This window comes from Neolamprologus multifasciatus, chromosome 17, assembly GCF_963576455.1.
Source record: "Neolamprologus multifasciatus chromosome 17, fNeoMul1.2, whole genome shotgun sequence".
In the NCBI taxonomy this organism is placed as follows: Eukaryota; Metazoa; Chordata; class Actinopteri; order Cichliformes; family Cichlidae; genus Neolamprologus; species Neolamprologus multifasciatus.
Genome location: NC_140455.1, coordinates 14,519,923 through 14,807,405, shown reverse-complemented (window position 1 = coordinate 14,807,405; position 287,483 = coordinate 14,519,923). Strand labels below are relative to the sequence as shown.

At 40.4% G+C, this 287,483-nt stretch overlaps 13 protein-coding genes and 1 long non-coding RNA gene across 21 annotated transcripts; 9 read left to right on the top strand and 5 right to left on the bottom strand.

Moving 5' to 3' along the window:
- The first annotated feature begins 7,247 nt into the window (after positions 1-7,247).
- Positions 7,248-19,586, top strand: slc30a7 (solute carrier family 30 member 7). Of its 2 annotated transcripts, none has more exons than XM_085137946.1 (11): positions 7,248-7,422; positions 7,708-7,809; positions 10,005-10,118; positions 10,205-10,292; positions 11,607-11,736; positions 12,511-12,729; positions 13,231-13,281; positions 14,424-14,559; positions 18,340-18,430; positions 18,853-19,002; positions 19,175-19,586. In XM_085137946.1, the coding sequence occupies exons 1-11, from the start codon at positions 7,343-7,345 to the stop codon at positions 19,220-19,222; spliced, it is 1,209 nt and encodes a 402-aa protein (XP_084994072.1). In that variant the 5' UTR covers positions 7,248-7,342; the 3' UTR covers positions 19,223-19,586. The 2 variants fall into 2 exon arrangements, with proteins under 2 accessions (XP_084994072.1, XP_084994073.1); XM_085137947.1 differs by having other exon boundaries at positions 7,264-7,422; positions 10,010-10,118.
- LOC146499103 (uncharacterized) lies at positions 14,566-14,963 on the top strand. The gene is made up of 2 exons (XR_014870196.1): positions 14,566-14,710; positions 14,808-14,963. It is a non-coding gene; the product is annotated as an uncharacterized LOC146499103 (long non-coding RNA).
- On the bottom strand, positions 16,240-33,792 carry dph5 (diphthamide biosynthesis 5). The gene is made up of 7 exons (XM_085137948.1): positions 33,495-33,792; positions 31,423-31,547; positions 30,736-30,844; positions 24,968-25,088; positions 22,849-22,888; positions 20,851-20,954; positions 16,240-20,565 (listed from the first exon to the last, which is right to left on the bottom strand). Exons 1-7 carry the CDS (start codon positions 33,627-33,629, stop codon positions 20,333-20,335), a joined length of 867 nt encoding a protein of 288 aa, XP_084994074.1. The 5' UTR covers positions 33,630-33,792; the 3' UTR covers positions 16,240-20,332.
- A 26,123-nt stretch (positions 33,793-59,915) lies between these two features.
- Positions 59,916-65,350, top strand: s1pr1 (sphingosine-1-phosphate receptor 1). Of its 2 annotated transcripts, none has more exons than XM_085138664.1 (2): positions 59,916-60,546; positions 62,106-65,350. In XM_085138664.1, exon 2 carries the CDS (start codon positions 62,171-62,173, stop codon positions 63,299-63,301), a length of 1,131 nt encoding a protein of 376 aa, XP_084994790.1. In that variant the 5' UTR covers positions 59,916-60,546; positions 62,106-62,170; the 3' UTR covers positions 63,302-65,350. The 2 variants fall into 2 exon arrangements, with proteins under 2 accessions (XP_084994790.1, XP_084994789.1); XM_085138663.1 differs by having other exon boundaries at positions 59,918-60,546; positions 62,061-65,350.
- Positions 65,351-73,451: 8,101 nt separating this feature from the next.
- On the top strand, positions 73,452-85,198 carry zbtb37 (zinc finger and BTB domain containing 37). Its single transcript, XM_085137116.1, has 4 exons — positions 73,452-73,832; positions 78,163-79,101; positions 79,224-79,323; positions 81,579-85,198. Exons 2-4 carry the CDS (start codon positions 78,182-78,184, stop codon positions 82,098-82,100), a joined length of 1,542 nt encoding a protein of 513 aa, XP_084993242.1. The 5' UTR covers positions 73,452-73,832; positions 78,163-78,181; the 3' UTR covers positions 82,101-85,198.
- Positions 85,199-90,278: 5,080 nt separating this feature from the next.
- serpinc1 (serpin peptidase inhibitor, clade C (antithrombin), member 1) lies at positions 90,279-100,580 on the bottom strand. Its single transcript, XM_085137117.1, has 8 exons — positions 100,510-100,580; positions 97,820-98,180; positions 94,422-94,637; positions 93,652-93,789; positions 92,587-92,805; positions 91,814-91,988; positions 91,103-91,167; positions 90,279-90,536 (listed from the first exon to the last, which is right to left on the bottom strand). The coding sequence occupies exons 2-8, from the start codon at positions 98,177-98,179 to the stop codon at positions 90,360-90,362; spliced, it is 1,350 nt and encodes a 449-aa protein (XP_084993243.1). The 5' UTR covers position 98,180; positions 100,510-100,580; the 3' UTR covers positions 90,279-90,359.
- Positions 100,581-102,473: 1,893 nt separating this feature from the next.
- Positions 102,474-112,352, bottom strand: stil (STIL centriolar assembly protein). The gene is made up of 16 exons (XM_085137119.1): positions 111,651-112,352; positions 110,728-110,835; positions 110,266-110,381; positions 109,975-110,150; positions 109,407-109,654; positions 109,248-109,331; positions 108,841-108,927; positions 108,628-108,769; positions 108,445-108,548; positions 108,241-108,349; positions 106,930-107,658; positions 106,605-106,707; positions 106,301-106,520; positions 105,958-106,033; positions 104,854-105,131; positions 102,474-103,591 (listed from the first exon to the last, which is right to left on the bottom strand). Exons 1-16 carry the CDS (start codon positions 111,713-111,715, stop codon positions 103,015-103,017), a joined length of 3,222 nt encoding a protein of 1,073 aa, XP_084993245.1. The 5' UTR covers positions 111,716-112,352; the 3' UTR covers positions 102,474-103,014.
- Positions 112,353-113,577: 1,225 nt separating this feature from the next.
- LOC146499096 (polypyrimidine tract-binding protein 1-like) lies at positions 113,578-139,843 on the top strand. 3 transcript variants are annotated; one of them, XM_085137114.1, is made up of 15 exons: positions 113,578-113,673; positions 117,447-117,480; positions 128,732-128,792; positions 129,293-129,465; positions 129,713-129,859; positions 129,957-130,085; positions 130,518-130,628; positions 130,709-130,886; positions 131,418-131,495; positions 131,954-132,078; positions 133,474-133,507; positions 135,656-135,748; positions 137,032-137,248; positions 137,346-137,423; positions 137,862-139,843. In XM_085137114.1, exons 1-15 carry the CDS (start codon positions 113,666-113,668, stop codon positions 137,992-137,994), a joined length of 1,599 nt encoding a protein of 532 aa, XP_084993240.1. In that variant the 5' UTR covers positions 113,578-113,665; the 3' UTR covers positions 137,995-139,843. The 3 variants fall into 3 exon arrangements, with proteins under 3 accessions (XP_084993240.1, XP_084993239.1, XP_084993241.1); XM_085137113.1 differs by having other exon boundaries at positions 113,579-113,673; positions 131,936-132,078; XM_085137115.1 differs by lacking the exons at positions 113,578-113,673; positions 117,447-117,480 and adding an exon at positions 113,680-113,805 and having other exon boundaries at positions 131,936-132,078.
- Positions 139,844-147,927: 8,084 nt separating this feature from the next.
- b4galt6 (UDP-Gal:betaGlcNAc beta 1,4- galactosyltransferase, polypeptide 6) lies at positions 147,928-175,025 on the top strand. The gene is made up of 9 exons (XM_085137118.1): positions 147,928-148,621; positions 153,228-153,344; positions 159,018-159,131; positions 159,283-159,407; positions 160,437-160,553; positions 165,795-165,982; positions 166,103-166,225; positions 168,800-168,901; positions 170,582-175,025. Exons 1-9 carry the CDS (start codon positions 148,507-148,509, stop codon positions 170,727-170,729), a joined length of 1,149 nt encoding a protein of 382 aa, XP_084993244.1. The 5' UTR covers positions 147,928-148,506; the 3' UTR covers positions 170,730-175,025.
- LOC146499094 (desmoglein-2.1) lies at positions 171,676-200,803 on the bottom strand. Its single transcript, XM_085137112.1, has 14 exons — positions 199,770-200,803; positions 199,392-199,517; positions 198,566-198,721; positions 197,366-197,504; positions 196,738-196,907; positions 196,242-196,376; positions 193,802-193,987; positions 192,038-192,627; positions 190,924-191,066; positions 180,185-180,406; positions 179,036-179,275; positions 178,601-178,734; positions 178,093-178,401; positions 171,676-177,976 (listed from the first exon to the last, which is right to left on the bottom strand). The coding sequence occupies exons 1-14, from the start codon at positions 199,809-199,811 to the stop codon at positions 177,209-177,211; spliced, it is 3,360 nt and encodes a 1,119-aa protein (XP_084993238.1). The 5' UTR covers positions 199,812-200,803; the 3' UTR covers positions 171,676-177,208.
- Positions 200,804-212,450: 11,647 nt separating this feature from the next.
- orc1 (origin recognition complex, subunit 1) lies at positions 212,451-229,755 on the bottom strand. Of its 2 annotated transcripts, XM_085137682.1 has the most exons (17): positions 229,488-229,754; positions 226,848-226,972; positions 226,072-226,244; positions 225,565-225,997; positions 224,039-224,291; positions 222,511-222,573; positions 221,851-221,952; positions 219,203-219,446; positions 219,019-219,125; positions 218,555-218,656; positions 218,247-218,418; positions 217,984-218,091; positions 216,228-216,377; positions 215,696-215,815; positions 215,429-215,598; positions 215,232-215,319; positions 212,453-213,594 (listed from the first exon to the last, which is right to left on the bottom strand). In XM_085137682.1, the coding sequence occupies exons 1-17, from the start codon at positions 229,580-229,582 to the stop codon at positions 213,400-213,402; spliced, it is 2,700 nt and encodes an 899-aa protein (XP_084993808.1). In that variant the 5' UTR covers positions 229,583-229,754; the 3' UTR covers positions 212,453-213,399. The 2 variants fall into 2 exon arrangements, with proteins under 2 accessions (XP_084993809.1, XP_084993808.1); XM_085137683.1 differs by lacking the exon at positions 222,511-222,573 and having other exon boundaries at positions 212,451-213,594; positions 229,488-229,755.
- A 1,582-nt stretch (positions 229,756-231,337) lies between these two features.
- prpf38a (pre-mRNA processing factor 38A) lies at positions 231,338-241,485 on the top strand. The gene is made up of 10 exons (XM_085137687.1): positions 231,338-231,546; positions 233,616-233,775; positions 234,841-234,962; positions 236,165-236,250; positions 236,335-236,445; positions 237,231-237,337; positions 237,480-237,506; positions 237,606-237,697; positions 238,500-238,548; positions 239,384-241,485. Exons 1-10 carry the CDS (start codon positions 231,417-231,419, stop codon positions 239,427-239,429), a joined length of 930 nt encoding a protein of 309 aa, XP_084993813.1. The 5' UTR covers positions 231,338-231,416; the 3' UTR covers positions 239,430-241,485.
- A 543-nt stretch (positions 241,486-242,028) lies between these two features.
- Positions 242,029-259,091, top strand: trmt1l (tRNA methyltransferase 1-like). 2 transcript variants are annotated; one of them, XM_085137684.1, is made up of 16 exons: positions 242,029-242,143; positions 245,189-245,284; positions 245,431-245,493; positions 247,374-247,487; positions 247,700-247,764; positions 250,386-250,542; positions 252,632-252,752; positions 252,837-252,916; positions 253,220-253,472; positions 254,513-254,725; positions 254,807-254,997; positions 255,162-255,228; positions 256,137-256,300; positions 256,378-256,443; positions 256,864-256,990; positions 257,149-259,091. In XM_085137684.1, exons 1-16 carry the CDS (start codon positions 242,083-242,085, stop codon positions 257,336-257,338), a joined length of 2,028 nt encoding a protein of 675 aa, XP_084993810.1. In that variant the 5' UTR covers positions 242,029-242,082; the 3' UTR covers positions 257,339-259,091. The 2 variants fall into 2 exon arrangements, with proteins under 2 accessions (XP_084993810.1, XP_084993811.1); XM_085137685.1 differs by lacking the exon at positions 242,029-242,143 and adding an exon at positions 242,150-242,711.
- A 78-nt stretch (positions 259,092-259,169) lies between these two features.
- On the top strand, positions 259,170-286,580 carry LOC146499090 (protein Niban 1-like). 2 transcript variants are annotated; one of them, XM_085137681.1, is made up of 14 exons: positions 259,170-259,319; positions 273,822-273,952; positions 274,596-274,724; positions 274,809-274,923; positions 277,178-277,342; positions 278,236-278,351; positions 279,884-279,988; positions 280,218-280,380; positions 280,545-280,732; positions 281,141-281,287; positions 282,153-282,263; positions 282,513-282,620; positions 283,803-283,914; positions 284,021-286,580. In XM_085137681.1, the coding sequence occupies exons 1-14, from the start codon at positions 259,265-259,267 to the stop codon at positions 285,232-285,234; spliced, it is 2,859 nt and encodes a 952-aa protein (XP_084993807.1). In that variant the 5' UTR covers positions 259,170-259,264; the 3' UTR covers positions 285,235-286,580. The 2 variants fall into 2 exon arrangements, with proteins under 2 accessions (XP_084993807.1, XP_084993806.1); XM_085137680.1 differs by having other exon boundaries at positions 259,266-259,428.
- The last annotated feature ends 903 nt before the right edge of the window (positions 286,581-287,483 follow it).

Genomic DNA, 287,483 nt, shown 5'->3' with positions numbered 1-287,483 from the left:
TATTGCCATGTCTGCGCCTCATGTTTCCTTTTTTATTCTGAAGGTCTGTGTCCTATGTCAGTGTAGTTGGCTTGGCTTCCTTTGTCTCATGTTAGATTAGTGTCAGCTGTTTCTCCATGCATTTCCACTTCCCCTAATCACCCTTGTGTGTATTTAGTCTGTAGGGGTGTCCAAATTCATAGACTGCATCCTCCTGAGGACACGTCCTTCGAGGTCTATGTGGGCCGGGTCCTTAGAAGGTCGGGTAGGCCAGAAGTAAATGGCTGTGAAATTGGATGGTCTAGTAGAGTTTACTAAACTCAGCTGTCTCCTCCTTGCTATCTAAAATATAACAGGACACTGGTGTAAATTCTCAACCATCTCACACTTCTGTTTGTTAGGAGACCTGGGTTGCTGACCCAGAGTTTTGAGTTTTCTTTACTATTGTACTTTGATTCTGCCATTATTTATTGTTTCTTTGTTGATGTTCTGGTTTCTGTCTGTGTTTCTTAGTTGCTCTGTCTCCCCTGTCTGAGGTGTCCCCTTGTCAAGTCCATGTCTCTGTGTTATGTTTGCTGTTTTACGTTGAAAGTCCATGTCTCATGTTAATGTATCTGGTTTTGCTTCCCTTGTCTTGTTAGCCCTGATTTGGCCCAGCTGTGTTTCCCTCCTGTCTTTCATTCCCCTTATTGCTCCCTCTGTGACACAGAGTCACAATCTACCCTCATTCATGCTGTGTGTTATGCCTGCCTGAGTTTATTTTTGTATTTTGAAATTTGTTACTTTGAGTTCAGCATTAAAACTGTTTTTTGAGTCCACGTTTTGTCTCCGGAGTCTGCACTGTGGGTCCTCCATACCTGCACACGGCCGAAACGTGACACTGTTTAATCACTTTTCTGTTTGACGTTTATTCAGCTGTGTGAAAACCAAGGAGGAACCCACCCGAGGGATTAATAAAGTTTTATTTTATCTAATCTAATCTAATGACTTTAATCTCAGCCAATCTGATTTACTCACGAACAAATAAAACACTGAAAACAGCCAAACAATAACATTTTTAAGTTATTTAAGTGACTTATAAATCACATTTAACCTGAGTAGCGAAAGGCCGTGGTGATCTGATAATGAAGTGCTGGCTCTAGTGACCCTCGAGCTCCCGGCTAGCTATCGAGTGGGTAACAGACGTCTCCGAAAACGTCAGAGCTCTTTTGCAAATATGTGATGTCTTGATAAACTGAAATATGTTAAAAGTTTATTTTGTGACCCAGAAAGAGTAATAAGAGTAATATTAAAACTTAGTAGCGGCCCCTGTGTGTTTCTGTTCATTCATTGTCAGGTCATCTGTTGTCTTTTGTGCCACTTTTCCATGTTCTATTCTCCAGGTTTCAGGTGTCCTTGTATCCACGTCGAGTTTTATGTTTTGGTTTTATATGTTTATCTCTTGTTTCCCCAGTTTAGGTTATCGTTTAGCTTCATCTCTGCCTTTTGTTTTGTCCAGTTTTTACCAGCCTTAATTAACGGCTCGCTTTCTGTTAAAATTCAAATTTTGTCCACGTTCCTTGGTGTCTGCGTTTTGGGTCCTCTTTTCAAATTCATACAGTGTGCTGCCGCATACTGGAACATTATTCTGGTATCTTCTGAAAATAATCAGCAATAAAGCTAAAGTGATTTCACTCCCTGAGTCCAGTATATCTCTGCTCTGGTCCTGGGCACCCATGCAGTGTCCAAGTCTTCCACACTGCTGGAGTCCAAGACTCTCCACCATCAATGTTGGCCTCATGCTGCCCTTGGCGGCCACTTCAAGCCAATCTGTGTTATTGGTCATTTGTGAATTTGTTCCGCTGCTGCCCTCACTGCTGGCCCCCTGCAAAGCCACCAGAGGTGAAACGTCGTCTCTGGCATTGTCCTCCAGGCGACTTCCTTTGTTGCCAGCCTCTGGCCATGACACCGGAGCTGGCCACTCAGTCAGCCCCCAGAGCCCTGCTGTCTCTACTGCTGGTCACCGGGGAGACCCCAGAAGTCTTTTGTCACAGCTGTTTGCCTTTTGAGAAGCCCTGAGCACTTTATAGGTGTCTGTCCCTGCACCTCTCTCAATGGCGTACTAGCCTCATGAACCTGTTTTTTATCTCCCTGGACAGCCTGGGACAATTTGTGGGATTTTTTTTCTGTTTAGTTTGATTTTACTTATGTGTTTGGTTCAGGCCCTCCTTTCAAACCCATTTGCCTGCCCGGTGCAGGTTAGGTTTTGTCTTTGTTTAAGAACGTCTAGAAGCTGTATAGGATAAGGGGGGCTCTGTCATGGTTCCTTGGTCATCAACTCAGTGGTTTGTGTTTTGTGGGTTTATGGTCCTGGGTTTTATCTCAGCATTTTGTGTTTAGAGTCTTGTTATGTAAAATTTTGACCTTGGAGTCCTCCTTGTATTCTTCCCTCCCTATGTTGCCATGTCTGTCTTTTTCGCTTGTCCGAAGTGTCCTGAGTGAAGTTGGTCTCGTCTCTGTGTCTGTTGTTTGTCTCCTCACTCGTGTCCTTATATCCATCTGGTCCCTCAGTGCCCTGAAGGTTGTCTTCCCCCCCCCCCCCCCAGACAGTCATGTCTCCATGTTTGCTTCCCATTTTGTCAATGTCAAGTTCATGTATTATAGTCTCCATCACTATTTCCTGTTTTATTGTGATAGTCTCTTGTTCTGTGTGCATCATGGCTAGTTTTGAGTCCCCTTGGCTGTATCCCAATTCAGGGTCTGCAGCCTTAAAGTACGCAGCCTTAACGGTCCACAAGGGCTGCGTACTCAAAGACCGCTGAGGCCGGAAGTGCAAGGCTTGTGAAATGGGACCTCCATCGCGCTGCCCAGGTTGCCTAGCAACCATGATACTAACAGCTGGAAACGTTTCATACAGCTTTGTTTGACAGAAATGAAGGAGAAAATCTTTTGTTCATTTGTTTGTTTGTTTCTACATGAGCTTTGATCATTCTCTGTAAGATTAAGGTCAGCTATTGAACGACATATATTTTAAAGTAAAGGCTTTAAAACCAAGTTAGTACAAACGTCACTAATGTCACATAACTTTGTCAACATGAGGCCAACAAGTATGTTTTAATGTTCTTCGTTATTAAACATTTGCACATAAATAAGTGACATAATATTCAGTACTTAAAGTTTATTCTTCGGGCGCCCCTCATCCGCCGTTTTTTTTCCGGCAAACTTATCCACACCCACCGCCGCGCTATGCATTCTGGGATATGTGGGGCCACGAAGTCTACACCGCCACATCCTTAAAATTCAGGGAAATGAAGGACGCATTTGAGGGCCAGATTTTGAGCAGCCTTCGAATTGGGACAGCCTTCGTTGCGTCGCTGTGACATAATCGGCCTTAAAATGCGGCCTTTAAGGCTGCAGACCCTGAATTGGGATACAGCCCTTGTGTCATTAAGCGTATTCAGCTCAGCTGTTTCCTCCCAGGTGTCTCCACTTCACCCTGTTTGTCCCTCCTCTGACTTCATCAACCAACAGTTTTGCCTCTAAACACATCCACTACAGCCAGATAACATTAGATATTTAGGCATAAATTTTTCCACCAGGCTTTCAGTATAGTTGAATCACATTCCTTTTACTAAAAATGGTAGAGGTTGATCTAACATATTTGTTTCACTCATGGAGAGAGTTGCTGCAATGAAAATGATGATTCTGCCTAAAATCATTTGTCACAAATTCCTAATAAACACTCAAACATCTCATTATTTTTATGGAAAAACAAACCATTATGAATAATTTTAAAAACACTGATCTGCCTTTTATTGGAACTAAGCATTATAACTTTAAAAACCTTACCATGAACACCTCCCTGACACCATGGTGGGATTTGTTTGTTGTTTTCGTCACTTATGCCATGTAAACTAATACCCATTTGGAACAATCCAGATATCTCTAAACAGGACAAAGGAGTTCCCAAATGGGTTACACGCTCAAACATAAGAATCCACTGTACAGGAAACTCTGCTGAGAACGATATGTGAAGACTCATCCAAATAGTTTTGTTGCTCTATCTCAACCTCACCCGAACTATGCATTTAGGCAACGTAAGTGAATTATCTATGGAAGCGAACAATCACATGTAGTTCTACAGTCTTATGCATCACTAAGAAAACTATCCTCATAAATTGATATAAAAAATGTATTACTTAACATCAGTGGTGTATGGTGGCTTTTAAAGGAATTATTAACAACTTCACACTCCATCTTCTCTACATCATACATGTTAGGCAAGGTAGGTAGCAAGATGAGACTCATATGTTACGATCACAAGTCACTAAGGTTATCTTTCTTGATCATGCTCCTTGTGTCCATACAAAGTGCAGATTGTACTAACTGAGCGGTGAAAGCAGACCAGCAGCAACTTGCCTCTCATTCTGGTCTCCCTTTAGTTTACAGTCAGGCCAGAGGTGAACCTACAATGCGCATGCACAAACCAACAGAAGATAGCTGCTGGCCCTTCAGCTTGGCCAACTCCAGTCAGTGTCAACTATAGTTGGACACAACCTCAGAGACAGAGACGACTACGCTTTTCAGTGAAATGAAATGAAATATGCACAATGGGGGCAACAATAGCTAACTGCAAGCACAAGATGGCAGTAATGTAAAGGCTGGATTCAAATATTCATTGACAGGCTAGGAGCTTTATGACAGTGCAGTGCTGCCCTCTGGTTCTCTTCCCTTTAGCTGTTAGTGATACGTTTGCGGCCTCACTTCTTCTCCTGTTGGGGGGGGGGGGGGGGGCCTCGGGCCTTTAGTATTCTGGGTTGCTGTGCATTGCTCATATTCTTCTTTTCCTTCTTTATTTTCTTTATTTTTAGGTGCTGTATGTTTTTCCTGTTTTTTCTTCTTACAGGTGCAGGTTAAAGACTTGTGTTTTTCCACTTGTGATCTGTCCTCTTATTCTTATCTTTTCATGTATTGTCTCTCTTTTCACTCTTCTTCCTACCCGTCAACTCTGGCTTCGTCATATTACATAGTAGTAAGTAGTAGGAAATGAATACATAAATGAAAAGAAAAGAAAATCACAAACAATAGGATCCTATAAACTTATCTTGGAAAAGCAAATATGTTTGACACAACAGTGTATTCAGATGATGAATCTGATTGCAAGAGCTGCCAGACATGACAGTTATTTAAAAAGAAAATATAAACTCCATACGCGACGTCTGCCTTGTCTAATAATCAACACACACGTGTATACACAGACTGAAACCTGAACAAAACCTAATGTAACACAAGTCAACAAATAATTTTTACACACCAGGATTAATTTATCATATCATACATGATGACTTTCAGTGTAATGCCATACCTGAATGATAGAACAGTGGGTTATTTGACTGTGATTATCAGAGTGACAGTCTGGGGGATGAAATTGTCTCTGTGGCAGCTGGTTTATGTAAACTCACTTTACACATCAGATTTACCAGCCCACTGGTGGAGGAGGTTTTTTTTTTCTTTTACCATAATAAATCACACAGAATTACAGTTTAAGTAAATGGCAGGTCTAAGGGGGTTAACTGGGAGGGCACAGGGGTAGAAAAGTGTAGGACTCATGAACCTATAAGCTCTTTCTCGAGTCGCGGTACACAACATTTCACACAGATGTCAATCAGTCACAAAGAAAGCCATCACCAAGGTAGCAGCTGCTTAACTGACACACATTCATAACTGATAGCTTCATCTGAATTTCATCATCTGACTGCTTGATTTGAATCTTCTCTCTGTCTGTGAGCTCCGTGATTTTCATGTGTGTTCTCAGCAAATGTTGGTCTCGCTCCCAAACAGACAGCTGAATACAATTATAAATGGACTTAGACATATTTCAGTCTATTTAAATGTATTTACCCATTTGTCCATCAGCATCCGTTACATCTGTGATTTTGAATATAGACATGTGAAAACACAAATATTTTTCATTAACTTATTTAATTCCTATTCGTGTCTCACTGAATTCTAAAGGAAAATCATCACAGCTTCAAGTATGTGAGGTGCCATTCACAGTTTAAAATACTGTGAGTTTACACATACTGGCGTGTAACAGGAAGGACTGGTTGGTTGTAAAGATGTTACCTTCCAGGTAATTTCTTGATTCTTGATTTGAATTTTCATTCATCCTAAAGATGGATGAAAAAAGTTGTGTATTAATTTTTCAATAAGTAAATTTTAGATAAAGAACAGTAACACCTCTGTTTTAGCATAAAAATCACCAGGGATTTGAGGCCATAGATTTTTGGAAGGAAGAAAATTTAAATTCTCATCTATAAAATGTTACAAAGGTAATTTTTTTACTGCTTCACCTGCAATTTGACATCAATGAACTCACCTACTTATATATGTGTGGTTATTGGTCAGTAGTGTGGATATGTGGAGATGGGAGTGGTGCAGCTAAGCCTGAGCCAAAGGTTTGATCTGTTAGATAAGTAATTTAGTATACATATGTACAAAAGTCTGCTTGCACCAAATACATGCTAAAACAACTAAAACACATTGTTTTCTGTTAGAAATGAAACTAACTAATAATAGGAAAGTTAAGCAATTTCTTTCGTATGGACTTCGCTATGAGTTTAATTTCCACTTGTCCCTCTTTTCTTTTTTGAAATCCAGACTTCCCTTTTAACTGAGCCACCAGTACGCGTGCACCTGGACCAAAATAAGAAAGGGGGAAGCGGGGTCAGACCCTGGCTGTATGCTATTCTTTGTTGACAAATACAAAACAAACCTAATGCCAGGAAACAAACAAGTTTCTAAGTACCTTATTAAGCAAACATTCATTTTGGTGATAGGGTAATAATAATAATGACAATAATGCCAACAATAATAATAAGAAGAATAAGAAGAATAAGAATAAACGTACTCTTCTACTGTTTTCTAAAACCCTTAGAATCACTTTTCTCCACTTTATAGCGCCCCTGCTCACTACTCACCTGCTCACACATTAACTGCTCTACACTATCCATTGTCTTCTACTCGTTTTAGCCAAACTATATATCACCAAATTAGTTTATTTTTTTAGCAACAAAGCAATAACAGAAATCCCATTGTGATTGTTGTGATCTCTCCAAAACTGCAGTGTAGTTGATTTATTATTATTATTATTATTATTATTATTATTATTATTATTATTATTATTATTATTATTAATAATAATTATAATAACAATCTTCATCATCATCATCATCTCAACATTACTTATGGCAGGCGAGCACAAACTGTGACAGCAATGACGCCTTATTGTGAAATCTCACAAACCGGAAATTGACAGTTAGCATTCCGTAGCTAAACTATCAAGTGAGTGTGTGAGTGTGTGTGTGTGTCTCCAGTTGTGAAAATGTTACCATTATCTATTAAAGACGATGAGTATAAGCCGACCAAGTATAACCTGCTGCTGAAACTCTCCGGATGGTTCAGGTAATCTTCGCACTGTTAATAGCGGCTAAAAGGGAGCCATCTAATGATAAGCTGCTAGCCTATTGCTGGCCGGCTAGCCTAAATGAATCTGTGCCACTGTTAGCTTCCTCTGCATTAAATGTTTGTTTTTTTTAATAAGATTGTCAGCTTTCAGGGTTTGTGCTAGAACGACAGTTATACGTATATATAATTTCTAGGAGTTGATGACGGGGATCTGCGGTCTGTGGCTCATGCTATGATCTGTGCTGCTGGTTTTCATACTGTTGTGTGATTTTTTTTTTGTAGGTCTATCCTCGCCGATAAAACTTCCAGAAATCTGTTCTTCTTCCTATGTCTGAACCTGTCCTTCGCCTTTGTGGAGTTAACGTATGGTATCTGGAGTAACAGGTAGGCTAACATAGCGTTAGCATCAGGCAGTGTACTGTGTGTGTAATCTGCTGTTTTCAGGATGTGCCACGTATGTGTTCGTGTTAGCATGGAGGAAGCCAGAGTGTGTTAGTGTCGGTCGTCTGAAAGCAGAAGTTGCCATTAGCCAGCAGATACACAACCCACACTACACAAACTTTCCAAATCTTCCCAATATTTCTAAAAGTGCATCCTGAAAAATACCCCCAAAATGAATAGCAAATTATTATTATTATTGTTATTGTTATTATTGTTATTGTTATTATTATTATTATTATTATTATTATTATTATTATTATTATTATTATTATTATCAGCAGTGTTGTTATTACTGTTAACAGAAGAAGACAAGGGGAATAAATATTTGTCTGTCTATACCTAAGAATGATTCGTTTTGACTATTTCAGGATTTACAGAGAGAAAATACTGTGACCTGATGGAAAATGAACAATATTAAGTAGTAATAGAGTGAAAAAGTAAGGGATTAAATCATCAGTCAGCCTTTCCAAACTCAAAATATTCCAGCGCTGAAGCACAGCTGCATGGGAAAGGCTCAGATGGTTTGGACATTTGCAGGGAACAGAGCTCCCCGTTCTTGCAAAGAATATTTCCACATGTCTTAAATTTTTTTTTTTTTAAAGTGGAGCTATTCTGCTCATTTCCAGCTCCATTTTATTGATTCTTGAATTTAACAAAAGCCACATTTCAAAATAGTCCTGTTTCACTTACATTGGGACTTCATCCATTGTCTGAAAAAAGCTGCTTCATTCCTCCCGCTGCTCTCCCTTTAAACTTTTGATTGGCAAACAGAAGTTTTGAGAAGCATGTGGGTGGATCTGTGCTCACAGCCAAACCTGTGTGCCAGAAATGACCATATTAGGGGTATCCACTGATATATAGAGTCATATAAAGCCAAGAGGAGAAAAAAAAACTGTGAACCTGTGAAGAGCTTAGCTTTTGGCTCAGAGGGTTAAAAAACATTTTACATACATGCATAGACTGAGATCAAAATTGGAAACTTCAGCCAAATTTAATATGAGCATCCATCACTGGAACAGTATACACTACCAGTCAAAGTTTGGACACGCCTTCTCATTTAATGTTTTTTTTCTTTATTTTTACCACTATCTACATTGTAGATGCATACTGAAGATATCAAATATATAAAGCAAGATATATGAAATTATGTAGAAAAGGAAAAAAGTTGATAAATAACTCTAATTATGTCTTATTTTAGATTTCTCAAGAAGCCACCCTTTGTTGACAGTGCTGACAGCCTTATTTGACAACTTTTAGAATTCATATTATGGCACAAACCAATCAGCTAAGTAAAGAGAAACAACAGTCCATCATTACTTTAAAAGCTTTAGGTCAGTCAGTCTGGAAAATTGCGAAAACTTCAAATGTGTCCCCAAGTGCAGTCGCAAAAACCAGCAAGCGCTACGAAGAAACTGGCTCACCTGAGGCCAAAAGGAAGACCAAGAGTCACCTCTGCTGCTGAGGATAAATTCATCCCAGTCACCAGCCTCAGAAATTGAAAGTTAACAGCACCTCAGATTAGAGCAAAAATAAATGTCACACAGAGTTCCAGTAGCAGACACATAGAATTAAAGGATTATTCTATTCTATTCTATCTCCACATTAACTGTTCAGAGGAGACTGTGTAAATCAGGGCTTTATGGTCAAATAGCTGCTAAGAAACCACTACTAAGGAAAAGCAACAAGGAGAAGAGATCTCAGCCTCTCTGGGAACTCCTTCAAGACTGTTGGAAAACCATTTCAGGTGACAACCTCATGAAACTCATCGAGGGAATGCCAAGAGTGTGCAAAGCCGTAATCAAAGAAAACTGGCTATTTTGAATCTAAAATATAAAACATGTTTAGAGTTATTTCACATTTTCTTGTTTGCTACATAATTCCAAATGTGTTCATTCATAGTTTTGATGTCTTCAGTGAGAATCTACAATTTAAAAGTCATGAAAATAAACAAAAAAAATTAAATGAGAAGGTTTGTCCAAACTTTTGACTGGTAGTGTATGTGTGACAGAAAAAAAGAGGAAAAGCGCGATGGGTGTCGTAACCATTTAAAAACATTGTTTTATCTGCGGCAGCATTAAAATCTTTTCAGATGCTCCTGTTCCTTAACGAATCTCTTTACATGTTTGTCATGTGTTCAGTTTAGGTCTGATCTCAGATTCTTTCCACATGTTTTTTGACTGCACTGCCCTGCTGGCAGGTTTGGCAGCCTCCGTCATCTCCAGGTGGAGATCCAACGATAGCTTCTCCTACGGGTGAGAGCATCCACTCTGAGCTCTGTTTCTGGTCTCTGACTGGCAGTCAGTGTGTTTAATCAGTCTGTGTCCTGTCTGTGTCTCAGCTATGTGAGAGCAGAGGTTCTGGCAGGCTTTGTCAATGGGCTCTTCCTCATCTTCACTGCTTTCTTCATTTTCTCGGAAGGAGTTGAGGTAACACATTTGCCACTTTACCTAAGTTTAACAATTACATCTACAGGGTGTGTCTGCTTATTATGCAGTGCCTGTTATAGCATTACAAGTAGGCCAACTTAATGGATTAAAAGAACTGGTTCTTGTGGTTCTTCTTTTGTTTTTCTGTACTCGAGCACTCAAAAATGCTTTATACAACATGCCTCATTCAGCCATTGACACAAATGCTTTTTTCTACGCCTAAGTGCTTTGTATCTAACATTCACACTACATTGAATGCATCAGAGAGCAACTTGGGATCAGTATACTGATATGAAAATCATAAAGCTTTAACATCAGCATCAATAGTTTCACGCAGATGGGAGCCTATAGGGAGAAAGCCTTCGGTTTGACGAGATTGTTTGATTGGTTGCTGTGAGAACCAGTCGAACAATCTTTCTTTGACTCGGAGTCAAATCTTTTCTGGATTAGGTTTATTCACTGTAAACGAGGCTAAATAATGGCTTAAATGACATTGACCAGCTATGGCTGCAACATCTGCACACCCTGATTCATTACTGTCAGAGACTTCAGTCTAGGAATTATTCTTATGTGCAATTTATTAGCACCCATGTAAGGAAAAATGAATTTCCTGTCACTGTCTATATAAAAACTGATCAAATCAATGAAATAACAAAATTTCACTACACGGTTTGTCATATTACACACATAATGGCAGGAATGATGATGGAGCTTAGTTAACCTGAAGTAAAGTCGCATCCGTCAGTCTTCAGCAGAAGAAAACACTCCTTTTATCAGATGAGCCAAATAATATATTCAGTACCAGTACTCAAGAACAGTTATCCTCTACCCATTTCTACTAAAAGGACCATAGTCCAAAGACATGCAGTTAGTTGGGTTAGTTTAATTGGTGATTCTAAATTGCCAGGGTGTACCCTTCGTCTCACTCTGTGGCAGCTGAGATGGGGCTTCACCCCCCTGTGATGCTGAATTGGATAAGTGGAAGAGAATAGATAGATTTATTATAACAACAACAAATCAATCAGACAGCACAGTCAGACTTACCTTTGGTGAGTATATAAGAGTGTATACAGTAGATCACAGATCTTAGGTGATCAACTGGGTGATTAAACAAGGTAAGAACAATGAGTCCCTTGTGTACGTTTTTGCATCTGATCATGTGTGCTGTATCAGTTCTCCTAATACTGCAAAAGTTGGGGTAGAAACAAATCATTTTTACTCTTGTAGTTACATAACCTTAAGCTTTAACAGGGCATGCTGAAATTTAGTGAAAATACACCTGCCAGCATGTGACCATCTGTCTCTGTTTGTCAGAGAGCTCTAGAGCCTCCAGATGTTCACCATGAGCGGCTGCTTCCTGTCTCTGTAGCCGGTCTGCTGGTGAACCTGGTCGGGATCTTTGCATTCCAGCATGGAGGACATGGGCACTCGCATGGAGAGGGAGGTAATACACCTGAAGGATTTAGCCTAGAGTGTCTCTGCCGCTCTTGAAGTGCTTTGAGTCGATTCCGCAGTTTGGTTCCAGTGAAAATGATGTTGTTTTCAGCATTCATCATACCTGTGTGGGCTGCACTGATGCCAGTGTGTAGTTACATTTCTAGAGCACAGATACGACATGGGGTCAGAAAGGTTTGCGGTTACGGTGTACCTTCACCAGCCATTTTCCACAGAAAGTTTTAGTCATACCTCAGCCAAATTAGAATAGGGCATCTTTAGTGTCAACTACCCAGCATTATATCCTACATTTTTCATGGATTCATGGGCTTTACACCTAAAAACCTAATTGTAATGGAGTCGGGAATAAATAAATCACATTATTGAAGTGGAACCCTCATAGCTACTTTTGTTCAATCAAGTAGAGCCTGTACAGATCAGGCATCTGAGTGCAACCATACAACATGTAACCACACGTCTCATTTTTACATTATTGTTGCAGCTCTCTAAAATGTGTTCTGCAGACCCAAACACTAAAGCAGTTCTCTAAAACTTTGATATTGTAAACCTGGTAGATGTTCGAAGCTCGTCCACCTTTTTATAGGAACTCTGCAACTCTGTAGACCCTCTGTAAATCAAGTGAACTAAATTCAGGCTTAGTTAAACGTTGCTGCATGCCACTAGAACATTGATACATCTGTGCAGAACCTCACAGGTCGACTGCAGCCTTGTACAACTTCACTGCAGATCTTTGCTTGTCTGACGTCTCCTTCTCCATCCGCAGACCACGGACACAGTCACTCTCTGTTTAATGGTAGCACAAGTCACGGTCACAGTCATGGAGGACATCACCACCACGACAAACATGCAGATTGCCACAGTCATGGAGGACATCACCACCACGACAAACATGCAGATTGCCACAGTCATGGAGGACATCACCACCACGACAAACATGCAGATTGGCACAGTCATGGAGGACACGAGGAACCACACTATAATGGTGAGAGTCTGACAAAGGAAAATGCTGCATGAGAATGCCACAAACGCAATTTAGACACTTCTAGCCCTTTTCCCTTAGTACCTACTTAGATTGGCTTGGCTCAGTTCGACTCAGCTAATTTTCTATTACAATTGAGGACCACCTCGTGAGGGTCATTATAGCAATGTGGCCGCACGTCCCGTGATGTCATTTTTATACAACATGAACATGATTGTTGGTTTGATCTCTGGCTGCCTCAGCCTGCATGCCAAAGGTGCTCCCAGTGTAGTCATCAGTGTGTGAATGTTTGAAAGCTTTCTATCTAGCACAGGCATAGTATGTGAATTTGTGAATACAGTATATTGTAAAAAAACGTTTGAATGCTCATGTAGATTTAATAAACTGCCATCAGAACCTCACGGTTTATGAAATTCATTTAGTAGTAAAACAAACCTGCGTGGTACAGACTTCCTCCAACCTCACTTGTTGCGTTTATTTATTTATTTATTTTTTGCTTTTTAGACGAACTGCAACACCTGCCGGGAAAAGGCTCCAGCAAACAGATCCTGCAGGGTGAGAAATGAACACACACACGCAGTACTACACTAAACTACTGGGGTGGAGGGGCGTTCCCAAAGTGCTCCCAAAGCGCTGTGTCTTCTGAGCATGCAGTACATAGCATCCTCATCATCTTAGCATTTGGTACCCTGTACATTTGTCCTCTGATCCCAGAGAAAATTATGTAGTCACATGTGCTCCAAGACAGTAAGAACACTAATACATATAATAACAATAGTACCAATATTAAATAATACAATATATTATTGAATATCTCTAATAAATTAAAATGGCTCTACTATATAACTATCACAGTATTTACACAAAGTTGAATGTAGCTGAAGGTGAAATTATGGTTCCCCCTTTTCATACTGACTTTATTTTCTCTGTAGAGGATGTGATAGGAAGTGTGTGCTATTGCAGTGTTTATTTGTAGTTTAGATGTAGGAATTGTACAGCAGGAGGATCACAAGCAGGAATGATTTCCTGTGTGGTTTAGTGGTGCATTTTGGGTAATCTCAGTCTCTTACTGAACGTGCTCCTGTGACTGGCCAGCATGTCATAAAGTGGGTGGGAGATATTGTCCAGCATTGTCCTTATCTTGGACAACATCCACCTCGCCGACACCATCTTAAGAGAGCCCACCTCCACCCCACAACACTACTGGTCTTGTGGATCGGTTTGTTGAGTCTGTTGGCATCTGCAAGTGTCAGCCTGCTGCCCCAGCATGCAACAGAATAGAGGATGGCACTGGTCACAGCACAATTCTGGAAACTGCTTAGCATTGTCCGACAGATGTTAAGACCTCAGAAAAGACTGCTCTGGCCCTTCCTGTGGAAATAAATAGTCATCAGGACTTAAACCAGAGTGCTTTCAAACTTTTGCACTGCTACTTTTACTTTCCAGTCACTGTACATGAAGCAGTTTGTTCTCTTTTTTATTTAGCTTAATTTCGTAACTATACTTACATTTGGATTTGTAGTATTTTAGAAGAATTAAATTTATGCCAACCATTTAGAATTATTAGTTTCTGCACTTATTTTTTAACCTATTTTAGTATCTTTTTCATTGTCTTACATAAACTAGTCTCAACTTGTTGTATTCTGATGACTATTTATCAAAACTGTATCGATGTGTGTTGTATCTTTGTGTTCCAGGAGTCCTGTTGCATATTATTGCAGACACTTTGGGCAGTGTCGGTGTGATCATCTCCGCTCTGCTGATGCAGAAATATGATCTAATGATTGCCGATCCCATCTGCTCCATGCTGATCGCCATCCTCATTGGAGTCAGGTGATACTTCCTTATCACTTCTTACTGTTTAATGTCTGATTTAGCCTTGGCCAGGGAATTTATGTAGAGCTATGATGTAACCTACAGAAATGGCTGCCGTCGTTGCTGCCGTTTCTGCGTGTGCTAGTGCATATGGGTTAAGTATGTGCTGGTGTTTTACACATGCTGCCAGCTGATAGAAACAAATAAAATGCTGGACTTTTTTCCCTCCTGGGTCCTCTCTCTTCACTGTGCTCAGTCTTTTAAAGGCAGACAAATTTGTCCCTCTATTTTTTTTTTCGACTTCTTTGTGCATGCTCCTCACTTCATTGTGGTCAGGGATTTGCTGACATATGTGAGTCCTTATATTGATGCTATTATTATTATTTCTTATACTGAAGTGATGATATTTTTCTGTTACTGAGTGAGAATACAAAAACTGTGGCCTAGACTTAACACTACAGCAGAAATTGCCAGTAATTTGTAAAGTGATTTGATCAGCCAGTATTGGTCTGGACAGTAATACTGTGCTAAAACCCTTTTTTTACTCTGGTATTTTATATTCAGTTTCATTTACGTAGTGTCACAACAGTTGCCTAAAAGTGCTTTATGTTGCAAGGTAAAGACCCTACAGTAGTAGAGAGAAAACCAGAACAATCAGATGACAGTGAGAAGGATAAGCTCCCTTTTAACAGGAAAGACCTCTGGCAGAAATGGACTCAGGGAGAGGCAGCGACCTGCTGCGACCACTTGGGGACAGTAACAGGGCAAAAGACGCACAGTAGAAGACACCCGAATACATGTGTGTACATGCCCATAATCGGATGATTGAGTGCACAGTGCAGTGAAATAAACATTTTAATTCTAGTTAATTATTTTAAGTTTTCTCTCAGTGCTGCTGTTGATTTCTAAGATGATGGCTGCACATTTGAGCTGTGAAACTTACTGTCCCAGTATCATCCCAGTAGTATCCCAGCCTGATAAAAGAGATGTGAAAATTTGATGTTTGATGCATATCAAAGTGAAATTAATTTTGAACAATTTAATTTGATTAACTTGATGTGTGTCCTGTGTTCCAGCAGATTAGAATCACATATAACAACATTTATACATTTTCAAATTCACCAAATTAATAAACAGACCTTCCTTTAACAGTGCAGCACACAGTTTGAGCTTCACCCAATGGTTTTAGAAAGGAACAGCTTAAGAAGCTGCACATATAAAACATATTCCCCTAGCAGAGAATATATAATAAGCTTAAAACCTGCCGTAAATAAAAGAAACTGTGAAAATGTGGCACTCCCAGCTGATTTTTAAACTAAAATTCTGAACACAACCTGCTCCTGACAATTCCAGTTTAGATTCTTTGCTGCAGACTCAGAGCTGTTTTGAGATTAAATGTCAAACAAATATCAAACAAAAGCTTTATTCTACGTGCAAATTTGATGTGGGGTCAGGAAGCACAGTGTAGGTGTTCAGTTTTAAGATCAGTACATGTACTGTAAAGTTTATTTGTCAAGATATTCATGAAGTCATTACCAGTCAACGTTAAGGGACTGGCTGACTCAACAGAGCTCTGACTTTGTCAGCCTGACTTCAGTGCTGAGGAGAAACCTAGGGTCGTTCTTATTTTCTTCAATCAATCAATCAAGCTGTTCTAGCTTTACGGCGGGCTTTTTATAAAGCGGCAAACTATTCCTCCAGGCTAAATGATCATCTTCTAAATTTGTGATATGCCATTTTCTCTCCAGCTTATGAGTTATCTACTTTAAGGTGCGTTTTTGAGAGTTATACCAGGGAGTCAAATACTAGTCAAGCTGTCTTCTTCACAGGAGCTACAGCATCCAGAGTCATACGTAGTGAAGGGGTAAAATTATTAACAAGATAATCGACCTCTGTTGGAGTAGTGTTAGTGCAGCTGCTCTGCTCTGTGTTGGTACAAGGAATTGAAGAAGATAACTGTGGATGATTATATCGTTAAACTTAGTTACAGCACTTTCAGAAAGACATCTACTGTGACTAAAACTTCTCCGCACTGCTGTGTAATTATTTATTGTAAATTTAAATGTTATCATGAAGTGATAAGACAAGAGGGTTTTCAGGAAACACTGTTAAATGTTCAGTTTCTATGAACATTTAACAGCAAATAATATTCCCTTCCATGAGTTTTATATAGTGCTTTTGAGCCTTTATAAAGGACTTTTTGAGTCTTGCTGACCACTCGGAGTGCTTTAAACTAAAGTTATTTAACCATTGTATTCTCTATATCATAAGCACTTGACCTCATATCCATGACTAATTTAAAATCACAAATTAAGCTAACATTACTCATAGGAAGGCCTAAGCAAAGATTCAAGCCAGGAACCTTCTTCCTGTGAAACAGCAACGCTAACCACTGTTCCACCATACCACCCAATAATCTATATTACTTAATTTTCATCAGTTAAAGGCAAATACTTGGTCTTTAAAACTTTTAGGCAGTAGCTACATCCACCCGAAGATCTAAGGGAGCTGATGGGTCAGTAGGTGATTACTTCACATTTTCCTATCTGGAACATAAACTGTTCTTGGGTCGGATCTGGTCTGTGGCATAACAGTGATGTATGCCAAAAAGAAGCGAACCACTCTCTAATAATGAAAACCCAGATTCAGGCCTGAAGTCACTGCAGGACTGTGAGAACCTTCTTTTTTTTGGGGGGGGGGGGGTTAATGATCCTTTGAGTATTTTACATTCTTTAGTTGTGCTCATGATGTGTAACTTTGTCTTATCAGAAACATATGTTAGAGAAGCTCATTTCCTTCAGATGATAGCAGATATTCCTTAACATCTTACAGATCCTCCTCACTGACTACTAGAGCTTATGGATTATCAATCAGGTTTCAGCTCTAAAGTCGAATTCCAGAGAAAAACAAGCTGGAAACAACATCTGCCTGGAAGAAAGAAAATCAATCAAAAACTGACAGACTCTTTGGAAAATGGTTTCCACTAATGTAAAGAATGTCCAATTAGTATTTAATGGGCGCCAACATGCCAAACCACTGGTATTGTCCTTTATAAAGTGCTGGAGTCTGTTCTTGAATCGCTGGTCTTCTGAATGTGAATGCAGTGGTCAGATTTCCCAGAAATCCAAGATAAATGGAGTTCATGTGTGCTGATGTGGTTTGATATGCTGGAAGTGAGCTCAGCTGCCAATTTAAAGAGTCAGCAGAGTGGTGCTGTGGTTAGCTGAGAGGCCTTCACATAACTGCAGGTATCAAGTTTCTGCAGCTGGAAAGTCAAACTCATCATGGAGCTGAACTTCAGTTGTAAATCTACAGATTCTGCAAATGAGTTAAACTCGGACCCATCTTAAGAATCTCTACAATTTTGAACTGTGGTTCATGGTACATGCACCACAACTTGGACTTGGGCTATGATTTCAAAATTAGTTGACTAGTGGCATGGATGTTTGCATAAGTGTATTCTTGCACAGCAGTGGAACAGTATTGCAAGTTTTTTTTTTTTTTTTTTTTTGTCCTCCCTTGTTTTCCTGTTATGTTATATCTTTGACTTTTGCCTCCTGATCCTGGTTCTGCTGGAGTTTTCCTTGTGTTAAAGGGGAGTTCTTCCTTGATTCTGTCACTGCTTACTCATAGTGGATCGTCTGACTGCTGGAATGTTTTTCTCCAAAATTGTGGGGTCTTACAATGCAGAGTGCCTTGAGGTGGCTGTTGTTGGGAACTGGCACAACACAACTAAAAAAAAAACAAGACTCTCTACTTTCTGTCTAAACTTTCTCTCTTCTATCATTTGATCCTCAGTGTGGTACCTTTACTGAAGGAGTCTATTGGGATTCTGATGCAGAGAACTCCATTTTCACTAGACCATGCCCTACCAGAGTGCTACCAGAGGGTGAGTAGTGACCATACTCAGTGTTCAAAGAAGAGGTAGGAACTGAGCAAATATCAGTATTTAGTATAAAGTTAGATTTTGGTGTACTTTGTCAGTTACTTGACAAATTAATAATTTAAAAGTGTATGCAGCTGCATTTCCTGGAAGTCTGATTTTGGATACAGTTAGTGGAATAAGAACCAGTTTGTTACTTGTTGCAGGTTCTGGCAGTTCATGACAATAGAAACCAAAGGTGCCACTGAATAGATTCTGTAAATATGTATTTTAATGTATAAACTGTACATTTCTTGATACTATCATTATTGAGTAATCATTTGTTTTAGTAGTAGTAGTAACAATTATAGCACTAATTTAAGAAGGTAATTGTACCTCAAGCCCTTGAATGGAGTGGACAAGTCTGATATTTGTTTTGTTGTGGCCAGGTGCAGCAACTGCAGGGAGTGTATAATCTGCAGGAGCCTCACTTCTGGACTCTGTGTACTGATGTTTATATCGGAACATTAAAGCTGCTGGTCGCCCCTGATGCTGACACCCGCTGGATCCTTAGCCAGACACACCACATCTTCACGCAGGTACCTAAACACAGCTTCATTCAAGTACACTGTGCCTGGTGGCAGTTGAAGCTGTAGATGTAGGGTTGTGTCAGCAGCACCATTCTTACAAACTTTACTTTCAGTAGCAGTATTGATGGTAGTAGGATGTCAACATAGTATTCAGCCATGATGAATGGTTTTGTCCCCACAGGCAGGAGTTCGGCAGCTGTATGTTCAGATCGACACAGCTGCCATGTAGAAGCTGCTAATATTCCACTACACTTGGGACCAATCGCATTCAGTCTACTTCTGCAGGTGACTTCTGACCCCCACAGTCACCCCAGCACAGACTGGAATAGGGGGAGGGCTCTCAGAACTGATGAACTAAAACAGCCCCACCCACTTTCTTAAAAATAATAATAATAATCCTGCTCACAGTGGAAAATTCTGCCCCTCCCACAAAGAATTATGGGTAAGTGCCTTTGTCATGAGACAATCTGAGCCCCTCCCAGCACCTCTGACATCACTGCTCAGACTTGATTGGTTGACAGTGCGTGTGAAGTCACTCTGTATGTGCCAAACCATGTGACCGACCAGTGGATTTAAGCCTTTTTTTTTTTTTTCTTTTAAAAAAATAAATATTTATTACAGCTGTAATAAATAAATCTGGTTCTCTAAGAATGATTATTCATAATCACATCTGTAGTACTGATTATAGAACTGAGTTAATTAAACAGCTGCAGGAGGACTGGAGCCCTATGGAAAGAAAAGCTCTCACTTCACGTGCAGTAATATTTGTACACTGTTTTAATATCAGAATTGTTAATAGTGGTGCCTCTGCACGAGTGGAAACATGCAGGTTTAACATGAAATGATCACAAGTTGGAGCTGAGTTTAAACATATTTCCTGCCTCCTTCAAATGTTTTTTTTTTTTTTTAAATATATTACTTCAATTCATTTTTTCTGCATCTGTGTTTGTGACTTCTTTGTGAGGGAACATTTTTGGCCCCAAAAAGATTCAAACAGAGTTTGGGAATTAGGGAAATGCTTAATATTAATGCCACTGAATCCTGACTAATGACTCAGCCTTGTATAGCTGTTTTTATGAAGGGCAATTAAGAAAAGTTAAATCTATGAAACTTGGAACCTTGAAAAAGAAATGAGCATGGGAAGGTCACGGTGATGACATGTCTTCAACTTCCCCAAAATTTCCAATTCAGTCTAAAACATCACATAACAACAACAACAAAAAGTTAATTGGGAAGGCTCGAGGTCTGCCTCAGGGTGCAGTTTAATTGACCATTTGGGGCCTGGGATTATATAGTGTGTCACTAATGGTAGTTGTAGACAAGCAGGTGAACAAGTGTGTCAAGACGTGTAGGTTGAGCTGTCAATCATGTGCAGGTTTTCCAGTGCGTTTGGTTCTGCATTTACTCGCAGCATGTCCACCTCCAATGGGTGGAGTCGACCAGTGATGACCAGCGAATGGAGTGGAGCACCGAGGTCACATGACACCAGCTGATTTAATGTTCCTACACGGATCTTTTGTTCATCAGAGCCGAGTCGGGCCACGCCAACGCACACGGTGTCCTCCGTCATGCCTGGAAAAGGGGGGCAAAGACTTTTGAGAGCTGCAGTGAACACAGCTGACTGGCTCTTTAAGGAAAGATGGGGTGGTCCCAGATTCAGGCTTTCAAGACTGTTAGCATGCTACTGGTTCTACTCCTAAGTCGTGGTTCAGACTTTCCTAAAGATAAAACACAGTACTGCAATATTTTTTTGTAAACTTTATTATCGTTTTCCTTCTAACTGATGACTGCACCAGAACTTCAATCTGAACAAATATGGGATTGATAGAAAGTACTCGCATGTCAGGTATGACTCACCCAACTCCTCGCCCTCCTCCCTCCTCCTTTGGATGACCTGTATTAGCTGATCTGCAGCCTGGCTGACTGTCATGAAGCGAGGAGGCTCGTAGATCTTCTTCCCTCTAAAATCGGTAACCAAAGATTCACTTTAACCACATGTCATTCTCCTTTAATTCAAACCTTCACATCTGTGCAAGAAAACTTTGAAACTATGCTATATTACCAAAAGTATTCAGTCACACATCTAAAACCATTGAGTTCAGGTGTTCATGGGCACATGAAAATCAAACACCTACAAACATTTGTGAAAGAATGGGTCACAGGAGCTCTGTGAATCCCAGAATGTACCGTGATAGGATGGCAGCTTTCCAACAAGTCCAGTGGTGAAAATCCCTTGTTACTAAATGTTACACGATCAGCTGTTAGTGCTATTATAACAAAGTAATGGATACTGAGATACATACTTCGCAGAGGTCACCAACTTTCTGCAGAGTTGCTACTGACCTCCAAACTTTATGTGGTCTCCTGATGACCTTGAAAAGCCACTAAACTTCTTTAAATATCCCAAAGATGCTTCACCTCTAATCTGAGAAGCTTTTTCAGTTCTAAGGCCAATTGATTTAAGCCAATTGACCAGTTCAAAGAATTAATCATTCAATTCAATTTTATTTATACAGTGCCAAATCACGGCCGCAGTCGCCTCAAGATGCTTAATATATTAAGGTAGACCCTCCAATAATAAGAAAAATCCAACAATCATATGACCCCCCATGAGCAAGCACTTTGGCAACAGTGGGAAGGAAAAGCTAACAGGAAGAAACTTCCAGTAGAACCGAGCTCAGGGGAGGAAGACGGAACAAAACACATGCAGTGGAAGAGAGCCAGAGATTAATAATGGTAAATGGTAAATGGCCTGTATTTGTATAGCGCTTTTACTAGTCCCGCCTAGGGACCCCAAAGCGCTTTTACACGTCCAGTCATCCACCCATTCACTCTCACATTCACACACTGGTGGAGGCAAGCTACAGTTGTAGCCACAGCTGCCCTGGGGCAGACTGACAGAAGCGAGGCTGCCATATCGCGCCATCGGCCCTTCTGGCCAACACCAGTAGGCGGTAGGTGAAGTGTCTTGCCCAAGGACACAACGACCGAGACTGTCCGAGCCGGGGGCTCGAACCGGCAACCTTCCGATTACAAGGCGAACTCCCAACTCTTGAGCCACGATCGCCCTAATAATTACCTAATAATAAGTAATGATTCAATGCAGAGCCAGAAAGGTGACTGAAGAAGAAATACTCAATGCATCATGGGAATCCCCCAGAAGCCTATACCTGTTGCAGCATAACTAAGGGAGGATTTAGGGTCACTGATCCAGCCCTAACTATGTGCTTAATCAAAAAGGAAAGTTTTAAGCCTAATTTTAAGAGTAGAGATAGTGTCTGTCCCCTGAATCCAAGTGGGGTTGAGTTAATTGGTGAATCTAAATGGCAAGTAGTTGTCTCTGTGTTAGCCCTACGGGTTTTTCCGAGTGTGCAAAGCCGGGTCTGCCATTCAGTGATCCTGGAGCTGCAAACAGGCTATAATCATTACAAGTATTGTTATTACTAAAGGAGGCTGAGGAGTAACTAAACATCTAACATGATGAACAGGAAAGTGCAGGAGGGACGGTGAAGAGGCCATGCTGCTAGCGAGTCGGTAACGAGCTGAGCTAAGATAGCGAATCCATAAAGACACTGTAAGTGAATACTGTGAATGTAATTAGTGGGTGAATCAGCAGAGAATGTGCTTTTGATAGAGCACGTGAAGAATACACTATGAAATAAGACGTCATCTATAATTTTTTTTATTAAATTGCTACACAGATAAGCCACGCAAAAACTTCATGTGGACATGGTCTGGGTTTCTGGTTCTGACAAACGCTGACTGAGGGTTAAGTCAGAAAATAACAGACCTCACATGGCGAGATCTCTAACACTCCAGATGTGGTTGTGGATGTGATCTGGATCTGATTCTTACCTCATCATGTTCTCGATGCTCTGCTCTTTGACTTTAATATCTAACAATAAAAACAAAAGAAGAAGAAAACTGTATTAAACACATCTTGCACTGTTTTTACTTTTAATCTCAGAACTAAACGTGCAATTACACCCCAACAGTCCCAAGAAACCATTTGATTTAAAAAAAATAATCTACTGTTTGTATTTTTCTAATATCCCTTTAAATTAATATCCAATGTAAAATATTGCACAGAAATGTGTCAGTTTTATTTTAAATAAAAATTCTCACCCATTAAAATTGGATGCGGCTCAGGGAACAGAGTGGGTTGGGAAGTTGGTAGTTCAATCCCTAGCTCGTCGATTTGCATGTCAAATTATGCTCAACCCCAAGTTGCCACGGATGCACACATTACTGCGAGTGTGTTAATGTTAGATAGAAGCACTTAGGCAGAAAAAAGTGTTTGTGTGTGTGTGTTGGGTAAATGAGGCTTGTGGTAAAAAATATGCTTTGAGTGGTCAAATTAGAAAAGCACCATGCAAGTACAGAATTTACAAAACATTTCCAAACCATGCTTTTATTTTTACTAGAATCAAGCACAGGAAATTAATTAAGCAGAAGAGAATGGATGGATAAGAATGAAAGTAAGTATTCTGGTAAATGGACTGGTTTTTATAGAGTGTTTTCTACTCTGGCTGAGCACTAAGAGCACTTCAAGTACAACCCTCATTCACCGATTCATACAAGCACCTTTTCTGTGCCTAAGTGCTTTCTATCTAACATTCTCACTCTAATGAGTGCATCCATGGACAGTAGTAGTACTGCTCTACCTCCTGAGCCACAGCTACCCAGTTACCAATTTGGTAAACAATTTCTGTCATATTGCAGACTGAAGGTTCTTGAGGTTTAGACAACAAACCACATAACATTACAAAAAAACATTATATAAAAAAATACTGTCGACCGCCAGTGCCATCCCTCACACACCCATAGTACAGATTTCAAAAATATGTCACCTTGTTCCCGAGTTATCTCACTCACACAATTTTAAGAAAACCTCTGACCTTGAGGTCAAGGTCACTGATTATTTAAATAAATACACCTATGGTATCAATTTGAAGCTCCTATGTCGCCCTATTCTTGATTTATCACATTCACAAACTTGGGTTTCCATGAAACTTGCCCTTCTGGCCAACTAAAAATCTAAAGTAGGGTGAAACATTTCAGCAAAATCTTATTATTTTCTGTCAGCTAAAAAGAGATCTCACTGATCACGTAACAGTATGGCTGTTATTTTTTCGTAATATTTTATTTAATGCTCTATTTTAAGCTGTGCAGTGTCTGTAAATAATCTATTTTAATTATGACGCAGCTTTTTTCATCACTGTTGTTGTTTTACTTACTTATGAATAATTCCCTATTATGTTAAAAATGTCCAAAATCATAGTGGATTCTTGAAATAAATAAATGGCTCATCTGGGTGTCCTGCTGTGTTTGTGAAGTCAAAAAACATGGCCGTGCTCTTTTGTAAATGTGTGTGTGGAGAAGTAATAGATGAGGTACGGACACCAGCATCAATCATCCCAGGGACCCCAAATGCCCCAAACGCACATAAATTAGGAGTCCAGTGGGAGGTGGATGACCTGCTGGTGAGTGGGTGTGTTTTAAATATTCATTATAGAAAAAAATAAAAGAGCCTCAGATGGCCATCAGCATTATTTCAGATTAATTCACAATGACTGTGTTTTGATTCAGACCTTTTGTTTGCATATTTTCAATAATGTTTTACATTTTCAATATGTTTTTATGTTAAAATGCCTTATTTCATCATTTATTTTTTACTAAATTGTACTACTTTTCTTGGATATATGAAACTATATGTATCAGAGGATTATAATATATTTTTCTACTTTGTTAATGAAATGATTTCAATTCAGTTTAGAAAATAATGTTTCATTGTTTGCTTTTTGGCCACTTAACACAAAATTTCAGTGGTATCGGTTTTTGTTTCAAATATATATGATTGTATTCTATTATCCTTTTCTAGAAATTTGATTTTTTTGTTTTACATTATAATTTTATCTTGGATATTGTGGGTTTTATTTTAGGAGATTTGTCTGTCTTTGTGTGCAAGCCTCACCCAGCAGACAGAGTGTGTGCAGTCCAGCTGTTCGGTTTTTACAAATTTTGTCGTAGAAGCTCTCTGGTCTCCACGTCTCTGTCCAAAACACTACAGACACCGTTTCTCCAAAATTATACAACTGAAACACACACAGACAAACACATGTTTCCATCACATCAAAGTGCTTTTTTTCCAACAGCTATTTCCAGGAGAATCAGTTTCTTGTCCCTCAAAAGGAAGCGAGGCCTCACAATGTGATAATGTAAGCAAGTGTATATTCAAATATGAGACTGTAAAATGGTTGATTGACATTTTTGTATTTCGCTGGTTAAAAAACATAAACATACTCCTGGAGGTAGCGATATCAATGTCTTGAATGGAAAAACAGAGAAACAGATTAGACTTTGCAGAAAACATCTAAAAGAGCCAGTGAAGTTTAGAAAAAATGATCTGAACAGATGAAACCAAGATGAACTCATACCAGAAGGACGGGAACAGAAAAGCATGGAGGTGGCAGTGTTATTTAATGGGCATGTACAGCTACCAGTGGAACCAGTTAACTGTTTTAGAAAGGGTTGGATGAATTGTGAAGTGTACAGGACTTTCTGTACGATCGGCTTGGATCCAACTAAAAACTACAAACTGATTGCACAGAACGTCACATAACAAATGGACAATGAACCAAAGTAAACTGCAAAAGTAACAAGAGTTTCTAAAGCCAAAGAAATTGGATGCCTCTGTCAGTGGCTGTGGCTACAATGTAGCTTGCCATCACCAGTGTGTGAATGTGTGTGTGAATGGGTGGATGACTGGTTGTGTAAAGCGCTTTGGGGTCCTTAGGGACTAGTAAAGCGCTATACAAATACAGGACATTTACCATTTTTCCCATTTAAAATTGTGTTAGTTTGTCCAAATACTTTTGAGACTGAAAAATGGGGGACTATGAGTCATGCGCAGAAGTCTTGCGTTATTTCTTTATAATTAAATTAAATTTTATTCATATAGCACCAAATTACAACAAGAGTTTCCTCAACACACTTATACTGTGCTAGGACACCGGGAAACAAGTGCAGTTGTTTCTTCAAAGGTGCAAACATAAGTAGAAATATGGTACATACGATAACATTTTGTTTCAAGTCTCCAAGCTTGAAAGTCAATTTGACCACCTTATTCTTCAACATAGACTGAATTGTTAGACTACATTTCTTCTAATTTTGTTAAGTAGTTTTCATGAATAGTTCACCATAGTTCTTTGGATGTTGGCCGACTTTTTGTTCAATTCTCTGTCAAGATTATCCTGCACTGCTCAAAAATTGTTGATGATAAATAAATAAAATTTAATTCAGTTATTTATAGCCCTGTGTCAGACTGGCAACCTGTCTAGGGTGTACCCTGCCTCTCGCCCTATGGTAGCTGGGATAGACTCGAACAACTCCAGGTTCAGGGAGAGGACCCATCTGCCATGACCGGTTGGGAGCAAATCCAAGCAAATCCAAAATAGGAGCTGGTTCCACAGAAGAGGGGTCTGAAAGCTGGAGGCTCTGCCTCCCTTTCATGTTTTTCTACCTAGAAACCTCTTGCACTCCAAGAGGGAAGTGTTCTACTGGGGTGATAATATATGAGGAGAAGGATTATACATTTGATTTGGATTTAACACAGAATCAATGAAGAGAAGCCAATATAGGCGCTCTCTTTCTTGTCCCTGTCAGTGCTCTTGCTGCAGCACTTTGGATCAACTGAAGACTTTTCTGGAAGTTTTAATATGCACACTGAAGTACATTTCCTGGTCAAAAATGACTCCATGAGTCCTCACATTGTTACTGGAAGCCAAAGTAATGCCATCCAGAGCAAGTGTCTGGTTAGACATCACGTTTTTGGATTTTTAGGGCTGAGTACAATAACCTCATATTTGTCTGGTTTTAGAAGCAGGAAATTGGAAGCCATCCATGTCTTTATATCTTTAAGATATTAATGCAGTTTAACCCTGGAGAACCCATGGGGTCAAATTTGACCCCATGGGTTCTCCAGGGTTAACTAATTACTGTGTGCCATCTGGTCTTATGGATAGATAAAGCATGTTGTGCTGCCTTCTTCTAATACTGCCTAACATGTAAAATGTAAATAGAATTGGTTCTAGCACTTTTGCGACACGCTGCTAGTAACAAAGTTCCTAAAGATGCAATTAAAAAGTGGTTCTTTGCCAAGTTGTCTCTTATGTGTAGACACAACACTGGCTCTTAAGTGTGGAACTCCAAATTAAGTTTAATGTGAGATTCTTCCCATTTATATGACCCCTTTGTTAAATCATGAATTAACTGCAATTAACTACATTTTTCGGAAAGTTGAGCTCAACTTCACCCATTCTGAAATACTGCCAGACTTGTTGAATCTAGAAATCATTTAAATGTCTAACAAAGTGAAATAGGCTTGATGGTCTCAAAAGGGAAAACATACAAAAGGAAACATAAGAATAGAGGACAAATAAAATCATTGACATCTATCAATATGGAAAGGATTATAAAGCCATTCATAAGGCTTTTGGACTCCAGAGAACCAAAGTGAGACTTATTATCCACAAATGGAGAAAAGTGGTAAACCTTCACAAAAAACCCAGAACAACATCTAAAGAACTGCAGGCCTCACTCCGCTCAGTTAAGGTTAGAGTTCATGATTTAACAATAAGAATGAGACTGGGCAAGAATGGCATTCATGGGAGAGTTCCCAGAAGAAAACCACTTTTGACCAAAAAGCACACAAAGGCTTGTGTTTGCCAAAAACATCTTGATGATCCCCAAGACTTTTGGGAAAAGCCTCATAAAGATGGCAGCCCTCCCAAGGATATTACATATGACATCTATACGACAGTGCTTTTTTTGGTTCTGTCAAATCTTTTTTTTTCCTTTGCAGATTCAAGTAGATTTGAGAAATGAGAGCAAATGATGTGCTTTTGCAACACACTGCTAGTAACAAAGTTCCTAAAGATGCAATTAAAAAGTGGTTCTTTGGTAAGTTGTTTCTTAAAGACAGGAAAACTTGGTTTACAATCCTCCGTGGTGGGTTACAGAAGCAAAATTGCAATTCTTTTTTTTTACCTTTCTATAAATGCGCCTGGACCTGACTGAACACACATCAAGATACTAGCCAATGCTTGATAACAGAGGGCGTTGTTAATCAGTTTTACATAGATTGAATACCCAACAGTCAAACGATGTCCTATGAACAGCACTTGGTAGAGGTGGGAAAGAAGAACTCTTTTTTTTAATTTATTTATTTTTTAAATCGAGAAGAGAACTCCAGCAGAACCAATCAGCAGGGGGCACCATCTGCCACTAGCAACTCAAGATGCAAAAAAGAGACAGAGTCCTTATGTGCATGTGCTAATGTGACTGAATGCAAATTAACAAAAAGGAGCTCATGTCTGAAAGGTGCTGAACAGTGAAATTCTGACAAGCTGTTCTTGGATAAATGTTTTTTGCTGATTATTATTAGTTTTATCTATAAATAAAACACCATCAAGAAAATTAATGTACTGTTTGTTTTATAGAGAAAAGCCCTGAAGGACTCCAGTTGTGAGTGTGAGTGCATAGCACCTAGAGGAAGGAATAGAGCTCATTTGCATGTGTCCTTTCTCATTAGCATATTAACTACTCCCACTGGAAATGCTGTCTTTACATTAATGCTAATCTTTGCATGTTTGCAGGAGGAGGAGCTGCAGCTGGGTTCTGCTCTATGATTGGCTGCTCTGACAGTTCAGTTATTGATGAGATGGAATTATTGAGAGGTGTTTACTGTGACAAAAAGGTTCATCATGAGCTGCAGCTGCATTCATGACACAAATACAAACACAGATTGTGCATAAAAAAATGGAAGTGGTTTCCAACTCCTTCAGTTGCATAAAAGCCAGCTCTCCCGATCTGTCACCTCAGTAAACACTATTCTGGTGACTCAATGGGCTTAATCCCTTTTGGAAATGATGGTCATTAGTAGGCTTAGAAAGGATGACAGATTCTTGAATTTACAGTCAAATCCATGCTTTGCTTGTCAATCTTGAACAACTCCTCCAGGGGAAGCACCATGGGGGCTGCCACGATGAGCCAGCACCCTCCACAAGCAGCCGGCTATGCCAGAGCAGACCGAGCTCTGGGCCCAGAGACTCGAGACCCAAGGACATCCCACCCCCCAGCGGGGGCCAGACAGAGCCAGGGGCCCAAGCCCTGCAAGCAGGTGCCAGGAGCAAGCCAGTACACACCCGAGCTCCCAGGCTCGGACACTACACCAGACTACATAAGACAATAGACAGCTGACAATGTATCTGTAACATGCAACTTCTGTCGGTGCTGTGCTACTGGAAACTGAATTTCCCGGAGGAACCCACCCGAGGGATTATTAAAGTTTCATCTAATCTAATCTCTAATCTAGACACCCAAGTTGAGTCCATCCTGCACCTCTGGTAGATCCCCCCCCCCCTCTCCGCCTGCAGCGTGGTCTCCTCAAAAGTAGAGAGCACCTTCAAAAAGATGGCAAAAACACTCCCTGCCAGCTAAAGAGGCCCCCAGTTCCACCAATGCACCAAAGGGCCACGGCCAGGCCCCAGTGCATGCAGCAACCCAAAACCCCGTCAAAACACCAGCTAGGACCCAAGCCCCTTGGGCCTAGCCAGAACCAGAGCATGGAGGTGGTACACCCCCAGAACTCCAAGTCACCAAGCCCACCCCGCACTCACCCAGGAGCAGCACAGCTACCAGACCGGTCACCCACACCAGGTCTCTTTTGTGCCACGGACTGGTTTATGTCCGACAATATTTTCACTTTAAGGTTTTGCGGATAAATACAACAAAATAAAACCAGTACCGGTACCCCCCAAAAAAGAAGATTTATTCATAACACACAGGAAAAGACCAGGAAGGCCCTCCACTACAGGGGAGCTGCCACCAAGGACTATTTAACTGTCTCATTAACCTTGCTGCTAGTGATGACCAGGTCATCTCTCTCAGTCCCAGACTCTGCTTCCAATACAGAATACTATGTCCACAGTTGAAGTCAGCTACACCCCACCCCCACTAAACAGAATGTAAGTGGAGCACCACCTTCCCTTTCTGAGCTGGGCTGACAGTTTGCTAGAATCACTTTGAAGCAGACTCAAAGTCTTTTTCGGTTGCTTTACCTGGCCGGGCCCCACAGGCTAAGGCCTGGCCACCAGGCACTCTCTGGCCAAGACTGGTTGAGAAGTTTAGACAAAAGGTTTGAGCAACAAGGCTAAGAAGGTTTGGACACGCACAGAGGAGCGATAGTGAAGAGAATACAGTTCATCTATTTTTTTAAACCCGCCTTTTCATTTTCATTATGTCTTCAGGTTAGGGAAAGGTGTTTTGATTGAAAACTGTGAAAACATTAGCTGACAACGCTCCACCCCTGCATCCAAATATGGTCACTTCGAAAAAAAACCCCGAAAGCAGCCAAAAGCCACTGAGGACTCCCAACACTGAATGCTTGAGTCTGGAGTCACAGTGACTCTATTCCTTCTATTATCAGCACTGACCCCTATGCAGTGAACAGAGTAGAAACCATCAGGCTACACACATAAACAGCAGCTTTTCTTCCTGCATTTTCAAACCAGTTTCATCTCTGGACTTTAGTCCCCCATGGAATCATTACATTATTGTTGTTGCTTGCCACTAGGTGGAAAAATATAAAGAAGTTTAAAAAAATGCAGAAAAAGAAATTGGATGTGTTTGAGCCTGTGTTTGGACGTTCTGCTTCACAGACTCAGTTCAGGAAATAATTACCTGCAAACCACAGCAGCCCACTGCATTCATGACGGAGGCATTGTGAATGACTTTGTATGGTATCCCAGCATTCACTGCTCTCAGCACTAGGTCACTGTGTGTGGTGGCTCTGCAGAAAGACACAGAAAACAAGGGCAGCCTTTTCTTATAAAATACACAAAATCAATTCAGCTGCTATATGCCTGGTGCCTATGTAACAGCAAACTAACTGACAACGAGTTGCCTCATTATTATTACAGTAAACTAACCTATGAAGATAACAGGTTTTCCCCAGTGTTGTGTTGGACAGACTGAATGACAGAGTAATGTATAGATGCTGAGGTCACGGACAGGTCAAACCTCAGTGTGATGAAAAAAAGCTTCATTATAGTTTTCAGTGGGCCAAAAAAGAACCAGTGTTTTTTTGATGAAAAACTGAGTCTGAAATTCCCACGGACAAGACTATAGAGCTTGTATATTCCATTCAGCAGGCGAGCTGCTCAGCACTCTGTTATTATGTCTGAGAGGAATAATGTGGCTTTGGGCAGAAATCTGCTGAAATGTAAAAACTCTGCTCTGACACAAACTCTGTGGTTTTATCTGCCTCTGCTGCTCCCCACTACAGTGCGTGTGCTGACATAGCATACTTCAGATCTGTGCAATCAATTTGAGCTGTTGCTTATACAGTCCAAAAACATTGTGACTCACCCAAATGGGTCGCCCACCACCAAAAATGCCACATCAGTGACATCTGCATCCTCCAGGATTTGATCAGCTCCTTGTTCAACTAGATCTCTGTCTGCCAGGATCAGCTGCTTCCCATAGTACTCCTCCTGAAGGAAAGGAATATACTGTTAGGATATTTTAACAAGAATACTCAGAGCAGACAGGTACTATTCAAGTAGATGTTCATTTTCTATTTAATTCTCACTCTCCTGAGACCCTGCATTGAATAAGCAAAAGATGGATGGACTGGTAATTACAAAGTACTAATTGTAGCGTTCAGATCACTTTCTACAAGTCTCATTTACCCAATCACACAGGCGCACAGTCATACTCAACTTTAGTCTATACCTAAATACTTTCTTTTAGTCATATGCACCCACTCACACTCCGATGATATTTGGAGGGCAACTCACTCTTTAGTATCATGCCCAAGAATACTTTGACATGTGGACTGGAGCAGCTGGGGATCAATTCAGTAACCTTCTGACTGCACCTTGGGCTGTGCTCTGATGGACATGTCGTTGTCAAATACAACTCCAAGATTCGTCACAGTGTTACTGGAGGCTAAGGTAATGCCATCCAGAGTAAGCATATGGTTACATATTTCGAAGATTTTAGGGCCGCATACAATAACTTTATCTGAATTCAGAACAGGAAATTAGAGGTCATCCAGGTCTTTATGTCTTGAAGACATTCCTGCAGCTTAACTAACTGGTGTGTGTTATCTGGCTTTAAAGACTGATAAAGTTGGGTGTCATCTGCATAGAGACATCAGCCCATACACCGTGCTGCCCTGGCAGCATGAGTGGGTGCTCAGGAACCTGAATGTGAGCTGGGAGCTGACGCTGCACACTCATGGGGTGTCATGCTCAAGGTCATGCTGGAGCAGAGCCGAGCCTACTTCTTAGAGTCCTCCGCGATCGTCCGCTGGAGCGCAGGGTGCTTCCCGTCCTACCATCGCATCAGCAGCACGGAGTCAGCCAAGAAGCTGGCCTGGCGCTCTAGGATTTTAAACCTATATATGCAGACTCATCCATAGAAGTTCATCGGCAAAGACAGACAGATCAGGCATCGGCATCTGGAGGGGTCGGAGTATTGTGGCCTTCATCATGAACAGCCTGCACTTCCACAGGCTGGTGGAGAAGATTCTGCTGGGATCTCCAGTCTGCCCATATTCCGGATCTTTGGACCCGCTTCCCCCCCGTGGACGAATCAGACCCTGAATTTGGTCTCCACGACTACACTCTGCACTTTGTAAAGCATGCAGATCATGTGGGGACACTTTTGGCAGCTCTCCTGCAGCACAATTCAGCAGGGACTTTCTGAGTCAGCAGGACCGACATGTCCCAGCAAAAAAAACAGTTTTCCAAATAATTTCTTAGATTAGAAAATGGTCTATAAATATTAATAACCAGTGGGTCTAAGTTATTATTCTTGAGAATTGGAGTAATCAAAGTATATTTAATAGAAACAATGAAAATGCTAGTCTGTAGAGAACTGCTTATAATACGTACTACATCATTTGTAAAACAGTGAGATACAGATTTGAACAATTTGTTGTGGATGGGATCAAGTAAAGAGATGCAAGATTTAACTGATGAATAATTTCTTCCAAATTGTTAGCATTTACAGGTGAGAATGAGGACATTGAGCTTGTGGTATTAATTTGATCAAAATGTGAGGAAGTCCTAGATAAATTAATATGACAGACATTAGACATCTCTAATCCTACACCTATCGTCTGAATAAAGCAAGAAATTACATTTATTTGTTGAAATTAATTCATTGAATTATCCAATTCAGGACCCAGGTCTGAATATGCAGTTAAAAAAACCCGACGGGACTCATCCTTTTGATTTACTATAATTACTCATTGTAAATCATATGATGTCTTCGAGTAACACGTACTGAAACCCAGTTCTTATGTAAAAAGTAACACATTTCTTCCTAGTTCTGAATCACTCCTACAGCCAAAACTAGCAGCTCCTCTCCTGGGACGAGCTTTCATTTCAGCCCTGGTCCAAATCCTCCGGGTCGTAATGCTCCGGACTCACCAGCGCCTCTTTGCCCACGGTGAGAATGGATGTGTAGGCCTCCAGGTAAACTCTGGAGCAGCTCTTCACCGCCTGTAAACCCTTCACTGTAATGTCTGTGGCGTCTCCGAGCCCCAGACCGATCAGATACAGCATCCTGCCGGTCCCGCCTTCCGTACAGGGTCAGTGTTACTGCCGCAGCACTTAACGGAGCTAAAACTTCTTAAAAAGAAGCACCCAGGCGTGAAACTTTCCCGTATTCACGTGGGGACTCGCTGCGCTACACGGAATACGGCTTGTCGTGAACTGTTTACAATTGCGACACCTACAGCCGCGATACGGTTAAGTCTTCAGCCGACGGCAACCCCTGATACATGGCTCGCATATGTTTACAACTTGATCTAGTTGCTTGTTAAGCGGGAGCTTTGAGATCAGTTTAGTAGTTTTACTAGAGCTTGATTTACAAGTGGGTCTGCATGTGTCCATCATGGCAGCAGTCTTTCTGTTGGAAATAACCGTAAAACTTGTGTATGTCTTACTTCTGAATTACAAGCAGCTCAGTGAACTTCATTTTTGTGTCAGGAGAAGCAGAAATGGCTAAAAGTAGAAAGTATCAGTGTGACAATGAACTTCCTCCTTCGAGGAGACAGAGCAGCAGAGAGGCATGTAAGCATGTAAGACTGCAACTATGCTTCGTGGTCCCAACTGTGGATTATTCCGGTTGGCGGGGGGGCTTTTCAGATTTACACAAATGACAGCTGCTCCATCCATCCAAAGTGGGATGGATGGCGTTGTTTTAGTTCCAGAAAATCTCCTAATTATCTGTAAAAACTCACATCATTTTGTACACAGCAGTAGAGCATGCAGCATGTCTCTCCAGGTCCGACTGGGGAGGGGAGCCGAGAGAAAACAGTCCAACATAGCAGTTTTCTAATCTCCCTGCGCACTCAAAGCACCTCATTCACACGAGCACTTTTTCTATTCAAGTTCTTTTTATACAACACTCACATCCATACGCTGATGAATACATCAGAGAACAACTTGTGGTTGGTGTCTTGTCCACAAACATTTTGCGTGCAGACTGGAAGCAGCCAGAGATCAAACCATCGACCTTCCAATTAGTTCCAATTATTATTATTAGATGACCTGTTTTACCTCCTTCTCTACCTCCCAAGCAACTCCTAAGTAGCTTGGGGTGAGTGCAGCTCGGGTGGAGTGCAGGATTTCTCCAGTGGAGAGCTACATTATAACAAACTGGAATCTGTTTGGAACGGCTGACCTCTAAGTTTTAGTAAAAGAACACAAAACATTATTTATCATTAGATCACAAGCTGTCTGAATTACGACATTAATGTCCCATGTCGCTTAAAAAAAAGAAGTTTTATAGCATACCTATCGTTGTACATGTACAGTGACAATAAAGGGCTATTCTATTCTAAGTTTGAAAAAAAAAGTTGACCAATTCTTCCAAGAAGCCATGTCTCAGTCCAGGAGGATGATTAGTGAGGACTAATACAGGCAGAAATACAGAGTTATTACTAAACTTTAAAAAAAAAAAAAAAATTGAACAGTAATCCCACCACCCCTCTGAGATGACAAAGGAGAGTAACAAAGAGTTGTATCACAGACAAATTAGTCGTATTTCACTAAAATCTGGAGGATTTCTGCGAACTGTGAGGGATGGGTGGACAACAGATGACTAGCTTCTGAAAAATGCATCTGTCCTTCAGTTGAATGAACTAAAAATAAGATACAAACCTTTATTAGTCCCACACATGGGAAATATTTTGATATTATGGTAACAGCAAGATCCTTTTTGGGCTTTCCACTCAGCAGACATACTATTTAAATGAACTTTAATGGTCACATAAAAACTGCATGCATATCTGATTAAAGCCAAACAAACATACAAAAAATTGAAATAAAACAGAAAGCATTCAGAAAGTCTATGAACTTTATCCTAAAATAAGTCTGTCACAGTTGAGAGGCAAGAGAAGAGAGACTATGAATAGCAAACAGAATAAAACAGACTACAGAAAATTAAACAGAACTGAATTTCATTTCATTTCCCCTTTCCATCCACAGAGTAGCTACACCAGGGGTGGGCAATCTCAGTGCACGAGGGCCGGTGTCCCTGCAGGTTTTAGATGTGTCCTCAAACCAACACAGCTGTTTTTAAATGGCTAAATTAGCTCCTCAACATGTCCTGAAGTTCTCCAGAGGCCTGGTAACAAACTAATCATGTGATTCAGGTTTGTTGACCCAGGGTGAGATCTAAAACCTGCAGGGACACCGGCCCTCGTGGACTGAGATTGCCCACCCCTGCGCTACACTGTGGTGCACAGAAAGGACGTTCAGGTGTCTTTAGAGTTTTAATCGTGTAGTTTTCATGAAGTGGACAAACAGATGGACAGATGTGAAACTGTTTCGGCCCCCACTCCCATTCCTTCACCCTCCCACCCCTTGCTGCTTTTGCTTGAGCAATCGTTTCCATGGTGACGGCGGTCAGCAGCACAGCGACTGAAAGCATTTGAGTTGTGAATGAGTTGGTGGGAAAAGCTGCTTCGCCTCTTCTTTTTTAACTCCCTTTCTTACTTTTTTTCTTCACAGTCTGTTTCTCCCTCGTTCAACCCTTGTTTTGGTAAACAAGCCCCTGCACCACGTGATCCTTCCCATCCCCTTCACTCTTTTAACTGGGAACCAGTTAATGAGTGAGATGGTTGGTGGGTTACATAATGGGATCCTTTTTTTTTCTGCGATGGGGTGAAGAGGAGGGTGGTTGGAGAGGCAGATTGTGGTCTTTTGTTGCTGTGTTTTAGGGTTTGTTGGAGTCCAGTCATCCAGAGAATTGACACTCTGTCTCTGTTAACTGTTTCTCTTCAGGTTCAAATCCTGACAAACTCTGATCTGGATCTGCCCCTCAAAGGAAAAGGAAAAGGCAAAGCAAACAAATTTACAGTTACAAACAATTTAAATAATTTCCAGCCCTGTGATTCATAATTCAATTTAGCAGATTTCATTCATCATGTCCTTCTTTTAAAGATCAAAGTAGATTTTATGAGTCAGTAGCTCAGGTGTTTTTGCCTCATTCGATTTGAATTTGTGCAGTTTATGAAAAAATCTGAAAAACATCAAACTATGTCCTGTGGTACATTAACAACAGGACCATGAAGGGAACTCCCTGCTTCCTTGGGTTCGCTAACTTTTACAGACACTTCATCAGAAACTACAGTCAAGTTGCTGCTCCCTTCACTCGTCTCACCTCCTCTACCACTCACCTGGCCCTGGGAGGCCCACACTGTCTTCACTAAATGAAAGCAGCTATTTGCCTCTGCCCCCATTCTAATTCACCCAGGTACTAATAAGCAGTTCATCGTGGACGTCGATGCATCAGACGTAGCAGTAGGAGCAGTGCTATCCCACAGATACGAACCTCAAGGTAAACGCCAGCTCTATTTATGTCACCTCACCCCCACCAAGCAAAACTATAACGTGGGGGATAGAGACCTTCTGGAAATTATAAATTAACCCTGGAATAATGGCATCCCTGGCTGGAGGGAGCCATACAGCCATTTCTCATATGGACAGATTAAAAAAATCAAACTTATGGTAAATGGCCTGTATTTGTATAGCGTTTTACTAGTCCCTAAGGATCCCAAAGCGTTTTACACACTCAGTCGTCCACCCATTCACACACTGGTGATGGCAAGCTACATTGTAGCCACAGCCACCCTGGGGCGCACTGACAGAGGCAAGGCTGCCGGACACTGGCGCCACTGGGCCCCCACCAGTAGGCAAAGGGTGAAGTGTCTTGCCCAAGGACACAACGACCAAGACTGTCGGAGCCAGGGCTCGAACCGGCAACCTTCCGATTACAAGACGAACTGCCAACTCCTGAGCCACGACCGCCCATATCTCCGAGATGCTAAAGGACTTAATTTCCAGCAAGCTCGCTGGTCTCTGTTTTTCATCCAAGTTAATCTCTCTCTCTCCTACCACCCAGGCTCTCAGAATACCAAGCCAGAAGCACTTTCCCGCCACTATTCCTCAGATAATGAACAATCCTTCCCAGCTCCCATTCTACCTGCCACCTGCAGGGTGGGTGCTCTCACCTGGGATATTGAAAGTTTTTATCAGCGTATGTGGCCTATATCAGAAATATTTCTTAGTATTCCTGTGTTTCTGTATTTGAGTAATTAGCTTTTTTTGTTACCTTGCATTTAGGTTTCTGTTTGTGTACTAAATGTCTTCATGTTTTCTTGTTTATTTTCTCTCTTGACTCTGCTTCTAGTGTTTGTTAGTTATTTAGATTGTAATGTACATGGCTCAATTATTTGTTGAAAAACAATTAAAACATAAGAGATATGGATTAAGAAAGAACGAGGGCCCAGAGAGTCTGTTTATAATAGGGCATAGAGCTCTGCACTGCTCAAAGTATTAAAACGTTTGCAAAATGATCCATAAATTCCAATTTTTTCTTCCAATTTTTAAATTGGCTGACAAATAAGAAGTAATCTGAAATTTTTTTAATGCCTTGGTCTGAAGATTTTCTGCAAGTTGTCGTTAACATTGGGAAAACTTGTGGCCTGTGCAAAATATTTTAACCTTTTTTCATAAAACTCATTATGAAGATGGAGCCTTTAAGTTTTACTAATAATACTTTGGACCTATATTAGTATAATATTTATCTTAGTCTTAGATCATAAGCTTAGTTGCAATTCTATAAATGTAAGTGACAGTTGCTCTATGTTTGTAAAGTTCTCACAGCTTCAGAAACTACCAGCGATGCAATCTGATGTCAGACTGTCTCTGTTTAACAGAAACAGGCTCAAACAGATAAAGACTTGGGGCAGGATTAAAGCTGTTTGATGTTTGGTGAAGGTCAATCATACCTTAGATCATTTCACTGTGTCAAGAACCACAAGTGCAGACTCCTGAGGCAAAGAGAATAAACTGAAGATGTACCGTTATTATGAAGATGAAGATTCAAAACAAGGTTATTAACGCCATAGAAAGACTAAGGTGAAGGAAGGGAACCTGCAAACCTAACTGTGACTAGAAAAAGAGACATATCCCCTATAATGACATCTTTTCATTGGCTCCTTGTTAAATCCAGAATTAAATTTAAATAACTTTTCTGCACAAATAAAATCTTGAATGGGCACCATCAAATCTTAAAGGTCTCATACTACATTATCATACTAACAGAGCACTGCAAGCAAAGTGGGCCTTGCTTTTTAGCCATTTTAACTTTGTTATAACCTAACCTACCTATTGCTACAATATTACAAGTGGCAAAAACTACAGTGTGGTACATCCTGAGAAACAAAGAAAGCACTGGTGAGCTCAGTAACACAAAAAGACCTGGACGACCATGGAAAACAACAGAGGATGATCACAGAATCATTTTCATGATGAAGAGAAACCCCTTCACAACAGCCATCCAAGTGAACAACACTCCCCAGGGAGTATGTGTATCCATATCCAATCGACCATAAAGAGAAGACTGCATATAAGTAAATACAGAAGGTTCACTGCAAGGTGCAAACTCATAACCCTCAAATCAGAGTAGCTGGAGAGAACCCACGCAAACTGTACACAGAAAGGCCCTGGCCAGATGATGGGGTCAAACTGAAGACCTTCGTCCTGTGAGACAACAGCGTTAATCACTGTGCCACCATTGTTATATACATTGCTATATAGACCCCAGTTAAACCTAATCCTGTAGCACGGGTGTTCTGCAAGAAACAGAAGCAACTTTTTTCATCCATTGACCCAAAAGAATGAAAGCATTAGCAGATACTCAGATGAGCAAATACACTGGCCACTGACTACTTGTTGGAATTTTGAAAACATGCCATTTGTGAATGCTATTTGGGAGAAATGTGTGGATGTCAAAGACTGTCTGCATAAAACAGTCTTTGAGAGCCACGTGTCTGGACCAAAATGGGATCGGAACATATTACTATACACCATAAGATGTATGTAAGACATACATCTTATGGCCTTTCCATGTATCTGGATGGATAATAAATTTGTTGTGGTTTTGATCTAATGCCAGTGGTTGGTAAAGCAGATGCAATAGCACATAAGAAGAAGAGTGGAAAAAACAATAGTGTAGCTGCGATGAAGGAGACTGGATGTGCAATCAAAATTTGGCCAGGTGAAAATAAAGGTAAACTAGAAACTAACCTGCGGTATTGGGCCTGGTATCAAGTCTCTGTACTATTGTAGTGAGAGCTTGGTTCAAGTTTCCCCAGAATTCCTCTCTCTCTCTTCTGATGGATATCCAACCTGTGGGGCATACACACTGACCACATTTCATCACATATTCAATTTTCAGCTTCAAACTCATGATGCTGTCTGACACTTGCTTTACCTCCACAATACTGTTCACATGCTCTTCTTAAAGATGACCCCTAATCTATTTTTTTCCTATCTACACCATGATAGAATAATTTGAATCAACATTCAATACTCCTGGCCCTGCTTTCATTACATCTTGTCTCTTGCACATACAGTATTCCTACCTTCTTTCTCTCCATCAACCAGCTGTCTCTCTTTACCAGTCATAGTTTCTACTTTCAAAGTGCCTACACTACTCCACCTCCACACTACACACACTGCCTTTCCTTCTCTCTCACTGCCTCCAAACCTTTGTCTTTGCCCAGCAGTAGCACACTTTCCACTGGAACCATGTTGACCAGTTAACCTAGGCCCCAACCAGTTCTGTATGGAAATCTTGATGATTTACGTGTTTGATTTAGTAAAGATCTTCTTGGCACTAGGAATAGATTGGCTTGTGGCCCAGCAAAAACCTTCTGGTGTGTGTTTTGTTCTGGTTTTGTACCCACAAAAATAATCCATAAAGCAGAGTGGTCTTATATGCTCTGAAGCCTCTTATTGCTGTTTTTTACTATGCTGCTGTCGGCAGAAACTCTGAACTTCAAATAAAGAAGTTCAGAGTTTAAGTATATAACTACACTGTTTTCAAGAATTTGACACATTTATAATGAAATTAATATGTAAAATATTTTTAGTTTCATGCTTTGATCCTCAGACAAAGGTGATCTTATCAAATATAACAATACAAATCTCACTTCCACTTAGCAGCATTTGTCCATATGTGTACATTGCATAGGAATTAATATCAGAATGAATGAATTTTGTTCAAAATGAATGCTCATTTGTGCTGTTAAAAAGATGTGGTGTCTGCCATCTGCAGGTTAACAGGTGAGAACGTCAGACTTACTTTAAATATCACAGACTTGACCTGTGATGCTTGGTTGCTCCTCTACTTTTAAGATTTTACTTGGATCATTTCCTGGAAACTGAATCTTTGTGCCACAAGTTACACAACAAAGTGAGGAGGAAGGACAGGATGGATCAGAGAAAAGTGGAACGGGTGAGGAGGGTGAGGAGGCCCTGCTCTCTTTGTGGCTCCCACAGAACCATCTCCAATTACAGGACAAAGGCAACTCATTCAGGCTTCAAGCGCCAACTCTGCAGCTTTGCATGTCTAATGAGTGTTTTGCTGAATACTAAGCGGACCCCTGGGTGCTGCAGAGGCCTCACCCTCCCTCCCCCATGCAGCACCTACATCACAAAGTTGCTCCTGTACCGCTCTGCATTGGGACATCTAGGCTTCATCTCCTCTCTCTGAAGACAACAGTCCCAGTCCTTTCCATAACAGAGTCAAACACAGGCAAACAAAACTATGAGATGCAAAATAGGGTTGCAGTACAAAGACTAAGGAATAGCGGATGCTAATGTTGCTTATGCTGGCTGGATATTTAGAAACTGTGGGCAGGGTCTAAAACGAATATAAAGGGCCCACCTACAATACAACGATTCAGAACATGATGGACTGAGTGTCTCCACATTACAGTGAAAATATAACAGTTTTTCACATCACAGACGCGGGTAGGTTGCTCCAAGTTAATTAGAACAATGCAATCTGAAATGAATAAACACCTTCTGGTGTTGTTGCTTTAGCTTTTAGCCATACTGCAAAACATCCAGAAGCAACAAATTTCTTCATGGGAACTCCCACTTCATGGACTTCCTGGTTCCGAGGATGCATATTGTAAAGAAAGGTGGGCACAGAGGACTGGAAAAAGTAGATTTGACTTGGGAGACATGAAACATGTTGTGGAGCTTCATGTTACAGAGCAATTTTAACTGGACAGAAACAAGATGGACTAGAGACTCGAATTCAAAAAGACTGATATAGCTGGGGATGAGTTTTTTAGGGTCTGACTTGAGAGGAATGTGCTTTGTGGACAGCCAGACCTTCTGGCCAGGGTAACAGCAGGGCACAGAGGTACAACAAAGGTCAGCGAGGTGCTTATTTTGTTCCTTTATCCGTAAAAAGGCTGCCTGGGTGACCCTCCAGATCCTTGGACAACGGCAGACAAATGGAACAGAAATCTCACCTTCCAATGCTGGAAGAAAAAGAACAGTGCAAAAACACTGACACTGGAGTCAACAATTTGATGAGTTGATGATGAGTTTGGTATGCATGCAAACTCCTTAAACACAGACTAGTGAAGTTTTTTACAAGAGATGTAGTTGAATGACAAACCCAGATAGAGCTGGAAACATGTGATGTTGATACACATGGTAAAGACTGATCAAGCTGATGAAAATCCAGGGAAGATACAAAGGCTTCAAATCGAGACATGAGTGACATTCTGGCAGGACAGGAAGAAAACTGTCAAAGCATACGCCATCCCCAGAGAGACCGAAAAAGCCCACAGTACCTGAAGGACTATGAGTGCAAAGTGACTTGTGGGGATGATACAGCAATACACGCTGACCACAGGGCAAATTTTAAGATGAAAGGCTTTGGAAGACTTAAACATTTTCTAGCCATTGACTTTCTACAGAGAACGAGAAGTGAGAATGAACCAAGATACTGGAGAGGTTTGAAATGTCTGACTGCAAGGGTAGATCAACTCCATGTGAACAAAAACCAAACTGTGATGGTGATTGAGAACCTGCTAACCCAAAGAAATATTGGGAGATGATAGGCAGCTTGATTTATGCAATGACATGTACAAGACCTGATTTCAGTTGGGTTGTCAGGAAACTATCACAATACCTATTAGGACCAAGGTACTTAAACGGAAATATGAAACAAGAGTTGTGTTATAAGAAAAGGGAAGAAAAACGTGCAAATAGTGATGCTGATCTGGCCACAGACCTAAATGACAGCCGAAGCACAACAGGATAATGTTTTAGTCTGACTGAAAGTGGTCCTATCATTTCATGGATGTTTGAAAAGCAGCCAACCGTAGCTTTATCTACATATGAAGCAGAGTATATGGCATTGGTTGCCAATACACGAGAAAGTTTGTATCTTTCACAGTTACTGACTGAGATGTACAGCGAGGGTCAATATACGCCTGTAAAGATCTTTGAAGACAAGCAAAATGCAATTGCTTTGTCAAAGAAGTTGTTGTCAGAGATGTAAACATGTCAACATCAGATATCATTATATAAGCTCTGCTGTCAGTGACAGAAAGGGAGTCATTGAATATTGTCCAACAGCAGATATGGTTGCAGAGGTTTTGACTAAGCCTGTGAAAAAGTTTAACGTTGAGAAATTTGCAGCTTATACAAAGGATGTATGTTTAATGACACTCTGAAATTAATGCACGGATGAAGGGACTCGTCCTTCTTCTCAACCAGAAAAGAACCCTGCACCCAGAGGAGAGGAGGATGGACGAATGATGCCTGCAGAGAGAGATTCGGTAACCTATTTTTACATTGTATCGAGTTCAGGTTTGAGTACCACCTCATTGTGCTTGGGGTTATTATGGCAAATTGATTGAAAGCCCCATGAGATCATTTGTATACCACACAAACAACACAACAATGGATGACATCAAGGCAATGGTACAGTATACCTGCTGCTAAAGTGATGGGTCTGCACCTCACTGTTGGACCAAGGTGTTGGTTTGTGTACAGCTCTTTCGGTTGTTGCCAGGTTTCAAATATGTGTTAGACTTTTGTGAAGGAGTTGCTGTAATTATTATTCAACAATTAACACCAGTGACTGGCCAGTTGGCAGCAAGAAGTTACATATAATACATCTTTGCATAGAAACTACTTGGCTGAAGTTAGAAAAAGATGGTCTTAGTCCACACACCCTGTCCTCCTGGTGTCAACATATTCCTTAATTCTTCTCCACAGTGTGCATATGAGTATAGCCCTACATTTCTTATCTATCTACACTCATTGTTTAAGTCTTGGTCCCACCCCCATATTTTTTGTGTGTCTGTTTCCCTGTTTTCAGTTATTGTTATTTCTTCCTGTTTTTTGTATGTACTTATTTGACTCTTGAGCACTGCATTTAATTAACTCCTTTTGTCTTAATTTTTTTTATAGCTGTATCTCATCACCCTGCTGTGGTCATTACATGTTTGTCTAAACGATGAAATCATGACTGACGCAATGAAAAAAAAAGTTAGATTTAATATCATTAGTCAGATAAACTGTTTTTTTTTTTTTTTTAATTTCTTTATTATGAAAGCAGGACATGGTTTTACAGCAAGATATTAGTGTGTATGGAAGCAAACTCTGTTTATTGTCAGCATTAGAAACTGATGATAGCATCTAAAGATCCCGAATGGCAGATGGTTTTGGAGCATTTCCTCTGTGGTGTTTGTTGTGAACATAAGATTTTTTGAGATTTCGTGTTGAAGGACATGGGAGTCTGAAAGAACAGCAACAACTATACAACACTCTATGGGCAAGCACTTTGCAATGGTTTTAAAGAAAACCTTTCTCTTACAGGAAGAGATGTCCCTTTTTTGTAATCTTGTCCTTTCTGGAAACTTTTGCAATCAGAATTGTGATCTGAATGCAAGGTGGTGCTGAACACATTGTGCTTTACAACAACTGCTATGTAAAATTTCTACATGCTCATCTTGTATATGTCAATCTTTTATCTGTTGACTTATTAATTTCTTTTGTGTTATTTCAGATATTACATTATATGGAATATCTGAAATAACTTGCTTGCTTAGACATCATATTACATGATGATGTCTAAGGTAAGACAGACAAGAGAAAAAAAAGAACAGGTGGGTAGAAATGGGGTGATAGAAACAAACAGAAATACACAATGTATCACCAACTCCTGCATCTGTAAGAGACAAAAAACCAAAAACAAAGCAAAACAAACATATCGCACCTGGAACGCAAAAAATGAGAAAATACACAGATATATAAATCAACAATCTTCCTATAGTGTGTGTGAGAGACAGAGAGAGAGAGAGTGAGTTTGAGTGTGAGAATGCTTGTGTCTTGTGGGGTAAAGATTTATTTGCTGCTTTGTACATTGTTTGTGCAGTTCTGAGGTCAACCAAATCCTTAAATTTAAGAATATTAACTCCTCAGCCTCCCTGGGAAAGTCTATACCAGGGTGCTGGAAAGGAGGGTCCATCCATTATTCGAACCTCGGATACAGGAGGAACAATGTGGTTTTCGTCCTGGTCGTGAAACACTGGACCAGGTCTTTATCCTCTCAAGGATACTTGAGGGTGCATGGCAGTTTGCCCAACCAGTCTATATGTGTCTTGTGGCCTTGGAGAAGGCATTCAACCGTGTCCCGTCAGAGGTGCATAGGGAGTATGGGGTGTCCAGCCCATTGCTACAGGCCATTTGATCCATATACAACTGTCGCATGAGCTTGGCCTGCATAGCCGGCAAGAAGTTAGACTCATTTTCAGTGGGTAATAGACTCCACCAGGGCTGCCCTTTGTCACAGATTCTGTTCGTAATCTTTATGGACAGAATTTCTAGGCATGGCCATGTGGTGGAAGGCTTTCACTTGGGTAGTCTCAGAATCTCATCTCTGCTTTTCGCAGATGACGTGGTTATGTTCGATTCATCGGGTGATGGCCTCCAGCTTGCACTGGAATGGTTCGGAGCCGAGTGTGAAGCAGTGGGAATGAGAATCAGCACCTCCAAATCTGAAGCCATGCTCCTCAGCTGGAAAAGGGTGGAGTGCTCACCCATGGTCAGGGATGAGTGGAGGGGTTTAAGTATCTTGGGGTCTTGTTCACTAGTGATGGGAGAAGGGAGCATCAGATCGACAGACGGATTGGTGCTGCCGCTGCAGTGATGCGGATGCTGTACCGGTCCATCATGGTGAAGAGAGAGCTGAGTGTAAAAGCGAAGCTCTCAATTTACCGGTCAAGCTACGTCTCTACCTTCACCTGTGGTCACGAGCTGTGGGTAGTGACCGAAAGAACGAGACTGCGGATTCAAGCGGCAGAAATGAGCTTCGTCAGAAGGATGGCTTATCTCTCCCTTAGAGATAGGGTGAAAAGTTCCACCATCTGGGAGGGGCTCAGAGTAGAGCCGCTGCTCCTCCACATCGAAAGGAACCAGTTGAGGAGGTTCGGGCATCTGATAAGGATGCCTGTTGGGCACCTCCTGGTTGAGGTGTTCCGGGCATGTCCCATCGGGAGGAGGCCCCGGGGCAGAGCCAGGACATGCTAGAGAGATTATATTTCTCAGCTTGCCTGGGATCGTCTTGGTGTTCACCCTGACAAGCTGGAGGAGCTCGCTGAGGAGAGAGAGGTCTGGGCTTCTCTGCTTAGGCTGCTGCCCCAGTGACCCGGCCCTGGATAAGTGGAAGAAGATGCATAAATGGATGGATAAATTTAATAAAAAGTGGATTCTCCTGAAGTGGTTTTATTTATGATCCTTATTGCTTTTTTTTTTTTTTTGCAGAATGGATAATGGATAGGTGTGTCTACATGTTTCCCCACACTTCCACACAATATATCATGTAGGGGAGTATAATAGAACAATACAGAGAATTTGCTATTTTGCTATTTATTTAATTCATTCAGAAGTTATTCCAAGTTACTTCCACAGCTCAGTAAGTTTGTATCGTCTGCAAATAATATTATTTTCAAAGACTTGAAATTGCACATACCGTATGTCATTAATGTACAATATGAAAAACACTGGTCCCAAAACTGATCCTTGGGGAACCCCACAAACAACAGGTTTCAATTGTGACTTCATGGCATTTATTTTGATAAATTGTTTCTGGTTTTTAAGGTAACTGTTAACCAGTAATAACACCACCCCTCTGACCCCATATGTGTATAGTTTGTTAAGTAAAAGGTTGTGCTTGATTGTATTTAATGCTTCCTTTTTAATCTAAAAAAACCCCCATCCATGTGTGGTTGTTCTTTTTGGGCCTAAATCCATACTGATGTCCATATAGTACATTATTTTTTGTGATAAAGTCATACAATTTTTTATAACAATTTTTTACTTACTTTACTTTTTTCAGGTAACGAGTAAAGTAAGGGATTACTATTGCAAAAACGGTAATTAGATTACCGTTACTTTCCCGTAGGAACGCTGCGTTACTAAAACCGTGATTTTTTTGCGAGAATGTCTCATGACAGTGACGCAAGCGAGTGCGACGTTCGTGACAACAGCTGTGTGCAGATCAACAGTGGATCATGTATCAAGTGCAGGAGAGAGTATGAGCATGCGGCGTTTAAAGCGTGGAAGTACTGACCTTATTTTGAGTTTGATTCCATAAAAAGTGACAAAAACATTAGTGTCCGTTGTGCGTGGGAAGAAAACTTATTTTTAAAGCGAAAAAAACCCCCCTAAACTTCCAAGCAAGCACCGGGAGTGCGCTACCACGTAATGGGAAACTCACAGAGAAACTCGCGGATTCTTCAACTGACCGCTGCGGCACACCTGCACCAGGGCAAACCTCCGCCTACGCCACTCCTGCTTTACAGGTGAAAATAGAGCAACAGGACCGCTAGTCTTTGATGTTATTTATTTTCTGCTGTGTTTCACTTGCATCTATTTGAAATAATGAGTGTAAACACAAAAAAAATTATTTTTTTTATGTGCTGGAATGTGCAGAAAATAAGTTTAAATGTTAAACAAATTTCTTCCAGTCAGAGAATGTTGCATATAATTACATTTTTGCATAAAGTTAAAAAATTTAAACTAATAAAACAAGTTTTAAAAAGGGACTTTTCCATTTGATTACATTTTGTATGATGGATTATGCAGAAAAAGTAGAATTGGGCTGAAAGATCTATCGCTTTATCACCTATTCAGGTTGTAAATCGTGTTTTTAAAAAGTAACTAAGTAACTAAGTAATTAATTACTTTTGAAAATAAGTAATCAGTAAAGTAACGGGATTACTTTTTGGGGAAGTAATCGGTAATTAGTTACTGATTACCTTTTTCAAGTAACTTCACCAACACTGGTCTTGTGTTCCATGTTCATTGTTTTAGTTTCATCTTCACTGTGGCTTCAATCTGCGTGTTTCCATTTGGTCATCCTCAGGTCATCCGTTGTACTTCCCCTATGTCATGTCAGTGTTTCTAGTGTTTTTCACATGATTGTGTTCAGGGCACGTTCATGTCTTAAGTTTTGGTTTTTTCTCACAGTTTCTATCACGCTCCTGCTCACTATCATGTTCAGGTCAGGTATCATTGTTGTCACAGTTTTGGCATAGTTAATTCATGGTTGCTATAGTCTAGTCTTGCCCAGTTAAGGTTTAGTTTTAGTTCTCGCCACTGCTGATTTTGCCTTGTTGTATGTTCTGTTTTTCATCAGCTACAATAAATGGCTCGCTTTTAGTCAGTGTTGGGGAGTAACGGAATACATGTACCGCCGTTACGTATTTAAAATACAAAATATGAGTAACTGTATATGAGTACAGTTACCGTTTAAAAAGGTGGTATTTAGAATACAGTTACTTTGTTGAAATAAATGGATTACACGGCGGTACTTCCCTGTTTCATATTGTCGCGGGTCAGGACTGGTTGGGTTTTGCTTGACGTTTTGCGTTACGGTTGCCATGGTTACAGGGTGACGCTCTCTCTCTGCGTGTTTCTTGGGTGAGAGAGCGCCTGTTGTTGTTGTGCTAAGCTAATAGGCAGAATGCTACAGGCATAGCTCTAAAGAATGTAGCATCATAGGCAGTGTAGTCCGTGCTGCAGGGAGAATGGATTTCATACCCATTATGTGTCTGTGAGCAAGGGAGGGACAAAAAGGAAAAGTACAAGCTGTCATCGAGCAAAAACGGGAGCTGGAAGCATGTAAATATAATAATAACCACTGCAGCCAAGAAGAGTGCCTTACGAGCCCAGTTGTAAGTAAGCTATTAAGACTCACACCGTGTTTGTGTGTTCCTCCCAAAACAATAAGTTCTGTTGGAGCAGCCTTTCAACTCCTCTCTCTGTCTCTCGCAAGCAAAGTTGACCCAGACAACAAAGTAAAGCTATTTTTTGCCCGACACAGAACCCACCGTATTAGCCAGAGGTCCCTTTACTACGGTTCGGAGCCGCGGACCTTCAGTAACAGTAATAAATCACAGCAATAGTACATTCACGTAGTTGTAAACAGCATGATAATATATTAAGTTGTGGAGGTAAACACAGACGACACGAGAGCTCTCGATTGACACTGCTCGTTTATTACTTATCACCACACAACTGAACTCTTTTCCCTCCAAAACACAGCAACAACACTTCCTGAGAACTGGGTGTGAGTGGAGCCCTCCAGTGGTCCACCACACATGCCCCCCCCGAACACCCAGTAGGGTCATCCCCTAGTCCAGAACCCTCGCTTTAATTAAACGTCCAGAACGGCTGAAGCGGGGAGGTGGAGAGCTGGCGGAGGGGAAATGAGCCTGAGGGCCAGGCTGGCATGGGCGGTCAGGAAGAACTGAAGACAGCTCGGGCCCCGCCAGGTGGGGGGCGCTCCCAGAGGAAGAAGCAGGATTGTCCGGTCCAGTGGAAGGCGGGCGGCCACGGCGGGGGGCCTGAGCCGGCACCACCTGATCATCCCGAAGCACATGTGCTGGTTTAAGTCTGTCAATAGAAACAGCCTCCTGTCGACCCCCAAAATCCAAAAGGAAATACTTCCGGCCCGGTTGAATAACCCTAAAGGGGCCGTCATACAGTGGACGCAGCGGAGGCCTATGAGCGTCATGCCTGACAAAAACAAACTGTGAGGAGTCCAACGACCTTGGAACAAAGGTGTCGGGCACACAATGGTGCACTGGGCCAGGAAGAGAAAACGAGTTTCTTGGGGGACGGAGAGACAGCACAGATGGAGCGAAGCACGGGGGTGGGCTCTCAGGCAAGAATTCCCCGGGGACCCGGAGGGGCTGACCGAGGACCAGTTCAGCCGGGGAAACCCCAAGGTCTTCTTTAACCGCGCAGCGCAACCCCAGTAAAACCCATGGAAGGCGGTCAACCCAGTTGCCATCTGTGAGAGAAGCACGGAACGCAGCCTTAAGCGACCGGTGGAAACGTTCGCACATCCCGTTGGCCTGCGGGTGGTACGCAGTGGTTCGGTGGACCTTGACCCCCAGGCCGTCAGCCATGGCAGACCAAAGCTCGGAAACGAACTGGGGGCCCCTGTCTGAGGTGATGTCGGCGGGGGGACCGAAACGCGAAACCCACGTTGACAAAAATGCCCTGGCCACTGCTGCTGCTGTAGTGGACGACAGAGGCACTGCCTCAGGCCAGCGGGTTGTGCGGTCCACTACAGTCAAAAGGTGCGTGAAACCTTGTGACTGCGGCAGAGGACCAACCAGATCCACATGCACATGATCAAAACGCCTCCCTGGAACGCGGAAGGATTCGAGGGGCGCCTGTGTGTGCCTATGGATCTTAGCACGTTGGCATGGGATGCATGCGGCTGCCCACTCTTTCACTGATTTACGAAGGCCCGGCCAAACGAACCTAGAGCTGACCAGCTTGACCGAGGCCCGGACGCCTGGATGAGAGAGGGCGTGTACGGAGTCGAAAACGCGACGACGCCACGAAAGGGGGACTACAGGGCGTGGACGGCTGGTGGAAACATCGCAAAGCAGGCTGGGCCCGCCGTTCCACACGGGTCTGTCCTCCAATACAAGGCCCGTTTGCGCAGACCGAAGGGCAAGGACGTCCGGGTCGGCCTGTTGGTCAGCGGCCATAGCCTCGAAGTCTATACCAACATAAACGGGAGAGACCAGCACACGGGATAGACAGTCAGCCACGCAGTTGGACTTACCAGCCACGTGCTGAATGTCAGTTGTGAACTCTGAAATGGCTGCCAACTGGCGCTGCTGGCGCCCGCTCCACGGATCAGAGACCTTGGACATCGCGAATGTCAAAGGTTTATGATCGACGTATGCGGTGAAGCTCCGACCCTCGAGAAAAAACCGAAAATGCCGTGTCGCGAGGTGCAGGGCCAGCAACTCCCTGTCAAAAACGCTATATTTGCGCTCACTGTCCCTAAGCGTGCGACTAAAAAAAGCGAGCGGTTGCCAGACACCGGAGTCCCGCTGTTCTAACACCGCGCCCACTGCCACGTCCGATGCGTCGGAGGTCAACGCAATCTCCGCCGACGGAAACGGGTGGGCCAGCAGGGCGGCGTTTGCCAGCGCGGTCTTGGCCCCAGAAAATGCCTGGATGCGTTCAGGGAGCCAATCAATCGGGTCCTTAGCTGTTTTACCCTTCAAGGCAGCATAGAGAGGCTGCAGCAGGTGCGCAGCTCTGGGGAGAAAGCGGTTGTAGAAATTGACCATCCCCAAGAACTCCTGCAGCGCTTTAACGGACGCAGGACGCGGAAAAGCCGAAACGGCCCGGACCTTGTCTGGCAACGGAACCACACCGTCAGCGGAAATGCGGTGGCCCAAGAAATCCAGAACCGGCAAGCCGAACTGGCACTTGGAGGGGTTGACGATCAGGCCGTGTGCCGCCAAGCGCTGGAAAACCTGGTGCAGATGGGACGCGTGCTGACTCTCAGAGCAGCTGGCCACCAATATATCGTCAAGGTACACGAAGACGAAGGGCAGCCCGCGCAAAACAGAGTCCATCAACCGCTGAAAAGTCTGGGCGGCACCTTTCAGGCCGAACGGCATGCGCAAAAATTCAAACAGGCCGAAAGGGGTAATAACGGCAGTTTTGGGGACGTCTTCGGCGCGCACGGGAACCTGGTGATACCCCCGCACCAAGTCAATTTTAGAAAAAATCGAGGTGCCGGCGAGGTGGGCGGAAAAATCCTGGATGTGGGGAATGGGGTAACGGTCGTTCTCCGTGACATTATTCAAACGGCGAAAATCCCCACACGGCCGCCACCGACCGTCTGACTTGGGCACCATGTGTAGCGGAGAAGCCCAGGCACTATTCGAGCGCTGCACTATGCCGAGACGCTCCATTGCGGCAAACTCTTCCCATGCGACGGAGAGTTTCGCGGGGTCGAGGCGACGCGCGCGTGCGAACACCGGCGGACCGACCGTCGGGATATAATGTTCAACCCCGTGCTTCGTTGCCGTGTTCGAAAAATTAGGAACAGTCAGTGAAGGGAACTCCAAGAGCAAACGCTGAAAAACATTCCCTGAAGTCACTAAATTAGCCCGATTCAGGGGCTCGATGGCGCGAGTGAAACAGGGTATCGAAGAAAAAGACAGTGCATCGATTAAGCGTCTGTTAGCGACATCGACCAGCAGTCCGTGGGCACAAAGAAAATCGGCGCCCAAAATAGGTACAGAGCTAGCGGCAACAACAAAGTTCCATTGGAAATCCCGACCATGAAAACAAACAGTCACGAACCTTTCCCCGAACGTTGCGATGGGAGAGCCATTAGCCGCAATAAGCTGCGGTCCGCAGCCCGCTGCTAAACTGTCGGCTCCGGACGGGGGAAGGAGGCTCTTCTGGGAGCCGGAGTCGACCAGGAAACGTCTCCCAGAGCGCGAGTCTTCTATGAAGAGCAGTTTTTCTTTGTCGCCAGCGGTCGCGGCCGCTACAGCGCGCTGGCGGGGTCCATGTCCCAGGGTCGGAAAAGCACAAGGCGGCAGGCAGCGGCGCGCTCTGGCGCCAAAACGCTGATGGTAGAAACAGAGGTCCCGTCCGTGGTGTCGCTGTGCCGCGATCTTTCCCGTCAGCGAAGGATCGGGGACGTCGGGGCAGGTCAGTGGGGAAGTGGAAGGCGCCGCCGGCGAAGCTGGAACTAGGTCGTGATCGTGGAAAGTGCGGGTAGCCAGGAGAATACGATCCGCGTCCTCAGCCAGGGAGCGATAATCCTTCGTGCCCAGAAGCGGAGAGTTGGCGAGGCCGGCTCTCACGGCCGCCGGCAGCTGTCGGAGGAATATGTGGGCGAAGAGGAATCCCCCGTCGTCCGGTCCGAGAAAGGATAGCATGTGCTCCATCAGTTCGAGAGCCGTACCGCCACCCAGGCCTGAGAGGGAGAGGAGCTTCTCGGCTCGCTCTGCGTCGGAGAGGGCATAGCGCCGAAGAAGCAGCTCCTTAAGGGCGGCGTACTTCCCTCGGGTGGGTGGGTCCCGGAGGAGAGTCAACGCACGACGGGTGGCTAGCGGGTCGAGAGAAGCCACTACATGGTGATATTTCGTGTCGTCAGCCGAGATGCCACGAAGGGCGAACTGAGCCTCCACGTGCACGAACCACGACGGGGGATCGTGAAGCCAAAAATCCGGCAGCTCGAGCGCCACAGCAAACGTAGCTGCAGCCGGAGGCAGAGGGCTGGCGGCTGCTGATGCATCCAGAGCGGAGTCGGTGCCACCATCGGACTGCAACATGTTCAAGTCAGGGGTCACCAATGTGGAGGTAAACACAGACGACACGAGAGCTCTCGATTGACACTGCTCGTTTATTACTTATCACCACACAACTGAACTCTTTTCCCTCCAAAACACAGCAACAACACTTCCTGAGAACTGGGTGTGAGTGGAGCCCTCCAGTGGTCCACCACAAAGTAATCCAAAGTATTCAGAATACATTACTCTCATTGAGTAACGTAACGGAATACGTTACAGAATATATTTTGGGGCATGTATTCTGTAATGGAATACATTTTAAAAGTAACCTTCCCAACACTGCTTTTAGTTTATCACAGTTTTGTCTTCCTCCGTGTCCCGCTTTTGTGTGCACTTCCTTATCACCGGCGTATCCTGCCTTGACAATTTCTTCAGCCAAGCCAGGACCAACAAACAAAAACAACAACAACAAAAATCATTAAAACTATTTGCAATTTGTTTTATGTCACTGATCATTGTATTTTGTATGTGGAAATTATTTGCATATTCCAATCCTTTAGTTCCTTAATTTACAATATTATTTAGTATTGTCCATGTGTTTTTTAAATATTATTTTTATTTTCATCTAAAAGTTTACTGTAATTTCTTTTTCTGATCTTATAATTCTTATCAATTTCTTCTTATTCTGTGTTCTGTTCTTAAAAAAATATATACAACAGATTCTTTTTCTTTCATACGTTCAGTATCCCCCTTGTTAGCCATGTTTTCTTTTTTGTCACAGTTAGGTTAAACAAATCTATATTGAAATCACCACAAATAAATGTAATTTTCTTGTTGTTAGCGGGATTATACATCTTCAGCATTTCCTCTGTGAACATTTTTATACATGATCCAGGGCTCCGATAAATGCAGCTGATTTGCAGATTCTTTGACTTTTCAGCTTCTGTTTCAATAGTGATGCACTCCATTATATTATCCTCTGCTAGTGACAGTTCACTGATGATTCTACTTTTATTCACTGATGATTTATACAAGTCAACCCCCCTTTTTTTTTATTTCTGTTGATGCAAAATGTGTCATAGCCATCAAGCTTTACAAATTTTTTTGATCCCCATCTAACCAATCTCTGAAACTGCAATGACAGTGAATTTCTTTGAAAACTGTGCTAGATAGCCTAGGATTTTTAAATGATTTCAATTGAGGTTTCTACTATTAAAATGTATGATTGATATTACATTATCCATTATTATATTTTGATTAAACTGCTCATTTGATCATGTTTATGGGTATAAAAATTATTTTCAGGGTCTATATCGTTTTCCAAGCCCCAGGGTCTGTCCGTATACTCAAAGGGTTTTAGCCCCACATCCATTGATTTTCTATTCACTAAGCGTATGATTGTAGATGGTTTTCCATTATTATTTTTTCGAGGCAGAGAATGGCAAGCCTTAACATCTTTACTATTAAAAGTAATTCCCTTGCCACTGAAGAAATTTACAATTTGTTGCTCCAAAGAGTCGATATACTGCTCTAGCTCTGCCACTCATTACTCAAGTAGAGCAATTTTTTCGTCCTTTTCCTCATTTACCTTTTGCAGTTCTTTAATCTGTCCCATCATATCCAACAGCAACTTCTGTTGTTTGGAGATATTAGAAAGCTCTCCTGACATTTAATTTAGAGGTTTCTCAGTCTCCTTAGAGACTTTGGTGGCATTTTGTATGTAGCCCGATTAACATGTAAAAGAGTTAACCTTTTTAGTTGTTGGTGGCCGTTAGAGCCTGGTCGTCTGCTGGAGGATCCTGGACCTAGAGAAAGATCCCACCCAACATTAAAGTGGTGGGTGGGTTCTTTTACATTTTGAAAGAAGTCTTTTTTCTCAGAATTCTGAGATTAAAGTCAGAATTCTGACTCTTTTCTCAGAATTCTGACTTTTTTCTCAAAATTCTGACTTTTTTTCTCTCAGAATTCTGATTTTAACCTCATAATTCTTTATTTCTCGGAATTCTGACTGTTTTTTTTCTCAGAATGCTCACATTTTCACAGAATTCTGAGATTAAAGTCAGAATTCTGACTTTTTTCTCAGAATACTTAGATTTAAGTCAGAATTCTGACTTTTGTCTTAGAATTCTGAGATTAAAGTAAGAATTCTGACTTTTTTTCAGAATTCTTTTTCTAACAATTCCAACTTTAATCTCAGAATTCTGACTCTTTTTCTCAGAAATCTGGATACGAAGAAAAACAAAATTTCCGCCCTAATCCTCTTCCATGGGTTTGGGAGTAGACACAGTCTCTAGACGAATTTAGGTGGGATAACCAGAAGAGAGAAGTTGTAGAGAGGTGCATGAGACTGCAACTCTGCTTCCTGGTACCAACTCTGGATTGTTACATGAGGGCTGCACCATCCAAAGTCTTTTTTGGACACCCCTCAAACAGCCAGCAATTTAAGGTGAACATGCAACTAAACATGTCACTCCTGGTCTGTTTGGGGAGGTGACGAGAGAAAACCACAGAATTCAGCAAGCTAAACAGCATACACACTACCCCAAAAACTCTAAAACCAAGTCCAGCCAAGAAGGCAGAAATGGAAATGGGCTTTTAGACTACTATGACCTGGAGGACTGAGAACCTACAGAAAATGCAACACTGACTACTGACTATTAAAATTCCTTAAATACCAACAGGCAGAGTAAGATCATGTTGGACCATAGCGAAGAAAAGAAAAGATGGACAAGCAATACTGAAGAAACAGCGGGACTTAATGCAAAAAAGGACAAGGTGCAGGGCTTACACAATAGAGAAAATAGAGAAAAACGCAAACATGAGAACCAGTAGAACAAGGTGTAAAAGGGACCTAAAGGGGCCCAAGACCACAACCAAAATCAGGAGGAGTATTTTTCTGTTAATGTTTCAGAACTAAGCCCACTCACAGATACCAAATTGGCTAACCTAATGTTAACTCAATTCTTCAATCTAGCTCTAATTGTCCTTACAAAAGGTAGTGTGGTCTCTCCATCAGAGAGAAAGAAGCTGGCTAATGCTCTCTGTTAAACAGGCAGGCAGGCAGACAGACAGGCAGGCAGGCAGGCAGACAGACAGACAGGCAGGCAGACGGACAGACAGAAAGGCAGAAAGACAGACAGACACGCATGCACGCACGCACACCAGAAGGTCAGTCTGTCAAAACCATAATTACAGGCTGTAGATGAAGACCAGTTAAAATTTCACTGGAGCAGAAAGTTAGAACCCTAACAGGGCCAGCACACTGGTAAGAGCATTCAGTTTTTCATTACTCATCAAAAATTTGAAATCCGTTTAAAAGAAAATGTCCATATCCAACAAAAGGATCACGATTTGCTGTAAAATCTCAAATTTCATGTTCAGCCCCTTTGATCCACTGCATTTGAAATTAATTCATTTCGTTTGGACTGTATTTTATTTTATTTTTGTCTGTGGGCTTGTTGGTGATTTCTCTTCCACAGTTTCAGAGTGCTCCTTCTCAGTTCCCCTCTAGCTGTCGCCATGGTGATGCTCAGCTATGCAGAGCCTGAATACAGTTAGCAGCTTTGAGGAAAGAGGCCTTTGTTACCCTCAACCCCCATTACCTCCTATTCTGTCCTCCCCTTTTCTCACCCTTGAACACTTTCTGTTAATGTCAGCTTCGTCTTCAGCAAAATAAAATCGAACCTCGGTCATATGCCCAGCAGCAGCATTTACCAAATACACCAATACAGCCCCAGTATGGTCCAAAAACATATATCCAGTAACATTCCTCTTTTCATGAGATATGTAGTATGATTTCTTAGGTTCGACATTCAATTTGATGTTTTTGGACTATTTTGTATTAAATGAAATGAAGGCTTTAAATTATTTCCGAATTATTGCATTCTGGTTTTTCTGTACATTTTTTATACAGCGCTGAAGCCATACTGGAATTTAATTTGTAATAAACAGTCATTAGAAAGGAGTCCAATCTAATTTTAAAGCCAGAGAGCTGGGTTTACTGTAAATTCTCAGAAGCTCATCCTTTACATATACTCAGTTTTCTAGGACATCAATCAAGCATCTTACAAAAGTGCTAAGTTGGGTCGAGATCTGGTACCTGTGAAGGCAACACCATTTCATTCACATCATTTTCAGTTCAGTGAGAAGTACACTACACACTGCCTCAAGATAGAAATTCTTTATCATATGATAAAGTCTAAATTCTGTTTCAACATGCTGTGCTCCTTCAATCTAGTACAAAATGTATGCTATCAAGATTTTGTGAGTTTATCTATGGAGAGGGTTTTCAGCCATGCTGCTCCCATGCAGTACTCCAAAATCCTAACTGCAAATTGCTTAATGTGTAAGACACTGTGCATTGGTCAAGGGAAGCAACAGTGCAGGTCACCAGGAAATAATGTCAAAAATAAAAAAATATGTCATGAAAAGCACAGATAATCTCTGCAGTGGTCATTGTTTTTAACACTCATCTTTCATGTCTGCTCTTCATAAGTACTTTGTTTCCCCACAGCTGACTGACGTTCCAATAACAGCACAAACAAGAGCACAGTCTGTCTGTACCACATATTTTAGACACTGTCTGAAAAGAGATGTTCTCTGCAGGGAGACAGACAGTCTGCCGTCTACCTGGAGTTAACACGGTACCACTGCTGTCCCTTTAAGGGGGCACCTGGAACCAAATCATGCTAGCAAAATGCATCATTCAGCATAACAGCCACTAGATAGACCTACTGTAGGGTCCCAAGGTTTCATGCATTTTATATAATTTGTCATTATCTCAATATTCTTATCAATAGTTTCTGTATAACCGGTTGACCTGCAGATCTCAAACAATGGCAGTGCCTGGACAGGAAGTAAGGTCATCATGCAGGCATCTCACAGAAATGATCCCAATGATGGCGCCTTTCAGAGCTATTGTCAGTGTCTTTCTTGGTAAAAAAGATAAAAATCTTCACTATTCTTAAGAGGGGTAAGGTTTTTGATGTCAACGTGTCCTCTTGTGATGTAACTTTGTGTTCTGAATCATCAAGGTTTCTTAAAAATATCTATAGTCCCAAGAACATGAACAATCAGATAATCCCCCTATGACCAAGTACTTAGTCACGGTGAGAAGGAAAAAATCCCTTTTAAAAAGAAAAAAACCTCCAATAGAACCAGGATCAGGAAGGGGAAGTCATTTGGTGTGACTCATTGGGGACTGGAAAAAGACAGACCACCCATCCATCCATCCATCCATCCACCCTGCTTATCCAGGGCCAGGGGGCAGCAGCCTAAGCAGAGAAGCCCAGACCTCTCTCTCTCGGCCATCTCCAGCTTATCCGGGGAAACACCAAGGTGTTTCATTGGCTGTGCAAAAACTGAAAAACTAGATACAGGAAAACACAATCTGAAACTAGAAACTTAGAACAGACTAGAAGTAACAAAGAAACCGAGGGGCACAAGGAAACACACAGCAACATGGGACGACACGACATCAAGCAGAGGAAGACAGAGGACTAAATGCACCCTGGAAAACGAAGGGATGGGAAACAGGAGGGAAACACAGCTGGAATCAATCAGACTAACAAGAAAGGGAAACAAAACTGAACATAATGCACACAGGCCAGGAGATTTTCAAAATAAAACAGGAAACATGAAACACACAGTAAGACACAAGAGAGACACAACTAGGAAACAGATGAATAAACATGGAGACAGACCTTGGCACACATGATAGACATGACAGACTACACAGGGAAGCAGAAACGGACACAGACTAAAATGAACAAAAGCCTAAGAACTAGAAACTAAACTGAAACTAAATGCCACGTGAGAACATAAGAAACATAGAAACACTGAGCTATGAACCCAGTACAATGACACTTCTGCCAGCTGGCTACACCTAGAAATTATGTCCATAAAAATACTGAACAGGATCAATGACAAAGGGCAAGTCTGGCAGAGTCCAACACTGACCAGGAATGAGTCCGGACCAAGCTCTTACAACGATTGTATAAGGATTGAATGGCTGAATGGAGAAAGATAGGAAGAAAAAAAATGTAAGAAGCCGTCACTTGACCCAGCTGTCTTACCCTTACTCCTAACCCAAACGGAGATTATTGTACTTGGAACAAAAAAATGTAAAAATATAGTGTCTAACCAGATGCTTACTTTAGATGGCATTACCCATCTCCCCAAGATATGTTCAGTGATCATATTAAACAAATCTCTAAAACTAGAAACATCCTGTTCATGCATTTATTATTTCTAGGATGGACTATTGTAATTCTGTATTATGTGCTATGATTCACTTTAAATCCTGACTAAAACTCTTCAAATAAACAATTCTTTTGCAAGTGATCATATAACTGCTTGACAACTACTCTAAGAATTGTTGAAATAAAAGGAAAACAAATTAGGACAATGAAGAGAGATCTTTCCACAAACCCAGCGACAGACAGAAGAAAAGATATACATAATGTCTCAGGAAATGTCTAACAACAAAATGTTTAATACAATTGGTTAGACAGATATAAAATCTACTTAGTGTGTCATATACAGTATCTGCTATATAAAAATTTTAAAGCTATGACACAATACAAGCACAATATCAAAATAAGGCGTCAATAAGAGATCTTACACCCACACCCCGTTACTATGTTATGTATAAGAAAACTCCTAAAAAGTGCTATGCTAGCGCTAAGTGCTAAAAAAGTGTCTTCATTGTTAGATGCAGGAAACATAATTAATATAATTTGGCCGTTAGCTGAAAGTGTATGAATCCATGATGAATCCATGACAGCCCCCCCCCCCCCCCCACACACACACACACACACCATGACATGAAAGATATGATGTAGGTCACAGAGGCTACAGACTCATTATGGGGCAAACCAAGTCTGGATTGAGGGGGGATATGGTATAGGGAGTGCATATGGTTGATTCCCACAAACAAACTAAATGACATGCTGTATATAACTATGCTATTATATTTTTTAGAATGTTGTTTCTGCATCTAATAAATTTTTACTCTTTTATTTAATCTAAACTTTGTTTACTTGAATTACATCTCAGGTCACTTTTATGTTTGTTTTGTGTTCTCTCTAATGTTATTTACTCTCAGGTCTCTGTTAATAATAATCTTTATAAGAGTTTTATTCATTTATTTGTTTGAGTAACGATAATAAGAAGGCAGAAAAACGACAAAAAAGACGCGAGGATCCGAAGGAGGGAAGCATCGTCATCATACCATCCTCATCTTCAGTGTGTGTTTCGGATAGAGTGTGCGTGTGTTTCATTGTGTTTGTGCGTCTCTGGTGTCTTTCACTCCGATGCGGGCTGTTTTCCTTGGGACTCTGACTGAAGATGTAAAAAGAAAAAGGGGGAAAAGTGTCTTTGTTATCAACCTTGTCTTTAAGCAATAGAAACTTTTTTTTTAGCTGTTTTAGCTGAAATTAAACCGAAGCGGATCGTCGTGAAGTCGTTTTGCGTTCATTTGGTGTGAAGAGGAGAACTCCGCGTTCATCTGAACTCAGGTCAGTTTGATCAAATAAATGGAATTTTAGAGATTTAAAAAATCGCAGACAGTTTTTATAAAAACCCTCAAAAGGCAGTCGTGCAGTAACTTAAGTACTTTGTAATATGAACAAGGACTAACCAACCGATTTCATTGAACAGGGAATCACCGAGAAATTATTTCATTAATAATTTGAAACCTTTTCTATAAGTAGTCTTGTAAGGCGCGACCGTTAGAAATGCGAGGACTTCTCTTAAGACGAGCATCTCTTTAAGACTGATAAAATACATCTGAGAGACGAGTTTCTGAACCAAAATCAATTTCTGGGCTTTAAAGTTTTTTTTAAAGGATGTTTGTTCGCTCCTGAGCTACAAGACACCAACGTTGTTTTCCATTTCCTTTATAAAAGCTATGCGTGCAGTTTGCAAACAAAATCACCGTTTGCAAATAAATTACCCGTCTAAACACAAATCCGGACGAATGTAAAAATCCTCAGTTAGTTTATGATTCTGAACAAAAAATAGGAAAATGATATCACCATGCCTCAGTGCATTTAGAGCGTTCAAATCACCAGAATGCTAGTTAGGTTACAGTTATAATTCCAATAATTAAACAACATGTGACCTATAATATATATACATATATATATATTGTCATATGTTGTGATATGCTGCTGTTTGTTTGTTTGTTTGTTTGTTTTTAAGCTTTTTTTTTTGGGGGGGGGGGGGGGGGGGGGGGGGATGACAAATAGGTAAAGTATTAGTTGTAAAGTAAGTTGTAAACCAAAAAGATTCTTTTGACACATCAGGAATGTCAGATTAATCATTTGGTGGTTTCTTTTATTTGGTGTTCCATATATTTTTGGTTAAATTAAAATCAAATCCCAGACTCAAGAAAGCAAAGTTTATACAAAGCTGCACAATTCAACATTTCTTTTTTTTTAATTATTAAAAGCTAAATATAACAAAATATACTGTAATGTTGTGTTGTACTGTATTCTAGGCATTCTAAAGCTTCTATCTTTCTCTTAATACATCAGACTGAAGAAAGACTTGAGATTTGCTTTTCATTTTTGTTTTCATTTGTTGCATTTTTTAAACTCTAAAATGAAAGATTTTCTTACAATATAGATTAAAAGTAGTTTAGTTTTTTTCTGATCTTTGCTCTCAAACCAGCTGATTAGGAGCAGCTAGGTTGATGAAGCAAGCTTTGTATGTCATCTGAGGTTTCATTAGCTTATGATTCTAAAGGATACTTTTAGTTGAGTATTCGTATCGACTTACAGTTTAAATGACTTGAATTTAAGTTGCTTACTAAAGATTAGTCTCTTTTTTGCTGGATCATTGTTTCATCACAAATTGAAGTGACATTTTTGGTTTGTTCTGGCTCTCAGTGAACAGTTTATATTCAAAGTGCATGAGAAGGGTGCTGTAGAAGAATATTTCTGTAGTGTAGACTCTGATTTAAGACTATTTGTTGTCTAATATGCTGATGTGAGACCAGTTATTAATGTTTTTTTGTTTCTCTCTGTAGGGCCATGTCACCATTCAGCTGGACTCTCTCTGCTGTTCTTCACAGTTACTACCAAACATGAAGGACTGAAGTCTGAGGACACGGTGCCCCCTGCTGGACTAGTGCTGCAGATGGAGGCCATGGCTGAGCCCAGCTACTCTGATCTGATTGCCAAACACTACAATTACACCGGCAAGTTCCGGAAGACGGAGCAGGACTCAGGTCTGAAGGCTGATTCTGTGATCTTCATCATTGTGTGCTGCTTCATCATCCTAGAGAACATCCTGGTCCTGACTACAATCTGGAGGACCAAGAAGTTCCACAAGCCCATGTATTACTTCATTGGGAACCTCGCACTGTCTGATCTTCTGGCTGGTGTCGTCTACACTGCCAACATCCTACTGTCGGGTGCCAATACCTACAAGTTGACACCCACCCAGTGGTTCTTCAGGGAAGGCAGCATGTTTGTGGCGCTGGCGGCCTCTGTCTTCAGCCTACTTGCCATTGCCATTGAGCGCCACCTCACCATGCTGAAGATGAAGCTGCACAACAATGGGAACACCTTCCGCGTCTTTCTACTCATCAGCACTGTGTGGATGATCGCAGCCGTTCTAGGCGGTCTGCCGGTGATGGGCTGGAACTGCATCCAGAGTATGACACAGTGCTCCACCGTGCTACCACTCTACCACAAAGCCTACATCCTGTTCTGCACCACTGTCTTCAGTATCATTCTTATGGCCATTGTGGTGCTCTATGCCAGGATCTATGCATTGGTGCGCACTCGTAGCCGCAAACTGGTCTTCCGCAAAGTGTCCAATGGTCGCAGCAATGCCAGTGCAAACAGTAAGAGTTCAGAGAAGTCAATGGCACTCCTGAAGACAGTCATCATCGTTCTCAGCTGCTTCATTGCCTGCTGGGCACCACTCTTTATCCTCTTGCTGCTAGATGTGGCCTGTGAGACGCTAAGCTGCCCAATCCTCTACAAGGCAGAGTGGTTCCTGGCACTTGCAGTCCTGAACTCTGCCATGAACCCACTCATCTACACGCTGACCAGCAACGAGATGCGGCGTGCATTCCTAAAGACACTGTTGTGCTGTACTGCCTTCATTCGACCACGCACCAAGCTCACAGGACCAATAATGGGGGCGGAGTTTAGCCGCAGCAAGTCTGATAACTCCTCTCATCCCAACAAGGAGGAAGTGGAGTACTCACCGAGGGAGACAACCGTAGTGTCCTCGGGGAATGTCACCTCATCATCTTAAACACGCAGGACAAACAAGCAGATGTACAGGGTCAGATGAGGAGTACGTGTTTGTACACAAAATACATGTGAACTCTGCCATGTAGCCAAGTCACGAAACCTCCAGCTGACCAGGACTCACAGACTTTCAAACTGATTGGAAAGTAAAAGAGGTCCAGACACTGTTTGTAGTTCCAAACCGTCATGTCACAGCACCCACTGGAGAGTCAGTGGCTGTAACTCCTGTATGCTGGGATGGATTGTGTTTCATCTCATCTGCTTAATGTGGATCATTGTGGTCCTGCGTCATTCAAGACCTGGTCAGAACATAAAGTGCTTCTTCAGATTTTATACAGATATCCAAACATGCTGATACACAGCATTTCTCTGCAAAATACACTTTACCAGACAGTCAAAGCATGATAAAATAGTGACTTATTGATGTGTTTTGATGCATCAAGGTTAATTTTACTGAATAACACTTACGACATACATAGAAAGTGATCCACATAGAGGAATCAGACTTTATACTCACCCTCTAAGAACAACTAGAACATGTAGCACTTACTATCAGATGTTTAAAATATGAAAATGAATTAAAGAAAACTGTCCTCTATCCCCTTTTACCTTCCCATACAGGGACGCACTTATGAATGCAGAGCTCAGCTGCTTTAAACAACAGTTCATTTTTCTTTAATCGTCATGAATAAATCTTTTACCAATGCTTTATTATTGTTCTACATATGAAGTCTACTCTGCTCAAAAAGAAAAATAATATTGAGGCAAACTTTACTTACCTATTAAAAAAATCACATAAGTCATGATTATAAATAATTAAACTGTAATTGTATTTTCCTGTTAATCATAAGTAACTTGCCTTCCATGTATTTTAAATAAAATTTTAAAAACCTCAATAAGGTGGAAATGTTCAGATAAAGGGTCAAATATAATTCATTTGTCAACTCTTTGGATTTATTTACTTTTTTTAAAAAACATTTTGATCATTTTTGATCTTGTCAAATTTACTTTTCCCAAAATGATGCGATTCTGTCAGAATTTTGTTTCTATTTTTAGAATTTTGTTTAATTTTAATATTGTTATAGAAATGAAATACAATAGAGCCTTACCAAAAATGACTTGAAAAATAAATAACTAAATAAACAAATAATCAAATAAAGAAGTCAGAAGTCCAAATTTTTTCAATCTATAAAAACAATAATAATAAATAATAAAGACAAAGTCTTTTTTTGTCTTGTTTTGTCTTGGTCATCATAAAAAATGTTACTTTAAACCATCACCAATATTGTTATTTAGACTATTGAGTTTATTGTAGTATAAAACAAACAAAACATTTGGAACATTAAATATTTGACAAAATATTGATATAAAAAATTCTATTCAAAATACTAGCCTCATCTAAAACCCTTCAATAAACACTAACTATTAAAAAACCCAAATAAGATAAAAAAAAAACTATTTTTTGTCCAAGAAGCAACTGAACTCTGAATTCATGAATGTTTTTGATGTGACAAGAATTAACTGTGCAAAAGTTGTAGAAATGTTTGAGTCAGAATGTATTTTCTGCTTTCCGTCTGTGTTCCCATTGTTATTAGTAGTGATGTCAGTGTATTTTAATTATTATAAAGCCGAAAGGAAAAAATGTAATTTCCACATTTCCTGTAAATTTGTTAATTTGGGTAACTATCTTCAAAAGAACAAATAATCTTATTGAAAGCTATGAGTAGGATGCAAACTGGTCTCTGTGATGAGACAATTTTTGCAATGCTTACAGAGAAATGTGCCATTTTTATCATAATGATTGTGTTTAGTAATTGACAGGAAAGGGCGTTCATGCCAGTTGTTCTCTGTTACCAAGATCAACGGTCCCTTTCAACTTCTCTCATCCTTTATCAGGAGCAGATCGATTAATTAATTAATTAAATTTTGTTTTATCAAGAACATTGACACAGTCCAAGCTGACCTGTGCATTCTTTAACTCCCAAATGTTCGGTTGATGGGGTTTTTTGGTTTTGTTTTGTTTTTTAGCAATTAATAAAGACAGAAATAGAAACACGCTGTTTTTGTTCTTAACAAATAACATCTGAAAGGCTGCAAACTGATGTTACAATTTCCAAAAGAAATTCATATACAGGTTAGGGGAGGAAGACAGGACAAAACTATGATGTAGAAGAAAGCCAGAGATTATCAATAACTAATAATTAAATGCAGTGAGTGAAAAGAGGTGAGAGAAGAAGGAATGCTCACTGCAACAAGGGAAGCCCCCCCAGCACCTTAACTCCCATTCTACTTTTAAACATCCTGGGAACCACAAGTAAGCCAGCAGTCTGAGGGTTAATTGGGGTGATATGGTACTATGAGGTCTTTCAGATAGGTAGTGGCGGACAAGCAGAGGAAGATAGCCGTAGTGGTAGACGTAGTGATACCGAATGACAGCAACATCAGGAAGAAAGAAGACGAGAAGCTGGAGAAGTACCAAGGCCTCAGAGAAGAGCTCGAGACGAGAAGATAACAGGTAACATGGCTGCCAGTGGTAATTGAAGTGATATATATATATATATATCCCGGTGGGACCTCCAGAAAGATAGCACAGAGGCACTAATCATGGCAGCACAAGAACAAGCTCTGAGTACAAGATCCATAGAGGCTGGGGTCTATCACACCAGGCAAGACCCCAGGTGCAGGCTGTGTAAAGATGCCCCAGAGACAATCCAGCACATAACAGCAGGGTGCAAGATGCTAGCAGGCAAGGCATACATGGAACGCCATAACCAAGTGGCCGGCATAGTGTACAGGAACATCTGTGCCGAGTATAACCTGGAAGTCCCGAGGTCAAAATGGGAAATGCCCCCAAGGGTGGTGGAGAATGATCGAGCTAAGATCCTGTGGGACTTCCAGATACAGACGGACAAAATGGTGGTGGCTAACCAACTGGACATAGTGGTGGTAGACAAACAGAAGAAGACGGCTGTAGCGATAGATGTAGCGGTTCCGAATGACAGCAATATCAGGAAGAAGGAACACGAGAAGCTGGAGAAATACCAAGGGCTCAGAGAAGAGCTCGAGAGGATGTGGAGGGTGAAGGTAACGGTGGTCCCCGTGGTAATCGGAGCACTAGATGCGGTGACTCCCAAGCTAGGCGAGTGGCTCCAGCAGATCCCGGGAATAACATCGGAGATCTCTGTCCAGAAGAGCGCAGTCCTGGGAACAGCTAAGATACTGCGCAGGACCCTCAAGCTCCCAGGCCTCTGGTAGAGGACCCGAGCTTGAAGGATAAACCGCCCGGAGGGGCGTGCTGGGTGTTTTTTATATACACACACACACACACACACATATATATATATATATATATATATATATATATATATATATATATATATATATATATATACATACACACAAAAGATGGATTGATAGATTTTCGATCCCTTTCGCTCTGTCTAGAAAGACAGAGAGAAAGAGAGAAGGGGAGGTAGAGAGACGGATAAAAATCAATTACACTTGATGTATAGTCTGGTTCTCAGCTTGTCTTTTGCTTCAGAGTGTCGTTGTTAATGAGATTCACTGAGTATCCCAGCTGCTGATCCCTGACTTCTAAGAAGGGGGTTGTCTCTGTGAGCCCACAGGGAGAGATAAATATAACTAAAACCTTTTCCTCTGAATGAGGCCCAGTCGATGGTCAGCTGATGCCCTGCATCTAATCCAGACTGATCGGAAGTCTGTTAGGTCAATACTTAATGTTATTTTTCATTCATAAAAGCAATCATGACACATAACATTACAAAGCATTTATTTTCTCAATCACCTGGGAATGGGCCAAATAAGGTTTCGCAAACATCTAAGATTAGGGTATAATATGGGCTGGAATGATATTGAAGAAGTGCTTTGCTAGTCTCTAAAAAAGAAGTTTTACCTCCACCATGGAACCACAAACCATCACATTTCATCATCATGTTAGCACATATATAGAAATTTGACAGTATTATTGAACCTAAAAAGGTTAATGGTCCAGAAACTAAAACATGTTAATATTTCTTAAGCAGAAAAACACTTTTTGAAACCAGACCTATTTCAGTGTTAAGCTATCATTAATTCTTTCAAGAATAAGTCTAAAACTATTTAAAGCAGATGTAGGCCTTATAACACTAACACTGATTAAAAATTACAACCACTATCTGAAAAACCTTTCATTTTAAATTGTGACTTCATTCATCTTTTCTACATCCAAATGTAAGTAATTCTCTGAGTGTAACCCTCATTACAAAATCACTCACATGGTATTTGGGTCGTCTAACTAAAATAGGAGAATAGGAACATAAATGCCATCATTGCCACACCTGGCCCACATCTGGCTGACATACACCCTGCCATAACACCAGTCAGTCAGAAGTGCCAGCTCGATCCAGGCCAGACCTGTTTTCTGTGAACCTGGGCCAGATGTGGTATGCCATCACATAAACACTGCCATCTATGGTAGGCCTGACCCACATCTGGATGACATACCACTTACCATGCCAGCAGTCAGCCAGCAGTGCCGGCTTGACACCAGATCGGCACAGACCTGTCTGCTATGTGGGTTACCTCTCATTACATCTGAGAAAAGGTAAAAAGACTTAACATCCAGCCTTTTATGTTTAAAGCGATACAGAGTGCTAAACAGAGTTTATCTAAATGTGCTTTTGCTAATAGTAAATCATTTCTATTCTTAATAAAATATATAATCAAAGTACAGTTTGTATTAATATTATGAATGAGAAATGCAGTTTAAGTGATGAAAATGTCTGTTCTAATGTCTTGATTTTGTTTGTGTAGACCTGATTCATAGACCGCAGAAGATTAGTGTCTGTGTGTGGCTGCAGGAATGTGAAAAGATAAGAAATGTGTCTGTGGGCCGTCATTATACGCGATTCTGAATGAGAGAAATGGTATTAACTGTGTTGTAATTGTTAAACACAGAATCATAAGTTGCATGTCATTTTGCTGATAGTTAGTCATGTCCAGAATCAAGGACTGACTGACCCAATATAGACAATATCGGCACTATCCAATGTCCAGTGTTTAGTGGGTGAGTATCAAACCCTTGCGCTATTTAACTCACCAGACCAAAGTCAGAAAGTTTAATTGTCTGGATGCTTTAAGATGATTAAAAGGGGAGGGGGGTATTTCTGGTATCTGTTACATCATTCATCACTTCTGACAGTAATTTTGAATCTTAGCAAGGTCAGATGACTTTGAATGAATTAATCTGTCGTCAGAGGAAAATATGTTGCTTATTATATTCAGTTGAATCTCCCTTTATTTCCAAAAACAAAGAAGAAGAGGAAGCAGAAGAACTAAAAGACAAAACCAATTTTTTGTGACCTCTCATGTCCAAATACATGAACTACATGGTGGGTACTGGATGTGCGTTGGGGGCTGAAAGCACTCAAGGGGCAAACCACCCCTACATGAAGGCGAATAAGCAGAGACTCTGCCTGATACCCTGTCACAAAATTCTCCTCTCTAAACACAATGTAGCTCACATTCTTCTCTTGCATAAGAACACAAAGCCTTAATCTGGTTTTCCTATCGTATCCTGATTATGAAGACTATATGCCTTTTTGCACCTCCATATCTTTATGTGTTCAATACTTTTTCCCTGTGTCATTTCACATTATTACGCATAGTTAAATTTATGGACATCTATGGTTTCATTTGTTTGTATGTTTGGATTTGAAAGTCTGATAAGAAGGACCCAACACACAGGCATTTTTTTGCCAGGCATTTTACAACACAGTCCAGCTGCACACTGCACTGCTCTCCCACTAGGCTCTAGGATCCTACTTGAAAGGGAAGGCATGATCAGATGATGGAGGTCAGCTTTGTAGGTCAGCCTCCCCTGACACCACACCCTGAATCACTGCTCCACCAATCACCTGTAGCTGAGGCACAAACTACACCTGCCACAGAAGAGTTGTTACCTATGGATGATCATGCCATTCAGATAGCCATCAGCATATGGAGCATACAGACCCAGCACCCAGTCCAAGAGGCCCTGGAAAGTGGCTGGCTCTAGACACGCCGAACTGAAGTGTCAGAGACTGCTACAAACCATACCCCACATAGCAGACGGGTCTGGCCCAGATAAGGTGTCAAGCCGACACTGCTGGCTGACTTCTGGCATGGTAACTGCTATGTCATCCAGATATGGGCCAGCCCTGGTGTAGATGGCTCTATTTATGTGATGGCATAGCACATCTGACCTGATTATGGTTTGGTTTATGTGGCCCAGGCTCATAGAAAACAGGTCTGGCCCAGATCTGGCATCAAGCTGGCACTTCTGACTGACTGGTGTCATGGCTGAGTGTATGTCAACCAGATGTGGGCCAGGTCTGGCAATGATGGCACTGTTTATGTTCCTATTTTAGTTAGAAGACCCAAATACCATGTTGCAATACTACACTGCTATGGTAGCCAATGTTTCAAATGCAGGTTTGACAGGTTAGTGAGTGTACACTTATTTGTGAGAGTTTACTCATGTTTGTGTTTGTTAGCGGTTTGATTCCTGGCTCTTCCAGTCTGCATGTCAAGTATCCTTGGGCACGATGCTAACCCAAACTGCTCTCCGATGCATTCATCGGAGTGTGAATGTGTCTGAACATAGTACTCAACACTCAGTTTAGAGAAAGTGATTGGGCGACTGTGGATGTTGTATCGAGCGCTTTGAGAGTAGAAATGGCGTTATATAAGAATCAGCCCATTCACTGTCCGAACAGTTCCAGCAGCAGTATTAATTGATATATTGTTAATTATAAATTATCAAAATTATTCAATTCAAAATAAATTTGCTGCTTTACCTTTGTTGAGACATTTTTAATCTGTGCTAAATATGGTACATGTTGTTATTACATGGCTTGATTAAGGTACACATTAGGCTGACATCTGGAGCCACAGCTGCAACTGTTCTGGGCTAGTACAGGACCACCAGTGTGTCTGCAACTGACCTTGTGCAGGCCCACCTCTGGCAAACCTGATCTAGGCCACCAAAAGGCCGTCATTCTTTGCGGTATGTGGGCCATGTGTAAGCACATTGTGTGGGCCAGATCTGGGCCATACCAATTTTGCTATGTGGGACAGAGTGGAGAAGGCCATTTTCCCCTTTTTTTCTGCCAGTAGCCTTTGGTTTATCCAACTTATCACTAGTGTCAGAAATGGTTTATGCGACGTTTTTTTTTTCCAACATCTGTAACTCCTGTAACTTCTGAACCATTTGCTCAGTTGAAAAAATTCCAGCGGTTCCTGAAAGCAGCAGCTCTATGCTTTTCTGTGATATTTGTGTAATTATGTGTTCGCTTTTTCTGTGATATTAGGGTCATTACGGTAAGTTCAGGTCTCACACAAGCCCAACGAAGGCAAAGGTCACTTGAAGAGAGAGTGAGTGTGATGAAAGGAGAAAACGGACATTTTATCAGGCATTTGTCTGTTTTAAGTTGTTTTGTTTTATTTTGTTTTTGCTGTTTGCTATGTTGTCTTGTTTTATTTGCAGACATTTGGACGTTGCACCCTGCTTAGGATTACTGTAATGACCCTAATATCACTGAAAAAGGACGGAATTGATGCCTTCAGGAGCAATTGGAATTTTTTAAAATTGTGCCAGTGGTTCAAGAGTCAAGATAATTTGACGTACAAAGCCAGCGCTCCCATCGGGTTTTAATGAGTTAAATCCAGTACTGTGAAAAAAGCAGCCTATCCAGTCCAGGAGCTCGTCAACCTGGGGCATGTAATAAGTGTCAAACTCTGAGACTTCATTCACCTTGCAGTAGTCAACACAAAACCATATAGACACATCTTTCTTTACCACAAAATCTATTGGGCTACACCACGCACTGTCTGACTCTTATATTAATATTACTATATTTTTAGCATTTCAGCAGCATCTGCTCTCTGGACCTGTGTGAGATGGTTATCACAATGGAGGGAGGTGAGAATTGTGGAAATTTTGCACCTCTGGCCTTCAGCCTCTCTCCATGCTTTTGTCAGGTTGAGGTGAAATATCTGTGTGACTCCTCCCCTGTCCAAAAATATCATTGCACGAAGTGTCCTTGCCACTTGGCGAATAACTTTGAGCTAGAAGAAGGAAGTAATACAAGTACTATGTCTCTCAGTGAAAATTGCCTGAGCCTAGTGCCTCTATTGTACAGGTGCTGCTAACATTCCTAGGCCTTGGGCAAATTTCCTCCTGATATAATCTGCTCAATGTGTGCAGCTTTGCTTTCAGGTCCAGAACATATTGAATCTCATGTTTAGGTGTTGATTGATGCTGGCGGCTGCAGCCCGCAATGCGGCTGCTCAGGAGTCGGCCTTCTCTTCCTCAGGGCCAGGGTGCAAGCCATAGAAGAAGGGTCAGTCTTCTGGTCCCATCTGCCCCTCCCTGAAGAGGCAGTGATGGTCCTCCATGGAGAGGCCCAGCCTGTCCAACATTGTTCACCCTACATCAGGGCCATCACCTTTTACACTCACTATGTGAGTGCTTTTAATTATTTGTTATTATTATATGTATTTCTCCACTCACTCCAACTTGTCATGGCTCGAGGTTTCTTCTTGTTAAAAAGGACTTTTTCCTTCCCACTGTCGCCAAAGCTCTTGCTCATAGGCAGTCATATGATTGTTAGGGTTCTCTCTGTTCTCTGTATTATTGCAGGGTCTTTACCTTACAATATAAAGCACCTTGAGGCAACTGTTGTTGTGATTTGGCCCTATATACATAAAATTTAATTAAAATGAACTGAATGACATGGTTGCTGCTGCAGGGAGGCTGAGGTCCTCCTCTGATAATAATGGCAGCAACCTCAGGACCCATTCTTCAACTGGATTGGAATGGCTAGGGGTCGACCTCTTCCCCTATCCGATGGAGTGTCACTGCCAGGGCAGGGGTTAGTAGAGGGGTGTCGGCGACGAGGCAGACTGAGCGACCAGGTCCTCCAGCACATTTGCTCAGCCTGGTTCTGTCCAGACTGTCCAGTCTGCTACATCTGACTGACTGTTTAGATCCTGCCTTTCCCTTTTTTCCAGATAGTGGTGAGTTCTGTTTTATCTACCAGTTCCACTTACAGGTTTCACTAACTGAGTACTCTGCTTTGCCCTCCTATGTTCACACCTGCTCCTCCCATTCCTTATGCTCAGTCATTCTCATTGCCCATTTTCTCAATTATTAAGCCAAAAATGTAAGATAAAATGACCTGGTTATGATCGCTCACCAACCTCATATTTTATTGATACTACAGTTTAACATATCACTGTAATAATGGGTACAAAATTAATAGTCTTAGTTTTTTTAAATCAAATTTCTAAATCCAGAATTAATCATGTAGTTTATGTGCTCTGTGAAACCGCCAAAGCCTGACAGTTCAGCAGTTATTTCCCTTCTTAGCTTCAGGTCCTTTACCAGTAAATTACTTTTTTACCTCTCAGAAATCAGACATTTTTGTACCATTGATACTTGGCTTTAACAAGGGCACCGCTGCCCCTTGTGCCCCCCTTAACTGCTCCACACTCTTATTTTGAAACCACAGGAGATCGCGCTTTCACTTTGTAATGGCCAAACGTCAAAACTGCCTTCATCAGCCATCAGGTGTGCTAAATCTGTGGTTCGTTTCAAAAAAACAATTTCTGTAGGTTAGCTTTTCTTAAATCTGTTGCCCATTATCTGTGCTTTTTGTTCTCCTATAATTCCTGCATGCAGGGATGAATATTATATTATTTATTATTATTATATTATTGTAGACTCACTACGGGTGTCAACAAAAATGTAAAAATAACTTTCGAGTCTTCATACCTTGCCATAATACATTTTCATTATAATGATCTGGTGTTTATAAGTTGTACATTTGACTTCCCTGAAAAAGTTGTTGAAATGTACAAATGTAGAACTTTGAATACCTAAAAGGCTTTTTATCACATGCCGGGGTTTATGAAGTTTCATATCTTATGAAAGCAGAAACAGCTTTTCTGAATCCAGCTGTGAGCATGTCCGGTTGTTTTACTTTAGGTCTGCTGAAGTCAAACTCCAAATACCAGGAGATGGTCTCTGGGCGAATGCACGCAGGGAACCGTAGTGTTTAGGCTGTGCTGAAAACAGCGCTCTGCCCTGCTAGGACTACATTTCCCATCGCGCCGCGCGCTTTTTCTTCCCCCTTTCCTTCCTTCCTGCAGTCTCGGCCCTTCTGCCGTGAAAAGGAGGCTGTGAAGTCTGGGCTGTCCGCCGTCACTGAGCCGATCCTGAACCAGCTCGCAGGTACAGTGGAATGGCAGCAAAGCGCCTGCTGACGGACCGGAGCCCGCGCTCAGCTGTCGTTCCGGGGTCTTGAACAGCTCGCTACCGCCGCTGGAGCCTCGGAGCCTGGAGGAGCCGCGGGTGGAGCTGCAGCCTGTCAGGCCGAGCCGAATCGAGCTGCTGTCATCTCCCGTCCGTTAATGATGCTCAGCAAGCTGCAGAACTGAAGTATCGGCAACCCGAAAGCAGACCAGAGCATTTTTCACTGCTCCCTCCCCCTCAGGTGAGAATCCGGCTGCACACCTGGAGGTTCACCTGCCCCCTCGAGACACACCGACTCGCATCGGTTTGGTAGTTGTCCTGTGAGCAGGCTGGACCTGATCAGAGTACAGGTGATCTACCCTGTGACCTGTCATTTCAACGCGATTCCTCCATTTTGATCGGTTAATCAGGCCTTGATGTAACTTGAGGTCCTCGGTGTCTGTCAGCCTTTTGTACAGGCAGGGACTGTGGTGCAACATGACCCTGACTGAAGCACACTTTGTGTGATTTTGGCGCCTGGTCTAAATTTTCCTTGCACATTGCAATGAGCCAGTGCAATGAGTGTCAACACACTGTACGGATTCATACAAATTAAAAGTGTGTGAGGCTGCTTTATGCAAAGCCTGGCAGCAGATAGAGTACTTGAGTTTCTATTGAGGAGGTGGCGTAAATAGACTTCTTACTGGAAGTGCTCCTGATCACAGAAAGTGCTGAACAGAGGGGTCACACCAAACTGAACATCCTGTACAAACAAAACTCATTTTCCAAAAAAAAAAAAAAAAGAAATATGAAGAATGACTGCAAAACAACTCCAGAGAGGCAAAACAACAGACAGAGGATGAAACTCAAACCCAAACTTAAAACCACACAGACATGCAATAACAACCATGCAGACACAACACTACACAAAAACACAAAGCAACCACCAAGGATCTGGGTCCCCTGTGTGGTAGAGGTAGGCCTTTCACGTGTCTGTACCTACGAGCATGTTTGTCTATGACCCTTCATACCTACAAAACACAGCATCACTGAATGTGACAGGAAACACAGAGAAAAACTGCAGTTATTTAGTGAATAGTAATTGTTGATTAGTGTAATATGTGTAAAGTATAACTAACATGAGAAAACTTTGATGGGATAACTCGATAGTTAACTGAGTGCTACGGTGCAGTTTAACACAGCCAAGCCTTCTTTCTTTCTCTGCATTAGCTCGACTAACAAAACCTAAAAGCCCAGCCAGCGATAATGGTTATCAGCATCCTTCGTTATCCAGGGCTTTCAGGTCCAGGCTCTGTGCATGCTCACAGAAAACAGGGAAAAGAAAACGTATCTTTTGACTCTTCTTCCTCAGCAGCTGAGCACTGCTTATTCCAATAGGTTTCATCAGCAGACAAACAGGTAATAAAGGTTGCAAGAAATATATTAAAATATATAACAATGAACTGCAACACTGGCGCTGCAAATAAGAGAGAAATGTTTAGGAGGACTGTTAATTTTGTGAACTTATAATCACCTAAAACTGTATTTTTGGTGACAGCTGCACATTAGAGCTCTGAAACACTGAATGTTAATGTGTTCACGTCTGACGCTCCTCCATCGCCTATTGTACAGGAGACATGGAAATCACTTAAGTTTATCACCAGATCAGAGCAAAATTAATACTAATTGGAAAGTATTGGCCTACAAATGTAGATGATGACTTTTTTAGCCTTAGCCCTGTTGGCTGTAATTCCAGCAGCGTAAAAAACACTAAACATGTATACGTTTGCACATCACTAACTGAATGCATTCAGATTCCAGTGACCGTTTGTGCTGCTGTAACTTCACAGTTGGGCTTCATTTGATGATGTTAGTAAGGCATGGCTATTCCCTAGTCTCCAACAGAGAATCGCTGAAAAGATGCTGTAAGTAAAAGAATAAAACTGTGGAGGGCCCGGCTGATTTTAAATCGCAAGTTGGAACATAACCTGCTCCATAACCAGGTTTTGTGTTCAGCAGAAGTTGCCATGGTAAAAAGAGACCTCTTGATGACACTAAGAACTCTGACTTTAAACTTAACATAGCTTCTTCCCGTTAATCTCACTTTGTGGTACAGCCCTCCGATCTTCCCCGGACCTGATTCAGCAGACAACACTCCAGTGCACCATAAAATAAACCAGAGGGTTCTTATCCTGCTGCTCATGAATAAAATCAGTTTTGTCAAATCAGCATGTCATTATTCTCATGAAGATTGAAAATCATCTGATGAATTGGAATAGTCATAGATTAGACTTGCTGGAGGAACTCTGCTGTTTCCATTACTTCTGGCTGTATCTGATTAAACCCTTCCCTGACCATTAGGTAGCCATGGGCATACTAGGCAAAGACAAACACAAGACTGCTCAGAGACAAAAGTGAGAGACTTGGCACTCAGAGAATCGTGAAATAGAAATCTTTGGGAATAGCAAATATGAAGCAGAATGCCATTAATAGATGCAGTGCCTGGTGACTATAATCTAGTCCTACTGACACCATAGTATGTTCCTGTTTTTAAATTAAACCTGTGTCTATGGGAGTTGTCAGAAGGTGGATGGATGAGGCTGTGGAGGCATAGGAAGATGGGTTTTAAAAATTTGGCTAAAGAATAGAATATGTCAAATTTTGTGAACACACCATCGTACCAGCCAGCACTGTATGCTTTGTGAACAGTAAGCCTTCGATCAGTAGTAACCTGAAAGAACAAAGAGATTAAAAGGTCCAGAAACAAAAGAGCTGAGGAGAGTGCCGTACGACCTAAGGGCGAAGCTAAGGATATGCAAGAGCTCGTACGGGAGGAAGCTGGAGACCAAATTCAAGAAGAACAACACAAGGGATGGGTAGAGTCAGGAGGAGCTGAGGTTTCTGAGAGATGATGGTTCTCGGCAAGTAGAAGGATTTCAAGTAGGGATGTTCCTGGCGACTGATTTAATAGTCCACTATTGGTGGAAAAAAATTAGACTAACTCACTAGCCTAAAATTAAGAAATAGTCACATATTAAGGTAGATTTGAGATTTTTAATTGAAAATGTCTTATAACTTATTGTCTTCTTCAATAATGAATCATGCCTTAAACGTGCGGCACCTCGACACTATGAACCTCTCCTGAATGACTGAACTCTTCACTCTATCACTAAGGGAAAGCCCATCTACCTTTCAGAGAAAGCCCTTGTCCGCCACTTGTATCTACTATCATTCACAAAAGATGAGACCAAGATGAACAGATTTATGGCATTTCTCCACAACAATGCGCCAACTGGTGACAGATGGGTGCAAACATTTAGGACACAATAATTTACCTTCATTGGGTAATTAACATTTTAACAATTGGATTAAATGACTAGTCTGTATCGACCAGTGAGAAGACATCAGCAATTAGTCGGCTAAGTCCCTACTTTGAAGTATTCACTGGGCAGTTATGCAGGATGATGTGTCTGTGCGCTCTACTACAAAGTGAGTGTAACATATCCAGGGTATATTTCCATTTTCTGGATTCACTTACCCTAACATCGGTTGGTGATCAGGTTACACAAAGCCGATTATCAATTCGATAAGTTAACCCAGAGTTTCCACAGAGACATTACCAAAGCATTAATGGGAGAACTTCTTTGAGCAGTCTTATTAGAATGGGGCGTAATCGACATTTTGGAGGAAGTGATTGTTGAAGTTAACTCAGAAAAATTTATTGGAGAGGAAAAAAGTCTAATTGAATATCAAGGAAAGCAGCTGTAAATAGTAATACATCTATGACATGGTTATTATTGATTTATAATGGTAAAAATTTTATTTGTCAAGAAATTCACAAAGTCATTACAAGTTAAGGTTAAAGCGATTCTTGGCTCAGCAGAGCTTTGTCAGCCTGGCTACAGTGCTGAAGAGAAATCTTGGGCTGTTCATCTTTTCGTCAATCAGTGATGAATAGTCCGATGTTCTAGCGTTACAGGGGGGCTTTTTTTTTTTAGAACTGCAAACTTTTTTTCCAGGCTAATCATTGATCTTCTAAATTTCTGCCATTTCCTCTCCAACTTATGGGCTATTTACTTTAAGGTGTGCCTTTGAGAGTTACACCAGGGAGTTTAGTACTTCTGATTTGAGGCTTTCTTTTCAGAGGACCTACAGTATGTTGAGTTATACGCAGCAAGGGTGTAACACTATTAACAAGATAATCGACTCTGTAGGGGCAGAGTTTACTTGCTTTCTTTGCACTACTTTGGCACATGACATTGAAAAAGATAACAGTGGAAGAACTTGAACTTAATTGCAAAATTAATGCAAATTCCATATGGCTGTAACTTGTTTTTGCTTTTTACGGATTTGCTTTCCATGATAAGGTAGCATTAGTCACAACACCCCCAATCATGTCACTGTTTCATTGAAGATTGATGAAAATAACATCCTGTTTTATTAATCTGGAATCAGATTAATAAAACAAGGTATCCTTGATGGTGCTGATGGTTTCCATGAGGAGATCCATATTATTAATCTGGAATCACTTGCCAGTTTTAAGCAAAAAGGTCCTGGTGTGGGTCAGCACTGATGTGTTGCTGTGTTTTCAGTGTCCCTGCAGGCTGCAGCATGGAGCGTACCGGCAGCATACAGCTGGACATCCCAGACTTCAGTAACTCTGTTCTTTCTCACCTGAACCAGCTGCGTGTTCAAGGCCGTCTCTGTGACATTGTGGTCAATGTTCAGGGCCAAAGCTTTCGTGCACACAAGGTCGTACTAGCAGCCAGCTCGCCATACTTTCGGGACCACATGTCTCTGAGTCAGATGAGCACTGTGTCACTGACAGTGATCCGTAATCCATCAGTGTTCGAGCAACTGCTGTCCTTTTGCTACACGGGCCGTCTCTGCTTGCAGCTTGCAGACATCATCAGCTACCTGACAGCTGCCAGCTTCCTGCAGATGCAGCACATTATTGACCGCTGCACCCAAATTCTTGAGGGTATCCACCTTAAGATCAGTCTGGCTGACCTGGACGAAGAGTCCAGGGATGAAGAGGGGGCACGGGGCTCCAGGAATAGTAGGACATTGGAGGCTGTGGTGCGAGGAGGGGGTCACAGTGGTTTGCGGCTGCTTGGCCCACGGGGAGGTGCAGAGCCATGTGAAGCAGTCAGTCCAGCAGAAGAGCCACTTAGCCCAGTTCCAGCGGTGGAGCACAGTGGGCTAGAAGGGCCAGGGACCACCAGTGGAAGAGCAGGCAAAGAACCGATACTACGCATCAACCGAGCTGGTCAGTGGTATGTGGAGACCAGCAGTGAACCAGAACGGACCGGCAGCGCTGAGGAGAGCAGCATGGATGGGATCAGGATAAAAACAGAGAGGATGGAGGAATGGATTGGAACAGAAGAGCACCAGGAGGAGGGAGGGCCAGTGGAAGAGGGGGCCACGGTGATGATTGACACATCAGGACGCAGTACACTGGTGACTGGACCGGTAGGAACGCTGGGGGCCCGTAGTATCCAGCCATCCTCCAGCTTCAGCGAGACAGACAGGTGAGTCATAGCTAAGATTTTCCTCCATGTTTCACTGACTGGTCTGCAGACACCTGATGATGATGATTTGTGTGTGGGTTTTTTTTCCCCTTTTAAATTAATTAACTGATTTTTGATGTCAGGTTTAGTCCCACTGGCAGCGTGGTCGTCCTGACAGAACGTCAGAGAGCAAAGAGCGAGTCTCCTAGCAGGGCAGATGAGTTGCGACAGCCAAGCTCACAGGTACAAACACAAACTGTCATAGTTAGTAAGCCAGTAGAGACCAACCTTTTTTTTTTCTTTTACAGACAACTGAAATTATTAAAACACCATGTTTCTTATCCATGGATAAGAATTCTTTCTTTTCCATGGATAAGAAACATGGAGGAAGTTACCAGGAAAGAGTCAGCAATATGGAGATCTGTCACATTTGTCCCTGTCACTCTCTTTCACCTTTTCTTGCTCTCTTATGTTATGTTTGACACCTTATTGGGAATGTTTTGTTACACTCATGGCCAAATGAGGAAGTGCGGTGTTCACACTGAAAGTGAGAGCAATGTGGACTCTTCTAGGGTGGGCATAAATCACAGAGAAACACAGTAAAGAAATTTAGATATATTAAGTGAATAATAAATACTTTTTTTTTTTTTATATGCGTCCTGTTAGTATGTGTTATTTAATTATTAAATACAACTTCACTAAGCTTATATAGTAATATGTAATGATTTACAAAGAAACTGGAAACCCAGTGGCTCGTGGTTACTGGCTTACAAAGTGGTTCTTAAATAGATACAGAGTCTATTTAGTGATTACCAGCCTAGTCATGATAAAGGATCCCTAGATTCTTCCTGTAGATATGCAACAACCTAAAGAAAAGCACTGTTTTTTTTCTGAATCCCATAACAACAAACATTAAAGTACTGCATGATCATTTTGTACATCATTGAAAAATGGCAAAAAAGTCATATTTTGGTCAAATTTTAACAAAGTTCCAAGTAGAGCTTAAACATTCAACTAGAAGAAATGTGAGTGAGACAAAAAAAAATTTGATCATACAATTTATTGAAAATGCTTAGTTTTTACTAAGCTGTTTTACAGCTAATCAAAAGTTTAAGACTGCAAAAAAACAGAAAACCCCCCTAAAACAGAAATCAACATTCCAAACATGAACTCAGTAATGAGTAGCTCAGCCGTTATTGTTGATCACTTCAAAAATCTGTTGCGGCATGCTTGATGCAAACGTTTCCATGAGGTGAGTGGGAAGATTTCTCCAAGTGGTGAAGACGGCTGCACAAAGGGCATCTACTGTCTGGAACTGTTGTCCATTTTTGTAAACTTCCCCTGCCATCCATCTCCAAAGGTTCTCAATTTAGATCAGGGGAACACGCAGGATGATCCAACAGAGTGATGTTATTCTCCTGGAAAAAGTCCCTTGCATTGTGGGTATTGTGTACTGTAGCATTGTCCTGTTGAAAAACTGAGTCGTTACCACACAGATGAGGGCCCTCAGTCATGAGGGATGCTTTCTGCAACATCTGGACATAGCCAGCGGCCGTTTGATGCCCCTACACCTCCTGAAGCTCCACTGTTCCATTTAAGGAAAAAACACCCCAGACAATTATGGTGCCCCCTCCACTGTGGCGCGTAGAAAACATCTCGGGTGGGATCTGCTTGCCATTCCAGTAACATTGGAAACCATCAAAAACACTTTGTCTCTCTCCCATTTCTTCTTGTTGCACATTGAAGCTCTACTTGGAACCTTGTTGAGATCTAACCAAGCAAAATATGATTTTTTTATTGCCATTTTTCAAGTGGTCTTAAACTTTTGATTGGACCTTTCCTGCTGAATAACCATTCTGACCTTTTAAAGGACTTTTAAAATCTCCTTATTGTGCAGTAATACAAAACAATAAGGGTACATTTAAATCACATATTGAATTCAATTAAGTTGAAAGTCTTTACTGATATACGTTATCATACAACTGTCAGTGTGAATGGAAAAACTGATCCACCCTTTGAGGGCTCGACTCACTAAAAATGAAAGATAAAAAATATCATCACAGGCTTGCGTCATAATGTGGGTTAGTAGTGTGTATGGCCTCATTGTACCCATACGCACTGCTAACAACATCTGGTCTTTACGTTGACGAGATGATTGATGTCCCAGAGACTCTATTATAGTTTGAATTTTTAATTCAGTTTTATTTATATAGCACCAAATCATAACAACAGTTGTTTCAAGGAGCTTTATGTTGTAACATAAAGACACTACAATAATAAGTTTTCACTTTTTTTAAAAGAGAAAACTGTTGGCAGTTTCTTACGGACATTAACATACTCAGGTAACGCAAATTTGACCGACAACAGAGAGCGTGATGCAGGAGGACAGTTTTGTTCAGGGCATGTTTATCTAAAATGATCTAAAGTCTTATTTGATTCATTCTGTCATGGTGTCCACTGTGTTAACGTTTAATTTTGCATTTCATTCTACCCATCAGGGAGAGGAGCATACAACGTTTGATATGGGCGGTTATGAGGACTACTTGAGGGAGCAGGTAGGAGATCGCTGGTTCCGCTACAATCCACGCCTCACCTGCATCTACTGCTGCAAATCCTTCAACCAGAAAGGGAGCCTAGACCGTCACATGCGCCTACATATGGGTATAACACCGTTTGTCTGCCGCATCTGTGGGAAGAAGTACACCCGTAAAGACCAGCTGGAGTACCATATCCGCAAGCACACTGGCAACAAACCTTTCCACTGCCACGTTTGTGGGAAGAGCTTCCCCTTCCAGGCCATCCTCAACCAGCATTTCCGCAAGAACCACCCAGGCTGTGCACCCCAGGAAGCCCACAGCGCCTCTCCTGAGACTACCACTGCTTCAGTTACATCCAGGGGTGGTCCCAGTGATGAAGCTTCCCCTAGTCAGGAGGAATCTGAAGGTGGAGGAGGTAATAGTGCTGGAGGGCAATATGGAGAGGGTCCCCAAGCCTCTGTTTCTACAACAGGACCAGACTGACCCCAGTGAAGGAAGGAACATGGGGTGGGGGGTGAGTGGGGCCACATGATCCTGTTGTAACCAAAGCTAACAGGATGTTAAACCCGCTGAAGTCAAAGGACCCCTCAGAGTCTGAAATGAGATTTATCCGCTTTAAACCGCATCTACCTTCACCTACTAAACCGAACAGATTAAGCTAAAATGAAGAAATTCCACACACTCCAACAACCTCATATGCCACAAAATTCAGTGGTTCTCGTTTGCCTCCGTCTAGTTTATGTTACAGATTTCTACTTTTATATTTACAGGTATTACTGGTCCACAATACAGCATCACAACAGTATGTCTGGTGGAGACTTTGCCAAACTACTCAGTGCCAGTTAAACAATTCAAATCCTTCATATTTGCCTTGAGACAATCTGGAGCCGTTGGATGATGATAATAATAATAGTAGTAGTAATAATAATAATCTTATGCGTTCTATAAGTGCCATAATGGCGTTAAAAGGTATAGTTGCACAAAAAGGTTCAATGAGAAACTTAAAACTATTTAGCTGACGGTGCATCCCAGTGTGATTGGAGTTTCTGGTCTTTCCCCATTTTCCTGCATTTGGCACGATTCAGGATAGATAAAGTTATTACACTACACACTTTGACACTACGTACATACCTCACTGTACAGCACAAAAAACTGCAGGCACAATCTTCTGTTTCACAATATGACCATCCATCAAAAAATGTATTGCCAGACGGTAGAAAGACGATGTAAGTGGACTGGTTCTTATGTAGCGCTTTTCTACTCTGAGCACTCAAAGCGTTTTATACAACGTGCCTCGTCCACGAATTCACACAAACACTTTGCTGTGTGCTTTCTATCTAACAGTCACACACATTTGAGCAACTTGGAGCTAATATCTTACCCGTGGATATTTGGATTGGAGATTAGAGCAGCCATGGATCGAACCACCGACCTTCCAATTAGAGGGTGACTTGCTCTACCTCTTGAGTCATAGCCACCTGTGTGTGCCCAGTGGAAGAATTGCAGGTGTAGATGAATATATACTTGACCGATAAAAGTCTGCAAATGTTTAATGTTATTTTTGATCAAGAATAGTCAAAAACCCAAATACCTGCATTTTAAAAGAGAGAAGATTTGCCTTCGTCACTGTGAACTAAACGTTTTTTGGGGGAGTATTTTGGGGTTTTGAACTGCTGCATACAAAGTTTTTAACTATTAGTGCATCTCACAAAAATAGAATATGGAGAAAAAGTGTGGCTCCGCTAAGATCCTATTGAAGCTGCTCTGATGCCAACTTCGTGTGGATTTTTGGATCAGGTTTTCACATCTTCCTCGAAAATACTCCATAGAGTCTCTGTGGGGTTTAGGTCATGTGATTTGGCTTGACAATTAAGTAGAGTAATAGCATTGTTGGCAACCATGTGGTAGTAGTGGTGGAGCTGTAGTCAGGTCAGTCCTGTTGGCAAAGGAAATTTGCACCGGCATCGCTAGATAGAAACATGAACTCTGTTAATGCAGCCGTCTTCCTGGAAGTTTATCCTTTGACATATAAAAACTCTCCACTCAGCCGGCCTTTTCAGCAGTGACCTTCTGTGGCTTACCCTCCTTGTGGTGGATATTAATGATCGTCATGTGGAGAGCCGTCAGGTCAGCAGTCTTCCCCATGATTGTGATTGTGTACTGAGACAGATACTGTGGTTTGAATAGAAATTTTCTAAAATGATAAAGACCTCAGCGCAGTATCTTGGACAGTTTGAAATACTCCATTTCTAATTTTCTTGAGCTATAAGCAAACTTCAAAAATGCTTGAAACTATTGACTTTGTGTGTAATTAATATAGAATATATGAAAATCACCATTGTGAATGAAATTGCCAAAATAATCACGTTTTCACTGTAATTTTTGGAGATGCAGTAGTATATCCCATTGCCTTCGAATGCAACACAGGTCATGTGACTTATTTGTGTCACATGAAAACTATTACATGCTTTCATGTGACCCTGTGATAAAGTCACAAGTATGTATGTATGTATGCACAAGTATGGCCCTGAGAATGAAATGTGGACGGCTCCATCAGCCTTCCACTTCTCTGGATGTACACGGGATGTGTCGTAGAACAAATATTGAGAGGGATTCTCACGCTTCATGCAGGCAAAATGGATGGAAAAATGTCTGTGGGGACTCCAGTCACACTGGGTTAATGAATTTGGCATGAATTGAATGAACTTCCTTACAATAGTGTTTTTACTGTGGCAGTTGAACTCAGCTTCTACAGCAGGTTTTAGATCACACTTGACCACCAACAAACTCACAGCAGGAAAACTGGACATTGTCCAGCCTCAGATAAGCTACACAGCTCAATTACCTCTCATCACTACGCAATACAGCTGCAGCACAGCACCACCAGGAAGCGCTCTGCTCCACTCCCACAGAGATCTCAGTCACTTTTCTCAGATATTTTTATAAACAAACATGTATTTATTGTTTTGCTTCAGTTTTCTTGGACACTTTCTTGCTCTGACAACGGGTGTGATGGAAGACAGCTTGTTGTTTGAGGAGAACAAGATATTGGGAAGACCCGATCAGTATCTTGTGTGACAGTTAGTGACGCATTTAATCTACTGCACTTACCAACAAGCCTGCGGGGGAAAAAATCTGACTGAAACTAAGAGTGAAGAACAGGTGAAGCACAGGTATTCAAGACACCGACACAGTAGAAAGGTCTGCTGAAGTGACTCCAATTATAGTCAGCACACCAAAGTCTAATCAAAATTTATTGCCATCGCTACTGTAAACAGTGTACAGAGAGACGAGACGACGTGGCTCCAACAGCTGTAGTGCAACAAAAAACTACAAACGTGACTCATAGATTAAAAAAACAATATAAATGGGAAGAAAGTCTTATATATAAGGGGGCCAGACCCCACTGACATAGCTAAAAAAAATGCATTATTATAAAAAAAAAACATTTACCATAAAGGGAAATAATCTCTTCGGGTCTCTTTGGGAATACCTCGCCTTAGAACAGGGGTGGGAAACTCCAGGCCTCGAGGGCCGGTGTCCTGCAGGTTTTAGATGTGTCCTTGATCCAACACAACTGATTCAAATGGCTAAATTACCTCCTCAACATGTCTTGAAGTTTTTTTTTTACCGGATAGTAAAGATCATAAAATAATACATTAATATGCTTGCCTTATTTAACCTGTTAAAAATATTAGTTTTGTGAGAGTTCAAAAATCCTTCTGTAACTTGTTGAGCACCACAGCACTGCCACAGATGACCTCACCTTCACTCCTGATGTCATAGACATGAAACGGTGACATTTCAGACACTGTTGAGGATAAATGTCTCTCCATTCAGAAATGGAGTCTTCACATAAAAAGGTAGACCACAAAATACATAAACAGAACACATGTTACCCGACCTTGGCTTCGTTTTTGTGTATGGAGTGCAGTAGAGGTAATGTGTCACTGACAATAGATGGTTCTGATCTGGATGAACGTTGATTGGATATTGACAAGCCAAACCCTGATAGACCAGATGGATGTAGTGGCCAGGCCATGGAGCTGAACTTCAGAAGCCTCCTGTGATCAGAGTTGACCTGTTGGCGGGCGGGAGCAGGTCGGACTATCTGCCAACCAAAGGAAAGATGGCGTGGCCGTGTGGGCCCCTCAAAACGCCAAAACAACTAAACCTCTTATCAATGAGGGAGAACGAGAAGGTCACAAAGTTTTTGTAACAAGAGAACAATAACAAATCTACACACATTATAAGACAAATGTATTTAAACTACTAAGATGTTTTTGTTTTGTTTTTTAAATATGATTAATGTAAACAAGCTAGGAGTAGGCAGGTAGCACACAGATGGACTGTTACTGTTTTCTTCTACAGAGCTGTGAAACAGATTCTCAGTGGATGGTCAATTTTTTTATGCAAGTGAAGCCAGCGGCTCTGTCCTCAATCGAGTGATTGGAGATTTTGTCCCAGATGCCACTGCAGCCACTGCCGCTAGGCTCACACTTCAGGCTAACCAGGATATCAGGTATACAAACTCTTTTCTTTTATTCAAAGAATTGGATGTTTACCTTTCCCACGTAGCAGTATGCTAACAGCTAAACCTCAGTGCAGTATGCACGCTGCAGAAAGAAAACTTACCTGTAAACAAAAAAAAAAAAAAAGCAGCAGGGAAGGCATCCTCACGAGTCGCCGTAGAGGTCGGCAAAACCAAGACTGGGAAATATGAAACAGAAATGAGCATGGTGACCTCAAGACCTCTTTCCACAGAATGTGTGGATGTCTCCCACAGTCTGGGTCGGTGTATAAGTATGTGGTGATCTTGCCTCTAACAGATGTTTTAAGTTTTGTCTGCTGTGTTGGGCTGGAACGTGACTTTGAGCAGGTGTTTTGAGAGAAATCGCGACTTTTAGAAGCAACCAAAAGGGGCTGAATAGAATGACTCGTGCAGGAAATATTGTGTAAAATTAAGCAAACATTATTCAATTAAGTTCCATTCAACAGTCACCCCAAGGTGCTGTGTATTGTACCCTACAGAATAACGGGGAAAAGCACATTTATAAAATATTTCATGTTCCATAAAGTGACAATCAAATGATTTTAGCTGCTAATTAATAATCAAATTCTTTGAACAAATTCCCCTAATTGGACATTACTTTTGGAAGGTAGTTAGTATTTCAACATGGCTCGATCACATTCAAATCAGGAGCTGATTAAAAACGTTTTCAAACCTGCCGGATTATACAGATTAAACAGTGCAACGTGCTGGGAGGTATGTGACATGACAAAGAGCAGCTCGAGTCATTTGCCTGAACCCGCATCTAGCAGCAGCCAACACGTGACTTTACAGTACATTTGTGTATTCATGTTATTTCCTGCATCATTTTTTTCAGGTCAAATGTATCCATTTTATTGTAGTCTTAACATGTTATGTTAGCAAAATAATGTTAGTTTCAATTTCAATTCAGTTTATACAGCGCCGAATCGCAACAACAGTCGCCTCAAGGAGCTTTATATTGTAAGGTAGACCCTACAGTAATCCATACTCAGTAGGTATTATAGCAGTTGAGGACTTTTAAGTTTTGCTGATATAAGGCTAAAAAGAAGACGTTGGCAGTTACCTGCTATTTCTTCTTGTGTTTAAACGTGAATTACAAATCCACAGGTACAAGGCTTTCCTGCTGCAGAGTGGGCCTTTTCGGGTTAATAACTAGATTGGTCTGCATGTAGTTACATAGGATAGACTGTTTCAGCATTGTATTGCTGTTTCTGGCCATTGACCAACAAAAATGCCTTTTATTTCTGAGAAACCCCACCCAAAAGGAAAAAAAACCCTAAAAGAAATGGGTGTGCCACCATTTTTGTAAAATCCCAGATGCATATACTTGTTTTATCACATATAAAGTCCAGTACCAGAAAGCATAGCCCCAAACACTTTTTCACCTTCAATAATATTTTCTGCACAGGTCAGGATTCAGCCCCTCTATTGATTCAGTTACCGACATCATGTAGACGATTTAAGACCTGAGCGTTTCTTCATGTGTTTCATATGAAATCCGATTCATTTTGGTTCACTTTGTGTTTTACATTTATCAGGAATTATCCAATGTATAGAAATCTTTTTTAGAGCAGTGATCATGAGAAGTACTTCAAAGAGACATTTCTGACAAAGAACAAAAGATTCGAGTTGCACATGTTGACCTGTTCCAGCATTAAGACATTAACTTGGGGTTTCCAACCACCATAGACCCAGGAACAAACAGATCGGCCTTCTTTTTTGTGTTTCACGTTCTGTTTCTGCTTCCTCCTCTTTGCTCTGAATCGAAGGAAAGCAGGGAATACTTTGTGTTTTCACTGAGCAATACATCATTTCAAGTTATTGCTGGTAACAAGCTGCTCCCTTCTGGTTCAGGGTGGTCCTACTTGAGAAATCTACAGTAGGAAAAGTTGGCTTAGAGCTGCATTCAGAAACCACTGCATTTCAAACTTGATCATAAGAGAATCACTCAATCAAGTCTTTCTCTGCTCAAACATGCAGCATTGACAGTTTGCCTATAAGGCACCAACAACAACCCAATCTTCATCAATCTGTCCAGTGGAAATAGATGTGACAGATTTCACTCTATATTCAAATTATCATTCTGTTGCACATCAGAGTTGTATAGTTATACGCAAAAATATTATGAAAAACTTGGTAAAGCAAGCAAATGTGTCTCAATTCACCCAAAATGGGTTGTGAAGTGTAGTGAACACTGAACTGTAAGAGGGAAGGTGCTCAACTGAACCAACCTCTGTGCGGTAAAATGGCCTCGCCTAGTATTCTTAAATGTTGTAAACTGGCCTGTATCTGCTGTTTGCCCAATCCCTTGGAGTCACAGACACGACAGTCTCTGTCATTATGCTCAACAGCACGAGCGATGCAGTAATGAGTCAGACATGAGTAAATGTTAAGGCTCATCGCAGTGTTCACCGTTACTTCAGCTACGTTTGCTTTAAACACAGACGGCCCAAATCAGACTTTTCCTCCTCCGTGATTTCTCATGTTCTGATCCGCTTTCATCCTCAAACTGTGAAAAACAGCAGAACCTCCTCATGATCCTCACGTCTTTGAGTCAGTCAAGGTTCCAGCTCGTTTGCTTTATTCAGAATGCTAAAGTTTAATTCTCTTGTAATAGGTGCAGTCTAAATTTTCTTTTTCCTACCTGGATAAATCCAGTGTTTAGCACATGGATATCCAGTAACATTGACCACAACATGCCTAACCATGAATCAGATCATTTAACTATATTCACGTAATAACTCTTTAATGTTGATTCCTCAGAGTATATCCTAATATATCAATGCAGAAAATAAGTCAAAGTAAACAAATTTTAGATAGTAAATTAACTTTTAATACTGTACTTTTTTTTTCTTGAAGAGGAAGTACTTAAGTTCTGTAGTAGATGAACCTGAAAGGTTTTATGTGAACATCTTTTATGTTGCATGTCTATTGCTAAATCATGTTGGTGGAGGGTGTGGGAGGGTGGGGGGATGTGAGGCCAAAGGTCAGTTAGTTTAGATAAATGTGAAGATGCTTACTTTCACTATGACCACTAGATCACTCACAGGTTGCATCTCCTTCAAAGGAAATAAAGCACTTTAAGTGACAAATGCCACCGACTCGCCTCTGTCTCCAGCAGCATTCACAAACGTGCGCGTGTGAACGTGACACACACATCTGGAATTCAGCACTACTCTCTCACCTGTTTTCCATGAACATGTTTAGAAGTGCCTCAAACTGAATACTGCAACTACTCCTACTACTACTAAAAATAAAAAAAAATGTATAAAAATAAAAAAAAAGTTTGTTGTTATTGCAGCAAAACGCTCAGAATTAAAGTATTTTAATGCGTTGAGATTTTCTGCTCTTTAATATCTTAAGTTATCGGATGTAAATCCTCTCGTTTCTTGGCACTCTGTCAGGTGTGGATGGGTTTTTTTCCCAGTCCTTGTGGAGAATCTGGATGGTTTTCAGTAACCTGAGTTCGGGCTGACAGGGCAGATGCTCCTTGTCCTTCATGTGGTCTCTTTTCATGTTCAGTTCTTTTTCTTTTTCATCTGAAGCCACGGTGAGTATCTCAAGACAGAGATATTCAGCAACACTGTTATTTCATTTGTTTTGTATTTATTTACTTAAATCAGTTACTGTGGAAACACTTTTGAAAGCTGCATCTTTTCTAAGTCACCCTGATCACAGATATGAGACCGGGAAGAGGAGACATGAATCCATCCTCAGTGGATTCCCGGCGCCGGTCCCAAGCTTGGATAAATCTAACTGCTGTGACGTCTTGTTAGGAAATGAGGGAGAAGCACCAAGGCACCATACGCCAGCGGGCTGGGCTGGGAACGCCTTGGTGTACCCCCGGACAAGCTGGAAGAAGTGGCTGATGAGAGGCAGGTCTGTGCTTCTCTGCTTAGGCTGCTGCCCCCCCGACCCGGCCCCGGATAAGCGGAAGAAGATGGATGGATGGATTTAAATGAAATTAAGTTGAAGTACAGAACAAACGTCTAAAACGTTAAAAATAAAAAAAACCACTCTTGAGTGTGTGTGTAGTGTATAATGTTGTAAAATTAAGTTTGCATTAGCTCCACATCATACAGCACAGTGCTGAATTGTTATGCAGTATATTTACATTTTGAAATATTTATTACTATATTTTTACGATTTGCGGCTTTTAATAAAGCAGTGATCGCTTCATGTGTTGGTTTTTATTGGTTGCATGGATCAGCCACACGGCCGGTGAATAGCAGCGTGTTGATGGTTGACTCTCTGATGAGCAGCAGAAACGGCCGGTCGGCTGTAAAAACCTCCCTGTATGGATTGAAGGAGCGTCCAACGGCCACCACAGCGGTGGCTGCTGCTGCCTCACTGCCCTCCTCATTCACCTGCAAACAGCACACACAGTTGCTTATTAACTAAACTCGTATAAATACATCTCTATGAATTTATATCAACTGTCAACATACCAATATGGATTTAGATGTTTATGTTTTAATACCAAACAAAATGATATACAAAAAAAGACCCAAAATAACATTTAAGGGAAAAACATTTTTTCCAAAAAAGGTCTGGAAATTCAAGACAAATTGTTAAAAAAAAACAAACATTTAAAATGGAAACACTACCACTCAAATGTGGTCATTCATTACAGAAGCACCCCCTCACCCCTTAGTCCTGATCATAGTGTGTTTGTAGAAATGTATGTAGCCATCACCCACCAGTTTGTCATGTTTTTTTTTTTTTTAACCATCTCAGGACTGAAATAACCAAGAAAACCTGCAAGCTCATAGGAAAACAATTTCTTTTTATACTTCTGTATTGGCTTTGCTTCTCAGACCTGGAAGCTACGCTGATCATTTGAATACAGTCAATGGTCCCAACCCACACTTGGAAAAAAGGACTTGTATAATGTAAAACATACTCTAAGTGATGTGGATAGTATTTGACTGACCTCCAGGAAAGCTTTATGGAAGGCATCTGAGATGTAGAGGCCAAAGTTGCTATCCTCCAGCATCCCTGAAACACACAAGGAGTGGTTTTTCTTAACTGTTCATTTATAACTGCCATAATCAAAACCAACAACAGGTCAAGTTGACTTTTTCTGCTTCTCTTCTATATTCAGAATAAAAACGCAGACCACTTAATAGAAGCCATCAAACACACCATGCTGCAGGGTCTCCTCCATTTATGTTTGCATCAAAACCTGATTTAAATGACATGAATCTTCAGTAAATAACATAATTTGGTCTTTGGACAGTTACTCTCTCCAAAGTGTCTTCCTTTCGTCTTGAGTGTCTTCTTTTCATCAGTCAAATGACTGATCAATGAGCTTTGATCAATGGCCATGAGTACCACTCACAGAAATTTGGGGAATGGCTGCAATCACAGCATCGTATGATGGTGAAAGATCTACATAAGGTTGCATCTTACAATGCTGTGATTGTAACTTCCTTTCATTAATTATAAATTCCAGACATGTTCAGACTGTTAAATGTTTGGACCAAATGTATTGTGTTTGACCAGATTGACCAAATATAATTGAATAACATGTATATAATTATATTTGATTATGTAATGGCATAATCAAAAATAATACTCAAATTCACTTTTAATTCAGTTGATGTGGACTTTGGACTGAGATCCAAAGTTCAGGTTTAAGTACCTGGCAGGCTGGCCTTGTCAGAGCTAAACAGGTCAGTCAATCCCATTTCCTTAAGCTTCTCCTTCAAGCTGAAGCTGTGCTCCACCTTAAAGCGAGGGACCTCAACAGAGACAGTTGTTTCCTTCATCTGATCCAACCAACTGTTCAGTTTTGCCAGGTCCAGACTGTCCTCCACCTCAACAATCAAGTACACATAGCACAGAGGTGAAGTACAACAGCAATGTAATATGCACCAGTCAACATTTGACTCTTAAATTACTACATATCTTTAAAAAGGCATTTTTTCTGTAGCTCAAAAATAAAGAAAAAGTAGCAGGACAAAAAACCAAAAGTTTTTATTTGTTATTTACATTCTACATTTCTGCTTAATGTAATAATGATTCCTTTTTAATTAGTATTATGGCCACTTTAAGTGTAAAATAACTAGTAGGAGTAGCAGGGGCCCTAGTTCAATTCTGACCTGAGGCCACTAATTGTGTGTCTTTCCCCATTTGCTTTCTCCCTGCTTTCCTATGTGTCTTCACTGTACTATTCAATGAAGGCAAAAGAGCCCAAAAGTTTAAATAACAACAATATTAAGCAGCATCAGTGTAGGTCTGATAGCAATTATAATTATCTTATCATTTTTAAACTGCTCTTTTCCATGTTGTGTGAAAGGGACAGAAAATGTTATGGTTGTATTTTTCTAAGTCCTTTATAACTGAAACATAATTATAAACAGTAGACAAGATGAGCTGAAAACACAGAAGAATAAACCTGCTGGTCAGGGTTACCTGACTGAGTGTGGTGCCTCTGCTTGGCAGGATGATCACCATGGTGATGTCGTCTCCACGATATGGCATCTCCAGCAGCTGCACATGATCATCAGGGAAATACTTGTACCTGAACTTGGTCTGCTGGTACATCATGTTGACGGAGCAGGTGCGACTCTCACTGACGTGGAAGTCTGTGATGAACACCTGGTCTTTATCAAACTTGTTCTTCCACTGACCCTAAGAGGCAGAATGTGTGCTCAGTTTCTTATATTATACAAGCTCCCTGTTGGCTCACTCCCACCTGACCCCTGACCCATGTTTAATGAATGCATATCCCTTGATACTGATACTCAGAGTTTAGAGAAAGCAATTATGCTGTGTGTTTCCCTCCATACCATCACCCCCAACGATTTAGCGTTCTGTACCTGTAGCTGAAAATGTATGTGGCTGTACTGAAAACATTAAGAGGGTTCAAAAACCACTTAAAAGGCTTCGTAACTTCACTAAATCAAAAATGTCCAAAAAGAAAAAGCCGGTTCATAGACTGGACTGGAGCGTGCCTTATCCTCACTACATGAAATTTACTCACTGAGACATAAGCAGACTCAAGAAAGTGGAAGTTATAACGCGCCCATCAACCACTAATCCAAGCACTGCACCAATGTGCTGCCCAGAGATTAAATTCCTCAGTTATTTTATATCTTTAAAAATCTTAATTCAATCTCAGATCTTAATCTTAAAATACAAAGTTTCAATGGGTAAGGTGTTTTAGAGTGAGAAAAAAATGTAATATGGATTTTAGGAAATGCAGCGATATTTCCATTATAATTCCATGTTTTGAGATGATGGTCCTGACTAACATATAAATATTCCCTTCTGGTTACTTTCTATAAGGATATTAGAAAGTGTAAAAACCAGGAAGAACTTTTTACATTTTGATCAAATTGCAGCATTCATATAGCACCAAATCACAATGACAGCTGCCTCAAGGCACTTTACAGGTACAAACCCTGCAATAATGTTGTATGGAGCATGCAGACAAAAATAATTTAGTTTGAGCTGCAGTATTTGGTATTCAAGTACCTTAAAGTAGATGGTGTTCACAAGCACCAGGACTGTGGTGCGATCCAGTGACCCAGCTGGCAGCGTGTCCTGTATTCGGTTCTCTGTCTTGTTGGAAATCCAGTTATTGATGGTGACCCGGGCGTTCTCTGGGTTCTCCTACACCACAGACACAAGGTTATCAGTATAACTGGTGTAAGACAGATCAATGTCCTTTTGTGAATAATGCTAAATATGGGATTTTAATGTTAACTATTTAAAGGTGCAGTATACCTTAAACTGAGCGAGGCAGTTTCTGTTTCACACCACTCCCAATCCTAATCAGTAGCAAATTTTTTCTAAGCCTGACTTTCCTGAATTTTAAAGCATCCAGATGTTCAAACTAAATAGTTCACATACTTACTATATATCTATACAATATAAAGGTCCACCCACTATCTTTATAAGCTTACAGTGTGAATACATTTGCTACACTGGGGGATCCAGGCTTCCAGGCTTGCTGGCTCATTTAATCATCTCATCAGTGTAAACTGTTTGTATTTGTGCGACTGGCTTTCTGGAAACTCGACAGCTGTTGTAAGTCAGTGTGGTCGAAGTCAAACCTCGGAGTGTTTGACCTCTTAAAAATCAACCTGAAGAAAAGACAAAGGCCATAACGACCAACCACTCTACTCTGGGCTATTGTAGGATGTCGATTCTTTGACTATTATTATTATTCATATTTGGCAGCATCATAAATTTTAGGCTCCAGAGTTCAAAGTTGTCTCAAATTGAGTTCTTTTCATTTTTACCTTGAAGTTGAGAGGCAGCAGTTTGGCTCCATACACTGTCTCGCTAATGTTCTGGTATGTCTCGTTGAAGGTTAATGATTTGTCTCCAAACAGTCGGTTGGCAGATATTAGTTCAGTGGTTTCACCCTTCTTTCTGTACAGACGGCAGTTGAGTTTGGCAAAGAAGAAATGGACCTGATCCGATGTCTTTTCTTTGATGGTATCAAACTCAAATACCTGCAGAAAATCAAAAGTTTATTTTGAGCTACAAAATTGGGATAGCTGTGGCTCTGGAGGTAGAGGGAGTTATCTACTAACAAGAAAGTGATTTGATCCCCGGCTCCTCCAGCCTGCATGCCAAAATATCCTTGGGCATGACACTGAACCTCGAGTGGCCCCCAGTGCATCCATCAGAGTGTAAGTGTGTGAATGTTGGGTTAAAAGTGCTTAGGTATAGAAAAAAGTAATTGTATGAATGTATGTAAGTGTGCACTGGGAACATCAGAAGCCCTTGTTCATGAGATCTTCAATTCCCACTTCTCGAAGAACAACACTATTCCAAGGAGGCTGCAGATAATGAATCCCAGTGGTGTATGTTTCACACCTTTCAGGATCTCCTCAATGTCACTGGACAACATCTTCACTAGGATAAGCAGAGGCTGAGGATGAGTGTGATTACAGGGAGTGAAGTCACAGTTGCAGGTCCCTGGTGTGGGTGAGCTATATAAATAAAATTTACTAACTTAACTGAAAGTTTTTCTCACAGTCTTGAGATGCTGGAGCAGCTTGTTATCCTTTTAAGAATATTCAAAAATGCATGAAAAACTCATTTTCATGTGCTTTGTGGAGTCGGAGGAGACCTTCGACTGTGTTTCATGGGATCCTGTGGGAGGTGCCACAGAAAGTCCATATTGCTGTCAATAAGCTGGTCTTGTTCCTGATGAGTGTTGAACTTTTTCCAGCTTTGTCTTTGTCACAACTTCTGTTCATTTTTTTATGGACAGAATTTCTAAGTATTACCAAATGGTGAAAGGCTTTGGCGGTCTCAGAATATAGCCTCTGCCTTTCGGGACTGACGTAGATATATTACACCTCCCATGTCTTAGGGCACGATTCTCAGCTGGAAAAGGGTGAAGCTCTCACTCCAGATCAGGAACAAATTGCCACCTCAAGTATCTAAGCAAGTATCTTTCGGGTCTTGTTCACAAGTGAGTGGAGAGGGGAGATTGGGGATGGTTTGTGGCTGCTTCTGCACTGATGCTGATCCCCATCCTCATCTATGGTAATGAGCTCTGGATAGTGACTGAAAGAATGAGATCATGGATACAAACTGCCAAAATTAGTTTTCTCTGAAGATTGGCTGGCCTTTCTCTTATAGTTTAGAAAGTTTGGAGGGACTCAGAGTACAGCTGCTATTCTCCCACATTAAAAGGAGCTAGGTGAGGTAGTTTGGGTATCTGACTAGGATGCATCTCTTGCGTGAGGTGCTTCAGCTTCGGTCTACCAGGCCATGTACAACCCTTTTAAATAAACAATCAAGATATGATTGTAGTGCAGACTTTCAGCTTTAATTCAAGTAGGTCAATTATCTGTGAATTAACTGTTTGTGAATTACAACCATTTTTATGCATACTCCCTGAATTTTTACAGGCTCAAAAGTTATTGGACAGTTTAATGAAAAGCTTTTTCATGGCCCAGTGAGACCTCTTCCCCTGGTATTGCATGACAAAACTAGGCAGATTGTAAAACCTGGAGTTGATACCAAGTGCTAAACTTCCATTTCATAGTTTTAAATTGAAACTTTCAATATGTGGTCTGAAAGATATCTGAAAGATAGCAAAAGCTCTACAGGTTGCCAAATAAACAGTCATGTGCTTAAAAATGAATGCTCTGGCCAGCTCAGTAACACCAAAAAGCCTAGAAGACCACAAAAACCCAAGAGTCAAGAATACTTTTTGGTATCTCCCCTGGTTAAGTGTGGGACCCTGGGTTCGATTAAACCCCCAGACCATTTCCTACACTCACACTCGCTATCGCCATACTTTTCATACTCTCTAGTATGTAAGTAAGTATCCTGGGGTCTTGTTCACGTGTGAGTTAAGAGGGCAATTGAGGACGGTCCTCTCTACAGTCCTCTCCCATAAAGGCAGACAGAAGAAACCAGGATGAACTGGTACCAGAATGATGGAAAGAAAACATTATAAAGAAGGAGAGAAACAGCTCATGATCTGAAGCAGACTGTCCCATAATGCCATGGGTATGTGGTGCCAGTGGTAAATGGACTGGTACTTATATTGCTCCTTTCTACTCAATTGTGACCCCTCAAAGGATATTCTAATACAAGTCTCATTCACTCGATCTCATACACACATTCATGCAGTGCTTTTATCTATACTTAAGCACTTTTATCTAAAATTCAGAGACACACTCCAATGAATAGGGGAAGTGAGGGGTATCTTGCCCAAGGACACTTCAACACGTGGACTGTAGAATAAAGGACTGATTCACCGACGTTCTGATTGGTAGACAACCCACCTGAACCACTCCAAACAGAAACTGCTATCACTGGTAAGATTTTAGTTTCTATTCAAAGACCGAATTCAGGCAAATATAGCGGCTCACTGAATGTGTGAGTCTGTCTGCTGCAAAGATTTCTGCTGTTTCGACTCGTCAACACATATATTGTGTGAAACATATTGCTTCAGTCCTGTGTAAAAATGGACAGACTAACTTTCAAAACTAAAACAGATGAAGACAGAATTATTAGTCACCCTACGAGAGTGTAATTTAAAAAAAAAGTATTTCCCAAGTGTCCTTTTAACAGAGCAGATGATAGCATTTCCAACATACTAGTTTCCTTCAGAAAGCATAAATTATTTATATTTGCACACAATAACATCATTATTTCAAAGAAAACAAAAGTTTATTATTGCAATGCGGATTCATACGGATTCTTTGACGTTTTCTGTCAAAATCTTCATATATCCTTTCTTCATAATTGCCCCTATCTCAATGAGATTCCCAGTTCAAGACAGAGAGAAGCATTCCCACAGCATAACACTCCCACTACTGTTTCACTGTGCAGATGGTGTTCTTAGATTAAAGTTATGTTTTGATTTATGATTTATTTGAAATGCTTTATTATTAGAAAATAGGGAAAAGCTCTGTTTTAGCATGCTGATCATTTTAATTCACATAAAGCTGGATGTTAAGACCTACCAATACTGGTAAATTTTGTTTTTTTCTGAAATTATTTTAATATTGTGTGCAAACAGAAATGATTTATGATTCAAAATGCTATATTGAAAATCCCTTTGCCTGTTAAAAAAGCACTTGGGAAAATTTTGACAAAAGCTTTGGGGTGGGGGTGCGGTTGTCTTCATCTACAACTAAAGGATCACAATGATGCAGCATTTCACCTTCATGATCTGCTTCAGCGTTTCATTGCAAGCTCCGAGTTTGGTCATGGCGAATGCGGTGGAGACGCTGATGGGGGACATAAAGATGTTAGACTCGGGGCTCCTGCCAAGAGCCAGCTGTTTGTACAGTGACAGAGCAAAGCGTCCATTGGCCTTTGACAGTTCCCATACTCGGGGATTGGTGAAGTTAGGGACTGCCTCAGGCTCCAGCGATGGTCCCTCAGGGAACTCGGGGCTGCGATAGACACAGTATGGCTCCAGAGAGAGGTCCTTGGGTTTGGCAGAGCAGATGTCTATAGCGATGGCAACAGAGAGGAATGGCAGGAATACCAGAACCAACAGGCAATCGGCAAACCTCATCCTGGAAAAAGGACGAGCAAGAAGTGAGCTTATAATATTGCAGCTCAGTCCATTTGACTTCAGTTTTTATTGGAAGTCTGCCAATTTCAAGCACAAGACCTTTTTAATACCACATACAATTGAGTGCATTTTTCATAAACGCTTAAGTCAGAATGAAATCAACAGTAGATAACGCTCTTGAAAGAGTGTAAAACAGCTAACTGATCATACGCATAGGAATGTTTTATTTATAGAGTTTCAGTTCGGGAAGGTTACAGATGATCTTCTTATGGCCTCTGACAGTGGGGGTCATCTCTGTGCTTGTCCTGCTAGACCTCAGTGTAGAGTTTGATACTGTTGACTGTAATATTTTATCACAGAGATTAGAGCATGCTGCAGGTATTACAGGTGCTGCATTGCAGTGGTTTGTACCGTATCTATCTAATAGACTCCAATTTGTTCATGTAAATGGAGAGCCTTATTCACACACCAAGGTTAATTATGGAGTTCCACAGGGTTGAGTCCTAGGACCAATTCTGTTTACATTATACATGCTTCCCTTAGGTAGTAACATCAAAGGCATAGCATAGCATAGCATTTTTCACTGCTATGCAGATGACAAACAACTGTATCTATCCATGAACCCAGATAACACACACCAATTAGTTCAATTGCAAGAAAATCCTAAAGACATAAAAACCTGGATGAACTCTAATTTCCTGCTTCTAAATTAAGACAAAACCCCTAAACGTCTAACCAGATACTTACTTTGGATGGCATTATCTTGGCCTCCAGTAACACTGTGAGGAACCTTGCAGTTGTTTTTGACCAGGAAATGTCCTTCAATGCACATATTAAACAAATATGTAGGACTGCTTTCTTCAGTTTGCACAACATCTTTAAAATTAGGAATATCCTGTCTCAGAGTGACGCTTAAAAATTAGTTTGTGCATTTAATCCTTCTAGGCTGGACATTTGTCATTATTATCAGGATGTCCTAAAAACTGAAAAGCCTTCAGTTGATCTAAAATGTTGCAGCAAGAGTCCTGACAGGGACTAGAAAGAGAGAGCATATTTCTCCCATACTGGGTTCTCTTGTTGGCTCCCTGTTAAATCCAGAATCAATTTTAAAATCCTTATCATCACATACAAGGTCTTAAATAATCAGTCCCATCTTTTCTAAAAGACCTCATATTACATATAACCCCAATAGAGCATTTCACTCTCAGACTGCAGGGTTACTTGTGGTTCCTATGGGATATAAAAGTAGAATGGGAGGCAGAGCCTTCAGCTTTTAGCCCTCTCTTCTCTAAAACCAGCTCTCAGTTTGGATTCAGGAGACAGACAGCCTCTCTACTTTTAAGATTGGGTTAAAATGTTCCTTTTTTGATAAAGCATATAGTTAGGGCTCAATCAGGTGACCCTGAATCCTCCCATAGTCAGGCTGCAATATGCCCGGGTTGCTGGGGGAGTGTTTCTTCTTCACTCACTATGTGTTTATACACAACTCTGCTTTTAGTCATTAGTTATTATTCATCTCTGGCTCTTTTCCACAGCATGGCTTTGTCCTGTCTCCCTTCCTTCACTCCCAGCGGGTCGCAGCAGATGGCTGCACCTCTCTGAGCCTGGTTCTGGCAGAGATTTCTTCCTGTTAAAAGGGAGTTTTTCCTTTCCAGTGTCACCAAGTGGTTGTTTATATGGGTTCATTTAATTGTTGGGATTTTCTCTTTTTGTTTCTCTATATTCTTGTAGGGTCTTCACCTTTGGTGCTATATAAACAAAATTGATCTATCCATTGATCTATTATTTTGTATGTCTTTTATAGAACGAACATACACTATTAGAATAACAACAAGACAAATAGAATAGAGTTCCTTCCATCTTTGTCATCTTCAACTGCTCATTTGTACAAAGCTGGATCTTCTATTCACCATCAGCTCTTTTAGACAAACTTTCCAAACACTGCTAGCACAGAGACAAAACGCAATCTAAGAGAGAACTAAAATAATCCCAAAGCCAATGAACTTCATATAACACAAAACACCAGGAACATGTGGAGCATTAACTTTGCTAAAAACAGCAGCCAGGATCAACAAAAATACAATATACTCTTTAAACATCAATACTGAATACAAGGATAGCATAAAGTCACAAGTGTGTAAAGTTCAAAACAACCAGAAACATTTTCCCTATCAAGCACCAGATCATCAACATTTTTAACATAAGACACTGACTTCACTAAAGCATGTTTGCTGTGTGGCATCACAAACACGATATTCTACTCTAGTCTACCATATGCATATTTCACTGTTATAGCAGGAAAAAAAATGAAATTAAAGATTGGGTCTTACTTGACCAGGTAGAGCTGTGAGTGTTCACACAGGCAGATTTGTGCGGTTTGAGCTGAACTCAGGTCAGTGTCCTGCAGAGCACACAAACAACAAATCAACCTTTGAGACATTGATCCACTGTTAGTCAGAACAATCTGCAGCCATCAACAGAAAGACGCATTCGCCCACACAATGACGACTGGAGCAGTCATCCCACAACAAAACATCCTTAGAACAACTAATTCTTTACCACTAATGGAACAAAATGTCTTCTTATGATCACAAATCACATATTTAAATACTAGATTTTATGAAATATTTTAAGAAACAATTCTTGGAAAATGTTACATTTGAATTAAAACAGGTTTGACATGGTGAGTCACTTCAGTTCATCCTCTGTCTGATAAACAATCTTTAAACTCAACTCCACAATCTCTTTGAAACAGCCTTCTTCTCCAAACACTTTGGGACTCTTTTAGTCTTTACCTTAACAGGAAAGCTGTGTGAGAGAGAGCAGGAGGACAACACAACAAAAGGCAACACAGATTTAAACCCGGGCCACTTCGACAGCAAATGAGCCAACTGCTCAACCTGGTGAGTTAAACCATGGCCCCAAACCCGATTACTTCTGACTGTCTGTATGTGAAAACAGATTTCAACAGCAGGTGGTCGGACAGTTGTGTTCAAGGTCAGAGCTGTGTACTATGAAAAGGCCATGTTAGGGATGTCCTCTGAGCTTCAAGGATTACTTGTAAAAACATTGGCTCTCATTTCCTGTAGTGGGTGTCATTTACGAACAGTTCATAGGCACAAATGTCCGCATAAATTATGCATACAAACATTTCATGGAAAAATCAGTTATTAATCTGTTATATTTTCATACCTGGATTCATTTGAACTTAGCAAAGAAATCAGCAGCCTGGCTGCCTTAGAAATCTATACACAAGCCTTTAAATTTACCACCACTACTACAATAAGCAGTAATAATTATATTTATTATTGCCTTTCAGTCATGATTTAGTTTTCCAAAGTACCATAAGCCACAAAATGCTCAGAATTAAAGTTAAAAACAATGAAGCCTACAAATGAAGCTAACTAACCTGGAGGGCATACAACAAGTTTTGGAAGGACATCCAGCACCATATAGACAACTTTATTAAAAGGAGCTGGTGCCCCAAGATGAAGTGAAACTCAAAATACAACAATGCCACAGAGCTCTCAGGCCAGAGTAGTGTAGCCTCCGTCAATGGTTTGTTTGCTTTCAGGAATTTCAAACCAAAGAACGATGCTCCTCACTGCATGGAAAAAGAAGGGGATACTCCGTGACTGGAGGACACGTTTTGAACATGATTAACCCACAGAAACTCTGGCAAAGAGAGAGCCTTAGGCACCAATAAGCAGAACGTTATGGGAGAGGGAAAACCGCCTCCTGCCAAACTACATGTGTACAACAGCGGGCTGGTAATGCACAGCAGCGCATGCAAGGGAGCAGAGGATTTAAAGAAAAGGGGATCCTGATTCATCTGGAGAAACCAAATGGACCTGCTGCACAGGATACCGCAGAGGTGAGACAGAAGAGGGGTTGGCTGCAAGCCGGGAGATGACAGCCAACAGAGTCACCAGGAGACGATCAGAGAGACTGCAAAACATCACAGGGCACCACTAAGTGACAAGATTGTAACTGAAGGCAGCAGGTTGAACTAAATGCATTACAGTAATGAGGAACTTTGTAAAAGATGAAGCTGGGAGTTAGAAAACTCCATATCAAGTAACAAACATGCTGACTACTATTTATGTGGAGTATAGCTAATGTTTACTAGGTGATCGTTAGTTTAAAAAACAAAAAAACTTTTCTAGAATGATCACGTTTACTCTGGCCACGGACAGAGTTCTGGTTCTGAAGCTCTGGTGGGTGTGGAAATACTCATTTCTAACAGAGTACATTTCCAGATGACGTCTGAAGTAAGCAACACCATCAGCTGCAGTTTTAATAGAATTTCCTGGGAAAATTTTATTTGTGGATTCATAAATACTAAAACAAATTGTTCATGAGACATTTTACAGAAGAGGAAAATATGACACAAAAAGTCCATCAAACACACAAATCTGATCAACTCAATAGACTATTAGTTCATTAACACACTGAGCACACCATTCAAACTTTAATGGTTTTTAAAAAGAAACCAGGTCTCCAGTAAAAAAAAAATCGTATTAGCAACAATCCTGAGCTCCTTGAGCAAAGCAAATTCCACTTTAAGTTTAAGAGGTTTGTTTAGTCTGGTTTACACGGTGTCATAAGAGTTTGGGCAGCTATCTTAAATAGTTTAGCCTCCAGCATTTTTCTGCATCCCAGAGAATTGCTAGGACTAAAGACGGCAAATTTCCAGTGACAGCCAGTGTCCATGGAAACCAGGACGTCTATCAGACCAGCTGAGAGTACCTAGGACACACCAGGCTTCAACTATTTATAAAAGCTTAGTGCATATTACAGTTCAATGTGGGGTTGCTTTACTGGTGATGTGGGCATCAGAAGAGTTTGGGCAGCTGTCTCAAGCGGCTCAGGTCCAGGATGTTTCCCAGTGATCCCTCTGTCTGACGGAGGTTTGCCCTGACAAAAGATGGCTGCCTGTTGGAATGGTTCTTTTTGTCACTGGTATGTGGTTCAGTGTGGTTGGCTAATAGCTGCATTTTGGGGCGCAAATCCTGGATCAGCTGACTCTGTGGGAGGAACCTCGCATTCACAGCTTCTGTCGGGGGCTCACGATCTGATGTCTCCTGAACTCCCACCTCCTTTTGCTCCACCTCATCTTCGCCATCCTCTTCCTCGATCAACCCATACTTTCTCATGTACTTTCTGGTGGCCAGAGACATGTTACTAGGTGATGGCAGAGAATCACTGGTGGAGGAGGGAGTGAGACTAGAATGAGGAATGTGGCCTCCCAAGGACAGCCTGCTGAGCTGAGAGTCACTCAAGTAGTGCAGGGCAATGGCGTTGGCCTCCAGGCTCAGATCCACGCTGCCTCCTGGACACAGAGCGCTGGCTGTCGGCTCAGAAACACTCAGTCTAGAAAGTACTGCTGCCGGGTTGATGCTGGCCAGAGTGCTGACAGTACACAGAGAGAAAACAGTCATAACATCGACTATGAACTTGTTGTGCAGACGCATTACATTCCAACACTGACAGGATAAAGTGTAGCAGCATAGTTAAGATAACGCAGACCTTTCATCTACCTTAGTGAAATGCAAATTCCTTGATAACTTGTGTCTTATCTGATTTAGGCTGTGCATTTGAGAGTTACACAGGGGAGTCAGGCATCTCTGATTTGTTGCCTTCAATTTCAGAGTACACAGTGTGTCCAGAGTTGTATGTAGTGATGAATGTAACACTGTAAAAAAGCCAATCAACCTCAGTGGGAGTAGAGTTTAGGTAGCTGTTCTGCACATGGCGTTTAAGAACATAACAGTAAAAAAGTAATCATATCCCTAAAATGACACAGAGCTTTCAGAAAGATATCTACTGCAATTCAATTTATTCCCCACTGCTTTGTAATGCATTACTGTAAAATTCAATTTGACTAGAAAATCTTTAGAAGAAAAATAAAACAGTGCTTTCAAGGAATATTGTTAAATGTTCAGTTTCCATGCCATACATCAGAACAAGATGGACCATGTGATTCAAGTGGTGAGATCACTTAAATTTCGAGAGAAGCTAACGGAGTCTAATGATAGAATAAATGCCATGCTGAGGCAGACATTTTCAACATTTACATGGACATTTAAAAAAAACAAAACAACCCACCTACAATAGTCATTTACTAACATGGGAAAGAGACCTAATGTTTATTAATCCACATTTCACCATTTTACTCTTTTTTTGCAGTTGACGATGTCATATTGTTCTTTGTGATATATTTGTTTTTAATAATCAGGAGGAAAGAAGCAGCAGAGAGGCGTATAAGACTGAAACTCTGCTTCCTGGTCCCAACACTGAATAGTCACATTTTAGGGGGGTTTAATAAATTTAGACAGATTTCTAGAAATGAGAGCAGCTTCATCCAAAGTGGGATGAATGCCATCTCTCCAAACAAGATCAGGTTTTTCCTGGAAACTTCCCAATTATCTGTGAAACAGACATTTTTTCCGTACACCACTCAGAGAGTTAGCAATTTCAGGTCTGATTGGGGAGGGGACCAGAGAAAACTTCACTGAAATCTGGATTCTGGATCTGGACCTGTACCTAAGTTCAAGCAGCAGTCTGTAGTACAGTTGAGCAGGCTGCAGTAGGAGCCTGCAGCTCTAGATGAGTATTACTTTCATGTTTAAGGGTGGCGCACACACATATCCGTGTGTGAGGCGTTTCAGTACCTGGCAGTTTCCACAGCTTTCCGATGGTTTTTGCCAGACTCTGTCAGAACTTCTTCGTCCACGTGGACTCCGAGCTGCTGCAGCTGCCGCAGTGTAGCGCTGACCACCGGGTCTTCTACTGGACTCTGCTGCTGCTGCTTCTTGCTGGATGAAGAGGACGACAAGGACGGGAAGGACTGAGAACAATCAGAAACTGCTGACAGACTCCTCGTCCTCCCGGATTCGTCCTCCACTTCCTGTTTGCTAGGTGACTCCTGAAGACGACTGGTGAGTTGAGTCTGAGACACAGAGCAAAAGTAATTATCTTTAAATGACATGCACAGGTCTGTCCTTTGTACCCAGAGAACAAATGAACCCTGTGTTAATTCATTCTGACCAATGGAAAGGAAAAAAAAATTGGAATTAAAATGTAATGATACACAATCTTTGTGTTTTAGGTTACTTTTACTGAACAGTGATGTCCTTTGATTGATCCTTGTGGGGGTTTTTCTGTTAATGTTTGACATATTATGTTTTCATCAGGAGGAGGAGGAGAGAAAAAAAAATCAAGGAATTCTGTACAATGAATCCAAAACGCTGCCCTACATCAGTGACTGGCAACGCTTCCCCAGCAGTGGGCAGTGTAAAGTATATGCAGCCTAGAGCATTCGTACCTGTGCTGCTGTGTACCTGTGCATTAAAGCAGACTTTAAATACATTATCTTTCCCTGCTGGTAATGAAACTTCTGTGTGCATGTCTATTTAACGTGTTAGGAAGGCAAAGGGTGAAAGTGGACACAGTCTCTATTACACGTTTTGCTGTGATATTGGTTTGAAAGATGTCTGCAACATGGCTTCTCTCTGACTCTGGAGGCTTAACCCTTTCTGGATTCAACAGGTGAACACATTTTTCTAAAGGGACCGGTACTTCTGTAACGTCATTCTACTCAGCGCAGCAGTTAAAGCGCTTTTTACCAAAAGTCTCATTCACCCAGTCACAAAGAGATTCATGCAGTGCTTTCTGGAAAGGAAGGGTCTATTCCTGTCATTCTGACTGCAGAGTCAAACTGTTACCTTTTATTAGACCTGGCATCAAACAGGTTTGCAGATACTATTTTGTCTCACCATGAGGTTGTGGTAGAAGGTGTGCTGTTCCTCTGTTGGTTTGTACATGCTGAGACTTTCTCCCAGAACTGGACTGCTGATGTGGAAAAGAGCAAAGGCATTGGTGAGATAGCTCCACAACAGCAGTTTAACTTTTCGCTAAACTTCAGTAGCACCACAGGTTTATTCAGTGTCACTGCAAATCAAACCATCAATTTACAAAAAGAAAACCATAAAAGCAGAATTTAAGACCCATTAACTGAGTGGATTTATCTCAGTTGCACGAGGTTATGTCAGTACTTCTGCAGTACAGAGAAATTTGAGCTTAAAATAATTAATTTCTTTAAATGGCACCTGGTCTCACCTGTGCACACCAGGTGGGGAGCAGGGAGCTGAATGACCTCTGTCACTGTCAGCACTACCCGCAGGCCTGATGAGTGATGATGAAGAGTTTGAGGGGCTAGAGGAGGAAGATGAAGGTGGAGGCTTGGGTGTAGACAGGGGCCCAGTAGAGGAGGGAGGGTGCACCTGCTCTTCCTGATGTGAGGTGGACTGTGCAGGACTCCCCCAGAACAGACTAGCACCTGGAAAAAGAGTGATGGGAAAAATGGTGATGATGTGAGCTATAAGCCTCTTCCTGGTGATTTGACTGCTCAGTAAACACTCACCTGTCTCTACGGCGATGCTGGCCACACTCGTGGGTGTGTGTATGTCACCTGGGGACTGGTTAGAGGACTGAAGCTTCTTCTGAGCCTCCAGGAGCATCTGGACCTGCCCGATTATCAGAAAATATTAACTGCAGCAAGGATGCAACCACGTTAAACAGAACTTGTTGAAAATAGCCAGCAATACTATTCACAGAAGCCTTTAAATAGAGCCACAGTTCCAGTTTCAGGCCTCTTCCTGGTTCCCTGTATGCCAATGACGAGTCCTTGCTCTTGTTCATGACGTATATATTCTGGTTGTGTTGTGTGGAAAGAGTACAACTGTTACCTGAGCCTGCAGCAGGCGCAGCTGGTGCTCCTGATGGAGGAGGAGCTGGTAGGTGTCTGGCGGTACAACTCTACCCGCCTGATAACAGCACTGATTCATACAGGAGGGTTGGGAAAGCCAGGGCGGGGGCACAGGGTCTGCTGCTGCATAGGAGTGTGGGAAGGAGGCTGGGGGTCTGCACGGGAAGGAAGGAGTAGGAGGGCGGACAAGTGTGCAGGGAGGAGAGTGGTGGTGGGTGGAGAGGGGAATGGAGGCATCAGGGTTGAGGGGAACTGGGTGGCTGGAGGAGTGTGGAGGTGAAACATGTTGATGAGATGGAGAGGGGGCAGGGCAAGTGAATGATGGAGGAACAGACTGAGTGGTGGAGGCAGGAGGTACAGAAAGAGATGGATGGTTGCTAGGAGGAGGAGGAGGAGGAGCATGGATGAGACTAGAAGGAGAAGGATCATTATGATGGGACACAGGTGAAGCAGCAGGAGGGAGACCTGGGGAGGCAATAATGGCGGTACAGTTGTAGGGATGGTTAGAGCAGCAGTTGCAGGGCTGCTGTGGGTTGGAGTTGGGGTTGGGGGTGCTTTGAAGATAAGGAGGAGTTCTAGGGGCTGAAGAGGAGTTTCCACGTGGATGAGCTGGAGGCTTGCAGGCAGAGGCTGGATTGGGCTGAATGCAGGTGAAGCTGGAGTCAATCAGCAGAGAGAGCTCAGGAACAGATGGCTCCACCCGCCGAGCCTGAAAGGAACAACAGATTACTGCAGAGAGAGACACAGACACACACAGACACACACACACTTTTGACTTTTAACACAACTTTATTTACACCACATTAAAAACAAAGACCACAAAAAAACCCCACCTAGCACAAAGTGTGTGTGTGTGGGGGGGGGGTGGGGGGAGAAGGAAGAAGAAGAAGAAGAAGAAGAAGAAGAAGAAGAAGAACAACAACAACAACAAGAACAACAAGAAGATTTTGTCAGCAAGTTGGAGTGGGCACCAAAAAACTATCATATAAAGTGCACACCCACATTTGAATCAAATGTTTCTATTAACAAGGCTGGGAAAAAGGAGATGAACATGAAACACTGGATTTGCAAGTTGCGTGACGCACAAAAGTAAAATATTCCCAACACCTGAGCCTGAGACATCCTAAGGGCTGGGAAAACTAATGTTAAATCAGCACAGCCACAGAACGGTCAGACCTCACATCTCACACACGTAACATTTTCCACATCTGAGAAAAACATCTCCACACCACCCAAACCACCCCACAGTGTGTTAACGGAAGCGTTGACCCGAGCCCATTCTGTGACTGACCTGGTGAGCTGGAGTATGAGGGCTCGGGGAAGGCCGTGGAGAAAGATCATCATCCTCAACTCCAGAGTCCTGATCAGTGACAGAAAGGGCAGCGGAGGGTGGAGGTGCTCTGAGGGCACAAACAAATCAGCACACGAGCATTAACACACTTTTTAGTCACCACTGCTAATTGTCTGACAAGTTCTAACTAGTTCATTGGCCTGCCTGCTGAAGGAGATCTGAGCTTCTCTGAAGACCTCCAACTTCCTGCTGTGATCCTCTGAAGTCAGCTCCACCTGCAGGGTCTTCCCATCCACCTGCACTGCCTGCTGAGCATACACAGCACAGCTGATCATGAGTGAATGACTGAGGAGGAGGAGCAAGAGTTTAAAACAGGTGCTGTGTTACCTGGTAGAGAGTGGCTGTGTGTGAAGCCGTCAGCAGCTGGCAGTCCAGCTGTGGTCCTGAGCCTCGACAGCGGAAGAACTGAGGAGCTCTGCGAGCGCAACTGAACACAACGAGGAGGAAGAAGCCATCGTCGGACAGCAATCTGAAACACAGCACAGCCGATCAGACATGCGTACACGTCCAATCCACTCCTTTCTGCCACCGTCACCTCACCTGTCCTGGAGGGTGGAGCTGAACATGAATCTCAGACACCAGGCCCACACCTGAGGGTTGTAGATGTGTGTGACTCCACTCAGCCAGCTGTCACGAGACAGGAAGCAGAAAGAAATACCCCCACTTAAGAGAAGCAAAAACATCTGGGCTTACATCTGGACTGTTAGAATTCATCTAAAAAATCTTTCACATCATTTTTTCTCGGTACTCCTACTCGGAGTAGAACATTTCATAAAAAATACAAGTGCCTCTCATTAATAATTAGAAAATTAAAATCAGAATTTCTTAAAATGTGAACAATTTTTAAAAGAACTCATACATCAGTGCTAATCACATCCCAAAAGAACTACCAGGTGATAATTTGGACTCCCCCCCCCCAGGGTTGTCTGATGAGAGGTGAAGCTTACAGTCCGACCAGCGGCAGGCTGGAGGCTTTCGGATCAGACTCAAGCAGCAGGAGCAACTTCCTGGTCTGGTCCATGGTCAGAAACCTGAAAAGAGAACTAAGACGTCAGCAAATGTGATCGGAGGCCGAGACGTGTGGTGATGAACTCTCGCTCTCTCACCCTCTCTGTCGGCTGCTGTCACGCCCCAGTGGTCTGCTTACGTTGGTTAGACTCCTGAACAGAGCAGTCGGGATGATGGGGACACTTCTGACCGACTCCACTTCCACGCTGACAGACGGACTGATGATTGACCAGCTGAGGGTAAACGTTGCAGCATCACTCTGCTCACAGCAGGCCACATGCCCTTTGACCTTTAGCAGCTGAGACAGATCTAGAGTCTGTCGGCTGCTCACAAACTGCTGCAACACCTAAAAACACCAACAGACAGTCAACATAGTTTTGTATTATTGTAGTATTGAGTCTTTACCTTACAATATAAAGTGTCTTAAGGCAACTGTTCTTGTGATTCAGCCAAATCACAAGAACAGCTGAATTGAACACCAGCAGCTGCTATGCTCAACCTAAAACCACATCTGTGTCAGTCTAAGCATGCATATGCCAAGATCATTGTAGTAAGAAGAGTTGATCATGTGCTGCATTCGCTGGGAAATGTTTTGTCTGTGTAATCTTTAGGCAGTTTCAAGTGGCCACTAGAGGAAGTGGAAGGGCTGAAGGGTAACAAACTCACCTTGAAGCAGTGATGGAGCTCGGCCTCTGATTGGACGACAGTCTCAGTCTGAGAGGAGAATAAACAGGGAACCAGGACGTCTCCAGGCAGAGGAGCAGAGGGAACCAGACCCGAGGCTCCGGCCTGATCCCGACCCGGGTCAAAGCGATCTAGGGTGATTGTGATGCCCTCCTCATCTGAACCACAGCAACACACAGAGGACAGACAGCTGGACTAAGGTGCTCGATGCCACAGACACATTTATAAAAGAGCTGAATCAGCATTCAGGATAAGCTGAAGTTAACCTCTGACCTGAATCGACAGAAACCGTTCCCAATAAGAAACAGTGGAGGCGGGGCTTGTTACTGCGACGGGCGTGACGATGCGCCAGACGAAGAGTTTTCTCTAATAGCACCAACCGAGGCTTCCTGCAGAGACACATACCTGATCTGTTGTCACTTAAATATGACAAGATTATAGTAGGTTACATTTGTTATTGATTCAGTGAATAAAATATAAAGTGTAAAAGTCTGTCATGTTTTTATTGCTCTACGTGGTTTAAAAAAAAAGCATCTTATTTTCCTTATTTTCACTCAAATGTGAAAAGTATCCATTCTTACTAAAGATCTTAATAACTTAGTATGCAGTCTTTTCCTTCAGCAGACTTTAGCGCACATTAGCAGACCACAAGCAGTGAGTCTAGATCTCAGCTACAATGTGCTCTCACTACAACAGTGCACAACCAGTTCTATTGATCAGCAAGGAAGCAGTTACCTGTGTGAGCTGAGGTGAAGGTGGAGCTTCTCGCCCATGGGGCTGCTGTCCCACAGAGCTGATCTGGATTTAGGGAAACTCAGTGGTGTCCGAGGGTTCACTGAGTTCCTGTACACCACAAGAGATAAGATGGGGACACTCCAAAGACAGCTTTTGTTATATTTCATAACAAAATGATTCACATTTTAATCAAGTCACAAAAACTTAATCATTAAAGAATGACAAGAAATTTTATTTTTTGTATTCAGAGTCCAAGTGTCAAAGTATATTCTGGTCTTCTTCACTGATGTTGACATAATGTTTTTAAAGAGCTTATTCAATTCACTGTTAAATCTAGGCTAGCTATAGCTCACGGAAACTCACAGATCAGTTCAGTTCAGTTTATATAGAGATATTTAGATGGTAAATTATATAGCACTTTTCTACTCTAAGCAGCCCTCAAAGGGCCTTATACAACTTGCCTCAATCACCATTTTTCTACCTAAGTGCTTTCTATTTAACATTCATACTCCTAGAGTTGCCCAAATGGGAATGGGAGAATGGCATCCATGCTGATTGAGGCTTGGGGAAAAGAGGTCCAGAGGAAACTACAGACTGTGGGTTTTCAGCAGTGTTTTGGCCTGGAAGGAAGACTGTTTGTTGTCGTTACCAAGCCAAGTCAAGTCAACACGAAAGTTACAACCTTCTTCCAGCTCAGAATCTGATCGCCTCCTTCGCTGCTGTCATAAAGGGGAGCACGCGAGGCTCACAGCCTGTGATATAATCCATAACAGACCAAACCACTGCTGAACAGACAGCTTTCATTTCTCTTGTCGTTTTTGGGAGATGGGGGTGGGTTATTAAACTATTACCTGCTGTCAAAGGAACGGGCCCTGTAACGGAGCAGCTTAATGACGACTAGCTGTGTGCTAACATTAACTCACCGAGCTCTCGCAGTCTCCTGGAACATTTCACACGGCAGACCCTGGAGGCTTCGAGGGTAGTTCATCGCTGTTGTCGCTGAAAGAAGAGACTGTGAGCGCTAAATTGAGCCTGTTGTTACCGACTGCTGGGGTATTTGCGTTAGCCTAGCGATCGGGCCATATTAGCGCCCTTGCTACCTGCCTAAACGTAACAAAACTTAACTCTTTGGGAAGGTCACTGAAAGATTAAAAAAAGTTCCAACCTTCCTGGAACAAATATCTTGTCTGTTACTATCTTAGTAAATCAGGCCGTAAACAATCCGTAGAAAACACAGGTCGGCTACAGTTTAATTATGGCGCTGTTTCCCGACTCGACTGGCGGGGCAACAGAATCAGCCAATAGCAAGTTCCGCTGCAGCCACTCTGGCCAATGGCGTGCCGCTTCTTCTTCTTCTAATTCTAACCCTGTCCATCCTGCTCACTCGTAATGAAGATCTGAAAGTCTTCAGCTCTGCCTCCTGTATTTGTGTCAGTGCCACCATGTCCAAACAATACATCATTGCAGGTCTCACTACCATCTTGTAAACCTTCCCTTTCTTTCTTGCTGTCTCTGTCACAAATCAACACTGACACTCGTCTCCACCCACTCCACCTGCCTGCAGTCTCTTCTTCACCTCGCTTGTGCGCTGTTTCTTTAAATGGCCAGCGCGAGGTATCCACCTTCACTACCTCTGCTCCATCATTCACACGTATTTTTTTCTGTCTTCCATTCCTCTGCTATGAAAGAGTATTAGAGCCACATAAGGAAAAAATATTATTCAACATTTCGAGGTTAAGGTCGTAACTCTATTTTGAAAAAAAAAGAAAGAAAGCTGAAATGTGGAGATTACAGTTCTTTACACCCGCTTTAAAATGTCTGGTGTAGATGAGTTAGTGATTTTTTTTTTTTTTTTACATTTTTATTTCCGTCAACCTCTTTAAGTTTACCTTGACCAACAAAAAGCATGGGCTACAAGAGAAAAGTCTGAGCCAGCCAGGTGGTCTCCCTTTAAAAACACATGATCTATGTATGAGAATCTGTTGAATTATTTGTGTGTTCAGCTGTATCATTTTCAAGCACACAAGTAGTTTCCTGGAAAGCAGCACATGGAGGAATTATTTATCAACCTGTTATATGACACCAGTCCAACAGGCTCCTGTGTGAAGCGCAGAAATAAGTTGATTAAAGGTGGATACCACCAAGTTCCTGCACTTCTGGGCTATGTTATCATGTCTTGGGGACAGTGAAACACATCATTCCACACAATTTAAAAAGTCAAACTGGACCAAATTAAAATATATATTTCCATTACTTTGTACTTCCTGTCTTTTATTGTTATTTTTTTCTTTTAATCGTCTTGATCTTGGACTCTGGTACTGTAATTGATGTATTTTCAGATTTCACAGGGCAAGCACTGCTAGCCTTGCTTGCACGGAAAAAACAGGGTTACTACTATACAAAGCATCCCCCTTTTCCCCAGGTTTAAAGGTAAGAGGTGTTATTGTCGAATGAACAGAATAAACTGTGATTTACACCACACAATAAAATTCACTGTCACATACAAGCTAAATCTTCTAAATCCCCCTCAGTTTTCTGGTCAGTATACTCAAAATGTTTTTTAGTGTTTTGTCATTGATGTTGCAGATTCAAAATCAAATATAAAAGTGTTCAGGTGCCCTTTCAGACATATAATCAGTTTGTTTTGTCTGGACAACGCCCACTTTCACAGAGTAAAACGTGTATCCGCTTTTTCCCGTGAATGCGCGTATCTTACTCATAGCAAATCTTCGCTGGAATAGCTCTTCTTTGTTGTTGTATTTTGGGTCCAACCAGCCAATCAACGTACGAGTTTGCCCATGAACGCCCACCAGTTATGCGAGCCGTCCAATCAGCGAGTCCTCACGACGGACGCCATCTTGTCCGTTTAAAGCGGCGGTGCTCGGGGTCCTTGTTGGCTGCTGTTGGGACCTGTTGCTCTGTAGTTCCGTGTTGTGCAATGGACGGGTGAGTTATTCCACAGTCTCACGGTGACACTCCGCTTAAATGTCATTTCTGCTCTTTCATGGAAACCCGGGAGCACCGGGGTTTTTCGGAGGCGCTGTAGTGTGCTCCTGCTGTCGCGGTGTAGTCGCAGAAGTGGGTTTTGTGCTGGGAGCAGGAAGCGAGGCTAGCACAGTTAGCTGTGCCGTTAGCTCACGGTGGGCCGTGCTCTGCGGGCACCTACCTCTCTTCTCCAAAGTCCCACATCACGGCCGCACTGAAGCGCGACCCGGTTACCCGCTGAGGCTCTGCTCGGGGACGTTTTGGAAGGTTGTTGGTGATATGTATAGGATACAGGAGCGGTGAAAAGTAACCAGAGCACACAGTTTAGAGGCTCACGCCCATTCTGGTTTATTTTGCCAGGCAGTCGTTCACGTGAAACAGTTAAAATTTAAAAAAAGGAATAAAAGCATAAATTAATAAAGTAGCTTCACTTGTGTCGTGTGTCCCGAAATGTGGAGCTGGCCCTCTAATCCTTTAAATGCGGAAACTGTACTTTAAAGTGTGTGTGAGCGAGAGAGGACTGCTGTGAAACTCCTAATTGTCATGTTTCATCTGGAGTGCATTTTTAAAAGCGGTAACACACTCGTAGAAGTCGCCATCAGGAGTGTGCGTGTGTTGTTTTCTGGGGGTGATTTTGTTTTGAGTGTGTGCTCAGGTTTAGACGTAAAGTAGATGGTGTCTTGCTTTAGTCTGCTGGATTAGGGAAAGGGCCTAAAAGTGGTTGTTTTTCAGAGTTCAGTTGCAGCGATGGTGAATAGGAGAAAGCAGCTTTGTTGGTGGAGGGAGGGAATGTGAGGCCTGTAAGCCTGCTGCTGTTAAACTGTGTGGACTGACGGGGGAAAATAGCAGCGTTATTAGCGTTGATCGCACTGGTAGCTGTGTCCACTCGTAATATAATGCGTGTCATTTCAGCTTCAGTCAGGGGGCTGTGGAGCATTCACGGTCCTGATGGAATATTTGTGTTTCGTCAGGACTCATCCCTGCCCTGAGGGCTCCTCTTCCAGCTGCTCCTCATTGAACACAGTGGTGTGGGCCTCAGCCTGGCCAGCCGGTTTTCACTTGCTCTGGGCCATACCTTGGTGTGTAAAACGCGTTTTGTTTTTTGTTTAGTTTTTTCCAAGCTCTTTGTGTCATTTATTCATTTTCATATCGAGGCGTCTTTGGGTAGGTTTGTTCAGCAAACCTTTATTTTTGAGACTGACCCATTGTTTGTACATTTCCTCCAAAAAGCTGTGGGGTGAAAAAGGGCAGGTTTCCTTTGACTTGCATCCGATAAATCAGTTCCACAATTACGTAACTCTCACCTCTGTCTACAGGCAAACATACACTTTAAGGGGAAAGTGAGGAACTTGAGCATACTGGATGGAAGTTTGTGTGTTTGTGGGGAGGGGGGTGAACGACACCAACAAGTCATGTTTGGAGTATAGCCTGCAGTCCATGTTAAGTCAAAGCGGCAGCAGAAAGGATGTAGATATAGTACCTGTGTGTGAGAAAGTCAAACTGCTGTTCAGTGGACTTGTGCACTGTGTGCTTATAGTAATGCTTTTTAAAAAAATTTTAAATTTTTTTTACACTAAGGAATTTCTTGAATTGTAATATAATTTATCGATTAATTCGAAAAAATCTCCAAAAAAAGTCTTTGTTTCGATTAATGCACGGCTCTGTAGCGCGCCGTTGTTACCATGGAAACTAGAACACGAGCGTTTCACCCCCATCTGCGATTAAAAACAGACCTGCAATACAAACGCATTTAAGAGCAGCGTGTGAAAATAAAGTCTGAAAACATTAAGCCTCCAGTTTTAAACAGAAACAGACACACACAAGAGGCGGAGCCGTTACCGAGACGGGAGCTCACGATGGGTAAAAGAAAACTTATTTGTAGCATCCGAAACAGCAGCGCTGTTCCTGTAACCACCATTAAAACCTTTACTGGGAAAAAGCTCGCAGGAGCCCTTCATCAAAGCACCCGATCAACAAACTCCAATGTAAAGACTGTTTGTTTTACATAGAGATAAATCTGCAGTATACCTACAGAAGTTGTATTAAAATATGCAGATGAACTATTAATTCAGTCTGATACATGTTTAAATGATACAGCCTGCTGCAGGCTGTTGTTTTACATATAGCCATACAGCAGCAAACAGGGGTGAGTCTAAAGGGGGGCATGGGGTGTACTAGACCATATTTATTTCAAGGCTTTTGTAACATTTTGTAACATTTTTCAGATTAAAAGTGAAATAGTGTAAAAATATTTTATTAATTCGGTTACATTAATATTTAAAAATATATTAATTTTTTTTCACAAGCCAATAAATGTATTTTCTTTGCAAAGACCTTCCAGAGCCCTCTAATAGTTTGTTAGCATTGCTTGACTTTCACGGCAATATCCGTGTATTCAAATGCATTGTAGTGCAATGCTGATGTCTCCACACGGATTTGGGTTAAATGTCTGTGTTTTATTTAGTTTTTTGTTAGGAGCAGCTGTTCTGATAACTGTGACTCTACAGACTGTGTAACAGAGACCGTCGGGATGCCACCATGTTCCCGACAGACAGGAACTAGAATTGAAGTCAAAGCTTAGTGTTGATGGGCAGAAAGACACCAGCACTCCTGTTACCGAAGGAGCATCGGCTTTCTGTCCCACACATTTGAGAGTGTGTGTGTGTGTGTGTGGGGAGAGGCTGACTGTGTTCACACCATGGGTCAGTACACTCTGTCACATCCCCGGCTTATCAAAGCCTGGTCATCTGATGATTTTCTGATAAGAGCTGATGGTTTGCTTTGGCAGTGAAAAAATGTCTTTATCTGTTCACTGTGAATCCTTTAGCATCACTCAGCTTTTTATTGATTTAGTTTTAGTTGAACTTGGTCTAGGATTTCAGTCATATCCATAGTTGATAAAGCAGCTGTGGAGCACATTCGCATCCTGTATCTCCTGTACTGAGTGACCATATCCCATGTGACTGGCAAGACGCTTCAGCTGCTCCGTGTTCACAGCCGCCTTTACTGGTTGGTTGCTGGAGCTTTGTTGCAATGATTTGGTCTGAATGAGAAAATATGATAGTGAATAAGCAATAAACACAAGTTTCGGGTCTTAAGTGCCTCGAGTGTTCTAATGTCCAACTGCAAAAATTGGTTTCAAAAACAGCAGAACTTCTCAAGCTTTTGGGTTGAGCGGCTGCTCCTGTGACCTCTGACCTAAGGAAAAAGGTTGGTGATGGAAAAGAGGGTGCAGGGTTCCTTGACCCGAGAGTTCAGTGAGGTGCAAGTGGCTCTGACTGGCTTCAAAAAGCTGCGTCTCAATAGGCAGCACCTCCACCGTCACCAGACTATTGTAGCAGTCAGAGCAGTTGGAGGTTGCGTGGAGCTAGTATCCATGTGCTGCTTGTGGAGAAAGGTCTGCTTCAGACCTGCCTCTGCTTCATTCTCTTACCACCGTTTGGATCTTGTGTGAAAAACACTTGAGGTTGCCGTGAGGTTTTTATGGAAAAGGTGAGGTGCACACTGAGGCAAGCAGGTGCTGAATAGAGATGTCCCATCCGCAGGGCAAACCAACCCGCCGAGCCATTGGTCCCTTGCCGATCGCTGCTCGGCCTCTCTCGGCTTCTGTCCACCTGCTCCCGCACAGTCTTCAACATCATCACCTTTCTTTTTCTTTTTTGATACCTCAGTGAGACTCATTCTGTGTTTGAGTTTTCCCTGGCTGCCTCTAACACGCTGTCTTTTCTTCACAGCAGTGTCCACCACGATATAACAGTTGGCACCAAGGTAGGCACCTCTGCTTCCTCCTCCTCTTCCTCTCCGTCTGGTTTCTTGCTTTGTTTGCTGCTGTGTCATCACTGAGTGTCTGAATAGATGGAGATGCTGCCATCTGGAACAGTGCAGAGCTTTCTCCTTTAATCATTGTGGAGGTGGCTCCCTTGTCTGTCTGTTGAATGCCCAAAGCCCAGCAGTAATTTGACCTCAGGTACAGTCCAAAACTGGTCTGTGGATAATCAGTTTATTCAACAGCAACATGCACATGCATGTATGCACTCTTAAGCATCATGCTACTGCTGTTGCACAAATCAGCCACTCAGCAAAGATCCCGTGGATGTTTGTTGTCATTCCTGTTGAATGTTGAAAAGTTCATCACATCAGAACTTTCACTTTGAAAGTAGTCTCCTGCAGTGAGTGCTTTTCAGGTTCTAGATGGGCTGCAGAGTGCTTTTGTAACTCCTAATCAAGTCTACTCTGAGTCCACTCAGAGATGCTGTTGATTGCTAAAAAGCACTGACTAAACCAGATGTGCCCAGAACACTCTCACAGCTGGGCAAAGGTCATGTGGTCCAGTTATGTCTAAGAAATATGTTGAACTTCTTAGAACTTCAGTCTGATGGGAAAAATGGACAATGATGAAGTGTCATGTTGAAATGTCCGATATTTCCTAACTGCTAAAAGATCTCATCAGAGCCATCCTCCAGCATTAGGGATAAGAACTAGGAATCCATATTAAAATAGTCAAAGTACCAAATCACTAATACACAAACAGCAGACTGTTTTTCATTCTTAATTTGATGGCAGAGGTGATTCTCACAGGTGACTTTGTGTCCACGTTCTATGCTCTGCTTCTCCGACGATGAGGTCAGACACAGTGCAAGGACTCAAAAAGTCCAGAGTTAAAATCTGTAGGAGTGTGGTGCTGCGGCAGAAATGGTGCTGTGACATACCTGCTGTACTACATTTGAAGTGCAGCTGAACTCACGGACTAAAATGGTGTGAAAGTGTAAATGAGGCAACACGAATGTTGTTCTGTAAATTACTGGATGTTGTTCGAAGGGAACAGCATCATCAACATAGCCTTGAAGCTCCAGTGCAAACACCAAACTAAAAGAGTGGTTTTCTTAGATGAATAATTTAAAAAACAGAGTAACGGTTTGAAGCTCTTCCTTCAGTCGTCCTTACCAATGTTTGCACAAATGACAGATTTTCTAGTAGCTAGCTGGCAGATGCCTATATCAAACTTGTACCTGCTGGCTTTCGTGTTAAGATGAAGATGTCGTTGGTGAGCTTACCAGTGTGTGAAAAGTGGCTACAACCACTATTTTGTCCTTACCAGTGTTCCCAGTATCAATATAGCCACACGTGATTGTAAGTGGCTCTTATATAGTGCTTTTCTACTTGAGCACTCAAAGCACTTTATACAACATGCCTCAGTCAGCCATACAAGCATTTTTTTCTGTGCTCAAGTTCTTTCTATGTAATAATGTTCACTATTAATATTGGTGTTAATAAAATACTCCCCATATTCTTCATAACCCAGCAGTGTCAATAAGTTACTATAAGATGATTCACAAATTTATTTAATAAGAATCTTCCTTTAGCTTATTAAAACCTAAACATTGTCTGGGTTTAAAAATAAGTTGGTCTGAAGTGAAGTGCCTCCCTCGGCTTTAGTGATTGGCTAGTACACTATAAGCACAAATGTCTTAAACAGTGACTCCCTGCTGTTCAGCAGGTCTGTATTCAGTCATTAAAGTGGAATGCTGCTTGATCTCTCTGACTTTTCTGGCATTGAAGCCGTGTGTCAGATTACAAGTCCTCAGGTACATGACTGCTGCTTTTCATTCTTCAGGAGCACAATGAATAATAGAACATGATATTATAGCGGCATCAGAGATGTTTATTTGTAAGCAGTAGATGTGAAGTACTCATCGTTATTGTGCATAATAACAGGCAGGTTTTTATTCAGCTGCCTTGAACATGCAAACCCGGAAAATAAGTCAGTGTTGTAAGAAATGCAGATGGGGTGTGGATCTGTGACCGTGACCTGTGGGGATTTAACATTTACTTATTAAATGGACTGGTTCTTATATAGTGCTTTTCTACTCCTGAGCACTCAAAGGCTTTAGACATCTTGCTTCATTCATCGATTCATACAGGTGCCACCACCTAATAGAACACCCTAAAAATAGAGTCGACCCGATCCGAATAGGTACTAATGGAAAAGGCCCCCTTGACAGCATCAGCCCTAGTTCCCCCTCATCAACACTAATTTCTACATAAACACATCCTTATTCTTATTCAGGCCATTCAAGGTAGTAATTAAAACTAATCAAGGTGCTAATTAAACTTTGCATTCATTTTCTATTTTACACATTTTTTTTAAGGCTGCAGCTCTCTATTATTTTATTGAGTAATCTACCGATTATTCCATCGATTAATCGGGTAAGAAATACTTTTATCTTATTAATGAGCAATAATAAATATTCATGATTGAGAATTGCTTGTGGGGATAGGTTAATTGGATAATCCAAATTGCCACTAGGTGTGAATGTGAGTGCGAATGGTTGTCTGTCCCTGTGTGTTGGCCCTGCGATAGACTGGCGACCTGTCCAGGGTGTACCCCGCCTCTCGCCCTATGACAGCTGGGATAGGCTCCAGTGCCCCCCGCGACCCTGAAAAGGATAGGCGGAAGCGGATGGATGGATGATTGAGAATGCATCAAGATGCCATATTAAAGTTAAAATTTTTAAAGAAACCATTTTCTTAAATGCAAAAATATATAAATGATGTCAAGTACAGTCAAATAAAAATAAGACATATGAAATCTACACTAAGGCATAAAAATTAACCTTTACTCTGTGTTCTTGGAAGAGTTTCTGACATTAATAGGAGACAGGTTTTTGTGCTCCTGAAAACTGACTTTATGATGGTGTAGATGTTGATCAAAATTAATAATAATAATCAGTGGCTCAGAGTTTTACTAGCCAATGTACATTTTTATTGGCTTGTGAAGAAAGCATTTTCTATATTTTTAAATATTAATGTAAACGAATTAATAAAGTATTTTACACTATTTCACTTTTAATCTGAAGAATGTTTCAAAAGCCTTGAAGTAAATATGGTCTAGTACACCCCATGGCCCCCTTTAGACTCACCCCTGTTTGCTGCAGGTATGGCTATATGTATAAAAGAATGGCTACTGTCAGTCATCAGTTGATCTGTATATTTTAATACAGCTTCTGGAGGCATACTGCCGATTTGTCTCTATGTAAAACAGTCTTTATTGGATTTAAATTGGAGTTTGTTAAACGGGTGCTTTGATGAAGGGCTCCTGTCAGCTTTTTCCCAGTAAAGGTTTTAATGGTGGTTACAGGAACACCGCTGCTGTTTTTGGGTTCCAGAAACACATTTTCTTTCACTCATCTTGAGCTCCCGTCTCGGTAACGGCTCTGCCTCTTTACTCTTCTGCATGTGTGTGTTTAAAACTTTAGGCTTAATGTTTTCAGACTTCATTTTCACACGCGGCTCTTAAATACATTTGTATTGCAGGTCTGTTTTTAATCGCAGATGGGGGTGAAATGCTCGCATTCGTAGTTCTATGGTGACTACAGAGCAAAGAAATTGTGCCAAATTTTTATTTGTATTTTTTTTTAAATATTAGAATTACTTAATAAATCGTTGCAGCCTTATTATTATTATTATTATTATTATTATTATTATTATTATATAAATTCAGATTCTCTGGACCACTGTTTGCACGGTCCTACCAAAATAAAGTCGCAGCTTGAGTTGAAGCCCGGCAGTTCATGCGATTCTAGTTGTGTTTTATTAAGGTTTCTGTTACTGAAAAAGTAATGCTCACAGTTGTGAATGTGTGTGACATCTCAGCAGCCAATACTCACATTCCTCAGGTCACTCTTTGGCAGTCATGTTCAGTGTGTTTGTCGATACAAGCTAGAATCTAAGCCAAAATCACATGAAGGTAACAAATAGTTGCGATCTAAGAGCAGGAGATCTGAGATGGAGGGATGTTCTTTGATGATTACAGCTCTCCTGTTTCTTTCTGTCTTCAGGTAAGTCATTTAAAACCATTCTGAGCTGGTATTGCATGTATTCCGCTAGAATACGTGCAACACCTTCATACTGCTGCAATTGCAGCAAAGCAACTTAATCATGGTATTTATTGTCAATCAATCACATTTCTTTAATTTTGATCTGTGTCAAACAATTACCATGTCTCCTTTATTAGGCCGTGAGGCATCAAGCTGTAATGTTTAAATGCATCTAGTCAGAGCTCTAATGGCTGCATTCATAGGGATTATTTTGTGCAGAGTTGCGTGGTATGTGAAATACCACATTTTATATAAACACTCAGAGCCTGAAGGAGAAAACATGGCAGATGGGTTCAGCTTTCTTAATGAAGAAAGCTGAGAACCACTGTGGTGATACCTTCTATCTCCAAAGCCCTTTTTTTTTTTTTTTCTCATTAGTGCCTACTTGGATCGACTGGTTTCCCATTACAATCTTGTACCACCGATTGTGTGTGTGGTCATTGTTATAGCAGCGTGTCTGAGTTTGATGTCATTATTTTGCAACGCGAATTATACAACAAAGGTGGATGTCGAGGCGATGATGTACCTGCTGCTTAGTCTGTGACTTTTCATCAGACTCAGGACCACGGCATTGGTTTTTTGTGTCCATTTCCCTGAGAAAAATGCAGGTACTATTTTAGTACCAGGTACTATGACCTAATGAAAAACCCTGAAAACCATGGCAGGTCGATCTGAGTAGGTACTAATGGAAAAGGGGCTCAGCTGGGGTGTTAGGTTTTATCAAGCCAGCCACCACAAAGCCAACACTGGCTGTGTTTGTGTTGAACTTCCACTACGATCAGAGGGGACTACTACATTGGGATCCTTGTTTTGGAATGCTGTAATTCTGGGATGATCAAGATCTTTCCCAGATGTGGGAAACTTCCTGACATTTGGCTGATATCTGATTATCTGCATTCTGGGATGTTTGAGCACTCGTCGACTGTGAAGAAGAACACCCTTTAACACGAAGCGACTTCCTTAGGAGCGCCTTGGAGGGAGAGTCAGCTATTTGTCCTACCTGGTTACAGGCAGTTTCTAGTGCTTCTATGACTTTGTCATCGACTCTCGGTTCATTCTAACCACATTCCACCATGGAGAAAAATGTACTTTTCCTAATGACTCACTGTAGAGTAATGTGCTTTACCTGAATTTGAGTGATGGATGAGTGGAAGACCTATTGCTTTAACGTTGTCTTAATGTGTTGTCTTCATCCCCTTTTGTCTTTGTTGTCTGCGTTGTCTTTGTCACCTTCTTTCTTCTCTTGTACTTCATTCTCCTCTTCTCAAAGTGTTTTTGGGGTGAGTCAGCCATTGCGTTAATCACTGGCAGGCACATAACTAAGACAAAAACAACTCCCCCTCAGTCTAAATGGAATACAGTTGGGCACATAATGATCATCCAAACTCTAGTCTGTACATTAGTGATGAGCTTTCCCTGAGTTTACTGCAAATGGAATATGGCTCCAGAGGAAGCAGCAGGTCCTCTGTAATTACATGTGGATAAACAGAGTTGTGGTTTGACTGTAATGGTCTGTCAAAACCAGATGTCTGTGTGGATGCGCACAGCTATGGCTCTTTTGTTTTGTTCCTCAGTTATGGGTCAGGCTGGCAGTTGGCATCTGTCAGACAACAGATGGAGATGGCGATAGAGGGGCTGGATGGGGTGGCACAGGAGACAGAGCAGGGCTCAGGTTTCTGCAGCTTTTTATTATTCATCTGATCACGAAGTTGACAACAAATTTGTGAACATAAAACCTCCTGCTTGGGCTCATGTATGAGGAAAGATTCTGGCAATATCAGAAACGTATTTTGGGGGGGCGGTAAATCTGCTCACATATTGACACTGCTCATGCTCAGTGTCAGTGTGTGTGTGAATGATAGAAAGTGCTTGTATAAATGGATGTGAATGAGGCAAGTTGTGAAAAGCGCTATGTAAGAACCAGTCCATTTAATAAGTACATGTTAAATCCCCACAGGTCATGTTCCACACCCAATCTGCATTTCTTACAACACCGACAAACTTATTTTCCAGGTTTGTGTGTTCGAGGCAGCTGAATAAAAACCTGCCTGTTATAAGCAGTCACAAAAATACAGTTTACAAAACTGTAGGCAACTGAAAAGTTCAGGAGTTCGAGTGCTTCGGATGTTTTGTGATAAAGGTAACTTGTAACTGTGCTAATGTGTTAATTGTAACTAGATAAACTTTGTGCAAATTAAAGGTTCTTTAAAGAATTTAAAGTGACGACTTTAGCCTGAAGTTTGGTTCACAGTAGAATATGTAGGACATGAATGGTGGCGTTTTAGTAGTTTTGACTTTTGAAAATCTACTCTCAGTACTAACATTTAATATTGAATTAAGGTCCTGATTTGGAACAACATCTATAGCAGTGCTGTCTTTAACTCTTCTAGTTGAAACACAACTTCACAGAGACAGACGCACAGCTCGTCCTCACTAACAGCTGGAGTAGTTAACGTTCATAACACTGAACAGGACTTAAGGAGAAAGTTCAGAGGTCAGTAAAGGTCCTGTTTCATTAACACTGAAGTATTAAAGGGTCTTCATAAATGTTAACCTGGCTGACACATATGGTAACATTAGCCGTTTACTATTGGCAATTACATGATGGCTACATTGCGGGGGACCGTGGTTTGATCCCCAGCTCTCTGTCCTGGTCGTTGTGTCCTTGGGCAAGACACTTTACCTTACCGCCTACTGCTGTTGGCCAGAGGGGCCGATGGCGCGATATGGCAGCCTCGCTTCTGTCAGTCTGCCCCAGGGCAGCTGTGGCTACAACTGTAGCTGCCTCCACCAGTGTGTGAATGTGAGAGTGAATGAATAGTGGAATTGTAAAGCACATGGAGTGTCTAGAAAAGCGCTATACAAGTACAATTTTTTATTATTATTATTATTATTATTATTATTATTAGCCATCTGTTATCATTAGTAGTGGCTAGCAGACTGTAGTTGGATAAAAGAATCATTATTGCAGGCTGAAAGGTCACAGATGGAATATTGAGCGTTGATGGTGGATTAGATACATTTAGAGGCTGTCAGGCTGCTGACTGTACAGAGCAGTGGGAACTGTAGCTGAACTAAGGAGAGAGCCCAGAGTGTGAAGAACTCATCCAAGCAAATAAAGAGTGAAATTTGGAGCAGAGGTTTCAGAACTGAGCAGTGCGACCTCACGGTTGTAGCCAACTGTTGGGTCACTTTTAAATTGCAGGCAGTGAGCAGTTAAATCTGTCCCAGTGAGTGCATTTTTATTTATTTATTTTTTAAAATATTGGCACTGAGTATTATTAGGATGGGGGCGACTGTGGCTCAGGGGGTTGGGAAGCGTATCTGTAACCGGAAGGTCGCCGGTTCGATCCCCGGGCTCTCTGTCCTGGTCGTTGTGTCCTTGGGCAAGACACTTCACCTACCGCCTACTGGTGTTGGCCAGAGGGGCCGATGGCGCGATATGGCAGCCTCGCTGTCAGTCTGCCCCAGGGCAGCTGTGGCTACAACCGTAGCTTGCCTCCACCAGTGTTTGAATGTGAGAGTGAATGAATAATGGCATTGTAAAGCGCTTTGGGTGCCTTGAAAAGCGCTATATAAATCCAATCCATTATTATTATTAATACTACACTCCACAAAGTTGGTACTTATGGATTTTGGAGCTGCAACCAGCTTTCAGTGTTGGTTTTTCTGGCTTAAAGTTCAAGTCAAGGTGACGGTATTTATATAACACGTTTTAAACAATGAAGTTGACCAAAGTGCTGCACATTAAAAAGTATATAGGAGCTTCTTGCTGGGAGGCAACAGTGCTAACCACTGTGCTGCCCCTGAAATAAAATAAAATAAAATAAGATAAGATGAAAAAAATTAATAGAAATAAAAACAAAAAATAAAGTAATGTTAGTAGTGGGTGATATCATGTAAACACTGTCATGATTTGGTGTAAACATTTTGTCATTTGTAAACTATAAATGACATGGATTCTACACTGTAACTGATGTGATGTTCTATAAAGTAGTTTTAATTTTAAAAAAAGGCAAAAATTAGTTTGTTTCTTTATTCAACTTTTGAACAGTGGTACTCAGTCAGTACATATTCAGTAAATGCAAATTATTTACATGGCAGTGCACTTCAGGCATAAATCTAGACCCCTAGATAAAACATTATGGCATTATAGCAGTGACAACTCCTCCACAGTAGCAGGTGTGATTTTTCTTTTTTGAGGACGACTCCTTTTACCTTTCAATATGGATGGTCTGTTTATGTTTTGATCAAGGGCCTTTTTTTGGACAGCTGAAGAGGAGAAGTCTATCTTATGGCCATCCTCTGACTGTATCTTGGTCATATTACCCAGCAAAACCCAGTATGCAGGTTCATTTGTAACAGTCCTTGTGCCACGGATCTGCACTGTTGCTTATACTTTAAACAGAAGAGCAGGGACGTGGGTGCAGGTCTCCACGACTCCGGCCATACAGGTGCAGTGGGCGGCTTCAACCTTCCCTGTGATGCTCACAGTGACCTATGGCTGCAATGCTGGTTCATTCAGTCTTTGAGAGTGCAGGACCTGAAACACACACAGACAAAGTTCATTTAAAGACAAGAACTATGAGCCAAGGCCGACACAAACGTGTTTTATCTACTTTATCATAAATGTGACAAAGTGTTTAGAAAGTTGGCACATGTAATTTTTTTATTTCTTTATGTGTCCATCTATAGAACGCTGCATGTTATAGTGTAAATCTGCCTGTTCTCTGTCAGAAACCTGCCTGCAGAAAATGAACCTAAAGTATGGAATGCAAGGATGTCATCACTTTAGAGATGGAGAAAGTATAAAGTGACAATTATGAATCACTTAATATGATAAGGAGATTCTGCAGGTCATTAATCAATGTATAAAACTAAAATAAAATCTATTTTTAGTGGCACAAGATACAAATATGGAAGCAAGATGTGTAATAAGGATTATTTATAATAAATATGAATTAATTAGTGCATAGTACTAGTTTAACCATAGAGAATAACTAAATCCTTCAGGACAATGTCACATCAATGCACTGAACTCACTATGTTATCCCTCTAACAGCCTCCACATGTTCTCACTGTAATTTCCCCTCATGAATGAATTTATGCTGCACTAATGTGAATGTTTGGAGGGAATCAAACGCATTTCACACGCAGTACTTGAGCTGACTTACCTTTGTTTGAATGACGACTTGTACGCGCTGACTCCACAGATAAGGTACAAGAATATGTCAGGCTACGTCAATAGCGGTTGGTCTTCAGGGTTTCTGCTCCACGGCCGTATTTCATACGGGTCCACATTTCCAATGCACGCTATTTTCTGTGTTGTCGTTCCAACACAGTGTGTTTGTTTTGGTTCGTAGACCCCGAAAATGGTGCCGCGCTCCCACAATGCATTGCGGTGTCAACTCCAAAGCCCTATTACCGTGAACGGTATGATATGGCCCAGGCCTACCCAGGTGTCAAGCTTTAAAAGTAGGCAATAAAATCTTAAAATCAATACTAAAACGTACAGGAAGCCAGTGAAGGGACAACAGGACCGGGGTAATGTGTTCATGCATTTGAACACCTGTTAAGGGCCAAGCTGTTGCATTCTGGAGTAACTGCAAGTGGTGAAAAGATCACTGTTAATACCAAAGTATAGGGAGTTACAGTAGTCCGGGCAGCAAGTGATAATAGCATGAAAGCATTGTGTGTTAGAAAGGGCAACGATTGAGCTTAGCATGTCTTTTATTGTGTGTTAGAAAGTGTTTAGGCATAGTTAATGGTGCTGTATGATTGTGTGTGACTGGGTGAATAAGACCTACAGCAGAAAGGTGCGTTTACCATTCATCTTGTTTTGCTTTCTAAGACTAAGGCATGGCCGCTATAGACTGTTTCTTTATTGACATCTAGTGGCAGCAGCATTACTGTGTGCTCCTCAATTCTGCTTATTTTCTACAAGTTGTGTAGTTTTCTTCCCTTTGCCTTTTGCTGTAAATGTTGTACCCACTGTGACCTGGAAAAACAAACAAACAATCAAACTGTTAATCGATCAATCAGTTACACGGCAGGGGGTTTTGGATCAGACTCTGAGCCTGTCAGCAGAGCTTAATGTCACGGTGTACAGTTGGTGCAAAGGATCAAGAAGTAGCTGTCTGATCACATTGTTTAAACCTAAAACAGGAAGTCAGTGGAAGTGCAGTCCAGAACCTGCCCCAGGCTGGATGATGTCAGGTACAGCTCAGGCTCTGCAGAGGAAAGCAGGTTTTAACAAACCTGGATGTGGACTTCACTGAGACAGCTTGGGTCACATGTTAGCAAATAGTTTTACATCCTGTATATGTTCATTTGTATTTAGGTAGTTTTACGAAGGGGAAAACAAATATGTCATTACTTTCTATAATACGCTGTAGCCATCTGTCAAATATGATGACTATTATTTTATGATATATTTGTAATATTTTTATGTATTTTTCATTTATTTTATTATTTTTATTGCAACTGTTGTAACAAAAGTATTTTCCTCCACCATCATCATCATAAAGGAGATATTTGTAAATGAAGCCCTGGTACCAGGACTCTCAGAAGATTTAGTTTTTTGCACATGAATGCACTGATAATGATTTATCCCAAAAGTCGGTGCATGGCTGTTTTGCAGAGCAGGTAGACGGAAGAGGAAGTGCATAAATTAAATGCAGCAGCTGGGGTCTGTGTGCTCTTGTGCTAACCAGCTGTTGTCCAGGAAGGCTTGGATTACATCTAAGAGATGCACCACTTAGTTTAACTTGAGATGTATGAAAATCCCAACAGTTGTAAACATACTGCGTGTTTGAATCCTTGAATTTTTTGGTTTGATAGCGAGATATCTTTATAATTAAAGCCATTAGACCTCACTTGTCTGGAACTGCAGTTTAATCACAGAACTGTTCTAAAGTTTTGCTAATGAAGAGCAAAAACAGGATCTCATGCAGGCGAGAGCTTGCACATGTTTGGGACAGATTCATTCACTGCTCTTCATGAAATCTTCTCTTGTCTGTCCCTGTCAAAAATGCAAAGGCATCACTTCTTGTTTGGTATCCTAATTCTGTCCTGTCTTGTATAAATGAGGTGCATACTGACTGAGGAGAAGAGGTCAAACTGAAGTGCTTCTGTTGTTTCAGAGAGGATCTGACGAACTTTTCTCCAGCGTCTCCAACAGCCCTTATATCATGAGCACCACAGGTCAGAACCCACTCTGCACACGCGAAGGTGTTTGTGTCAATGCACAACTTTTAATGGACAATATTAGCTTATTGAGTTTTGAGTTATGTTTTTTCCAGACATGGGATGAAGTAAGGGGTTCATAGTGTAAGATGACTTAAGATTCCTGACTACGAATGACACAAAGCTCCTCTAGAGTCCAGGAGTGAAAAGATGTATTTAAAACGATCAGAAAAATAATTATTATTCAGATTTTCAGACAAACTGTCTGCACTCTGAAAGAACAGATTGAAATATCATTAATCTCATATAAATACTATTTTGTTTTTTTTTAAATGTAAAAAATATTGGACAGAAATGGTTTCATGCCGGTTTACAGGCGGATGATAAAGACAGAAAGAATCAGCAGTGTTAACACAATAAGTTTGAAACACCACAAACTGATTGGAGTGTTCAGCACCAGGACTCCTGTCTCTGCTTTGATTCATTTAATAAAAAACTGTGTTTCCTCTCCTCTGTAGCCAATGGCAACGACAGCAAAAAGTTCAAAGGTGACATAAGAGGTCCCAGCGTGCCATCCAGGGTCATCCACATCCGTAAGCTTCCCAGCGACATCACAGAGGCGGAGGTGATCAGCCTCGGCGTGCCTTTCGGAGACGTCACCAACCTGCTGATGCTCAAAGCCAAGAACCAGGTACACACTACAGCGTCGTGTGAGAGTGTATTTCTTTTCCATCCACAGTTCACAGGATCCAGATAACATAACTTAGCTTGGTCGCATCTCAAATTGAGATGTGTGTTTTGTTTTGTTTTTTTGTTTTTTTATCATGTATGAAGAGACACTGATCAATACGAAGGCTCTCGGGTCTACAGATCTGTGTGTTGAGGAACTGCATCATGAGCAGCTGCTTCTTACATGTTCTGTGTCTCTTGTCTCTTAGGCCTTTTTAGAGATGAACTCAGAGGAAGCAGCTCAGAACCTGGTGGGTTATTACTCCACCATGGTGCCGATCATCAGGCACCATCCAGTCTATGTACAGTTTTCCAACCACAAGGAGCTCAAGACTGACAACTCCCCAAACCAGGAGGTAACACATACTACTGTTAGCGCCTTAACAGCGCCGTCCCTCTGTTAGCACCTTGTTAAACCCCCCCCCCCCCCCCCTTTCCTCTCTTCTCTTTCAGAGGGCTCAGGCGGCTCTTCGGGCTCTGAGTTCATCTCACGTGGACACGGCGGCGGTGGCTCCGAGCACAGTACTGAGGGTGGTGGTGGAGAACCTCATCTATCCCGTTACCCTGGATGCCCTGTGCCAGGTATCCATAGTGCACCACAGCAGTGTGCGTGCATGTATGTAGATCACTGCTTTGATCAAAGTCATGACAGATGGAGAATAACTGTGAACCGACTGTTCTAAAGTTCATCTATAATAAAACAGCAGTTAAACACGCACCTTTCGGTGCTACGCTCTACCTGTTTTACTCCAGCGTCAGGTGTTTGCACTAATGACATGCTGTCAGTTCTGCTAAGAAGTAGTTAAGTAACAGATTACTTTAGCAGGAAAAGAGAAGATAACCCGAGCAACACTCGGCACAAAACAGAGCAGCAACACAAACAAACCAGATGCAGCATGAAATGATGACCTGCAGTACAGGTTGGTTAGCAAGAGGCTTGCAGATGTGCAGCAACTCTTGGCAGGCTAAAACAACATAAATGAGATTTAAACTAAGCTGCTGTTTGGTCCTCAGATCTTCTCAAAGTTTGGCACCGTGCTGAGGATCATCATCTTCACAAAGAACAATCAGTTCCAGGCTCTGCTGCAGTATCCGGACGGCGCGTCAGCCCAGGCGGCCAAACTGGTGAGCATGATGGTTCCCAGTGCTTTTGTCGCTTCTACTAAATGGTAGAAGTAACGAGTGTTACTGCTGCGCTGTTTCAGTCTCTGGACGGTCAAAACATCTATAATGGCTGCTGTACTCTGAGGATCAGCTTCTCCAAACTCACCAGTCTCAACGTCAAATACAACAACGAGAAGAGCCGAGACTTCACCAGACCAGACCTTCCCACTGGAGACGGCCAGCCCACCATGGAGCATACAGCCATGGCTACAGCCTTTAGTAAGATCCCACCATACCGATGTAACATCACTACAGCTGTGCTCAGCTGAGGCGGAAGAAAAAAAAAAAAGTACTACACCAGTGGAACTGAGGAAGGGACAGATTTAGTATGGAAGTTGTTTTGAGAGGGTGTCCCCTGTTCTCTGACACACAGAGACACTGCAGACATGACATGCGAGTCAAAAGGGCATCAGAATGCTCTCAGTGCGAAGCTCGTTTCAGTCAGTGAAATGAGCAGAAACTCAAAAGAAGATCAATTACCAAACTGTGAATCATGCAATGCTACTCTAGATGGCAAGAATAAAAATACCGAGTTGAAATTATCATTCTAGTTGTCTGTAATAACCTAAACCAATTTAAAGTCCAGTAAATCAATTCAATTTAGGTTTTTTTTTTTAGAGATACTGCACAAATGGGGGGGAAAAAGCAGTCCTACATATTTGTTTAATATGTGCATTGAGGGACATATCCTAGTTAAAAATTGTATGATTGATTTGTGGTTAAAATCCAGCCGGTGTTTCTTGTCTGCAGCTCCAGGCATCATCTCTGCTGCACCGTACGCTGGAGCCACTCACGCTTTCCCACCAGCCTTCACCCTGCAGCCTGCTGGTGAGTGTCAGTGCTAAGAGAGAAGGATGTCTGTTAGATGACACACACTTTGAAAAGTGATCACCTTGTTTTTTGAGAATGACCTTTGCAGCTGCAGACAGACCCAGCAGCTGAGTTATTGTGATGAAGCCTTTAGAGGGTTTTCAGTTGCTTATCCTTAAGGAACGCGTAGACTCCTCCCTATAAGTGTGGAAATAATGGTTAGGTTTAGGATCACTGTGCATGGGAAACCTGTTGCAACCCCTCCTTCCTCTGCACCTGAGGAAGTTGGATCTCATGATTGAATTCAGGGATGCAAATATTTTCCATATCAGTTCATCTGCAATTATCATTTGTTCTCCACATACCAGAAGTGTTGAAGCCTTAGTCTATGAATGTGTGTTGTGTGATGCATCTCTGGCAGTTTGCAGATTTTTGTTTACTTGTCTCAACTCTCCCAGTGTCCTCCCCCTACCCAGGCCTTGCGGTCCCCGCTCTGCCCGGAGCCCTGGCCTCTCTGTCCCTCCCTGGGGCCACCAGATTGGGATTCCATCCAATCCCTGCTGGGCACTCTGTCTTGCTGGTCAGCAATCTCAATCCTGAGGTTAGTGATTGTCTCCCAACAGGCTGTTAATTCATGTATCTGTATCATTCAGTATTTTGGACATGGAGTGAGATGTAAAGTGTTTTCAGTGCTCTGTTCCACCTGGATTTTAAAGTTCTTCATGTTTGAATAAGTGAGTGGAAGTGGAGCAGACGTGTTTGAGTGCACAGGAGTTAAAAAAAGAAAAAAAGGCAGCTTGGATCACAGCTCAGCTGCAACGTGCACAGCGGTGATCCTCAGAACCGCCTTTCTCTGACACGGCTTGATGTCATCTGTGGTTTCTTCCACCACTGTGGTTTATTTCTAAACCCTACCACATAATCCACAGCTGTGAGCAGCATACAGGCCTCTGCACCCCCACTGTGATCAGTATGACGCTGATGGACTGTTGAGCCACAACATTAAACCTACCTGCCTAGTGCTGTACATGCACCAGTCTGCAGTATTGGGATACCAGTGACTAACTCATCAGGATGCTGATGGTGGGTCTGCCTCCCACTCCAGTTCATTTTTGATCAGATTAGGATTAGGATCTTGGGCATGTGGAGCCCACACCCTCTGGTTCATATGCCCAAATAGAAAACGTGTGACTATTGTCAAGCAAGTTCTTAACAGTCCAACATCCCCAACATAGTGTCACTGTTAGGGATGTTCCCAATCTAATGGAAGGGGTTAAGCATTGTCTATACAGACACTCTGTCTTTAAAATCCATTTAAAAGCATTCGTCACATTCTTAAATGTGTGTGGCAGCAGTCATGTGCCTGTGTACACACTGCGGTGATCCAGTAGTTATGTCCCTCTGCTGTGACTCAGCCAGCTGTTCAGCTCCTACATCAAAGTACTGCAAGGAGGAATCCATGGTACTGAATAGGCCAATCACTGTCCTGACCTGACATTTAGTGGCATTGCAGGGAGCTGCAGGTCAGATACCCCCTGCACTTACAGCACAGCAGTGTTGTAGATTTGCCACTGCAGCAGAAATCTCCACTAACAGAGCGTTGCACCTCAGTCTGGTTGTTAAATGATGGGAAATCTTTCTGAATTCTCATCATTAAACAGTTTGACTTCATGTTTGTTCGTCTCCTCTGACACTGATGTTTTGCTCACAGATGGGTTTTGCCTTTGATTCGGGAATTTCTTTCATATTAAACTCTGTCATGACCCCTCCCCTACCACACACACGCCTGTGCACTCATGTAAAAATGTTGTTCTCATATTGACATTATCTGTATGTGATCCCTCCTCCAAAGGTAATTAACCTTCTGATTGACCCTGCACCTGTCTTTTTTCCCCTTTAATTTGTTGCCATGGAAACACCTTGGACCCTGCACCTGTCCTGCCCTCCCACCTTTACCTGTCCTGTCCCTCCGCTGCCTTCTCTGCTGTCTTTAAAGAGAGTTACGCCCCACTGCCTCTTTATTCTCTTCGGTATGTTATTACTAGCTTCTTATTTTGAATTATCAGTACCACATGGTTGTTCTGATTTAATTTTTATTAAAATTCTGGTTTCTGTTTGGTTTTTTTCCCCTCTTTTTCATTATTTTTGGTTTAATGAAAAATGGTGTGTACTGGTCTTGTCAGATTTTGTGTGTTGAATTGAAATTTTCACAATATGTGCAGCTTGTCCTCAGTGGTTTTCTTGCCAAAAAAAGGTCATCTTTGTACAGAATCCTTCTTTAGTAGAAACTAAATAGCAGTAGAGGCTTTTAAAGCCTCTTCTAATTTTCAGGAAGTGCATCCTTTGGTCAGATGAGGTGAGACTACACACTGCTTATGTTTGGAAAAAGAACATGTACACTGTCCCCCACAATGATTATTTTCATACATATTTATTCATGCTTTGCACACTCTTGGGATTCTCTTGATGAGCTTCATGCGGAGGTCACCTAAAATGTTTTTCCGGCAGTCTTGAAGGAGTTCACAGAGATGCCGAGCACTTGATGGCCCTTTTGTCTTCACTCTGCAGTCCATCTCGATTAGGTTTAGGTCAGGTGACTGGTGCAGCATTCCAACACTCTCTTTCTTGGTCAAATAGCCCTTACACAGCCTGGAAGTGTGTTTAAGATCATTGTCCTGTTGAAAAATAAATGATGGTCCAACTAAACGCAAACTGGATGGGACTGCATGTCACTGCATTGAACTTCAGTTCTTAAAGTAATGATGAACTGTTGTTTCTCTTTACTTGGCTGAATGGTTCTTGCCATAATATGAGTTCTAACAGTTGTCAAATAGGGCTGTCAGCTGTGTACCAACCTGACTTCTGCAGAACACAACTGATGGTTCCAACCTGATTAAGAAGGCAAGAAATTCCACAAATGGACCCTGACAAGGCACACTTGTGAAGTGAAAACCATTTCAGGTGACTACATCATGAAGCTTATTGAGAGAAGGCTAAGGGTTTGCAGCGCAGTCAACAAAGCAAAGGGCGGCTTCTTTGAGGAATCGTATTTAGAGTTATTTATCAAGTTTTTCTTTGCTACATAATTCCATATATTTGACATCTTCAGTATGTATCTACTATGTAGATAGTAGTTAAAATAAAGAAAGTCATTGAATGAGAAGGTGTGTCCAAACTTTTGATGGTTGGTGTATATGTGACTAAGTTGTGGTCTGAATGCTTAAAAAAGCATTGAAATGGATATGAAGCCAATGAAAGACAGAACTGAACGCTGAAAAGAAGTCTGCGGTAATAAGAGTTGGAACATTACTAATGCAGTGCTGCATTACTGCACTATTTATCTGCAGAGAGTAGTTTTACTCTCAGATAACTTTTGTCATATTTTTGAGATTTGCAACATTTTTACAGTTTCATAAGAAAATCGCTCAAGAGACAGTCATCAGCTGAGGGCACTCTTCTGTTTTCTAGGACATTTTGGCAGTAATGGGAATTTTCAACACAACAGGAAACACTTTGTGCTAATGTGTCGTGTTGTTCTCAAGTTCAGGGTCCAGCTCTTAGACGAGCGCTGCCTTTCAACCTTTATGTGCTCTGAGTACGCAGTTATCATTCAGTTGGAGTCAGAAAATTTGAAAGCAAATATTTGCTTTAATTCTTTAAAAAAATGTAATTTTTAGTTTGGGCCTAACACTCTGAGGAGCTGCATTTATTGTGTTTTGTCATTTGATTGTCTGTTTTTAATTTTGCATGCGGGGGTTTCTTACATTTTGCATGTCCTCAGTGCTCAATCAGTGCTTTTGTTTTATTATTTTATTTATTTAGTTTTTGTCCCATAATTCATAGCTCCTACACGTTTTTGTTTTTGTTTTGTTTTGGGTTTTCCCCTCTGACCCTTAATTTTCCTCACTTGAATTTTCCTGTATTTAACCATTCAGGAATTCCTGCTGAGTTCACGCATTTGTAAGTTCCTTTAGTCATGTTTGCTGCTGCTCCCCTCACTTCTGGGGTTTGTATGCAGCCCTTCAAACACAAAAGCCATATTTGAGCATTGAGACAGAGGGTCAGTCACCTGGCAGGCTGAAGTCAGTCCAATACACATCTTCCTGTAGGGCTTGGTGGCAGGGAGGGTTGCTTTCCTATTTCCTGTGTGCCAAATAACCTGGTCCTCTTTATTTAAGGTGTCTATGGAGATGTCATGAGAGTGAAGATTCTGTTCAACAAGAAAGAAAACGCTCTGGTTCAGATGTCTGACAGCACACAGGCTCAGCTAGGTAACACTCTGCACATGTGTGGTTCTCAGGTGTCTCAAAATCAGAGTATTAAAAGAGTTAGAGTGCTGCTACATGAGTGTTGCAGAAATGTCTTAAAATGTGTTGTTTCTGCATCTTCTGAGTTTAAATGACTGTGATGAACCCAGATTGTCACTGTGGTCTTTCATCTACCATAAAAACATTCTTAGTCTGGAGTCTACAAAACTAATACCCTCATACCTCTGCTGGTGCACCATTGACTGGGAGCACATCATGGGTTGTTGCTATTTTGTTGACGTTACTCTCAGCCATTAATTAGGCCCTCTGCTGATTCACTCAGGTCTTTTTACCTGCCCAATTTTAACATATTAAAGAAGAACTGACTATGGCTGACAGTCAAATAAACTGGTACTGATACAAGTTGATAATTGTTGTGATCAACTTGTGATCTGTGATCACGACTCTCAACCTCAGCTTGGCAACAAAACAAATTATTCAACATCTGAAATGTTGTGTCGTGAGCATTGGGTTAAGCAAACGTGTTTCATTATAAAGTCACAGTTTTTTGTATTGTATCTTTATTTCAGACACATACAGGAAAAAAACCCAGATATATACAAGTACACATACTTGCATTTAAATGTACAAATACGAATATATATGTAAATGCACACACGTATGTGCTCAGACAAAACAAACAAAAGAAAATAGATATAATGAAATTAACTCTAAATGACATGAAATTACAATTAAGTCTGAAATGGAGTAGTAAGAAGTATAACATACTTATTAGTCACTACCCCATGTTAAACATTCTATTGAATCCCATTATTCATTGTTACCCCTTATTCCCATCATCACTTACCCCACACAATAAACAAGGAATGAAGGACATGTATTAACATAGCTACAGTGATAGATACAATTTAGTATAGTTACATATACAATGGGTGATCAACTTTATCAGTTTCATATTCTTCCAAAAGCAGTTTTCGAAACATCTTTATGAACTGACTAATGATTGAACATTGCTGTAGGTCCACAGGAAAACTGTTCCACAGTTTTACCCCACAAATGGTAACACAAAAGGTTTTAACCTTTATCCGTGCTTTAAGAGTCATCAGATTTAATTTTCCCCTCAGTTCATCAAAAATGCTCTTGACTCCAGACTAAAACAAAAGGAAGAGATGAGGCGTGTTCATTTTCTAAGAGCTTGCTAAAAATCTGCATTGGAACAGTGTCTCTAAAAGGAGACTATAAGAACTCGACTCAGGCTGTAAAAGGCTGTGTTTGTATGTGTACAGCCATGAGCCACCTGAATGGCCAGCGGCTGCACGGGAAGCCTCTGCGCATCACTCTGTCCAAACACACGAGCGTTCAGCTTCCTCGCGAAGGGCACGAGGACCAGGGCCTGACCAAAGACTACAGCAACTCCCCCTTGCACCGCTTCAAGAAGCCCGGCTCCAAGAATTATTCCAACATCTTCCCGCCTTCTGCCACCTTACACCTTTCCAACATTCCGTAAGTCCTTCAGCTTACTCCAAACTGAGAGGTGCTGCTGACCCCAAAATGGGGAAAAAAGCTGCATTCCCCAAATCTACTTTGCTTGTGTTTGTAGCCCCTCTGTGGTTGAAGATGATCTGAAGATGCTGTTTGCCAGCTCAGGAGCCGTGGTCAAAGCCTTCAAATTCTTCCAGTAAGTCGCTCCTTTACTATCTCAGCTTCTTAAACTCATGGCTATTGATTCGTGTCATCCATTTAAAAAAAAAAAAAAAAAAAAAAAAAAAGCCCTGCACCCCCTTCTGTCTGTATGTCTGTCTCGTCGTGTTTATCTGTTTGATTAGCATATGTACAAGTCCTTGTTTTCAGGAACATGTTGTGAAAACACATTGTGGTGGCTGATGTTTGCTCCTATTTATTTCTTAAATGGCCTGTAATTGCTGGCCAGTCAGTAAATGGGTTTGGTTGTGGACTTTGTGCCCCCCTTGCAGTAAAAGACCAAAATCTCCTTCAGTCTTTTAGGCTCCTCTTGGAGTGTCCAAGCAGCTTGTTCAGTGTGTGCGGTACTGAATGTCCTGTTGTTGCTTTGCCTCAAAACAGTCTGAATGGAAGCTCTTGTTCATTTCTCATACAGGAAGGACCATAAAATGGCTCTAATCCAGGTGGGCTCTGTGGAGGAGGCCATCGAGTCCCTCATAGAATTCCACAACCATGATTTGGGAGAGAACCACCACCTGCGAGTCTCCTTCTCCAAATCCTCAATCTGAGCCACCATCTGAATCCTTAGAGTCAGCACGACAGTATCTACCACACTCCAATCATTCCACCACATGTCTGTAGAAAACACAGTAGAGTCTGGATTAATGTTAAATTATTATTATTATTATTATGCTTTTTTTCCTGCTTTTTTTTTAAGTTTTTCGATTCTTTGCCTTCTGACAGAATTAAGGTCTCTTGAGGAGAAATCTGACTTTATTCTCTCAAATTTTATAAACTAGAGAATAAAGTTGTAGTTCTGACCTGTTCAGGCTTTCGGGAATAAAGCCGGAGTTCTTCAGTTAGTCAGAATTCAGACAGCAAAGTACTTTTTTTTTTTTTTTTTTTTTTTTTTTAATCTTGCCTTTGGGCTTTGTTCCCACACCAAGGGATTAAAGTCGGCCTTCTTATCCAAAGATGTTACATTTTTCAGATTCAGACTTTTACTTTGATCTTAAATTAGCCCAAGTTTTACAGGTGACCCTGTTCCTTTTTAGCTCTCCCTTTAAAAGTTCCAGCTCTGCTTGTAAACGATCAGAGGTCAGATGTCCGCTCAGGCCTTCAGGTCCAAGTGTGGCCCCGTAAAGAGAAGCCTGGCTAGACCTTCACATGATCCCTGTGCCTTATTCCTGGAGTGTGAATGACCGTGATTATGACATGTTTAAGAGAAAGAGGGAAAAAAAAGTGAGCAGGTTTACAGTTGAAAAGGTTTACTGTTAATGAGCTGTATTACAGATATATCTGTGTTTTCTGTCTTTAGTGTTTTGTACCACTGTGTTACTGTAGTGTGAAACAAGAACTGACTGTCTTTTAGGTTTGTTGGGTCTTTAGTCCTAAATGCATTGTTTTTCTTTTTGATTTCTTTATTTCTGTGTTTGCAATCATGTGTTAATCAAATGTTGTAGCAATATTTTAATCATTCCTGATATAAGTGTTTTTGTGTTAGTTTTTTTTTTTTTTTTTTTTTTTGGGTGCCTCTGTGAGCTCGGCCTTTCACGGCGTGCAGACGAATGTTTTGTCTAGTTGGTGAATCTGGTCAGGTTGTCTTGTGTGTCGCCTTTCTGGATGGTTTTATTTATAAGTTTGTGATCCACTACAGCTGAAACCAAAAATGGCCTTCAGGATGCAAACAAATATGTCTGCCTCAGGTTTCTGGTTTTATGGACTACAGAAAGACTGCAAGCTGGTTTCAGCTTTCTTATTTTCCTGTGAGAATGCAGAATGTTTTTATTCATTTCTTAATTGCAAAACCAGATGTTTGGAGTGCCTTTGACGCAGCACTGAGTTGTAATCAGGCATTAATTTATCTGTATACTGATGTGACGGTTTGGCGGGGAGGAAGCCCACGGTCCTCCGAAACCACAAAATGCTGGTTTGATCTGTTTGTGTCTTAATATGAATATTGTTATTTTGTCATTCCAGCTGCTCAGATGTTCAACTGAACTTCAAAAATACAAAGATTCTTCACTGACCATGGTTCATTTAAACAGGTTGATTGTGGTGCCTTCAGTAGAGCTGGGAGGGTTTGTGTGTTCACTTTGTCACTAGGTGAGGAGAAAATGGTGATTGTCCCAGTTTACTCCCTCCCTACATACCCAGACCAAAGGTCCAGGTGGGCAGGTCATTTCAGAGTCAAACAAATAAACTGTAGCCGCGTTGCACCTGAATTTGAGCATGACAAAAGCCCCTTCTCCATTAGTACCTACTCGGATTGACTCGCCACAACCCGACTCGGATCGACTGGTTTTCCATTACAATCGAGTACTACCTAATGTGCATCATCGTTGTTATAGCAACCCCTCCCAAGGCCCTGTGACGTAATTAGTATGCGACACAAATGCTGCAACAGAGGTGGCAGTTGAGGCAACAATATACCTGCTGGTCAGTCTGTGGCCTTTTGTCAGACTCCGAACCACGACATGGTTTGTTTTTTCTGTTTTTGTTTTTTTTTGGTAGCCATGTCACTCGTTGCTAGGTTTCAAACGTGGTGGTTTAGATTTTTGTGAATGAGACGGTCTCATGACTCATCAAATGAAATGACTGCACTGACCAGCCAGTCGGTGGCATGCAGTCTGACATAACATTTAGTACCTGTTTGGATCCCTTGGAATCCCTGCCAAGTAGGTACTATTTTAGTACCTGGCATTAGGAACTATCACCTAATGGAAAAGCCTGGCAAGTTGATCTAATGGAAAAGGGGCTAAAGGTACATCTTACGAGGTCCCTGCACATTGTGATTTCAGAGTTTGTATGGATGTGCAAGGAATTTGAGACAGTTTGTAAAATTCACAGCTATACGTAACAGGTGGGCACATCAACGATAACAACTAAACCCTCATGTACTGACACTTTTTACCATCTTCTTTCATTTAACTTTTCAATTGGCTTTAATTCTTACTGCGGAATTAAAATACTCATGTTCATATTGTTGGCAAGAGAAGTCTGAGCTCCTAAACACATGTTTAAAAAAAAAAAAAAAAAAAAGAGATATTGAAGACACATGTTCACTGAACACGAGGGTGTTTGTATTGGCAATTGATCAACTTAAACTGTCCATTTTCTTCCACTATCAGACTGTGATGTGCAGTTCAGGGTTGTGATAAACCAGCTCATTGCAGTTCACACAATGTAAAGTTCAAACCTTTCTGATTATGTGAGGTGCAAGTCTGACCTGAACCTGACTGCTGTTACCACAGTGCCAGGGACCTTCATCTGTCAAACTGATCGATGTGCTGCATGCTGTTCATCACTACATGGAGGCTGGGAGACGTATTAGGACACAGTTCCCTTTAATCTGAAACCGCAGCCTTTCTGTTTGGACAGATCCTACAGGTGACTGGAATGCATCACAAAACCTGGTTGGGTGAGGTGGGAATGGGACCAGTCAGTCAGTAACAGGAGGGAGGGGCATTCAGCTGTACATACACGTTTTATACCACAGTTCAGTGTCTAAAAGGCGATTGTCAGTTTTCTATCTGATAAAATCTGTATATTTTGATTAAAGTGTGAAATCGGTTCTGAGCCTTACATTGTTTGTGTCTAAAAGAAAGATTAAATCACTTTTTAATCTAAACCTCTAAGCTTTTGTTATCTGTCATCAGTGCGGTTTATATCGGTCTTTCACAAGTCTTGTGCGCGTAGAGTTGTTTGTTCATGTTAATCACTTTGTTTGATGACATTGATCAGTCATGGCTAACAGAGCTTTTTTAATGAGTGTTTATTGATGATATGACTTCTGATAGAAGTACCTGAGGCTTATACTGCCAACCAGAATTTAGTCTGATCCAAGGTAACTTGGCTTTACACTGGGTGTTTCTAATTTTTTAGTTAAACAGGCAGGAGGTTACTGGGTTACACTGGATCAATGCAGTAAAATATAAGAAAATAAGTTGTATTTTACTTATAAGATGGACTAATTTGGGGAAATTACTGCAATGTCGCCATTAATAATACACTTGAATTCATATACAAAGATTCAGCCAGTTCACTTCAGTAAAAACAACCATTATGCCAAGAGCAGAACATTAGTGACTCAAAAACAAAGTGTTAGAGCAGGTTTCACGCATTTCTCTCTGAAAACAGCGTGGCAATTCAAATAAATGAGAGGACGCTGAAGAAAAATAAATATGCTTTTGATATAAGAAATGACTGATAGGCATTGTAGAGCAGTGTGCACATTATTCTGATTAAGACTTGGATGCAGTGGAAGATTTATGCAAAGGAAACCTGCATTACAATAGTGCAAACTATTCTGCCATACAAACCTTAAAGAGCTGACCTTTATTTTTTACTGCTTTCTACATAGTAGATACATATTGAAGACAAAGATGTAAAGCAAGATACATGGAATTGTGCAGCACAGAAAAAAAAACTAAATACAAATACATATCAGAAAACATTGGAACAGTATGGTAAACACAATTTTTTCTTAAAGTTTTGCCTGGTCAACTTCATTTGTAAATGTACATCCTTTCCTGTCATTCAGACCTGCAACACATTCCAAAAAAAGGTTGGGACGGGAGCAATTTACATCTAGTAATCAGGTAAATTGGTTAAATAATGATGTGATTTGAAACAGGTGATGTTAACAGGTGATTGTAACTATGATTTGGTACAAAAGTAGCATTCAAGAAACATCTAGCCCTTTAGGAGCAAAGATGGACCGAGGATCGCCAACAAATACGTGAGGAAAATTATTGAAATGTGTAAAAACAATGTTCCTCAAAGAAAGATAGGAAGAGATTTGGATATTTCACCTTCAACAGTGCATAACGTAATTAAAAGATTCAAGGAATCTGGAGGAACTTCAGTGCGTAAAGGACAAGGGCGCAAGCCTAAGCTGAACAACTTCTCTCCGATCCCTCAGGCAGCACTGCGTCAAGAATTGTCATTCATCTATAAGCGATATCACCACATGGGCTCAGGTCTACTTTGGCAAACTTTTGTCAAGTACCACAATACGTAATTGCATCCATAAATGCTACTCCATACCCACATACTGATGGGCCAGATAGTAAATGATATGTGAAATAATCTTGCAGGCAGGATATGTCTTGTGTTTGACACCCCTGGTTTAGAGTAATTGGGGTGGCTGTGGCTCAGGAAGTAGAGCAGGTCACCTACTAATTGGAAGGTTGGTGGTTTGGTCCCCATCTGCTCCAGTGTGTATGGCAAATATCCTTGAGCAAGATACTAAACCCAAGTTGGTCTTCTATATGTGTGTGATTGCTAGAAAGTACTTTCATAAGAAAAGCATAAAAAAAAAGTTCTTGTACGAATGGGCGAACAAGACAAGTTGTATAAAGTGCTCAGAGTAGAAGAGTGTTATATTTAAGAATCGCCCCGTTTACCATAATTGCTACTGGTGCCAGTCAAAATGTCCTAACGTTTCCTTTCTTATTTGTGTTAGAAATAAGTTCTTTATACAGTTTCTTTATAACATTAATTGCAGTGTATGCTCATAATAGAGTTCATCCACTCCTTGTTAGAAGGATACAAGCAGAAGCCCCACGGTGTGAAGGGTTATCTAAGGGGCAGGAGAGTTTCAGATAGGAGGCTCCCTTGGCCTTGTGTGGGGGTATAACACGATGTTCAACAAGAAATACAAACTTTATTGTGTTGGTTAAAGCTGACATCAGCATAAAAATAAAACATCCCTGGTAACAACTGTAAGGTAGGGGGAGTTTTCTCACACAGGACAAGATCCCTGACTGGAGGTCAAAGACTGTTACCATGCAGAAGGAACCTGAGGAGAAAACATCAGGGAGTGCTTTGTTTAAACCACGGCATCTCCCCATCAATAGCTAATCACAAATATGTCTAGTTTCCATGTGTCTAATATATAATTTTAATTATGAACTGTACTTCACTTCTCTGTGTGCAGACTGACATAGTCATTCACAGCTGTGCAACCCGAATCTTTAACTGTCTGATTTAAAAAAAAAAAAAAAATAGTGTGAAATGCCAGATTGTCGCCTGAACTTCTCTCAGTGAAGAAGAATGCCACAGTTGCTCAGTGTAGGCCTGTATTGATAACAGCACCAATTATTATAAACCCATCTATGCTGGATTTCAGGAAAGTGAATGACTGCACAATAAGATAGTCTTACCCCATTCCCACAATCCAAGACATTCTGGATAACCTAGCTGCCGCTGCTGTATGTATTTTCTTTGCTAGACCTGAATACCTGGCTATTGGCAGGTGGAAATGTATCTCGTAGTACAAGATGTTACTGCATTCATCTGCCCCTTGGGTCTCTAACAGTTTATGGTTATTCCATAAACTGTTAACATTGTAATGTTACCAGAGGCTAATGGAAAGAGCTCTGGGGGATCTGAAAGGTGTTATCTGCTTTGTGTATCTGAATGATATCATCACCTTCTCCAGGTGCTGGGAACAACGATTCCAGGACATCCAAGCTGTTCTGGACAAACCTGGAGAGGCTAGCCTAACTGTAAATATGAAAGAATCTCTCAAATTTCTAGATCATGTGACAACTCCAGTGCAAGTGAGAGTCAAAATGTCCCAGTGACTACAGAATTTAATCTACTGGCCAAAACTAACCCTCCCCTGCTGCATAGGCACAGATCACACCCTGCCACTGATTTTAATTAAATTGATGACACAGATAAGCCACACAAAACACCACTGTGCATTGTAACAAGAACAGGAAATGATACTCTACTGCATAGAGAGCCAACACCTGGTTGGAGCTTTTACTTCTCTGAGAACAGTTACAACCTGCACTTCATATGGAATCATGCTAGCATTAGCAAGAAAACGAGCTTCAGTTCTTTAGCACTGTAACAGATGAGTCTCCTCTTGCTTACCACAAACTTGGTTAGTATGTGTGATGTAGAGAAGATGTGGCTTGAAAAAGTAATGTACACTCCATTACATTACATTGTACGTGTAATTCCATAAAAATACACACAGTAATTTCTTGGTAGATATAAGCTCTATGGATATAACAACTTCTGAAAGTTTCTTTCTCTAGCATTAAAGTGCTAGTAAGTCTTGTGGCTGTCTTTAGCTATATGCTGCCTATGTGGGGTCTACACACCTGGATGCCACTGTCTTTGGCAAGGCTCTTTGCTACCTCTACAAGCTACATGATCCCATGCTTCAGCACGTTTATGATATTAACAACAGGTGCACCAGGAATCAGGAATGGCTTCATAGGTGGACCTCACTGACATCTTTTTTTTTTTTTTTTTTTTTACCTCTTCATCTTTTCTGATTTCTTTTAATTTATTATATCTGCATATGTATATATTATTTTAATTTTTCCTTGTTGATATCTGATGTCTTTTCAAAGGGTTATTTGAATTTTTTGAGCAGTGTATAAAACAACGTGGGTTTGTCATCATTTGTGGCCGCATTTGGTCAAAATTCATGGAATTATGAATCCAAAATGGGAGATTTTGATCTACCAATCACTGATCTCAAGCCCACCGCTAATGCAGAAAAACACATCACACAGAGGCACAGTATTACTAATGGACTGGACTTCCACAGCTCTGACATCTTCATTATTAAAGCAGTGTGGGATCATCTTGACAATACACAGAACAAAAGGTGGTCAGCCTCCAAAGATCAGCTTTTCAATAACCTTCAAGAAGTCTGGAGAATTATTCCTACTACTTAAAGAAAGCACAACAAAGTAGCCAATAGTCAATTCACTCTGTACATGACGGAGGTGGCAAAAAAATGGTAAACTGCCTGTATTTGTATAGCGCTTTACTTAGTCCCTATGGACCCCAAAGCACTTTACACCACATTCAGTAACCCACCATTCACACACTGGTGGCAGCCACAGCTGCCCTGGGGCAGACTGACAGAGGCGAGGCTGCCAGACACTGGCGCCACCGGACCCTCTGACCACCACCAGTAGGCAACGGGTAAAGTGTCTTGCCCAAGGACACAACGACCGAGACTGTCGGAGCCGGTGCTCGAACCGGCAACCTTCCAATTGACAAGACGAACTGCCGACTCTTGATCCACAATCGCCCCAGACTTTCTTTAAGTAGAAGTACTGATAGCTGTTTTAAAAAGAATACTCAATACTATAAGTTGAAATACTGAAGCAACTTCTTTGCTCAAAGAAAATGAAAAGTACAGGCTCTGAAATGTACTCACAGTAAGAAAGTAAAAAGTAGCTTCTTGATGGACAATTCTACTAAGCATCTCTGTAAAAATGTAACTTTGTGCTATATTAATATAATAATAAAACAATATTAGATAGAACATGATACTACAAATGTTATTCAAGTCTAAATTCTAACTCTAAGGACTGTACTCAGCTTGAATCTTTAATGTAGCACACAATCAGTGAAAGGGAATTTTAAAAAATAACAATTTTCTGTTGCCTACATTGTATAGGGTGACTTTGCATCCACACCTTAAAAGTAAAATGAGTACAGTCAAGGGCTACAGTGGATTTCAGCAGGTAGGGAAAGATCTGTGTATTAGTTCGAAAGAAGGAAAAGAACCACAACTCCCAATAATTCCTTATAAGAGCTTCAGCAGATTTTCTTAGTGTACAGGCTGTGATCAGGTTACCCGCTCCCCTTTTTTCTGCTACACTTGACGTAACCTAAAACTGACCATGAGGACCACAGCCACTGAGCACCAGTCAAACACACAGCATTACCGTGAATTCACCACAGGACTGCATATATTTTTGAATAACACAAAGCTGGTATAGCTTAATTTGTTTTGCAGTATTTTTTACAGCATGAAAATATATAATTTATCAAAACACACCATATACAGATCCAGTACATGGTTAAATTGATGGCTTTACATGCAAGCTTAACATATGCAGTTTATCAAGCATAACTGAGCAGTCCTTACCATTAAATCTAACCTCTCTTCTTTAACTCTTGTCCTCTCTGTCTGCAGTCATTCTGGTGCTGTGCAAGAAAAAAGAAAACACAACACAAACACCCTCTTTAACCCCTTACTATAGCACATGATTGTGCCTCTTTGATCTCTTTTTATGCGACGTCCCCTGGTGATTAATACATGAACAGGATTGACTTTCACGTGTTACTGTTCAGGCTTAAATCAGTTTGATATTTGAAGGCCCGCAGTGACGTGAAATAATGACTTCTCCCATATCCTTTAAACCAAAAATAATGAGCCTCTTTTAAATGTAAGCAGTAGAAATTACAGCTATTTGTTTAGAAATGTAGAGAGAAAAGTAAAAATAAAAGCTGTCAGAAAAACTCAAGTAAAGTAAAGATACCTGAAAATTTGACTTAAGTACGGTAACAAATACTTTGTTACTTTTACTGGAGTATTGTTTAACAGTAGTATCTGTACTTCTACTTAAGTACAGAATATCTGTACTCTGGCCAGCACTGTGGAGAACATCCTGTATTGTGCCGGTACAAAAAGTCTCCAGCTGAACTGAACTACTACAGACCAGTAGTCAAAAAAACCTTAAAGCGGCTGATTATGACACCAACTGAAACTCGAGGTAAAAACCAGACTTCCTCTGCAATCTGCATACAAACAACACATTGAAGTGAATGATGCTGTCCTCTACATGCTTCATCATGCCCTAGCTCATCTGGAGGAATCTGGCACTTTTATGAGAATTCATTTTTCAAACGCTTTCAGTACTATTCAACCAAATATACTCAAAGACGAGCTCACAGAGATGGTAACAGATTCTTCCTTTGTTTTCTAAGTCACAGACTACCTGACAGAAAAGCCACAGTTTGTGAGACTGGGGAACTTTATTTCTGGAATGTTAATAAGCAGTACGGGAGCGCCACAGGGGACCGTTGCAGGTCTATTTCTTTTTCACATTTTATACAGCACACTCCTGCCACATCCAGAAATACTCAGGTGATGCTGCCATTAGTGGCATGCATCAGGAATAGACAGAATCTAAATACAGGGATCTTGTAAAAGCTTCCAGTGACTGGAGTCACAAAAACTGCTATTATATTGAACACCTCTAAGACGAAGGAAATGAAAGTTCTGAGCAGTAACAAGTATAAATATCTACGTTTACACCTAGATAACAAACTAGACAGTTGATGCCATCTTGAACAACTCCAATAACCCAATTTATAACATCTTCATAGACGAAAAACACCCCAAACCCCCCCCCCCCCCCCCCCCCCAATCAATACTGGAAGTCTCCCGTCTTTTTGTTGTCAAACGGAGAAATACAGAAAATGATTCGCCCCACAGCCATCAGGCTTTCCAATTCTCATACAATTAGCAGATATATGATTTTTCCCTCTGAGATCAATAGTTATTCTTATTATTTGTTATTCTTATGGCCTGGATGATTGAGAACCGACACAGACACGTCACGCTCACTGGTTTTCATGGAAATGTGGAGGAGTACACCCCCCGGAAACAGTGCAGTGCCAGCAGAAAATGAATCGGAAGTATTACTTTTCTTTTTTCGTGAGTTTATTTTTCAAATCATTCTGCACTTAGTAGTGTTGAATGCCCCAGCCGTGCGAAATCACAGTGTCGACAGTTTGTGGAATGAATAGGCTTATCAGCTTGATTTGATGAAACAGGGTGCCGACTGTGTGGAAAACGTTGCACCGGCTGAGAGCAGACTGATGGAGAAGGCAGAGCGGTCCTGCCCCCCTCAATGACCATCTTCAGCTGCTAGCGATAAAAGTTCTCGCTGGCGACACTCTAACTATGGGCCAGTACCATGAAATCCCTTAACTACTGCTGCCACTAAGTCGGTCGTGGAACTCTTTCACAATGCCCGGCTGCTGGTACAGCTGGAAGCTCACAGTAGCCTGATAGTAACGTTACAGGCCTGCTTTTACCATCTCGAAATTTCTTGGCAGGTGAGAGCAGGCCAGCTAGCACTGCTAGCGTTAGCCTTTTCCGCACTGCACCTGTAGGTTTTGATAGTGCGGTTTTTTCCTCTGGCCACACCTGTGCATTGACATCTACCAACTGGAGGAACATTTAACTTCAAAAAGTATTTTTATGGGATTCTTATCGGCGAAGAGAGAAGCGGGCATAAGCTAAAATGGTGAACTGGAGGCGGCTGCTGCGAATGTCCAACCGATCATTTTTGGCCTTCATATTCATCTTCTCCATGTCCACCACTTGTCTCTACTTCATTTACGTGGCTCCCGGAATAGGTTAGTAATCAGCGGTTTACGCTAACTACCTAAGACGGTAACAGTTAATTCAATTACGTTTGAAATACCCTCTGCACCTTAACCATCTGCTGCTGTTGTAGTTGATACTAACGGTAAACAAGGTCGCTAACAGGCTCACTGTTTCAAGTGTGATACCAGGCTCTTAGGTTTATTTGGACTTAGTAATTTTGCTATGTTAATCAGTCAAATGTGTCTATTGACTATTGAATTAAAACATTGAAATAATAAAATACGCACAAGAGGGTAATGTTTTGACACTAATTGTCACTACATTGCTGGTTTATGAATGGGATGGAATGATTATGATTTTATTTGTATTATTTTATCTATTTATTTTGCACATAGTGTTATTTTGGTGAAATTGAAAAAAGTATTGTTAGGTATGGGCGCTGAATTCTGGAACTGTGTTGTAATGTTTGTTAAACTGATCATATTTTATCCCAGCATTTGAGCAATTATGGCTTAAGACTTTCCAAAACTGCCTTACCTGAAAAAACTTATTTCAATATTCTGTTTAGATCTACTTTTGAATGAAGGCAGATTCCAGACTTAATCAATTTAGTAGCATATTTCCAGTCCTTTGATGTATCTGACTGGTTGTATAGTACCAGCACCACCCCTTTCATGCTAACATGCTCACACCTAGATTGGGAAACCCTTACTTAACTTACTAAGCTGGCAACCCCCTTTGCGGACAAGTTGATAACCACTTCTGTTGGCATAGCCTAAGCCAGTTAAGGAAAATAGATCCTGGATATTTTGAACTTGCTCTGTAGTAGGGCTACATCCATTGACTATTTAGTAATATAGTATTCTATCAATTATGCAATTGATTGAGTAATCTGATAAGAAATTCTATTTTTCCCTCGCTTTAATTGTTTTTTACTACAGCTTGCTTTAAATACAACTACTGTGTTGACTAGGGAATGGGCTAAATTATTGAAGACCCAAAGTATCAACAATCAACAAGTTGTCAGCATAAAAGAGCCTGCATGTGAGGGGCGGGTGTGGCACAGCTCTGTCTCACACACACCCACAGACCCTGGTCTTTGTGAGGATGTTGGAGAGAATTAAATGTTCAAAAGTTTGGTTGTGCTTAGCTGGAGTCAGTGCTGACAGTGCTTATTGCCTCAAATGCAACAGGTCATTTGTTTGTAAAGGCAGAAACACAAGTATTCTGTGGAAACGTTTAGTGAATGTCCATCATATTCAGTCTGAGAAATGTCGTTTTTGACTGCCTACCTTGTAGTCCATCTGGCATTGCTCCAGGCATGTTATGCTAGCCACCTAGAGCGCATGTGCACAATTAACTATATTACTGGTTATTTTATCTAAAATATAAATGTGGTTTATGGTTTAAAAGTAACTAGTAGTAGGTTGATTCTTATGAATACGTACATTCAGTATGAGATGGTCAAAATGTCACTTGAACTGAAGTTCAATACCCAATGCCAGTTTCAGTTTTTTTTTATGTTTTTTTACATTTTTTTAGGGTCCAAAACAGTGGTACTGTAATCACCATTAAAGTTTACTGAAGACAGCTAGTGGTAGGCCTTCATCAAATGTAAAATTTGTAGCTGCTCCTGTCCACCACGTTTAGTTTTACACAGGGAAGATCTACAGTAAAGCTACAAAAGTTGGATTAAAATATGCAGATCAACTGATACCGATTCATCTGATACCATGTTTAAATTAGCTGAAGGCCAACGACAGCCGCAATGACACCTGCTGACAGTCATACACATGAACACACACCAGTATTATCCAGGATATAAAATATTGTTTATTTTAAAAGATCTGTTTTTTTTTCTTTTTAATATTTGTTCATGCTCATCAATAAGACAAAGCTCTTTCATGTCTGATTATATCAGACTCAAATCTTCATGCTTGAAGCATGAACAGGCTCTCAATGCATCTAACCTGGTGGCACACGACATTGCAAAGTTAAAGAAGCCCCATTTGTGCGCCAGTATCACAAGTGATGGTGCTGCCTCCATAACAGAAAAAATCTTGGGGTCATAAGGAGAATCCTTGAGGAAGGTCCAAATGCAACTCGGAACTAGGGATGCAACGATACCAATTTTTTCAAACCGATACGATACCGATACTTGGATCTGAGTACTTGCCGATACTGAGTACAAAAATCGATACTTCTACCCCCCCCTCCACACACACACACACACACACACATGCAATGAATTGGAAGACAGGTTTTATTTTATTCTCTGCCGATAAAAAATAAAATCGTAATAAAAATGACCACAAAAAAAATTTCAAGTGAAAAATAAGCACTTCTGTTAAATTATTGCGGAGTATCCACATTGTAATTTAACAAAATATCACTGAACTATTGGGCACTGTCTCGAGCTTTCAGAATAACAAACAAACACTTCTGTTTGGAATTAAATAAATACAAATTAGGTTTGAGAATAAAATAAACTTTTAAATTATTGCAGAGTGTCCAATTTCATATCGCGGCTGAGAAGACGGTTCAATCCTGTGCTTTCCACGACCGGCATTGGCTGGTCATCCAGAGAAATAAAATGAGTCAGAGCCTCTGTTATTTTAACTGCCAGTGGATTTTCTCTTGACATTTTTCATCGCTTTTCCAAAACCTGAGTTAAAGTTGGCTGTTCCGGTCCACACTGCTGACATTTTGTTTAGCCTAGCTACAGCAGCCTTCAGTTTCTCTTTTTTTATCTGGAGCCGCCAGTCTCACTCGCCTAACCCTGTGCCTGTTTAGCGTGGGATGTCCCCCTAGTGACCAATCTAAAAAACTACAACAGAAATGACAAGCCACCCTCTGACTAATGAAATAAGTTAGTATCGGTTCATGGTATCGGTTAACTTTTACGAGTATGAGTACACACACATTTTACAGTATCGGCCCCGATACCCGATACCACTATCGGTATCGGTGCATCCCTACTCGGAACCATTGTTTTCTGCATCAGCAGGCCCTGGCAACAAAGGATATGGTTCCCGAGCTTCCAGAGACATTAAAAGATGTCCTCCAAGTGCACTATATTAAATGGAGCTTAAGATGTTTTTAAAACTGTGCCAAGATGTTGGCAGTGAGCATGTGCAGCTCTTGTATCCAGCTTGTATTGCTGGTTTTGGTGGGGAAAGGTGCTGTCCCGTTTTTATGAACTACGATCGGAAATAGCGGTCTTTTTGGTGTAGAACAGTTCGCCTCTTGCAGATCTGTTTGGTAATACTGTGCAGTTCAAACTGCATAACATTGTCATTCAAAAAATTTGATGTTGGAAAATTTGGGGTCGTAGTTTGTCATATGAAGGTGATGGTGGGTCCAAAAGCCAGGTAGAGAACCACTGATCTATAGAATACGAACTTTATTAATCGATAGCTACTACCCTAAAATGTTTACTTTTAATGTTACATGTTTAATTCTGACTCTGCTGATATCTTACAATAGAACTTGTTGTTGTTGAACAAGGAGGCACTCCTTGTCTATTGCATAAAAATAACATAAAAAATTATGATGATTTTGGGTTATTATTCATGCAAATCAGAAATTCAATATCTCAGAATATTATTATTATTATTATTATTATTATTATTGTTGTTGTTATTAGAATTTTTTTTTTCAAATGTGAATACATTTCTAGATTTTATAAATTCTGTGTATTACTCTAATAATTTCTCAATAGAAAAAAGCAAAATCATAGGTAAGACTTTTGACGCCAACTTCCGATTGAGTGAAAGGTGATCTTCTCACTCATTTCTCTGCATTCAAATGTCTTCAGGAAAGGGGCTTCAGTTGTCACGCTGTTAATATCAAGCCACTCCTGAAACAGATGATATCAGAAGTATCTCACTCACAAAGTGGACTGTTGCTCAGTGATCCAAAGTCATTTTTTAAGATAAAAGTGTATTTTGTGTTTGATTTGGAAACCAAGGTAATGGAATCTGGAAGAAAAGTAGAGCTATCAGGAGATTTTAGACTTCATGTGTCCATCTGCTGACAAATTTTATTAAGATGGTGATTTCCTTTTTCAGCAGGACTTGACCAGAACTACCATAACTACCCAAAGGTTTACTGACTATATTACTACTATATTATTACAACTTTCATTAGGGATTTCTGGGACTCTTCACCATGTAGTTTTAGAACTGAAGAAGCTTTTTGGATAAGAAGTGAAACATCTTAAAGAAGTCCAGTGGCTTTCTTTCGAAGCTCCTTAGACTACCATGACTTGGATGACTGAGAACCTATGCAGACATATATGGTGGAGGGGGGGGGGAGAGATTTCATCAGTGATCTAAGTTCCTTCTTATTAGACTTCGTAATTGACAGGCTGACAGATTAGGTCAGGTGTGAGTCTCCATAGACTATGATGTTTGCAGAGAACATGATCTGTAGTGAGAATGAGAGTCTGGAGAGGTGGAAGTATGCTCTGGAGGTAAGAGGTGGGCGATAGCAAGAAAGGATACCAAGAAAAGTGAAAGCAAAGATTTACAAGATGGTAATACTATTTAAAAGTTTAAATGTGTAATTTTTTTGAATTTATGTAATTCACTAAGTCAATAACACTAAATTCTATATGTCTGCTCTTTCCATCAGCCAACACATACTTCTTCATGGTGCAGGCTCAAGGCATCATGTTGAGGGACAATGTGAGGACCATCGGCCAGATGATCAGATTGTATACAAACAAGAACAGTACTCTTAATGGGACAGGTGGGTTGTATAAGTGCTCACTTTGACTTTGTATCTAGCCAAGAAATGACGTGTCAAAAATCAGTATATAGTATAAAGAGTTTAGAGCAATTGTCTGCATAATGCTGACTGTACAGACATAGCCACTTTAAATTGCTGGGTGGTCTGTGACAGGACTTTAACAGATCCTTGCCCAATTCTTGGCTGATCCATGGCTGGTACATAAGCAGGATTTTTCTATCCACTTCTTGGATCTACATGATGAGTTCCACAGCTTTAGAAGTAACTCAATAACCTTGTAAAACTTTCTTGATTGACAACGAGTGTGGCAGTAATCAGGCCTCAGTGTGGCTAGAGAAATTGAACTCAGCTTTCCAAAGATGTGATACACCACAGATAATTTATGTTAGAACAGGGGAAAGCAATCCCGTTTTCCACACAGAGCCATTTAGGTTTTGTCTGTTTTTCCCTTAATACTAAATGCCTTCAGTTTGAAACAGAATTTTGTGTTAACTTGTTATTTTTGTAATATTAAATTGGAGATCATCTGGGTCTTTAAGACATTCCTGCAGTTCATTATTTGGTGTTTTAAATTTGGCTTCATGGATGGATAAGTGGGCAGCACGGTGGCACGGTGGTTAGCACTGTTGCCGCACAGCAAGAAGGTCCTGAGTTCAATTCCAACATCAGGCCGGGGTCTTTCTGTGTGGAGTTTGCATGTTCTCCCCGTGTTTGTGTGGGTTCCCTCCGGGTACTCCGGCTTCCTCCCACCGTCCAAAGACATGCAGCTTGTGGGGATAGGTTAATTGGATAATCCAAATTGTCACTAGGTGTGAATGTGCGAATGAATGTGAGTGCGAATGGCTGTCTGTCTCTGTGTGTTGGCCCTGCGACAGACTGGCGACCTGTCCAGGGTGTACCCCGCCTCTCGCCCTATGACAGCTGGGATAGGCTCCAGCGCCCCCCGCGACCCTGAAAAGGATAAGCGGAAGCGAATGGATGGATGGATGGATGGATGGATAAGTTTCATCTGCATAGCAGTGAAAAATGTATGCTTAGGGAATCATGTAATAAATAGAATTTGTCCTGGCACTGAACCCTGTGGAAACCCATAATTAACCATAGTGTGTGAAGAGTACCCTCTATTTACATGAACAAACTACAGTCTGTTAGATTTGAATTACGTTGCACTGCAGCAACGTAACTTTAATACCTACACTATGATCTAATCACTGTAATAAAATATTACGGTCAACATTATTGAACTCTGCACTGCTATGCTACTATGAGTCTGCTCTCAGAGACCATAAAACCTTTTGTAACCTTCACTAAAGCTGTTTCTGCACTGTGATGACCTCTAAAACCTAACTGAGACTCTTCAAATAACCCATTGCTTTGCTGATGATCAGTTAGTTGTTTTACGACCATGTTTTACCATTTCAAGAGTTTTTGCAATAAAAGGAATGCTGGAGAATAGCCTATAAAGCCCTTTTTCCATTAGTACCTATTTTGTTCGACTTGGCATGGTTAGCCACAGTTTTCAGGGTTTTCCATTAGGTCACTTACTTTTTAGTACCTGCTTGCCTGGGGTTCCAAGCGATCCAAGCAGGTACTAAAATCTGATGTCGTCAGACAATTGGCTGGTCATTAGCATCACTTGATGAGTCATCAGAGCGTCTCGTTGACGAAAATTCAAACTGTCATTAAAACCCGGCAACGAGGGAAAAGGCTGCAAAAAACAACGCCATGATCCCAAAATTTGACAAAAAACAACAGATCAAGCAGGTATATCAAGAGGTATATTCTTTCCTCAACCTCCACCTTTTTTGTAGCCTTCGTGTCGCATATTATTTACATCGTGGGACGTTGCAATGACAAAAGCCATGCACGTTAGGTAGTACTGCATTATAACGGAAAACCAGTTGATCCGAGTGAAGTTGTGGCGATCCATGGTGAGTCAATCCAAATAGGTACTAATGGAAAAGGGGCTTAATTAGCAGACATCTGGGTCAAGTGATGGCTTTTCCAGTAACCGTTTAACTACTGCCAGCTTGATGGCCTGTTGTACATAGCTGATTAATATAGATCGGTTGATTATATTTAAGATTGTAGCTGTGGGCCACTAGTGTGTCATTGTTCAGCTGGCATGGTGGTGAGGCAAAAGCTAAAGAACTCATAATCATCACTTATAAGGTGACAAGTGATGCCATGATATACCTGGTAGGGCAGGGCAATATGGCCAAAAATATTTATCATGATATATATTTGAAAATTTGTGATAATGATATAATTGACGCGAGACAAAATACTTTACAACTCCACAATTTTATCAGTGCAAAAAACCCCCATCAATGTATTTTCACTTAAACAAGCAGCTGCTTTTTATGTGGATTAAAGTTATATAAAAATTTAACAGTCCAAATGCAAATTCCTTGCTGACAGTTTAACCAACAGGCATTTCCAGTGGAAATTGGCCGACATATCCTGATCCTCATAACCATTTATAATATCCACAAAACTTAAAAAGAGGTTATACACACACAATACGGTAATATTATGTTGAAGCACAGTACGTATCACTCCACGAGGCTCCTGCCTACGGTAGCCGTAATGCTCCGACAATCCATCAAGCGGTGCTTTGGTGTGTATCTGACGGACGAAAGCCAAACCAGTTCCACACCATTGAAGTTGCACCATTTTTACAATGCAGTTCTGGTTCGTCTGTTTCATTCAACGATCCGCTTTCACCCTTCTCATTCTTCGTTGCCGCCATGCTTTTTCCGCCATGTGCGTATGAAAACAAAGGCACTTCTTATGTGCATTTTAACCATATTCTATCACGATATTTCATTTTCTTATCATTGCCTAACGTTATACTGGTATTACCATCAACGGTATGATATGGCCCAGCCCTAATACCTGGTATATTTAAGATTTAAGTAATGGTAGGACTTTTTTGAGCAGTCTTGTAGGAATGGGGTCTAAAAGACACGTTGATGGTTTGGAGGAAGTAATTACTGAAGTTAACTCAGAAAGACCAATTGGAGAAAAGGAGTCTAAATAAATATCAATGATACTGAAAGTAGCTCTAGATAATGTTACGTCTGTGAGATGGTTATGAGTATTTGTTTTTTCTAATGGTTACTATTTTATTTGTAAAGAAATTCACAAAGTCATTACTAGTTAACCTTAAGGAATGCTTGGTCACAAGAGCTTTTGTCAGCCTGGAGCAATCGGGGCCCAAAACCAAGCTTCTGATTTGTAGATGGCCTGCTCTCCTGAGCTACAGCCACGCCTGCAACTAAAAATTATTTTGGTTCCAAAGTAATCTTGTTGAATTTTTTTTTTTTTTTTTGATTAGTCGATTAGTCCTATTCTAGGCTCCAGTATATACTTTATCTCACCTTTCAAGTCTGCCCACCTGTTAAAATAACCTTATTGTCTCTTCCCACAGCAAACTAAAGTAATCACCCATGAAACATTAATTTGAATCTGATTAGCACCTGCCATGGTACAACAGATGATAATTAACCTGATGGCTAAATATGACATGTTAAATTTGATTTTTAAATGTTCATTAATATGCACCACTAATACTTCAATTAAAAAAATCATACTTCATTAATTATCAACTGATTGTGTGAATCCTGTTAATTGTTCCAGCTTTTTGTTGAATCACATCCATTCAAGAGTGATTCAAGAGCTCATCAGCTCTCCTATCACCTGATTGTAGATTGTAGGTTGTAGCTTCATCAATCTTGTTTTTCATATTCGCTTCCATTGAATGCAGGGCAAAAGTTTTTATTTTATTTGTGGGTCCAGATAATCGTGGGTCTAGAGCAGCAGCAGTGATTGGTTTGCTTGGGTTATCATCTTTGATGATGACTTTCTAACCTCAGTTTTATCTGAATTAAGAAGCAGAACATTAGAGTTCATCCTGGTCTTTATGTCTTTAAGACATTCCTGCAGTTAAACTAATTGGTGTGTGTTATCTGGCTTAATGGATGGATAAAGTTGGGTGTCATCTGCATAGTAGTGAAAGTAGTGAAAATGTATGCTATGCCTACTGATGATACTGCCTAATGGAAGCATGTATAATGTAAACAGAATTTGTCCTAGAACTGAACCCTGTGAAACTCTATAATTAATCTTAGTGTGTTAGTAGGACTCTCCATTTAAAATGAACAAATTGGAATCTATTAGATAGATATGACACAAACCGCTCAGGGCTCGCAAAATCGCTAGCCCGACGTCCCGGAGCTAGCGATATCTCCGGTCAGGCGACCAAAATCTATCTCAGCCCATATATTATCATATAGCCCGACGGGCGGGGCTGAGATAGATTTTGGTCGCCCGACCGGAGATATCGCTAGCTCTGGGACGTCGGGCTAGTGATTTTGCGAGCCCTGCGCTGCAGCAAAGTACCTGTAATACCTACAGCATGCTCCAATTGCTCTAATAGAATATTATGGTCAACAGTATCGAATGCTGCACTGAGGTCTAGCAGGACAAGCACAGAGATGAGTCCACTGTCAGAGGCCATAAGAAGATAATTTGTAATCTTCACTTTCTGTGCTGTGATGAGCTCTGAAATCTGAAACTCTTCAAATAAGCCATTCCTCTGCAGATCATCTGTTAGCTGTTTGACAACTACTCTTTCAAGTATTTTTGAAATGAAAGGAAGGTTGGAGATTGGCCTATAATTAGCTAAGACTGCTGGGTCAAGAGATAGTTTAAGTAATGGTTTAACTACTGCCAGCTTGAAGGCCTGTGATACATAGACGATTAATAGAGATTGAAGCATTAATTAATGGTTGGACTTATTTGAGCAGTCTTGTAGGAATGGGGTCTAAAAGACATGTTGATGGTTTGGAGGAAGTAATTACTTCCTCCAAAGTCAGAAAGATCAACTGGAGAAAAAGAGTAAATAAATATCAATGGTACTGAAAGTAGCTGTAAGATAATGTTACATCTGTGAAATGATTATGAGTATTTTTTTTTCTGTAATGGTTGGAAGTTTATTTGTGAAGAAGTTAATGAAGTCATTACTAGTTAATGTTAAAGGGATGGTTGGCTCAACAGCGCTCTGACTTTTTGTCAGTCTGGCTACAGTGCTGAAGAGAAACTTAGGGTTGTTCTTATTTTCTTCAATCAATGATGAATAGTATAAGGTTTGAGCTTTAAAGAGGGCTTCCTTATAATGGAGCAAAAGTATTTCTCCAGGCTAAATGATAATCTTCTAAAATTGTGATATGCCATTTTCTCTACAACTTATGAGTTATCTGCTTTACTGTGTGCGTTTGAAAGTTATACCAGATTATGTGTAGAACAAGGTGACTGTGGCCTGTAGTGTAAAGCTCTGTAGCAAAATCCCCAGTAAGACTAGGAAAGATGCCGAACTATTCTATTGTATTGCTCTGTTCTATTGAGTCACACAAGCAACACTAATCACATTAAGTACAGAAGAGGTAGTAAACTTGTAGTACTGGATAACAATTGTACAACAGCAACCGGTTGCGATTGCCTCAGTCATTGTTGTTCATAGTAGTGCTTTTACTTCTTCACTGGAACATGAAGTATATCAATGAGCCAGTGAAAGGGTACTACTCTGACGCATTTAGCATTTGCTTTGGGGGCCATATTACTATGTAGCTGGGATAAAGTTGTACCTTATTTTGGTTGTTTATACTACAGATTATCCTGATGGCACTAACTCCAGTGAATACCTGGCCCAACCAACTACTTACCTCCCTGAGAACTTTACCTACGCTCAGAACCTCCCTTGCCCAGAACGATTACCTTCTATGAGTGAGTACATTGATATCAGAAGATAAGTGTTAAAGTGGCTCAGTAAGATTTTGGGGGGGGGGGGGAATATTTTGTTGTAGTTTTTTCTTTTTTCTTTTTCATTCCAAGTATATTTGTGGAATAACCTCCCGCTTAAAAATAATCTCCTCAGAGGGCCTTATGGAAGTAAATATGACAGAGGTCCCTATGGAGGTGATAGAAATGAAGTTCTCCAAGTTTTTTGGCGTCGAGTTTGGAGGACAGTGGAAACCAAAGGACTGTAGACCTCGCTGGAAGGTGGGTTTTACAAGTCTCGTAATTGTATATTGTAAAGACTAATGATGAAACATACTAAAACATTTGTATTGGCTGGTATGGCTTCTGGTGGAACTGCAGCTATAGATGATTGTAGTAATCAAATAATCTATCGACTATTTCATTGATTAATCGAGTAATTCAGAAAGAAAGGCATTAATGACAAATAAGTGAATCCAGGATGTGTCACAAAAAACAAACCTTTTGATTGTGCTTATGTGGCATATTAAAATGTAATTTTCAAAAATAAATTTAGTGTCTTGACTGGATGTTGGAAGCTGGAAGTCTGCTTTTCTTTTGGCTTTGGATAATTTTTTGATTCGCCTCAGTTGCGGTGGTATATTTAGCCAAAATGATCACCAGTTCTTCCATTTCCAAATTTGTCCAGATAGTTTTCTTGGCTTAAAGTGGGCTATATACAACAGTAAGCATGTGAAGTGTCTATGATGCCTTATTTGACTCTATTGAAAGTGTTTTCCTATTAAGTTAAATTGAATTGAATTAGATTAAGGAATAAAACATTCAAACAGTCGATGAACAGCAAATCAGTGACAGTAAAATTAATTTTTGTTCAAACTGTGCAAAATCCTGCATGTTCTTTACATGGCACGAGAGATTGTTATTCCTGCTTTGTATGTTACTATTAGTAAATACTCTTGTGGTTGTTCATGTCACATAACCAAAGAAATATTTTACTCTCACAGAGAATAAAAGTAAAGATGGTATCAAGATCCATGTTATGCATGCTAATACCTTCTTCTACTATAGATCTAATCCTAATGATTTTCCTACAAGGAAGCATTTGTTGATAACAGGCAATAAAAACTCCCAATTAACAGAAGGAAAACTCTGAAAGATCCAAACTCAAGGTGGGCAGGCATCTGCCACAAACTTGGTGGGGTGAAAGAGGAAATGAGCTGTGAGAAACTATTACTGAGAATATTTGTTGGGCTACTAACTTCAGTTAATAACTGCACATTGTTGTGCTGATTCTTACTCTGACATCTATAGGTGGCCATCCTTATTCCATTTAGAAATCGCCATGAACATCTTCCCATCCTTTTCCAACACCTTATCCCCATGCTTCAGAGGCAGCGACTGCATTTTGGCTTCTACGTCATTGAGCAGGTACAGTGAGTTGTCTGTTAATTGCACTGAAGCGTATACGGTTATTATTCAACTGAATGTGATTCTTCTGAGCTCAGCATGTGCAAAAAGCATTTTCCAAGGAATAGCTCCCAATGAAAACCAATTGTAGGGATGAACCATTACCACATGACATTCTAGGACTGCAACTTTTGATTGTAGTAATCGAAATAGCAACAATAAATATTCAAAAGTCTTTCAAAGTGAACTTTCCTGGTTGGGTTAAACTTTGTTGGGTTAAATGTTTTCTAAAGTCGTTTCCATTTTAGAAATTGCAATGTTTAACTGCATACATCTGCCAGAAAAAGTAAACTCCTTGATTGTTCCATATCATTTTTTTAAAGAAAACATTTTCTTAAATGCAAAAATATATAAATAAAGTACAGTCAAAGGTCTAAGTCAAATATAATAATAAATATATGCAATAGATTTTTTCCTACCTTTTCAAAATCCTGTTCTGTCTAAGGCAGAACAGGGAGGGGAAAAAAGTAGAGTGGCAGGGGGTAAATGGATACAGATCAAGGACAACCGGGCAATCCGCAGCCCCCAAGAGTACCTAAAACCTAAGGCCATGCATCTCGGCGATATCTGTGCGCATGCATCTGAGCAGGAGTAGGATGGGTGCCCACAACCAAAGGGTGGGAGTCTCAGACAACCAGAGGTCACGGGCAGCTGACTACACTAGAGGCCGGCCACCCTGGTGGAAGCAGGGTCCCAGGGCTCCAGGCGCACAAGAACTGCCCGATACTCACCTTCATCCAGGTTTCACAATGAGCTCACCCGAAACTCTGGCTGATTGGGACCCACACCCAGTTTCACACCTTGGCTCAGGCAATTAGAGGATCATCAGGGGGTCCTTTTGTCCCTCTGTGGGGGGATACTCCCACTAGGTTTGATTCTGGGACTCCCCACCATTTGACCTTAGAACTGAAGAAGCTTCTCGGATGAGAGGTGAAACGTCTTCAAGTAACTTAAAGAAGTCCAGGCGCTTTTCTTTGCAAGCTCCTTTGACTACGATGACCTGGATGACTGAGAACCTTCACAGACAAACTCACCTTCATCCATGTGCAAGGCATACAGGGAAATACTACAGCCGACCACCCCCACAAAGTAATGGGATTGATCAGTGGGGATCAGAGAGGAACAAATTCATTCTTTTTTCTTTTTTTCTTTTTTTTTTTTTGAGGAAGCAGATGTTCTCTCCAGACTGATGTGATCTATGAGTACATTTCTATATTGATTAATACTTTTTTTTATGTATCCAGTTCATAATGATAGTTTTCTTAGCAATGCATAAGAAATCAATCAATCAATCAATCAATCACCTTTATTTATAAAGCACTTTAAAACTACCACAGCTGACACAGTGCTGTACATTGGAACCATAAAATAAAATTACATAAGATATAAATAAGATATAATATAAATAAAAGCCAAATAAAAGAAAGGAAAAAATTAATTAAATAACTAATTTCATTTCAACAGAAAACTAAGTCTCACTGAGGTTAAAAGCCAAAGAATAAAAGTGGGTTTTAAGACGTGATTTAAAAGTGGACAGTGAAGGAGCCTCTCTAACGTGCAAGGGCAAATTATTCCATAATTTTGGAGCCACGATAGAGAAGGCCCTGTCCCCTCTGAGCTTCCTCCTGGATCTCGGTACCTCCAGGAGCAGCTGGTCAGCTGATCTGAGAGACCAACAGGGTGTGTGGGGATGAAGAAGCTCAGAGAGGTAAGGTGGGGCAAGACTGTGAAAGCATTTTAAAAACAAACATAAGAATTTTAAAATGAACTCTAAAAGACACAGGCAGCCAGTGCAGTGAGGCCAGGACAGGGGTTATATGCTCTCTTTTACGAGTTCCTGTTAGGAGTCATGCAGCAGCATTTTGAATCAGCTGCAGACATGAGAGCAACGACTGACTGACCCCCACATAAAGTGCGTTACAGTAGTCCAGGCAGGAAGAAATAAAAGCATGGATCACTATTTCAAGGTGCTGCCTCGAAAGAAAAGATTTTGCTCTTGCCAGTCGCCTTAAATGATAAAAACTGGACTTCACCACTGCTCTGATTTGGTTGTCCAATTTAAAACCACTGTCCAACTTAAAACCAAGATCAGTAACAACAGGTTTAAAATAAACTTCCAGAGGTCCCAAATCTGCAGAGGACTCCTCACAGGGACCACTGGGTCCAGTGGCAAATAAATTTGGCAGTCATCGGCATAATGATGAAATGCGATCCCATGCATTCTAAGGACAGAACCCAGAGGCAATAAATACAGTAGTGGCCCTAAAATTGAGCCCTGTGGGACGCCACATGACAGAGGAGCAGAGGATGATTCGGAACCAAGAAGGCTGACAGAGAAAGTTCAATCTGACAAATATGACTTAAACCAATTGAGTGCAGTGCCACCAATACCTACTACATCACTTAATCGAGAAATTAGAATATTGTGGTCTACAGTGTCAAAAGCAGCAGTTAGGTCAAGCAAGACAAGGACAACATGGTTACCAGAATCACATGCCAGAAGGATGTCATTAAAAACTCTTAATAATGCAGATTTTTTGCTATGAAGGGTTTTAAAACCTGACCGAAAAACCTCAAAGATGCCATTATCATCTAGAAATCTTACAGTTGACTAAAAACAATCTTCTCTAAAACCTTGGAAAGTAAAGGCAGCTTGGAAATAGGCCTACTTTGCTAAAACTGAAAGTAAGGGAGCATGTCACATAGATCAGTGTTTCCCAACCTTTTGGAGCCAAGGCACATATTTCACATTAGAAAAATCACATGACACACCACCAAACCAAAATGTGGCAAAAAGCATATTGATAATGTTTCCCTGCGCACCAGGTATCGCTGAATTGGCTCGGTTTGTCCTCAGTATACCATTTTTGCTTTCTTCTGACCACTAGTTGTGCTAGCTAGGGCCTTCATCTGGGCCAGAATTTTCTCCATGACCCATTTCAAATTGACTACTGTTTCTTTGCAAATATTTATCTATTGCTATTATGCGCTGCATCGTCTCACAGCATGACTATTAAGCAATTTCTTCTTCATCTTCTTTTGTTTTACTGACAGTTGGCGAATCATTTAATTAGAGCAGGTAGGTGTAGGCCCTCTAGTGGAAGAGAATTTAATTGTTTTGCCCATTACTCATGCCGATTGCTTAGAGTACTAATCAGGGGGAACCAGATAATCTTCCACGGCACACCTGATTATTTCTCACGGTACACCTATGTGCCACAGCACAGTGTTTGGGAAACACTGACCTAGATGCACAGTTTGTGTGAGGTTGGGATACACCAACTAAACCATTTGAATACGTCTTCACATATCTTCTGCCAGAACCTTTGGGCAGGTGTGCAGGACCATATAGCATGGATATAGTTCTCAGCAGATTTATCTTTTAATAGGTGCAGATTTTTGAAGGTGTGATGCCCATTTGGAACAGCTTTTGTCTTGTATAATGTGTAAAAGAACACAAATTGTGTAAAAGAACACACAGTGCTGTCGGCCAAAAATAACATTGGCCGACAGCAATGTCCGCGTAGGTGACCTGACAGTTGTTTTTACATCTGTTTGCCGAATCTGTTTACCTGCTCTTTAATCGTTTGCTGTTTTTGCTGTTTAGTGGTTGTTTTTGTAAGCTTTAAGCAAATAGTTTTGTAAGCTTTAAGCTGAGATTCTGGTGTTTCTGGTAAAAGCCCACCCCTAGTAATTGTCCTATAGACATGTCTATTATGTGAAAGTAGAAAGAGACGTATGTGTAGATACAGATCAGCTGACTCAATACAGCCATGCCGTGTTGTTTTGGTAGTGATAAACCTGCTGCTGGCAGAACTCCACGTGCAGCGTCTAAAAATCTTTATGCAGGATTTCCAGGAATGCCAAGCGTGCGTCAAAGTTGGACTGTTTTTTTTTTTTTTGTTTTTTTTTTTGTCTATGGACACCAAAATGTCCACCATGTCGCTGGTTCTGGTGAGTTTTCAGGGGGGCTTCAATTCAAGGACGCTGTTCCTTTGCTGCTGGAGGGAGTCAGTGCCTTGTTACCGCGTCAATAAATTGCTGCAAACTGTCCAGGTCTTCTTTACAATCCTCCTGAGAGGTGAAGTCGTTTAGATATGGCATAAAGTAAGGCATAAACTAAGGCATAAAGAAATGTACCTTTACTCTGTCTTCTTGGAAGACTTACTTACTTCAATAGAAGGCAAAAAGTGTTCTGACAGTGTTTTATCTCCTGGTAGATTTATTTAAGTGTGCTAGTGAATGAGTCAGTTTGTGTCTGTAAGCATTTAAAGGTGTGTTGTGGCTGCAGTAAAGAAAAGTGAGCATCAGTATTCTGAAGTTTTTGTGCAAGACATTACAATGGTCTAGATGTTATTTAATATTAATAATAATTTAGTGTCCAGCCTAAAAACCCTCTGGGCAGTGTCTCAAAGTTTTACTGGCCCATGTGCATTTTTGTTGGTCTGTGAAGAAAGTTTTATTTTCATAGTTTTAAATATTAATGCAATTTAATTAACACAGTATTTTTATATTATATCACTTTCAATCTAAAAAATGTTGGGAAAGCTTGTGAAATAAATATGGTCTAGTACACCCATGCTTCCATTTAGAGTTACCCCTGTTTGCTTCCATGTGAAACAGGATGGCAAGCTGTTAACCGTTCATCTGAATTTTTCAATACAACATCTGGAGGCTTACCATAGATTGCTCTCCGTTCTATCTAAGAAGTAAGCATTACCTAAGTGCTGCCATGGTTGCATCGGAGAGCACCTTTTTGCTCCAGAGGATACACCAAACATCTTCTTTGCTTTTTTCCTCATCAGTACCAGCTATACTACTACTTCTTCTCATGAACTGCTCTTTGTGTGGTCCCTGACCCAGGACCAATTTGCCATGGGAGCCCCCCCCCCCCCCCCCCCCCAAAGAAAAAAAAAAACCCCAACTATTATAAAACCAAATGTACTGTCTGCAATAACTTGTCTGATGTAGTGCAAAAGTTACATATAGTTAGGACTGATAGTGTTTTTTGCCTAGTTCACATGTTAAAATTATTGTTTTACTGTGAGCTATGCAATTTGCTAATTGCATTGTTTCAGATCTCATTTGCAATCCAGTGTGCTTGCTTTAAATAAGAGCTAATGTAGTTTACTATACTGAATTGTTGTTATTGGCAAAAAATAAAAAACTGCACCATGCTCATCAGAAATGTGTACTTTTTAGAGTGGAAGCCAGCCATTCAACAGAGCCATGTTATTTAATGTGGGATTCATGGAAGCTATGAAGGACTTGGACTGGGACTGCTTGATTTTCCATGATGTTGACCATATCCCTGAAAATGACAGAAACTACTATGGTTGTGGTCAGATGCCCCGCCACTTTGCTGCCAAGCTGGACAAATACATGTACATGTGAGTGTGTGGAAAATTTACCAGACTGGTAGGATAATTTAATTGCAACTGACCTGGAATTATTAACCAACTAGAAAGTTTCTGATTGTTATTAAACATGTGTTCTTTTGTTGTTTTTAGTCTTCCATATAGTGAGTTCTTTGGTGGTGTGAGTGGGCTCACTGTGGATCAGTTCTGGAAGATTAATGGTTTTCCCAATGCATTTTGGGGTTGGGGTGGAGAGGATGATGACTTATGGAACAGGTGAGTTACCAACTACGTTGTGTTCTTACTTTACTAGCTACCCAGGAAGATGCTAAAAATGCTGAGTTTGCAATGTGTGATCTACTAAAAATCTTGGACAAGTAGCCACTGTCCAAAAAATGACTTTGAAATGCCTTCATAAAGCCTGGACAGCACCTAAAGAAACTAGGTGAAACTAAGTTCTGGCCTCCATGTAGCAAAATATAGAGAAATTTGGGGTCATTCAAGACTTTTGCACAATATAAGAGTCTGAAGAAATCTAAAAAATAAAATATTAAATTGCAACCTAACAGAAAAAAGGAAAGAAGGACATACTCATAATTGAAACTGAAGTCTGAAGAAGTAACAGCCCAGCAAACAATAGGCAATAGTCTCAAAAATAACCTCCACATCTGGTTTGGGATCTATGAGGAAGCTTCTGTGCAAGAATATTATTTTTCTGTATTTAATTTTCTTTTAAATTGTATCTGTTTATTAGATTAAATTAAAATGGAACACAAGGAAAAGCTGTTTACTGGAAATAGTTTTGGTGATTTGCAGTGTAAAATGTCTGAATGGTCAAACTGGCTGTTAAAGTTACGTTTTAAAAATGTAAAATAAACTTAAGTTTTTACAATAAAAGCTGTCAAAAGAATGTGAAATTCAATTCAATTTTATTTCTATGGACTCAAAACAGTGGCCACAATGTGCTTTCTATTATAAGTAGGGCTGTCAGCTAGGGGTACAACGATACTCGTATCGATATTGAACCGTTCGATACAGTGCTTTCGGTTCAGTACGCATATGTATCGAACAATACAAAATTTTTAATTTATTTCATCAACTTTCCTTCTGACGATGCTGTCTGTGTTGAGCGCTCAGTGGATCTGCGCTCCACAGTGCAGCTTAGGCGGAGTAGTCGAACGCAGATTCACTTGAGTGCAGGGCAAGCTAGCGAGACAGAAGTTAAGCTCTCCTTGCAACATGGCAAATTGAACCTCCCCCACCCTCATTCAGATCTGGCCTTTGGAACTATTTTGGTCTTCATGTGACGTATGACCCTGAAGGTAAGCGCGTCATGGACAAAAGTAAAACAGTATGTCGGATGTGCCACGCAATGCTCAATTACATTGGTGGGAACTAGTGTGTTGGCGCAGTTAGCTCGTTAACGTGTTGGCCGTCCAGCCCCACGTACGGGGCGATCCGTGGTAGCTCGTTAACGGAGATTTGCCGTGTTGTGGCGTTAACGTCATTTCAACGAGATTAATGCTGACAGCACTAGTGGGAACACAACGAATATGACTGCACATTTACGCCGACATCATCCTAGTGCAAAGACAAGTGGAAGCAGACAAAAACAACAAGCACGCATGCTACAAACTTTACCCCAGTCATTTAGACAGCCGTTAGCACATGATTCTCCTTATGGGGACCTGATATGTTTAATATGCTGCTGAGAATATAGCCCAGAAGAAGCGTATAGTATAGCTTTTATTTTGGAAAGAGACATTTCTCTGTAATAAACTCTCTTTTCCAAAGATAAGTGATTTCTCAATCAGATATATTTATTTTCTTTACTACTTTGTTGTTTCAGCAACATTAAATTTAAAAACTGTACTTTTGAGTTAAAATATATATTTATAATTTTAATAAATGACAAATTAAAAAGGCATGAACATTTTTTTGTATCAAAAAAATATCGAACCGTGACACCAAAGTATCGAACTGAACCGAACCGTGAATTTTGTGTATCGTTGCACCCCTACTGTCAGCATTAACGTGTTAATGCCGCGTTAATCATGATTAACACGACTACATTTTTTTTTTTACGTAGTTAACACATCTGGAGCGCAGAATGACTCAAAATCCCTGAAAAGTCCCTGTCAATGCATTTTGCGCAGTTTGTCCATTCTGTGCTCAAGATGGGTTGATTGCGTTAAAATTTTTTAATCGCGTTAATCGTGATGATGGCATTGATATGTTAACACTTACAGACCTAATTATGAGGCAAAGATCCTACAGTAATACTGAGAAAATCATCTGCAGCTAACTATCCAAGTCACAGTTTTTTTTTGTTTTTTTTTGAAGAAATCTTTTGGTCACACTCTGCAATTAAGTTAAAGGGGCTTGTTTATAGTGGAAAGTAGATACGCCCCAAAGGACGGAGGAGGGGACTCCTAACCGCTGACTGCTAGCTGAAAGTTGGCTGTCAGTTAACAGACAGCCGACTGACATCTGGCTGAAACCGGCAATTTTGAGTGGCTGTTTCTATACCAGGAATTGAACCACCAACCTTCCGACTGACAAGCCCCTCCTGCAGTGATGTACTGAAAAACATTTGTTCACACAATTTAGCAACGTCGTTGACATAAGTTCTGAATGTTTATACATTTTGCATGCACGAAATAGAAAACAGAAAAACATATTTTTGATTCCTGTGCTTAAAAAGTCCAATATAAATTCAAACTTGTGCACCCAATAATTCAAATAATAATAATAGGAATAATTAAAAGCCCATAATTATTATTGATGTTATGTATACACTAACATTGGTTTTAATTCTGTAAATAGTGATGCAGCTTGATTACCTTGCAGGGTTCAGTATGCCGATCTGAATGTGACACGACCAGAGGGGGAGATTGGCAAGTATAAATCAATTCCTCACCATCACAGAGGAGAGGTGCAGTTTCTTGGGAGGTAAAGTTTCTTTTTTCATATTAAAAAATACATTTACAAAATGTCCTAACTCTAATGAATAATATCTTTTTTTTAAAAAAGCATTAAACCTTTAATTTTAATTTGAGTTTATTTTGTTTTGATTCTAACTGCAGCAGATCTAATGTCCTCTAGATAGTGCATACAAATATGTTGTACACAAACATAATTTAGAAAAAAGAGCAGAGCAGGCCATCCAGTAATTGAAACATAGGTTTGTTGGATTATGGTTTCCACCGGTCTGTATCTTTGTACCCTGATGTGTTCACTTATCTATGGGTCTGTTTATGAGAGGAAACTGTATGCACAATTTAAAGTTGCTACAAGAGGTGTTTGTATTAACTTCAGACCTTCTTAAGTCACACCATTGGTAATGGTGTTGAGACCTTAGCGTGCATCTACTGTATCTGCCTTTACCCTGATCTGCACACCATCTGAACTACACACCAGTGTAACATGGCGGAAATGTTATGGCCTAGGAATGTGGAACCATGTGAATTTTTTAAAAATAATGCAATTGCTGATGGAAGTAGCAGGATGAATTCTGAAGTATACAGGGCTATACTCCCTGCTCAGATTAAGCTAAATACTGCAAAATGTAACAAATGGTGCTTCACAGTACAAAAAAGTCTACTACAAGTAACCTAAGAGTTTCTTAGGACAAAGGAATGGGATATTCTTTAATGATCAAGTAAGTCAACTGATCTCAATCCAACAGAGTTTATGATTTTCAGTGACTGAAAATAAAGCGACACAGTTCAAATAGTTGACAACGGAAGCTGTTTGCAGTAAAGGCCTGCAACCAGTAATCATTTTCAGTATGATCAGTTTCTCTAATTATTGTAGAAATTTGGCCCTCTGTACCTGACGTTGTTGAGGTTCGGAACATTTCGGTCAAGTTTAGATCTGGACTTTTATTGGGCTGTTGCAATATCGTGGTTCCTTTCTTTCATTTTCAGTCATTCTGTTCTATATTTAGTAGTCAGAGGGAGAGAGCCCCATGTTTGACTCTGGAATACTTTGCTATACAGAGGAGTTTATGGTTGACTCACAAGTCCAAGTCCTCAATCCTCCAAGTCTGTACTTGATAGTGTGTTTTTGTTAATATGCTGTTTTCACAGAATTTGGCCTTGTGAATTAAAACCAAGCATCTTCACTTTTGGTCTTATCTGTGGTATATTTATATCTAACTTTGCAAAACCGAGCCATGTGGTTTTTTTTTTTTTAGAGAGAAGGGGCTTTCTCCTGGCAACCCTTCCAGACAAGCCATACCTGTTTAGTCTTTGTGTAATTGTACTGTTATGAACTCTGGCATTTAACAGTAACTGGGGCCTGTGGAGTCCAAGATGCACCTGAGTGCTCCAGACCAGCAAATCTGCTTTTGTAAATGTGTTTACATTTGCTGATGATCAGTTACGCAAGTATATTTGATTAACAGCACCTGTTTGATATGCAGTCCATTGGGGTGGTGTAGAGAGGCAGAATTACAAAAGTACTGACCAAGTACTTCCGGACCTGACTATATTTAGATAACTGTTACCTTAATGTTGGACCAGTTTAGACACTTTGGGTCTAATAACCAGATGCTTCAATCTCGTAAATGCCCAAATAGGAGTAGAGCAGGTAGAGTGTACTGATACTGTGTCACTTTTTTGTTTGTAGGTATAAACTCCTAAGATATTCCAAAGAGCGGCAACACTTGGATGGTCTCAACAACTTGCATTACAGTCCACACATCTCACTTAGTAGTCTCTACAAGAACATCTCTGTGGACCTTTATCCTGAGCTTGCCCCTATCACAGAGTACTGAACTGACCCAGCCACATCTTCCTGCACTCCCTGAGCTCACCCTGTTCTCTTCCAGTCTGACCTCCTGGTGTTATCTTCAGCAGTTCAGAGGTAAAGCTGTGGAGAAGAGGAGGTGGCACAGGCTCTGAGGGATAAAGAGAAGCGCCATATAATGCTGCCAAGAAATCTTGCTGTGGAAAAAATCCAATCCAAATAAAAAAGTTTTTTTCGTGTTTCAAAGGCAGTGGCTAGTTTCTAAAGATGAACAATTCATTCTGTGTGTCAGTTGAAAAATGTGTGGGTGTGCTGAGTGTGAATTGATGGGTTTGTTGCTGCATGTCGTTTTGTTTGTACCAGCTTAACTACAAGTCGACATTAATCTTGAGCAGCAGTTATCTCAACTAATGTTTACTGCAAAGCCTTAATGTGGCAAAACCACAGCTCCCTGCTCTCGGCTCTGCACTGCTTCACGTCTGATGTATAAAACCATCACCTTACAAGCCAATAAACATTTTTTTTCTCAACTTTTATTTCATTTGTTTGATACATATCATTTTGTTATAACAGTAATCTTTTTAAAAGAGGGACACACTGTTAACATTTATATACATATATATGTATGATGTACATTTTTTTTTCCTTATTTTGATAAATTGTATTTATTTTCTGTTTCAGGATGTTTAGTATTTCTCTTTTGTCTTGTTTTTTTTTCTCCTGCACTGCTGCTGAATCTGCATGAACATGTATGTAAATATCAGCCTCTTAATGATCACAGAACACAGATATGTAAATAGTCTTTGAATGCTTGAGCAAATACAGTGATATTCCAGTGGATATGAATTTTATTTTGGCAGCTACCCTTGATTTGAGTATTTAATAAGAGTGAATCATTCCTTTCCAGCTGGAAGTTCTAATGATGTAAGATGTTTGGGTCAAAAAGCATCCACATCTCATTATTTGTTAGCATCTTTTGCATGCCTTAATTTTTTTTTTTTTTTTACACATTTTTTTTTCAAACATAAATTAATTTCATCAGGTAGGGATCTGCGTATTTAAATTATTTTATTTCTATTTTTTAAATGTGCACTGTACAAATAAAGGTTAGATAAAGCATGACTAAGGCGCTCCATGACTTTGTAAAAAGAGCATGGCTGGCCAGCGTGCACACAACATGCTCAGTACAGGTTCATGGTTTCACATAAGTCTATATTTTTTGTCTCAGATGTTTTTGTTTTTTATGATTTTCTATGCTTTTTTTTTTTGTTTGTTTGTATTTTTTTCCAAGTGCTGGACGAGATGATAGACCTCTTTATTGTACTGTACCATGTAATGAAGCATGGCAATTTGATGTGTGGATGATGTTTCTGGACTGTGGCTTTAAATGTTTTGGGGCTTTTTTTTAAATTTCTTCCAAAGTTGCCAAGCAGTGAGAAGAGCCAGAACGAGAGAACATTGGTGTGAGCTTCTCATAGGTATTCATGCTGTGAAAACAGGTTTTTTTCTAAACCTAAGCACTAGAGAGCGTAATGATAGAAATGTGTACACAGAATCTTTGGTGACATGTTGACCATTATGATTCTCTGTGTGGCTAGGTTTTAAATTTGACCATGATTTGTATGTTTGGAGATTTTATGTTGTTAAATAGTTCTCTGCCCACGTTTGTCCTGGACTTTATTTGCTGATTATTGAATCCTGTTTAACGGCTTCAGAATGAACCTCTTACTCTCCTATACATGTGTCAATTTGTTTTTTGGTTGTCAGCCTAAATGGTGTTCCTGCTTTGGATTGTCCACTAATTTAGAGCATTGGTGACCAAATATGTTTACCTCTGTAACTGCGATTCATGCCTACCTAGAGACCAGTTAGTCAGAATAAGATATGAACACAAACTGTCCATCCTGATTTTGTGTAAATGGGTACCACGTAAGAAACAAGACCAAATTCAGTGATTTGCAAATTAAACCCTGGATTTAATGCAAAATTGTACAACGGCATATTCATATAGTATAACTAATTTTAGTGTTTTGGTTGGCTGGAAATTGTTGAATGTTTCAATCTGTAGATCCTCAGGCAATATTGCAATAAAAGCACACAATTATTTAGGGAAAATCAAGAACACATCAGCATCATATTCATTTAAACATATACATCGTTGCATTCTATTTTTTCTATGTGGTTTTCAACAGCTGGTGAGGTTTGCCTCTTGTAAAATTGGAAATGGAAGGAGATGGCTTATATTATGTTAAACGTTTGAAATCTGCAGATAAACTGCGTAACAGATGTTTAAGGTACTTTTGCTAAGAAGTAACTCTTAAACAAGAAAAAATTAAAATACATCAAAACGACTGGCAACAGATGATGCATTATTGCTTGCATATTTATATTTTTTTAAGTTCATAGAAAGTTATCTTGATCACGGAAATTAAAATATCCCACTGATGGAGAGAATTTTGTTTTATATTTTCTGTATGTTCCATGTTTTTGAGCTGGAAAGACTAGTGAGAACCTACAATCCCATCCAGGCTCAGGTTTCAGAAACACTGCTTTATCACAGAGTAGGATCTGCAGGATCTAAAGGCATGCACTTGTCTTTCTTGTGACTCTGCTGTCATGTTTTGTTTTTGGTTATATTTTGTATTAATGTGATCCTCCAGTGACAGTACTAATGCCTTAATTTCCAACTTGTAGTAAAATATTAAAATTTTGGGAAGCAGTATTCAGAATAAAAACCTTGTTTCACATGGAATTGGATTAGATCATCTGGTACATTAACTTGCCCCATGTCCATTATCAGTGTACAACTGAAGTTTATACCCCTCTGCTGGGATATTTTTTGTGGTGCTAAAGCCTAACACAAGCATGCTAACTGGAATAAAATGGAAACTGTATGTAGTTCAAACAGCCAGATAGACTAAAGACCTATAGGTAGGCGTGGTTGCTGACTGAATCCATTGCAAGTCTCTAGTATATATATATATATTTTTTTTTTTGCTTTAAGTCAGTCTGTGTAATAAGAGTATTTTCCATTATGAACTAAGAGATGGTCTGACAGGGCAGCTAACATATAGCTCCTTTAGGAGGTAACTTGACTGGCCAAAACTGATCCATATACAGAAGTGGGTGAGAGTTTTCTTGATTGTCAGCTCACTGGGTCTCAGTATTAGGTGAAACTGACTTTTTCATCACATGATTATCAGTAGTCTAAAAGTATGTAAGGTTGTTCAGGTAATGTGTTCACCATTGGGCAATGGTTATTCTATTTGTAGTATTTGTGCCTTGAGTTTTTATGTTACTTTATGAATTTACATTTTTAGCATAGATATTAAAAAATGTTCTATTTTACTGAATTATCAATGATTTTCACCCTTCATATTAATTATATGAAGTCTAAAGGAATATGCAGTATGTTTTTCATGTTTCAGATCCAAAAGGTTTTGATGGAATGTTTTGCATACTTTGTCCTCTCTTGCCTTGATGTCCTGTCATCCTTTAATGATCTACCATGACTAACTGTGGGTCATTTTTAAGAAAATCTTGCCAACGATGCACTAAGACTGAGCTGTCAGGGCAGTGGACATTTTATCCATGTCCTTTGTAGCTGAGGTGCCTTTAAAAATGATAAATAAATAAACAATCTGTTTCTCACATCCTTCCAAGAGAATATAGTTTGAAGGCAACTACATATTTTGTGCAAAGATCCTCAAGCTTTGAGGCTAATCAAAAACAATGGCTACACCTTAAAACATATTTTATTTTCTTCATTCTGTATGGCTCGGTCTTAAAATACATCTGTGCACAAGATATTGTAGGTCATAACTAGTTTCCATGTGCATGAAGACAAGCAGAAACGAGGTTTTGCTTTTATGGCTGGCACAGGTGGTAACTTTCCACTGTGTAGAAAGCGGTTACTAAGAACCTGATGTGATGACGTTATGACCTTGACAGTTTGGGACGTTCATACCTCTTTGGGTGTTTGCCAGTAAGTTCACCATTTTAGTGATAAACCGTCAAGTTCATTCATATGGTGAAAAAACCCAAAATATGTTAAGTTGCTGTTGTTTATAGCTACAGTGGTTGTTATTTCAGAGTTGATAAAGTTGAGACATTTTCTAAATAATGGCCCAATTGTGTCATGAAAATAAGAGTAATAACTGAAATTTTAAAAAGAAAACAAAATCACTCCCTGTACGGAAGAGGATTAGGGCCACTGGAAAAAAAATCTGAGAAAAAAGTCAGAATCCTAACTTTAATCTCAGAATTCTGACTTTTTCATCAAAATTATTTTTTTTCAGAATTCTGAGATTAAAGTCAGAATTCTGACTTTTTTCTCAGATTTTTTTTCCAGTAGCCCTAATCCTCTTCCGTACTCCCTGCCATGCTCAAGTTGGTCTGAGTATTTTAGATTTCATCCCAGTTCCATCTAAACAAAGTAGCCTGTGTTCTTTGTAGCTCTTTGATCCTAACTGTCTAATTGTCACGTTTTTCATGCCCACGGCTCTATAAAAGAACAAATGAGCCAAACCTGTTAAAATGTTAATGTAGCACCTACTCCCTGGAGTTGTGCCTCTTACTAGCAAGTGCTAGAGCCCTTCATATTGTCAGATTTCCGCGGTCTTTAGTTCCAGACAGTATAAAACAATTTAAGTGTTTTATGTTGTTACTTTGTGAAAGCTTTTTTTTTTTCTGTCAATCAAAAAGTAAATAAACACATCAGCATATTCTGGAAAGTGAGCTGTCTCATCTGCTTTCTTGTCCTCATAACATTACATGTATTGTTGTGACATTTATCTCCAAGCTGCCTTGGTGAAGAATGAACTTTAATTGGACTTAGATATGCAGATCCATGTGTGTGTGTGTTTTTTTAACAACGAGTCAGTGTTTAACTTTGTACAACATGAAAGTAGATTTGAAATAAAACAATGAGACAGGGTCTGTCCCAGCTATCAGTTCAATTCAGTTTTATTTATATAGCATCAAATCCCAACAAGAGTCACTTAAATGTGCTTTACACTGTAAGACAACCTATAATCAGACAACCCCCTAAGACAGGGATATCAAACTCATTTTACATTACTTTCTTAAGTGAACCAGAGCAGTGAAACTCCTCTTTTGGTCAATGTAAAGATATTTAACTAAACATTTAATCCCTTATATTCTAATAAAAGAAAGTATAAGTACACTTGCAGCAATACGTCTCAAAAGTCTGCTCTCTCATGCATCCATCTGAGTATGAAAAAAGAAAGAAAAGACTTACAGAGAAAGAGTATAGGAAAAAAGTGCTGCCGTGAGTGGGTGAATGAGTCAAGTTGTGTAAAGTGCTCAGATAGAGTAGAAAAGCGCTATATAAGAAGCAGTCAGTTTACTAAGTTTAAAGATATCATTCGTCTGCTCTTCTTCAGTGCCTTGTGCCAACAGAGTGCAGAGCAGCTACTTGAACGCTAATCCACAGAGGTTGATTATTTTGTTAATAATTTTACATCTCCATTGCCTATAACTCTGGATACTGTAGCTCTTATGAAAAAAGGGAGCCTCAAATCAGACGTACTTGACTCCCTGGTTTGACTCTCAAATGCGCACCTTAAAGTAGATAGCTCATAAGCTGGAGAGTACTGACAGAGACTAGAAAGAGAGATCATATTTGTCCTATATTCATTGACTCCCTGTTAAATGAGAGCACTATCACATAATGAGAAAACATACTTTTGCGTTCAAGAAACATCCATCTATCCTTTGCATGCTAAATGCAACAATCACCACACCTTTTCCCCCCGCATTTATATTTTTGGGATCAGTTCATCCTGCGCATGCATTACAGAGTGGAAAATCAATCAAGCTTATTGATTTTAGCTCAGCAACACTCCACTGGGTTCACTGTCATTTTCACTAAGCTTCAGATTCATGATGAACTCGTTTTGGTATGGTATTCCTGCTCGGGGGCCACTCGTTCCCATGAGCACAATTGCAATGAACATGATTGGCCTTTAAAAAAAGATTTAGGTTGATGTTATGTTACTTCCAGTGTCAACTTTCACATGAATGCAATTGTGATGCAACGTTTTTATATCACTATATTTGATGTGACTAGTATTATTCATTTCTTTTGCTTAAATACTGTTGTTGATCATATGACCAAATTATTAAGCTTGAAACTGACTTTCACACAGTCTACCACTCCTTCATGTGTTTTTGGAATACAGTTGACAGCTACTGACAGCCATTGTTTACACCAATGGAAGATTTTCTTGGAGCAGTGTTATGCTGATTTGATCATCAATTGAATGGTCCTAACCACATCTGCCCATGTGTACTCCACGTGTCTACATACTGCAACAACAACAACCACCACCAACTCTTTTTTTTCCCATAGCCTACAAGAAGATGTCCTTGTAGGCTATGATGCATATTGGACTGCCAAATCTAATCTAATCTGAAGGGTTCTTTAACCAGAATAACACCTCTTGTCAAAATGCCCTGAGATGAGATTGGTTCCAACTGCCCTTCCTAATTCCTACTTTGACTACTTTTATCCTTGTTCGGCATACAGTGACCATTTAGCTGCATTAGTTTCCTATCCTCCGTAGAGCCCAGGGGCATAGGTGGGCTGATGGGTAGGAAGGCAATGGGGCTGGTTGGAACACTGTGGCTAGCAGGATTTCTTGACCTCTCAATGTCCTGGATAAAAAATCGATTGGTTCCGTTGGAGCCATCTACTAACAAAAGTGTGTTCTGTAGATGTGGTTGAACTACATATTGTATGGGTTGTGATACCGAGCTGGTGTAGTAAATTGGTTCCTGTTGTAGTAAAACAGTCTGAACTGGACTGGGTAGTTTATCATAATGACTAATATGAGAGGAACGTCTGACACTAGTACTCTTAGAGGTAGGAAGTGTCATAGATCGGGCAGTACTTACAGTACCGACAGATGACTGTAGTATATTTGTATTGGACGTTACTCTTTCTGTTTTTATGTCTGCATGCTTTGTTTTAACAATGTGCTCCTGTCTGCTCTTAAAAACTGGCTCGACAAAATCAGCTGTGCTTTTGAAAGCACCTGCAACATTTTGTGCCAATAAGGGTTTGGGGGACACTGTAGGAAACATACAGATCTCAGCCAGAGTCTTGAACTTTGGCCCAAGTTCAGTGAGGAAATCTAAGTCATTGTCATCCTCCAGAAGGCTGCAGCAACCCACAGAGCCAGCAGAGGAGCCCTGGCCCTCAAAATCATATTCCAAATGGGAATCCTCCACAGGAACAGCACATGCCGCTTTCTGTTTGAGGCAAATAAACAAAACAGTCAGTGGCATCAAAAGCGTCATTACACAGGAGTCCAAAGAGAAGATACTGTGACAAATAATTTGCATGTATAGCTATTATACCATAGTACCTGAGAGTAGTAATCATTGAGAAAAGCATCAGGAAGGGCTATGTCCTCATACAGGGCTTCTGTGTCTTGTATACCCATCACTTTTCTGTTCAATGACGCACGCCCTTTGCCAAGGTTCACTGATTCCCTTGAAAATGTGTAGGCATTGTCAACCTCCATTACAGTCTGGACAGCTGACTGATATTTCTGCTCGCTTTGGATTTGTATCTCATCAATTTCCATTATGTTTGAATTTTTCATGTTGAAATTTGACGACTGTCCCATCTTAACCTTTTGGAGCATAACAGGTAAACATTGGAGTGACATTTCCTAAAAGTAAAAGAAGAAGAAAAAATTATCTTTGAACCCAACCTCTGTACGAAACGACTTTGATTTCAGTTTTCAGAATCATGTTTTTAAAACAAAGTTGAATCAGGGGTGACTGACAAGCTTTCACATTCCTCCTTAAAAATCAGTTTGTTTTCTACAAATCCACATTAAATGTTCCCAGACAAACATGAATGCCCACCTTATCCTCGCCTCTGCCTTCAGTATGATAGGATATGAGGTTTTCTTTGGGGAGAAATGGTAGCTCATTAAATTGGTCAGGAAAGATTTTGTCTTCCCCTGCATACTGACAGTTCACCAGAAGAAATGGGATAACTGCACAAATAAAAAATAGATAAAAACATTCAAATTCAAATGTAAAGATTCAAACTAAAGCATAAAAGTTTGGGCTTTTCATGTATTTAAACCTTTTTTCTGTTATGCACAGTACTTTTTCAGTGTAGGTAAAAATACAACAAACTAGTATTAGATTTAAATAGAACTGAATAATACTATAGACTAAATAGCTGTACAGGCACAAAATAGTCCTGAATATGTATTGAAAATCTTAAACATATGTTTTTCCCAACTAGGCCTGTTATACGTATCATTAGTGGATGTTCTAAAATCAACTCACATAGTAGTAAGCAAAATGCCAGTAACAACAAGCCAATGGCTGGTGCAGCAAGCTTAGATGATGTAGTTCCTAGTCTTGCTGTTTTCAGGCTGCAGTCCTCTGTTTCCGAACAAGTACAAACATTCACCGTAAAAACTTCCTTGGTTGGACAAGACAGACCCTGGGCATCCAACACCTCTACCTGGAGATTATGTTGTCCAGGCCATAGTGGCACATGAGAATGAATAGCAGCGCTTGTCTCTGGAGATAACAAAGCACAAAGAGTTTTCAAAGACAATTTCCCTCCACTACACTAGAACTCAAGCTTCGAATTAACTTTACTTCAGGATTTATTTTGCCTCCTCAAACAAAGCAAATACTTTGGAAAGGAAAAACCAGCAGCTGCATCTGAATTACATTTAGTAAAAACAACATATAAAAATTTATTTTCTGTAAACTAGCAGCTAGTTTATTTTACTGCATGATATTAAAATAGGGTGAATTGATGCCACTGTAATAGGATTAGAGGAAATAATTATTAATTAATTATTGTATTGTAACTGAAAATGTACACTATATTGCCCAAACTTTTCACACTTTACACACATATGAACTTGAGTGGCATTACATTCTTAATCCACAGAGTTTAATATCACGTTAGCCCACGCTTTGCAGTGTCAACTCTTCAGGGAAGGCTTTCCACAAGGTTTAGGGGTGCGTTTACTGTGCCCATCAACTTTTATAGAATTTTTCTTAATCTAAATGTTTGGTTTATGATCTCTCTCTCTCTATTAAAATGAAAAACTGTTCATTTCTTTGTAAGTGAGCAAACTTGCATATTCTCAGCAGGGGATCAAACACTCATTTCCCCCACTGTATAGATAAGGCTTAAATCTTTACGGTAAGTCACTATAATAATAAAATTAGTACTACAATTACTAATGCAAAAAATAAATAAATAAATAAAATTAAAATGGTAAATGGCCTGTATTTGTATAGGGCTTTACTTGGTCCCTAAGGACCTCAAAGCGGTCATCCACCCATTCACACACACATTCACACACTGATGATGGCAAGCTACATTGTAGCCACAGCCGCCCTGGGGCGCACTGACAGAGGCAAAAATAAACGTATCCATTTTTACTTTTGACCCAAACCAGATTTTCTTACCATTGATGACTTCTACAACCCAGCTGCCTTGTGTCCCATCAGGTATTATTCTGAACGTGAACGGAGCAGCATTGGGACTGACATCTTCATCAATGCCCGTAATGTAAACAGATTTTTGATCAGAGCACAGATTGGCATGGTTTGTAGTCAGGGTTGGACAGTGGTCATTGCCGTCAGTGACTTGAATGGCTATTGTTCCTGTTGCTGTCTTTGATGGCATGTCTGAAAAGCAGATACGGTAAATATGTCAGTAAGAAGTTGAAGCAAATGCCGTGATTGCCATTTGCTGGACTGGTATACATAGCACCTTTCCACTCAAGTTGAAGGAAGTGCTTTCTACTTTCTAATTTTCAGTCATGGGTACATATACATGCTTTATACATAAGCACCTGAAAAGTTGATTCTTTTCATCTGGACGTAGCATTTTCAGTGTCCAGATCAACAGAATCAGCTTTTTGGGACTTCCTTACCTGGATGATTGAGCATACATCAGCACTATACCTAAACATTTTTTGAATTCGGTTTGTAGAGGTTTAAAACATTTTCTTGTTGATTTGAATTCTAGTGTTTCAGTTTCGGCCTCCTGAACTGTCTCTGTGGACTCTGTTTGGTTATGCTCTCAGCTGTGTCTCCCTCCTGTTTCCCATTCCCTGATGACCTTTAATCCATTACTAATTATTCATATGTTCATTTTGGTTTGTGTTGTTAATTCAATTATTGATTTTAAATTAGTTAAGCACATTTTTGAGACTGGTGAAACTAATATTTTAATTAGATTCCACTTATATGTTGATCATTTTAGATATGAAATAAGATAATAAAAGCTTTTAAGATCAAATCCAAAATGTTTGATGACATTAGGGCTTCATATTGTCGGATTATAATATTATTTTATGCCATGTTAGACCCCTAATTAAAGATTGTGAATTATTATGTAGTTTTAGTTTGCATTATGCTCCTGAATTAGAAGAAGGTGATAACTATTACATTTGGTAAACTGATTTGCATTACATTAGACTGCTGATTTATTGTGAATGAATGATATTGTTTTATGATGCATTATACTGTGAGTTATAAGAAATACTGTTTGCAGAAAGTTATCGCCTTATTTGTCTGCTTAGAAGAGAACAGAGCATACTGCCCCATCTTAGCAGGAGCAGATAAACAGGGAGCCAAGGTCGTAGCTTAGGCGCTGTGTGTGAGAAAGAATGTGAATGTTTAGGCTTTTATGATTAGGTGGGGGCCACTAGAGGCTATAAGAGTTTGATCAAGGCTCCACCATTTTGAGATCTGATGCTGTCTGTGTATGGTGTCCATCTCCCACGCGTGTGTTCATTAAATCATCGTTTGACTTGACCCGGCCGGACCAGTGTTGTTATTTTGGTTTTCCTCTTGTATCCATCCCCAATATTTGAATCCGTAACAGTTTTGGGGGCTCGTCCTGTGGTATTGGGATGGAAGTTTTGGAGGTTTGGACGGTCCGAGGTGGTTGAACGGGCAGGCACGAGCCAGTGGTCTGACGTGAGTGGGCAAGCCGGCATATCTAAAGGTGAAGCACAACCTGTTGAATGTAAATCCAAACTGTGCCAAATTGGACTGTATAAATTAAAAGCCTACTGACTGAAATTACTGGTGAAGGCCTGTTTTGATTTTGATGAAAAATCTCATGAGTGTTGAAATTTGAAGTAAAGTAAAGGTAATAATACTGAGTTAGAGTCTCAAGTAAAGGTAATAATACTGAGTTAGAGTCTCAGGTAAAGGTAATAATACTGAGTTAGAGTCTCAAGTAAAGGTAATAATACTGAGTTAGAGTCTCAGGTAGTTTGATAGGGAATTGGTCAGTTTGTGAGTTAGAGTCTCCATTGGTCTAAAGATTGCATCTGTGTTGGTCATGTTGCGAGTTAGAGTCTCCATTGTCCATAACGTTGCATCTGCCTCAGTCATACTCTTGTTTTTGGGTGTTGTCTGTTGTTTAAAAGTATTATAAATTTGTGAGAACGGTGGTTAGAGTCCACTAAGAGGCGCATAGCCCGGAGGTTACGCTCCCTCCTGGCCGCGGACGCGCGACCTTGACCTGTCGGCGAACAGGGTTAGTTCAGTTGGCTTGACTGTGGGGTACAGGGCATCCTGGAACAAGCTAGGAGTTAGAGGCTCCTTATCTGCGCTTTTTTGGACACTTTAAATTGAGTTAGGGACTTTAGAGATGAGGCCAGATACAGTTAGAGTCTGATACTGGTTAATTGATTACAAAAAAGTTGGACTTTCTTCGGTTGGACCCGTTATCTTAAATTTGTCAAAATTGTGTAGGCGCTAAAACTTTCAGGCCTGAGAGTGATTGTAAATATAAGACGTCTTTGTAAAATAAGATAGAGAGTTGAGTGTGAAACGAGGCTGTGTGTGACGACAGTGCGCTGCAGCGCTGCGAGCTATTTTTAGATAGTGTGTGAACATGCAAATGAGGTGGCTGCTGTGAAGCCCACAGAGGACTTCCTGTTTAGCGTGTTATTGAGTTTTATAAGTATGATTTGCAAATAATGATACATGCCTGTAATTAAAACGCTGATTTTGCTGATTATAATATTATAAATAAAGTTTTGAATGACTACGGTGAATGTTTAATGTTTGGCTGAGTTTTGATATGGGAGAGACGGCTTTGCAGCTGCTGGGGGTAAGTGACCGGAAATATGCATGCCCATAAAAGGCAACTGCCTGACTGTGTGAACTATGCACCAAGAGAGAGAGTAAAATCTAGGCAGATGAACCAAATGGATGTTTTAAGAAAAATAGTAAATGAATGTTTTAGTCTCTTAATACAGGTGGATTTCTCTCAACCAGGAGACCTGAGTACAGCAGCAAAAGGATAGATTAATAAAATTGGGACGACAGACAGGCCAAGTTCTGGCTCAAAATTTTACAGCTTGACCTCTCGCTTTGTCCCGACCCGAAAAAGAAGCTTAAAGGACATCTTCTCCTCCAGTTATCGGTTACCATCACTGGAAATTTTCAGGCAAGTTTTTCACTGAATTGTTTTTGGCACCATGTGTCCCTGAATCTCACAAGCAAGCTCTAATTCCTGGCTGAAGACATGGAATGCTGTTATTTAAGGTGGGAAATCAAAATTTGGGAAACAAAATTAAAAACACACACAATTAGAGAAATGCCTTGTTTGAGAAAAAAGTTAAAATAACCCACCCACAAACGCACATACACGCAATGAAGAAACAGCTTACACTCATGAACACGTGAAGATTTTCCAGCAAGCTTAAAGCAGCAAAACTTAACATACACCTGATGTTAAATGATAAAGTCTATCCACTACTAACAATTAAACTCTCTGGGTTGCAGGACAACAACTTGACTTCAAAAAGACAGACACTGGTATGATAAACCAGTGATGAAACAACAAATTTAGTGGTTAAAAGAGTCAAATTGTGACATGTTTTCCTATGATTGATTAATACAAGTGATTACTGAATGAAATAAAATTCCTTTTTGAATTATTAAACATAATTTTAAGAATTTTAACATGTACCTGTGTTGTCCTGTCAACTTGGTGAGTCATGAGTTGATTATATAGTGAGAAAAAACAAAAAAAAGAGGGGGAGAAGGCTGACACAGGGCCTGGCCCCTCTCTGAATGACACAGCCAAAACAACATCATTTTCCTGTTCGTCTGTTTTTGTTTTGTTTTTGTTTTTTCTCTTTATGCTTAATTACAGGCTGCTTTGTCGGCCCGGAAAGCCGAGGCTGACCCGGACTCCTGCTCTCCCCTCTACCATCTTTGCTCTCCCTTCTACCATCTTTGATGTGACCCTGACCAAATGCTACAGCAGCTGGACCCACAACAACAGCCTGAGAATGTCAACAGTGCTGCAGGAAAAAGATCTCATGCAGCGGAGACGGAGAACGTTAAATCCAAGGCCCGTTTCACTACACGGGGAGATTTCCAGACAGCTTCAGCTGACAGAGCTTTGACGAGACGCCTATTAAGCCCGGATGAAAAGTGAGGCCGAACAAAAAAATGCTGACCTTAACAACGCTGCATTAAACCTGTGCAGGACAGTGACGGACCAACACGGAGGATCGGGCAGCAAAAAGGGCATGCCAGAGACATGAGGAGTAACTGAGGTCAGGAGGCACCTCAGATTGGACAAAAGCAGCAGAAGAACATAAGCTGAAGGCACAGGTGTCGGGGCTCAGCCAGGAGCTGACCTCTGAGAAGAGCCGAACAGCAGAGCTGCAGAAGGCCGTGGAGCAAAGCAAGGAAAACATCAATAAACTTCAATCTGACGTGTACGGAAAAGACTGAGGTTTCTGCCCTCAGTGAGAGCTCAAGACATCAGAGCAGAAACTGAGCATGGCTCAGGAGGAGCTGGCTGCTAATCGAACCTATCAGTCAGGCTTAGAGTCCCAGATACAGGACTTTAAATCAGGCCGGAGCTTGCTGGAGCAGGAGGTTGCCAAACCTGACGAGAAGCTCCAATAGCAGGAGCAAACCCTGAAGGAGCTGCAGAAGCAAAAAGGGTCAAGTTAAGGAGAAGATACAGGACACTGGAGAAAAGGACTGCCTCAATTGGGGCCAGAACCAGTATGGACAGAACTTTGGGCAGCAGCACCAATGGACGCAAACGGACTGAAAAGGGGGAGGCAGGACCCCAGAGCACGCTTCAGGCCATGGTTTACCCAGAACACCAGAACAGGAAAGTGATGAACACAAACACACACACAAACACACACATCTACATACACTGACTCAGAAGCAAGAGAGACACACATATGAACACATATGCAGTCGTTGATTGACTGAGAAATGACACACACACACGCACACAAATTGAAATGTTGATTCAATTCACGGAGAAGTGATCCACACACACATACACATGTTTGGGCAATGAAGAGTGATACACACACGCGGATGCAATGAAGAATGCTTTACTAACAAATGCTATGCTGATACGCAAAATGCTGCACACAAACGTCCAAATACAGAATTTGTTACAACAACAAGAAGCCATTGATTGTTAATTGGTTAAATGCATTTCATGTCACCCAGAGGGCATTTGTGTAGATTTAGGGGACAGGGTCTAAAGCAGTTTGGTTATGAAAACAATGTCTGTGAGTGATGTCTGTTTATGGCTCAAGGCCTCGACTGAATTGTTTACTGTGCTTCGCACAGCCTGATAAGGAGCAGTGGTACAGAGTGAAAATGATGAATTAACGGTGTGAGCCTTATTTCGGAGAGTCACATGTTTGTGATTGAGATTTAATTGAAGGAGGAACACACTAAAAAATAAAAAATAAAAATAAAAATAATAACAATAATAAAATATAAAATAAAAAGAAGAAAAGGGGGCCAGCCCTTGGATTTACGTAAGCATCCCACATGTATTTAACACAATTGCCTCAGGCTTTAAAGATCTGTACAAAATTCAACAGGAAATCATAGCTTCCTTGTATTTCCTATATTGTTGGCATGCTGGTGAGTGCTGTTGCTCCACAGTAAGAAGGTCCTGGGTGCAAGTCCACAGTCTGGCTAGTTTGCAGTGGTTTCTCTCTGGGTATTCTGGTTTCCTGCCACAGTGAAAAGTCATGCAGCTGTTAGAGCTAGGTTAATTGATGATTTTAAATTATCCGTGAATGTAAGTGTAAATGGTTGTTTGTTTCTAGGTGATAGACTGGTGACCTGTTCGGGGTGCACCCTGCCTCGTAACCTATCACTTTAGAGTTATTTCCCAGCCCTCGTGCAATCAGGATAAAGATAGGAGGATGGTAGTTGTTGTAGACCCATTCAATTTTTATGGTAACCAGAATTTAGACTTTGTTGAACCGTAGGCAATATGAAGACAACATGTAGTATTTAAGGGACCAAGTAGAATTTGGATAAAAGTTATTGAATAGTGTTGAAATAAAATGACAGAATTGTGAAGGATTAAAATATTCCAGGAGCTCAATTTACTCCATCTGAACATGTCTTAATCGTGTAATATGAACTCAAAATGCACAGATTAACTGAAAATGAAAAGGTTGTGTTGATTTAACTCAGTTGTTTAAGTTTTTACCAAAGCAAAACATTTGTGTGCAACTAGTGTCCACTATTGAATCAAATAAGTCCAACACGTTTTTGTCAGTGCAAAAAGAAGTTACGGTACCTGTATTCCTACACAATATTGTCCCGGGACGGAGAAAAACTTTCTGGTGAAGTTTTGGTTGATTTTGGGTTTTGCTTAACACTAGGTTGATTTTATCAGTGAGGTTTGGATTGTTTTCTCTCTCTAAGAGAGAGAAAGGTGGTTTTATGCTTGGACATGTTTCCAACGGGCCCCAGTATTTGTTATTATATGAGTATTTTATTGGTTACGTTTGTTTTGCTTTTGTTACAGTGCACTGAAATAAGAACATCTGAGAGGAGTGATCCACCGGTGGTGATATTTTGGTATTTTGTGAGTTCCTGATTTAACAAATCAGCTCTTTAATCCAGGCCTGAGAGATTGAACTTTAAAGCACTATAAAACATTCTTACTGAAAACAGTTGCAAAGTATTTTTCTCCATGATTATAATGGGCTTGGGAGAAATTCACTTATATGGGACATTGATCACATGAGAAGTCCTGAGCCTAAAAGGATTGCAGCGAGTCAATCCAGTCCAAAAAAAACAAAAAAAAAACAAGGAACTGTTTTCCTTTAAAATGATGACGTCATCTTGCTGGTGATGGAGCCTCGAATAGGTTCCGCGTGAGACTCCATTATCAGCAATATCTGGTATGAATGTGTGTGAATGTATGCATGTGACTGGACTGTGATGGACTGACGACTAAAAGTTTTAACTGACTTGATACTGAGACAAAAACGATACCGACTTTAGGATTAGTACATGTCTACAAACAATTCACCCAGCCTGTAAAAGAAGGGTGGATGTTTTGTCTCGCTTTGTTTTGTTTTTGCAGGAGTAGAAGGATGAGAGAGACTAAAGGGGGAGCCTGTAGCTTCACATGAGTGTGAACTGCAGACTTAACCCTTTGGTTGCTAATTTTGAGCTACTGATGTTTCCATTAAGAAAATTGTGTTTTATTAGTTGTGTTTCGATTAATGTATCACATTATATTGTTGGGAATGTTAAATGCTAAAGTGAAGAGAAGCTTTGATTTCACTCATGACTGAACATGTTATTATTAACCATAGCAGGCCACTGTAAAAAGCCAATTAATTTTGATAGATAAAGAAAAAACTCTATTGATGTCTATGAATAACAGGGGAATGATAGACTTGTCACATTCAAAATAGAGATATGTAATGACAAACACTGGTCCACGTCATTTAGGTTCTCCATTGAAATAGTCAATAATGTAGAAAAGTAAGATAGAACCGACAGGGGCATGTGCTGAGATGTGGTGCTGCACAAGAACAAGAGCAAAATAAAGAAAAATTATTGTGTTTAGCTTTGATAAATTCAAATTAAAATGTACCATTACACTCAGAGGATCAATATGAAATTGAATATATGCTAATTTTGTATGAAGTACATGACTGATAACTGTTCTGTCCTGAGCTTTTGTTTTTACAGCGCCCACTTGACCACACCAACAGTTTCTCGCCACCAAAAGCGGGTACTTGCAAAGAATAGGGAGGAATATCATCAGAAGTGGGAAAGGTAAGCCCCGATGGGGGTGATAACATCATTAATTTCACGTATGGTCAAATTCTTAAAATTTGACCCCAAACATGAAGAATTCTTCAAACATTTAGAGACAGAGTGGAGTTCTAGATAAACATAATGTAGCAAACCACATAAGGATGGAGCGTTGGAATCAATAAGATGGTGAAATAACACGCAGGAAAAATGTTGATCATGTTGATTATGTTTATTCCAGTGTGCAGGGATTGGCTAATCTGACTAGGAAATCTTATAAAATGGATTGTCGGAACAATCAGCGTTAAAGTCACCTTTGACAGTCCAGACTAAGATGGCGTTGGACATCTTCAGGGCAGAAAAGGGTTGGTGTGACCAAGGTGGGGTTTGGCTTGTTGTATGTATATTTCATAATGATACAGCTCTGGATGGACCAGTTACCAGGGCATGGAAGGAGGACAGACTCATTAAATGAGGAGAAGGAATTTTCGGGGATTGGAGATCCTGTGGGTGAGTGGTTGACTAAAAGCATGCATAAAATAAAAGCTATTTTTTTTGTTATTGATTGGTAATAGATTGATAATTGGCCACATTCACAGTTGTATTGACTTGTAGTGGACGTAGTCTACTTCATGTTTAAGCACTCTAATTAACAGATTGAAAATAGTGACATTAAAGGAAGAATATGCAGCACCACCCTGTCAAATGCCAGTGCCGGTGGGGCTCAGTGATGAATCAGGTGAGCTGGATTCATGGCTGAATTAAAACATAGAGGCCCCTGCTGTGGTCAGTAAGGGATAAAAAGGGTGTGTTTTACTGTTATTTTAGCATCAGCATTATTGTTACATCAGAATCATATAACAAGCATTGCATTGAACATTTATTGAAGCTATTGACATATTAACATTTGTATTACAGTGATTGTTATAACTTCATGTTAATCTTCTATCTACAGGTGTCAAAAGTAGTCAACAAGTTCATGTTGAAGTGAAGTTCATATTAATACAGGTTTTGTTTGTAGACGATTGTGAAGACGCAGGCTCTGGGCGGAGCCAGGAGTTGAACAGATCTAACATGACAATTAAATTGATTTCATTCCCTAACACAGGATAACAAGACTGGAGCAACGACACTGGATAGGAGAAAGTCTGATACTTTCTAAGATATGAGGTCACTAACCTTTTCTTTTAATTTTCTAGCTTCATTGAATGGACACATGTTAGATTTAGAAATGGCTAATTTGTTTATGTCTTTTATTAGAATGAGTGGTTTTAATCATTTTTATACATATCTTGCAAATGTGAGTTATAATGAGTTGGCACTCGGTCTTATGAAGGTCATAAGCTTCGTTCGGCGATAGTCTGGACTGATAAAGTGTAAGAAATGCCTTGAGTGCAGCAGGCTAAATGCAAACACGCTTACACACACATACACTAAATTAGGATAAGTCCTTGGGACATTCTGAATGTTCTAAACCAATTCTGAATCACCAAAAGATCAGTAGACAGCAACATTAGATTGTTAGAGCTGGGAAGAGAGGTGTTTTGGTTTTCTGTCTCTTACAGAGAAAGGAACAGACACCAGACGAGGTCACAGATATACGAGGATCCTTGGCAGCAGAGACAGACACGGTGACTGAGGAAACATCAACTGGGTTCAAGTGTCATGGCATTTTGGGCTCCAGTTAGTCACTTAAAAAAGGATGGATCCGATAAAGGGGTTGACGGAAATCCAGGAACACCAGACCAACAAAGTTCGATAGGCTCTTGGGCGAAAGGAGAACACGTTCCTGTTCCTTTTTCTGGGGAACACAGCGGTGACCCCAGAATACACAGATCATTGTTTGAAATCGGGGCAGAATAATCCCCTGATCTGTGCAACGACTGAAGGGTTGTCTAACCCCTGAGGTTGAAGGAAACAAGAGCAGAGGATCATCCGACTGGAAGACACTGGTGCCTACAGCCATAAAATAAAGGCTAAAAGCTCCTCGGACAGAGGTTCTAGTCTGAGTACGTTTGGAGGGTATAAGGTAGCACCGAAATAAAGCTGTGGGAGAACTGGGGAGTGATGGGAGTATCATCTGTACCTACTGTTGTTGTTGTAATAAAAGTTTTTCTTGCATCTGAACTGCGCAAACACAGAGGTCATCTCACATATGGTTCACCCAACAGGGGGACAAAGGGCCTGAGGAGTAAGGAGAAATGAACCCGGCAACACTGGATTGCAGGGTGTAAGTGAGCTCTTTAAGTCTAAAGAGCTCATCAGGGGGAATTGTCGGATTATAATATTATTTTATGCCATGTTAGACCCCTAATTAAAGATTGTGAATTATTATGTAGTTTTAGTTTGCATTATGCTCCTGAATTAGAAGAAGGTGATCACTATTACATTTGGTAAACTGATTTGCATTACATTAGACTGCTGATTTATTGTGAATGAATGATATTGTTTTATGATGCATTATACTGTGAGTTATAAGAAATACTGTTTGCAGAAAGTTATCGCCTTATTTGTCTGCTTAGAAGAGAACAGAGCATACTGCCCCATCTTAGCAGGAGCAGATAAACAGGGAGCCAAGGTCGTAGCTTAGGCGCTGTGTGAGAAAGAATGTGAATGTTTAGGCTTTTATGATTAGGTGGGGGCCACTAGAGGCTATAAGAGTTTGATCAAGGCTCCACGATTTTGAGATCTGATGCTGTCTGTGTATGGTGTCCATCTCCCACGCGTGTGTTCATTAAATCATCGTTTGACTTGACCCGGCCGGACCAGTGTTGTTATTTTGGTTTTCCTCTTGTATCCATCCCCAATATTTGAATCCGTAACAATATGAAGGCAGGTTACACATTTATTTTGACTGCCTTAAATATCTTGGCTACAAGCACAACCCAGTAATTCTAAGGGCTTGTTAACCTGACAGGTTAAATACCTGATTCTCCTTGGCCCTCCACAATGAAAATGTTCAAGTAAGATCTGAAAAGTTGTTGCTACCAATATTTTATTGGTAGTTAACTGAAATTAAATCCTTCAGTAGGGAAAAAGATAACCTTCAAACCTCAATATAAGAAGTGGAGGAAGCAGCAATGAAGTCTTAGTGTTGACAAGACAATTACCTTTGGTTATAGCTAGAATCTTGGCGATATAGGTACCATTCTTCAAGTAAGGTGACTCCCTGTCTGGTGTCCTTTTGAGTTTAATTTCAGCTGTTTCTGCATCAACTGTAAACAGGTTATCTGGATCATAAGCTTTGGCATAACTGGAATGCAAAACATATATAAGAAAGAAAAAAAAACATCAGTAAAGTAAAAACGAGCAGCAGTGAAGTAAAAGTTGCCATTTACATAAAACACCTGCTCAACTTTATGATAAAGATGAAACCTTCAAAAACAAACAAAAAACCTCTAGCACAAAGTAGCTTTTAACTATTTTATTAATTATAATAAATAATAATCATACCTGGTAATGCTTTACATTAAAGACTTTATATTATTAACATAATTGTGTGTCTTGATACAATTAAACAGACACATCAAAGCTTACAGCTACCCCTGCTACCTGCTACGATTAGTTAATGTATTATTACACCAATTGACAACTTTTGCTGTTACCAGAGTAAAAGTAAGGAAAGAGCCCTCATTAAGATTAATACAGCTATTCAATTTTTTCAATTCATTTTTGTTCAAATAGCACCAAGTAACAACAGAAACTACATTTTATTCATTTTTCTAAAACTTTAATTTATTTCTTGACTTCACTAGGATACTTTTCTTGTATATTATAGCTAAAATCATAAAATGTTACCAAATTTAAAAATAATTTAGTAAAGTTTAAAAACTGTCATCATTGATACTTTAGTTAACCAGTTATAGTCTTTTTGACACATAATATTTACATATGTGTTAATAAGTATCTTGTAATGAATTTTAACCACATTACTGCCTGTTCTTAGAAAACCTTAATGTAAAGCATTAGCCATTATATTATTATTGCCATTACTGCAACACTCTGCTATACTATGCACTAGATTTGATCAAATGAAATAGGTGTTCGATGAGTGACATTTTTATATAAATCATATCATTGGTAGCTTTGCCATTAATAGAAATTACTGAAAACTGGATCATTATGACTAGGTCAAAAGTTGATGACTGTCCAGTTACTGACTATGTCTTACAACAATGGACACTTAAACATAAGTCTCACAGATTTTACTGTAACTTGACAAACCTGACATCTTCAGCTGTTTTTCCTGTATCTGGATCAGTGGCAGCAAACACAGCGATCTTGCCATCTTCAGGTGCTTCCTTTGGGTCCTCGGATACATGAACAATCTTGGTGTCAGGTATAAATGCTGGACCCTCTGGTACATTATTAACTGATATTTTAATGGGGTAGCTTTTTGGTGCATCTGGCTTCAGCTTTGTTCCTGGTCCTGGTTTAAGCTTCACATCAGTGCCCACTTCAGGTCCAACTCCAGGGCCAGCCTCCACCTCAGGTTTAAGTCCTGCATCCAACCCTATATCCCCCTCGCCTTTCAGATCTAGGCCCACATCTACACTCACGCCTACATCCAATCCCACATCTACTCCCAGCTCTGTCTCTGCACCCACACCGGCACCAGCACCAGCACCAGCACCAGCACCAGCTCCTGCCCCGGCACCAGCTCCTGCCCCGGCACCAGCTCCAGTAGCTAGAGGGTTACCCTCTCCAACATGAACATCCACATCCATCTCTACAGCACTACCAATCACAAACGGAGCAATATTCTCAATCAAAAGGCCAAGCTCAAGCTTCTGGACTTCTTCAAAATCCACAGGCTGCAAAATAAATGATAAAAGATAAAATGAGTTACTTGAGAGAAAACAGACACACACAAAAAAATGAAATACATTCAAGAAACAAACCCAGAACTAGCTGCAAATTAAAATGCTTGAAGTGAGTTTATACAAATACATAGTGTAAAACATTGAACACGTCACCAATTTCTAAAGGTGCTACTGTCATGAAATTCTCACCAGATGTTGAGAACAACCAATCCACCAATCCACACGTGTAGAGAAATCAAACTATAGATGTTCATGGTTTTGGTCAGCAAACTTTAAATGCACTTCAAGATGTTTTTTCTTCAGTGAGCATGCCTACAGGCCATAGTGGTCGAGTGCATTACATGTTTTCTTTAAAACAATTGTACCTGCTGATTCCAGGTCTTTCTGTAGCTCTCTACAAGTGGACAACTCTGCTGATAATTCTTTTTACTCTGTCTGAAATCTTGTGGGGGAGCACCTGGTCATGGCCGGTCTATGGTCTTTCCACTCCCTGATTATGGCCTTAGCAGTGCTCACTTAAACATTCAGGCTATCAGATAGGCGGGCAGGATTGCTTATAAGTACCGGTAGATTTCAGCTGGTGTCATGACTTTCCATTCCTTTTTGCACCTCCCTTTCTTCATGTGCTCAAGACTTTTTTCGTGGTGTCCCTGCATCTGTGGTTTGTTTTCTTTGCAGGTATGAATTGCATGGGTCAGGGTTAGGGTTGGGCAGTAACACATTATTGTAATCTGATTACTTTTTTCAAGTAACGATTGAAGGCATTACTATTGCAAAAAAAGTAATAAGAGCACTGTTACTTTCCCTTAAGCATGCTGCATTACTGCGCTACTAAACCGTGATTGTGTTTGTTATAGTGTCTCTAATATTACCCATTCTGGTTGTGTATCATGTTTTTTTTTAAATTGTAAGTAAGTAATGAAGTAACTAATTACTTTTGAAAATATTTAATCAGTAAAGTAACAGGATTACTTTCTTGGAGAAGTAATAAGTAATTAGTAACTAATTACTGTTTTCAAGTAACTTGACCAACACTGGTTGCAACTGACATCTGGTGAAAATGCTTTTATAGCTCCTTTAAAACTAATAAAGGTGCTACTGAAATATCGAAAATATTGAAACTTGGTGACACGTTCAGTAGTTGTTTACCCGCTGTATTAAATACCTTTATCAACTTTAAGATGCCCTCATTGGTTTCCTTGTCTGTCTCAATGGAAAAGAGATTATCTTCATTTCCTTTGGTAATTGTGAAGCGAGTCAGCCAGTTGTCTGTGTATTCTTGGTCTTTGTCCAAAGCCTTGATTTTCATCACCACGACATTGTCAACATTTTCATCCACTGAGCCAGAATACTGAAATTAGAAAAGCATGATAAAGATACACCCCATAATGAAAATGTTTTTGTAATAATAAGATGTTAAGTGCCTGGCAATAATACATTATTTTAGTAATTCAAACTTATCCTATTGTCATCTTGTACTTTTGTACTTTTTTTTCTTTATCATTGTGCTTACAAAAGACTAGAAAAACATTGAAATTATATGAAATGATAAACTGTACATAGTTCCTTTTTAAATTTTCTATAGCTTTCTATGTAAGATGGTCTCTCACCCTTAGCATTCTTGTTAATTTTAGATTAAATGAAATCCTGCCAAAAATTCATGAACCGTTTTTTCAGTGTCATTCTGAAACAGGATGTTTTGTATTTACCAGATGAAAATAGGCAGTTCTGTTTTTTCACCAATAATTATCATAACCCCAGTGTTAAGCGATCCATCAATCCATCCTTCAGAATGCCATGCTGTGAACCACTGCAGTGGAAGCTGCAGGTCTCCACCTGATGAAGCTAACAGAACTACATCATCTACAAAAAACAAAGATGAAATCGAGCCGTCCCCTCATCCTCAGACTCTGCTTCTATTATAGAAGGCAAGAGATGAGATTGATGAGATTCTCAAAGTATTTCTCCAACTCTACAGGCCTGACAGGCCAGGCACCAGGGTAGGACCCAGGTAATCCTGCCCCGCACAGTGTACACTGGACCCTTGATTTATTACAAAGTAAATGGGTTATCTGAATCACTCTTTGTCTGCTTTAAAACACGCTGCAGATTAATAGTGGTAATAAAACAGTGATCACTGATTTTTTAGGGCATTTTTAGAGCAAAGAATTAAAGACAACAGCCTTAATGAACACAGTGTAGTTTGTACTCAGAAGCAGGGTTTATGGGGCTGTAAGAGGCTTGTTGGAATCTCTGAGCTTATGGTGTGCTCATCCATAGCAGGAGGCACTAATACTGTCTTGCTTGGACGTTTTTCTCCTGGCTTGGATGCTAGTTTTGGTTAAAAGTTAAAACACGATGCATGCTTTATAAAAACTGAACAGCAGACATCGTTACATATTTAGTACACTATAATACCGAGTAAGTAATAGGGATAATAAGTAATAAGGTAGAGCTGACTTAAAAAATGTTTATAACAGTAACCTGGAACAACATGAACAACTCGCATGACATGTAGGTATGCTTTAAAACATGCACTCCTTCCATTTTGAAAATTGGCCCATGCTCAACAAAGCAAACATTAAAACTATACTGAACTTGAGCTCAGGAGATAAATTGTCACAATCCTGGGTCTTTTGACCCAGCGTTTTGAGCTTGAGTTTATTTTGATGTTTAAGTTCATTAGGTTATCTAAGTTCATGTGTTTATTAGATTCCCTTGTGTTTTCAACCCCTGTGTTAAGTCCTCCTTGTCCTTTATGTGTTTCATGTCTTTTGTTGTCAAGTTCATGTTCTCATGTCTGTATTTCATTATGTTTCCGGTTTTATTTTGAAGCGGTCCTGTGTTCCTGTGTTCATTGTGTTTAGTTTTACTCTCCCCTTGTGATGTCGTTATGTTCATTTCTTTCAGCTTTTTTCCCCATGTGTTCCCACGTCCCTCATTACCCTCCTGTGTGTACTTAGTCCGTTTGTTTTCAGTCATTCCTTGTTAGGTTCTCTGCTAGTCCACATTGTGTTTCCAGGTATCCATGCCAGTTTTCCATGTTTAAGGTTTTTCATGTTTTAGTTCACCCAGTTTAGGTTTTTGTTTCGTTTCACCCAGACCCTTTGCCTTAATAAACGGCTTGTTTTTGTTAGTCCACGTCACTTTTCACGTTCTGTTTTGGTCTGCATTTGAGTCCTTTTCACAATACATGCAGTATGCTACCTCAGACAGACTGTGACAGAAATATTTTCTGAAGTAATAAATCAACAACTGAAACTGTTTTTTTTGCTACCAAGGGACTTACCCCATGGCAATTAGAAAGAATGCAGGGTAACTTTCTTCCTGTATTACTTTTCAAATGAATATCTACGACTGCTTCTCAAAACTCTGGGAACAAGTAGTGTGCAGAAGTAACAGCCTTTTACTGCTACTGGATATTCCTAAACTCCCTGCAGCTTGGGCCACCAAAGCACACTTGATACCACTAACGTAAAGTGCATAACTTAAGCCAACCATAAATAATGAGACAGACACAGCTATGTACAGTTGTTTTGTATGTGATTAATAATATAAGAATAAATTTGGATGCCTTAAGAACAAGTAAAGGCCATATTCATTACCTCAGATTTTTCCAGAGTAGGCATGTTATCATTGATGTCCAAGATCTTGATCTCTACAGTTCCAGTTCCTGTTAGTCCACTTGCTGCTCCTCCCATATCAGTTAGTTTTATAACCAGGCTGTAGAAGTCATAAGTCTGTGAAAAGGAGGTGAAAACGCATGACTTATATCCAAATACTTCAGAAGAATTGTAATCATACTAAGCTAAGATGAGTCGGTCCAGTCGGTCCTGTTTTCCTTCCACGATGAGAAAATCACCTTTGTGCGTTTAGCAGGTATGGTCCAATTATGACTTCTGCACAATGTCTCTCTTAAGAATATTTTATTTGAATTACATTTTTGGTCCAGGAACATTGTTTTATTGTACCTGACAAAGATTGCCTGAACCAAAATGTATATATTTAAGAAATATATTAAGAAAGTTAAGAAAGAAATTTGTGCAAAAATGCAGAAGCATATATGTGTCTTGCTGTACGTGCAGTGACTGCTAGCCTCACCTCTCTGTCCAGCGTGGGCTCTTTGACATACAGTTTTCCAGTCTTTTCATCTAAATGGAACATGTGACCTGTGCCTTCTGGCTTCTGACTGACGATGCTGTAGGAGATCTCTGCATTAATTGTTCCAGCTTGATCTTTGTCTTTACCCTCAAGCTGCATGACAAAGGTTCCTGCAGTGGAGCACAACAGCTCAACATGATCATTTGACAAACAACTTACACATACATAATATATCCAGACTGTGTTTATATGCGACAAAAAAGAAGGTTAGAGGCTGATTCTCAAAATGAATGTCAACTGGATCTCATAGAACGCAGACATATTTTAGCAGTTTTTAAGATGTAAATATGATGCGGACGGCTGTGACTAAGCAAATCGAAGGTCATCTGTGAAATGTTAAGCTTCTAGCCCAGAGTTCTTCTGTTCTTCTTTTCCCCTGTCTGTCATGACTCCCCCTCTCTCTATTGCTCATGCAATATCATCTCACTACTCCTAGTCTTACTAGGCTGAAGAAATATCTTCAGAAGAGGACAGATTTCAGGGATTTTCTCACAAGAACTCCATAAAAGCTAAAATGCAATTTGTATCCCATCACATATAGAAAACTGTGTTTAAAATCCATCATTACCTTTTTCGCTTGCCTCATTAATGTTTCCAGTATGCAGCTCAAAAGAAGGAGCATTGTCATTTTGGTCCTGGACTGCTATAATCAGTGGGATGCTATCCTCTGCCGTGGTCCCATTCCTGTATCTAGCGATCCCTGTTAGCTGTGTAAATTGTGAATGACAGACTGAGATAGTTTTAAAATGTAACTTTTAATATGTAATACAATTATATATAGAAACTATATTAATGACTTCGGAATTTCAGATTGTACCTGGAGTTCTGCGGCCTAAAATTAAAAATGATCCTTCAAGTTCAACTTTAAAGTTCAACTTTTACTGAAGAAAAGTCATTTCTTTTCTTGAGTAAAATTTGCAATCTGGTATTAATCTGGTGCGATAGGGCCCTTCTCTATAAAGGGGAGAGTAAGAATGAGTTTAGGGAGAAAAACAGGAAGGAAGGAGGCTAATGGACACAGTTGTGGCAGGTTGAAGATGGTTGAAATTAAACACTCCGGTGAGAGAAAAGGACATTTTAAAGGAAAATACTTTTAACCTGGCCTGAATAGTTTTGCTTTTAAAAATAATTACATTTTAACAGAAGGAGCATTGCTTTTAGATTGGATTTATGTGGACTTGTTGTGATAAAAGACTGGACTGGAAACTGTTGGTTTTGTGGCCTACTTCATAAAACAAGCTGCAAAGCAAGTTTGCAAATTGGCATCAGTGAGCCATCACTAGCTATTAGCAATCAGAAATTGTGTAAGCTTAAGATAAGTCATGAAGAAGGGACTGACTTACAATTGTAAGAATGATAAATCAGTTGGAGCTGCCTGTCATCCAACAGCAGCATGACCAGCAGTCCTGGCCACCAGCTAATGGCAATGATTGACTCCAGTAGTTTTGGTGAAATACAAAGGCCAGAAATAAATGCAATGATTGTACTTCTGTTTGACATTCATAATATATATTTTAGCTGCTAGTAGCTAATGTTAGCAGCTAATGTACATTCCTTCAACCATACAAAAATGCTAACTCTATTTTTCTGCGATTGCTGTGGATACGTTCCCTGAGGTCTGTATCTCACAGAAGTGGAGCTGAGACCAGGAATGGAATTCCATGATATTGTTTGGTGTTACATAATAGAGAAAATGGTGAAAGAAAACTGTGCAGAGTAAAAAACAGAAAAGAAAAAAATGAACAAACAAACATCAAAACAAACTTACATTGTAGGATGGGCAGTTTTCCCGATCCAGTATACCAGTGATACGTACAAAACCAGTCTCTCGGTCCACCACAAAGAGGTTTATTGGGTTTTTATCTGCCCCTTCTCCAGAAAGGAAATATTGAACCATCTCAAGTTGGTCTTTATCAGAGCGTATCTGAAATAAAACAGGGGGGAAATTTACTGTAAATTACATATTTAGACTTGGTAAAATAGATGGTAAACATGTAAAAAATTGTTCTACTATTGAAGTTGAACTTAAGTCTCAGACAGTGATGTCAGGTTGGGGTGCTTCTTAAATATTCCTTGTTATACTTTTTAGCAAGAGCAAGTATGTGTTCAAGAACTGTTTTTCACTCTCTACTGGAATTGTTTTTGTAATAATACAAAAACTATGCCAAAGCACTGCAGGTACAACAGATACTGCACAGACATAAATGATGTCTAAACTTTTAATTTTACTATTGAAAAGAAAGAGTATATGCAGAACTTTCCAAATGTCTGCACCTGAAATTTATCACTGTGATCATATTGGATTTGCGAATCCTTTAACAATTAGTTTTTAATAGGAAATCTGCACTGACACCTGTTTCACTGGTCAAAGTGTGTTTTTAAACTATAATTAGCAAATCTATGACTTGTGGTTGTTTTCAAGTGTTCAACTGTGTGTACAACTGGACTTTTTTTAAAGGAATGTTCATGACATGCAATCCTAAAGTAGCAGAAGATAACCAAATGATGTGATAGAAGCCACTCAGCCACTGCTTAAAAATATAACGTGCATACAACATGTGTATATGCTATAAAGATTTCAATGAGCTGAAGACCTTTGCAATGTGTCCCAAATGGGTGTAGTCGATGTTCTCCGTCAGCTTTGTAGGAGGAGGAATCCACTCTCTCCGATTCCTCCTCAGTTTCTTTACCTTCTTCTCTTTGGCCTCAGAACTCATCATCTGTAATGACAGTAGTACAGTTAAATTCCTCAGTCTACAACAAAACGCTGGGCGAGGCTTTCTTATTTTCCTTACACTGTGTTATCTGCGAACCGCCACCTTTGATTGTAGCATATAAATAATAATCTGTGTTAGGCAGTAAAATAAATAATACCTGACCACACCACTTAATGGTGCTGTTTCGTCGCTTTAAATAAGAAGAAGGATGCCCTAGCATGTTAATGTGATAATAGTATAAGACTGAATACTCACTAAGGCCAGTAAAAATAGAAGCAGTAGTCTCAACTCCGCCATGAGTGCAGAGACGCGTTGGGATGTGTTGAGTCAGGTTTTCAAAAAAGAACAAACCGATGGGCTGTATGTTATCTAATAATGTAATAATGTAAAGACACACCCACATCACGTTTAAGTCCGTCCCTCTATAGGGCTTGGCAACATGATGTTACCTCCATCCTTATTTAACACAAGCATGTACAACATGTACTTTTGAGAGTTAAAGGCGTGTCTTATCAGCACAATCATTTTAAAGGTAATCCACACCTAAAGCACACTTCAAAGGCATTCCGTGAGAAGAGGCTACTTTTCAAAAAGATAAATGAATAAATAGTTTAGCTTTTTTCAGTGTTTTCCATGGTAAAATTTAAATAAGTTCTTTGATTTTGGGAAGAGAGTCTGGCAAAATGAATTTTGAGTTTTCCTGACTGTCTTTGTGCAGTTTATGGAAAATTAATTCCGCCAATTTACAACCCTGATATCCTGAGAACACAAGTGGGTGCTAGGCTTGTTTTATTCCAGATGTTGGCCTTCCACTAAATACTTGTTACCATTTAACATTCAAGTAAAGGAGATCATAACTGGGCTGAAAAACTAAAACTATCAGAGACAGAGACTTTAGACTTTGTGAGTGGCCAAATCATCAATCTAGAACATTCATAAAAGAAAACTGCAATATCAGATGAGGGACTGTTTCATGTATACGGGTTTGGAGTCCATCGACCATGGCACCTATGATGTCACCATTTCATACTGTAGTCTTGTAATCTCCGTAGTTTGTTGTTGGACAGTCATCTGTAAATCTGCAAGTCATCTGAAAATTAATTCATATTGTGAAAAGATTTTGAATTTTATTAATATTCAACAGTGATAAATGTTTATGTTTAGCTTATTTGAATTGCACAGAAATGCCTGTACATAGCGTGTCAGCAAATTCTTTAACTGGAACAAAGTGACCACATGAGGAAGTTGCTCAAGTTTAGACAACACCCACATGTATTGTTTTAACCCACTACAACCTTGTATTTTGATCAAATGACTGGTGCCTACACACAGTGAAATACTCCACTTCAATTATGGATCAACATTTAGACTGATGTTGATATCCATAAAGTTTTACTGGAATTATGCAAATGACGGTGTTAGCGTGACAATGCAGTGCACACAGTTTGCCTTTGGGCACTTTAAGGCGTTCTCCAAAATAAAGCAAAATAAATAAATCATGTCAAATGACAGTGACGCTATCGTCAATGCGTAGTGTGTTAAATAAAAATGCTAGTCCTTCTCATTAATGCCTTGCCTTAGGCAAAAAGATAAAATCAGCATACTGCTGGTTTAAGACTCTTATTTTTACATGCAGGTACAGACAAGAACGTTCTGACATACCTTCGGTGGCATATCTTTCAACCAGTTTGAGAGGTCAAGATAGGTAGCGTAACAACTGTTCACACACACACACACACACACACACACACACACACACACACACAAAAGGATAAGCGGAAGAAGATGGATGGATGGAATTTTACTATTAACAATAACACAGCAGAAATAAGCATATAAATGGAAGTCAGTCAACTATAACAAAATAATAAAGGGAGAAGAACAGATTGACAGACAGACATTTGGACTGATGTTGATATCCATGTGTTTTTACTGGAACTATGCAAATGAAGGCGTTAGTGTGACACTGCAATGTACACAGTTTGCCTTTGGGCAGACATGTTTCTCTGTCAAAATAGTGAAACTGGCTTGCATCCAAGGTAAGAGTTCAGCCCTTAGGCCATTCTCCAACTTTAAAGAAACCTCGCAGCGATGTTATGTTCTGTTGCCAACTCTTTAAACTTTATGAAATGCTTTTAATTGAACTATATTATGCAATATGGATATAAGTTTCTGCTTCATAATGTGTAAAACCACTGACCTTAAATATAGTCATGGTCCTTGGTCTTTAATACAGAGTTTTGAACTTTCTGTCTTTTTGGTTTCTTTTGGACTTCAAGTGCTATTACATTCTAGTTCCCATTTGGTTTTCTGTCTTTAGTTTATTTTATTTCCCACTGCTTTTGAGTTTTGTTTCCTTTGCTTCTAGTTCTCACTTCTTTTTCAGACGATCTCACTCACCTTTCGTGTCTTTTCCGTCCTAGTTTCATCTCAGTCTTTTGTCCTCGTGTGTCAACTCTGTCTTGTTTACCTTTCTGACTTTGAGTCAAGTTTGTTTTCAGTTTTCAGTTATATTTGTCATATGCAAGTTAGTACAGGGTCAACATTGCAATGAAATGTGTTTGACGAGCAGCAGTCACTCAGCAGCATGATACAGTAGGAGAAAATATAATAAAATATAATAAAATAAATTTAAAAAAATAGAAAAATAGTAAGGAGCAAAATATTAGAGAGACATGGTAAAAGAGAAAAGATGACTAAATATATATGTATCTATAAATATAAATATATGTACACTAGTGATTAAATAAGAAAATCTTGAAAAGAAATAAGACGGGAGGGCAGATGGGATATTGCACAGGAATGAGCAGCAGAAAATTACAGTATTGCACTTTTAAATATAAATATCAATGACAATAAAGTGAAGTGACCAGTGCAGATTAAACAGAGTACTTGTGAAGCTGCAGGGTAGCTTCTGAGTGCTGTGTTGTGTGTGTTTAAGTGTTGTGGTTGAGGTGTCGTACGGCTTGGTGGTAAAACTGTTTTTAAGTCTTGTAGTCCGAGCAGACAGACTCCTGTAACGTCTGCCAGATGGTAACAAGGAGAACAGCTGATGTGCTGGGTGGCTGTGGTCCTTGATGATGCTGTGTGCTTTACGGAGGCATCGCTGGAGGTAAATGTCCTGAATGGCAGGAAGCCTCGTGCCAGTGATGTGCTCTGCTGCCTTCACCACCCTCTGTAGTGATTTACGGCTGCTGGCAGAGCAGCTTCCGTACCAAACTGTGATGCAGCTCGTCAGCAAGCTCTCAATTGCACACCTGTAAAAATTTGAGGTAATGTTGGCGTTCATGGCGTTTGCATGTTTGATTCTATGTTTCAGGGTCACTTCTGGTTTTTAAAAACTATTTGTGATTTTAATAAAGATTCATTTTAATGAAGATAACATTTTTGCCACTGCTCTTGAACTCGACCAGTTCCTCTTTCTGGAAATAACCTCTCCAGCTTTTGAGCAAAACCTTTATTTGGAGAGAACCTTGTCTCCTGGATCGCAGTTTAGATTTGGGAGACAGACATCCTCTCTACTTTTAATATCAGCTTAAAACTTTTCTTTTTGATAGAGTACATAGTTAGGGTTGGATCAGGTGACCCTGAACCCTCCCTTAGTTATGCTACAATAGGCCTAGGCTGCTGGGGGCCTACCATAATGCATGAATACACCACTCTGTATTGCCACAGTCATTGCACCTCCCTGGTTCTGCCAAAGGTTTGTTCCTGTTAAAAGGAGAGTTTTTCCTTCCCACTGCCAAGCGGTTGCCCATAGTGGGTCATTTGATTGTTAGAGCTCTCTCTCTCTCTCGACAATATATAGCACATTGAGGTAACATATGGCATTGTATACATAAAATTGAATTGTACATACCTCGTTTACCTCATTCATTAAGTGTGCCAGGAACCTCATGTTGATGTCTCCTGAGTCCTGCAGTGCCCATTTTCTCAAAACCTTCCCTGTAAAAGGACTCTTACACTCCACATGATTACTTGTCTGCCTGCTCTCTACGGCTTCAGTGAGCTGGTGTTCACTCGGTTTATTTACAATTATGAAATATATCAGCAGAGAAGTATAATCTGACCTGGCACTAAACTTAAAACTTATAGTAAGGGAGGGTCTGTGGAAAGGGTGAGGCATAGTTTATGTGGAGGTGTGAAGCTGAAATTAGTTATTGTGGGTTGTGAGTTTAGAAGTATTGCTTGAGATCTGGGGAGGTATTTCCTATTTCCTAAGTAGGGTTTGTAAGAGGACAGGAAGGAAGCCAAGACAGACAGACAGCAGAGAAGGAGAGAAGGGTGTCTACAAACCATGAGAGGTGGGTTTCACATTTGAGTGAACAGAATACTTTAACAGCGAGAGAAAGATACATGAAAGGGAAATTACGATTGTCAAAGGAATATTGTTTTTATATAATGTGATCAGCTTCATGAAATGTATTCTTTTATTGATCACTGAGCAAATGTCTACGTGACTTTTGACATGTACTTTTTTGTGTGATAAACAACTAATAGCTTCCTCTTTCTTTAAGAACATACAGAATTAGAAAAAGGGGAACCTCAGCTAGAGTTCTTAGAATAAGAAGCTATTTGCACGCACACACACACACACACACACACACACACAGACAAGTATAAATAAAGAACGCAGACAGTGATAAGACGCAGGTTGCAGGTCGTGCGTCCATGACTGCCCTCGCGAGTAAAGACAACTGCAGTGTTTGTGTTTTCTAACTCAGGTGTCTTAGCTGAAGAACTACGGGGTGATTTAAAGAAATCCCCTGTCATTTAAATTGGTCCTTTGAGCTTAGCAGTGGAAACAACAGACACGTTTCTGTGACTCCAATCCAAGGTCTGACTGCTGTATCCTGACGTCGTGGGAAGCCAGCACCGAAGTCTGTCGACAGCCCTCTCTAGGTAGAGGTGAAAGACCTGGGACGTTAATTTGGGTCCAGGCCGGTGAACTATTCTGGTCCACGACGTTGGGATCCAGCCAGACAACATGACAACCAGCAAAAGACGACTGAGGGTGAGAAAACACGTTTTAGGTCTAACCCGCCGCAAGGGTCCAAACAGGTCTAACCCGCCGCAAGGGTCCAAACAGGTCTAACCCGCCGCAAGGGTTTGAAGAAATAAACACGTGAAATAGTTCCTTTCGGCGAACTCAACCTAAGTTTAGACTGGTTTCAGAAGTAGCCGTGAAATACTTCGTGACAAATCAGCGCGCAAATGTCTGTGTGTATGTATATGTGCGTATTGTGCTGTAAAATCAAGTAAGTTGATTTTACAGCACAATACGCTGCTGAACTACTTCCATTGTTTTTTTATGTTCCTGCAAAAGCCCAAGTACTGGTGACAAAGGGGAAAGGTTGAGTTTTGCCTCATAAAACTGACACCGCTCCGTGAATAGCGTGGAGTAGAAGGGTGTGTCAGCCACCACCCCTGAGTCTAGTACCAGAGAAGGCTCTGCAGTTCTGTGATAATGGGGAATCAGCCCACAAAACTCACTGCTGACAAGCAGTGGCTAGAAAAGAAATGTCCAGGCACTGGACAAATCACTGCTTGTAGATGGAGAAATCCTAAGAAAACGAAATGTCCCACTTGGGAAGGGAAATGCAGCCCCTCAGCATTAACACATCTGAAGGAAGCTCTTTAAAAGAAGCAGTTAGGCGAGACAAAAACAAAAAGAAAAAACAAGAGAAAAAAGATAAACAACCAGAAAAAACAGAACTTAACTGCCAGTTTAGTAAGACTAGAAGACAAGACACCGTGCAGTGCTCGCAATACCTTTATTAATCCACCACCTGTTCCTGCAGCCGCACCACCCATTATACACTCACCCATATCAGGAAACACATAATAATTCCTAACAAAGTTAAAAATTAGAGATCAAAGTAGAAGTTTAAAAAGGGCTGGATATGGACCCAACTGAATATATATAAATACAAGAGGAATAAAGTGGAATAAACAGGAGGCTAAATTAAATTAGAGCTTATCTTTAACATATTTAAACTAATAATAGCAATGATAACAACCTGTAAACTGATATTAACAATGAAACATAGTTGGCATGACGACCATGCCCAGAATGTATGGAATCAATGAAAACAGATAATTCACACGAAAACCTATTAAATAAAATAGAGAGATGCATAAGGTATATTAAGGCTGTGTCATTGTTCAGCCAAGGAAAGTGTGTGAAAAGTGAAGTGTCTCCAGCTTGGGAGAGGGTGAAACTGCAGATCACCCACAGCCCTTGATGAATACAAAATAAAATATAAATAAATATTATAATAAACTGCCTGGTTCGCCATGCAACAGAGAGAACGAATGTGACCGAAGGTTGGATCTGATATGAGGCAAACAGAAGACCGGTCTAAAAAGGTAGGCACAAACCTGTTCAGAGAAAAAGCAAATCTGTGCAGATTGGATGAATTATAAATTATCTGTTTGCTGAGTAAGATGATCCTAACTATCAAATTGGCTCAGTAGTAGTATAGTGGTATACACTAATAAATATTATAATATACTATTGCTGTTATATATATAAAAAAGATGATAACATTAGTAATGACATAATATTAATAATAAGAGGCACCTTAGTCAGTTATGATGTGAGGTGGATAATTGTTAAGAAGTAGTCTGCATTAAGCTTAAGGTTGCTCAAACTCAGTATAATGACATATGAGATGAAGAAAACAAAGAAAATATCTAAACTAATTAAGTGGCACTTGACCTGCTTGAAAACCTGTCATCCTGGATGAGACTTTGCTGAGATATAGAGCAAACCTATAATAACAACTAATAAGCTAGACCCTGTAGACAACAGCTAAAGCTACAGGATTGAGAAGCTGAATTAAATATGTGGACACTACTATGCTGATGAGCATGTTACACATTTTCTTTTCTTTTTTATTTATTTGTTTTTTTAGAGCAGAAGCTGCATACTATTAAAAGCTCACACATGCAGCTGTCTGTGAGCTCAGTTTTTTCCTCACACTTCTGCTTTGTTTCTGGCAGCAGCTTTTTCTTTTTTCTTTTTGTGTCTAGACTCATGTGTGTAAAGCGTTCATGCCATCAGCAATTTGTTTTTTGTTTTTGTTTGATTATTTTGTTGGTTTGGAAACAAATTCGTGACCATACTTGTGGATCACAGTGACACATAATGATTAGGCATATGATTTACTAATACAGTTTTAGAGATGTAAGCTATGCAAAGTTTTTTTCCTAACTTAAAAGTTTGAAATATGAAAGATGTGTGAGATTCTTTGAAAAAATAGAAATTATCTAAAATGCCTTAAGTGAGAATGTAGTGTTGCATCTATAGGGGAAAAAAAAGAGAAGAAGAAGCATTCAGTAACTTAAAAATAGGCATTACAGACAAATACAGTTTTAGCACTGCCTGACTATGATAACCCTTTCTACCTACATGTAGATGGAGGAGCAGGTTACATGAAAGCAGTTTTAACACAGGCATTTGGAGAAAAACAACGCCCGCTTGCATTTTACTCATGCAAATTAGACTCTGTTGCGTCAGGGCTGCCTAGATGTGTGCAAACCTGTGCAGCCGCAGCAGAGGCAGTAAAAAAGTCAGCTGACATTGTTTTAGGGCACACTCTGATCATCAGAGTACCCCATGCAGTGACTTCAATTTTAATCTAAGCCAATTTGTCTTACCTGACACATGCAAGGCAACTCTCATATGTTGGAATGTGGTCAGCTGAACCCGAGCACGCTTTTGGCCTCACCCGAAGAAGGTCATCCACACTGCTGTATGAAAAAATTAGATGAAGAGACAAGCCGCGTGCAGACATTCACAGCAGACCACAACCCGGGTTCACTGAAGTTTTGTAGACGGCTCAGCGTCTAAAATTGGCTTAGGTTATGGGGTACCTACAACAGAGAGAGTGATAGAAGCAAAACCGCTCACATCCTCACACTCCGCTCAGAGTGCAGAACTCAAAGCAGTCATACCTGCATGTGAATTGCACGCAGGCGAAGATATACAGTAAGAGTGTCCATAAGTGCACGTGGCACCAGGATGCTCTAGGCCGCAGGTCGATGATCGATTTTGTAATCGTATCCCCAGACCTAAGGACATATGTTCTGGACACTCGGTTAAATAAAAGGGCTGAGCTGTCAACTGATCACCACCTGGTGGTGAGTTGGATCAGGTGGTGGGGGAGAACGGTGGACAGACCTGGCCTGCCTAAATGTACAGTGAGGTTGTGCTGGGAGCACCTAGCAGAGGTCCCAGTCCGCGAGATCTTTAACTCACACCTGCAGCAGAGCTTCAACAGCATTCTGCGGGAGACTGGGGACATTGAGTCCGAATGAACCATGTTCAGCATCTCCATTGCCGAAGCCACTGCACTGAGCTGCAGCCGCAAGGTAGTTGGTGCCTGCCATGGTGGTAACCCCCGAACCAAATGATGGACACCAGAGGTGAGGGGAGCCATCAAACTGAAGGAGTCCTTTCGGGTTTGGTTAGCCTGTGGGACTTTGGAGGCAGCTGATAGGTACAGACAGGCCGAGCAGCACTCTACAAGCAAAACTCGGGTGTGGGAGGAGTTCGGAGAGACCATGGAAAAAGACTTCCAGACTGCCTCGAAGAGATTCTGGCAAACTGTCAGGCGACTTAGGAGGGGAAAGCGGTGCTCTACCTGCACTGTGTATAGTGTGTATAGCATACAAGCGGCGGATATGGGCTTCCTCCAAAGGGTGGCTGGCCTCTTCCTTAGAAGTAGGGTGAGAAGTTCCGCCATCCGGGAGGGGCTCAGAGTGGAGCCGCTGCTGCTCCACATCGAAAGGAGCCAGCTGAGGTGGTTCGGGCATCTGACAAGGACACCTCCTGGGCGCCTCCTGGGTGAGGTGTTCCGAGCATGTCCCACCAGGAGGAGGCCCTGGAGCAGACCCAGGACGCGCTGGAGAGATTATAGTTCTCGGCTGGCTCAGACGCCTTGGTGTCAAGCTGGAGGAGGTGGCTAAGGAGAAGGACGGCTGCTGCCTCCGTGACCCGGCCCCGGATAAGCGGAAGAAGATGGATGGATGGAATTTTACTATTAACAATAACACAGCAGAAATAAGCATATAAATGGAAATCAATCAATGATAACAAAATAATAAAGTAAAGTGAGAAGAACAGATTGACAGACATTTGGACTGATGTTGATATCCTTGTATTTTTATTGGAACTATGCAAATGAGGGCATTAGTGTGACCCTGAAATGTACACAGTTTGCCTTTGGGCAAAACAGATCAGGTTCCTTATTAACAATGGTTTGTTCATAAAGCTTGAATTCCTCAATGTGAGGTCATACTTCACACACTTTATTTCTACTTCACAGACACAGCTTATTTGGATGGATTAGGAGTTCAGAGGGCGCTGGGTCATTGCTCTAAGGAGCCAGCTGCTCAGGGTCTAGCAGGCAACCACCAGTTCTTATATTTTCATATAAAGAGCTATAGACATGTTTCTCTGTCAAAATAGTGAAACTGGCTTGCATCCAAGGTAAGAGTTCAGCCCTTAGGCCATTCTCCAACTTTAAAAAAACCTTCGCAGTGATGTTATGTTCTGTTGCCAACTCTTTAAACTTTATGAAATGCTTTTAATTGAACTATATTATGCAATATGGAGATAAGTTTCTGCTTCATAATGTGTAAAACTACAGACCTTAAATATATTGACAGTTATGGTCCTTGGTCTTTAATACAGAGTTTTGGACTTTCTGTCTTTTTGGTTTCTTTTGGACTTCAAGTGCTATTACATTCTAGTTCCCGTTTGGTTTTCTGTCTTTAGTTTATTTTATTTCCCACTGCTTTTGAGTTTTGTTTCCTTTGCTTCTAGTTCTCACTTCTTTTTCAGATGATCTCACTCACCTTTCGTGTCTTTTCCATCCTAGTTTCATCTCAGTGTTTTGTCCTCGTGTGTCAACTCTGTCTTGTTTACCTTTCTGACTTTGTGTCAAGTTTGCATGTTTGATTCTATGTTTCAGGGTCACTTCTGGTTTTTAAAAACTATTTGTGATTTTAATAAGGATTCATTTTAATAAGGATAACATTTTTGCCACTATGCTCAGTTTCTCTTTCTGGAAATAACCTGGAGAAAAGTCTTTCTTTTGAGAAAATGTTATTAGGAAGTGATCAGACAAATGAGGGTTTTCAGAAAACACAGTTAAATGTCCGGTTTCTATGCCATATGTCAGATCTAGAGTGTGATTAGAGCAGTGAGTGGGTGCTTTTACATTTGAAAGAAGTCAGTTGAGTCCAAAAATATATTAAATGCCATATTTGGGGCTTCTGACAAATTACTATATCTCAAGGGTTTTGATTCATTTAGACTAACAAAATTATTTTACTGTAACCAGGTATCTGTAAGGCAGCATACACAAATTTGCTGATCAATTATTAATTTATGTACTTGGGGAGCAGACACAGTCTGTAAAGATAACAGGAGGAGAGCGTTAACAGACATGGAGGCTGGCATAGTTGTGACGCCAATAGATGTCATCCACAGGATCGGCTACCCCGAAGACGTAGGGTACGACCAAATTGCATACCGAGTAATCATTAGATTCCTGTCCAGAACAGCATGGATTCCTATGGAGGGGATCAAACAAGTGCAGTTACTCGAAGAACGTCCGGCTCAACTTTAGAAAGAGGATCTGGCAGTTGATGATAGAGAAACCCGAAGCAAGCTGTGGCTGGCTGTAAAGGAGGCAAGGAATAGAGGAGACAAGGTCTAAGATCAAAATATGATGATAAGATACTATACCGTGAATGCCCTATTATTCCTTTGATAAGCTGAAAAGATTTAATTTACTTAATTTCATAAGGTAACGGACGTTGGTTATAGTGTAGTGGTCTCGCACAGTAACTGGCAAAGTTGCTATCTGGGAACTCTGCCATCAGTTTACTATCAAAGATAAAATGATGGATATATTAATACAAACCAGCAATCCTGACAGACCATAAAGCAGTCACAATTCGTTTGTTATAAAATGTGGAATTCCAATGTGAAAACTTCTTAACAAATACTACTTATCAGCAAAGACTGGACACAGAGCAAAACTATTTAACAGTTTTGGAAAGTGCTGGGAATTCATTATATCTGAGTTCACAAATCTGGCAACATGGCTTTGTTTTGTTTTTTTTCACCTGTTCCATTTGGTTCTTTAGCAATCAGAATTTATGTCTGAAGGCCAAGAAAGATGCACAACGGATTTACTTTGTGAGGTGGATCATCATTATTTTATTTTATTTTATTTTATTTTATTTTATTTTATTTTATTTTATTTTATTTTATTTTGTTACAGACAGGACAGACATTACTGGGGGACAGGAAGGGAGAAAGAAAGATTGAAAGGTAGGGAAAGAAAAACAGAGGGGAAGAGGCACAGTGAGAGAAGACACACAAAAAATCAGCTGGATGACCTGTTAGAAGAAAGAAAAAACAAGCAAAAGGAGAGCAACACAATAAACACATCACTGCAGCAATAACCTAGATAAGTATAAGTAACAGTAAATACTAAATATTGAATGTCATTGTGCAGTACGCAAGACCGACAGCACACAATGTGCTTTGAGGTAGGAGCCAAAAAAAAATAAAAAAATAGTGTGCACACCTGTGTGTACACCTGTGTGCGTTCTCCATGTAACGATCTGCTAGAGGGTGTGGGAACCATAGCCCCATCCCCCAGAGCATGAAGCAGGCATGGAGGAGATCCAGAATAAAATAAAGAATAAAGAATATATAAGAATAAAGCTAGAGGTGCATTTGTTAGATCTAAGAAGAAATGGCTGTTAGAAATGTGCATAAAATATTTCTTTAATTTAGAAAAAAAGGAACTTTTAAGCCACGGCACACCTTTGATTATGCCTGTATTACTGACCCTTGTATTCCAAGAGCACAAACACTGAGAGTAGCCAGCAGTGCTAGTTCCAGTCATTATGCAAATGTACTATTTATTATGTTGGGGAAACCTGCATTAAGCTGAGACTGAAGACGTCACTTGGATGAGTGATGAAGTGTTTCGTCCACATGAACAGAATCAACTTTTGGGGGCTAACCATTTGTCTTTTTTCAAATTTACACTATCCATACCTAAATGAACAAAAATAAATAAACATTTTTAGTTTCCTGCCTCTTCCTGTACCACTTTTTCTCAAACTGCTCATAAGCTTTCTCAAACATATGCACCATTAATTAAATTAAAATCTATTAGTATAACATCAAATCACAACAACAGTTGCCTCAAAGCTCTTTATATTGTAAGGTAAAGACTCTACAATAACACAGAAAAAACCACAACAATCATATGACCCCCTGTCTGGAATGGGAAGGAAAAAGTCCCCTTTAACAGGAAGAAACCTCCGACAGAATCAGGCAGGGTTGAAAGTAAGGGTAGGAAGACAGGACAAAAACACTGTGGAAGAGAGCCAGAGATTAATAACAACTAATGATTAAATCCAGGGTGGTGTAAAAACACGTGAGGAGTGAAAAAGGTGAGTGAAGGGGAAACACTCAGTGCATCATGGGAATTCCCCAGCAGCCTACACCAATAGCAGAGTAGTCTGAGTTTTCATTCATATGCATCCAGCAGAGTATCCGACTTGTATTTATCAAACTCCAGCATCGGTTCACTCGGCCTTTCTCTCCGTGTTTTCCTGACACAATGATGAGTTTTCTTGTCAGACCTCAAGCCAAATTGACAGGAAAACAAGACGACAACTAAATGCTGTTTAAAAGATCCATATTCAGTGTTTTCACACTGTTAATCCATGTGCTGTTCAATCATTATAAACAATCTTGCAGTTATATATATATATATATATATATATATATATATATATATATATATATATATATATATATATATATAATATATCAGCCACTAGTTTATTGACTGATCACTGATTCAAAGGTCCAGTTGTGGACTTTTGTATATATGTTTGTATTCAGGTCTGAGCACTTTCACAAAGTGATCTTGCCAACTTCTCATTTTGCAACTTGGGAGCATCTATCCATGCTTTATTAGGCACTTTAGTCCATGTTGGTCTCATTGTCCTATTCCACACAAGAAAACAGTTTTGATCTCTGTCACCATGCAGTGAGGCTGCTACACTTTATGGTGTTTGTACATACTGCTGGTTCAGGGGTGTAGCTCGCGAGGTAGAGCAGTTCATCTACTAATTGGAAGGTTGATGGCTTGATCCCTGATTATTGCGGTCTGCATGCCAAATATCCTTCGTCAAATGAGTTTTATTTCTTCTCGAAAACCACATAATATCTTAAATCACATATACCACATAGGTCAAAAAAATAAAAAAAATAAACATGTAGGTCACAAAACCTACAGCAGAAGCACAACACTTAAATTCATTTGTTTGTAGCTGCAGATCATTGACATTAAACAAACATGGGTTTGTGTTAATGAACAACTTGTTTAATGTACAAAATGTAGATATGCTACATAATGATTACCAAAAAAAAAAAGTATTCCTTGGTTGATAGAGAAAAGAGTTGTGCTTCAGTGAATCGGCAACATGGTCCACAGTCATGATGGTGATGTGTTTTCCATATTAAACTCTGATCAAACTCTGCTAGCAGAGAAGCGTCTTTAAGTTTCTTTACAGCAGGAGTGTTCCTGATCCCTAAAGTGCAGCTAAAACTCTAAGGAAACTATAATCAAAGAGGTTTTAATATTACTCCAAGAAAGCAACTGAGGGATTAGTAAAGAGTTTTATTGTACATTTAAGACTGAATAATAAAAAATAAAATCCAGAGACAGAAGAAAATCTTCCAGTAAAACTGGAGGCAAAGATTTAAGCTCATAACTGAAATCCATGGACGAGGGTTCACTTTTCTGTCATTGTTCAGTTTGTGTGAAAGACTCCCCCTTCAGTCAGCTTTCAAGGCATAAAAGATGTCATCCTGGCTGACGTTGAGTCGGATGCGCTGCAGGACTCCCAGGTGACTCGGTTCCAGCAGCAGCAGCCTGCAGGCTCCCAGATGCTGACAAACAGCCAGACCCTCCGAGACACCGATGGGCCGAAGACCTTCAATCCGACAGAGAGCTTGGTGCTGCACGAACACCTGGCATACAAAACACAAGGGGACCTGATGTTGCATTTCAAGTTGAGACACAGCACTCCAATTCCACAGTGCAATGTGAAAGTGGACTGTGTTAAAATGACACAATCAGCTACAGTTGTTATCTTTATGTATAGCCTTTTAAGCTTATAACTGTAGAAAATTTGGGCTGCGTCTATCAATTAGTGTAGTAACAGAGTAAACTATTGATGTTTTTTGTGTATGTCAATCATCACACATTTTGTTTGAGGGAAAAAAGGTTTATAAGTTGAAACATTCATGGAATTGGCACACAGGCAAAGAGAGCTAAAGCTGCCCATTACAAGTTTTAAATCCCCATTTTAAAAAAAGGTCCTACTTTTAACGATTTCTGTGCTAATATAACCCTAATTAAGAGGATATCAGGTTAGTTAAGTAGCTGAGAGGATTAATTCATTTCAGCAGGTTTAAATTAAATTAACAAGTGCACTAGAGGGGTAACAATGAGAAACCCCAACACAGGGATGGTTTTGCAGGAAGCGGAAACTGAAAATTTTCCCTCCTCATCTTTTCTGACCAGCGTACTAGTGGTTGCATGGCACCCTCTAGTGGTCCCTATGCTCAGTGCCATGGAGCAAGACTGGCCTTTGCCATAGAGAACCAGAACTGGCAGGTACATAGATGCTTTTTACAGAATACAGCAGGCTCATTCTAAACACATGTGACAAACATAAAAAGTCTGGAGAATCTGTACAGAAAATTATGCTGCCTGTTACATTGTTCAGCATGACTGATGGGTCATGCTGAGGTGGACCAGTGATGGTCTGGTAAAACACAGGCATGGAGGGATGCACAGACCGCTACAGGATAGGGCCACTAGGTTTTGGGAAGAAATCATTGGACCCATTGTCAGACTCTAAAATGGGGCAGTACCAAGGCTTATTTAGAGAGAATATACAGGAAGTTCCTGGATGATGAAGGAAGTTATTCCAATGCAACATCCTCTGGATACTATGCAAGCATTACTGCCATTGTCACTGAAATCTACACACATTTCATTCTTTAGGACACTGCAGAGATCTCTCTCATTCACCTCCACTTAACGACGACTGGAGCTGGGTAAGCTGAAAGCCCAGTGATTTATCATCATAACAGATGAGTTTTCTCTTGCACCACCTCGGTCAACATGTGTGATGTAGAGATAGAGCGCATAGAGATAGAGCGCATAGAGATAGAGCGCATAGAGATAGAGCGCATAGAGATAGAGCGCATAGAGATAGAGCGCATAGAGATAGAGCGCATAGAGATAGAGCGCATAGAGATAGAGCGCATAGAGATAGAGCGCATAGAGATAGAGCGCATAGAGATAGAGCGCATAGAGATAGAGCGCATAGAGATAGAGCGCAATCTAAATAAAGATATAGGCCTGTGTTTCTGAGCTCATCTAATTCCTCACAGAACAGCCAGCGAAACACGATTTCTAGAATATTATGAATGAATATCTGCATTCATGTTAGATTTAAGGTCTGTGTTTTATTCTTTAAATGTGTATTTATTGAAGCCTTTAAAAAAATAAATCAACTTATGGAATCGTTTCATATACAGTCTATAGAGGCTTGTTGGTTTTGTTTTAGTAACTTTAGTTGTTTTATATTTCTCACCTGTTGGAAAGTTGCCTCTTCCAATCCCAGCCGCCTAAACTCTGCAATAACAGCTCTGAGGAAGAGCTGCTCCTGTGTTGACGCACACCTGAAAAGAAAAAAAAAAACAAAAAAACACATCGGTCACTTCTCCTTACAGCTGCCAATGCACATCTCTACAGCGTGCATTACTAATGTGACCAAAGGTTTGGTCTCACCTGATGGCAGTGATGTAGGCAGAGGAAAACATCTCATTCAGTGCTTCCATCACGTGACTCATTCCCACCAATCCTGCAGAGGAAGGGTCAGCAGCTGAGTGCTCACAGATCTCCGTTGCCCGCCGACAGATGTCCAAACATCGGCGAGCATCACCGGACAGAGCAGCCACCTGCCAGATATGAGGGACACGGACGCGACTTGACGGTGGGCAGGTGAGTACACAACAGAGCGGGTGAGACTGCATTAAAGACAATCTGGTTGCCAACCTTCCTGGACGCCAACTGCAGAGCATCCTCCTCAAAGGCCTTCAACTTGTTCAGCCTGGACATGATGATCTCCTGCAACTGCTTGAAGCTGTACGGCTGGAATGACATCCTGGTCAAACCCTGGAAGCAGCAATGCAAATGATCAGTGGCTTTTAGTTTATGTTTTTTTTCCTACAAGTCATCTGAATGAGATATTTAGTTGTTGTATTATTATTCAGATATTCAAAGGGCCGAAAAGCAAAATAAGTAGAAGAAATTATCTCGAAAAGACAGGAAGAAAAGTGATGTCAAATTGTTTAACACAGTCTGACACTTGAATGAGAATTACACAAGTGCATTTCTGTTACTGCTACTTTGTCACAGTAGCTTTAGCTTGTGTCCATGTGCGGGCAGGAACATAAATCAGCCAGTAAATTGCAGCTTTGGCTTCATGCTCAAATCTTTTTACCACACAGCAGTGACCTTTAAACCATCATTCATAGTATTGCTGTCAGGGAACGTAAAGAATAGCAGTGTTTAATCACAGTCTCACCAGTCTACTGGCCACTCTGTTGATCAGGATTCTCTCGGGCAGATCCATTGTGTTGGCGATGGTCAGCACCACCAGGCGAGCATGACGCCGTGTCGGCCAATCAAACAGGTTATACATGACGTTCTGCTTCCTCGTCCACAGCAGGTCTAACTAAAGTGGGCCGAAACAAAAAATATAGTACAGGATGGTTATTCTGCTGTCACAATTCTTAGTTAAAAGTGACAGACAAGCACACAGGCTCTATACATGGTGTGAGCAGGCACCATTTCCTGAGGAACCTGGGGTTCTGCAACATGTTTAGCAAAAATTATCCATCCATCCTCTTCCCGCTCATCCTTACAGGGGAAAGGGTTACGGATGGGAGAGGGCTGGAGCCTATCCCAGCTATCATTGGGTGAGAGGCGGGGCACACCCTGGATAGGTCACCAACCTAACACAGGGCTAACACAGAGAGACAGAACAAACTGTTATCCAGTATGATTTATATTACAAATTAAAGTAATATCGGCCTCTGTGATGCACATATCCCAACCAGACATGAACTTGTTAAAACTAAATAAACTATATTTCCAAATATAGGTCAGACATTGTGGTTGGACGACAAAGTCCGGTTTATAGACTCGGGTCTGTTTTATCGCAAAGATGTTCTATACAGCTGAGGTGGGGACTCTGTGCAGGCCAGTCAAGTTCTACCGCACCAAACCTGCTCATGCAGGTCTTTATAGATCTTGCTTTGTGCAGTGGTGTGCAGGAAGGAGCCACCCCCAAACTGTTCCAACGTAGTTGGGAAGCATGAAATCGTTCAAAATGTCTCGTTCTGCTGAAGCATTAAAATTTCCTTTCTCTGGAACTACAAACCAGATCCTTTAAAATAATCCAACTCCATAATATGGCCCCCACACCATCAAACTTTATACTTGGCACAATGCAGGAAGACAGGCAAACCCACACTTGTCCATCGGATTGCCAGACAGAGAAGCATGATTTGTCTCCTCTGCTCTACAGTCCAGTGCTGACATGCTTTACACCACTGTGTTCATCGCTTTGCATTGTGCTTCATGATTTAAGGATTGTATGCAGCTGCTTGGCCATGGAAAAGCATAGGTTTCCATGGAAAGCTGTCTACACACGGTTCTCGAGCTAATCTGAGTTTAGAGGTCTATAGCGACTGACTCTACAGAGCGTTGCTTACCTCTGGCCACCACGCAACTCAGCATTCGTTGACCCTACTTAGTGATTTTATGTGGCTTTCCACTTTGTGCCTGAGTTGTCATAATACCACAAACAGCTGATAGTGGAATATTTAATAACAAGGAAACTTCACGACTGAACTTGATGTGCAGATGGCATCGTATCGCTGTATGAGAGCAACCTACATTTCTCACACTATTAGGCAGAATACCAGTTACCTTGTGATAAATGGTCAACAAGGGAATGTGAAGTCAGGGGCTTTGCTCACAGAATATAATTTAAGAATGCTAAAACTGTTCTCATGCCGCACGGTGGCATGGTGATTAGCACTGTTAGCACCTCACAGGGAGAAGGTCCTGAGTCGACTTTCTGTGTGGAGTTTGCATGTTCCTCATGTGTCTCTGTGGGTTCTCTCCGGGTACTCCGGCTTCCTCCACAGTCCACAGACATGCGGTTACTAGGGTTGGGTTAATTAGTGACTCTAAATTGCCCATATTTATCAATGTAAGTGCACAAGCGGAAAAAATTTCCTCTTTAAAAGAAAAGAAAAAAAATTTGTTCTTACTTCATCCACAAGCAGCACAATAGTCTCCTTCCTGGGCGCTAGGTTGCTGAATCTCTTTTCCAGCAGAACTGCTGCGTGGTCAGGTGTGGCTTTCTGACCAGTCAGTTTCTGCAGGGATGAGACAAATAAATGAGAGACGTTAGTACGGCAGGTCAGCAGATAGCCCATGTGTCAAAGTATCCTTGGCCAGCACACTGAACCCCGAGCTGCTGATTATTACTTGACTAAAGTCTGCAGCGGCTGTGAGAAAGCTTCATTCCCACCTGTAGGATTTGGACGTAGGCCTGGTGTGGGTCTGTCATTTTCATCCCATTGATCTCGATGAAGTGGAATGAAGGGATTTCATCCATGTCAGCTCCGTGCTGCAGACAGCGAATCACCTCATGAACTGTCGCTGTCTTTCCAGTTCCTGGCACACCAGAGATGTACATGCACCTGTAATAAACAAAAATCCCACAGTTTTTCAAAAAAAGACAAAACAAACAAACAAAAACAACAATAGCCTCAAAACATGTAGACCCTGAAGTGTGCAGATGTGACTCCAGTAAGACTGCTAAAAGCTTTCTCTCACCCTCCTGTGTTGTCAATGATCTTGCTTTCCACAAAGCTGTAGATGTCCTGAAACTCCTGCTCCCTGCAGGGCAGAGACTCTGGCACCGATGACACATGCAGCCTGATAAAAAAGGAAGAACTCATTAAAATACAACAGTTTACATTTCAGTCGATCCGCAAGTAAACTTTTACTGCACCAACTCTCCATCTTCTACTTTGTGACTGCAACGTGCTTTACTACAGCCCTCTCTTTCACACATACGCGATTAAAAGGTCAGCTGCAGACACAATAACACAGTTGTTCCTGTTTGACTTTCAAGGACACTCAAAGTCCACCTGAAGGGTGCATGCATTGTTGCTGCACTGTGGTTGCGGTTCAAACACATCATACAACAGCTCATGCTCACCATCTGATGTGTCTGCACCGCAACAAAGAAAGTTTAGTTTTCTGAGTCCTTTCACTTGTGTCTACCATGAGCTCACCTGGTTCTGGCTTCCTCCAGGATGTTAGCCGGCTGTTGGGTCTGCAGGGACCTGATGGGGATGCTGGGCGTGGCATGACGGGGGGTTTTGGGCGTTCCCGGCGAGATCTGTAAAAATATGAGAGAGACGGTGAGAAAGTGGTGATTTCATGTCTGAATATCAGTGTGCGTCTGGTCTTCATCACCTTCTTTGCGGGAGTTCTTCGTTGCGTTCTCGCTGAGGAGTAAGATTTCTGTTTTGAACGAGAATTGCGAGAACCTGTTGCAACATATCGGAACTTCTTCGCTGTCACTTGATCATCAATATTCGGCCCATCCTCATCTTGACCCTCCTCTTCGCTGCTGCTCAGCAAGTCATTCTTAGATGGAACAAACTCATCCTCTTCCTCTCCGGATGAGTTTAGGTCCTGATGGTTTTCCAGAAGATTCCTGATGGAACACATAAGGCGGCTCAGACACCCTTAAGATTTACAAGTCGTGTTTCACTTTGTTAACGTTTGATTCTGGTGGTGCTACGAAGCCAAAACACAGGCTACATAAGACTTTAACATTTTTTAACATAAGTTAAAAAAATAAAACAACAGAAAGGGTGTGAACGTTAAAATGATCATTTGAAACAAATCGTGTTAATTCAAGCTTCAAGCAGCAGTAATGGTGCCCTCACACCTTTAATCCAGGTATTTCTTATTGCTCGTTTTAAGGCCTGGAAGCTTACTGGCCCTTATAAATAAATTATGCACACTGTGTGGCTTCAAACAACGCTCACTAATTATACTTAATTTTTTTCCACATATTCATGCGTGACTTTATGATGTGGCAATCACTGGACAAGAGGTGGGGTACACCCTGTACAGGTCGGCAGCCTGATGCACAAAGACAATCCTTCACTTTCACATTCATACTTATGCACAATTTAGATGTAATTAACTTCAGAGGAAGCCGGTGTACCTGGAGAGAACATGCAAACTCCACACAGAAAGGCCTCGACTAGTTGGTTGAGTCGAACTCAGAACGTTCAACTTTCCATTCAATTCAGGTTTATTTATACGCATGATCTGATATTGTCGTGTTGGTGTTGTTCCCAGATCAACATAGTAAATGTTGTTCCAGGATCAACATTGCAAGTGACCAATCAGAATGTTGTGATGTCATACTTTTGCGGGAAAAACCGCCGTAAAACAAAAAACTGTACTTAAGCTGCGAGAAACCGCCTCTGTCCGCCGATCAACGGATCCTGACCCTGACCCTAACCCTTTAATAAACGCTAAGCAGAATTGATATTGTCCTTGGAACATTGGAATTTCATAAATGCGTGAATGGCTTGGCGCGCCGAAGAATAACGTCACAACAATGTGATTGGTCACTTGCAATGTTGATCCTGGAACAACACCAACACGACGATATCAGATCATCCTTACAAATTCGCCATCAGAAAGTCGATGGCAAACTATAAGCCAGTTGCACAAGTTGCCATTAAGTGTGGGATTTTCCAGTGAGATGCTCTGTCATTGCTGCCGTTTCGCAAAGACCTGAACCACCTCAGCCGAATCGTCAACAAGACTAGCTAAGGATACCGACTACGAAATGGAGCAATCGTCAGCACCTCCGCCACATGGATGACACCGAGCTGTATGCCAAGAGTGAATGACACATCAGTTAACTGATCCACACCAGTGGATCCTACACCAACAACACTGGAGTGTAGTCACATGGTAACAAGGATAGGGAAGGCAGTCAGAACTACCAGAAGGCAGCATTGCAGAAAGCTACAAGTACCTTGGAATACCACAGGCAAATGGGAAGCATGAAAGGGCCGCTAGGAAAGCTGCAACCAACAACAAGATCCGGGCAATCAACATCTATGCCCTGCCAGCACAAGATATCCTGCTGAGATAATAAGCTGGCAAAAGAAGGAGACAGAAGCCACTGACAACAAGACAAGAAAGCTCCTTATCATCCATGGAGGGTTTCCACAAACTCGAGCATCCTGAGAATGTGTGCTAAGTGAAAGGAACAAGGGTGAGTACTAGTGGGTGTCAGAACCAATAACCAGGATGAAACAAACATCCGTGATGATCAAGAAGATGATGTGTGCATTATGAATACCTCAGGCAGCAGAAACTTGAGAAACCTGCACAGTATGTACCACTGCCAAATAGTGGAGGTGGCTGACATCCCAAAATCCTACCAGTGGCTGGACAAAGCTGGACCGAAAGAAGCACTAATCATGGCAGCACAGGAACAAGCTCTGAGTACAAGATCCATAGAGGCTGGGGTCTACCACACCAGGCAAGACCCCAGGTGCAGGCTGTGTAAAGATGCCACTGAGACAATCCAGCACATAACAGCAGGGTGCAAGATACTAGCAGGCAAGGCATACATGGAACGCCATTCCCAAGTGGCCGGTAGTGTACAGAAACATCTGTGCCGAGTGTGGCCTGGAATATATGCCCCTAGGGTGGCTGAGAATGACCGAGCTAAGATCCTGTGGGTCTTGTAGACACAGATGGACAAACTGGTGATGGCTAACCAACCGATCAAACTACTGCTGAGGCTGCCATATCGCGCCATCGGCCCCTCTGGCCAACACCAGTAGGCGGTAGGTGAAGTGTCTTGCCCAAGGACACAACGACCGAGACTGTCTGAGCCGGGGCTCGAACCGGCGACCTTACGATTACAAGACGAACACTCAACTCTTGAGCCACGATCAAGTTTCAAGACTGCCTGCAGGGTTGTTTTGCATAACTGCACATACAAACAGGCATATACATGCACTCTTTCACACCACTGTATGTAAAAATAAGAGATCCCATGGATCCACTTTTGCACTCACAGCTGTTTCTTGATGCGTGATGACACCAGCATGGCCGACTTCCTCTTAGAGCTCCTCGGTGTTTCGGTGACCATTGGAGACTTTTCATTCCCCACCTCCGCTCTACACACACACAACACATGGACGGGTATAAGAGGAACAGCCTGTAGTTTTTGGTTTAGTCTACATAACGAAAACCACATCTTAAATTCAACGTATATATCAAATGCACAGTGTGTGTGACTTGTATGTGAATATGAATGTTAGTCGGGTCAACCTGGTACATTTTTATTCCTTCTCATGAATCTACCAATCTAAAATTAGTCAGCACAAGAAATCACTAACCAGACATAAACTTTAAAAAAAATCACACATTGAATCGTTCTCAAATGATCACATTCGCAAGATTTTCAGAAAACTCTGACCTCTAATCTTGAAGTCAAGGTCAATTAGAATCAAATTCAAAATTTTGAAATTTTTAGCAGATGCAGCTATTGTATCAATTTCAAAATCTTTGTATCAGTTGATACTTCTAAGAGGAAAGTAGAACTGGATACAAACTGTAGCAAGCCAAACATGCTGAAACAACAACGATAAACAGGTCACATTAGCATCACGTGGCGCTGTCTGTGTGCAGAGTGAAAGATTATGAAGGGTAAATGTATGGATGAGTGCACTCACAGAACACTGAGGACTGGCTCTTTAATGGTTTTCAGCTCTTTCTTTTGTGACACAGTTGTAGCTCTGTTTGAAAACACACAGGACTTGTTACAACATTTGAAAATCTCTCTAGACACTGAAAGGCTAATCACGTTAATATGGCTATCCAAACCTACATGGCTAATAACTGGTTGGGCCTCCCTTAGCAGCAACAACTGCAATTAAGCATTTGTGATAACTGGTAGTGAAGCACTGTTGAGGGATTCTGACCCACTCGTCTTTGCAGAATTGCTATAATTCAGCCACATTGGAGGGTTTTCCAGCATGAACCACCCTTTTAAGGTCATGCCACAGCATCTCAGTCGGATTCAGGTCAGGACTTCGACCAGGCCCCTCCAAAGTCTTCATTTTGTTTTTCTTAAACCATTCAAAGGTGGACTTTGGATCATTGTTCTGCTGCAGACCTGAGGTGTGCTTCAGCTTGAGGTCACAAACAGATGGCTGGACTTTGTCCTTCAGGGTGTTTTGGCAGACAGCAGCATTCATGGATCATTTACCACAGCAAGTCTTCCAGGTCCTGACCTGCCCCAGACCATCACACTACCACCATCACATCCAGCTGTTAGTATGATCTTCCTTTTCTGAAATGCTGTTACTATCATGAGATGTGAAACACACCTTCCAAAAGGTTCAACTTTTCTCTCTTCATCCACACAATATTTTGCGCAAATTTTTAGGATATTCCTGCCATGCCGGCATTTCTTCCCTAGTCTCTTTCTTATGGTAGAGTCACCATAAGAAGGGGAGGGGGTCACTTTTTCCCCCACACAGGGCTATGTAGGTTTGGATCCCCCCCTTTTAATAATAAACACCTTTATTTAGTAAGTGCATGTTTGTTGTCTTTGTCAAATGTTTCAGAGCATCAAACAACAACAAATACTAAAGTGTGACAAACATAAAAAAGAGGATATTAGTAAGGGGGCAAACGCTTTTTCACACCACTGTATACTCTCCTTGGAGTGGCATCACTTATCCTCTGTGTCCTAACCAAGTTCTTTGTTGAACCAGTCACCATTTCATCACCTCCCAAGGACTGAAAGTGGCACCAGTGTGCTTGGTTTTATACCAGTTATCTCAGGTTTTAAACCAATAACCTAATTATGCTCACATTTCTTTGAACTGTTGTACCTGTTTTGACCAGTATAAAAATCAGGCTCCACCTCCTGAGCTACAACAACCCCTTTCACTACAAGTATGTATGTTTACATCGAGTTTAAGTCATTTTAAAAAACGAAATATAGAAGCTTTCTGGTTTCGACCCATTTATCTTTGCATTTGAAAAGTTTAAAACAAGCAAAACCTAAACGGACCGTAAGCTGAAAGTAGGAAGCTGTGAGTGTCAATGAAAATCTCTTAATTTTTCAATCTTAACTTGAAAATCCCTAAACCTAACTTAGAGTTTCTACTGCATATTGTAAACTGTGTGACGGTTGAATTTACATAATTAAATGACTGGGTTTCAGTGTGTTGTGTGCGAGACGCCGCTGACCTTGTGGAGTCATCCTTGGCTGGTGACAGAGGGCTATCCGAATCAGAGAGTTTGTTGAGGAAGACAGATGAGGGGACACCACAACGAGCACCGGTGGGTCTGTGGGCCTTCCTCAGGGGTGTGAGGCTGTGGGTGACGGGCAGAGGATGAGCGGCAGAGGGAGGACGCCTGCGAGTCAGTGTCACCTTTGATTCCAACTCTTCATTTAGCAGCTGACTCAGGACTTCTTCACCTGTCACTGACTTGTCTGGACCTGACAGGACAAAGATGGACAACAGAGTTTTATTCACTTAATGCAGTTTTATTTATATAGTGCCAAATCACAACAGCCGCTTCAAGGCGCTTCATATTATAAGGTATTGGCCCCAAAACGTGGGATTCTGTTTACAATGTCAATAAATAAGAAAATGTAATGAATTGCAAATCTCTAACCCATATTTTATTCACAATAGAACAAATCAAAGGGCTAAAAAAGTGCTTTTAAATACTCTAAAATGAACATCAACTGCAGCAGGATTGGATTAAAAAGCTCAGAGACGTAAAGATGGGCATTGTCGCTAAATCTGCAAATACGTCTACAAATTGTGGAATAAATTCAGAAAAATGTTTCTCAACATAAAAGCCAAGACTTTGAATATCTTATCATCAAGGACACGGCCGAAAATCAGTCTTGGATTCCTGTAATATGTGGGCTTTCAAGCTTCACAGGACTCAGATCTGTCATGGAAATCATTGCGTGGGCTAGGAAGCTTCTCGAAAGCTTCTTCATGAACATGATCCAGAAACACTTCGTCTTCTTTGGGTCGTAGGTCATTTGAAATGGACTGAGACAAAGTTGAAAACTGTTGCTTGGTCAAATAAATTGAAACTAGAAATTTGGGAGACAAGAATGATGCATCGTCAGGACAAAAAGGAAGAGGGGCCATCAGTGAGTCTAAATCTGTGATAATATGGAGGTACATTAGTATTTATGGACTCAGCACACCTGGAAAGGCACCGAAAATGCTGAAAGGCATCTACGGGGTTTAGAGAAACTTGCTCCTGTCAAACCGCATATTGGTTTTGTAGAAGGGTCCCGGTGCTGAACTGGCCTGGTCCAGGCCATTGGCCAAATGAAAACATTTACTGGATCATGAAACTATAAATATGACAATGATCCAGTTCTGTTGAGGAGCTAGAATCCTATATAAGATAAGAAGGGAGAAAATTCCTTTCTGGAAAAAAAAAGAAAAGAAGAAGAAGAAGGTGGTATGCTACACAGTGACAAATATGGCCCAGGTGCTGGTGCCATCCATAAATAACCTTTTCTTCTTAATTTGACTTTTTTTGTTCTTAAAATCGTACATTTTCTCAGGTATTCTATGCTCGATTGTGAATAACAAATGGATTTACGCAGACTTGCAAATTCTTGCATTCTGGTTTTAATCAAACTTCACGACTTTTGGTATTAGAGATATATAAAAAGCCCTGTTGTTCTCTGGTACGACAAAGTGGTTGCATTTTAAAATCCTTGTGCGAACACTCACTGCTGAGCTCCAGTTTCTTTCGGACACCAGGCGTTCTGGCCGTGGCATTCCTCCTCTTGGCACTGAGGCATTTTGATGCTGACAGTTTAGTGGCCGAGTGAAGTGACTCAGCCTCGACAGTTGCAGGTGTACCTACACTGCTGCAGCCAACTTCCCCTAATGACGCCTTCTGCATTATGGCGTGGTCCGGTGTGGGTAGGACACGCCGAGAGGGTCCTCTGGGGGTGGCTGCAGACTGGGAGCAAGAAGGTGATATCGGGAGGGAAGGTTTAAGACAGGAAGGAGGTGAAGAAGCAGGTGCTGGCTCAGCGGGAGACTCCATCACGGTCGAGTTCACCACCCCGAAGACCTTGGAGTCCCAGGACAACTTCACGTACAGGGTATCTTTGTCAGGGGAGTCAGGGAACGGGTCATTGCTGTCGAGGTGCTTCACCTTGGAGATAAAGGAAGGAAATTAAACATTTTCGCATTTGACTTTAAAGCATTTGTGATTTAAATGAAGCTCACCTTCACAGGCCTGAGGATGGACTCGACGTTGACCTCATTATCACAATTCCGACATTCATAGTAGAAGATCTCCTGCGGATGAGGCTCTCTGCCAAGCAATTTCAGTTTGTTGACAGGCAATTCAGACACACGCATGAACCACTGAACTACTGCCTTCATCTGTTGCCCATTCTCTGGAAGAGACAGGCACAAGACAAAGAAAGTCAGTGTCTCAAAGTGGAACAGAGTAAATATCAAGTTAGGCTGTTTGAGATTAGTCTCGAGTTGTTTTAGTCCAACTGAAGTCCAAGAAAGTCCCAAGTCGAGCTCTAAATTATTCTAAATCCATTACTATTTGAAACAAGACCATTTCAAGTGTCCACTAATATGATCTCAGACTTAAGATAGCCAAGAGACATTCAATGATTGATTGTGTTGGACTTGATTGCTCAGGGCTCGCAAAATTGCTAGCCCGATGTCCCGGAGCTAGCGATTTTGCGAGCCCTGATAGCGCCTTGGGTTATTCAAGTCTAAAATAATGTATCATCGTTTAAGGCAAGTCCAACTCAGGACTCAAGTTGCCAAATTCGATGTCAATTCATAAAAACAATTAATTAATTTTAAAAAGCTGTTTGTCAAACTTGAGACACGTCCATGTCAGCTTGAGGGTCATACCCAAATCTGTCTTGAGTTAAGTCCCAACTCAGAGCCTAAGTTATTTGTCATCAGTTGAGAAAAGTACACGTCAGGTCCTTGGTTAGCTGAGCCAGCTCCAGGCTTGTGTGAATACGACTCACCATCACCATATAGCCTGGTAACTTTGGCCACATATGGGTTGTCTTCATCATACCCCTCTATGAGGATGTGTTGGCCTGTGTTGATGATGATTTTTGAGAGACCCTCCACACTGATCGCAAAAGAGCTGAAACAAACAGGAGAAAAGAAACAATCAAAAACTACTGATTATGGGAGCAAGAACTGGAATCTCAAAATACAACCACATTGATCAATGGTGTCAAAACGCCTTTGTCATCTAGCAGATATTTGAGTTCTGGTTTAGGGTTAAAATTTCAAAACGGGTCATTTCAAACGTCTTGATGCATTCTCAATCATCCAGGAAAGTAAATCTCCAAAAGTTGATTCTGTTTATCTGGACGTAGCGTTTTGTGGGAGAAACGTTTCGTCACTCATCCAAGTGACTTCTTCCGTCTCAGCTGACTGCAGGTTTCCCCAATCTTATAAACAGTACATTTGTATAATGACTGAAACCAGCCCACAGAAGGAACAATGGACTGGGAGGTCAGTTCCTTAATCATAATTATGCAAATTCTCATGACCATTTATCAACAACCGCTGACCAAAACCCACTGATCAAAGACCACTGATCAATGGCCATGAGTACCATTCACAGAGTTGGGGAATGGCTTCAATCACAGCATTGTAAGATGGTGAAAGATGTACCTTTAGGCCCCCTCCTCGATTCAGAGATGGTCTTTCCCTTTTCACGTGGGAGAAACGGTGCAGCGTGTTCATTAAGCAGCTGATGCTGTGCCTTCTGGAGGATTATTGTTGCCCGGAAGCCTTTAACTGAAGAGCTCATTTGCAGACTTTTAGGAGTAATCCTGTTTTGTCGGCATCTGAGGCTGAATCTCAGGTGGTTCCTGTAGTCCGCCATCTTACGTGCTGTTTGCTCATACTGACGTACAAGCTTTAGGCAGTCCTTGCCAAAGTGGGTTTCTAAACACCAGGTCTCTGTGGCTTTTAAACCCCAAAACACGCTGCGCCAAAAATTGGTCCACCCCAAGGATCGGGTCCCCCGACACAAACAGAGTAACATAGTGTACGATGTTAAGTGCAGGAGGATTGCCAGGATTTATACATCGGGGAAACCAAACAACCTCTGGCGAAGTGGATGGCACAACACAGAAGAGCTACCTCGTCAGGCCAGGACTCTGCAGTCTATTTACACCTACAGGCCAGTGGACACACTTTCAATGATGAGGATGTAACATCCTGGACGGGGAGGAACGCTGGTGTGAGCGCGGAGTCAAGGAGGCCATTTACATGAAAAGGGAAAGACCATCTCTGAATCGAGGAGGGGGGCTAAGGGTACATCTGTCACCATCTTACAATGCTGTGATTGCAGCCATTCCCCAACTCTGTGAATGGTGCTCATGGCCATTGATCAGTGGTCTTTGATCAGTGGGTTTTGATCAGTGGTTGTTGATCAATGGTCATGAGAATTTGCATAAAAACGCTACGTCCAGATGAACAGAATCAACTTTTGGGGGGTCATTTCAAAGCACCAAAACATAACTAACAAACTTCTGAAAATACACTTTAACAGTTCTTCTAGATTTCTATGGAAAGAAGGGTAGAGTACTTCCATCTGGTCATAACACCGGTGTTGATTTAAAGTCCACAAAACAAGCCACATACTTGAAATGACCTGGTCAGCATTACATAAATCACATTTTTGAGTTGGAAATGTTCAGTAAAGATTTTGAGACAGACACTTGCCTCTATGTGCTACAACATGGACATAACAATACATGTGTGACTATTTACATTGTGGATTCTCATAGAAGCCATCAAAACTATAAATGAACACCTGTGGAATTATGTATTACAAAAAACATGTTTTATATTTTAGATTCTTCAAAATAGCCACCCTTTGCTTTAATTATTGCTCACTCTTCACAATGGTTTTTCAAACACTCTTGAAGGAGTTCCCAGAGATGGAAAAAAGGTTAGAGTACTTTCATCTGGTCATAACACCAGTGTGGATTTAAACTCCACAAACAGTAAAAAAAAAACAACACACAGTAAAGCCAATGTGGCACACATTCCACGAGGCGTCATCAACCCATCACTAAAACTGTGCCCCTCTCCAGGCAAACAGTAACATGGTAGACTGCATTAAAACTGACTCCACCCATGAGCCCAGATTAGAGTTGTGATATCCACAACACAGTTACCATCTTTGTACCTGGGAGAGTTCAATACTGTGGACAAACTGGTAGCAACTGGTAAGTCAATAAAACAAACTATGCCAGTAAATTATATGTTAACTTTGTATGAGTGTCGACTTTGGTAACTTTGACATTTTTGTAACCACATCAAAGGCAAAGGCCGACAACATAAAGTGAAGAATAAGATCAAGGAGCGCTAGACTTTCCCTTCTTTAAAATAAACAGACAGTTGTTGCCCCCAGCCCCAGCGATCGAGGGCTAGGGACAACAAAAGAGCACAATCATGCGGCCCACCACTGCCTTAAATGAGTATCACATAGTTGTTGTTTGATAGTTTGTCATTCTACTTAATTCATCCGCAGGACTCTTATCTCCCATAATTATTCCAACAGAAACATTTTAACCATCACATTGAAAAGACGGAGCATAAAAAGGCTTTTTTAAGGTGGAAAAAGAATTACTCACTCATAGTCGTAGGTTTTTAGCCTCCTGTTGAAGCTTCGTGGCTTTCCACTCCACTCATATACTCGTCTGATTTTCATTCGAGTGAAATATTTCATCCTGTTTCGTCTCTTTCAGCTCACACAGAGGACAAAATTACAACAACAAAAAACAAAGTAACCTTCTCCCCACCGCGAAGCCGATCTGCCCGCTTCTCTGATTTAATCTACTGAAAACACAACACAGGACAGCAATGAGATTTCGCGCGAAAAATGCGTAGTTTCCGGTTTTCTTTTTCGTGTCTTGAGGATCCAACACTGGCGTCATGCTGCCCCCTGCTGATTACTCCAGCCCTTCGGGGTTGCGTCAGGACACCAGGCATGAACTTGCTGTAACTTTCTGCTTTGCTCTTCATTTGCTCTTCAAATGTCCTGATAAATTCATGCCTGAACATTTTCTGGGTTTTTTGTTTTGTTTTTTACGGAAGTTTACTAAATGGCAAAACGGACAATTCTGTAGATTTGCAGTATACTTTATACTAAATTAAGACTTTACAGTATAAAGTGACTTAAGACAAGATTTGTTGACTGTTAAGTAGTGCCATATGAATAAAACTGAACAGATCTAAAGGTGTTTATTACAACAGGACAGATGGGTGACTGCAGCCCTCTGAGCAGAAGGCTGACAGGACTTTCCCCCATATAATGAATAAATAAAACATAAAAATAAAAATGTAATTAAGACAGATTACTATACCAAACATACAGATAAAAATGTGTTTACTGAGTTTGTTTTGTCAGCTCTAGCTTTTCAAAGACAATGAGGACCAAAGTACAATTAGAAGTGCTTGTTCTGATGAACACTTCATGGTTCAGAATCATCTTCAATGCACAACTTTTTCTATGCTGTTATCAAGGTGCTCTCAGCTGTTTAACCCGACATATTTATAATTTAATCACATTAGGTCAACAGTGTCACAAAACAAGCCAGATACTTGAATGACCTGGTCAAATCACATTTTCAACAAAAGTTAGAAGCGTTTAGTTAACATTTTGAGACAGACACTTCACTCTATGTGCTATAACATGGACATAATAGTAAATGTGTGTGTGAATCTACAATGACTATTTACATTGTAGATTCTCACTGAAGGCATTAAAACCGTGAATGAACACGTATCAAATTATGTAGTAAACAAAAAGTGTATAACTCAAAACATGTTTTATATTTTATATTTGTTATATTTAGATTCTTCAAAATAGCCACCCTTTGCTTTGATTACTGCTTTACACACTCTTGGAATTGTCTGGATGAGCTTCATGAGGTGGTCACGTGAAATGGTTTTCCAACAGTCTTGAAGGAGTTCACAGAGATGCTGAGCACTTGTTGGCCCCTTTCCCTTCACTCTGCCATCTCATTCCAAAACATCTCGATTGGGTTTAGGTCAGGTGACTGAGGAGGTCAGGCCATCTGGCGCAGCACTCCATCACTCTCCTTCGTGGTCTAATAGCCCTTCCACAGCGTGGAGGTGTGTTTGGGGTCACTGTCCTGTTGAAAAATAAATGAACTACACGCAAACCGGATGGGATGGCATGTCGCTGCAGGATGCTGTGTTAGCTCTGGTTCAGTGTCCTTTCAGTTTTGAATAAATCCTCAACAGTGTTGCTAGCACCCCCGCGAACCTGAAAAGGACAAGCGGAAGCGAATGGATGGATGAATTTGAGGGTCGTTTTTTCTTTGTGTGTGTGTGTGTGTGTGTGTGTGTGTGTCATTTTTGTCCACACGCCATACCAGTTGGCGGCGGTAATGCACCGTTTCGCTGTTTGCCAGCAAGAAGAAGCGGAAGGAAGGAAGAAGAAGAAGTCGAACCGGAAATAATATTTACTCTTTCCGGTTTGGCGTCTAAGGTTTTCTTTTTTTTGTTCATTTTCTCCATGCCAGAATAGTAGTATCATGGCAAACAGAACCGTTAAAGACGCTAACAGTATACACGGGACTAACCCGCAGTATCTGGTGGAGAAAATCATCCGCACACGAATCTACGAGTCTAAGTACTGGAAGGAGGAATGCTTCGGTCTCACCGGTTAGTAGTGTCACCAGTGAGCTAACGTTAGCTTCATGAGGGCTCATTTTAGCAAGCGGGTTACTATCGACATTAAGCAGGCTCAGTTATATTCTTGGGGAGATAGATAGAGAGATATACAGATATTTTTAGGCAATAGAAATCAATTTTATTTTAGGCCAAAGATTCAAGACACAGTCATACAAGTACAACACACATTAAGATGTGTCCTGAACTGCTCCTTGACTGCAAAATATTATAAACAATAAGTAACTTTAAATTGGAAATCGGAAATTTTAAATTAAAAAACTGAAAATGTACATTTTGCAAATGGAATATTAAAGTGTTTTGTACCATATTAGCACAACAATGTCCTGGCCGTGCAATGGAAGTAGAATAAACAAAATTAAGTAACGTAAACACAGTAATTGAACTGAGTGACTATAGTTATTTAGTGTAATGTAAACAGAGTGACTGGAGTACAACAGTGTAATATAAGCAGTAGTGAAGCAGCATGATCAGTTTAGCAGCGTGTGCCGTAATAATAAATCAGATACGATATGAAATATGACAAGAATATAATATAAGGTCCTGTTCCAGACTCTTATGGTGATTCTATGAGGGGAGTGGGAGCGTGTTCTGATTTAAGCCTTGGATGGCCTGAGGATAGAAGCTCCTCTTGAGTATCTCTGTTTTTGTCCTGATAGTGCGAAACCTGCCTGATTTCAGAAGTTAAAACAGTTTGTTACTGAAGAAAGGCTATAGAAAAAAATAAACAAATTTAACACATGGTTCTGTAACATGCCGTTGTGTTAAACGATGTAAATGCAAATGTTTCACCCACATTTGTGACTAAAAACAGACCTGCAAACATATTTAGTTTGACAACATTAAGTCCACGTGGCTGCCAGTTTTATACAGAAGCACTGATAACACAATAGCAGCAGTGATGATAACACTGGCATATTTTCACGTGGAGCTAAACTCTGTTTACACTTATACACGCACCGGGAAGAGCAAAGAGACTTAGCTGTTACAGAGACGCTGAGGAAAGAAAACGTGCTTCTAGAGCCCAAAAACAGCAGTTGTTCCTGTAACCACCATTAAAACCTTTACTGGGAAAAAGGTGGCAGGAGCCCTTCATCAAAGTGCCTGATCAACAAACTCCAAAATTTGTTTTACACAGAGAAAAATCTGCACTAAGCGTCCAAGAGTAGTATTAAAACATGCAGATGAACTGTTAACTTGGTTTCATACCATGTTTATATTACACAGCTTGCTAAAGGCTGATGGCAGCCTTTACAGCCTTACCTGCAGCAAACAGGGGTCTAAAGGGAGACATGGAGTGTTCTTGGCCATATTTATTTAAAGGCTTTTGTAACATTTTTCAGATTGCAATTGAAATGGTGTAAAATTTTGTGTTAATTAAATTGCATTAATATTGAAAAAGTGATGTCACTCCCAATTTGGCGCATTCCAGCAAAAGGAATAAATGTTAAAAGACCTCTTCTACCTCAGAAATTAGAGACTGTTCTGGCCCTTCCTGTACAGTGTTTTTAACCAAGTCAGTGGGAGTCATTGATTTCCAGGTCCTCCTAAAGTCCACAGTCAATTCCTTGGTCTTTGTCACATTGAGCTGCAGAGGTTTCTGCTTGCACCGCATGATGACGGTCCCTTCTGGTGCCTCAGTGTTGCTGATGATCTTGTCAAACATACAATGTTGAAACGCACATATTGTGGTCTTTCTGTCAGGCAATCAACAATCCAGGACACAGCTTGTTGTACTACTTAGGCATTCCTTTCTTCATCTTTCTTCATCTCCTTCTTTGATAGTTGGATACCACAGTAATTGACTCAGAGTGCTAATATACTAATATGGGAGGGTCATCACTCCCCAGTTCTGAAATGCTACTGGTAGTAAAATAGTAGTAGAACTGTAAACTTCTAATCTGTACAAGTCTGTATACCTCTGTTCATTGTCTAATTGCAAACATGTATGCAGGTGCATTTGCAGGCAACAATTGTATACAATGCAATTTGTATTTTTAGTTTTTTGTTAACAATGCTTTTGTATGTTGTTTCATCCTCAGCCGAGCTGGTTGTCGACAAAGCCATGGAACTTAAGTATGTTGGTGGAGTTTTTGGTGGAAATATCAAACCCACTCCTTTCCTTTGTCTCACGCTGAAGATGTTGCAGATTCAACCTGAAAAAGACATCATTGTCGAATTCATAAAAAACGAGGATTTCAAGTGAGTTTTCTGCAGAGAGAAAAGGAGTAAACACTTATGTTGTGTTAATTTTCTCAACCAAGTTCATAATGTATAGAATTCACTCAAACTCGTGAGACTTTCAGACACATTCCCACTATTTTGCTTAGCTAAGGTTGTAGCATAGTTGTAAAGATAAAAGACCTTTATGAACATTTGACTTTAAGAAAAAGTTGCATGATATTTAGAATACCCATATATGATTTCTTATATGGCTATATGTTATCAGTGCAAACAGTGGCATTGAGAATGGCATTTTAAATTGCTCTTTATAGCAGCATTATCACTTGAAACTTCAGATCAGTCTATTGACCTTGAAGGAGAAGTCAGAGGTCAAATGTGACAAGATTTTTAACCTTTATATGGTACTTTTTTAATGTTCAGAATACACACTTGTAAGAATCATAACTTAACTTTTTGTTCAGTTCATCTTGGTGGATGTAAGCCAAATTGTAATAGATTATTATGACCCTTGAGTTTTATCTAAATTTCTTGAAAACTTTTTAAGCTATTGTGTTTACAAATCGAATGATGAACTCAAACACAAATGTGATGAATCACCAGGGCTCGCAAAATCGCTAGCCCGACGATATCTCCGGTCGGGCGACCAAAATCTATCTCAGCCCCGCCCGTCGGGCTATATGATAGCGGGGCTGAGATATTTGTACATTTATTCAGTAAATTTGTATGAGTGAACCTATTTTCCTCGGTTTACTTTGCTGCTGTCACATGGCAGTGTATTTGTTGAATACTTTATTGATAATGATTAGGTAAGGAAAATATGTTTCTGCTATTTTGTAAAATTGTTATTAATAAAAAGCTCTGTAAATTGTTTAAGTACTGTTTTATTGTTTTATGTGTTTTTAAATGTCTTTGTGCCTGAATGTGATCTTGCTGATTATAATGTTGCACAGCAGTTTGGTAAACTGTTGTCAGCAGCGTGTGTAGCACATTTCGTGCTGGATTGATTAAGAATATATTTTCGTGTGTGCAACACATAGAAGAGGTATGACATGTTTGTGCTCATTTTTTTCCCTTTTCTTTTAGATATGTGCGTTTACTTGGAGCGATGTACATGAGGTTAACTGGAACTGCAGTGGATTGCTACAAATACTTGGAGCCTTTGTACAATGACTACAGAAAGATTAAGAGCCAGAACAGAAATGGAGGTGAGTTTAACTCTTAAGTTAATCTATAAATGACTGGACTCTAACTGGTGTTGGAGGGAGGTGAATGATATCGGAAAATTTCAAGAAAATTTGCAATAATATTTCTGACATATAAAAGAAAAATACAAAACATTTTATTATTTGCTCGCTGCTTGCAATCAGCAGTACTTGCAATGTACAATGTAAGTGCATGAAATGCATTCTCTATCTTTTCACATGAGCTAATGTCACTAATAAACTTCCTAATTTGAAGTGTGAATCTTATTGAAACAAGGCCCCAGCACTAGGAGCATTACAGTGTAGCAGTACTGACAGCATGAGTCAAAGGCGAGCACAAAAGTGGCATAGGTGTTTAAGTATGAAACTACTGGTTAACATTTTAGTTTAACAATAATTAAAGTAATTTAACCTTGTAACTTGTCAAGGACTTGTACAGAATTGTAATATAATAAACCTGAATTGTGTTTTTCTAACTCAATTTTTATATGTTTTATACATTTATTCAATTTATGTTATTTTATACCAAAGCCTGAGACAGCACAGCCCAGAGAAGTGAGGAATTCATCAAGCATAACTTTCACCCACTAAAGAATATAAATAAATAAATTACAGTAAAATGTAGTTTGACATCTTAATAAAAAAATATCTGTTTTACTTGACTATTGTTTTTCTCTTCTTTTTGTTAAAACAGTAATTTTTTTAAATTCATTGACAGAATTGATTCTGTTTTACGATTGCAAATAAAGAAATCTGACTTTTTTTCTCAGAATTCTGAGATTAAAGTTGGAAATTTGAGAAAAAAGGTCAGAATTTTGACTTTTTCCTCAAAATTCTGAGAAAAAAGTCAAAATTCTGGAAAAGAAGAAAAAAAAAAGGACATGCCCACCTTTTTTTCCAGTGGCCCTAATCCTCTTCCATACAAAGCACTTGCACATACTAGTGGATGAAACATTGCAATTTAGGACAGCTTTGGCAAAAACCTTACATTGGGTGGTTGTTTATATTTGTAGGCGCTGTGCATGTATATGTACACCAATCAGGCACTGATCATACAATGAGACACTGATTTCTTTTCATCATTGTGACACTTGTTAGTGGGTGGGATATGTGAGGTAGCAAGTAAACATTTTGTCTTCAAAGTGGATGTGTTCGAACCAGGAAAAATGCGTAATTTGTTATTTTTTATTTGTAAATTATTACAGAGTTTGAGGTGATGCATGTGGACGAGTTCATCGACGGGCTTCTTCACGCAGAGAGAATGTGTGACGTCATCCTTCCTCGGCTTCAGGTGTGTTAGTGTCATTTTTGTATATCTGACCTGTTTGACGTGCCAATGTCATTGACTTTTCTTTTTTTTATGCGTGTATTACAGAAGAGGCAAGTGCTGGAGGAGGCTGAGATGCTGGACCCAAGGATTAGCGCTTTGGAGGAGGACTTAGATGAAGTAGAAAGCAGTGAAGAAGAAGATGAGGAAGAAGATAAGGTTAAAAAGAAAATTATCAGTAAAAATCTACCATATAAAACTGATCCAAATATATTTCTAATGTTTAAAGAGCCCTCGCTATAACAAAACACAATATGTTCAACTATCAGCTTTTGTTTAACTGCACAGTTAGCATATGTTCAGCTTCACTGAAACATGAAAATCCACCTGTAATAGCAGTAATGTTCAAGTTTGTAAAATGCCTTATAAAAGACTCTGTACATCCAGCGTGGCTAGGAAAACTGTGGTGTTGGCCTTTGATCTGGTGACTCAAACAGGCTCTCCTACACACTGTTCTCATTTGTATACTGTTCTACAAAACCTAACTTTAAAACTAACAAGTGGATTTTCCATGTCAGTGCAGTTCTCAAACAACAAGGAACCACTGACTGTTTAAGAGACAGATTGTTGCAGCCAGGTGCAGCACAAAACTGCCCCCCTTGGGCTGCTATTTACTTTTAGTCCCCCTGTTTTCCAGTGATTTATCAGTTCTGCTACTACTTAGCCGACATAAACTAATGTAAGCCTATTAGCTGCAACCAACCTGGTGACGTTACGTTCTGTACTGCCACAAGATGGCGCCGAATATGTAAAAACTGCAAACACAAGTAATACAGATAGTATTACATAGTGTAAATTAGCTCCATTGCAATACAATGACTGGTTTAGGTTGCTCAGCTCAGTTATATAGAGACGTCTGCATAAAATAGCTTCTATGTCCACTGAAAATGTTGTCTGTTAGTGGATTAACTGGAAAATAAAAACATGAATGAATTTGGTTGCAGATGGAGAGAATTCAGACTCCTGAGCCACATAGACGTGGTTACCGTGACAATGACAGACCTCGCCGCTCCCCATCACCACGTTACAGACGCAGCCGTTCTCCCAGACGGTACTCATTGTGCTCATCCTTACATTTTCTTGAGTCTTCATATGTTTGTGAATAAAACAAGTAGACTTGCAGAGCAACCTTTTCCCACATCGAGTGTATACAGTTGCTTTCATTATGGTAAACTCCATTATTTCTTCTTCAGGAGGAGCAGGTCTCCAAAGAGGAGAAGGTATGACTGCTTTTTGCATTCACTTTAATCTTGTTAAAACTGCACTGCTAGTATGTGTGTCTTACAGGAATATCTGTGGTTTTTATTGTACATAAACAGCCCCTCACCACGGAGAGATCGCCATCGCAGCAAGAGCCCCCGGCGCCACCGCAGCAGGTCCAGAGAGAGACGCCACCGCTCCAAATCCCCAGGTAATTAAAGGGGAGATCAGTGTTCTGTGGCCATATGGTGTAACCACAATAACAGACAGCTGAGAATGGGGGAAAATATGGGTTATTAAAGAGTCTGCAGACATTTAAGTTAAACAAGCAACCAAATATATCATTCATATGATTTAGAGCATATATGTTCTCCATCAACTTCCAAAGCATTTTAGACATTATATCTTTAACTGCTCACTTACTAATGAACAAAGCACTTTGTTTACAGTTAATCAACCACAATTAATCGATTGGCTTGTTACTGTTATTTTTGTTATGTATATACATATATGTATATATATGTATATACATATATGTATATATATATGTACAGTGGTGACTCGTTTATCGTGGTAGTTACATTCTAATAATAACCCACAATAGGTGAAATCTGTGAAGTAGCGAATAATAAAAAAGTAAATAATATATGGTTGAATATATATCGGACATTCTTACCTCCAACAGGGTTTGTTAAAAAATGCATGCAAACCATAAAACACCTGGGCCAGACATTTTTGTGGGACACTCAGAATCAGGGCCAGTGGTCCACAGGATGACTTGGATTCAAATTTGTTTTCATCTATTTATTTTTGTGCCACAATATCAGTGGGTTTTAAACCACTGAAATGAAGCCAGCAATCATAGAAATTCATGTTTTTCTTCTGCCATCTGTTTTGCAACTGTGTTTTAAGTTTTTAACACTGGAAATGTTCAAGTTCTTTCCATAGTTACATAAGTTTGGAAAACTTTTGTCTATAACTAAAAATGACTTGGTGTCATTGTTGTGATCCAGGTCACCACAGAAGCCACAGACATCGCAGCCATTCCAAGTCCCCAGAGAGGTGAGTATTGTTATTATTATTATTAATGCATATCTGGGTAACGTTATTTGATTAGTGGGCGCTGCGCTTCCTGGTCTTGATGTCAGTGGCTTTGATCTCCTCCTTTAGCCAGCTTATTATCCCAGCAGGGTACCTGATCACAGGCATAGGAGTTGATAGCCCAGATCTTGTTCTTACCATTCAGTTGACTCCTCACGTACTGCTCCTTGGGGCTGTTCATCTTGTAGCCAAACATCTCATGATCACTGCTGCCATAGATCAGCTGGTTAGTCTCGGTATGTTTGCATAGTAGTGCTGCATTCACATCATCTAGAAGACCTTCAGAGGGTAATTTATGTAATCTTGGTAACCGGCTACAGAGGGTCCAGGATCCTGTCTTTCAGGTCAATTCCTCTCGCACTTAACGATACTTTCTTCATACTCGGGGCTTCAATCCCACCCAATCTTGGGTATCTCCCCCTGACTTGTTGTCTTGGCTCCCCCTTGTGTTGCATTTGTGTTGTTCCTTGCCAGTCTCTAGCCGTGAGAGCAGTTTCTCCATTATACTTTCAGGATTTTAATTGTCTATAAACAAGTAACTAAATTAAGTAACTAACAAGAAATAGCACAGGCACACTATACTGTGCCGTAATTTGATATGGGCTAAAGACAGAAAAGAAGAAGGAGAAAGAAAAAGAAATGTGTATTTTTAAGCTCCAGGTTAAAAATAACAAGACAGAAAAAGAGAAGAAAGAGTTTCCCTCTGTGTGCATATTTGTATTCACCAACTCCAGTGTAGTGGTATTAGAATATTCATTGTTTATTTAACTTGGTTTTGTTTTGTTTCACGTTACAGGAGTTCAAAAAAGAGTCACAAGAAGAGTCGAAGAGGAAACGAGTGATTTTTTTTTTTTTTTTTTTTTTTTTTTATACCAAACTTTCAGAAATCTGCTTTCTAATTCCTGTGTATTTGTTTTCTTTTCCCTTGTTGTTTTTTTATGGGGGGGGGGGGAAATAAATATATATAATATTTCATGTAAACATGTTCATTGTGCTTAGAATGTGTTTCATAATCTGATTTGATCTGACATTTCAAAAATAAAGGCCCCTAAATTGTGACTCCTCAGATGTTTCAAGGATGTTGTTGTTGTAGTTGTAATAGAATAAGTAGTAGTAATAATAATTATTATTATTATTATTAACTGATAGGCAAATGAGGGACGTTTCAAATTTGTAAATGCATGCTTGTCACATATTTACTTGTGTGTTAAGACAACACAAGTAAATATGAATTGTAGTTTCTAAAAGCGGTTAGTAGTGAGGGGCTGGGGAAACATTGATGCCCCCCCCCCAAAAAAAAACAAAACAAAACAAAACAAAACAACAACAACAAAAAAACATGACCCTGGGTAAAAAAGTGATGTTTTGAAAAGCTTAGTTCAGTTTCACTAGCCACACTGAGGCCTGATTACTGCCACACCTGGCCCTGGACTTTCCCTCGATTCCCCCGGAGGCCTGCGTTTGAGTCCAGCCTGTCCGGCCTTGACAGTAATAATGACTGTAGAAGCTACCGGAGCACAGAGGAGAAGAGCTGGTGAAGCCTGGAGACCGGGTGTTTGTCAAGGTGATAAAAGGAAAAACATGGTCAACAACCCAGGTAGGAGGTATATCAGACACTGCAGTCCACACATACTGCTGTAAAAATAGCTGAGCAAAATACCTGGTTACATCGAACTCACATCACCATTTCGACTACCATCAGGTAATTGTCCAGCCAGCCTAGCATGTATGCTGCAGATGTTTAGAAGTCCTTCGCTGCCCCCAAGTGTAACCTGTATTTCTTTCTGCATTATTGCATACAGCAGGGCATGCAGGATGTTCGGAACGTGCTGTTGAACGTTTATCCCTAACAACACTGCACCTAATGGAACTGAACCAAGCATTAGAAGGGCTCACTGGCCTGAAATGACTCAACACTTTTCCATGGTATCAGTCAGCATTTGCGGAAATGAACAGGATATTGAAATCCAGCTCGAAGTACCAATCCAGACGCCGCTTTCTCTTGGAAGACCCTTCCCCTGATCTGTGATACAGTCTTGTCAAGGAGATCTACGGATAATTCCTTCAGTTTGGTTCGTGCTCTGACTTGCACTGTTAACTTTGGGATTTTAAATAGACAGGTGTGTGCTTTTTCAAATCATGTCCAGTCAAGAGAATTTACCACAGATGGACTCCAATCAAACTTTAGAAACATCTGATAGATGATTACTGGAAACAGGATGTATCAAAGCTCGTTTCTCAGTGTAATGTTAAAGGCTGTGAATACTGTAAATATATTTTTGTTTTCAATAAAATTACAAGAATTTTAAGCACATTTTTTTTCACTTTGCAATTATGGAGCATTGTGTACAGAATCTTTGAGGTGAAAAACAAAATGACTCTATTTTGCAATAAGGCTGTAACGTGAGAAAATGTGCAACAAGTGCAGTGCTGTAAATACTTTCCAGATGCAATGTATTTTTGTCACTAAATGACAGTGACAAAGTTTTCTCATGATAGTCTGTCCTGGTTTAGCAAAACTGTGCACCTACCCTTGTCTGCCGGAAGGATGATGATGATATTACTAAGCGGTATGAGTGCCGCCTTCTCCTTGATGCTTACTTATATATTATATATACTTATATGCTTGGGTCTTTGCATTGCTAAGACAGGCCAAAACTTTAATCCACAATAACAGTCCGAATAGGGGAAGAAGCTGTTTGTGGACCTGATTGACCTGAGGAGTCAGCCAGTGTGTAGCGGGTCAAACAGGTGGTGGGATGCAAAACAGGAGGAGCTGGCGATGAACTGCAGGGGTGGCAGAGTGCAGCCAGGGATTTTTTGGGTAGTGTTAATTACGCTCTGCGCAGCCTTCCTGTTCTCAGTAGTGACCCTAATGCAAAAGCAATGTATAAGTCATTGCAGAAACAATTTGTGTAACAGCTTACATTCTTTGTGGAGTAATTACACACATGTTTGCTTAGGAAAATTAGCAATTACTTTTTTTTTTCAAGGAATTGTCTCAAAACTGGTTTGCCATATGGATGGGTGGTTCATTCCTTTAGCCATTACATTAATCATTTCATTTTTTAAAATTCAGTTTAATAATAAAATTCCATGACAAAATATTGCAACAAAAACGGAAAACCTGTTTGGAGACATTATCTTATAATTATAATTAGATATGTCATAAATATTCTGATCTTGTAATTCTTATTTTTGTTAACATTTTTGAAATGAACCAGTAAGAGTTCTTCTTCACTTTGTATAGGCTACTTGCATAATTTGACACTGAAGGTATCTGGTTATCCTCAGCACGTTGTCAGGTATTCTGAGTCGTGTGGTATTATTTTATTTGCAACAGTAACTCATTTTAGATTATAAAATGTGTATTAATCACGCATCTGTCGTGAATGCGATGCGCTTCCGTAAAATGTCAAATTGCGTTTAAAACAACGCGCCTTACGTAAAGAACGTAGAATAGAACATTTCCTGTGTGTGCTGCTGTAGTTCGTAATGGCGGAGCTTAAAGAGGCGGACGCTGCTCAGCTACACCAGGAGGACGTCGATAACAAACGTGGGTAAACTGTAGCGCCTGCATGTTTGGTCGCTAAATTTGCAAACATACAATGCAGCATAAATCATACTACAGGCATTATTAATGCTACGCAGCCTATTTAACGGGAGTTTGAGTTTATAACTGCGGAACTAAACGAGGGCCTCAGCATGGAGCTCCGCCATAGGACCTAATAGTCAACAACATCAACGACAAAAAGGGAGGCGGTAATAGTACTCCGCTATTGCTTCCTGTTGCATGAGATAGCGCAGCTGGCCTTGAACAGTTGCTGATTTTAATGTGGTTTGAGTTTCATTTTCAGTTAACCTGGTGTCATCACGGAGCTGCACTACAGGACCGCAGAGCCGCTCACTTCATACCGCTTAAACTGTTCATTTATTTTAACTGGTGTTCCAGCTTAACTGGTTTTGGTTTTCATTGGTGATGTTTGTGAACATTTAAACTGTGGACCCAAATTCAGAGCCCTATTCCAGGAAGCATGTCCAGCAAACCTTAGTTTAAAAATAAAATATGAGTTGGTCAACTTTATGATCGGCAACTCCGGGTTGCTCCAGAACAGCTGATCAGAGTAAGTTCAGTCAACTCTGAGTAAGTTCACCCTGAGTTATCCGCGTTTGATACAAAATGTATCATTTTAATTTAATATCCATGCTCATCATTTAGCCAGCTTGAACTTTCATTAGATGAATTTGAATCCTAATTCTACGTTTGATTTTAGAGCTAATGATTCAGCTGAAACCTGAAAGGTCAAAATGCAAGAGAGAGAAAGTGAAGATGAAATGCTGAGAGACTGATCAGACACAGTTTACTGATGGACCCAGATAGCAAAGAGTCCAGATGCATTCACCCACAGTTTAGTTTAACCTTCAATAAAAACAGTTTCTGCTATAACTCCAGTAATGATAAAGAATTCCATTATTTCTACCTTTTATTGGATAAAAATGCTTAAAGACAGAAAAACTTTGCTTTAATGTTGCCAGTGTACGCATTCATCATTTGGTCTAATATTAGCCTGATAGATGTTGGCTTCCTAACATTCACTGTTTCACATTTAACAAAAAAATGCAGGGCAGCTTTTTACAAAGGAGTGTTAGGGCCATATTAAGAAAAAAATATTATTTCAGACTAAAGTTGTAATTCTATTTTGAGAGAAAAGTAAAAATAATATTTTGAGATAAAAATCAAAATTCTATTTTTTGGAAAACATCAAAAAGTGCAGATTACAGCTCCTCAACCCTCAGAGGGTATCACAATTATGGCAGTTTGTCTTGAAACAACAAGAGTAATCTCCACATTTCGACTGTAACTCTTTTCAAGGAAAGGAAAAGTGGTTAGGAGAATTGCTAAGAACTTGGGTAAATACAAGAGCCTTGTGTTGTCAATTGTAATGACCTTACACTATTGTCCTTAAAAATGTAATCCTGGATGTCACATTGTTAAGGACAGATGGATTGAAACCACAATGGGCAGAAGATGGACTACAAGATGCACATTTGCCAACACGTGTTCTCATATCATTGATTTATGGAAGTCATATAAATGAGGTCAGCATGTGGAAAAATATCCCTTTGTTCCAAAGGTTGGAATTTTAAAGATAGAGGAACTTTTAGGGCCATTTTACAAATGTCTACACTGGCCGAAAGCTGCCTTTTGAACTTAAAAAGCTCATGGCTTTAAAGAGTCCCAGTGTTAGTTTTGTGATTGAAAGTTGTGAACAGTTTTGTGGCTGAAATATGGATTTGTAAGAGTTTCACTTTCAGGAGGAGAATATTTAAACCAGTTACGTTATCAGGCGAGTGAGTCATCTGCACTTCAAGTGGATGGCTGAACTTGTTATTGCAGTGCCAAAACATTGGCTCTGTTCTGAAACTCTTCGCTCAGCCCTCACACTGAGCCCCACAATAACACTGTTTTTGTTGGCTGTGAGCACATAGTGAGTGACTTATTTTTGCTGACTCTGTAACAAATTAAGTTTTACTATATAACTGCCTACAAGATGCCAAAGATCAGTAAACACAAAATGTTCTTACCCTTAATGAAAACAAGGCTTCAGAATAATACCCCTATGGATGAGTTCACTTTGCCCACTTCCTTCTTATTGTTAATCTACTGTTAGAAATCTTTAATGTTTCTAAATATTTATTTTAAATTTTACAAGCAACTAACCATGATTATTGAGACTAGTTTTTGCCATTACATGAAATTACCAAAGCAAAATCCTGTCGTCCTCCAAAACACATTGAAAAATGTATTCATGCCGTCATCACCTCTAGATTGCATTATTGCAGTTCTCTGTATTTGGGTCTTGACAAGTCTGTACATAGTGGTTTGGATCCACCCATTTATGGCTACAAGAAGTGCAAGAAGACTTAATTGTGGACCACATGGCATTAAACCATGGAACAAAAATGGAAATGACTAAAATGATAAGCTTGGCAGTGGATGGAACAACAACACTTGAAGGACAAACTGTATTAGCTACATTTACGCCTGGAAAAAGGATAACATTGGAGAAGGGTCTCAAGATTCACCAAGGCCTAACCCAAGTGTCTGAGAGGATTAGTGAGGGCCTCGCGTTGATCATTTGCTCCTTAAACGTGTATCAGAACCCCAGATAAAGCCAGATGAAGCACACATGGGTAAAACGTAAAGAAACTCTGTCTGGAAACATGACGTGATGTTATTCTTGTTCTGAGCTTTTCTTCTTTTTTAAATGTTGTTTTTAAGTTAAGCTTTTCTTTCTCTTCAAAGAAGTCTGTTAGTAACTTTTTTAAAAAGTGGATTCTGCTGACATTTATCTGAAATGCTTATGCCTGACATACTTAACAACTCGAATTTCCATCATTTTCCTCTGACCTGTAGTGATTAATTTGGTATTAGTTGTCTAGTTTTGGAGATGTTGGTCATAGAGGTAAATATAAAAATACTACTACTACCAATGATAATGATAATAATAATAATAATAAAAATTAAAACTTTGAGCCATTGAACTCCTTTAAAATAGTTAAGGAAGTATTTTTCTTTTCTCTTTCTTCATCTCTGAAGGTGGGGATGGGGGCGATGGACCATTTGTTGCTGAGGAGACACTGAAGAGTGAAACTGCCACAGATGATGATGCCAAACCATCCATCACAACTGCTGGTAATTAAATACAACTCGATTTTTGTAAGGATTTGCATAACAGCTGCATTCCTGTGCTCATCAGAATTGAATCAGGTAGCATTCATGACTAAACTTTAACTGGTCTTTGTGATAATATAACAAGTGTTCTGCTTTTCTCCAAATAGAGAGACACCTCTCCATTCAAACTAAACTGGAGGGCCTTGAGATGCTGGTTGACCTCAGTGGTGGTAAATTCACTTCTTCAGTTTTTATTAGACAGTCAGTGACGGACGGGCAGACTTAAAGACTTGTTGATTTGTTATTGAACAATTACATATTAGAACAAAATTGATAGCCCCCCCGTGAGATTTTCAACATACCATTTCTAAACATAGTAGTTTTCCTTCCTTAAAAAGTTTTCCTTAGAATTATTTATTATTATAGTACACAGTAAATACTTTAAGAAAAAACAACAATAAAAACGATGGATATACAAAGTTATCACAGATATTCCAAGTGTCAAGAACTGGAGGGGAAAGTAATGAAGAAATTCAAAGAGAGGCACACAGTAAAGAACAGGCAAGTGAAAAATAAAAAAATTAATAGTGAGAGATGTGTATAAAGACTCCAGTAAAACTACCAAGACACTAGTGAATAACCCAGCCAACCCGGGAGCTATAGTGAGGAGACTCACAACAACTATGCACAGGAAGGGACCATGATGTTGCAGGTCGGGAAAAACTTTACTTCTGCAGAAGAGATGCCTTCAAGCCAGCCTGAAGTATGTTAAGGATAACCTAGTGAAAGATTATACATACGGATATGTCCTTTGGTCAGATGAGATGAAAGAGCTCTAGACTCTTTGGTTATAGAGAATTCTGCTTAGGTTTGGGGAAAGAAAAGAGATGCGTAACACTCAGAGAATACTGTCGTCAAATAGAAACACTGTGGTGGGAGTATTATGAAATATTATCATTTTAAAAAAGAACAGCTTTTCATTGTCCTCATCTGTATGTTAACTTATTGATTATGTAATTATTTAGCTAATACCAATCAAGTAGCTAAATGACACAATAACAATCCCTCACCTTCAGTGTGTATTTGACAATCATTTCTTAAGGAATCCATTTCATACTTGTTAATCACTCTTTGTTTTTATAGTGCAGGGTGATACATTTTAGTGAACTTTAAGGGACAACGGCAGACATTTAAATTGACAGATTGGACTGAAAATACAAACAGCTGTACAAATGTGCAACAATTCTTGTTAAGTTTAAAAAGGCAAAAACACTTCTGTAGAGTGCACCTCAATGATCTCATGATCCCTTGTAAACAAGTACGTGGGGAAAGTGGAAAGGAAACATTCTCTTATAACAGGAAGAGACCTCTCGCAGAACCAGGCTCAGGCACATCCTGGTTAGAGGGTAAAATGGAAAAAATAAGAATATAGGGAGACCAGTAAAGATGGGACAAAACACAAACTACAGGAGAGACAAACAAAACAGCAAGTAACAAATACCATTACTTCTAGATCCCGACCGATAGAGAATTTTTTAAGACCGATACTGATATTTGAAATCCAATAAAAAAGTAGTACCATTTCCTGGGAAAAAGAGCAACAGCAACACATGGTTGAAGGGTGTTTCTTCTTTAATTTTAAAATGTTCATTTATTGGCCATTATTAATATTGATACTGATAGGGCTGGCAAATAGTTAATATCAGCCGATAGTATTGGTTTGCGGTTAAATTACACATCAAAGCACACTGATAGTAAATGCACAAGGTTGAAATTAGTATGTGTTTAAGAGGTTAGCTGACAATGAATCCGTAATTGCTGATACTCTAATAATTACTTCAGTAATTTTTTTGAGTCCTGTCAAATGTGATCAGATGTGTCAGATTTTACATGATTGAAAATTTTCACAGTTTCAGATGTTGTATCAGGATGCTAGCTTTTACCATTCAGACATTTATGAACAAAGCAATTATTGATTCAGTCCTGTATTTTATTTTATTTTTTACATTTGAAATACAGTTATGTAATAGGTCACACACCAACCAATGAATTTTAATCAATAAAGCAGTTGATTAGTGTTGTGCTGATTTTTGCCTTTTTCGCTCAAAAGCTGGGCGGAAATCGTGTCCTCTGTGTCCTGAGGAGAAATTTAAGGCCTGTTACAGCCACAAACTCCGCCGACACCTGCAGAACCTCCACTGGAAAGTGTATGCAGAGTTTGAAGGTAGGAACAATACAAATCGACACACATACAACAATAACCAGCAGTCATCTGGTTTCAACTAAAATCTGCAGCAGCACGGAGTTGTTTCTTCTGTGTGACTGATGCTGGATCATATTTTGTGTTTAAATCTGTCCTGGATAACGGTGTGGTCACTGTTTGTACTCCAGGGATCTTCTTCTATATCAAAAAGTGAAAACTGTTTCTTTGAACAGGCTACAGGATGTGCATCTGTCACCTGCCTTGCAGAAATGTTAAGCCCAGCCTCAGCGGAGATCATGTGAGACACAAAACACATACACACATCATTTAGGTTTTTGTAAACAATAAAATGCTAATAAGATAAACATAAGAACAGGTAACAATTAACAAGTTTTAAGACTTCCTGAGTGTGCAGGGCTAAAGTGCTGAAATGAAATAAATAAATAGATCTTTAACGTTACAGTGTGTAAGAGTAGATTGCACATTGCAGTCTGCCTCTGTGCTGTGTGTCAGCAAAGCTTTGTCCAGGCGTTGGTAGGATTTCGTTCTATGAGACACATTTTCTATCTGCTGGTGATGCATGCCATGCAGGGGACTCATGTTCTTGCTGCTCTTTCTGCTGCCTGAGGTCCTCATTAAGCACATGAGCAATAGCATCTTCTTGTTGTACTTATAGGTTTTTGTTGTTTCATCTTCAGTAGTGGTTCTGACGCTCACTAGTCCTCGGCCTCCTTCATTATGCTTAACGTATTTAGTTCAATGAAATTTTATTCATACAGTGGTTGTTGGAAACCCCAACAATCAAATGACCACCAAACTCTTGGTGACAGTGAGAAGGAAAAACTTTTAAACTTTTTTAAAAGGAAAAGTTTTAACAGGAAGAAACCTCCAGCAGACCTAGGCTCAGGGAGGGGCGGCCAGCTGCTGCTACCGGTTGGAGCTAATGGGAGGGGTGACAGGACAAAAGACACTCTGTGGAAGAGAGCCAGAGATGAATAATAATTAAATGCAGAGTGGTGTATAACCACACAGTGAGCAAAAAAAGTGAGTGAAAGAAGAAATACTCATCATGGGGATTCCCCAGCAGCCTTCGCCTGTTGCAGCACAGCTAAGGGAAGATTCGGGGTCACCTGATCCAGCCCTAGCTATATGCTTTATCAAAAAGGAAAGTTTGAAGCCTAATCGTAAAAGTAGAGAGGATGTCTGGCTTCCACATCCAAACTAGGAGCTGAGAGCAAACTGCTCTGTTGGGATGATATGATACTGTAAGGTCATTAAGATAAGTTGGGTCTGATTATTTCAGACCTTGTATGTGAGGAGAAGGATTTTAAATTAGTTTCTGGATTTAACAGGGAGCCAACAAAGAGAAAATAATACCTCGGTGTTCCCTGGATAAGCTCGAGGAGGTAGTTATGGATAGGAAGGTCTCGGCATCCTTGCTTAGGCTGCTGCCAATGCAACCCGGCCATGGATAAGTGGAAGGAATTGGATGGACAGATTGGCAGACATTTAAAAAAATCAATGTATTTGATAATTATTCATGTATTTTATTTTTGTACGTTTTGCCCTCCACAGCTGAAAGGCACTGCAAAACAAGCAAATACTCATTATTTCAAAGTTATGTGCCAACTTTTTTTTTCACATTTGTACTCCTACCTTCAAGGTCAAACAGTAACTTTGGGTTATGTACCGTATTTTTTGGACCATAAGGCGGGTTTATATTTGTATCTGTTTTTGATTCATGGACACTGTCGATGAATGGATCTGTAGTCATACATAAGGCGCATTAAGTGAAACAAAACAAGTCAGATAAGTCAAATTTTACTCAACTCATTCTTCTTGCTTCCTCCAGTTCCGTACCATTGATTCATTAATGTCGAATTCTCTCACAGCTGCTCTATTCCCATGTTGTTGCAGTATATCAATGACCAACCTCATATTGTGGAATAATCTCAGTTGTTCTCCTGACTGAAGTTTGGTCCGTTTACAGCATCCTGCCATGGGATTGCATTTGTCCCTAACCATCAGGAACCCTCACGTTAACTTTTATTGAGTGGAAAAAAGTTAGCGTTCATCCTCCAGCTTCACTGTTTATGTTATGCTAACATAGCTGTTTTGCTAGCGATCACATAGCAAATCAATATATAACAGCTAGTCCAACTTCAGTAACTCTACAAACGTCACTGCTGTTTAGTTTTCTGTCTTCATTTATGTTGGAAGTGATGGCAGAGCTGTACCTTTTAGTTCTTTCAGAAATCTCTCAGTCAGAACATGCTATATCATGTTTAGGTGGAAGCTAGCGAGTGGGTGAAAAATCCACTCCAAACCATATGGGGTCATTTTTGACCCCTGAGGACCACAGATGTGATTATGTGCTGCCATTTAAAAATTTTGAATGATTCAAAAAAACATTCTCACTAAAGTTCAACATACAACACTCTGTGGTTAGTCAGATAGTCAAAATAATCTAAACATTTTATTTTATTGTCTTGTTTTATTTTCGCTCAAAAACAGATACAAATATAAATAAATACAAATACATATATACAAATACTTTATGTAAACAAGGTCTGGTGGCCCTAAATTGCAAAATGAAAGGTAAAGTTTGTGTTAATATGTTAATCTTAAGTAAAACTAAGGTGAACACTGAATTGATTGACAATTTGTACTTTGTATTTGAAAAAACACTCAAATGACGTCGGGTCGTTTTTGACCCCTGAGGACCACAGGTGTATGGAAATCGGGAGGACAAAACAAGGGTTAAGTGCACCTCATAGTGCGGAAAATACGGAATGTGGCAATACAGGATACTACAGCAACATTAAATTCATATTATCAGCATCCTTATTCCTTTTTCTTGTGAGAGAATGATCTGGGCTTATATTTTATCACTTTGTTGTTTGTATTCTTTCCCTGTAGGCATCTGGGAGACACGTCGCTCACTACCACTGTGTAGTGTGCTCTGTTACCATTGCCAGGAAGACGGACATGATTAGCCACTTGAAACGCCACGTAAACAAAGGGGAGACTGAGGCTAGCTACTCCGGGACCTCAGATGTCCTGTTTGAAGAGCCAAGTAAGAAACACTGAGCTAAGCTGACGTTTGCAGTTGCAGTATTGATAAAAATCATAAAAGTCCCCTCAGACGTGAAGTGAAGTTAATATGAGTGACTCCAGAGGGGGCCGAATGACTTTCAGAAAATCTCCCAAATGACAGGTGTTTTATGGCAGGTCTGGACCCAGGGCCACTTGAAGAAGTTGACCATGAGCTGTCATGTTTACTTGTAATAATAATAATAATACTAATAATAATAACTTTATTTACAAAGCGCTTTCAGACAAAGTGCTGTACTGCTATTTGAAAATAAAGAGATAAATTAATAAAAAAACCAAAACGTTTTCATTAAGTGGAAGTGTACGTGGTTGTGCATCATTTGCACTTTGGGAAGACGGTGATCTATCAGAGGCAGCCCCTGAATCATAACAATGTTTTCTGGTGACTGTGGCCTCTCTCAGCAAAACCATGTCTCCTGCCATATCACAAAAAAATGCTTCAATAAAGATCTCAGCAACATGAAGATTGTGTCTTGGCCTTGAGATTTCCAAGATCTCCATCCAATCAAACATCTGGGGGGAGGTGTTGGGAAAAAAATGGGTGTTTGTCGTAGTATGAGTGAAATGGACACAATTTTAACATTTTAGAAACAATCAGAGATGGACCAGGAGTACCATTCAAAAATAAACACAACTAATGTCTCAGATTATGATTGTTTGTGATTTGTGACACAAATATAATTCTATATTGGCACAATCATCTCGATGCTCCAGAGAGCTTACTTCAGTCTAGATAGTAAGAGTTTCATCTTTGATTTCTCCAGTGCAATCCTGCTCCCACTCCAAGAAAGAAAATCTCAGTATGTCCACCGTCTCATGGATTGCTGACTACTTGGGCATTACTCTTTGAACACATCACACTTTGTCCAACGTGCAGTGTGAATAAGATCAGAGAAGCAGCGATTGCTACACAGCTTTTGTCTGTCTTGGCATAGAATGTTGATGTGGTAGAGGAATATGAGTTCCTAGGTATCCACACTCTGAACATTGCTGGAGATTTTCTATCAGTTGTGGTGAGCACAGTGTACTTTGCTGTGGTCTGCTGGGGAAGCAGCATCACAACTGCCAACTGAATAAACTGTTTAAGACAGCTGGGCCTATGATTGGCTACAAAACTGGACAAACTGTGGTGGGGACTGTGATGGACCGAGTTGAAAAAAAGCAGGAGTCGTTACAGGAATTATTAGAAAAATAGGGTTTTCATTTATTTAACCCCCAAAAATTATATTTACAAAAGTCATAAATGTTGAGCTCGTAAAAAAAGGTCAAAGAAACACAACTGAACTCAGGTAACAACTGCAAACTTAACAAACCAAATGACTGCCTAAACAAACATAGCTGACCTAAACATGAAATGACACACAAGGGTTTATATAATGGCTGATCAGACCACTATGGCACACTACTGAACCCTAAACTCAAATATTTAATTAAGTACAAATACTTTGTTTTTAATTAAAGAAAACACACATTCTCCCCCTTCAGCAGGAAGTGGTGGTGCGGTCCAATTACCTCTCTTTCTATTTAATGGTTTCAAACGCTGGCCACCACCTTTTGTCTGGCAACTCCCCGGATCATAGTAGTAGATAGTAGTATCTCAAGTAAAGAAACAAATGGTTAGTCAAAAATCAAAATAATGAACTGGTATGAATACATAAGTAAACTAAATGTGTGCGCTTACAAATAGAACAAATGTATCCAAACCAATCAACAAACTTATTGGAAACCAACGTGTGTTATTGTGTTTAAATAAAGAAATGAAAATACACAAGAGTTACCAACTTTAGAGTGTGGCCATGGGTTTGGCCATCACAGGGACCATTGGACCACCTTTCAATTCTTAAAAATGGCTTATAAAGTTATTTATTGAGTCAATTTTCCAAATTGTTTTTGAATGTAAATTGTCTGTTATTTATTTTAGCTCTGTCTGCAGCTTAATTTCAGGGTTTTAAATGCAACACAGCTGTTAAAGGTCCTGTTTTTGTTTTGCAAAATCACAAGGTATTAGTAATAAAAAAAGGATCTCTCCGTCTGCTTTATTGTGCAAACAGGTCCATCTGGTCAAGCCTACGAAATCATGAAAGAACTCGGAACAAATGTTCAGCTCCTCCCAAACCACACCACTCCACAGAAGAGTGACACTTATTTCAATCGCAAGATGAAGCCCAACAGGTGGAGATGAGCTCTTGTTAAAATATGTCCAGTATGTCTCTGATGTTGAGAAATTAAAGTGGAATTTGTGGGGTTTTGTTTCAGGCAGCTGGTGTTTTGTTCGCTGGCTGTTTTGGCCGAGGAGAGAAGCCCTGTTGAGTGTCTGGATGCTTTTGGAGCCACAGGTGAGTATGAAATGAACAGAACTCCACGGGAGAGTTTCAATTTAGTCAGGAGTTCAAACCAAAACCTTCAAAAAAACAACTATAAAATAACAGAAGTTTTAGCATAATCTTGTTTTTTTTCCTATAGAAATTCTGTTCATTAAGCTTAGTTTAGTTCAAATCAGTTATTAAGAGGCTGGAAGGCTGAATGTTCTTTGCAGTGACACATTTTCTGAGAACAAAAAGTAAATTTACATCATGTCTCAGCAGTATTAGCTAATCAGCAATAAAATTCCACAACATTTCTTCTTTGCCACCTTTCAGGCATCATGGGCCTCCAGTGGGCGAAGCATCTTCTTAATGCTGTGAGAGTTACTATAACAGATATCAGTGAGACATGTGTCAAAATGATCAAAGAGAACTGCAAGCTAAACAACATCCGAGTGGACGGAGGCATGCGAGTTCCCCGGGGGTCTGACGGGGCCAGCGATGAGGTCGAAGGAGTGCCCATTGCTACTGTTGAGGTTGTCAAAATGGATGCTAATGTCATCATGCACCTGCGACCTTTTGACTACATGTAAGTGTGCAGGGTATGTTTTACATGACAAGTTAGTAACGCTGAGTCATAAAAGAGCTTAGTGTTGTGAGTCTCCTGGTGTAATAAATGAAGGACTGTTGATCAGCAGTCTCTCACTTGAACTTTTAGGGTTTAATCAAGTAGGTCAATCCAGGAGAAGGTAATAATGCAATAGATTTGAATCATGCTCCTTGGTCATTATTTATATTGGTTCTATTGTGGATAGAGTAAAACCCAAGAAACGGCTCCCTTTTATATAAACCTCACTAACAAAACTCCATTACTACAAAGAAACCACCTCTGGATCATTTTTAGGTGTAGTTGATAGATTTTTGTTAAAATAAATTATATATATATGTATATGTATATGTGTGTATATATATATATATATATATATATATATATATATTTTTTTTTTTTTTTTCTTTTCTTTTCTTTTTTTCTTTTTTAGAGAGAGAGATCTAGTCACATGCTGGACTTATTGCATTCAGCTTCTAGGAGGCACCCTGAATATTTGAGCTGCAGACCAAGGCAGGATGCAGCTTCTTGGTCTAAATATTTGGCCAGTCTGGTGCAGCTCCCCTGTTTCAATAAGAAATCCAGTTGTATAAAAATCTATGGAGCACTTAGTCCTTTGAACTGTAGCCTCAGTTACTCAGTTACTGTAACTCTGAAGTGTTTATAGACTCAATCCCTAGTTTCAAGTTTCATTTAAGATGACATTTATTTTGATCCAGTTAGTCAAAATGCGATCGTTCAGGTTGAGTCTAACTTGTGATGAACAACTACATAAGTTTTAAGTGTCTCTTAGTTAAATTGGAAACATTTATTTCTCATCTTGTCCAGTTTCAAAACAACAGGTTCCCTTTCAAAGTGGTTATGACCCTATTTCAATATAATCTTTGACTATAGCTTCATCTTTGTAGGGTTTTCATGTTATGAATCTAAATACAGTCTGTGTTATGGGTTTATGGGAGGTGCCAATTCCGTCAGAATGTCATTAAAAATTTCTACTTCTTTCTATTTCATGAATGTTTCAGTCACCTAGATCCATTTGGTACGGCAGTGAACTACTTGGATGCTGCCTTCAGAAACGTCAGAAACCTGGGCATCATCTCTGTGACATCCACAGACACGAGCTCCCTTTATGCCAAGTCCCCCAATGTCACCCTGCGTCACTATGGCTGCCACATTGTACGTACCGAATACTACAAGGAGTTGGCAGCACGAATGGTCGTGGCGACTGTAGCCAGGTAGGCTGTTTTTATTTCAATGTGGGATGTGATGCAGAATTAAATCAGCTTTTTATACTGATTAACTTCCATCTGCTGCAGAGCGGCAGCACGCTGCAACAAGGGCATTGAGGTGCTGCTAGCGGTGGCATTAGAGCATTTTGTGCTGGTGGTCGTGAGAGTCCTCAGAGGTCCTGTGCAAGCTGATGAGTCAGCCAAGAAGTTACGAAAACTGATGCACTGCCAGTGGTGTGAGGAGAGAGTGTTCCTCAAACTGGGAAACATGGTGGATGGTGAGTGGCTGAAAATCATATACTGTAGAGGATTCTTTACAAGCTTTTAAATCATGAAGCATTAAAGCAATTTAAGAATCACATATTTGGTGAGCTGTAGCAAATAATTTTAATAAGATGCTGAAGTTACCTCATCATCGTGTTCTAATTCCTGTTTGTTTCAGACACATTACCCTGCAACTGTCATGGAAGTCTGCCTGGAAAAACAGCAGTGCAGCTGGGACCGCTATGGTACTGCACATAGCAACACCAGTCACAGACTGCTGCGTTCTCATGTAGCTGTAATAGTTTGGTGTTAACATCCATTCTCTTCCACTTATCCTTGTGCTAACATTTAATTTATTTCATTTAATTTTTGTGGCAATTGAATTACTTAATGACCACTGAAAAAAATGCTTTACCAAAATCCTGATACTTTAAACCATTTTTTGTTATTGAAGGATGCATCTAACACCCACAAAAACTGGGTGCATAATTTAATGATAAAAACAAGCTTGTAAAGAGTCCAGAAAGAGATAAAAGCATGATATGACCACAAGAACCAACAATCAAGAACTATTTTAAAACTGTGTGGCTCATCCTGGCCCTAGTTCTCTATTCCCCTAATGCCTTCCTTAATTAGACTAAATAACCCATCTAAAGTCTAAATATGCAAGGTATTCCCTGAAAAAGATATCATCTGGATGGGAGAATATGCTGCTCGAAAACCTGTATGTTTTTCCAAACTTAGCTTGCACGTCTTTTCAGATGTGCAAGCTGCCAATTCCACGAACACAACAACCCTGTACAATCTGAGCAAGCCAGATCGTCCCTCTCTTCTTTAGTTTTACATTTTACATTCCTTATATTTAAAACTTTGTTAGTCAGACCAATTATGTTTGAGCCTCTGAAACTGGGGGGCTGTTTATGAAAAATTGCCAATATCACAACAACAGCTCCCTCAAAGTGTTTATTTGTAAGGTATATCCTACAATAATACATACAGATATGGTAATGCAAAATGTAAATGGTGCTACAAAGTTAATACTTTTGTTATAGACTTTTATTTAAAATCCTATGAAGTTGTGTACATAAGCTAAGAGTTAAAGTGTCATTGTCCAAATACTTACCAAGCTGTTTGTGTATGTGTGCATGTGCAGGTCTGGTCCTCTATTTAACACAGGCTTTCTGAGAAGGATGCTTTCTGCAGCTGTGAAGCACAGCATGGATGATATCCAGCCGCTTGTCAAAACCCTGATCTATGAGTCTGAGTGCAACACCCTCAAGTCTTTAGTCCACGGACCGTCGGCTCTCACCAACCAAGGTACCAATCTATCATCTGTAACATGGGTCTGATGTTGACATGGTTGAATCTTAAAAGGATCTTCTGTTCTTCTGCAGTGGAGTGCGGCGTTGTCATTAAGACCTTAAACACTGGAGAGGAGTCGGGTGCTGCTGATCAGTCTGGTGAGTCAAAGTTTTCTAAGCCTCCATTATTCACTCAGGCCTCCTACTTGGTGTGAAATATTTTCACACACACGGACAACTGAGTGAAAACCTGCAGCAGACAAGGGAAAGGAGTAAAGACTGTGTACACAGACGGCCATACTCTAAGCATGCATGTGTCCTCTAGAGGGCAGTGCAAGCCTTTCCTGCATTAAAGAGATTCATGATGAATAAATTAACTACTTGGTCTTAATTTTAACACTTTTTACAGGCATCGTCTATTAAAAAAACTATTATAGTTTTGTCCTAAAAATTTCCTTTACTGCATTATTTCAGACATATTCAGTATTCAGTATAACATATATGACGTTACATGAAAACGATTTTTGACTTCTTCATTTCCAGTTTTCTGTTGAGGTATAATTTTGAATTTTCCTGTAGGAAAGAGGAAGATTGCAGATGAATCTGGGAACTTTGTGAAAAAGCTCAAGTCTGATGCCGCTCTGGATCACCCACCATTCTACTACAGCATCCATCGCCACAGCATTCGTGGCATGAATATGCCCAAGTGAGTGACCTTTACCAAACTCTCTCAAGAATTCAGGTATTTTCACATTTTGGTGACTTTGCAACAAATAGGAAACTAATGACCAAAGTACAAAAACAGGCCAAACACTAGTCAGGATCAGAGTGTACCTCGCTGTAAATACTTTGTTCTGTGCACAGGTTGAACAAGTTCCTCCAGTACCTGACAGAAGCTGGCTTCAGAGTGAGTCGGACTCACTTTGATCCAACGGGGGTTCGAACCGACGCCACGCTGCTGCAGTTTAAATCTGTCCTCACCAAGTACAGTGTTCCTACATGCACCAACGCTAGCGCCACTCAGACCAGCGTGAGCATGGAGAAAACAGTGTGAGCAAATAAAAGGCTTCACTACTCCACACCTGAAGTGAAACTTTATTTCTTTGCTTCTTTACGCCTGAACTAAATTCTCAGTCAGTTTCAGTCAAAACATCTGGTTTTTCTGAATAAACCTTAATCAAACATAAACCAAGGAAAGATATTTTTCTATTTGTACACAAATTCAAGTGTTACAGATGGCTCATTTTATCTCTATTTATTTCTCCTGAAAATCTCTTTATTACCTTTTTGTTTCCCTTGTTTTATAAAAGCATCATAAAAATCTCCTCTCTTGCTGTCTTAGTAATTCTTTATTGGGCTCTAATTTCATTCTTCAAACTGTTCTGGGTTTTTTTGTCCAGTGTGGAACAGGTGCACATGTTACCCAAAATGTACAATGAAGGGTCAGAGTCAATACTAAGCAGTGAGATATGCAGAGAGACACCTAAGAACTACTATATTTAAAATGTAACCTGCAATAGGCATGAGATATACAAAAGCAGACTTGTAATTAGATATTTGTGTGGTCTGTAGCTCAGAAGGTAGACCAGGTCACATACTAATCAGAAGGTTGGTGGTTTAATGCCCGTCTGCTCAAGTCTGCATGACAAATATTCTTGGGCAATATACTAACCTAGGTAGTGTGTGAAAGTGTGAATGTTAGACAGAAAACATTTCCATAGAAAGAACATAGGAAAAATAGTGCTTGTGTGAATGAGGCACGTTGTATAAAGTGCTTTGAGTGCTCAGAGTAAAAAGTCGCTGAATAAGAACCAGCCTGTTTAACCATAGAACAGTGACACTGAAAATATTATCAGCCTAAAAAGTGATGAAAACAACCTTAGTGCATTCAGGGAAAAGAAACATTAAAATATTTTGTTTTCCAAATCTGTTGCTCTGTTGATAAGTTTGTTTTTGTTGGCTCTTTCCACTGGACATGCTAATATTGGGCTTGTCTGTTAGTCACCAGCAAAACTATAACCGCAAACTCGAAAGCCATGGAAGTACTAAGAAACTGCAATTTCTCCAATGCATGGCTCCAAAAGTAACTCAGTCACTGCAGATTTCAGTGTTAAAATGTCCACCTTTTCAACATTTAAAATCCAGTTTACAGTGTCATACAGAAAAGGGGTTCGGTCTCTGTGGGTAGTTTCTTCCTAGCTACTGTGTGTGAAAAGCATCTTGGATGAGAAGTCAAATGTCAAGTTCAATTGCCTGCTTTTCAATCACTCGAGACTAGCATTGCTTATGTGAGTGATTTATTTGTTTGATGTTTGTGCTTCCACACAAGCTTATTCAATTCAATTTTATTTGTACAGCGCCAAATCACAACAACAGTCGCCTCAAGGCACTAAGGTAGACCCTACAATAATACATACAGAGGAAAAACCCAACAATCATATGAGCCCTCCTGCAGAACCAGGCTCAGGGAAGGGCGACCATCGGCTGTGATTGGTTAGGGTGAGAGAAAGAATACAGGATAAAAGACACGCTGTGGAAGAGAGCCTGAGATTAATAGCACATGTAATAACTTAAATAGAAAATCCATAAATAAACAAATAAAAAAAAAGATTTTATATAGCTGTTCTTGCAAAAGCAATACGTGTTCGGCACCACATTGCATTCACATCACAATTCTGTTTGTACAAGCTGCCGGACAGCACAGTTTGGGTTGGTAAAATTCTAGTATTTTTATAAATCTATCACAAGATTGTCCCTTTCTAAGTTTGATGTTTGAAGTAAATATTTTACACTCTACCCTCTTGTATCCTTGTCTAGATAGAGCACTCCTGAATCCAGTTACATTAATATTATTTTAATTGTCGTTTGATGAACCGAATTGAATAGAGCTTTTTACAGCTGTGATTCAACAAGTCACGGTGGATGATTAGGAAGACCACAGGCGCTATTGGGGCTGGCCTAAGTGGCGGGGCGTTACTGAATGACACACTGGCAGGAGGAGGAGGAGAGCACGCCCTGCAAGCTGATGAGACGGTGTAAGTACCTGAGTGCAGAACACTACCTGCGGATCGTCTCCTGTCAGAAGCATCATGGGGGGTTCCGCGTCCAGCCTGTTGGATGAAAACAAATCCAAGTACATTAAAGGTAAAAAAAATTAAATAACCGAGAAAGTTTGAGGTTGAAATTTTGGTATGCGTTGGGTGAGCGACGCAACGAGGGCGCAAAGCACTCCTCAGTGCGTTTCATTGAGCACCGACGAAGAAAGTGGGCTGTTTCTGTCGGGTTTAGAGCGACGTTTCACATCACAGTGTTTGGAGTCGAGGCGCTTGAAGCTGTTAGTTTGCGCATAAATATAAGAAGCGCGATTTTAATATGAATTGTAATGCCAGTTTGAGCTTTCTTTACGTGAAAATGTGAGTCAGGTTAGAGTGGGAAACAGTTCCCGTCGATTTTCCAGAGAGCCGAGTATCAGGCTACTCGCAAAGCTGTCCGTCTGGTTATGCCTGGTTATCTTTAACCAGGCATTTTGTCCCTCTCCCAATAAGCTCTCTGGAGGGGGGGTGGGGGGGTGACACTTTACATGTATTTCTCACGGCAAAACATTAGTTCATGCATTTATTACTTCCGCCTGGTTAGTCTGGGGGGCTCATGGAGGTCACTCCAGTATTTCCAGTACTGCTAGGAAAAAGGAAAATCAGAGCGCTCGAACTTTCTTTTTTTCTCTCTTTCTTTTGGGCGTGTCCAGGGGTGTGGACTAATGTTACATGTCTTTTATTGTGTGTATGAGTGCACAGCAGACAGGTGCACATGTGGTGATGTTAGTGTTCCAGGATTCACCGCAGCTGTGCTTCCCGTGTGTTGCATAAATAGTGAAATCTGATTTGAAGGCAATCGTTCATGCAGCATTTTCCCCTCATGCTTTCTTCATCATACAGGCTGCTGTAAGGAGGTTTTTTTTTTGTTTTTTGTTTTTTTTTTATTAAAGCGAATCTGAGCTTCATAATTCAAGTTTTTTTTAACCACAAATATGGTTTATTTCAGAGGGACTGGTACTTATAGTGCTTTTCAAAGCCAACTGAGCAATTTCAGAGTGCTTTTTAGAATAGCTTTGTTCGCTTAGTCACACACACATTCATACAACCCTTTATTCCATGAGTAAGTGCCTTGTCTCACACACACTTAAATGAATGCACTCAGGGCAAGTTGGATTTTTCATGCCCACTTCAACATGCAATGTGGGGAGTCGGCTATTAAATCAGCCCCACTCTATTTCCCGATTAACAGGCATACCAGAAGACACCATGCTGTGACAACATTTGGACTGATTTTGGACCTGATACCAGTTTGCAGTACTCAGCTGTAAAATGGGTTCAGCTGGGGCTGTCTGTGTTTATTTTTGTTGCCGTTCTTAATAGTTTCAGAGTGGAAATGCTCTGTATGTTAGGAAGCCAGTGTTCAGACCTTCATTTAATGACATCCCCTGGGAACTTTCTATCTTCTGGAGTTTATGCTTATGGTCTGTACAAGCTGTTTGTACACTCAGTCTCGGGGTGAAGCGTGTGCTTTCACGTTTGCCTTGTCAGATTTTCCTGGCTGCTACTGAGGGGAGGCTTAAAACAGTCAAAATCAGTGACACTCTAGATCTATTTCTCATGGCCAGAGCATTCTTGTCTATCGTTATGTAGCTGTGAAATGTGTGTACAGGGTAGAGCGTGGCAATTTGGTGAGTAGTTTCCAAGGTTGGGTTAGATGAAGTGATCCTACTGCAGTACACAGAGTATGATTCATGAGCTGACAAAGGTCCAGTTTTGATGGAGCTCCGTCCCTTGACACTCACTAGCAGTTTTTCTGACTGATGTAATTTGACCTTTTTCTGACTGTGTCTGAACATATTTCTAACTCTGTATCATGTCTTCTTGTTGTTAAACTGTTAGCAGAGGGCTGTGTTGCTTGGTGCTGCATGTTAACACATTGGAGTTATAAAAAGGGGAGTAGAGAAGGAATACTGACTCATTATGTGACCCCGCCCCTCAGAAAAACCCCAGACCTTACATCCCACATGCCCCAGAATCACACAGGATAAAGGGGGCTTGAATGTTTGTGGCCTTAGAAATATCAAATGTTTAGCAATGAAATGAATTCGGTTTTATTATGTTTATTTTTATTTTTTGGGGGGGTGGGGGGGGCAGCAATCTTTCATTATTTTTTTTGTAGTGTTAATCAGACTTGAAAATTTGAGTTGATCAGCTGCAGATGAATCTGTTTTTGAAGAAAAGTCGTGCCACGTTCCACACTCTTGCAACCTGTTATATTTAACGATATGCTGCTTTTCTTAGTCTTGTGTTTACAAAATTGATTCTCTTTGAATTTGTGTTTTCTGACAGTTGACCAAGATACAACCTCTAAAGCTGAAAAAACAAGCAAATGCAGAGGCAAAAATTATAGGTCATCTAGGCCCTGCATTGATTCACAGGTGTCCCAGGAGTCTGCTAGGCTTCATCCAATACTTTGAGCTATAATACTATAAGGCAGAGACAAATCTCTTGAAAAACCCTGAATACAAATGTATAGGAAAATTCCATTACATCAAATATTTTACCTACTTACGTTCATGTACAAGCATAGTCTGCAGCTCTCTGATGCAATCACATTGGTGCGTAACTTTGTGCATAGTAATTGTAACCAGCATGGAAGAAAATCTCTCCAGACCTCATTTTGGGGAAAAGTCACTGAACTTAAGCCTTTATTTAATTAGGGACCTACTAAAAACTGAAAACTGCATCTATTAGGAGTCTGAGGGGTAGTTTTGTGGACTTCATAATACACTGCAAATGTTAATATTTCCAAGCATTACAGTGCTTAGATATAAATTTACCCGTAATTTTCTCTATAGTAAAATATTTCAGGGTTAACATTGTCATCAGGTACCATATGCTTCACTTGAGCTTAGAGCAGAGAGTCTGCAAGAAACTGAGCATCAGAAACTTTGCTTCCTGCATTCTGATTGCTGGCATTGCTTTCAAAAAATGATCAACTTTTCACATCTAACATTACTGCTGCTGTGTCAGGAGACATGCAGGCATATTTACGTGACAGTTCTGTCTGATATCAGGGTGCTTTTGTGTCTTTTCAGTATGACAGTTATCAGCTTTTTCACTTGTTCATGTCAATTATAAATATAGTTGAATTTATCAATCTTTGCACTTTAACAGATGAGATATATTTCAGTAAAATAGCTGCTTATTTTCAAGGCTCTCTGCACATTCTGACACATAAACTATATGGACAAAAGTAGTGGGCTGCACCTGTTAATTTTTGAATTCAGGTGTTTTCAGACCCATTGCCACAAATGTATACAATCGAGCACGTAGACATGCAGTCTGCCTAGCGTTTCTGAAAGAGTGGATCATTCTGAAGAGCTCACTAAATTAGAGCACGGTACTGTAATACCCAACTAGACATTTCACGGGCCACTGTAAGTGGTATTACTGCCTAATGGAAGCAATTAGGAACCAACTCTTTCACAAAGTCGCTGACCACGTAATGTTACAGAGCAGGACTGTCGAGTGCTGAGGCACCGGTAGGTTCATGGTGTGGGTTTTTATTGCCAAGCAGCTCCTGGAGGTGTAATGTGTAGGTGGCCCAATATTTTTGTCCATATACTGTAGCTGTGTATGTGTGTGTGTTGTTGTTCCTTCCTCAGCAACAAACCTAAACTTGAAAAACGTAGTCCTCAGTGATGATCAAACTGCCTGTATATGAACTACACCAGAGGAGAGGCTGTGCTGCTGTTATTAAGATATGCTATGCATGCTTTAATTTGTGTGTTCTGAAGTGTCGGTATCTGCTTAATTAGCAAAATATGTCATTTGGCCAAATGTTGGCGAATAATCATATATGTAACAAATAATTTGGGACTTTATATTAGCTGTAATAAAGGTTTATTGTGGCAGTTAAGGGGGCTTTCATTGACATTTGTTGTGGAGAGTCTGTTTTTGCTGTAAGCCTGCCATCCTTCATGCTGTGTCACTCTGCCTCCAGCTGCCATTACACAATCCCTCAGATATTCAGAGAGCTGAGAGAAACTGTGGGACTTTTCCACCCTTTGGATCTGAATGCATTGCTCTGTACAAAGAGAGGAAACTGCTGCTGCTCAGGCTCTCAGCTGGAAACCCACCTGTTGTTTACTCCGAACAACTGACCAACAACTAACTACTGTTTTCATAGTTTGTATTGTTTCCACCAAATGACCTTGGAACACTATATATGATTTGACATTATATGCTGGTCATAGCCTCTGATCCTCAAGTGAACAAAAACTAAAAGCACAAAGTCTAAGGAGCTTGGAAAGAAAAAAGCATGTGGACTTCCTTAAGTTGCTTGAAGACGTTTCACGTCTCATCCGAGAGGCTTCTTCAGTTCTAGGGTCAAATGGTGGAGAGTCCCAGATTTAAGCCCTGTGGGAGTTTCCCTCCAAGAGGGACAATGGTCCTCCTATTGATCCTCTACTTAATCACACGAGCCAAGGTGTGGAAACGGGTGTAGGTCGAAGCATTCTTTGGGTTGTACTCTTTAGATTTCGAGGGTGGGACGTCTTTCACTGTAAAAACTGTCTCTTGGTTACTTACTCAACTTTAGTCATGAGTGAGGATCGTCAGCATGAATCCACCCTGCATCTACTGATGAAGATGTGTATAGAGTTTGCATTGGTGCTGCTTCTGCTCATTTAAATCTCAAATGAGCACTGTACATGAAAGATGGCGATGGCACAGGTGGTTCTGAGCTCCACATTCTGACGTCTCAACATTAGCATTTTGGCAGCTGCTGTGGTTTTGGAGCCGGAGGTCAACACAAGCTTGTTAGCTGATGGTTATCTGATAACACCAACAAGCTTGTTAAATGACCTGCATTCATAAACTACTTGTTTATTCTTTCCACAAGTTTATGTGTGATACTTAATAATAGTAATAATAAACAGCGACAGTGTATATTTATATATTACTTTTCAATCAGGGAAGTTGAAGCACAGACAGAAGTTAGTATTTTGTCGATGAAGTTGCAAGGGAAGTCTGTTTAAGGCTGTTGTGAGTGTAAACATAAGGACTGTGGGCAAAAGAGCTGTCAAGACCTTTATTTTTTACTTTACGTAATCAAGTCACGATGGCATGCAACTGTTAAACTGGCTCTACAAGCCATAAAACTTGCTGAAATGCAAGAAGAGCTTATGATGAGTGTCAGCCATCTGTAGCAATTTCTCAGGTTATGTAAGGCTGATAGAGAGAACATCTCTAATGAGAGTGGCATTTCTTAGTGCAGTAAAACCTTTCAGCTATGGGTGGAATGGAGTAACATTGGCACTTGTTGGCACTAACTATTGCTGCCATGTTTAATTTTATTGGTAACTTTATTTGACAGCACCTGAACGACTACATTTCTCAAATAATTCTTAAACCACAGGGATTCCAAAGCTTCTCTGCTGCACATTAAAATATTATTAACGTGGCTCCCAATGTTACTTGTGTTTTATTTCTTAAACACAAGTAACATTATAGCCACAAATGATCAATGAAGTATTTTCTATCATTAATTTATTTAAGTTAATTAGCTTTTGTAAACATGCAAATGATTTTATATTTTTTATTGTTCTACAAAAACAGGCAATGAGCAAACCAGTTATCCTCATGAATTATACTCATACAGTTGTACATTTCAGTCATTATAGCATGATACTTCTGACAGCTCTACATACAGCGGTGAAAAGTAGAGTACAAGTTGACGTACTGCACTGTGTTGCTGCGGCGTATTTTCATTTCTCTGTGTGTGTTCTCACAATACTTGTATTTCTGTCAAAGACACCCACACGCATGCGCTCGAGCCGTCTTCCTCTCCACTCACTCTGCCTTTGTCTCTATGGGCCATTGTTTTTTTTCTGCCTTTCAGCGAGTTACTGTTTCAGGTATTTCCTGACTTGCCAAACTTTCAGTGCAGACACTGGACTTCAATTTAGTGTTGTTCCTCTTAGCACAATGCTCCCAGTATTTACTATTAACTATACTTGTTTCTTAAACATGTTTGTAAAGCACTAGTTTACTGAAGTCTGACTTGGTAAAAGCCATGAGTTGTAACTACAAACTTGATGCTTGTCCATTTGCTCATGTGGGTTTACATGTTTACATGAATGCACGTAAAAACATGCATGACGTGAGCTGACATGTTAATGTTTCAAACAGTCACAGAGTCACATTCCAGTTTTTTCCATTAGTTTTCACCTTTTGGGTTATTTGTTGTCCTGGAAGAACTTTGGGATTTTTCCACTAGACGGTAAACTGTAAACCTGGTAAACTGTAAATGAACCTCTCTCCAACTTTACCTCTGAAAGACCTTCTTTCTGGCATTCTCCTCTTATACACCGTCATGTCATCTTAATAACAATCCCAGTAATCGTCTCAGAGGTCATGTTCAGTGTTCTAAAAACCATTTTAAAAACATGTAAAAAAAAAAAAAAATCATACATAGGGATGCACCAATCAGTTTTTTTCCACAGGTATCCTAGTTGTGAGTGTATACTGAGTACAAATCTAGAGATGACCAGTAGAATTCCCTGATTGCTGATCAGATACCATGGTTTTTTTTTTTTTTTAAAAAGACAAGTTTTCCCTGAATCTTTTGAGGATGGAATGCTTTATGTGTCAAACAGAATAAAGCACATCTCTAAAATTACAGCACAATATGTGTTGCATTGTCATTGTCAATTTATATGTATTCAGTCGCTGGTACAGAAACTGTATAAATGTTTTTATGCCTCGTCCTATCGATGCCTCACAAAATAACAAGTGGAAGGCCTAAAACATATCTATAGCAGTTGAATAGTATCTTAACCCATATCTTTAAGTAACAGGAAAAGTCATAAGACCTTAAAGATGCATTTGGCCCTTCAGTCGATACATCTTCTGTTTGCCGAAATGTCATCAGAAATTATCTTAATCAAAGGGTTGCTTTCAAAAAGGCATTCCTAAAGAAGGAAAATAGGGAAAACTTGGAGGTATTCCCAACAGGAACGGAAGTGTACAAGTATATCAAAATAGTACTTTTTCTTTGATGCTGTATTTGCAATATTACTGAAAAAAAAAAAAAAACAGTGAAAGTGTCAGTCGGGTTATCTCGCTTTCATGATTGTTAAAACATATATTTTGTAAAATACTTTTTTTTTTTTAAATTTATATAAAACTTCTCACTACCAAACACTTGCTTCTGTGCAGTCAGACTATGGACAGCTTTCTGGTCTGGTACTGTGAAGTTTGTACCATACTGGGGCCCTTCAGTTTATTTTGGCAAGCCACAAAACTATTTTCATGTTGCCTTACTTATAAAACAGACTTTTGCCATAAAAGACTGCAGGAAAAGTTTTTACTCTGACTCAGGATGTCTCATTTTTAGTGTTTTTGTTTTGAGTTTACTTGTTGCTGCAGAAACAGACTCAGAAAATATTCAAAGAATTTCAAGAGAGGACATTTCTGAACAGTTGCATTAACTTGGAAGCATCTGCATGAAACTGAATGAATAATCTAGTCCATGATTATCCTGTGACATGAAGTGGAAGTGGAAGAGCAGGTCTTTCCTGTGAAACTAGGACTTGCAGTTGAAATCCTGCAACACTCCCCTGCACATACTCATAGTTCACATACCAAGATATTGTTCAGGTAAGAAACTGGATTGCATTGCAGTGACTGTTGTCTACATTCCTTTTGGGTTGTAGTGTTCCCTGATGTTTGTTTGTTTGTTTTTTGAGCTAGTAAGTGAATTCCTTTGCAAACAATTAAAGATTATTCTGTTCATAATGGTTGTTTTACTTATAGGATAATCCAGATTATAGACTTAGGTGAGATCCTTTGGGTTTCATATTCTTGTTAACATGCAACAAGTGTAAGTGGTGTAACGCACAACACCTACTGCACTGCACCTGTTCACATATTTCATTGCAGTGTCATCAGTTTCTACCGAGTCTGACAACAGAAACACATTTGTGCTTTTGTGTGTCACCTTTAATAAACACACAAATCAAAAGTGGCCTGAGCTTGTCTTTCCATCAGCAAACAGAAGAGTCATTATTAAAAGAAAGGGATTCATTAAGAAGACTGTTGGATTTGCTGGAGTCATAGACCTTTTAAGTATATTTTAATGTCTGCAAGAATTCTCACAGAAATCTGTAACGGGTACCTGAAACCAGCATAGGCTTGCAGACATGGAATAATTCCTGAGATGGATGGATTACTACTGAGTACAAAGATACTGATACAGGCTGAATCTACAATACACTAGATTTGAGTTTTGACTTATGTGACCAAATATAGGTGCATTTGGTTTTTAATTGTGATTTGATATAATGATGATTTGTCAAGTCCCGAGGGGATCCTGAGGAACGCGAAAGGTGACCGTCCACATTCTTATGCTATGCGCCAGGTAATGTAAGGAATCCAGTAGAATGACGCTCCTGGGGTAATACACTTTCCGGACATGTATTCCAGCTTTAACCCTAAGCTTATCCCTAACCTTAACCAGCACTTTAATGACGTTAGAAAGCGTTTTCCAAAGCAATTTAAGTAAAACGAACGTACATGTGTAGATTCATTCCAAACGGTTCTCATGTTTCCTAATTCTTCCGATCTCGTATATAGGGACGTGTTGGGTGCCCGGAAGCATAATATACAGGCGATTTGTCACCTAGCGTAAAATGTTGCGCTGTGGGAGTGAGAACATGTTGTTTGAACATGCATTTGTATTATATTGCATTAGGATGGCATTGAGAGGAGGAGCTGCTGCTATTTTCCTTTTCTCACGGATGCAGAAACTGTTCATTTTGATTCTTTAAAGTAATTCTTATACTGTAAATGGAGTTTTTTTGTTTGTTTTTCTACTTTAGAGAGTTTTCTGGGTGTTGGATGAGGCCTGGACCCCTCCTCTACATATAGGTACTCTAACCTAAAGGGTCACTATACCCAAAAGTAATTTTGTTAACATTTGATTGCCTGTAAAAGGAAAAAAAACTAGTCATGGGAGTTAGTAGTGAACATACGTTAAATGAGCTCACACTAATAAATTAGGTCTGTTAACCCTACACAGAACAGACCGGTATTAAAAGAAATACATTCTGAATGTATTCTGACAACAAGCATGGGATGACAGAGGACTAAAATACACGGCGGAGTAATCAGGAAACGGGAAACGGGACTGGGACTAATCAGGCAGGACGAGACAAGGGAAGCAAAACTGAATGCATTGACTTAAGACACGGACCTTCAAAGTAAAACAGGAAACACACCGACTTACAGACTCAGAGGCACAAGCTGACACGATACTGAGGGAACATAAAGACGGGGATGACTAGACAGGAGACGTGGAACCAGGACGGGCACAGAGAAAACATGAGGACAGAAACAGAACGCAGAACAGGGAATGTCAAAACAAAACAAGCACATGACAGACACAGACATGGAGAACAGAGGAAGCACGGGAACCAAAGCCTAAGAACTAGAAATTCTCCAGAAACATAACAGGAATTAAATCGACACATAAGATGATATTAATCAAAACATATACCCTTATACCAGTGTTTGGCCTTCTTGAAGCCCCTATTCAAGTTAGCTCTCGATAGGTCTCATGTATAATACAATGCAAAAATGCTAATTTTAGCTCTGGGTACATTTCAGTAATGTTATCTTGCATCTGGTCCAACATTTTCCCTGTCAGCTGTAGACAGCCCATGGCTATAACATTTTTAGCCCCAGCATCTCCAGGCATGCAGTTACCTCTGTTTGTCACTCACTATCATTGTCTCTTATCACATGGCTTGTTAGCTCCTGCCTAATGTCAAACACTTTCTTTATCAGGGCTGGATCAGGTGACCCCGAATCCTGCATTGAATCATTAGTTATTATAAATCTTTGGCTCTGTACTACAAAGCAAGTACAGCATACATGCCTATGGTATGTTGTTGTTGTCAGGATTCACTTACCCTAACATTGTCCACACAAAGATGGTTATCAGCTTGTTACGGTAAACCCAGGTTTTCCCTTACATGTTCACATAAAAAGGATTGTGTTGTCAGAATCTAGCCAATCTAAAAGGGGCATTTCGTGGATCACGTGACTCTTCTTCAAGGCAGATTGGAGTACGTGGCACTCAGAGGAATCAAACAGAGACATTATCAGATGATAATAAAATAGTGAATAAAAAGCAGATCTGTAGGTAGATTGTGGTTAAATTAATTAAATGGTTGAACAAGTATACTTGGTGTGTGTTCTTTGTTCTAGTAGCTACAATTCCAGCAGTGTAAAAGGCTTAACAGTAGACTGAAATAAAGTAGAACAATTTTCTAATCATTTCTTAATTACTGTGGCAATGTGATAAGTGCATTTCATTCAGTAAGGGACAGCTTAACAATAACAGACTCCGTTTCCCTGTCCTGCTAATCAGTCTTTCTCAAAGTCCTTGTATCTCTGACTCTTCTGCTATCTGTTATCCAAAGCATCGTTAGCATCATGTAGCACAACATGTGGCTGAATTGTTTCTTTGTAAGAGCGACACACACATATCTGTTCCCAGGATAACGTTGGGAGAAATGTATAAAAAGGCCCAACAGGATTGCTCTGACAAGCACTCGCATAGACGTTCACTGTGAGTGAAAATAAATGCATTAGAACTCGCTCCTCTGTGTGTCTCACTTCATAAGGGAATTTTTGTGACAGCTAGCAACACACTGTGTCAATAATTTTTTTTGTTTTGTATTTTGGAGCAATAAGTTGAAAGTTGATTGAAAGGAAGCCCAGCTAAGCTACATGCTAACACTAGCAAACTTGCTAGCAGCAGCCATAAATTGTACAGACGTTAACACATGGTCACACGTCTGAATCAGAATTTTCCTAAACAAAAAGATACATCCTGTCTTGGAAAGGATGTATCATACAGCAAGCCATGACCTTAGTTGTTATCATGTATTTATTTATTTAAATCAGTGATTTATGAAAAGGTGCTAAAGGCACCTTTCTGTGTTTGCATGATCACTTAACCTGAAAAAGAGAATACATTAACCAAATAGTGGCTGCAGACATTTTGCATAAACAGCAGCAGATTTGAGTTGAAGGTTGACATCACAGACACTTAGCTCAGTCTCGTCAGAGACTATTTGAGATAACCTTGTGAAGAGGTTCCACTGAGACTACGAAAATAATTTTTTATTTTTTTTATTGTTAAACGTATTCTAACAGAAAGCTTAGAGAGCTGGCAGCCAGAATAAGTGTGCCTTTAAGTGTGTATATATAAGTTAGTAGGGGTATTTCCTTGTTTGTAGCTGCAGTGCAGAGGATCCCCGCCCACACACATCTGCATCAATAAGGTGAAACCAGCTACTAAATGATTCACAGCTTATGTTTTAGTACTTAGTGACACAATAATCCATTAAAACACCATTCACCTTTGTTTTATTCACTACATACATGAACTTCTCTGAGGTCTTCCTGTTTTCCATCTTCAACATTTTGTCCAGTATATCCACTATCCCTCGTATGCACATGTCCAAATCATCTCACCTTTTCCTCTATGTTCTCTTGAAGCAGAACAGCCAGCAGTTTACATCATTACATCATCGTCTGTTTTTGCCGTGATGGAAAGTGTCTGGCCATGTAAACTGTTTTACAGAAAGGAATTTTACTCAACTTTAGATCAAGGGTATTTAAATGTTTCATAGTTGTTGTCTTCATCTTTCGGCTGCTCCTTTTAGGCATTGCTACAGTGGATGATTTTCCTCAATCTCACCATATTGCTAGCATCCTGTTCTGTCACACCAACCGTTTTCCATGTCCTCCTCCACTACATCCTCCTTATCAGTACCTAGTGACACAATAGTCCATTAAAATACACTCCATTATCCTTTATTTTATTCACAACATACGTGAACTTCTCTGAAGTCTTCATTCTCGACGTATTCTTCTGTCATAAATGACCGTGACATTCATTTCCACCCACTCCTCACCTTGCTTGTACTCTTTTCTGCACGTCTCTTGCGGACTGTCTGTTGCTTTGAATGGTTGACCTCACGTTTACCTTACACCTGCCTTCCTGTCATTCACACATATATTGTGCTCCATACTCTCACTACAAATCACAGTGTGTACTGCAAGTCGTCCATATAGACCTGTCTGTCACCACTGCAAGCAAGAATGGGCTCAGAGCCTGATACTTGATGTTATCCCAACCCACCTGTCACTCCTAGTGCACACTGGGTGGAATTTTGTCCCACTCTTCCTTCAAGCCTTCCTTAGAACTCACTAGCCTTCACCTTTGCCACCTTTCTCTTTCCCTTTCTCCTAGCTTCCGAGTACTTCTGACTATGACAAACTACTACTACTACGACTGCGCCACTTTTTCTTTGTTCTTTTCCTTCCTCAATCCACAATTAGGTCTTGTTGTCCCCTTAAAGGTTTTTAACCCTCAGTTTGGATGCTAGCACAGTTTTAGCTGATTGTGAGTCAGTATCAAGTAGATAATTTGACATGGGTTGAATGGAAATGTTCCATAAACCATTATGAAATTACAGCCATTATATGCTGTAGCCAGTACATGAAGGCCATTAAGGCTACTATACTATATTATTTTCCATTATGATTCCAATAAGAGTCTGTGAAAAATGCATAAATTAATAGCTACATTAGTAAGTGCTTTTGCCTTGGACAATGCTACACAAACACATACTTCACTTCCCAACTCTGCTCCGTGAGTGCTCTGTTCTTCAGTGCGTTAATACAGTGTAACAGAGCTCCAGTTCCATACTAGTCTGAAGGCAGAATGCAGGCATAATGGCAGAGGCATTAACCCCAGCATTAGCATACCTATACTGGGAGACACAATAAACAGCAGCCAAATATTTGTCCCTGCTCGTCCACTAAGTGAATGATGTATCACTGGGAATTGGGGATACTGAACATTTGGGGGAGCATAAATACACATTTAACGCATCCCTACCCCTCCTCATCTCTCTGGTGGTGTGATTTGGTTTGCAAAGGCAAGCAACAGTGGAAAGAATTGGTGAGCTCAATTTTATTCCCCCCCCCCCCTTAGGAATCAGGATCCCTTCACACAAGGCGTCTGACCTGATTTAATAAGAATGGAGAGAAATCTGAGAGGTTTCTTTTCTCTCTGTGTTGGCAACAGTACGGCTGACAACAGAAAGGACTAAGAAAAGCAGAAAGAGAAAGGGGTTCTGGTTGACGATTATTGGTGACAGGTCATGGAGTCTGATGTGCCAATTGTAATCTGGATAGAGATGACTCATATAGTCTCGAGAGCTACTAACAACAACCTCAGTCACCTAATTATAGGAGAATTATACGGGTCAGGTACAGCAAGATACCATCTGGTATGTATTAAGACTGGAATACTATGTTAGAGGACAGTGAAAGACACTGAAAATAAGCAGAAAGAAGAGCCATTTTTCTTCAATATTTCCTAAAAGGCATCTGGAAAAGTTTGAATCAGATATGGCAATTTCAACTCGCACTTCATGTGTTTTGTTTTGTTAGTCAAGCACGGCCCATTTTACACAATGTTGTTTTTTTTTTTTTGAAGTGGTTGAACTGTTTCACCAGTTAAGATGTTTTTAATTTGGCTTGTAGTATTGAAGCAGGGATAAATGTGTCTGCAGTTTATCGATCAAGTGTCATTAGCGTTAGAATTTAACCTTTTCCTTGACTTCTTGTAAGCCGTCATCATTCTCTTTACTTATTTTAACATTTTTTTTCAAGACCAGTAGATACTAAAGTGGGTCTTGAATAATAGAAAATTCATGATAATTTAGCTAAACATTCTAACCTCATATTCACAGCTATTGCAGTGATGTATTCATTATTTATAGGTTATCTATTACCAGTAATGTAGTTTTACATATTAACCTACTTCTGTTGCTGTTAATTTTTTCCTGCTCCAGAAGGGCAAGTCATGATTTTAAATCTTTTTAGTCTAATAAAATAAAGTCATAACATTAACCCGTTTTCTGTATGTACATTAACCGTAAAACTATGTGTTTATGAACACACACACATATTTTATAGTTTATAAAATGCAGGAGAGCGAAAGGTGATCTTTAACTTTAAAGATCTTTAAAACACCGGGTTATGGGTCCATACGGGTTTTACAGTATTTTGTTTCACACTGACAAATTGTGGCTCTCTTATCTCATTTCCTTTGGTCTTCACAATTGATCTTCATGCTGCTGTAGACTAATTTTTGTATTTTTGGTATTGCAAAATAACTCTAATAATAACTAACAAAATAACATTCACACTAAGTGCAGCTCTACAGCTTTCCCCTTGGTCTAAACTTCCTGGTTTGCATTTCAGTCTCTTTGTTAGTCTGTCTGTAATCTGACCACCATCCATTCACAGTTTCAGTGTTCAGTTTTCACCACCCATCCCCAACAATATGTGCTTTTCTAAGCTTCAAAAGCAATGTATTAAAAACGCGGCCTTTCTTCTGTATTGTTGCAGGCCAGGCCGAGGCTGTGCTGGAAGAGTTCAGCCCGTACTACAGGAAACAGTTCTCTGTGGCTCAGTTCTCTCAGGTAGAAGATGATGTGGAGCAGCACAAACAGAAGATCACACAGCTGCTCAAACACAGGGTATGTCTTTTAAAATGTACTGGAGAAATGTAACAGCTAAAATCCATGATACATGTGCTTCGTACAAACCTTATCTTAGCAACTTTTCACCCAAGCTGAATCAATAATAAACACACAGAGGTTTCCCCTGTGTGTTCACATGAAAGGGGTGGTGCTTGCAGCATCTGGCCAATCACTGTGAGTGGTAAAAGCACTCTTTATATAGAGCACTAAACATGTGTGCTTTAAGCACTTCTGTCAATGAGACTGGAAAAGAGGATTGTCAAGGTAAATCTGTATTTCACCACCTACTAATAAATAGAGAATACAACACGATAACCTCTAAACAATTTAATAATTGTAGAATAGCTGCATTTTGGAAAAGCTATACTAAAATAAGGAAGGTATAAAAAACAGAGCATTCACTGTGAAAGATTGACCTGATCACATCCTGCATTTTAAAATTGACCTGGCAGCCGGCTACAACAAAGTAAGAAACACATTTTAATGAATTATTTTAAAAGCAGAAACGGTTAAAGTTCATCATGCCGTCCACAATAGCCTGGAGGCTCAACTCTGATATGTTCTGATATGCAAACTGAGTTTATAATCAACTCAAAGACGAGCAGGTGCAAATTTTCATGCACGTGTTCGTGTTCACCAGGCGGCTCCAGAGGAGGGTGAAGTGCTATATGAGGAAAGTGTCTTTTACTTTGATGACACCAGGAAGTGGCGGGAGAGGTATGTGGTGGTGAGAGCCAACTACTGCCTGGAGTGTCACGACAGCGTTGAGGTGAGTCTGTGAAAGTGATGTCAGCAAATCAAAGGCATCTACATAAGGGGCCCCTCTTATTCATTCTGTGTCTTCTTTCTTCAGACCTTTGTTAAAGGAGCTCCTCCATGCCACAAGCTCCTGCCTACAGGGGGCAAGGTTCTGACGGCAGAAGAGGCGTACATGGCTGTTGTGGATAAATGTTTTCCTGATGAAAGCTGTGAGTAAAACACCTAATACAACTATTGTTCTTTATTTTTTTGTCACAATAACGTGGCGCACAGCGTGACGTGAAAAAGGGCACATACCTTTGACGTTGCGTGACGAATTCCTCGTCCACACGTAAACGCAAAAAAGGGGTCTCCATTGTCGGTGATTCGAAACACCGTTTACGTGTGGCCGAAAGGCCCAAACGCATAGAAACAGCTGCGTTTTCAAAAATACCCGTGTAGGTGTGGATGTAGCGTAAAAGAATTAGTAGTGTATTTTATTATTGCCTGTGATTTATTGCAGTTTACTTGTATTTGTTTAATTGTTTACGAAATGTTTGAGTTTGGAAACAAACTATGGTTGTGTGAGGATGTGTTTGTAAAACAAAGGGAAGCCTAGCAGAAAAAATTTGGGAACCACTGGATTAACATATGGTTTAAGAGTCATTAGATTCACTTACACTTTTATGACATCGCCTTATGGTACTGGGCTCTTAATAAAGCTTTGCAAATTTCCTCTATCACACAACAAAGCAAGCATCAGACAGTAATTTTAGAAGACATTGAATTCCAGTAGAGAACATTTTCAATTTAATATCGTCTAAACTATATGTAGGCATTGCACGATACGTTTATATGTGCTATAAAGGGGACTATGGTCGTGTCTGTCTCCTGTCTTCAAATCTCTTCTTCTAAATTAACTCCCGATAACTGGCAGTTCAAAATAACCCTTCCCTTAAACTGCCATTAGTATTAGCTACTCTCTCTTTAAAGCCACCTTGTTAGGAGTAATATCAGTGTTGGTAACGTTAGCTGAATTTTTATTAAAAATCTTTGACAAATTTGGAAAAGCCAAATGTAGAATATCAAATAATGCCCTTTCTTCCACTGTTAATATTAATGTTAATGCTATAGCAATTAGTTAGTATATTTAAAAAGCAAGCTGAATGATGAAAGTTTATATTACGCTTTATATTTTAGTAAGAATAATGTGTAAATGTGTGATGGGTTCATTTTCCACATTGCTCTACTCACAGCCAATGCTTTTCTCTACCTTTCGCTGTCATTTCTGTAATAAAACCATAGTTTTGGCTCGTGATGACATCATAGGCTTTATCTTAGACCTTTCTTTAACTGGAAAAAGTCAGTTGCTTTGGGTTTAATAGTAGAACAGCCTCTAACACCTTACTATTACGTATGAAAAGCTCAAATATATATATGATGTTCATTTTATTGTCCCCCTGTAAATGTGATGTTCTCTGTTTGCATGTGTTTCATTTGTATTTTTCAATGGATGTTGCCTGTACAGTACTTCATGATCAACAACATATTTCTAGAGTCACGCATTTCTGTCTGGTAATCCATGGGACGAATCTGGGTTTGGAGGGTGCCCAACTTTGGGATGGCCCTTTCCTGTTCCAATACAACTATTTTCCAGTGTACAAAACAAGGTTCATAAAGAACTTTAACACTTGTGGGATGAATAGAAACGGAGACCTTGTCCAACACCAGTGTCTGATCTCACAAATGTGCCTCTAGAAGAATCATCAAAAATTAAATAAACGCACTCCTAAACTTTGTGGAAGGCGCTTCCCAGAAGAGTTGAAGCTGTTGTAGCTGCAAAGGGTGTCGACATCACATTAAACCCTCTGGATTAACAATGGTCTGTTTCTCAAGTTCATATGTATGAGAAGGCAAACAGGCAAATGCTTTTGGCAATATTGTCTGTAGGCATGTAGGGAACGATAAGAAAATTATAAATATCGCATTACATTATATCACATTAAGAAGAGATCAAAGGTTCAATGTTTAAGACGGTCAAACCTTCATAAAATGTTTGTCTTTAAAATTATGCTTAAAACGATACTGCCTTTGTAATGGCAACATCTAAGATATGATAAAATCACATTAAAGATTGCTTTCTAATATCGTTCACATTTGACCTCTGATCTCACTTTTACATTTCATATCTGCCTTTCTTTCAAGTTGATCCCAAAATGCATGGTATTTGTTAAGGAAAGTATTATCAAGCGAAATAGAAAGAGCTGCTTAGTTAGAAATATACTGCAGTATCATCCTGTTTAATACCTATTATCCATTACCTTCTCCTACATCATGTTTCTATAATCAAAGTAATCTTGTCTAGCCTGCTACCATTATCTAATTTTTAGTGCACAACAAAGTTAAAGAATAAATGGTTCTGGCCATTTGACAGCTGCTCACTAGCAGCACATGTAGACTTTCATCTACTCTTTTCTTTTTCAGGTGCAAAAGAGGACTTTGCTCCACCTATGGCAGGGATGCCGGGACAGTTTCCAGTTTACCTGCGTTTGCCCTACAGAAGGGACTCCTATTTCTGCTTCAAACAACAGGCCACACAGGCTACCTTCATTTCCATCCTATCAGACTGCATCAGACACCAGAACCAAGGTAAGATGCTACAGAAAAGGATGTCCTTACCTCCTCAGGCACACAGTTCCTCCTCTTACTAATAGTGTGAGTAGTTAATGTTCATAACACCGAACAACCCTTTATGAAGACTTTCAGAGAGATCAGTAAAGTTCCTGTTTCAACAAGACTGAAGTGTTAATTACATATTTTAAATGTTAACTCTGCCAGTACACATGTTAACATTATCCATTAAACTAGCAGTTCTCTGATAGTCACATGAGCCATCTGTTAACATTAACCCAGCAGCTTGTGGACTGTAGTCAGAGAAAAGATGAATAATAATGGCAGGCTGAATGGGTTGTGGATGGAGTATTGAGCGGTGACAGAGTGGCCACAGTATACCCGCCACAATGGTCGCTTCGCTCAGCTCCACAACCTCGTCTCACGGTCGCTTGTATTTACACCCGCAGTTAAGCTGCAGGAAGCTGCTGCATTCACACCTATGGGTAATTTAGAGTATCCAGTTAACCTATCCCCACTAACTGCATGTCTCTGGACTGTGGAAGGAAGCCGAAGTACCCAGAGAGAACCCACGCAAGATCATTAAAATGGTGGTAAAAACCAACATGATCATACACTCGTGTCTTCTACCCAGCTGTGGCAGCCATTGCGCAGTGCGCCGGATTACAAAACACAGAGGATTATGACTGGCCGTTGTGCCACAAAGACTGTCGTGTGACGATTTTGTCGTCTGAGCATCAAGATGAAAGATAAATATCTGCTGTGTGCGATCAGTGAAGTACTGTTAAAATCAACTGATGAATAAATGATTAAGATAAAACAAGCGAGCACAATGGCCCAATGTTTTGACAGTGAATTCATTTTCTCAAAGTTCCCTGCATGTCTGACTTTTTTTCTCTTCCCTCTGTCAGACTTCCTGAAGAAAAAGACTTGTGAAGTTCAGGCCTTCCTTAAAGCTATTCAGCTTTACAGGCAGGACAAAGGCAAATACGAAGCCTCGGACATGCTGATAGGAAGTGATGCAAGGGTATGTCTCTTTTCTTTATTTTTCTTAGCAACAGTTATTTCTCCCAACATAGTAATAGTGAGGATGAATATTTACTTAAGTATAAATAGTAAAATGGCTACATAATTAATACATGTAAATACATTTACAAAATGAAAATTAAACGGATAAAGGATAGTACAGGAAAGCTAGGATAGCTAGGTTGACTTATTAGCTGTGTAACGCACCCCTGGACATGTACGTGTGTATAGTGGCAACAAAAGGCATTCTGTCTATTCTACCTTATAGATGTAGATCAAACAGGCTTCTTATAAAACACACACATTGGCTTATGTTAGGAATCTCACTGACCACATGCAAAATTCCTCTGAAGAATCAATAGTTTTTAGCCTTGAAACTTAAAAGGGCTTTGATTCAGTTTTTTTGGAGGAATACTGTCTTGGCTTTGATGTCTGTATAATCAGAGGTGTGAAATCATTCCATCAGTCTCCTATTACTCTAATTAAAATAAATGGCAATTTGTCTCACCATGTGGACCTTGAAAGAGGCTACCGGCAATGATGATTCTTTGTCCCCGTACTTTTCCCATTATATATTAAGCCACTAGCACAGACTATTAGAAAGAGATATAATAATTTGGGGCAGTGAGCATACACTATGCCTTTACCCACATGACATTTTCGTAACAGTCTCCAATCCAAGCGAGTCTTCCTCTTAGCATTATAGAAGGAATTTGTCCTCTGCTATAACAACAAACTAAACATGCGTAAAACACAAACACTTGCTGGACCCACTGGAGTATATTCAAGAACAGTGTAAATTTAAATGTTGTCAAACCGTCTTTTACAAGGCACAGAGTCTGAAATTCACAGAAAATTTATATTTTTTTCCACTGAAAATCAGCTAAATCAGTCTGAGTGGGTCTGCACACAAAGACATCGGGCTATCAGGCCTTACAGTATACATACAGATACAGTTTATATACAGTTTATCTTCATTAAATTAAAGTACCAATGGGGTAAATGATGACCAAACGAAAATAAATAAATATTTTAAGCTAATTAAAACGTCCACACTCCCATGAATCAGTATCCCTCAGATTATAATGGAGGCTTTGCTCTTTATTTACCTGTTGCCACAGAGCAACGTGTGTTATTGGAGCTCCATTCACGATGGCTTCCTTTCTCTACTCATGTACGTGCTGAACTCTTTGAATATACTCAGAGTTGATTGAAGTAACTAGCTAATATTCTCAGAGTTAATCAGCTCAGAGTTAATTTCTAAACTCGGGGTTTGTTGGACATTTTTCCTGACATAGGTTTGAGAAATATTCCAGAGAACACTCTTTTTATGTGTATATATATCGATATATAAATGGTGTGTTTTTGTTGCTTTGTTTGCTTTTGTTTTTTGTTTTTTTTTTTCATTTTTTTTAAAAAATATTGAAATCCTGTCTTACTAGTAAAACCTGAGGGTTTATAAAAGTTTATTCTGGCCTCGTTTGGATGATGATGAGACAAACCTGAGATATTTTCTATGTCCGTTAACTCTAGGTGATGGCCAACATGGTGATGGAGCAGCTGCTGCCGTCTCTGGAGAAAGACATGCTGCCTGGCCTCAAAGCCAAAAAGACTGAGAAGAAGAGAGTTTGGTTTGCTGTGAGTCATTTATGTTTGCAACTGATGCAGTTTCTAAGAAATATATGATTTCATTTCCCAGCTGTTGAAAGGAAAAATGAATGGAAGTCTGTTTTTCAGGGTTATATCTGAAAAAGCCGTGCACTAATACATTATTCATGAAGTCTCCAGGTTCTTTTCTGCACTCTTGGAAGTCATTTTTCTTTTTTAAAAAGCCCATCTTTTTCATGAATTTGCTACCTTCTCTCAGATGGTGGAGGCAGTATATATCCTGGTCCAGGAGGACATGTTTGAGGGGCTATCAGCATTGAAGGAGGAATGTCGGGTGTCTGTTCGGCAGCAAGAAGTGCTGATTCACTCCGACATGGACCAGATCCTCAACTCAAGAAGGCAGCTCGAGGAAAAAATCCGAGGTATTCTCATCTATCTGATAGCCTTGTTACTTAGAACATTCAGAAACAGAATGATGTGTTGCATTCCTCTCCATGTAATGATCTAATGAAGTGCAGCTTCGTATAGGGAATACAAAGTGACGGACTTGGGCTGTTTTCTCAAATGTATTTTTTTTTTTCTCCAGCCAAAGTGTCAGAGCCAGCTGAGAAGCTGTGTTCCGACTCTGTCCAGCCGTACCTAGGTTCAGTCCTGGAGGAGCTGATGGAGCCAATCAGCGCTGGGTTCCAGGAAGGACGGCAACTAAGTGAAAACATGATGGACCAAGTGTATCAGGACATCAAGCAGGGATGTGGTAACGAACAGCTGAAACAGGTTGATTGGAATTTCACTTGTTTGGTTTTTTTCTGATATAACGCAACAAACCTGTTACACTCCAGAGAATTACTTTTGGTTGGGCTGATTCATCTCATTTTAAACCTTCAACTTTATAACATTCACAGGAAAGAATTAACTAAGGTTAGGAGTAGACTTTTGCTTTAATACAGGGGATTTTTTCAGAAACTAGATGTTTCCTCAAGCCCAAATTAACCTCTACATAAGGTGTTGGTGACCTATCAGATATTAAGCCTGATACGTGCTGGACAGGTCACCAGTCTGTTGCATGGCTAACACAAAGTGACCATTTGCACTCACTTTCATACCTTGTGAAAGTGAACAGACAAACCTTGTCTATTAATCTAATTATTTTCTATTCTGTCTTCTTCTCTCTTCGTCTCTCAGTCTCTCGACGCCATGGCAAAACCGAACCTGCTGAACTGCTATGAGAAGATCGGCTCCCTGCAGGTTAAACTGCAGCACTTGCAGGCGAGGTTTGGATTCTCTGACACCACAGGAGTGATGCACAGTGCTCAGATCGATTTGCAGCAGGTACAGCTTCATGCTGTCATTCACATGGCGATTTATTTGAATTCCCTTTCCCTCCTTCTGAGAGGTTATTTCTACTGAGATGGAGTGAGTGTAAGGATTTCACAACTCGTTTGTGAATCAGCATTTTATGAAACACTGGTGATAGTTTATTTACTTAGTGTAGTTTATGATTGCTAGTGATTCGTAATATGAGCTTCACTTTTCTTATTAGAAAAAAAACTGTTGATTTTGTCAAATCAACTGGATAATTAGCTAAATGTGAGTTCACTCCTGTTGAGTGGCAGTAAACAAAGTAGAAACAAAAAGCAGAAAGGTTGTTTCTTAAATTGCTTTAACTTTGCTACTTACCCTTGATTAAACCAGAAGATGCCAGAAAACTATCTCCAGAAATATGTCTGTGAAGGCTCTCAGTCATCCAGGTCATCGTAATCTAAGGAGCTTGGAAAGAAAAGCGTCTGAACTTCTTTAAGTTGCTTGAAGACGTTTCACCTCTCATCCGAGAAGCTTCTTCAGTTCTAAGGTCAAATGGTGGAGAGTCCCAGATTTAAACCCAGTGGGAGTTTCCCCCCAAAAGAGGGACAAAAGGACGCCCTGATGATCCTCTACCTAATCACATGAGCCAAGGTGTGAAAACGGGTGTGGGTCACAATCTGCCAGGGTTTTGGGTGAGCTCATTGTGAAACCTGGCCCCTCAGATGAGAGGTGAAACGTCTTCAAGCAACTTTTCTTTCCAAGCTCCTTAGATTAGCTCCAGAAAATTTGGATTAAGTTTTTATAGTTTACAGTGATAGCAAAAAATATATATATATCTCATAACATATTGTGAGTGTTAAGTCCAATTTAATTCTCTGCTTCTTCATTTTAGCTGATTGACAATGCAGCTTTTACCTTCGAGCAGCTGCTCTACAAAGCCATCCAGGACAACCCAGACAACGCCAGCTCTGCCACTGAGAAGGTCAAACACATAGTGCTCAAGGTCAGTTTGTCATCTAAAACTAAACTAGAGTTCCCAAGTTTCTAGTTAAGACATGAGAAAATTGTAACCAGGTGTAGGTGAGGTTCACATCTACCCCCTAATATGAAATGTTCACTTGTATACAGAAATGTCATCAGAACTGTAGGCCAAATGCTTGTAAGAGATAACAATCAGAATAGGTCCTTTTTATCTAAAACTAATAAACTCTCCTCCAGATGCACTGACTGGTTTTATTCCATCTTCTTGCAGAAATACGACTATGACAGCAGCACGGTGAGGAAGAGAATCTTCCAGGAAGCTCTGGTTTCCATCACTCTGCCCTTCATCAAGAAGAGCCTGGTGTCTACCTGCAAAACTGTGAGGGCTCTGTCTTTCTCACACACACAGCATAATGTCTTTCTATGGACATTACATTCCAGCACATCTGTTCCTACCATAACTCTACAATTAATAGTAGTTGCTTTATCAACCCTAGCTTATTTTAACCCTAACCATACCCCTAACCCCGGGGACATCCAATTGACATAATGCTTACCCTAACCCTAAACATCAAAAATTAATGCCCAACTCTAATCCTTAGGCTAAACCTAACAGTAACTTAATTGTAACCTTGACACTAAAACCACATTTTGGGTCTCAAAAATCCCTTCAAACTCATGGGGACGGGAATTTGTCCCCATAATGGCTGTTGGTCCATACAGGTATAGCAAACTGCCAATTTTGGAGGTGGTCAGTTTGTGATATTACTCATTACTCTGACCTAAATTTACTGCTCTTATATTGACATTTGTGTCCCATTGGCAGGTGGGACATACATTGGCTTAACAGTTAGCATATGACTGAGCAGCATTAGCAATTTATAGGGAATACCCTGTAAAGTTTATGTGTCTTTCAAATAAAATTTTCAAGGAAATTTATCACGTTCTCTTGTATTTTGATTTAATGAAAATTTAAAGACCCGCACTCTTCCATGGCATGCATTTTAAATTTCTCTTTGCTATTTGGGCTGATTGGGACCTGATGAATGTAAAAACAAAGAATTATGTGATTTTTTTTATTTTATTTTATTTATTTATTTATTTATTTTAACATGATTTTTGTCTCTGAGAAAAATTAGATATACTTACGAGGACATTCGCTTTAAATTTTGATAGAATAAAGGCAGTATAATGTCCCTGTAAGTGGATATCAGGCCCTTGCGCCACGGACCAGTTTATGCCCGACAATATTTTCACGGACCGGCCTTTAATGTGTCGCAGATAAATACAACAAAATAAAACTAGTACCGGTACCAAAAAAAAGAAGATTTATTCATAACACACGTGAAAAGACCCATGAAAAGCGAGTTAACAATCAAAACGATAACAAAATAACGCTGAAAACTGAAAAAAAACTGATAAAACCCCTGAAAACCACACATTTCACACCTGAGCCTCAACTCTCGCGGCCCGGTACGAGGCCCGGGGGTTGGGGATCGCTGGTGTAACACACATATCCCTCAACAAAGCCTGACACTTTTGTCTTTGTCCCTCTATACAGGAGCTTCAGGGTCTTGAACAGACCATCTATAGTGACCATTCAAGCTTCGTTCATGTTGACAATGTTTATGAAAACATCCTTCTGCAAATTCTGGACAAGGAAGTCACTAAAGGTACAAAAAGACTAATAATGGCAACTTAGCAACACACAGCCTTTCCCCAGACACAGGTGAAGAGTTATGTCTAATCTATCCTCCTGTTTGTTCTGTCCTTCTGCAGTGGTGAAGGAGGCAGCCAACCTAAAGAAGTACAACTTGTTCACAGACAAGCGAGACCTGAACAGTCAGTCTAGCCTCTCTTCCTTGCCAGCATCTATTCCTGGCAGCCCAGCCATGACACTGGCTTCCCTCAATAAACCTTCTTTAGAGCCCCAGCCTTCTCCACTTGCTTCTAATGATGTCTTCGCCAGCTCCCAGAAGCAAGAACAGCAGGAGGAAGGGAAAGACCAGCTTCAGAGTGAGGCCTTAAAGGACATGATAGTGGGTGAGACACCTCTGGGGAAGGTTGAAACAGGGGTTGGTACTAGTTCCTCTGGCAGTCAGGAATCAGACCTACCAGCACTTAAAGCAGAAGATGTCATCCAAACTGCTGCGGAAGAAGCAGGAAGCAATAGTAACCTCAACAGCCCGGATTTAATAGAGAACATGTCAGAGAGCTCTACAAATGATACAGCAGCAGCAGTTCCAGCGATTGTGATGCATGAAGATGTGATTTCTGTCAAAACAGAAGAAACTAAGACAGCTGCTGAGCCTGAAACGAACAGCGCAGATGCTCCACAAGAAGCAGAACCTCCCACTGCTGTAGGAAGTATAACAACAACAGAAGCACCAAAGCAGGCAGAATCTCTCAATGCTTCTAACCCTTCAGCAGAAGGAACTGAATCCTTGCCTGCCAATACTGAAGCAAAGACACAGTGTGAGAACCCAGAAATCATGGTCGAGGCTCCACCTAGTGGTGAAGCACTAGGAGGAATAGTCCTCAGTGAGAACGTAGGGGACGCAGAACCAGTTGCTTTCTCAGAGACGAGCTCTCTGGCTGTGTCAGTGGGAAGCGAGTCTCATCCCTCAGATGTTGAGTCCACAGATGACGTGTCAACATCCTCAGACATTTTGGAGGGCGAAGCTAACATCAGGAAGTCACCAGTGGGTTCAGGAGATGCTACTGAGGACATAACAGCAAGTGACAAGGTGCCAATGCCAGTCGAGACAGAGGTGAAGAGCGGAACTGGAGCCATTATAGCGGTGGAAGCAGAGGAGGTGGAGAAAATGACAGCATCTCTGTCTAGTGAACCCGTTCAAGAGGAGACACCTTCCAGTCCTGGCCAAGCACGGCCTCTGGACTGTGTCAAGGAGATCCGTGACCTGGTGGTGGAGGTGATTGAGGTGGAGGAACCTGTGCAGCATTACCCCAGCGGGATCTCCAAAGAAGATTAAATATTCCAGTAGTTGTCACTTCTATATAGAACGACTTCCACTTCTGATACCAGTCAGTATCCATTATATTTAAACGCGAACACGTGACAGATGGGAAGCCTCCTCAGCTTCCCTCCTATAAATATGCATGATAGCATGATTATTTATATGAATAAATTAGTCTTGATTTCAGCTGCAAAGTGGCTAAACCAAAATGTCTTCTCCACTCAGTGACTTGGACAGGGCTTTTTTTAAACACTACAACTCTTAAATTATTAAAAAAAAAGAATTTAGAACAATTTTATAAGTGAAGAAATTTCTGTAAATTAATCTGATATGAAGGAACAATGCATTTGGGATGGGGTTCATATGAGCGTTATGTGTGATTATAAGGGCCATAAAGAACACATTTCCTCATTTCTGCTCTTCTTTCCAAGAAGAAAATGGATGAAGTGTTTGAGTGCAATTGATTCAAATATACATTTGCAGAATACAGGTTCAGTGCTAATGGTGTTACTTTTTTTTGTTAAACCTTTTGTTAGCAGCTTGTCATTTATACCAAAGATAAACACCTCATGTAGCATGTTTTTTCTGAAGTAGTGTAACTGCAGGGAAGATATTCCTGCTGTCTACTGAAAGTGCAACTTGGCCAGATGTTGTTTCTGAGGGACGAAGCTCCACTTAGAAAAGTTGTATTTAAGGTGTCCGCAAGTATGTGAGGGTTCCCTTAGATCAGAGTGATGTAACCGGCTCCTCGAAGTATGAGCACTGGGGGTGGGTGGATCGTTCCAAATGTCGATAGTATCTAAACCAATGCTTGTATTGGCATCAGGTCAATACTAGCACGATAGGATAAATACTATTGTGTTCAGTATGTAGTCCACTCATTTGTTTTCATCTGTTTGGGGGGGGGGGGGGGATGAAAAATATGCACTATGAAAAATGTCTGAATCTTTTTGTGTTGATTGTCACATATATTTTATTTATATCCTGTAGCACATTTAAACAACAGAAATTGACTCAAAGTACTTCACGTACGTTCCAGGTCTCAAGAAAAAAAACAAACAAGGTGGGAAGCAAAAATCACACTGATCTCCCCGACATAAGCTTAAAATACTGGCCCTGTATTTATTTGGTATCTTCAAGTTTCAGGGTGTTTGGAAATCACTATAACAGATAATTTAACATACACATACAATATTGACATTATTTCTCCTTATTATGATTTTTTTCTTTAAATTTAAATATCCACCTAAATACTACTATGGATCAGCCTAAAGTGCCTCTGTAGTACATCCACGTTGCCTTAGATTTCACCAGATATACAAGTGGATGCAGTTGCTATAGAGACTGGTCTGTAAATCCATCCATTCATTCATTTACTTCCTCTTATCAGGGGACATGCGGAGGAGTGTGTGTGTGTGTGTGTGTGTGCGCGCGCATGCATGTGTTCCTAACAGTGCCTGTTTATAGCATATTGACCGTAAACTGTCCACCGGCTGAATATGTCTCATTAGTAAAAGCCTGTAAATACATATAATAAACAAACTTTCCCTGAAAGCTTTTTGTGTGAAAACTTTGTGTTTTGGAAACAATTCATAAATACTTTTAGCAGCCAGTAAATCAAATGCAGCAGAATGATTTAATAATTTATTATCCTCAGCATTTTTAACGAACCACAGGAAAAATTTGACTATAATATTATTTTCTGATTTGATATATTGTCATATTTCAGCAGTACTCCAGGTGCATCAAGGACAAGCAAAATAAGAAAACATCAATATACTATTTTTCAAATGTTCATATTTAAAACAGATTGTTCACAATAAAACAATAAAAGGCATTTAACAACAGCATAACATTAATATAAGTAAAATATCTTCCAGTGCTCAGGTGAGAGATCAAGTTTGTTTCAAGGCAAATTTAATTAATTGTGCAGTACTATAGGTTTGTAGTAGACGTGTTTATCAGGATGGAAGCTCTCGAAGTGATTGATCTCCTGGGATTTGAGCTGAAGAAACAAAATAGTCACTGAAGGACAAAAGGAGATGGGAAAAAGAGTTAGACTCATTGACACAGGTAGAAAGTATTACCTGACTGAAAGCTATGTTGAAGAAACAAGTGCAAGATAGTATGTCTTGAAATATATGTGCTGTGTTTTATAAACCTCATTGTATACAAAAACTGTGACTCCATCCCTATTTTCCTATGCAAATGTCCAATGGACTTTTTACGCTACTTGTCATAGCAGGGCAGGCGCAAAGTTTGAA

Coding starts and splice junctions, on each gene's coding strand:
- slc30a7 (XM_085137946.1), top strand. CDS start 7,343: ATGTTACCATTATCTATTAAAGACGATGAGTATAAGCCGACCAAGTAT. Junction 12,730..13,230: donor CGAGGAACCACACTATAATG/GTGAGAGTCTGA, acceptor TTTGCTTTTTAG/ACGAACTGCAACACCTGCCG. Junction 18,431..18,852: donor TACCAGAGTGCTACCAGAGG/GTGAGTAGTGAC, acceptor TGTTGTGGCCAG/GTGCAGCAACTGCAGGGAGT.
- dph5 (XM_085137948.1), bottom strand. CDS start 33,629: ATGCTGTATCTGATCGGTCTGGGGCTCGGAGACGCCACAGACATTACA. Junction 31,548..33,494: donor CCGTGGGCAAAGAGGCGCTG/GTGAGTCCGGAG, acceptor CCTTTCCTTCAG/GAGGAGTACTATGGGAAGCA. Junction 25,089..30,735: donor TGGGCTGCTGTGGTTTGCAG/GTAATTATTTCC, acceptor TGTGTGTTTCAG/TTGTATAATTTTGGAGAAAC.
- s1pr1 (XM_085138664.1), top strand. CDS start 62,171: ATGGAGGCCATGGCTGAGCCCAGCTACTCTGATCTGATTGCCAAACAC.
- zbtb37 (XM_085137116.1), top strand. CDS start 78,182: ATGGAGCGTACCGGCAGCATACAGCTGGACATCCCAGACTTCAGTAAC. Junction 79,102..79,223: donor AGCTTCAGCGAGACAGACAG/GTGAGTCATAGC, acceptor TTTTGATGTCAG/GTTTAGTCCCACTGGCAGCG. Junction 79,324..81,578: donor TGCGACAGCCAAGCTCACAG/GTACAAACACAA, acceptor TCTACCCATCAG/GGAGAGGAGCATACAACGTT.
- serpinc1 (XM_085137117.1), bottom strand. CDS start 98,179: ATGAGGTTTGCCGATTGCCTGTTGGTTCTGGTATTCCTGCCATTCCTC. Junction 91,168..91,813: donor TGACAAGGCCAGCCTGCCAG/GTACTTAAACCT, acceptor TGTGTGTTTCAG/GGATGCTGGAGGATAGCAAC. Junction 90,537..91,102: donor TCCATAAAGCTTTCCTGGAG/GTCAGTCAAATA, acceptor TGCTGTTTGCAG/GTGAATGAGGAGGGCAGTGA.
- stil (XM_085137119.1), bottom strand. CDS start 111,715: ATGAACTACCCTCGAAGCCTCCAGGGTCTGCCGTGTGAAATGTTCCAG. Junction 109,655..109,974: donor AGCTCCATCACTGCTTCAAG/GTGAGTTTGTTA, acceptor TGGTGTTTTTAG/GTGTTGCAGCAGTTTGTGAG. Junction 106,708..106,929: donor TGCGCCTGCTGCAGGCTCAG/GTAACAGTTGTA, acceptor ATAATCGGGCAG/GTCCAGATGCTCCTGGAGGC.
- LOC146499096 (XM_085137115.1), top strand. CDS start 113,713: ATGTCATTTCTGCTCTTTCATGGAAACCCGGGAGCACCGGGGTTTTTC. Junction 130,086..130,517: donor CCCTGGATGCCCTGTGCCAG/GTATCCATAGTG, acceptor TTTGGTCCTCAG/ATCTTCTCAAAGTTTGGCAC. Junction 133,508..135,655: donor CTGCCTCTTTATTCTCTTCG/GTATGTTATTAC, acceptor TCTTTATTTAAG/GTGTCTATGGAGATGTCATG.
- b4galt6 (XM_085137118.1), top strand. CDS start 148,507: ATGGTGAACTGGAGGCGGCTGCTGCGAATGTCCAACCGATCATTTTTG. Junction 159,132..159,282: donor AGAACGATTACCTTCTATGA/GTGAGTACATTG, acceptor TAATCTCCTCAG/AGGGCCTTATGGAAGTAAAT. Junction 166,226..168,799: donor GATGATGACTTATGGAACAG/GTGAGTTACCAA, acceptor ATTACCTTGCAG/GGTTCAGTATGCCGATCTGA.
- LOC146499094 (XM_085137112.1), bottom strand. CDS start 199,811: ATGGCGGAGTTGAGACTACTGCTTCTATTTTTACTGGCCTTA. Junction 197,505..198,565: donor AAAACTGCCCATCCTACAAT/GTAAGTTTGTTT, acceptor CAATTTACACAG/CTAACAGGGATCGCTAGATA. Junction 196,908..197,365: donor TAATGAGGCAAGCGAAAAAG/GTAATGATGGAT, acceptor GCTCCACTGCAG/GAACCTTTGTCATGCAGCTT.
- orc1 (XM_085137682.1), bottom strand. CDS start 229,582: ATGAAATATTTCACTCGAATGAAAATCAGACGAGTATATGAGTGGAGT. Junction 222,574..224,038: donor GCCAAGGATGACTCCACAAG/GTCAGCGGCGTC, acceptor GTTTTCAAACAG/AGCTACAACTGTGTCACAAA. Junction 215,599..215,695: donor TGCAGTTGGCGTCCAGGAAG/GTTGGCAACCAG, acceptor CATATCTGGCAG/GTGGCTGCTCTGTCCGGTGA.
- prpf38a (XM_085137687.1), top strand. CDS start 231,417: ATGGCAAACAGAACCGTTAAAGACGCTAACAGTATACACGGGACTAAC. Junction 231,547..233,615: donor GGAATGCTTCGGTCTCACCG/GTTAGTAGTGTC, acceptor TTTCATCCTCAG/CCGAGCTGGTTGTCGACAAA. Junction 237,338..237,479: donor CGCAGCCGTTCTCCCAGACG/GTACTCATTGTG, acceptor TTTCTTCTTCAG/GAGGAGCAGGTCTCCAAAGA.
- trmt1l (XM_085137684.1), top strand. CDS start 242,083: ATGGCGGAGCTTAAAGAGGCGGACGCTGCTCAGCTACACCAGGAGGAC. Junction 245,494..247,373: donor GCTGGTTGACCTCAGTGGTG/GTAAATTCACTT, acceptor TTCGCTCAAAAG/CTGGGCGGAAATCGTGTCCT. Junction 253,473..254,512: donor CTGCGACCTTTTGACTACAT/GTAAGTGTGCAG, acceptor TGAATGTTTCAG/TCACCTAGATCCATTTGGTA.
- LOC146499090 (XM_085137681.1), top strand. CDS start 259,265: ATGACACACTGGCAGGAGGAGGAGGAGAGCACGCCCTGCAAGCTGATG. Junction 279,989..280,217: donor AGAAGAGAGTTTGGTTTGCT/GTGAGTCATTTA, acceptor ACCTTCTCTCAG/ATGGTGGAGGCAGTATATAT. Junction 281,288..282,152: donor CTCAGATCGATTTGCAGCAG/GTACAGCTTCAT, acceptor TCTTCATTTTAG/CTGATTGACAATGCAGCTTT.